The 274,853-nt window shown below is 35.6% G+C and overlaps 4 protein-coding genes, 1 non-coding gene and 4 pseudogenes across 18 annotated transcripts in view; 2 read left to right on the top strand and 7 right to left on the bottom strand.

Moving 5' to 3' along the window:
- Positions 1-5,376, bottom strand: part of LMO7 (LIM domain 7) — a 181,765-nt gene extending 176,389 nt beyond the window's left edge. For 3 of the 6 annotated variants that reach the window (XM_039886880.1, XM_039886889.1, XM_039886891.1), the window contains exon 1: positions 4,518-4,588. In XM_039886880.1, the coding sequence (XP_039742814.1) occupies positions 4,518-4,577 (60 nt within the window). In that variant the 5' untranslated portion in view covers positions 4,578-4,588. Of the gene's footprint in view, positions 1-4,517; positions 4,648-5,297 lie in introns of those variants that run through there. The other 3 variants (XM_039886866.1, XM_039886879.1, XM_039886885.1) reach the window with 3 other exon arrangements.
- Positions 5,377-24,942: 19,566 nt separating this feature from the next.
- UCHL3 (ubiquitin C-terminal hydrolase L3) lies at positions 24,943-65,415 on the bottom strand. Of its 4 annotated transcripts, none has more exons than XM_039886892.1 (10): positions 65,268-65,415; positions 65,140-65,151; positions 55,409-55,537; positions 52,296-52,452; positions 51,809-51,894; positions 49,910-49,957; positions 33,157-33,348; positions 28,779-28,854; positions 25,782-25,840; positions 24,943-25,169 (listed from the first exon to the last, which is right to left on the bottom strand). In XM_039886892.1, exons 1-10 carry the CDS (start codon positions 65,307-65,309, stop codon positions 25,086-25,088), a joined length of 885 nt encoding a protein of 294 aa, XP_039742826.1. In that variant the 5' UTR covers positions 65,310-65,415; the 3' UTR covers positions 24,943-25,085. The 4 variants fall into 4 exon arrangements, with proteins under 4 accessions (XP_039742826.1, XP_039742827.1, XP_039742829.1 ...); XM_039886893.1 differs by having other exon boundaries at positions 55,409-55,542; positions 65,145-65,151; positions 65,268-65,413; XM_039886895.1 differs by lacking the exon at positions 33,157-33,348.
- On the bottom strand, positions 55,553-64,140 carry LOC120621514 (translationally-controlled tumor protein-like; annotated as a pseudogene).
- Positions 65,416-73,844: 8,429 nt separating the features above from the next.
- Positions 73,845-87,298, top strand: COMMD6 (COMM domain containing 6). Of its 2 annotated transcripts, XR_005658178.1 has the most exons (5): positions 73,845-73,984; positions 74,073-74,084; positions 83,062-83,214; positions 85,564-85,671; positions 85,952-87,298. XR_005658178.1 is itself a non-coding variant. In XM_039886865.1 (4 exons), the coding sequence occupies exons 1-4, from the start codon at positions 73,943-73,945 to the stop codon at positions 86,000-86,002; spliced, it is 258 nt and encodes an 85-aa protein (XP_039742799.1). In that variant the 5' UTR covers positions 73,845-73,942; the 3' UTR covers positions 86,003-87,298. The 2 variants fall into 2 exon arrangements, 1 of the variants encoding a protein (XP_039742799.1); XM_039886865.1 differs by lacking the exon at positions 85,564-85,671.
- A 7,842-nt stretch (positions 87,299-95,140) lies between these two features.
- On the bottom strand, positions 95,141-96,202 carry LOC120622084 (V-type proton ATPase subunit E 1-like; annotated as a pseudogene).
- A 537-nt stretch (positions 96,203-96,739) lies between these two features.
- Positions 96,740-263,458, top strand: TBC1D4 (TBC1 domain family member 4). 5 transcript variants are annotated; one of them, XM_039886863.1, is made up of 21 exons: positions 105,019-106,182; positions 196,365-196,952; positions 198,359-198,448; positions 201,616-201,720; positions 207,327-207,459; positions 213,746-213,837; positions 214,109-214,219; positions 218,778-218,897; positions 225,302-225,376; positions 226,674-226,900; positions 228,704-228,868; positions 232,734-232,757; positions 238,585-238,745; positions 240,708-240,917; positions 244,570-244,728; positions 247,580-247,738; positions 250,102-250,346; positions 253,603-253,762; positions 256,113-256,282; positions 259,228-259,404; positions 261,061-263,458. In XM_039886863.1, exons 1-21 carry the CDS (start codon positions 105,685-105,687, stop codon positions 261,292-261,294), a joined length of 3,903 nt encoding a protein of 1,300 aa, XP_039742797.1. In that variant the 5' UTR covers positions 105,019-105,684; the 3' UTR covers positions 261,295-263,458. The 5 variants fall into 5 exon arrangements, with proteins under 5 accessions (XP_039742794.1, XP_039742797.1, XP_039742793.1 ...); XM_039886860.1 differs by lacking the exons at positions 105,019-106,182; positions 228,704-228,868; positions 232,734-232,757 and adding an exon at positions 96,740-96,803; XM_039886859.1 differs by lacking the exons at positions 228,704-228,868; positions 232,734-232,757 and having other exon boundaries at positions 105,685-106,182.
- On the bottom strand, positions 99,214-99,332 carry LOC120622288 (uncharacterized; annotated as a pseudogene).
- Positions 160,016-160,134, bottom strand: LOC120622488 (uncharacterized; annotated as a pseudogene).
- Positions 168,996-169,114, bottom strand: LOC120622371 (5S ribosomal RNA). Its single transcript, XR_005658474.1, has one exon. It is a non-coding gene; the product is annotated as a 5S ribosomal RNA (ribosomal RNA).
- Positions 263,459-274,853: the final 11,395 nt, after the last annotated feature.

Here is a 274,853-nt window from a genome sequence, read left to right as displayed (position 1 = left end):
CACAGGCAATGACTAGGGAGCATTGACTGCTTTAGGTTCGGCATCTCATTTAACTAGCACAACCACTGTGGGAGGTTCAAAGAAGAAAACCGAGGCCCACAGGAGTTAAGGAGCAGAGCCAGGACTTGAACAATGATTTGATTCCCAACTGTGCTCTCCACCTTTTTTTTTCATTTGTAGTGAGACATAAATGACATCCAGCTCTGTGAGTTTAAGGTGTACTGAATAATGACTTGACATAGAAATATCGTGAAGTGTTACCACAACAAAGTTTGGGTAACATCCATCTCCTCATGTAATTACAAAAAAATTTTTTTTCTCCTTGTGATGATAGCTTTTAAGATCTATTTTCTTAACACCTTCGAATATATCACACAGCAATGTTAACTATAGTCACCATGAATTGGCTGAAGGTGGTCAAAACATATAAACTTCTAGTTAAAAGGAAAATTACTACTGGGTATGTAACATACAAAATTGTGCTCTTAATCTCTGTGCTATCTGGCAACCATGCAGTTATGGAGAAAATGGCCCCAAAATAAAGATAGATGTATAGGCAGAGAGCAGATTGTAAAGGGTTGTGAATGAGACATTTCACAGCGTTATGTAAGGACTGTGGACTTTAAAATCTTCTCATGACTCCTCGGAAAACAAGAATAACAAAAATCAGGTTTGTGTTCTGAAAAAATAATTTTGGCTGCAACAGCTAGGGTAAGAATTGCTTTCTAACATTTAAAATTTTTGACAAATTTTTACCATGATAGGAATTTTAGGTTTAATATATGTTAATTGAAACTATTCGTCATTACCAAAAAAGCTCTATGAATTTTCAGTTGAAAGTTTGTGTCTCTCTACATACATCTGAAAGCAACAGTACAAGTCCATGAGACCTTCACTTCGTCTACAAGACCACACCGGTATGCACCAGGCAAACCCTTCCAGACCAGAACACAGGGCGGAAACTAATAGGAGAGATGCAGTTTACAGAGAAAGAGGGAAACCACTTAGAAGGATGTTTGCCTATATCAATGGGGGACCCACAGAGTATAAGTCTTTAATAATTTAGCACCAAAGGTAACCAGCACATGTGGAGACCAGCACATCCCTGAAGGATAAAAACAGGGGCAGGTGGAGAAAGAGATCGATTGGAAACAACTGGGGAAGGATTCAGATTCTGGAGCCAGGCTTGGCAATGAGCTCTGTTGGCATCCCTTCGGTCCTTCTAAAGGGTGACAGCGATACTGAAAGAATTCAGCTCAGAGATAAGAGGAAGAGCAGGTGAACAGGAAGGTGGTGAATAAAGTTATAAGTTAGCCTCTTCTGCTCCAGCTATAAAAATGACTACTGTATTTAAACATCAACCTTGAGAGTAACATTCACTCAATCTGGAAACTGGTGACCAACCAATGCAATGAGCCACATACCCAGTTTTCAATCTCATTGTTATTTTGTCTGTTTTCTACAAGGCATTTTAATGCCACGAAACAGAGAAACCGAGGAAACTATTAGGTACAGAACATTAAAAGGTGCTACAGAAGAGAATTAAATTAGAGGATCCAGTCTGCATTTTCTACCTCTTCATCATCCACTCCATGACCTTGCTAGAATCAAGCTTTCCTTCTGCCTTTGCTTTCAAACCATTACATTATTTGGTTTTAAACCAGTGTTTAATTATAAACCAGCTCTGCTACATTATTAATATTAAAAATAGCATTTCTAACCAGATAATATCCAATCTCATTATGTTGAATTGCCTTAAAGGGTGGCATTCCTGCATTTGTTTTTAATTAAGAAATTAAACTAACCAGAAGTATGCACACACTCTAAATATCTAACTACAATTTAAAATAAAGAGTCATAAAATGATACTAATTGGCAGAATAACCACCACTAGCCCTCACCTCATCCATTCTCCTCCAGCTCTCAAAATAAAACTTTAACTTTGATTGTGGCAATAATACATTAGCTATTTAAAATCACAGATGGAGAATGGAAATGGCAAGGGCAAACCGACATGGACTCTGGTCATCAAAGTTTTACAAGGTTATTGGAGTTTCTTGACCTTGGGCTATTCAAAGCTGCAGCCCAGAATAAAGGGAGCAAATTATATCATATATAACATACATATTATATAATATAAAACATATATACACATATATAATATGAATAACTCACTTATGCTTCAATATGTGTAGAGGAAAGTATAACAGAAAGGAAAAAATGGAGCAAGAATATTAGCAAGCAGGAGAAAAATTTGCACTGTAATCTTCCTTGCTTTCCAAAATACTTTATAAAATATACTTTGGAACCAATATTTTATCTTCAAATTATGGGTTCTCAGAGTTAAAAGAGATTGTGGCAATGAGAGAGTCATTCATTCTGCTTCCTTTGGCAAGAACAATATTTTAAAATATGTGCTTTGGTTGTAAAGGCAAAACTAAGAAGACAAGTAAATTTGGGCACCAAATGAAAATAAATAAATAAACCTAAGAGTGAACACCACTGCTGTCACTTCAAATACCGAGTGCACCAAAGCATATGTAAATACGTCCTTTATTCACATATCGTCAGTGAACAGACTGTCTTGCTCCCAGTGGCACTAGGGGGGAAAAAAATCACTTAATTTTAGTTTCATTAATTGTATTAAAATGATATGCCAAAATCTTTAGAAAGATTTGGCTCTCTGCTAATGATGAACAAAACATTTTACAGAGTTGCCAAATCATTGCTAAAAAACACTGTTGGATGCGATGGGAGTGGGAAGATGAGCATATTTATCATGCACTATGATATCTTTTATCACAAAGCACTTCCTTGAGTTTATTAGACACAAATTCTTCACAGAAACCCAACTAGTTATGAGCAAGCTACAGCAAAAAAAAAAAAAAAAAAGGAATTTTTAGGCTTTAAAAATGTGCGTACTGAAAAAGAAAAGTGTGAAATGATCCATATTCATAGATTTTCTGAAGCAGATACAGAACATGCAGATACAAACTCACACAGGAGCCAGGTATGGCCCCAAAATATTCCTATATCTCTCCCTTTCTCCCTCTCTCCAACCCAACACTCAAACACAAAAAGAGCAACTTTAATTTCTTTTCTAAAATTATGCAAAACACTACCAATGGAAAATTACCTTTGGAAGTCTTGACTTTTCAAAGTTTATGAATGAGGGAAGTTATTTCTCTTAACTACATAGCTGACATTTTTCCACTCTCATTTCAATTCAAAACAGTGTTTATTCTTCTCCCAACTTCCTCACCCCTTTCTCTCACACTTTTCTAAGTCACCTTCAGACTAGTTCAAAGTTTTGGTCCAAAAAAGATACCAAAAGCTAATTTCTTAGACCTCCCCAACTGTCTGGTGGGTAATGCTACTCACATTTCACATTCCTTTATTTAGCATAAGAAATGTAACATGAAAGTTTATTCTCTTTATTTTTTGCCCATGTACATACATTTATTTCTTTAAGGACAAATGCATTATTTTAAAACACTGTTTGCTTTGGGATTCTTATATATGTTTTCTTTCTGTGAATAATCTTTAAACCTAATTTGCATTTTCAAAGATGTTAAGCCATATTTAAATATGAACTAATTGAATATGAATTAAATTAAATTCGAATTAAATATGAATAAGCCAGCACGTGGCATCAATAACTCCAAAATGACTGCAAGGCTGGTGTAGGCAACAATTTTCTAACGAGCAGTTGTTCCTGATTCACATCTGCTGGGCAGACTTCTTCAGCATCATTTAAAAAGTCTTTTTTTTTTCCCCCCATACAGTAGAATAACGGCTAGAAGTCCAGGTGTTAACATTCTACGGATGTTAACCCTAAGAAGCTGATGAAAAAGCCTCCGAGAGACCATCTCCTTTTTTAATGAGAAAGAAGAGGCTGGGAGTTCCTGTCTCTGAGGCACAGCTGGGAAAGTAACAACTCTGCAGTGAGTGACCCCACGGTATTTTATCTCACCAATGCCAATTTTGAAGGACGAAGTACAAGCCCTGAGTCCCAGGCTCCAGATGCTGTCTCGGAGAAAGCATCTCTCCAGGTGCGCCATAGGTGTCTAAACTCCTCCACCCCGCGCTCCCACAGAACACAAGTATATGTCAGACATCTCCACTTCTAAACCACCCCCAAAGAAACGCACCGAGGACCCTGGGCCGGCTCTGCCCCGCAGAGAGACATCCTAGGAGTCCTGGTGCCTTCCCGGGCTGATTCACAGAGATGCGCGGTCCCCGAACCCGGGTGGACCAGCGCTCGACTCTGTCCGGGCAGAGGAGCTCTGGGGAAGCCTGCGAGACCGCCGGGGGAAAGGCAGCGCTTAGTTTAGCTGGACGTTAAGAGATAAAAGAAGAACTTGAAAAGTTCCCCCCAACACTGCACACACAAACCAGCCGCCTGCCACGCGCCCGCGACTGTCCCGGAGGCGGCTGGAGCGCAGAGTGGCGGGGGTCGCCTTCGCCCCGCGACGCCCGCAAACTCGTGCGGAAAGGAGCGGAGCAAAAGCACTCACCTCCACCCATCTCTGGGCCTCGGCAAACGCTACGGCGCAGTCGGCCTCGGCCTCCTCCATCGCTTCCAAGACTAGGGCAAGAGAGGGAGAAAACGAGGCGGTGGGCGCGCGGCGGGGCGGGGGTCTCGCGCGCCTCTCGGCAGCCGCCTGGGCTCTGCTCCGGCTGCAGACGCCGGGTTCTCCTGCCCTTTGTTGCGCTCTGCAGCTCGGTAAGGTTCCGAACCCACAAGAATTTGAAAACGCGGCTTTCTCTAAACTGTAAACGACCAAAGGTCCGCGGAGTTACGGGCAGCGGGGCAGGGCGACCAGAGGCGGCGCGCAGGACTGACAACTGTTTCGACTTCAAAAGTCGCAGCGCCGCCGCCGCCCTCCCAGGACGGCCCCGCCCCGGCCCACCCCGGGCCGCCGAGTCGCCGCTTCCGTCCGCGCCCCTGCGACTCCCCCGGGCTCCTCGGCCGCAGCCGCCTTTGTGGTCAGACTGTCTGGGCCAGGGGATGCCACTGTCCACCAGAGGCCCGGGCCTTGCTCCCTATCCCGCGCTGCGCGCCCGGACCGCAGCTCCGCCCGGGGGGATGCGCCCCCGCGCCCGCATCCTTCCCGCCCGCGCTCGCCTGGCTACCTTCCACACCCCGGGCCCCGGGAAGCGGCGCGCCCGCGGCTCAAGGCCTTCGGGCCCGCCTGACATACCAGGAATAGCTGCACACAATTGTACCTTTCCGGGCCAAGAAACTTCCCCCGCGGGGCAGCGCAGCGCAGCCCCGCCTGGCCCGCCGCCCTCACCTGCGGCTGGGCCCGCGACGCACGGCTCTTGCTTCCGACGAACCCGTTGTCCCGCGGAGTGCGAACCACGCTGCCAGGTGCGCGGCCGTCCCCCGGCCCCCCAAGCTCTCCGCCCCCTGCGGCCGCCTGGGCCCTCCTGGCGGCAGGTGAGGGTAGTGGCCTGGGCACGTGCCGCCCATTTTCCTCCGCCTGGACCAACCCCGCTCTGCTCTGCTTCCTGGTGGGTGAGGTGGAAGGTACCTGCCACTCGAGCCCCGTCTCTCTGCAAAGGGTTCGAGCGGAAGGGAACCCTGATTTTCTCCTACCTCTCGCCCGCTCGGCTCAGTTCAGGCCATTTGACCGCCCTTCCCCCTGAGCGTCAAACCCTCCAACCTTCGTGGTTTTGGTACACTCAGTGGGCAACGAGGCGACAGTATCCGCAGCATCACTGGGTGCGCAAGGCTGGAGGGTCGTAGGCTCTTGGGTTGGCTTATTTGAGTTCTTTTCACACACAAATTAGATCTCAAAGGAACCTGGTCATCTGCCTTGGCTACCTAGGGACATCGCTCTGATGCTCCTGGAGCCCTGTACAGGCCACACGCTGATGGCTGCACCTTTGGAGGAAGATAAGAATGGATTCTTACTCCTTCAGAGAAAGCAATTCTCATTCCTTTTTTTTTCTTTCCCCTGATTGTTTATTCTTTCTGATGAAAACTACATCATATATTTAACAGTTATTTACATTTTACCTTATTTACTTCACCTTTTCTGCTGAAGTTCTAAAGTAAAAATAGATGTTGTGATATTTCACTTTAAATATTACAGGGGTATCAACTTACGAAGTGATCCCCCTGATTATTTTAAAAAGGACACTGTCTACATAACCATATTACCATTTTCACAGTTAACTAAAGCTAACAATAATTACCTAGTATCAATTTATACCCAATGCAGACTCAAATTCTCCTCAACTGATCTTTTACAGTTGACTTACGCAGACCAGAGTCCAAACGGTGACCACACATTGCATTCGGTTACATATTTTTTTAAACTAGAATAGCCTCCTCCATCTCCCTGCCTCCTATTTTCAGAATGACATTGTCTTGTTAAAGAAACCAGGGTAGCCTCCTGGATTTGTCTTATGGCTTCCTTGAGATATCTTCAACAATAATTCTCTTTCTTCTGTATTTCTTGTTACCTAAAAGTTAGATCTAAAGATTAGAAGTCATTTACTTTTCTGAATAAAGACTTCACCTACTTTTTCCCCATTGGTGTGACTTCTAGAGGATGTTTAATTTTTTTCTGGAGTCTGCCTCTTTTAAAATATACATACATTTTAATTACAGTTGACATTCAATATTATATTAATTTGAGTCTACGGTATAGTAGGTAGACATCCATACAACTTACGAAGTGATCCCCCTGATTAGTACCCACCTGATACCATACACAGTTATTACCACATCACTGACTATATTCCCTGTGCTGTACTTTACATGCCTGTGGCTATTTCATAACTGCCAGTTTGTACTTCTTAATCCCTTCACCATCACCCCTTCACATCTGGCAACCATCAGTTTGTTCTCTGTATCTATGAGTTTGTTTCTGTTTTGTTTGTTTATTTTGTTTTTTGGATTCCACATATAAGTGAAATCATATGATATTTGTCTTTTCTCTGACTTATTTCACTTAGAGTAATACCCTCTAAGTTCATCCATGTTGTCACAAATGGTAAAATTTCTTTTTTTTTTTTTTTCGTGGCCAAGTAATAGTTCATTGTTTATATGTACCACATCTTCTTTATCTAACTATCTATCAATGAACACTTAGGCTGCTTCCATATGTTGGCTATTGTAAATAATGTTACAATGAATATAGGGATGCACATATATTCTCAAATTAGTGCTTTGGGTTTATTCATATAAATACCCAGAAGTGGGATTCCTGGGTCATGGTAGTTCTATTTTTAATTTTTTGAGGAACGCCCATGCTGTTTTCCATAGTGGCTGCACCAGTTGGCAATTCCACCAACAGTGCATGAGGGTTCCCTTTTCTTCACATCCTCCCCAATACTTGTTTGTTGATTTATTGATGATAGCCATTCTAACAGGTTTGAGGTGATATCTCATTGTGCTTTTAATTTGCATTTCTCTGATGATTAGGGATTTTGAGCATCTTTTCATATGTCTATTGGCCACTAGAGGATGGTTTTTATTTGTTAGTCTTATTTTCATTTAACCTTTTTTTCATTGGCACTGTCTGTAATAAATTGGTCTATTTAGAAGAGCTGAGAATTGTTCTTGCTGAAGTGGGAAGCCATTGACAGAAACATCTCTTTGCCTCCTAGCTACACTATGACCAAGTCAAACCCAAAATGAGGACAAAAGGATAAAAGAAAGTGGGAAAATATTTTTCTCTTCCTGACTATTCAAGATCTGTTCTGTTAAATATTTAGTGAGCACCTTATATATGTAAAGAGCTAAGTGTCATAAGCTATACAAAAATGAAAAAAATATTTAGACACTGAACCCTGGGCACTTCTGGTCTGCTGGAAAGACGAACATTCTTCAGTCTTCATGAGAGTTGTTGTTACTACAGTTATTATATAGTATATTATACTGTTTAAAGCTGCTGCTCTGCAACTTGACTTATAGCTTTGGGGACTGCATCCCAGGATGGTAAGAACTGCACAGGCTTGGGAATCTGAATGACTAAGATTACCAAGTTACTAAACTCTCTGAGCTTCAGTTTCCTCATCTGAAAAATGTGGTAATGATAACTATTTCATAGTATTATGGGAATTAAATATGATGATGTATGTAAAAGCTCAAGGCATTGCTGGCATGGAGTAGACAATAAATGATGGTTATTTCCCATTAGTGTATCTCTCTCTCTCTCTCTCTCTCTCTCTCTCTCATAGTAAGTAATGTGTTAAATATGGATTTTTCCTAATAAATGAGAACTTCTTTTCTTTGCTCAGATACTCACAAAGAGCTGTAAGGTCCTACAGGTTCTGTTTTAAGTCAGATCAAGCAAGCATCACCCATTTCTGTCTCTTTAGTATTGCAAACTTGCGACTCAGAAGATCCAAATCCAATTCTTTGCCTCCTAACATCAGTCATGAGAGTATTTTATCCTTCTGGAAAGATATATACAACTCTATAGAGAAAGGTAAACTGCCTTAGGCATTTACAACAAAATTCACAATGATAAAACATCAAGAGTATTATTTATTTTCTAAAAGAATTTGAGATATCTTTCAATATTTAAAAACAGTATAATTGTCATGTTCCAATCCATTAGTAATTAAATAAGCTGTTGGTAGGAGAAAGTGGTATAATTTTTCTTGAAGGTAATTTGGCAATAAATATTAAAAGTTTTCTAAACGCCCATGCTCTATTGCAGCAATTCCACTTCTGGGAATTTATACTAAGGCTCTGAGCAAAAATATACACACGAAATGAGCAGCTGTGGTGGACATGGAGATGCACTACCCAAACTCCCTTTAGAGGAGGAGCATGGTCAGCACACAACCTCCATTTGTCAGCACCTTTGAGGTCAGCCTCAGCTGCAGAGGACAGCCTCACCTGAGGTCATGCCTCTCCCAGAGCAGCAGTCATCTGGTAATTGACTGACCTGAGGTTATAAAAGCCCGGTCATTTCCACCCAACACAGGACAACTCTGATAGGGCCTTTCTGTAGACATAGCCTCTGTTAAAACTACAGGTCTGTATCACAGTTCAACTTCTCGCTTGCCCATTCCTGCTTCTTCCCTCTTCGATTCACTGAGGTCAATCCCTACTAAATATCTCACACTTCAAACGATCTGTTGGCTTCTGGAAGACTCACTTGTGATGGCACCAATCATAATTTGTAAAAAATGAAAATCCCAAAGCCATCTAAAACTTCAACCATAGAGATAGTGGAGTAAATTATGATTTTTCCATAGAGTGAAACCTTGTGCAGTCACTAAAAATGTAAAAGAATATTCAATGACACAGGATGATGTTTCAAATATATTGCAAAATGAAACAAAAACAATGTATAAAGCATGTTAATTTGTGGTTTTATTTTTTAAATGCATACTTTTTCTACATAGAACAAATTGGAAAAATCTCTACCCAAATTTTAGTGCTGTCTATTTCCAAATGGAGATTTTGGTACTTCTTTCTCTTTAACAATTTTTTTTTTGCAAGAGACATAGATATTACTTTAATAAATGGAAAAAAATATATGATACAAAGTTATGTTCAAATATGACTTTCTATCTTGTCCTGCAAATTTCAACCTCTTCCTGTCTTTCCTGACTTGGCAAATGGTACCACTTCCTGCTAAAATCTGGAGGTCGTGCTGGACTTCCTCATCTCTCATCCCCATGTCCACCCTATTCTTAGCCTGTCCATTTACCTCTTAAATATCTCCCCAACTGGCCCTTCTCCATTCCTATTTCCACTACCTTCAGGCCCTCACTGGCTCTCACCTAGATTTCAGAAATCATATGACCTCTCTAAAATGGAAATCTTTTCATGCCACCAACACATCCACCTAATTTAGTCCTCATTCAAGAACAAGGACCATCTAATGGTTGCCAGCACACTAGGAGGCATCCTTCAGTACTTGCTCCTGTCCACTTCTCTCACCACATGCTTCGACCCATGTTTTTCCCTTTGTGAGAAATGTGCTTCTCTCCCGCTCTTTGTCTGACTTTCTCCTATGTATTCTTCTGGGCTCTATCTCTTCATTCTCAGAATCCTTCAGGTCATCCTGGACTAGATTAGGTACCTTTTCCCTATGTAGTCATAGCCCGTTTCACAAGATATTAGATTGTCTATGTTCTGCCTTGAACCATGAGCAACTTAGGAGCACCTGGTTCAGTCTAGTGTTCAACAACTGTTTATTAACTGGAGTGTGGGTATGTGTGTATAAAACTTATAACTCCTAATGCACAGATGTAATAAAACATTGATAGTAGCAGAGTAGGAAATAGAATTGATTACTGCAGCTAATAATATAATTGATTACTATGGCAGATTACTGCTGCTATAAAGAAATTACAAGAATTTCTTTATAGCAGGTTTCTCAACAAGAAACTATTGTCAATTTGCACCAGATAATTCTTTGTTATGGGTGCTTGTCTTGTGCACTGTAGGATATTTAGCAGCATACCTGGCCTCCACCCACTCGGTGCTAGTAGCACTCCTATAGATGTGACAAACAAAATGTCCCCAGAAATTGCTAAATGTCCCCTGGTGGGTTAAATCACCCTCGGTTGAGAACCACTGATCTACAGGGGGAGACGGGCTTTGTTAGTTAATGCTTTGGTGCAGCAGAAGTGTAGCTCAGGCCCAAGTTTCTTAAAGCAAGTAGGCGAGGTAGAGAGAAGTGAACGCGAATTGCGGGGAGGAAGGCGAGGCAATTCTGTATTATAAAGAAGGAAAGAGTGAAAGAGAACTGGGCTGAAAGATGCCTGGGGCAAAGATTGCAAGAAAAAAAGGGACTTGGTGGCTGGAAAGAAATGCAAGAAGAGACAGGCACAGTGGGAATTCTCTTAATAAAAAAGAACTGAGGAGTTTTTCACTGTGGTTTGTTGTGGTTCATAAAAGTGTCAGCCATATGAGTTCAAAGATAGCCAACATCTGGATTGTGTGTATATTTCTCATGCTTATATAACACCTTTAGTAACAGGAAGAATGACTCCTAGAATGTAGATGGAAAAATATACTAAATATAATGAAAATTGTGTCAGTTTACAGAGATAGGATCTGCTATAGCGGAAATTCTAAAGACTTCAGCAAAAAACTTGGAACTAAAAGAGAATTCAGCAAAGTTGCAGGATACAAAATCAACATACAAAAATCGGTTGCACTTCTATACACTAACAATGAACTATCTTAAAAAGAAATAAAGAAAACAATCCTATTTATAATTGTATCAATAAAGTAAAATACTTAGGAATAAATTTAACCGAGGATGTGTAAGGCCTGTACAATGAAAACTGTAAGACACTGATTAAATAAATTGAAGAAGATACTAATAAATTAAAAGATATCTCATATTCTTGGATCGGAAGAATTAATATCATTAAAATGTCCATGCAGCCCAAAGCAATGCATGAATTCAATGAAATCCCTGTCAAATGGCATTTTTCACAGAAATAGAACAAACTAAAATTTATATGAAACCCCAAAACCCTAAATAGCCAAAGCAATCTTGAGAAAGAACAAAGGTGGTGGCATCATACTTTTTGACTACAAACTTTATTACAAATCGATAGTTATCAAAACAGTATGGTACTGGCATAAAAACAGATACATAGACCAAAGGAACAGAATCGAGAGCCCGGAAATAAACTCACATATATATGATCAATTAATATTTGACAGGGGAACAAGAATATTCATTGGGAAAGGATAGTTTATTCAATAAATGGTATCAGAAAAAGTGATATTTACATGTAAAAGAATGAAATTGGACCCCTATTTTATACTACTCACAAAATTTAACCAAAAATAGATTAATTGTAATACCAGAAATCGTAAAACTCCTAGAAGAAAATACAGGGGGAAAGTTCCTTGACATCGGTGTTGGCAATCATTTTTTGAATATGACACCAAAAGCACAGGCAACAAAAGCAAAAATAAACAAGTGGGACTACATCAAATTAAAAAGTTCTGTATAGCAAAAGGAACAATCCACAGAATACAAAGGCAGCCTATCAAAAGGAAGAAAATATTTGCAAACCATCTATCTGATAAGGGGTTAATATCCAAAATATATAAGGAATTTATACAACTTAATAACAAAACAGTAATCTGACTTAAAAATGGGCAGAGGACCTGAATAGACATTTTTCCAAAGAAGATATATCAATAACCAACAGTATATGAAAAGATGCTCAGCATAACTCATCATCAAGTTAATGCAAGTTAAAACCACAACAAGATAGTGCCTTATATCTATTAGAATTGCTATTATCAAAAATACAGAAGATAATTGTTGGAAATGCTGTGGAGAAAAGGGAACCCTTGAGACTATTGGTTGGAATATAAGTCGGTAGAGTCATTATAGAAAACCATATGGAGGTCCTCAAAAAGTTAAAAATAGCATTATCATATGATCCAGCAATTCCACTTCTGAGTATATATCCAAAGAGAATGAAATCAGTATCTCAAAGAAATGTCTGTACCCCATATCCATTGTAGCATTGCTCACAATAGCCAAGACGTGGAAACAATGTAAAGATTCAACAATAGATGAATAGATAAAGAAAAATGTCACACACACACACACACACACACACACACACACACACACACAGAGGAATATTATTTAACTATGATAAGAATAAAATAATCCTGCCTTTTGGACATGGATAGACACCGAGGACATTATGCTAAGTAACATAAGTCAGACAGAGAAAGACAAATACTGTATATTCCCACTTACATACGGAATCTAGAAAAGCCAAACTTATAGAAGCAGAATGGTAGCTGCCAGGGTTTAGGAGGAGAGAGAAATGGGGACATGTTGGTCACAGGGTACAAACTTCCAGGTATAAGATAAATAAGATCTGGGTATCTGAAATGGAGCATGGTGCCTAAAGTTAACAAACCTGTATCATATACTCGAAAGTTACTAAGAGAGTACATCTAAAATATTATCATCACACACACACAAAAGAAAAACTGCTAATTAGCTTGAAAAAATAAAGAAAAGTTTATGTAAACAAAAAAGGATATACATACATAATGATAAAGTCCTAATTATCTCATCTCTGTCTACAAAAATACATCCCTCAAGTTTAGTAATTAGAGGATTATGAGGTTGTCAGTACTTACATAATGATATTCAGACAGGTAGGTTCAATTCTATATTTGGAAATGAAAGCCAGGAAGAAAAAAGAAGTCAAAATATTACAGATAATAATTAAGAAATGAAGAAAAGAGTGGAGAATGTAGCTGTTCCAGGAAGCAGAAGTGGGGCGGGGAAATCAAAGTGAATTCATGTTACATCACTGCCCTCAAAGAGTGTCAAACTTGAAGAAGTTTGCAGTACAGCCTTAGGACGATGATGAGTACTTTGCTCAGTGGATGAAGGCAGAGGTCCTAACTTTGTCTTCTGACTCTGCTAGATAATTAACTGAGAAAGAATAGATCAGAAGTCCTTGGTTCTTATCAGCCTTCCCCCTCCGTGCTCAGATGTCTCTTAAGAGATCAACTGAGATGGTTACTTTCAAAACATGGGACCAACCCCATAATTTGCAGGGCAGTTGGTTATTTTCTTTTTACTGTAAAGACCTTAAGGAGTTGGGGTTTATTTTTAACATGTAAAAGTTTTCTATCATTGATTTCAAGTTATTTAACATAAAAACTAAGACTCTTTTTTGGGGGGTGGGGGGGTAGGTCCTGCATTCTAGCCAGAATTGCAAAACCACATTATAATTCTTTAAATGATAGCAGTGAGATCAAAGAAACTTACCCTAGAATTAGCTTTAAAATAAACTATTGGGGCTTCTGGGAAAGAAAAAGAAAATATGTGTTTACTAAACTTCTCTTCCTGAAGCCCAGTGAAATGATTTTCCCTAAAAGGATATCTTTAGTAATGATAATCAAAGATAAAAATAGTCAGGTCCAGACTTCTCTAAAACTTCATTATTTTTTCCTTTGGGTTTTTATGTTTTGGTAGTGTAGCTCTACTTGATCTCTCATTAAGTTTACTTGAAAAGGAAAACGACCTTACTATGTGTTCAAATTGTTCTGCTAAAAAGGCAGAAAAAAATAACTATAGTGCTTACTGTGTTATTAATATTTTAGAATTGTAATAGCCATTTTTGTTTACATTTTGAAACTGGATCCAGAGAGGAAACAGCCCATCCAGCCATTATAGGAAACTTCTAAAAGTTCAAAGTACAACTTTTTAAGTAACCCCTTCATTATCCCTATTCTGTGAATACTGGGTGGTACTGATAATATATTAGCTTCAACAAGGAAAAGATTCAAGAACTACAGAATGGACCAAACTGGAAACAAAAGACCTGAGCTGTGCTCCTGGTTTCACCACTGGTAGTAGTCTGGGCCTCGGTTTTAGGATCACACTGATTTCTAACAAACCCCACTCTCACCCTCATGCTGTATAAAGAAACCTTACCCATAGCCATGAAATGAAGCACCTGGCTGTTCTTCAGACTTCCAACATCGCCATGAAACCTTTGTCCACGTAGATCCAGGTCTGGTGCTTCCTCAAGGCTTGGAAGCAATCACAGGAGAAGCCCAGCCCAGTCAGAAGTTCCTGTATGAGGCACGGTAATGGGGTTTCCTTGAACGTGGGGATCAGTTTATAATGGTCACAAGGATCATGAGTAAACCCAGACAATCTCAGAGGTAAACCATCCAAGTCCCCCAGGAGTTCTTGCACTAGGAATGCCCCATCCATGACTTCACCGGAAACTTCTTTAATCGCTGTGGACAGAAATAGATCAATCAAACCAAATGATTTCAATCTTATGTAACTAAAATGTTTTTAAAAATCCACGACATTGGGGCTTTCTGACATCAATCTATTGCTCTATTTCTGCTTCTAAGACTTTGATATGTACCAAGGCTACATGCACACAGCCGCACACACAGTCACACACATCCCCACATGTTATCTACACACACACTTTCTTCTGTTGAATTGTTGAATAATTAAGGTAGTGATTAGGGCTAAACGGCTCTGTTATTTGAAGAAGTATTATAAACAGCTCCATTTTATTTTTGCAGAGAAAGGCCTCTGGCAAAATCTAGATAGAATAATATGGGGCAAAAGGCCCAAAACTTTGCTGTGCAAAATGTAAAAGGCTGCTTATTGAGAACAGGAAAATTCTTGGCAAGATACCATGGCTTAGAGACATGGTTCCCTCCCTGCACATGGACTTAGACTGTCTGATCCCTGAGAATAATTGTTTGACCTTGAGCGATCTCGTATGAGTGCGTGTTTTATCCAAAAGGCACCCAGAGGAGATCAAAAGACATCAGGAAGAAGAAGAAAGGTCATGTTTACTTCCTACTGGATCCTAAATCTCAAAATAAACAGCATCCGTCATGTCAACAGCCATCGTGTATTGTTCTGCTATCGGTATGTGCCACCCCCACCCCGGTTTGACCACAGCACAGACTTTGGCAAACGTACTCCCGTGTGCAGTCTTGTGTCTAAGGGTATCCAATGAGTCCTAAAATGAAACCAACTCCTACAGGCAGTGAGGGGAATATTCTTAAAGTCGGGTAGAGATAGGCCCTGTGAAATATTTCTTAAAGAACTCTCCACCAGATGAGAGCAGGGTGGGCCTTGATTCAGGGCAGAAAGGCGAGGAAGCTGGATATACTTGCAAAGGGTTTAACTTTTTTGCCTTAGATTCCAGGAATAGTTATATTCAAAGTATAGGTTTAAGGTAGCAGTAGACATGGCTATATTCTAATACTCTCGTGAGGTGTGAGGACCTTCAGTAAAGCTGGATAAGCAGCTTTATGTTAGTGGTAACTTGGCAGGTATGTTCATGTCTGGCATTAAGCAAAGTGCTACCTGGGAAGGGTCACTGTCTGTCACACGTGAGAGACTGAAACTGAAAATTCAACAGAAGGAATTCGACATTTAGGAGTACCCAGAGACGCCTGGGCATCGTCTGCTTTTATGAACTGACTTTATTCTCTTGGTGGTGGAATTGGCAGGAAGAATGTTATTTACCCATCACTTCCAAAGTTTTATTCCTAATTACACCACAATCAGATTTACAGTAACTTGTATTTTCTTATAGTATACGATTTGTTTTTATAAAACAAATATAAATTGGTAAACTTCAATAGCCAAGGTTTTCATCATTTTGAAAGAAAAATTTTACTTGACAACACCTAAAATTACCAATTTAATTATTAATAAATGCTTTGACTTTTCTGGTTCTGCCTTAGAAATTCCAGAATTTCTTTTGATCTCCAAATTTATATCTGTGTAAAAATTCATGACTTAGATAACTAAAACACTAACATAGGGAAAAATGCAAACTAATCAACAAATATTTATTGAGCAAGAACAAATATTTATTGAGTTTCTAAAGCACTATGTTAGCTAGTAGAAATACAAAGATACATAAATGCTGCTCCCAGAAAAACCAAACTTAAATATGTACTCAATAAAATGCTAAGAATAATTTTAGTTTAATTCAAATTTTAGAGACACAAGATTATTTTTGCTCTTCTAGTGGCTTGTAGAAATTTCATACTATTTTCAAAATAATTGAAACGTAAAATTCTTTTATTTTAACTTTACAACAAAATAATCTTTACTGTAACATTTGATGATAGAAAAAATTTTGCCAAATAAGTGTTTTATTCATTAAGCCCTAGTGATCAGACAAAGTATATTGGATGCTAAACTGAAAGCAGGACTTATTAATTATGCTTTTAATTAGTATCCTGACATATCCAGCCAACACAGTGAAAGAGATAAACTCTTCTTATGTGTAACTAAATTTTTCAAACTCAGACATTAGTATTCTCTATGTTTATTGACATACCTGTTGATTAGATCTAATATCAGGTTAGGAGAGTGGACATAAATCAACATGACGCCTGCCGTAAATATCCATTTCTAGTTCCGTCCCTTTGAAAGGAGCCCTGGGCTTATAATTCTTAAAGCTCTTAAAAGCATGAATGGAGTAGGAGCAAGAATTATGAGGGTAATACTTATAGACAATTACAAGATTTTGAAAAAGAATGAGAAAAAACTTTTCAAAGAAAAGTCCAGCAGGATCTTCATAATACCGAGCCCACAAATCGAAATTAAAACTGGCTTGGAGTCGCTCAGTTGGCATTTCTGCAGGCCTTTACTATCTGGCCTGTGAAAGCGCCTTACAAACTACAACATGCCTTCTGCTACCTTAGTATCTTCTACCAGCCAGGCCTATTCCATCAGTGCAAGAGATCAACAATGATCACAAAACTGACAAGAGAGGGCAAAGTATTTGTATTATTGTGGCTACTGACAATAAAAGTTCAGGTTAAATGTGCCTGGCGATACTCTGCAAAATAGGCTTAGTTTTATCTCACCTGCGCTATTTACTTCTTAACGTCCTTCTGACCGCTTCTCTTCTATCTACATGTGTTCTTGAAGAAAGAGCCAAATGGAGACATTATACTAGTGCTTTCAAAGCAACAAGATAGAAAGAGTCAAAGAACTATCACCCTCTGCTGCCAACTCACCCCGAGACATGGCCGGCCCACACATACCCACACATGGGCACTGACCAGTTACCTCCAAAGTCCAGAGCTCAGAGGTCTATTCTCAGCAGAGGAAGTCCAATTATAAAAAGTAGAAACATTTTATATCCTAATTTTCTTCATAATAGTTGTAATAAAAATTAAAATAGGTTTATACCAGAACCTGGTATATATATTGAACTCGCCTGACCTTGTTTTGTTATTCTAGCACCATACTGAGAATCATCAAAATTCAAATAACTATAAATGAAGCATGAATAGAAATAATAACTTGAAATGTTGAAATAATTGCTCAGGGTGATTTAGAGTCTATAAACATAGCTATCAAAAAGAAAAACAGCATTCTTGGCCCCCAAGAGTAAAAGATTCAGATAAAAAATGTTTTCCTAATGAACAGTATGCTTTGGTATAGTATTATTACAGGAAAGACCAGAATTCCAATCATCTTTGCTAAAGTGCATGTCTGCTAACTTCAGCTATTTTGAGATTTTTTTTAAAGTTAAACCATTTCTGAGTTACAGAAAAAATATGCACAGTTCCCTTGTTCATGGAAATGTAATCTATTCATCCATCTTCTTATTTAAATTCTTTGACAATTAACTGAATCTGATGACTCATGAAACAGACTTTGAAATTATGTTCAATACAGTTTATTACTCTCTTGGGAGTGATTGTAATAATAATAGTTACTATTTTTGCATGCTGACTTTTATGCGCTAAATTTATAATTCTCACCAAAAAAAACCCTGCATGAAAGCACTTATACTTAAGGTGCTGAAGACCACTCAGAGTCAGAGCCAAAAATCAAACTATAACTAAAACCAAAATCTGAGCTCTATTCGTGAAGCAATGGCATTTAGATGATTCTCAGCGATCCTAATAAAGTCTTCTTCTTCTTCTTCTTTTTTTTTTTTGTGGAACCACTGTATTTTATGCTATAACCTCAGTATCATGCTATTCAAGCATTGTGAGAACACTGAAATTTTGAATTGCCAAGGCCAGAAGTTTCCTGGTGAAGCAATTTTCATAAAACAGCCACTTTTTGGAAAGTGTACTAATTGAATATTGGGGGGGAAAAATCTCTCTTAAAAAGTTCCGTCAGCCATGATCTTCAAATTAAATGGGAGAGGTTTCTACTGCCCATGCCCAAGGTTCACCTCTCCAGCTGGGTTCTAGAATCTCCCTAGTCAAACTGAAGATCTCCACCTGGTAGCCTGAGTGCTTGTTAGAAACGCACAATCTCAGGCCCCACACCAAATGGCTGAATCAGAATCTGCATTTTAACAAGGTCTGGGATCTCGTTTACTCATTAAAGTTTGACGTGCTCTGCTACATGATACATATCTTACGCTCACCTGAGATCCCTCAATCATCCATCCCATTTCTTTCCTGTGTTCTCAGATTTTCTCTGCAGGTTTTTCTTCCTTCCTCACAGTGGAACACTCTTTGAAAAGTCCTCTGCTGATCCTTCCCCCAACCTGGCTATGACCTCATTTCTCTCCTTACTGCCTTGAAGGAGGTATTTGGACTCCCTAAATCCATGTCCTCAGCACCTGTTCACATCTCAGCCCACTCCAGGATAGTTTAATCAGTACCGAGTATCATCTGGTTTCTATTATGTGCCAAGCCCTGTACCAGATTGAGGATAAAATGATCTGCAAGAGATATGGTCCTGGTCCTCAAAGACTATCTCCATAATTGTTTGACACAGATAACCACTGACTCCCTGTCAATTTCAGTAAGCACTTTTTGTAATCAGATAGAAGGAACCAGCCATCTTCCATAATCAGATATTAAAGAGATTTTGCAAAAATGTAAAAAAAATGCTACTTTTTTCATTTTAAAAAATAGCTATTTTTATTAAAATATTATTTATGTTATTTGATGCCTTTATTTTTTAAATGACTCAATAAATTTTTTTAAAATTTGTTTCAATTTCTATACTTACAGATCAAGAGATAAAGCCCCTATAAAAGCTCTCTGGGTTCCTCAATCATTTTTAAGAATGTTAAAAGGGCTCCTGAGACCAAAAAGTTGGGGAACAACTGGATCCCATTTTTAAATCAGATTAGTTGTTCAACACATCCCTATTATCTATGTAGCTATCAACGATAGAATTAATATCAGAGGGATATGAATAAATTGGCCTAAGCATTTCTCCCGTTTTATTAATTTAGTTAAAGATGTGACTTTCTCTAGGCTTTCCCAGCACAGTAAGGAAACAATAGATGGCTACTAGCCCTGAAAAACTAAAAGCCTTCACTGTAATACCTGCAGCAATTGAGATACATTCTCTTGTCTTCCGAAAATGGAAAAGAGCGAAGTAAAACTGATAAACAGTTGGCTGTAAATGTTTTCTGTGTTTAGTTTGCCCAGAAGCCGTATTTTCTAAAGTTCTTAAAATCAGTACTATTGCGCTCTTATCCTGAATACTTCATACATACCTGATTATTAAGCCACACCGGAATATGGCTATAAGAGTGATTATTTTTATCATATTAAAGAAATATTTAAGGCATTTGCACTTTGTTTCTAAAACAAATCAATTTATCACAGAAATATGTCTTTTAAATTGTACCCAGACCATGAAATATCATGCTTTGGCCTCAATGATAAAAGAAATACAATATTACATTCCCATTAATCGTGTATGTGGTTGTCGAACATGTACACTACCACAGCGGCGGTAGAGAATGGGAGGGACTTCCGGCTTCAAATGCTTAGTATTCAGGGCAGAATAAAGAGAAATAGCTTTCTACTGTTTAGACTTAAAGGAAAATTCAAATGAAATCATTTGTCCTCTACCACATGTAGTTAAACTCTTCAGTAGCTTTTCAATGCAGCTTTTCAGCAGACAGGTTTTGCGACATTTTTTAAGAATAGTTTAATTTACAACCTTTGCATATGCTTCAAGTTTTTCATGTTTAGGATGAAATCAAACCCTCAAGCAATTTGTTTTCTTCTTGGCACAGAGATCTTATCTTTTAGCTCTTAAGGGATACACTATTGAACATAATTTATTATATACCAACTGTGTTTACATGTTGATAAAAGGCACAGTTTTGAACCACCTAAAATGTGTCATTCATGTCATTTGGGATTTATTCTTAACCATGTGGATTTTTATTTTAAATAATTTATACTCATAGGTTTAAAAGGCTTTATTGTTCTATTTCTAAGCATTTTAAATTATTTTAAATAATTCTCAAAATAGCTTTCAATATAGGTTATGTAAATTTAATGCCTCTAAACCAAGAATTCCCAACCACCTTATCAGTTAGACAATAGGTAATGCTCATAATATATAGCCTTTATATATAACTTATATAAATACATAACTTCTCATATAATATCTAGGTGTGGATTGTGGAAATGTCATACTATGAACTCTCACCTATCAAGTAGATAGAAACAACAGACAAGTTCAGAATCACTATTCTAAACAAAGAAGTCAAGAGAAAGATTTAGAATAACTTTTATTCAAAAGCAAAACAAGTATGAACATACAGAAAACTAAGGCATGGTGGGTTGGCCTGATCATCTGACACCACTGGCACCAAAAAAAATAAATGCCCTTCATGACCCTGAATCTTCTACATCAGAATAATTTATTCACTTAAGTGGTCAAATTTTTGAAATAAACAGAAGCAAAACGTAATTTCTGTGATCTGAAAACTCAGTATATTCTCACTTGTTTTTTAGTAGTAACTTTTTTTAGAGCACAGTGGACTTCATTTCAAGCTCTTAACAAAGAATCTTGTAAGCTAAAAACATTAACTATTAAACTTTATGAATATGTGTACAAAGCCTAAATTAGCTCTAAAAACCATTTACAATGATTACACACTTTTCAAAGTAGTTTAACTTCAGTCAAGGATTTAAATAATATGAAGAAAATTTAGACCAGAGTTATTTGCCTTTTCAAAGGATGAACGTGTGTGAGCATGTGTGTACACATATATACATGCACATATGTATATATATGTACACATACATGCACGTTAGTTCCCAGGAAATACATATATATACACATGCATATATATACAAATATACAAATATATATGAAGATGTATATATAGGCAGTTATATACATATATGTAAGCTTTCTCTAAAAGAAATAATTTCTATAAATAGAAAAATTTTTTAAGTGATGAAAATATGCCTCTTTGCAATTTTCTTACAAGCACCAATATAGGAATCTTAAGCTTATAGACATTTGTTTTGAAAGCTTTATTATTATACATTAATGGCTAAAAATCTCAAACTATATTTTCATTAAACGAAATAAGCAGGCTGTATGTTATATACGACCCAATTATAAAGCTTACTTAACAAGCACTGTACACAAATAAATCAGAGTTTTAAAAATAATTTTTACACAGAATTAAAGATGGTTTTCATTTAAGACATAATAAAGTTCAATTCACCATAGAATGCAGTTAATTTCTGCTTTAGTCACAAATGAACACAGAAAATATTAGGGGTTAAATATTATGGAGTTCATAAATACTCTTCTGTTTCAATAATTTAAAGCAAACCATTACATCTGGTGAAAGGTGATGTTTAGTCAATTTCCAAGAGCCCACCAAGGAAAAACATTTGAAGTTTCAGTTCTCATTTTAGTCCCATTCCCCCAAAATATATTATGATCATTAAGAGCAATATACAAAAGTGACCCACAACTTGATCACCCTTAGTGTCTCTGTTTCCATTCAAAATTAACCATTAATCTCTTCTACAAGTGGTGTTTTAAGAAAGTTACTAAACAAAGCATTGTAGGAAATAAAGTTGAAAAAGAACTAGAATTCCAGACATAATCTAAGATGGGAGAAAATTTTCTACAAGGGACTATCACCTTAAAGTGTGTGCTAAAGAATGCGAATTCTAAATGTTGTCCCATAAAATGATTAGGATATTTAACCTATATAGAACATTTAAAAAAAAAAAAAAAAAAGCTCTGAGTTCTATAATTACCCCCCACCCAATATATCTGTTTTTTTTTTTTTATTTAATCTAATGCTTTCAAAAGGTACTTAACCTCAAACACTTCTTGCCCGTTAATGGTCAGCAAGTTAGTATTCTTCATATCAAACTTTGAGAAACTATGTAAATTCTTAGTGAGATCCCATTAAGGACGTATTAAGCAATTATGTAGTAAGAGAAATCCACCAAGGCAACAGGCAGAAAAGTGCTTAGACATAGTTAAAATATTTAAGATAATATACAAGACAGATGCGAGTACAAAATGTAAACAACATAACAAAAGAATCAAACACTGGGTTGTTGTTAATTGGCATGGAGTTGCTTCAGATTCTCTCTTCATCCCTATTGCCAGCACTCCACTCAAGCCCTAGTCACCATAGGAAGGTGGCAAATTTAAATATCTTCCAAAGTGAAGTTCCTCACTAAGTTCTATTTTTTTATAATCCAGTGCTTCTCAAACTTAATATGCATATGAATCCCCTGGGGATCTTACTGAAACTGCAGGTTCTGATTTAGTAGGTCTGGGGTGCCCTCTGAAATTCTTCATTTCTAACAAGTTTCCAGGTAATACTGGTGTGACCATACTTTGAATAACAAAGATCTAACACACTCTGCCACTACCCTAATTGCTCTTCCTAAACTACTACTTACCTTCTGTTATGGCCTCAGGAATCTACATTAACTCAGTGAATCTTGCATAAACATTTACATTAAATTTTATCAGAACTTCATCCTGGACCAATTTGGTCTTTCTCCTAAGGGCTATACTCATTCCAACTCAGCTCTGCATTTGGCTGGCTGGCTGGGTGGGTGGGTAAAATGTATATACAGTAAAGTAGACTTAAAAAAAAATTAAATGAGTTTTGATAAATGTATGCAACTATGTAACCAAACCCACACGAAAAGATACAGGACACGGCCATCACACCAACCCTATGTTCTGCCCCAGCTGTATAAATACCCTTCCACCTCTCCACTGTCTCCCACCTATCCTTTAAGATTCAACTGAAACACTCCCTTCTTCAAAACACACCCCAAAATCACTCACATACCTATCTAAATTACTACAGTAGTTCCCCCTTATCCATGGGGCATATGTTTCAAGACTCCAGTGGATGCCTAAAACTGGATAGCACCAAACCCTACATATACTGTTTTTTCCTGTACATACATACCTTTTCACTTACAGGAAGCACTTTATGGCTTCTATGTGGTATATCCAAATTGCTGGCATCACAGCTTTTGCGCTTTAAACACAAGCTCTGAGATACGATGGCACTGGATCTGATAACTGAGACGGCTACTAAGTGACTAACAGGCAAAGAACATATATGGTGTGGATACACTGAATAAAGGGATGAGTCACATCCCAGGCAAGACAGGCCAGGACAGTGTGAGATGTCATCATGCTACTCAGAACAGCACACAATTTAAAACTTATGAATTGTTTATTTCTGGAATTTTCCATTTATTTTCAGACTGCGTTTGACTATGGGACCACGGATAACAGAAACTGCAGAAAGCAAAACCCTGGGTAAGCAGGGAGCTGTTGTACTTTTAAGACCTAGCCAATCGCTGTGGCTCACTGAACAAATAGTGCACTCATCACAAGTCTCTCTGCCTCCATTCTTACCTCCCTCCCCAATGTATTATCTACAGAGTAGTCAGAGTGATCTTATAAAACTGTAAGTCAAATCTGGCCACTCTCTTGCTTGAAACCCTCCAAAGGTTTAGCAACACACCTGCAACAAATCCAAATGCCTTTTCCTATGTTCCTGTGTCACTAAGCCCCTCCTTCTCTGACCCCACCTCTTGCTACTTTCTCCATTAGTTTCTGTGCTCTGGTCACATGAACCTTCTTTCTGGTCCTACAACACAGGGAGATTTTCCCACGTTAGGGACTCTGCATTAATGATTCCCTCCAGTCTTCCCCACCTACTCTCTATTACTGTCTACCTCTTGCTATTCAGAGCTCAATTTCAAAGCTACCTCCTCATAAGCCTTCCCTTAGCACAAAATCTAAAGTATATACTCAGTCACAAATCTGTCTCTACCACAAATCCGACTTTAATTTTCTGCATAGCATCTGTCATTGGTATGTATTTTACAATGTGTTTACTTGTCTCTTCTCACAAGAACATAAGTTCCACGACTATGGTACTTGTTGATAGTGTTTGATGCTATAGCTCCAGCATCTAGAAGTGTCTAGCTCATTACAAGTAGCTGCTCAACAAATGTTGCTAAATAAATATGTTAACATATGTGAGGTACATTATGAAAATTATGTCTGTGTCCCAATACAAAACATTCTGTAAAATTTAAAGAGAATAAGAAAAGTACTGCTAGTCATCAAGCAAGGTAAATCCTTCACAAGAAAGAAACAAATGAAAAGAACAGTTTTAATTTGGGACAAAAATAATATAAAACACAGATTAAGTCAAAGTTTAATTCACATAAAGTTTAATCAGTCAAGTTAATGAAAATATCAAAATGGTTGAGTTAGTTAGTGTATGGCAGCAGAAATTTAACTTTTCTTGCAAATAATACAATATTTGGTGTTTCCGTTATTGACAAGCTATGCTGCAGAAAGAGCAATTGCATTGAATCTCAATTCATCAGGGTCCCGTTCCATAAACTTCTTGCAAACTTCTATGGCATCCTATGGGGGAAAAAATGTATAATTTTTCACTTTATAAATGTTTTACTTACAAATTATAAATGTTTCATATTTTCCTAATTCATACTAATGTTACACTGCAAACTTCTTTTTCTAAATAATAAATAAAGCACACCAGAAGAACGGCTGAACGGTTGATGGCCTAATTTGCTTACTACAAAAGTATAACATACAGTAAGTGTTCCTTCTTAACACTTTTAAGAAACTTTTAACCTGAGAATTACAGATTTCATTAATTCTAAGCCTCATAATTTGTTCATAAATTTAAAAATCTCTTAAAATCAAGATCAAGATACAAATGATGGTATCTTAGGTTCAATGAAATATGAGATATGATGTGTAACTCTTTCAATACTATTCATGTCTTTTAAAAATGTGATACTTGTTTACACAAAGAGCTCTGCAAACTTCTTTATTTACTGTAGGTTTTTAACATTAGTTCAAATTTTTCTGTTTTGGGTTTTCTCAAGAGAGCAAGGACAAGGGAGCATCCAAATACAGATAAAATATTATACAAGTGATCTTTAAAGATGTTTTAAACATAATGAGAACATTAATAACATTTAAAATGGGCCAAACAAGTTTTATTGTTACCTCTAATAATGTGTCATCACTAGTTTCACCATGGTTAATTGGAAATGGTTTCCGTCCATCTGTAAAAAGTAGACAGACAGTTGAATGTTTAGCTGTTTGTATAGATAATGTACTTTCAACTTCTATTTTTCTCTTCTCACAGTAAGGCAAAGTTAAAAGATATTTAACATAATATATTCTAAAACAGATATTTTAAATGTGCTACCTATGGATATTTTTAACGTTAAAAGTAATTAGAATCTTACTTTCATGTTTGAAAGCCTAAATTATCTTCATAAACAGAAATTATTAGAAGTACATATTGGCTTTAATTTCCTAAAGCGAATATGCAAAAATAAGAAGTCAGTTTTGTTAAAGGTTATAGTCCCAGTTTTTACCCTCGGAAATACAAAAAATTCTTTCTTCATTTTAAAATCTAGATCAGAAAGCTTTTAATACTGACATGTTTATACCAATGAAAAAAAGTCATCACAAGGTTTATATATTACTACTACTAATTGTGTTCCACCGAGGCAGTAATATTGAGCAATAATCTAAACAAACAAGGATTACTTTACTGACCACCAACAATAATTAACCATAATTGTAATCACCTTGAATAAACTAGTATTTTTAAATATTATGAAAAAATGAAAAAGTCTAGAATTATATAAACTCATGTTAACTCAAAGTTAACTGATAACTCTATATATCCAAATATATAATCTCAGATGTTTTATAAATGGTACTTCAAGTTCAATCCATAAAACACAATTTCTTACATAATTCTATAGCTTCCAAACATAGTAAAAAAAATTTTTTTAATAAAGTTTTGTTATATTGGACAGTAGAGAAATATGAATATTATTTACCATGTTATATGTGTAGTATAATCATTTAAGCAATAAACAAGTATTAATTAAGCAGTCACTACACGCCCCACACTGAGCCAGATACTTTACTTTGCAATTATGTAAAACAACTTTCAAGTTGAAAGATTTAATATAATTTTTTGAATCTGTGTATGTATATGTATATGTATATGTATATGTATATGTATATGTATATGTATATGTATATGTATATGTAGTGATGGACTTGGACCATAGATACTACTTTTAAAGAAAAATATGAGAAAACATTAACCAAACTAAAAAGTAAGATTACTTAAAAATGATTTTTCCTAAAAACCATATGCTGTTCTCTTAATCACTATTTTCTATTCACTAACTCAATACTCCTTTTGTTAAACGTTTTTTTAAATTTATTAGGAATCCACATCAAGGTTACTGCCAATTTCCCTTGCAACTGCCCATCTTCTTTCATCTTGTACTTATCCTTGTTCTCTGACATCTTAAAGATAATGGCTGTTCTTTAGAACTCTGAAGTTCTTTAAACTCATTTAAAGAACGTAACCCTCAAAGGGCTCTCATTCTCTATCAGCCTTATTGATCTTTCTTCTTGCTAAAGAATACCTAAACCAAACAAGATTTCTGACGTTCTTACTTCAAACCAATTTTAAAACCCATTTGTGTTGGCATGCTACAAAAGAGGACCATTCTTCATATGTAGCTTACCCTTGATATATGTCTTTCCTTCTATTGCTAGTAAACCAGTCAAATTGAGTTTTTTAGACAACTTTTTGCTTCCCATTGAAATGATCAGAGATTTTTTTCCCCGAAATATCTTTTCTAAATATGTTATTTTTTGTTCTATTACTAAGTCTCTCATCTTAAAAGTCACCATTACTTTTATAGTCTCTGATTATGGATCATATTTGTCATTTCTCTGGCCTTTTCTGAATCTACTTTCTTGACATCAATAGAATGTGTCTGGTAAGTCTCAGCACTCTGTTTAGGTCCGCTTTTACTAGTTATTTTTTATTATTCAAAATTCAGAGTAGAAACAAAGCTTCCAGTAATCAGACATGTGAAATTTCCAATCACTATTACGTCTTAGCTTTACGTAGATTTTATAGACTGAATTAGCAAAGCATGTATCTTTGGCAGTGCTCTGCACATCTGTTATGTACTCCACAACAATGAATTCTTTCCATTTTAGTTCGATTCCTACGCAAATCACTCTACTACAGTACACAACCCTTGAGTACACACTTCTATAAATACCATGTTCTTTCCTTGCCTTGTCCTCTTTATTACATATTCCACACGTAAAACTGATTTAAATTTTATGGACCACATTTATAGCCACAATCTAAGTCCTTTCAGAACTCCTCTGTCTTTAAAAAAGGAAAATGAAAGTGGCAAGTTAATATTGAAAAGGACTTCATTTTTTTTGTTTGTTTCTTTATTGTGGCCTTTTTTTAACCTAAGAAGGTCTTATGGAGAAGGACGAAAAGGACTCATGGGTACTATATACCAATTATGAAAAGAATCATAAGAAGTTCTCTGTCTATAAGGATCTCTTTGAAACAGTCCCTGAAATAGTCCACCTAGAGTTACACTTTTTAAAAAATAAGTACAGATATAGGCTAAAATACTAAGTAATTAATCATGGTACTTTGACACATGCCTTCGGAAACTGTTGCCAGAAAATATACATCCTGTAAAGTCTTTTAAAAACTCAGATTTAATACAAAGAGATGGTACAAAAGCCTGAAAACTAGTGATACTCATTACTGAACACAAAAACTAGTCATGAATATTACATTATATTTTAAAACTCGTTTCAGAATCAAGATGGGCCATCTAGATGTTGATAAGTAACTCAATAATTTAGTGAAGACCTAAGTGATTTATAGGAGTCTTCTATAATGATTTTTACTTTACTGCTTTGCTTAAATTCAAAGGCGGTATGCAAACATTCTTGAATTATAAGTTGCTTGAACACCAAAAAATATTATTTTTTCTAAAGTCTTAAATGGTAAATTTTCATTATGCCAACTCCATGTTATAGGGCAGTCAATTAATTTAAGTAAACACAATAAATAGCAAAAGCTTTGTTTATCATAAATACAGACTTTCTCATTTTTCTCCCCCCAATTTTTAAAGTTCTTACCTAATTCATAGAGATGACCGTCTACGTGAACTAATGCAATAAAATGAAGATCTACTTTTTCATCTATACTTGGTGTCTAGAGGGGAAAAATACATATTATATGTTAGATGTCAAACAAATCAACCAAGTACATGTAAACACAAATATCAAATGACATGAGAGAATATTTATCCAAAATAATTCAAGGCTTAAACTTTGATATGGCAGACAAAGAGTGAATATGTATTTACATTTATAACAATGTGCTCATTTATCAACAAGAAAAATGTCAATGAAAAGCACATCTTTCTTAATCTCAACAATTTAAAAGCCTAAAGTTTTGTTCACCTTCAAAGCCCCAGTGCTTAGCACAATGCCTGGTATATAGCAGATGTATAATGCATACTTGCTGAATAAAATGAATGCATGAAGTGATTTCTCTAATTTTTGAAATTTGAAATAAAGTTTTAAAAAATTAATAATAGCATAGTTTTTAAAAAACTATTTTCAAGTTAAGTTTTAAAACATCAGGAAATTTCTTCCTTTATTGACTTGACCTTGATAATCTCATTTTTGAACAATGCAATATAAATAGTTTTAGAATTAAAAGAAAGTATCTTTATTCATTCTAGATTCAAAAGTTTAAAAAGGAATAGATACAAGAAAATAACCCAAAAGATTAATGGGGAAAAATAAGGATAACAGCAGATTAAAGTATGATTAACTGTAGCCTATGATTTTTCTCTTGCTTTCTTAGTGAACTATTTGAAATTAAAACTATACCTAGTTTTCATTTGTGTTTTTTGCTTATCAAATTCAATTTGCATGAGCAAACTAGTCTACATTTGTTAGATATTCAAGTAATTATGCAAAATGAATACATGGTTAACTAGCTCTGTCTATGATATACGGTAACTACACATTTAAAACTAATATGTGTTAGCTATATACCAAATCTAAATGGTTTGAAATGAAATACAATCACTGTTAAATGCCAAGTATAAATATGAGAGGCGAACATTTAAAAAAGGTATAAAACAAATTATATTTCATATTACTTAACATCCTGTAACACAATAGTACCTTAACCCTAAAATGTATATTTTTTTCCACTCAGAATTATATAATCTTTAGTAGTTGTAATATAAAGTTTTCAGGTGCAGAAATTGAAAGGCACAGAAGAAACGTTATTATTTTGGATTTACTAAATGCTTCTAAACCATTTTCAGACTGAATGACTCAATTAAATCAGATTATCCTTCAGAGAGTATTTCCCTCAAGTTTATGAATGAGAGAACCGCAACAAATATTGATGTGGCAAACTAGCTCTTCCTAACTTCAACTTAAAACTAAAGAATTCCGCAGTTGGCAGGAATCAAAGTTAACTAGTTTTACCGTTGCTCCAATACCAGACTCCTCTCTACTGCAGCCCCATCTTGCGGTACCCACTACAACAACAGAGAACTGTCCCTGGTTTTGAGGCAGTCCGTTCCATCTTTGGACAGTTTTGTTAGTGTTATCCCTCAAAATGAGGATAAAATGTTTCCCAGTGTTCTCCAACACCTTATAAAAAGTCTAAGTTCTCTCTTGAATATGATATTTCTTCAAATACTTAAAAATGATGATAATGAGTTCCCTTACTTTCCTGGTCAGAGACTCAAATATATTAGTGATTATTCAGTCCACTACCCTCGTTTTACTAAAAATCAGAAGAGAAACCAATTTTTCATGTCTAAACCTAGGTAAGTCTACAGACTTTCAATTCTATAAAAAGAAATTCTTATCCAAGTATTATTTATCCAACTAGGAAGCTGTCTTGTTTTACTCATTTTACACAATTCTCCAACAGGATATCGATTATTTTAAATCTTTTGCGCTATTATATTTTCAAATATTATTATTTTAACACCATCTATTCTTAAAAATAATACATCTTATAGCTTCTATTTTTCATGTTTGTCAGTAAATACAACTGTGCTAGAGATAAAAGTAATATAATTGGAGTCGGAGACCTGATTATATACCTAATCCTTGAAAGCACCGAGTTTTTATCTGTTTTGAGGTCTAAAGAAAATACATTAAAGTATTCTGTAAACTGTGCAGTGTTATCTAAATATTATGTATTATTACAATATTAATACTACATTATCACAAATGTAAGAAATCACTAAATCTAGTGACTCGAAATTTTGAGTCATTGTACCTTTTATCCAAAAGTACACACTGAAAAATATAAAACCCTGAAGAGGGCATGAAAGGCTTTCAAATTATTATAAAAGATAAGTAAGGCTTAAAAATTCTAAGCCTCCCATAAAACCTCACTACCTGTTACAAGTCTTCTCCTTTGGTCAATTTCAATTAGTCTGAAAGTCTGAAATCTGCAATTATCGAATTGTTTAAAAATTATTCCACCAAAACAAGAATAAATAAAAAGTAAATTCCAGTAAGTTTTGTTTCAAAAAGTGACCAAAAAGTAACTAAAGGCAAAAAACAGAAGCTATAAATTGGATCATTTTTGCTTATATTTATACATATTATTTTTAACAAAGTTCCCTAATATAGAATACTTATCTCAAAAAATTAAAAATATAACAAATAAATTAGATAGAAATTAATTAAATACTAAATACAAAATTCAAATTATAAAAAATATATTTAAATTTAATTTATAATTGTCTAGCATTTAATACATACCAGGAAGTATTCTAAGTGCATTATAAGTATTGACCAATCAGTTAATCATCATATAAACCCTACGAGGCAGGTAATATATTTATTTTACTCTCAAGAAAACTGAGGCACAGAAGTGTTAATAAGTAACATGCCCTAGGTCACACAGCTAGTAAGTGATGTAATTTGGTTTCAAACTCAGGCAGTGTCATTCTAGAATCCATGTTCTTAACCACGAGATAATGAAAATATTTATGAAGCTATAAAGCAATGGAATTAATATGGAGCAAAGATCGACAATATATAAAAACACAAATGGGAAAAACAATTTTTATGACATGTTCATTTACATTTAGAATATTTTTAAGTACACAGAAATTGATTCATATTTATAATCAATTGTGCCAAAGTCAGAATTTACAAAATTAGGATTTTACTCTGATCATATAATTCATTTCATATCTCCTACTTTGCCAAACAGTGTATGGCACAGCAGGGAAGCAACAAATATCAAATGATAAATGAATAAAAATGACAAATGCATACTGTGACCCAACGAGGATAATGAAACAGGAAGACACCAGTTTATTGATACTCAGAACAAATGAAAGGCTATTTTGATGACCTTACTGATATCTGGTGGAAGCAGATGTTTAAAAGTGCTAAGACATCGCTTCATAATTGGAGTATAGCTCTAGAAGAGTAAACAAGGGGGAGAAAGGGATGTTTGACACCAACTTTTTTTTAAGCATTAAATGTATGTGTAATTAGACTTCCTCTGGCTTTGAAAGTCATGACTTACAGAAGCGTCAAGTTTCTTATAAATGTATGGCATACAGCAAATCTTTCGGGTGTAACATTTCTAGGTAGGCTCTACCAAAACACAGTCTTTGCCACTTACAGTGGCATGAGAGATAACATGAGAAATAAGAGCTGTAGTTGCTGAATCCTAATGTTTATTTCAATTATGAGAATTTTTAGAATTCGATCATCAACCTTAACATTTAAAATAATTAGCAAGATTACAAGAACAAACGTACTTTTTAATAGTTTGCTAATATTATCAACCTAAGAAGGAGAAATCACAAAATCTGTGGGAAGCCTGTATCAATTCACAAGGAGAAAATCTTCACCTCCTACTTGGAAAGATGTTTAGAAACTGAATAGGCAGGGAAGATTGGGTCAAGATTAAACCAAGTACCTGAGCCACCTCAGGGAATAAAATAGCTTAGATGAAATACCCTACACCATGAAGGATTAGATTAAAGATAGAATAAGTATAGCACCCCAGAGCATGACAAGAGACTAAAGTCATGTTCGGAAACATGAAAAAAAAACAAAGAGATGGAAAAGAACTCAGAAGGTACACAGCATTTGTTGACCTGAGTCAACTAAATGAAATCAGAAAGATGAAGGGGAAGAGAACACATATTCACTTTAACAACTGATAGGAACTTAAACGTTATCGTGAATGTCAATCAGTACTCATCGAAAGGCAGGCAAGCTTATGTTGGCAGGCTATGGAGTGGAAAGATGGATGTTCACCGAGACACTGGTGAAAGTCCAGGTAGACTGCAGAGCACAGAGGTATGCTTGCAGTCTTACTGGGGGAAAAGCTAATGGTTGAGTGAACCAAGAGGAAAGCACTTTGAAGACTGAAGAAGTTTAAGAAAAAAAAATGGACTGCCCTTGTCACTGGAAGAAGAGTTGGAAGGTTGACTACACTTACAACAGAATGGAGACCCAAAGATGGTAGGCGTAAGAAGGGTCGCCAGCGACGAAGACGGAGAGATGGACTGGTAGCCTTTGCAGGGTCTACATGGTTACGTTTGACCCAGGGCAGGGATGCATGGTGACACAATGATGAGGCCTTCGTTCTGCAGTGGCTACAATGAGGCTGTGATGAGGATGGCGAGGAGGACTACATAATTAAAAAAGAGAACATTTTACTTAGACCACGTTACTGGGTGATCACTTATTCTTAAAAGCAACGTATGGTCTTACTAGTATTTATATGGTCTAGTACTTTTAATGAACCATAATCTAGAAAAAAATGTAATGAATATTGGTTAAAAGCGGGTAAAGTGGAAATATATAACCAACGTATCAGGTTATATGCCATAGCTTCTGTAAGTGCACCTCTCAAATATTTATATATCCTCATTTGCATAGCACAGACTCATGGAATTAATTATTTAAAAGCCACTAAAATGGAATTAATACATCATTTAAAAAAAAAAAAGGAATGCACATACATAAAACATGTTAACACATATAAAACCCACCAAGAATAATGTGTAGAAGAGAACTGTATGGTGATAGGCCCTGGTAAGAGGAACTTGAGAGAATAAGCTCTAAGGGAAAAACTAAAAAACAAAATTTCAAAATATAAAAAGAAATGAAATAAACATCTCTGAAACTGTCCTCTTACTTAGGCTGACAAGTTAAATGGAAATGATCATGGCCTATTAACCATTTTTTAGTAAACAATTGTATTAATTAAAATATGTATCACTTATTTTGTGCCAGGCACTCTTTTAAGCACTTTACATGTATCAATTTATTTAATCTCCCAGTAACCCATGAGATAGGTACTATAATTATTCCCATTTTACACATGAATCAGAGCTCATGGAGGTTAAGTAACATAACCAAAGGCACACTGCCCCCACGTGGCAGGGCTGGGATTCAAACACAGGAAATCCGGTTCTAGAATCCAACAATCTCAACTGCTATGGTGTACAGCCTAAGTGGCCAAGAGGAAGATTTCAATACTAATTTATTAGACCAGAGCCTAATGAGGAGAGAAGTAATTCTCTTAAAATTAGATATTTTGAGTCACCCTTTCATACAGTATTGTACCACAAAGCCGAATCTGACCCAACAGTCTTCCATAAAATGAACATGCTTTCAATAATTGATTTATGGTAATCCAAATAATTTTGTAATTGTCACCTCTAATAAATAACATCATATGAAATAAAAAAACAACTTCAAGCAGTATAATAAAATTATAATCACTTGTAACCATAGTGAGAAGCAGCAATAAGAATAGTGATATAAGCCCTTGCTTAGTGACAATGGATTATATTAACCATAACCTGTTCTCTTTAGGAAAGGAAAGGGGTTTCCCCTGAATGATTTCTAAGACTTGTTCAATCCTGAAAATTCTATGATACTAATTATTAGTACTTTTGATCTATGTAAACAGTACACTAACCTAAAATAAAGCTATTGTTGGGATGAGGGTATAAAAACATGTTTGTAAATACGTCATCATCTGCTCGCAATAAGAAAGGGCTAATCAGAAACACATTAATGAATATCAGACTGTTCAGAGGACTAAACTACCAGTTCTGGGATTTGATTTTACCCTTTCAGTTTAAAAAGTTAGCCTATTACTCTTTCATGGGTGCTGGCAGAAGACGTGAGGACAGCGCAGAGGGCCCAGATGGATGGCTGCACACAGAGCAGGATGCATACAGGAGAGGAACACTGAGTGTGGGGAAACCGATGTTTTATAGCAAGCAGTAAGCAAACTTGTTCTTTCTTCAGAAGCAGACGTTAGTTACCTCACCCGTCACTATTGCTTACTGTGAGAAAAGCAATTTCCAATTTCAAGTCTAATGCTTTCATGGCCCTCTTCTTTTGCCATTTTTGAAGAGCCTTTTAAAAAACTTTTATTTAAAAAAATAATGTCAAATTTATAGTTACGAAAACAAAAATAGTACAGGAAACACCTAGATTTGACTATGACATTTTACCCTGATTTGCTTTATCGTCTTTCTTACACGCTTCTCTCTCTTCTTCACTTTGCACATAATTTTATTTTCCTGAACCATTTCAGGATAAGTTATACATATCATGGCCCTTTACTCCTAAATATGTCGGTATTTCCTAAGACTAAGAGAATTCTCATGGCAGTAATGATCAACTTCATAGTTTTATATTGATAGAATACTTTTATCACCTTCATAATTATACATAGATATAATACTTTTATCTAATCTTCCATCATATTTTAATTTTCACAGTTGACCTATTCATGTTCTTTGTAGCATTTTCCCTCAGGATCTAATCAAGGAACAGGTATTGAATTTACCTGTCGAGTCATTTTACCATCCTTTAACCTGGAACATTTCCAACAGTCTTTCATGACATTGGCACACAGCTCACTTCATGCATTTTCTAATAAACAGTTTTCTGCATTAAAAATCATGCTCTCTGTGAATACAGACATTTTTATTTCTTCCTTTTTAACTCATATGCCTTACTGCATTGGCTAGAACCTCTAGTTTATTGTTTCTTCCTTCTGCTTGCTTCGAGTTTATTTTGTTGTTTTTTTCTACCTTAAGGTAAAAGCTTAAGTCATTTCTCATATAAGCATTAAATGCTGGATATTTCTCTACTGCCTGCTTTTTCTTTTTTACTATAAGCATTTAATGTTATATATTTTTCTCTAATCCTTGATTTTGCTGCAACCTGAAAATTTTTTAATTTTTAAAAAGTTTTCAATCAACTCAAAATGTTTTCTAATTTCCTTTGTAACTTCTTTGATCCATGAGCTACTTAGAAGTATACTCTTTAATTTCTAAATATTTAAGGACTTTCTAGATCTTTTTTCTGTTACTGACTTCTAGTTTAATTGCATTATGGTTAGGAGATATTCTTTGTATGATTTAATTTTTTTAAATTTGTTAAAGTTTATTTTTTTATCCAGAACATGGTCTTATCCTGAACATCCCATATGTACTTGAAATAATCAGCTGTTGTTGAATGGAGTTTTCCATAATTCTTAATAGGGCTAAGTTGTTTGATAATATTGTTCAGGTCTTCTATGTTCTTACTAATTTTATGTGTCTATTTGTCCAACCAGTTATTGAGATGAGTGTTGAAATCTCCAGCTGTAATTGTAGATTTATCTATTTCTCCCTTCAGTTTTATAGGTGTTTACCTCATATTTAGAGGCTCTATTTTTAGCTTCATATATAAATTTTGTAAGATGTATGTATTCTTGGTGAATTGACCTATTTTTCCTTATGTAATGTCCTTCTTTATCACTGGTAATATTCCTCCTTCTGAAGTCTACTTCATCTAATGTTAATATAGCTATCCCAGCTTTTTTTTTTTTTTTGATTATACATCTTTTCTCATTCTTTCCATTTTAATCTTTCCCTGTTTTTATGTTTAAAGTGAATTTCTTGTAAGTTGAGTCTTGCTTTTTATCAATATGATAATCTTTCTTTCAATTTGTGTTTACATTTAGACCATTTACATTTTATTTTGTTTAATTATTAATACAGCTGTATTTAAATCTATCATCTTGCCAGTTCCCTATTTTTTCCACCTGTTCTTTGTTCCTTTTCTGACTTTTCTGGATTATTTTAATGATTCTATTTTATGTGTACTACTGTCTTATTGTTTACACTTTTTATCTTTTTTAGTAATTGCTCTAGGATTTACAATATATATCTTTAGTTACGGTGTACCTTCAAATCATATTGCACCACTTCATTACATTACAGCAGTATCATCCTATTCCTTCTGTTCTTTGTGCTATTATCAGACATTTTACTTTTATATATGCTATAAATTTACAGTACACAGTTACTAATTTTTATTTAGCTAGTCAATTATTTCTAAAACAATTATTAAAAGAACAAAACTTATTTTATATTTACCTTCAATTGTTGCATTTCCAGTGCTCTCCTTTTTTTTGGTAGAGATCCAAGTTGTAGTGCACGTACGCTAGTAATGAATCCTCCCAGGTTTTGTTTGTGTCAAAGTCTTTATTTCTTCTTTATTTTTAAGAGATATTTTTGTTCTATTGAATTCTTTTAGCATTAAAAATGTTGTTCCATTGTTCTGGCTTGCGTAACTTCTGATGAGAAGTCTGCTACAATTTTTATCTTTGTTCCTCTGTATCTAATGTGTCTTTTTCCTCGGGCTGCCTTCAACATTTTATAGTTTGTTGTTGTTGTTGTTGTTTTTAATTACAGTTGATATTCAATATTATATTAGATTCAGGTGTACAGCTTTGTGGTTAGTTTTATATACCTTACGAAGTGATCACATAAGTCTAATACTCATCTGACATCATACAGTTATTACAGTATTTTTGACTAATTCCTTATGCTGTACTTTACATCCCCATGACTATTTTGTAACTGCCAATTTTTACTTCTTAATCCCTTAATAAATTGATTTTTTAAAGTGAAAAAACTGAGGCTAAATGATTTAGGAGGTACAATCAATAGAACTTGGTGAGTAAAGTATGTATACTTTGCTTTACATTGTAGCTGTGATGATCTGGGGTTTTCTTTCCCCATGATTTTTTATTTTTATGATTCAATTTGGATAAATTTCTAATGATTTATCTTCATATTTACTGATTCTTTCTTAACTCTGTTGAATGTATTGGTGAACTCATTAAAAGCATTCTTCATTTCTGGTACTGTTTTTAATTACTAGCATTTCTGTTTGATTCTTATAGTTTCTAACTCTCTGTTGATATTCCCCATCTGTTGGTATATGCTGTCCACTTTTTTTGCTTGAGCCTTTAACATATTAATCATAGTTATTTTAAATTGCATCTCAACATCTGGATCACATCTGAGTCTGATTCTGTTGACTACTTTGTTTCGTGACAGTGTTATTTTCTCATTTCCCTCTTTGTCTTATAATTCTTGGTTAAAAGCCACACATCTTGTGTAGGAGCATAAAGGCTAAAATAAATAGTATTTATGGCTGGAAACAGGCATGCCTCTTCTTCTGATAAGTTTTTAGTGTGCAGAGTTGAGTCAATCTAGTCAGGAGTTGTGATGTATAGGTTTTGTTTTTGCTATGGTTACCCACCTACTTAAAATTCACTTCACATTACCTTGGGCTTATGGTAGGAGTTGGATTGATGGAAGCTTTCCTTCTCAGTGTTCTTGCTCTACTCAGTTTTAGGATTATATTTAGAGCCTGTGCCTCAAAAAAGGTCTCTCTTCATGTTCTTAACCCATCCCTTGACTTCTGATACATGTTTATTGGTGCTTGCTGATCCAATGATGGGGAGGTGGAGGCATCTTTGTTGATCTAATTCAGCCTCCATGATAGGTAGGCTATATCGAGAACAGGGCTTTCTAAGGTATCCTTCCCTCTCCATTGATTTCTCTTATAGGAGTATCCTGACTCTCCCCTGAAGGGGTAGATTTTATCTGTTCCTTTTCCCAGGTAAGGTTTTCTGTCTCTGTGTCTTTAGGTTTTATTCCATAGGGGAGATTAGAATACAGGCCTGGTACCTTTCCCAAAGTAGAAGCTGCTCCCTTCTCCCAGGCCTGCAAGTTAGGGCTCTTTCCTGCCTTGTCCCCAGTCTACCTTATAAGCACTCAGTAAGCTCTGTGAAGAGTGAATGTGAATTCTCCTTTTTGGGCTGCTTATAGGAATTTTACAGTTTCATGCTAGTTTACACTTGGGCTTTAGCAGTTTGTTAAAATTTTTAGCATTTTGTTTTTTACATGTTTATGTTTCTTTATGCTGCTTTTTTCACTATCTATATATTCTGGCCATCTAGCTACCTCAATAAGTATATTTCTACATTATTTTTCATAGGAACATATTATTCCTTAAATAGATGTACCATAAATACATTATTGCATCTTTAGGTTGTTTCTAGTTTTCTACAATTATAAATTATGCTGTGAATATGTTCACATAGGTATGTATGTTCATCAATCAGTCAACAATAATAATAGCTAACACTGAGTGCTCACTATTGTGCACCAAATGTTATAGATCTACAGATCCTCGTAATAATCCTATAAGATAGATATTATGATAATTTCCATTTAAATATAAAAATATAATTTTTGCCCACATACTATCAGGTTACCAATGGATGATTTTAGCCCTCTTCTTGCTCATATTTTCCGATGTAAACTTATATAAGAGGAAAAAATAAAAAAAAGAAAGGATAAGTTCCAAATGAGTTACATGTATCGAAGTTTGTGTGGTATGTGTGTACCTGGCAAATGTTCCACAACATTAAAGACAGGATTGTACATTACTATATTATGACTGTTCTACTTGTAACTACCTTGTAAAGCTCTTAGGCAGGGAAAATTTTTTAGCCACTATCTTACTGCCTGAGCACCAGCATATTAAGTATTGTTGTTAATAAGTAAATTAATATGTTGAAATGTTAAATATTAGAACCAATAATTCTATATTTTTAATGTCATTATATTTATTTTTACCTCCTAATGCCAAATGAATACAATGTATACATATTTTCTCCAACTTTACAATTCGTAAAAACAATTTAATTCATAATATAGACATAGTGTATATCATATATATTTTAAATTCCAATGAAAATTTATATGATAATTCAGGAAAAGAATTTTGAGTAATATTTCAGTAAATGAAAGGACTTTGATATGAAGTATGCTATTATGGAATCTTAAAATTTCTAGGTTTTCTTCTTGGCCTTATAAAGATTAAAGAGACACCAACTTTTACATTTTCCTAATATTAGCTGTCAATATGGTTGCTTAGGTAACTAAGTTAGCCTTGCTTTCAAATATACAAATTTAAACTGTGAGGTGAATATTCAATTTTCACACTGCTTTTTATACTAATTAGAAAAGATCAAATATCTACAATTTATTCTTGAGTCTTTCAGAAGAGTCTTAAAATAAGACTTCACTTTCTAGAGTATCTGAATAAAGAACTCAGTTCCTCAGTTTTTCAGTTCTGGTAGAGAAATCCAAAATTGCTAAAAATTACGTATTTCATTAAAATTATTGACAACATCAATGTTTTCCAGGACGTTAACACCGAACCCGTGCCCCCTCTGCTTACTGTTTGGGTGCTGCACCAGTACAACATGACCTCATATACATTACTTTATATGTAATATAAACCTATCTCTTCATTACAGTTTGGAAAAACCTAGAATAGGCTTTTCAGAAACCCTAAGAATTTTAAAAGCAGATTAAGTTTAAGTGTTTTGCTTTTTAAAAAGAACTCTAAGGAATTTAATAAGTTATTTTTGCATGGAGGAATTAGGTCCATTAATTTAAAGAGATTTTTAAGCATTCTGATTCTGACTTAAATCCTCTCAGAATTAAAAAAACCACACACACACAGAGTGAGCTATGTGAAACAATCTGTAAGCATCAAGGCAGCGCTGGATTCTTTTCAGAAGCACAAGGACTTGGTTGACTTGCCTGAAGCCATGTAACTATGCCTGTCAAAACCAGAGGCAGAACCCGTGACTCCTGAATCCAATTTCGGTGTTTTCATTACATACAAAACCAATCACCCATCAGCTGTTAACTAATCTAATTCATAGAGGCAAATCTATTACTACTCCTATTTTTATTACTCATACACTATTCAAATATTTCTATTTTTCAAGTGTATAACTGGTTCAAAACAGAACGAAAAACAAAATATCTGGGTCCTGAAAGGCCAAATTATTATTCCTTCACCATTAAGGTGCATGTCACTTTGTACATGTAAAAATGAGTTAACAATTCTTTAAACTGTTTAATAATAACAAAAAGAAAAAAAAGAAAGAAAGAAAAGAAAAGAAATGCTATGCAGGCTAAAAATAAATGAATCAATCCTTTAATAAAAAGGTAGAGGGGCTGTGTCTGTCTAAAAAGCCAACTCACTTTTCCCTCAGTTAATGTACATATCTCTATGTATATAAAAAAATGAAGACATTAGTCTTTTAACTATTTAAAAATAACTACAGAATCAGAAATGCTGTACAGACTAAAAAGAAACAATACAGACCTTTAAAAAAAAGGAACAGAGGGTTGGCCTAAAAGTATTTCTCTATTAAGAAATCAAGTGTTTGGAAGGTTATTCTAAATGCGTAACTCTAAATTATTCTAAAATGCTAAAATAAGTAGATTTTGGCTTATATCTAAAACATTTTTTCATGTAAATGGGAATCCTGTTATTAAGAAAAAAATATCATTATAACCATGTAATTTTCTGAACATAAAGGGATCATTAATTAGCTGGTAGACACTTAAAATAATTACTGTTTTCCAAAATATACATAACATGATTACCAAAAGACTGTGGTTGGTTTATGGGTAGGATTTTATGTTTAAAATAAGGAAAAATCTACTGCTGAATAAGGGCTACCTTTGAAGAACAAAGCACAACTCTGAATATTCATTTGTAATTCATTACATATTTGCATTAAATTATTAGTTCTGTGTAACTTTGCTTTCAGAAAAAGATATTTTAAATTTAAAAAAAAAAAAATCTCAGTTTCTTTATTTTTGTTTTGGCAATTTGATGCAGCTATACATTTTGTTGCCAAATGGGCAGTATATACTAGCTGTGTATCTATGGACAAGTTAGTAACTGTTAGTCTTCTAGTTTATAAAATGAGGTAATTACCTATCTTAAGGAACTGAGAAGATTAGTATAATGCCTACCACATAAGATGTGTTCAGTAAGTGGTAACCATCATTATAAGATGACACATACTTTCAAAAGCAGTGAGAATTAAGTTAAATATACTTAGAAAAAACTGATAAGCACCTCAATATCCATTGTATTTACCCATAAGTGACACTAAAGAATAGTCAAGACCGACACTGTAGCACCCAAAAATGATGCCCAATATTTCCAGGAATGCGGTGAGACTATTTCAGCTTGAGTACCTACAATATTTGGGGATATCCAGTAGAGAAAAATGTGCATGTTCTTCATAATACCTTCTTCCCTTTACAAGGTAGAAATGGAATACTGAAAATGATGCAATTCAACCTTTTAAAAGAGTTTTAGCTTATTAATCATTAGAAACCATGATTCTTTTTATTGATTTGTTAATAAAATATGCACTTAATCATGACAATTAATTTTAAGTTATGTCCATGTACTTTCATTGGCATGTGCTTTCAGACTTCAGAAATACCAGAGTTTAAACAATGACAAATGGAAAGGAAAAAAAATCAAGAACTTCTCTACAGCTGCCAAATGCTATGAAACGAAGTAAAATTATGTTTCTACATACATGTATGAGGACATGGGTGTGCACATGTATGAGAACATGTACACATATATAAAACTTTAAAAGTTTAAAATCAAAATTATAAATTAATTCCAAATGGGTTTCTGTACATTTTCAAGTACATTTCAGTATAATAATACATTGGACTATATGAAATTCAAGATCCAAGTTTACAATAGCATTCATGCAAAAGATGCAAACTTTCCTGCAGAGCATCTATGTTCAGTTGGCAAAGAAGTCAAAGCAAAACGTGGGCTCAGCATTAAAATTCACAAAATGCCACTACATATTCCATGGAAAATCTGGATAATGGCAAATTTCTTCATTCTGTTCACCTAATAAATCAAGATGCCCATAGATTTTAAGATACTCTTGACTTTTTTCCTCTACTGGTTTAACAACTTTCTTTTCTCACTTCCATTCATAATTTTCCATGTCAGAAATCGCTGTTAATATATAATGACCTAGATCTCTACATGTTACATTAAATTAATTTCATCATTGTTAAGCTGGCCAAACTTCATCTCAGAAATCTTAATCTTTTTATAATCTGAGAGTAGCCCTAAATAAGATTCTCATTTACTACAAACAAAAAAAATTCTTAAACTCTAAGACAGCCTTCTGTTTTGGAAAGTTGTAATTTAAAACAAAACAAACACAAAACCCCATCATCCTCAAAAAATGAAGATATTTTTAGATATAACAATTACATCTAGTTAGATCTAGAAGAATAAACTGATGAGTTCAGGCTATGAAATTTCCTTTAAAATAGTTAAGTTTAATAGCTCCATTTAAAAAACTCTGATATTGGAAAAGAAAAAAAGAAGAATCAAAAGTTAAGATGAAGAAAGAAGGAATAAAAAATTTTAAAAAAGACAATTTTGATCCATTTTAGGACAAAACATTTGTTAAGGGAAAAAGTGTAATAGGATGGAATAGTAATTACAATCTTACTCTTTCAACAACTAATTTAATCAACTTTTACATCATTTTTTAAAGTGATATTAGATAAAGAACTGATTACATGTATGGAGGCATGGTGTCAGTGCTTGAAAGTAGAGGAACAAAAAAACATTTCAATATTATTTTCCCCACTATGACCAATACTAATTTTACTCCCTCCTTCAAACTCAGCTCTCCCATTCAACTCCACACATACTCTTTAAACATGCCCGTATTCAAAGAATGATATGCAAAAGAAATGATAACAATAAAAAATAGAGTGACAGAGGCAAAAAGACAGACGTTCCAGAGCATTTCTGAGTTCTAAGAAATAAAATGAAGCTGACCCAAAAGATTTACCTTAAAAGTCTTGTTAGAATGAAATAAAGAAAATGAGGTATGAAAAGTGGGAAAAAAGAAAGATCATAAAGTTGAAATTTCAGATTTCTTGAAAAACTGGACTATACAGCTTAAAATACACAATATTTTTCATCAGAGTCCATTCACTGTTTCCACATGATTCTTCCAAGATAATTAGCAACCTAAATTGTACATCATATAAGAACTAAGTCTCTTCTTAATACCTTCACAGTTTCTTTTAAAGTCAAGGAAAGAAGAAAATAAACCCTAAAAGAGTAAAAGAAATGTGAGCCTCTTAACTGTGATACTAACCTAATCAAAATAACTAAAAACTATACTTTGGAGTAAAATGAAGCCATTCAAACTATACTTATGCATCTAGTGAAGATGAAATTTGACATTTTTTTCCTCTACTGACAATTTGTTTAGATTGGGCCAAAGAGCCCACTAGACCCCCGCCCCCCACTCACACACATGCATGCAAGCACACGATGTATCTTTAATTGTGTATACATATGTTTGAACACATAATTGAAACCAGAATTTACCCATTGCTTACCCAATAAATCATATAAACCTTCTCTTACAGGATAACACTAACCAAAATAGATTATATACTTCACTGTAGATTAGTTACAATTTAATTTCGTGATTTAAATTCATATCATAAACTTTTACAAAAGATCTTTGGATGATCATTAGAAACCAAACATATTATTTCCCTGTATCAAACAAGCCAAATATTAAAAACAGAATTAAACAATGGCAAGGGCTATTTTTGAGGCTATCTCAGCTGAAGTAAGAGATCCTTGAAGCCACAAACTACATCTTATTCATCTATGTATATGTAGCCCTTAGCACAGTACCTGGGATAGTAAGTGCCCAAACAAGTTACTTGGTTGATCAAACGAAAGAAAGACAATTTCAAAATATGTAACAAGAACCTTAAAAATGTTCATTTATTTGACTCAAGGTAATTGTACCTAAAAGAAACTATCTTAAAGAACCTAGAATAAGTACATGTATAACAAAGATATTCAATGAAGTTAGATTTTTAACTTGAAAAACTGAAAGCAATCAAAACATCAAAAGTTAAGGAAACTGAAAAGTAAATTATGGTTCATTCACACAAGAGTATACAGCCATGAAGAATTACTTATAAACAGGTTTTAATGAAACAAGAAAATGCTCATGATAAAATATTAAGAAAAAAAATCCCACAAAATTGATTTCAATGTTTAAAAATGAATTTAAAAAAGATTCAAAGTAAATAAATGTAAATGCTAAAAGTATTTTGTGCTATATTTTTCATACTGGCATGTGTATTTAAAAACAGAAATAAAACAATTGTGCTAGTTTTTATTATTTTTCATTTTTATTATAAACTTACAAGGATGGTCCTGAGCAGTATGTATAATAAATTTATTGTTTTTATAAAAAGTTAAATAATAAATCATCAGGAGCTCTCTATTCATATCTGAGTTGGTCCTAGATTAATATGGACAAATCACAAACTTTAAAAATTGTTTTTTTAGATAAGTATCAATTAAGTAAAAGAGTCTGAAGGCAAATAAAATACCCTTTTGGATATTTTTCCTTGCCTTCACATTTGACTTGCATTATTATATCACTGATCTCTGTTCATAATTTAAAAAGCACATAATTTAATTTCCTCGTATCCTATTGCTGTTCTTTCATCTTTCCAATCTTAAGTGAAACATGAAAGCAATAACTTTCAGTATAGATTAATGAAGCATAAGAAAGGTTGGCTACTGTCCAAATTTCTGAACAATCATGGTAGGATGGGGAAAAACATACAAGTAAACAATTACTCTATAGCAGTAGGCTGCAGCAAATCCTGTATTTTCTACTGTATTTTGGTGGCTCAGCTTACTGATCTCATTTAGTATACACATCTCTGAATACAATAAGGCTCTGACTACTCCATTCCCATGTAAATGTTCTGACAGAGAATATCAATGATGTCAGTGATGACTGCCATTGCTATTATACTGGTTGTTATTACTGGCTCCTCTTCCTCTACCCACTGCCTTAACCCCTACATGCCTCAGGGATTTATTGTGATCCGCCACTACTCTCCTTCTATAGAAATCTGAAGGTTGTAACTACTAATCAAATACACAAGACTACAGATATCTCCCCAGAGCTTTAGACTCCATAACCAACTCCAATACTACACAGATGACCCATAAACTCACCTTAAACTCAATATGCTGAACACTTAACACACAATCTTTGGTGGCTCCATATGATCTATAAAATCCAAGCCACCCCTTTATTTGGCTTCACCCTATTACTTCAGCTTCATCCTCTACCATTTTTCTCAATGCTTAGTAAAAAAAAAAATTATCACCTAATTTTTATCGAAGCCCCACTATATGCCAGGCACTATTCTAAATACTTTATATGATTAAGTCATTAATCTTCACAGCATTCCTATAAGGTACATATTATTATCTTCATTTTATGCTGAGGAAAGCATCTTGCCTAAGTTACTAAGTAGTGGAGTCAGTACACAAACCTACATCCTGTGTTCCTTGCTTTTATACTATATAATTTCTCATAAATGCCAATATATATGCCAAGCACTGTCCTGGGGTGCCAAGGAGAACATGACAAAAAAAAAAAGCCCTCATGGGACTCATATTCTAGTAAATAAAAAGGAAAAGAACTAATAAATTATTAAAAAGTATCAGGAAGAAAATAGACAGGATTTTATGACAGAAAATTCATAAGGTAACCGTGATAAAAGAAAGCCTCTCAGAAAAATTACTTTTAAGGTAAGATCTAAAGGATGAGAAGGTGCCAAATATGAAAAGAGGGGGGCTACATCCAGAAGAGTACTGGGTTCTTAGAAAGCACAAAGATGGTATTATAGACTGAACTGTGTTCTCCCAAAATTCATGTGTTGAAGCCCGCACCCTCAATGTGACTGTATTTGGAGACAGGGTTTTAAGGAGGTAATTAAGGTTAAATGAGGTCATAAGGATGGAGTCCTAATCTCATGGCACTGGTGTACACAGAAGAAAAGAGAATTCTCTCTCTCCCCCATGTACAAAGACAAAAGGCCATGTGAGGACATAGTAAGAAAGTACTTGTCTACAAGTCAAGAAGAGAGCCCTCACCAGAAACCAACCCCGATGTCACCTTGATATTGACTTCTAGCCTCTAGACTTGTGAGAAAATGAATTTCTGTTGTTTAAGTCATCCAGCCTGAGGTTTTTGTTATGGCAGCCAAAGTAAGTAGAAACAAACGGTAAAGACCTAGGTATTTGTAGGAACTGACAAAAACTGGTGTGCTAGAATATAGAGAGTAATGGAGGTAATATTAATGTCAAAGACTGAGGCCCTTAGACGGTGGAGGAAGCGGAAATGAGATGGTCACAAAAACAGCCCATGCTGCAGGAGATTCAAGCTGATTGACACTGGATTTGTAAAGGTATGGTTTTTGTTCTCTCAGTGACTGGGAGTCACTAACATATAATGACTAGAATATAATGATCCATATTCCACCCTGGAATGCACAAAACAGCCCCATACAACAAAGAACTGAACTTTTCACAAAATGTGAATAGTGCCCTATTGAGGAACAATGGCTAATGGATATGTTTTGTTTATTCGTGGGAATATGAAAAACCAAGATTTAGGGGATTTTTTTTTTTTTTTGTAGTTTTTACATCTCTAAGGATAATTCTGAGGGAATTCTGGTGAATTAATAATATGTACTGCATCTATGAGCAAAGAATGGTGTTGATACTCTGGAGCATGCCCAAATGAATCAGACACCAACCCTGTGTCTAAGAACCATAGTGAAGGAGATATATCACATTTCATCAAATCTAAGGCACCACTGGTTATGTGTCATTTTATGTACGACTAAGAAGGGAACACAACCAAGTAAATTATAACATCAACTGTAAGATATATCCTAATTATTTCAGAGCTGTTAAAATATGAAAACATATGTATCTTAACTAAATGAAATAGAATATGAAAATAAATGGCTAAAATGAAAATAGTAGCAGTCACATATGGACACAGACTGGTATTTCAGCCAAGTCTTGAAGGATGGGTAGAATTTGGAAGAACAGAGGTCGAGAGAAGGACTATCTTTAGAATGAGCAAATTTCAAGAGGTAAAGCACAGAAACAATAAAGTGAGTGATGGCTAGAGAGAAATATTTAAAGAGAAAATACTTTTGATAAATTAGGACAAGAGGTAGGAAAACCTTGAATACAGCTAGGCTAAAGAGGCTGAAATTTATTACATATGCTTGGGGAACTGTTCTCAAATGCTTTTTTTTCCATCCCAATACATTTAGAACTATAACATACCTAAAAAATATGGCTCACTCTAACAGTGATTCTCAACTATGGGAGACGCAAAAGGAGAAGAGGTTATTTTTTGTGGGTGTACAATTTGAAAAAGCCATCCAGAAAGTCCTAACTTCTACCTCCATCTCACCTTGAGAATCACTGTTTCCTATGCACTAGGGAACTCCTAGAAAAATCTGAGTAGCCAAATGATTCGGGTTAGATTTCGGGAAAGGTAATCCAGCAGAACTGTGTAAAAATGAATGAGTATTAGAATAAAGACTAAAGAGTGAGAATCTACATAAGACGTTACATAAATTTATATTAGATTAGTGATAGTGGGGAAAATGTATGGTGGAACTACTATAAGAAACAGGAAAAAAAAATATTTAAGATTCAAGATAATAAACTCAAACAAGAATAAATACATTCTAAAATACTGGTAGTCATTTAGGTGATGTCTAACATGCATCTAAGATTAGAAAAAATGAAGGAGTTTAGGTCTGGAAAAATAGATGTGAATGTTATCTAAAATGAGGTATTAAAGCCTTAATTTAGATAAAGCACCAAAAAGGAGGCAAGAGAGGGTATAATGAAGACAATTTTTAAAAAGTAAACATGTATTAAAGCATTTAATTCCTTTATTACAAATAATTAAATCTCATGTTTATAATCATTATTAATTTTAGCACTACAAATTTACAAACAAAAAAAGCAAAGCATGGTAAAGATTAAGAACATGCTCAGGATTATATAAAACGGTTCCAAAAACAGAGCAATTAATTAATTTCCAATCTGGTGCCACTTAGACACAGTGTGTATGTGTGTGTGTGTGTGTGTGTGTGTGCGCGCACATGCAGGTAAATGTGTGTGGAAATGCAGTAAAAAAAAATGGTCCACATTTCTGAAAGCAGAATCTGAGAAAACCAAGACAATATGATATAATTACGAAGAATTAATGTATAAATTTCTAAATGGTTTATACACATTCAAAGTTACCCAGTTTGATCTATGAAAAACTGTAGTTATACCATAGTATGAAACTGTTTTCCCTGTAAGGAAAATTTTTTGAAGACAGTAGGAATATTTAAGTTCACTATTTTTAAATCAGGTATTTTTCAAGAATTTTAAAGAATAAAGGCAATATCGCCTTTTAACATGAAAAACTATGATCTTGAGTCACAGACAGGATAAGAAAGAAGAAAATCTATACTTCTCTGGTGTTAACACTTAAATGTATTATAAATATATCAAACGACTATAATTCTATTTATTTTGACAAAATTTCCTCAAGAGTGGGAGAGTGAGGTTGGGGGGAAAGAAGAAATGGAAGGAGGGATTGACGGACACCAAAAGAATGAAAAAAAAGGTGAGAGGAGTGTCGACCTAGCTGAAGAACTAGCAAACAGAGTAAAGACAATAAAGATCGTCACACTGCCCCAGAACAGATTTACTTAGCAAAGAGAATGATGCAGCTTTTTGCTAGGAGATGAGTGTGGTAAAGACTCTCGAAGATCACAGTTACCTACCTGTACTATCGTGCAGGTATTTTTCTCAAAATACTTGCACGTCAAAGGAATCTGATAGGGAAGACACTGCAATCTACCTAAATGATCAGACAAACTGAGATGGCCAATATCAAAGTGCATGTTAACAATTTGTCAAAACATGCCCTTGTGCTACTTCGCGACTACTTTTACATGAGCAAATTCCTTCAGAGGAAAAAAAAAGTTTAAATAATTTTCTAAAACTACATGTCATACAATAATGCTATGATTAACTTACACATGGCAAGAAATGTTTTGAAAAGTGTGAAATACCTCGGTCTGACCTTCATGGGCGCTGGTCTCATGAGTAACTCGAATAGCCTGTAATAAGAATACAAATTATAAATAGGAAAAAAATGACTGTAACCTACTTTTTAACTAAAGCAACAATGCTAAATTTTAACAACTAAAGCCTTGTAAGAAACAACAAATTGGAGAATATTTAGGAAAAGTTTAATACTAAATATTTAAGAATGATTTGAGTAACTAAATGAATTGCCGTATTTTCTCACCCACAAATCTCTGAAGTTAGGAAACTGGATATTGGATTACTTGTAATTTCCAGGTATAAGTAGGACTCATTTAACTTATTTAGCTATTAGAACTTACATTTAACACTTTTTTCAACTGAGACTAGAATAAAGTAAGTATCTCACAGACAGAGACTGAAGAAGTTTAGCTCATCTGTTTCTCCAGGTTACATGCTCCTCTGCAGCTCTGGCTGGACTTATGCTTAATCATGCAGTTTCAATCAGCAGTTTAGAAATACGGAGCAAAAAGCATGCATTTATCAGAAGCTAGGGATTTTAGTTTCCTGAACTTAAAAAAAAATGCTCTTATAATACCCACCATTAGCAAAGATGAAGAGAAATGGGCAAAGTAGTAAATTACAGGTGGAAGTACAACCTTTATGAATGGCAATTTGGCAATAAGAATAAAAGCCTTAAAAACATGCAAAGTGTTTGATCTAGCAATTTATCTTCTAGAAATTTATATATTTACATATAATTGTACATAAGAATATATAAGTAAGGATATTTGCAAGGATTTAGCTACTATGTTATACTCTGTAGTATTTTTTAAACAGTGGAAAAAAGGAAAAATATTAAATTTATGACAATTTATTGGTTAAATAAAATACTATACAATGGAAAGCTATGCAGCCATTAAATGATGATGTCAAATATATACTTACTGGTATGTAATACGTTTGTGATAAGTTAAATGAAAAAAGCAAGTCATAAAACAATATTACAGTGTGATCAAATTTTTGTTTTAAAAAATTGCGTATATACATATATACTCCCTATGAAAAATATTAACGGTGGCTACCTCTCACTGGTGAGTTGACTTTTAAGTTGTTTATTCTATTTTTATGTAAAATAAAGATATTTTATGAGATCTGCAGGTTTTTAAAAGAAAAAAACAATTTAAAATAAAGTACATTAGAATGTAAAACATCATAATTAAATCAACAAATTTATTGGGCATAAACTCTGCATAAGGCATTGTTCTAGTCAAATAATTTGTAAACTATACTGCTTCTAATTTCAAAGAATTTACAATCCTCTTAATAATGTTATTAAAAGGTAAAAATCTTATTATAATATTGTATGTCAACTATAATTGAAAAATTAATTTTAAAAAGGTGAAAAGTCTTCAAAATAAAGAGAGGTTTCAAAAATAATAAAATTTAAATACCATTCTAAGAAAATTCTATGAAACAGTATAATCATTTAAAACTAGATTATGTGGCCTCTGTCTTCACACATGCAAAAATATGACACTGATAAAAGAGCTAGAGTGTGGTCTAATCTACCTTTAACCCTTTGTTTTTTCCACTGGTTTTCAGCCTTGCTCCAAATTCCCAGTGAAAGATACATAGTGTATTGCCAGGTATATATTTATTATAGGGAAGGAATAGGAAGGAATAGTTAGTCATAAGATATTTTATAAATGAAACTGCTTTTTCTCCTCTCATTCAGCTCTGGACGTAAAAAAGAAGTAGCAATTTATAAATGTTACCTGAAAAGTACAACAGGCCTTTTTTAATGGATATGACAAAATCCATAACTGTTTAAAACTACATTTCAAGACAAATCCCCAAGCAGAATCTTCTATTCCACAAAACTTTGCCCACATACGAGATCAAGAGAGAAAGAAGGTACCGACGTCATAGTTCTCCAAGTATCTGGCTCGTTCTTCAGGGCTCATCGACACAGACTCCTCCAGGAATTTTTTCAAGGTTGATCCGGATTCTGAGAATATTAAAGATAAAATTGAAAGGGCTTATATCACAAAGAGAATAATATATGAAAACACTAGAAGCATGCTACCTATTTTTCAGTGAAATCTTTCACTGGTAAATTAGGAATATAAAGAATATTGGGACAAATGATAGGGCTTAAGTTATTTTTTTGTTTATTAAATCTCTGTTTATCAACAGCAGAAAAGAATGGAATGATTACTATTTCTTCTAAATATATATATATAAAAACACACACACACATACACGCATATATATCCAATTATAAAATAAAGATGGGAGAAGGAAATGCTTTATTTAATACTTTGAAAGAAAGAACTAGAGCACCACCTAGCGCTCAGTAAGTTAACTTGTCACTTAAGGGGAGAGAAAACAGCAGTAATGAAAACTTACCAAAGTGCATCTTGTCTTTATTGTTGGCAATAGCATGGATCAGTCCGATTGTTCCACAGGCATTGCTGATCGTTTGCTTCATGAAATATACTGACGATGTAACATCTTGTCCCTGAGATTTTATTTTTTCCTCTTCTTCTGTTCTGAATATTTCATACTATTAAAAAAAAAAAGTTAGTAGTCTACACATGAAAATAATACATTAAAAAAGACTTCAAAAAATCTAAATATCCATCAATGGAGATTTGGGTAACATGTTATAGCATTCTTAATGGAATACTATAAAGCATTTTTAAAAGAACAAAGATTTACATATTCTGACTTAGAACTTTTACCTATGATTATAGTGTGCTTTTAGGTCAATATACATTAATATAATTCTCATTTATGTATTTAAAGTATTTACATATACACTGAAAAAATCTGAAAGGGTATACAAAAACTTAAAAGAGGTTATCTCTGGGATGAGAGATGACTAGGAGATTTTTACTTTCTATATTTTATATTTCTATGGTATTAAATCATACTATAATAACAAAATTTATACTATATTTATATGCTTATAATATTCACCATTATCTATAATAACTGGTTGTAAAAGCAATATGGAATAATGACAAATGTCAAAAGTGTGGGCTCCACATCTGACTGGCTGAGCCCATATCCTGGCTTTGACATTATTAGCTGTGTGACTTTGGCAAGTTATTTAATGTCTCTGTGCCTCATTTGTAAAAAGGGGTTAAAAATAATAAAGAGGTTTTAAAAATGAGTGCGGAGGAGAGGGAGAATAGAAAGATGATTTTATTGTTTTGCCTATTTTTTAAAAAATAATTTTCAGATTCCAATAGAGTAGGGAGTCAGCAAACTACAGCCCACAGGCCAAATCTGGCCCAGTAAACTTTCATTTTTGTATTGTCTATGGCTGTTTTCATGCTAGAAGGCAAAGATGAATAGTCGTAACAGAGACTGTTAAGTCCTGCAAAGTTCAAAATATTTATTATCTGGCCCTTTACAGAAAAAGTTTGCTGATCCCTGCAATAAAGCAAACAAGTAATGTCTATGAAAACCAAAAGTTAAGAAGATGCTTCTAAGAAGAAATGTATCTATGCTTTAAAATAGTTTTATGAATGTACTTCTAAATTAAATTTTAAGTAACATTTTCATGATAAATTCTGAACCATTATTTCATTCATATAAGTTCAGCTGATAAAAACTGTGAAAGATTCAATATAGTAAGGTCTTATACTGATATATTTATATGGTTCTACAGTTGTTTCTTGTTTAATATCAAAGGTCCTTGCTAATAAAGCAAAATGAGATTTATCAACTTCGCAAGATTTAATGCTTAGAAAAAAATCCTAAAATGATATAGAGCAAGTATAGGAAAAAAGAAAAGTGATTATGGTAGACCAAAGTGAAAACACATGGTCAGGAGACAACAAAAATATCATAAGTAAATAATTTATAGCCTCTTCATCTATGATTCACTGGCTGGTAAGCACTACTATATAAAGCACAAATTTAAAATCTGGAATTGACTATTTAAAGGGTAATATGGTATCCATGAAAGGTCTTTTGTAATTAGTATGCTTAAACCATTTACAACTACATACTCAGTTCCTAAATTAGAACAAACACTTCGTATCATCTAAAACATCCACTAGATAACTTTTGAGTGACTTTAATTTGTCACTTATGAGCTGAAAAGGGGATCTACCAAATTGTACAAGACATGAAAAAGTGGCAGATGTCACGTTTGTCAGTAAGAATTTATATGTTATTTATATACTTTAGAATTCTATTCTTTCTAGCAATAGGCACAATAAGCTTTTCAGTACTAATGATCTTATTGATAAGGATAATATGCTTTTTTAAAATACTGATGAGCAACTACATAAAGATCAAGTCCCACTTATTCTATTAAAAAAAAAAAAAGTAGGTCATAAAAGTCAACAGTTTGGAAAATTTCCAATTCAGACAATAAACTCACATTTGTGTGACACCAACTAAGAAAGGCTAAGCTTTAAGCAGTTTTTTTTTGTTTTTTACTGCTCCTTACAATTGAGGTCCCAGGACAGCTACCTATTGGCTTACAGTAGTGAAAAGAGGTGAAAATAACACTAGACAAAAGGAGCGTCAACTTTAGTGTCCTAACTCTTCCTCGATTTCCAGAATAATTACAACCTCATCACTAAAAGTAGGAGTTTAGTCTAATACTGGATAATCACAAGAAATTTAGTGATTTCTAAATCACTAAATTTCTATGAATATTACAAACAGCAAATATGAAGAAATAGCCCTTCTTAAATTAATTTGTTTTGTAGCACCCTTATGTTGAAGGAAGAAATACTTCAGTACTTTTTATTTCATCTTAAACTGAAGTTATTTTGTTTTGGTATAAAAAAAGTTATCCAGGAATTTCTAGGACCGAATAGAACTTAATTATTAATTTCCATGAGACTTGGCTCCATTTATTACTGAAATGGATGACATAAACATGTACATACCAAGTCATCAACACCTCATTTCTCCCACATTTTCCCATTTACGTCTTCATTTTTCACAAGCACTGAGTTCATCCTATTGTTTCTAAGTTTAAAAATAAAAATTAGAAGGATATGGTCTCATAAGTTGTATTAAAATGAACTTAAAAGTTCTAGTTCCATGACATCATTCTAGAAGAAAAGCCTGAAATATGGTGATTGAATTTAAATAGAAATCTAATAATAGCTAAATATAATCCCCAACACATCCTAAATCTGCCAATTAAACTGTACTTAATCTTAGTGATTTCCACCCAGATCAAATCTATTCTGAAAATAGTTAACCCACTTCCTCGTATCAAAACACAGTGAGGTAAACTAACCATATTTTCTAAAAGAAAACTACTCAAGTTTAAGAAACTAACTCAGGGCTTTTTTGTCAATCTATACATCAAAAACTAAATATAACTTCTTTAATAAAACTAGATTTTTAAGGTGTCTCCACTGCTTAGATTTCCTTTTTGTGCAAGAAGGTAGTAATTTGATCTTCAAGAAGAGCATTATTTTTAATCGAACATTAAAAGAGAACTTTGCATTTACCAGAAACTTTGTATCTTACTTAGCAATTACCTTTTCTGTAATAGGGAAGAGAAGTAACACTGCACACACTGGTCTTGGTACCATACTAAGGAGTTCAGGATCCATTCCATACACATCAACAAATTGCCAGTTAGGATGTAGACCTAATTGTTTGAGAAACTGGTAAGAGGAGAGAAAATATATATAGTGTTAACTGGAAAATAATTAACATGTAAGTACTATATACCAAATACATATAAGGGAATGCAAGGTACAAATATTATTGATGCTCAATAAGTATAAAGTAAAGCAAGCAGGTTTCCATAAATAGGGTAGAAATAAATTTATTTATGTCAATTAACAAACATTTAAAATTTATTACATATTAAGCAAAACTCCTTTTTTCAAAATCCATTACTTTGGGATTGAACATAAGCCTTCACCAAACACATACAAATTGGCCTGACTGATATGTCAAACTCATTTCCAGCACTCAATTCTTAATAAGATGCATCTAAATTCTGGTAAATAAATAATTATTTTAGTAGAAAATCAACACAGTTTATCTTCCTTACCAAAAATCATGCCTGAGGTTTAAAGATAGACAGACATCACAAATTATATCAATGAGCACAGAGTATATAAAGACAAAAAAGTCCACATGACTATGTGAACACTAGAGAAGGCTTGAAATATGTAAGCTACTGGCTTCCCCTTTTACACAATGAAACCTCTTCAACTTCATTGTCTTTATTATATGTGGCAAAACAAGTGTGACAAAAGAACAGTGGTTTCTGAAACTCTTAAGATTTCATAAGAAAATAAAATGTCAGACTCTAATCTATTGCAGAGAGAGAGAAAAAATAAAATACTAATAAGAATGACATCAATTTCACAATAAATTCTTAAATGTCTGTACTGAATGAAGCTGATGATTTTTAAAGTGTACCATCACAAAAGAAGTTTCAAATAGAAAAAAAGGAGCAACCAAAAAAACCATATTAAAAATGCATCATTATACCTAACCTCAAAAATACATTATAGTATCTACTGGTCTAACATTTGAAATTTAAAAATGAAAAGGTGCGTTGGTTATTTCTTCCTGAAGAATTGGCACATGTTCTTAGATCATCAGATGAGTTCTTACAAAACCAATCAAAACCATGCCATGTTACATAAACAGTGTTATTCATCTCACATACAGGTTCTATAACACAAGACATTCCTGTTTAATGGGAATATCCCTCCATTCCTCTGCCAATAGAAGAAACTCTACTTAACGATAACATGGCTGGTCAAAAATAAGGTCCTAGATATGTTTAATAAGAAATCTATTGAATTAAAAAACTTCTCTTGGCAATACGTGCTCAACATCTATCAGGTTCATCAAGTCACATGCTCTTCAACAGTCTGGGCCACAGAAATCGATGGACTCCTCTATACTATACCTATTCTTCATTTGATTCCTATTCATGATTCCAGACTTTGGTAAAGTTCAATAAAGCACTCCAAACTAGTTCCCTCGCCCTTCTTCACTTTCACCAAAATCCTTAGTCTATGCTCGTCTCAATATTCAGTTCTAGTTAGAAACCAAAAATGGTTAAAATTTATTGCAAAGTTAAGGAAAAGAACTGTTTCTTATTCATCTTTTTAATCCCATTGCTTTGCCCTGTAGCAGGCCAAACCACAGACACTCAAGTTATATTTGCTGAACTGAAATAAAGATTACATCTCTATTTTAACAGATAATCTAGCCATCTGTATGTCTACATATGTTCATTAAGCTATGCTTATAATGAATATTCAATATATATTTTTTATTCATGCCAAGTTAAAGAGGTAGGAAAGATATATTTTGCTACTAATCTAAACCCAGCCATTCATTTAATCAACTCCGAATACTACCTGCACAGGACTGAGAGCCCTAAAAGGTGTACTGTCAAGGAAAAGTTTCATAAACCTTCATAAAGGATTTATGTTAATTTTAATTACTCCCAAAAGCCATATTGTTATAGTTATAAAACAAGATAGTACACATAAAAGAGTAATTTTACATCTCCACCACAAATTGAAAGTAAGTTAAACATTTTAGTGAAAAAACAGGACAAAATTGGTAAGTTACTTTGAAGTAAAAAATATAAATTTACTCCATGTAAGCCAAAGCTAACAAGTATAAAAAGTACCAAGCTCCAAAGGTAGCATCTGTAGTGAGACTGATTAGTATCAAACTGAGGACACTATGACTAAATACAGATTAAATTAAATATAAATTGAATAAATTTTAAATGGAATCATACATTTCCTTAATTATTGACTCATATTGGCAATCAAATGACATTACTATAAAGTTTAAACTAATATCTATTAAGTACATTGGTTGCATCCTCTGACTCCAGATTGTTATGAGTCAGACTCACACAGGAAGTCATCAGATGAATAAAAAGAATAAAAGCAGCTATTAATAGTAGCTACCTCTGGGAAGTGGAGAAAGAGTGGCAAAGAAGGTCTTCAACTTTTACCTCTCACTTTTTTTAAATCATGACGGTGTCCTACTTTTATAAATTTTAAAAAACCACCTGTGGCTTTGATGATCATTTATAAAAAAGATTAGAAGGAAATTTTCTAAAATATTAACAGCCATTAGCTTGAGTGGTGTGAACTCAACTTTTTATTTTCCAGTATTTTAAAAAAGTGTTATTGTTATAATAGTTATACATAGTTTCTAAGTTACAAATCTGTATAACTAATACACATGTGTATTTTATTTAAATTTTGAAATCTAGGAGAAAACCCAAAATAAGTCTTAAAACTACACCAAAAAATAAAAACTCTCTAGACTATTCACAAAGAAAAGTATTCGCAAAGCCAGCTGTACACAATTAGAAGCAACCTTTCTGCATTAAGAAGAATAAAGAGACTGATAAGCTCTAATACCAGTTTCTGGCCTTTCTAAACACTGGGTGATAAAATAACAAAAAAATTCTGACTGATATAAGTCACTAAATTTTCATAGTGCCTCTAAAATTCTGTCCAATCAAGAAAAATAAATTAGAATACGTGCTCCCAAAAGATCTTAGATCAACTTATCCTTTTCATTCAATGGCCCAATGATAAATTTTCCACTGAATAAAGAATATTTTAAACTATTTATAAATACTTTTCAGAGTATCACGTATCAGAAATCAGGTGAGTAGCTTTAATGCACTTCTCCTTTACTACAACTGGCAAGGTAGATTTTATTATATCCTTCACCAATGAGAAAACCAAGTCTGGAAGGTTATGTAATTTTTCAAGGTCACAGAACCAGAACCCATATGCGAAGCTCTGAATATTCTGGTACCTATTTACTTTTCCAGCCTCATCTTTCACTGCTTAAAGTATTATTTTTTTTGTATCTTGTTCTCTAATAAGAGCTCAAGATAACATCAGTCCCATTTGTCCAAGTCCAGGTGTGTGGATAAAAAGCAGCAGCCACTTATAATGATGACAGGTGATTGAGCCATATTGCCAAATTTGTAAACATTTTTCCATTTCTAAACCATCCTTGAAGAAAATCATATACGGGGTCACATAGTCCTCACAGTTGTCCAACAGAGCAACGATGCCTTCTGGATTGATGTTTTCACCAATAAAGAACTGATAGTTTTTGAAACTGGCAAGGATATATATGCTTGATTTGTTCTGCAGCCCTTGTCATAAAAGGGTTTTACTCTTTCTGGTCTTCAAGTTTCCACCTTGATTGATTGCATGTAATCTTTGATGAAGCGGCTTCTTTTATGAAGCTGTTTTACTACAAAAGATAGTCCATAACAATATCAACGCCAGTGATTACTACGCTGTAGGTACCTTCATCCTCGGGGCCTTCAGCAGAGGCATTTCCACCAATGAGTGAGTCATCAGTGTTACTTTTGGTCCTACTGACATCTTCCCCTCCACCTCCAGGCACAGCCCATGATCTCCTGGATCTTGTAGATGTCACAGAACATCTCATCATGACTGATAAGTTCCCTGTAGATGATCATGATGGCGGCTAGAAGGAGACTAAGGTGGGGCTGGCTTAGCAGAAAGCAGCGGGAGTGGCGCTGGGGGATGGGGTGGGGTGGGAGTTGGGGTGGGATGAAAAAGCCACTTTCTCTTAATGGCCTGCTCAGGGCAGCAATAGATTCTGCTTTGTTACTATTTTACAATAGATTCTGCCTTGTTGCTACTTTATTAGTGACCTGAGTTATGACAGAAATTATATTTATTTAGTAATTGCTTGATATTATTACTATTAAAAGTATACTAGTACTAATTGCGAGATGCAAAACTAGGAGAATAGCTTATAGTTAAATGAGAAAAGGACAGTTTTTAAAGCCTGGAAACTAGAAAATGAATTTTAATAGAAATTTAGTTGAAAAGATAAACAAAAATGAAATAACGTAAGTATAGAATGGGGAAATATAAAAACATTTTATGCAGGGATTAAGAAAAACAGGGAGTTTACTGCAAGCTCAGTATGGACTGATACACAATTGTCAACAAAAGTGATGCAATGTAGGTCTGCTTTAAAAGAAGTATTAGTCAGAATAATGTAATAACCCACTATATTCAACACAGATCATTCACAGAAGATTATGATATCAGCTCTGGGAAGCATATTTTATGAAGGACAAGATAAACAAAAGCAAGCACAAAGGAAGATGAGGAGGAACGATAAGGTTTTAGAAGACATCACAAATGGAGCATCTGGACATGTTCAGACACTAAATTATAATTATCCTATCCCGAAATATTCTTAGTAATATCACGGAAGAACACTTAGATTTACTCTGTATAGTTTCAAAGGGAGAAGAGATGGGCAACTGGAGGAAGTTGCAGGAAAGTAAATTTTTTTTTTCTTGTAATAGTAGAAATGGAGAGAATGGCCAGATTTGGAATAGAATTTAAAAGAAAAGACTACAAGAGTTTCAGATCAATTGGATCTGAGGAATTAAGGTAAAAGAAGAATATTTTTAAAAGCTAACACTCAGAGTGCATACTTTGTTCTAGACATTGTTCTACATACTTTACATGTAGTAATTTATTTTATCCTTTAACAATTTTACAAGATGAGGAGAGATAGCAAAAACCTGAGATACAAAGAGTTGGTAACCGCCCATAGTCTCAGAGCAGAAATACAAACCCTGGAAATCAAAGCAATACAGTATATCCTCTCCAAAGTAGCATAGTTGTAAAGAAGAATCAATGACATTGACTTGGGCATTGGATAAATGGCACTGCCCTTGGAAGACTGGGGAAGAAATGCATTTGGAGAAGAGATGAAAGGATGTAAATCCAGATTTCTTTTTCAGTCATTTTAAGTTTGAGGTATCTCTAAGACATCCAAACAGAAATATCAAAGAAGTAGTGGAATACACAGATTTCCAATTTGGTGGAGAAGTCAGGGCTTAGAGGAACATGGGATCAAATATATGACAACTGATAGTATTAATGCTATACAACAGAAAACACTTGGGAGAGAATGCACATAAAAAGGATTAGCAGTCAAGGACAAAGCTCTGAGGAACTCCTTAGAAGTTGGGAGGGAGATGATCTAGCAAAGGCGAATCAAGGAAGCAGTCAGAGATAAAGGTAAAAAAAACAGAATTATCATAGGAGCTAAGAAAAGATAACGTTTCAAGGAGGGGTGGGCTACCCTACCAAATGTTGCTGAGAGGTCAAGAAATATGACAAAGTGACCAATGAATCTGGCAAAGTGGTGACTAGTAAACTTGACAAAAGTTGTTATTATGAAATGGTAAGGCTAAAAGCAAACTAAATAGACGTGAATACAAAAAAAATGGAGAGAAAGTAGCAACAGCTCCTATGGACAATTCTTTTTGAAAAATTTACAAAGAATAGAAACAGATATGAGACAGTAGCTAGAAGAGGACAAGGTAACAGGGTGTTTTTCCTAAGATGGGATTCACTAACTAGAGAATTTTTGTATGTTTATTTCAATAATCCAGAAGATGATCTCTAATTCTTTTTCCAACTCTAAGTATCTAAGCTAAATACGATAGTTATGTTATAGTAAATTTATTTCCCTTTGGACATTATATATAATGCTAGAATATATTTTGTCACATCGATAAAATCACAATTAGGGATATTTCTAGGGGACTTCCATAACAAAAATTTTTGGTTCTAAAACACAACAATATTTAAAATATACATAATATGGTTGTGCTGTACTCAAATCACAAAACATAATCAGGATGAAAATCTAGTGCAGTCATAAAAAGAAATGCTATGATTGCCACAGACTGTACTTTTTTAAAAGTTATAATTCTTGATGCTTAATTGTCTGTAACTTTCCATCAGCTATAAGCCATTACTCCTTTAAATGTATTTATAAATAAAAGAGCTTAAAATTTTTAAATAAATTTTTTTCTATCACTTAATTGATTTTATTCTAGGTAAGTCCTACCTGTAGCATGGCAAAATATCCTTAGAAGGGATTGACAGCATAGTAACCAACAAAAGAAATCATTGCTTGCCACATCTACTGAGACACAGTTACTAGTTAATGTCCAACAGTTAATAACGATCTGCATGTAGTAGACATGCATTGATCATTCTTATACAAAGTAGGTATCATTAGAGCAAAAACAGTATTTGCTCAAACTAAATGTACAATAACATATGCGACTACCAGATGGGCATTGTGAAATCAAGTTAAGTTAAAGGCCTACTACCATTGCATTAACTTGAGGAAATAAGAGAAGGTGGAGATGGGTACTGTTGCTGGTGTTTATCTGTGGCTTAATTTTATTAATTATCCAAATTCTAAGTCAGTTAATTAAATTTCTATTCATTTTCTAGTCTCAGTTCTGTCACTGACACATAGAGAATAAAGAAACAACCACAAAAATTTTTGTTAAGAATAATCACTTCATAGATTTTGCTCATTCACTTCTTTTAGAAATTATTTTTAAATAAACTGAATCACAACAAAGTATGCCATAAGCAGTATACAATCATACATTAATAACATCTCTTCTCTGTTTATGTCACCTCAGAATAACCTCCTGCCACCATCCAATCTGTTGTTTTCCCTGACGGTCTCCATTACAGTACCTTGTTAATTTTTTTCACTGCACATGTGACAATTGCTAGTTATCTGTCTGCTTGCTTGTTTATTGTCTATCTCTTACCACTGGACTGGAAAGCAGAAAAGCATGAATGTTTTAATCACCAAAATATGGTATTAAAAAAGATGCCTCCAAATTTTATTTAATTAATGTGAATTAAGTGAATGGTCTTTACAGTTTAAAAAAGTACCTAGGAACAAGGACCAAAAATAGCTGAATCACAGAAATGTTTCCAGTATTATAACCTTATGTCTTATTAAAACAAATAATATTATCTAAAAGTAGTTTTGTTCTTTAGTCTGTTCATATAGGTAATTACAATGACTGACTTTTGAATGGTAAACCAGCTTCACAATACTGGAATAAAATTGGTCATAATATATTATCCTTTTTATATATTGCTGCATTCTCTTTGCTATTACTTTGTTGAGGATTTTTACATCTGTGTTCCTGAGAGATATTGGTCTTTGGTTTTTGTTATTATAGTTTGTTTGGTAATGCTGGCCATAAAATGAGTTGAGAAGTGTCCCCCACTTCTTCTATGTTTATGTAGAAATGATATTATTTCTCCCTTAAATGATTATCTCAAAGGTGCAGAAAAGTCATCTGAGAAAATTCAATATTGATAAATGATAAAAACTCTCATCAAACTAGGATAAGAAGGGAACTTCTAAGGTTGATAAATAGCATCTACTAAATCCCTAAAACTAACATCTCTAGTGATGAAAAATCAAATGTTTCCCCCTGAACATCTGGAACAAGTCATCTCCCTCCTAGTCAATGTTGTATTGAAGGCCCTAACCAGTGCAACAAGAAAAATAAATAAAAGACATACAGATTTAAAAGGGATAAATAAAATTCTATTCAGAGAATATGATTGTCTATATAGAAAATCCCAAGCCATTAGAATAAGTGAATTTAGCAAGGCAGCAGGATACAAAGTCAACATACAAAAAAATGGTATTTCTATACATAGCAACGAACAATTAAAAATTAAAATTTTAAAACAGTATCTTTTATAAATAGCACCAAAAATCACTAAACACTTAGGTATAAATTTAACAAAATATGTGCAAGATCTACATGGTGAAACTATGAAAACACTATTGAAACAAATCAAAGTCAATGATGAGATATACCATCTTCATGGATTTCAAGACTCAATATTGTTAAGATGTTTATTTTTCCCCAAAATGCTATCAATTTAGGCACTCACTCACCATCAAAATCACAATAGAACTTTTTGTAGAAATCGCCAAGCTTATTTAAAAGTTATATAGAAAGGCAACTAAAATAGCCTAAACAATTTTGAAAAGTAAAAACGAAGTTGAGATACATCCTATTTAATTTCAAAACTTACTATAAAACTACAGTAGAAACAACAGACACATAGATCAATGCAACCGAACACTCTTCAGTTATGTGGCAAATTGATTTTCACGAAGGGTTTAAAAATAGTTCTAAATTAAGTCTGAGCAAAACATACTTCTTTCCGATGGCATTAAATCAGAAGTTGCAAATATTGACTTCGTCAGCCTGAAGATTATTCTTACTTTACAAAGTGGTCAAAATGTGTTAGGGAAAAAATGAACAGTAAATTTCAAAGAGAGTAAAACAAAAGAAAATTAACATAAATAGGAAATGCCACCATAATAATATAAAAGAAATATGCTAAGTTTTGAGCTTTTTATAGATTACTTTTTTTTTGGTTACTAAAGAGATAGCTGGGGGGAATAGCAATCATTTCAAAAGTGTATAATAAACCTAAATAAGAACACATGGTTTGTTGCCAACATTCAAATATTTCTATCTGCTTTCCTTATATGTGGAATTTTCTACAAGCTTTGAAAACCAAAAGCTAATTAAGTACGCGATGAATCATTATTCTTTCGTGATGGGAAGGAAGATCATCGGGGGAAAAGTATATTATAAAATAAACTAAGAGGGCAGTAAAAAGTAAACTAGCTGTTGAGACTGTAAGACAAAATACACCCGAGCAAATCAAAGGTTTATACCTGGTAGCACTCAATGTTCTTTTAACCGAGTGACTGGGAGATGTTCCCTCTTCCCTCCCCAAACTGAAACCTCTAACACCCAAACTTTAAGGGCTGTATGTGGCAAAGAATAGTGTAACTATTATACTGAGCTTTCTATGGTATAAAAGCAGCTAAATTCCAGTTTTAAGAAACTGGAAGAGAAGGGGGGCGTGGCAGGGAAGAGAAGTGACTTGATGGGGAAAGAGATGATTGGAAGATGATTTCATAGTGCAGGCGGTGGATGAAATTACAAGGACTGGGTGGGCGAGTTTACAAAGCTTGGAGTCAGGTAGTGCAGGCAAATTAGTCACCAAGGAGGTACAGGGGTGAGAAAATTATGGAATTGGGTCGAGCAGGAAGCAAAACGAAGAGGGAGTGAGGAACACGAATAGAGAGTGAAATCCTTCAAACCCCGAAACCCCAAGAAATGTGATGATAGGGGAATGGGACCAGATGAAAGGCTAAGACAGCTGGGAGCATCTTCAGGAACCAGGGAGAGAGATGGCCCTAAAATGGGAGCACTCGCAACAGGAACCCTCACGGAATTAAATCGCAAACTCTTAGGGAGCGTGGAGCTGTAGGACGGCCAGGGAGGATTCCAGGGTCCCGAGCGACAAGATACCTCACTCACCTGGTTGGTGACCTGGGAACGAAAACAGAGAACACGATTTAGAGACAACCTGCCCTAGACCAGCTGCGGCAGCCCGGTTCCCTTTGCCCCTGCCTGCGGCCCCAGGCCGAGATCAGAGCCGCCCTCACCTCTGGATTGGCCTCCAGCGGCAGCCAGCGCTGACGCTCCATGGCACCGCCGCCCGGCCACTCAGCAGCTCTGACAGCCGTCGCGGTCGCAGCCGCGGCCGCTTCCGCCCCCGCGCGCCTTGACCTGGGATCGTTCAACTCACCGCCCCCCGCAGGGGTGCTGAAGAACAAAGAAGAGCTTGCTAACACTCTAGGCTCTTTCTCGCTCCCTAAAAAGCCAAACATCAGCCTCAAATTTTAAATTAAAATTAAGATACAATTGGAGAGAAAAATAATAAGAGCCATTTCCTTACTGCAGAAAGAAAAAATATCTTAATCTACAGCCTGCTCCCTTCACGCTTGGACTCTTCCTACCCAAGCCGAGCGCTCTAGTGCTGCGCATGCGTCATGCGCCGTTCTGGGACCGCGTGCTCGCCGGCTCCCCCCGCATTCCTGCAGAGTCAGCCGAAGGCGCTAGAGGGCGCACCACTGAGTCTTACTCTAAGAAGTAAGGACCGAGTAACTGCCCCTCTGGAGGTCCCAAGGCCGTAGGCCACCTGGGAGCTGTGCCCCAGAAGCTCCTTTGTCAAAGTGCGGAAGTAACGTATTGACCTTGTCTGCTACTGAAGAGTGTGAGGCATTTCTATATATCTACTCAGTTACATTTGACAAAAAATGTCAAGTACCTATTATGAATCAGATGCTGCATTAAGTGTTGGGCACACAAAGCTGAGCTCACAGTAGAGCATAAGAGGTGAACAAAAGAACGAAGAATCACAATAAAGTATATATATGACATATATATATGGTAGTGGTACCATGAGGTGCGATAGAACTACGGAGAAGTGAAGCTGAAGGGATAGGGAGTGTTTGGAAGGCTTCCTGGAAGGTAGAGAACTGGAGTGAATCCTTAAAAGAAATTAACATTAGCCATGCAGAGAGGAGAGTGCTCTCAAAAAGAGAGTAGAGCCTGCAAGATTGAAGAGCAGTGATTAGAAGTGATGCTGAAGAGGTAAGCAAGGACAAGCCAGTCATGACATCTGTTCATCTTGAAAACAGCGGGAAATCACCGAAGGATTTTAAGCAGGATTTTCATATCTCTCGTCCACCTGGCTGTAAATTCCATGAGGCCTGCAGTAAGTAGCATCTTTTTAAATTCTTCGTATTGTTTTCCCAAGGCCTAACTCAGTGCCTTATTCGTACATGCTTGATAAATATTTGAAGAATGAATAAAATAATCAGATATACAGAAACACCATTTGTCAATAATATAAAAAAGTTTGCAAGAGTGAAATGATGCAAGAATTGAGGCAGTAGCCATTGAGATAGAGAGGCAGGTACAGATTAAAGAGATACTGTTTTAAGGGGATATCCCTTTGATGAGCAGGAATTGTCAGTGGTAACTCCAAAGATTTGACCTGGGTTAGAATGCGTATTACTAATTTGCGCCCAATAGAGGGCATTCAGAGGAGGAACGGTTAGGGAGAGAAAAAGATTACTTTATTATGCTGAGCTTGCCTTTCTTGGGGAACTTCCAGCTCTACCACTCATGTTTTTCTGGCCACTGTTTTTTGACCTCCAAGGAATTTCTAATCTCTGATTCCTCTTTTTTCTTTATCTGTTTGATAGCTTGCCTCTGTCTCCACCCAACTGTGATTTAGTAAATCTGCAATGTCCAGCTCATGATGAGCAGGTGTAGTTGCATAATACTTGAGTTGCATGGCCAGGCTCTTAGTGGCATGCCAGGAGCTGTTTTTCAAATGACTTGCTGTCAAAGGAATGGCCTTGCTCCAGAACCCTGAGGTTCTCCACTGTGACTCTTCTGTTAGAGCTTGTCTAAGCCACACAGCATCCTTATCCACCATGGATATCCTGAGCACCACTGTTTCTGCTGGGACATAGGGCTGAAGAGCAAGGCCACTTGCATTCCAGCTTGGACTTGCTACAGAGCACACTTTTGCTCAGGGACCCACTCAGACTGGCAGCTGTCTCTGTCACCGAGTAAAAGTGTTGCAGCTGTATTCCAAGTGTGGCATCTCTTGCCTCCAAAAGCCAAAGAGGCCCACCAGGTGCTCTGCCTCTTTCATTTAATAGAAAATGCAAGATGCAATAACTTATTCTTCACCTTAGAGAGGTTGTCACAGCATGCCCCCAGACTTTTGGACCCATACAAACTTTATTAATGTAGGAGGTCCCTAATCTTCGTAGGGTTTAACTCCCCACCCTCTCTGGCATGCATGTAACTACCATCATATCAAAGGAAGTACTTCTCAAACTTGAATGTGTATACAAACATCTAGGGAATCTGAAAGGAAGATTTTGATTCAATAAGTCTGAGATGGGGCCCAAGATTCTGCATTATTGGCCCCAGTTTTTAACTCTCCCATTGTCCACATCCTTTGCCATAGAACTTTGAAGGTTTTTCCACTGAAGGGCGAAGTAGTGTCGATACTCATTATTCTGCATTTTGAATTTGCCTACTTGCTAACACTTATTCACTAATAAATGAATAACCCACAAAATAATACTCATGTCACTTTCACAGACATAGGCGGAGGAGTGGCAAAAAACTTGAGTTCTCAGCTGGCAGTGCCCCACCTTCTTGTTTCAGGGCTCATACTGGAAACAAGTGTCCTTTTTGCAGTCTGTTTAGTACCACATTTTTTGCATTTTTGTGCTTTTTGTTTGGTAATTTCGCTGTATATGTGTATGGCCCAAGCATGTGCTGATGTGCTATATTGTATTCCTAAGTGCAAGAAGGCTGTGATGTGCCTTACACAGAAAATTCATGTTAGATAAGCTTCCTTCAGGCATGAGTTATGGTGCTCTTGGCTGTGAGTTCAGTGTAAATGAATCAATAATATATGTCGAGTGAGGTGTCTTTAAACAGAAACACATAAAACAGGTTGTGTATTGATCTGTTGATGAAATGTGACCAGAGGCTCAAAGGACTCTAACCTGTATATCTCCTGGGAGCAATGATTTGGTATATAATTTAGTGTTCATGGTGTCATCATAGACCATACCAATCACAAATAATGAGAATCAACTGTATATTTCCCCACTCCTTGACACTAAGTTCAGCCATGTGACCTGTTTTGATCAATAAAACGGAGCAGAAATAATGGTGTGCCAGTTCCAAGGCTGGGCCTTAAACAAGCCTGGGTTTCTGCTTGCTATCTTGGGCTTCTCCCATAGCCTTGAGAAGAATGTGCTTGGGCTAGGCTGCTGGTCTCAGGAACAGAGTGAAGATACATGTAGCACAGCAGAATCACCTCAGCTGAGCCCAGTCTAGACTGGCCAACCCACTGCTAACACCCAGACGTGTAAGCTAAATAAATGTTTGCTTGTAGTGTGACATTGGGAATTTATGGGCTTTTTTTTTTTTTTTACTGTAGCAAAAGCTAATTGCTATACCAAAAAAAATTGAATAATCAAAATCAAAAGGGTAACACACCTGCCCAATTTTTTTTTTTTTTAAACTTCTAGTGTGGGCCGGGACTACGAGGCTCCGTGGAGCCGGGTCACCGAATCTGGGGCGGCGCGGGCCCGGGCCGGGTCAGGGTCATCGGGCTGCACTCACCTGGGTCAGTCGCGGGCCGCAGGGCCACTGTAGCTGCCCTGGACGCGCAGCCAGCGACATGCTGTGCGGTCTGCGCGGGGAACAGAGCCGCCGCCTGGGGACACCTCTGCCTGGGCCTCCGCCGTGAGGAGACCCGAAAATTCTAATAACTAAGTACAAACTTGTAGTTTTATCTCCAGAAAAATTTTAAATGTACATGTTAATGCAACTGTAATTTGTTAATGAACTATTTAAAATGAAATGTTATTTTAGCAATGAAACCATAATATATATTCACTGAATGAGATGTTACTTGATTCAAACTTTAATGGAAACTTTGGCATTCCTCATAGATTTTTTGATCCTCACCATAGTCTATAAAGTAGGCAGGTAAGATAGACTTGTCACCATATTACAAACAAGGTGACCGTGGCTTGGAGAGTTTGTTGCCCAAGTTTGCACCAGTGGCAGAATGGGAGTTCCGCCTAGACTTCCGGCACCCAGATCTAGGTTTCTTTTCAAAGCAAAAGGGAGGCAAGAGCAGCATGATGTTGACAAGCCCGGAATAGTACTCAGAAAGCTGGGGACTGAGAAGGCTAATTTATGTAAGTAAGCTGTAAATTACTCTGGGAACAAATCTGCCTCTATTATGGGTCAACAGTTAAACATTTCTTATATATAGGACAATGATTTTAAAATAAATATGTCCTGAAATGAATAGAAGTTTAAGAGAGAGTTGGGAGTGTTTAACGTCGTCTGTTATATATTCTATAAACTTTGTAAATGCAGTTTAACAAGGCAAAAAAAAAAAAAAGTGTTATAACAGCAGGTGCCAGAATTCCTTTTAAGAACAACCATCTATTCAGAAAAATTTCACACCAGTGATGAGCCACTTAGGTTGGAGACTGAGACCTGAGGACATCAGCATCAGCAGGGGGACAAGCAAAAGCAGATCATTGCTAACCCTCTCTTCTTGAGAGAAGAATGTGAGGAGGGTTGGGAGAGGGAAGGAAAGAGGAAGAAAGTGAGGGGAAGAGAATGAAGGGATAAATAAAAGGAGGTAGAAGTGAGGAGCATGAAGATGAAGAGAAAGAAATCCTAGAACTTAGTGGGAGGTCAAGGTATCTCATTTTAGTTTCACTGATCACTAATGAGTTTGAACATTTTATAAATTGTTATTGGCTGTCTTTTCATCCTCCACCTATGTAAAAAATTTTTTCTCAAAACTCCTATAGCATCAGCTATTCCAGTGCTTCCCAACCTTTTTTATCACATGATACAGATGAAAAATAGAACCCATGCACTTTTATTAACTTTAACAATGACAGATTAATTTTTACGATTGTCAAAGAATATCAGGTTTGTCACCATTTCCTACGTGACTAAATTCGAGATTTCATTTTCTCAGCAACTGATGAAAATTCAACAGCTCCTATTTAAAAGCAGCAGGAAATTTTTGACAAATTGATTTTTGTTTGATGTCTTAACGAAAATACCCTTATCTCAAAACCTACTGTCTCCTCCTTATTAATTTCTTTCTTATATTCTGAGAGAGTTTTTCCACCTTAAGCTGAAGTATGCAACCTTTTTGATTTAACTACTCAAGGCTATCCACCTTTTTTAGAAACTGTAAATTATGTGGTTGCTTTGTAAGAAAATATGGAATTTTGGCCATTTCTCTGATAATCTATATTTGCCTTACTGATAGAAGTTTAAAACCTACTATTCTCTTTCCATGCCTATTTCCATACCTGGTTAACTTTTTATTATGCCTAATCGCAGCATAATCTTTTAAAAGACATTTTAAATGGCAGTTAAACATAGTAATATACAATCAAGAATACCCATAACTCAATAGAAGTATTGAACAGCTACGACCAAGTTCATGCATGCTCCTGGGAAAACAACTAAGTCACAACTGCTGCCTGACTACCCATCACTGTAAGAAGCTACCTGATGCAATGTGTAGTATGATTTCTGAGATGTTAAATGTGAAAAAATATGAAGCAAACAACTGATGAAATGTGGTATTTGTGTAATACTTGACTTAATCAAATAAGGTTGTCATCATAGTTGTAACCAGTCCTGCCCAGCTTCCCCTAGGGCTGTGGGGATCAATTCCTCTATATGTTCATTCGTGGTGTGCCACCATGACTACACACTACCTTATATTATTTTTCGGTACATTCAGCTATCTTCTTACTGCACGTATGTTTGGTCACCTGCCTTGAGCCTGCATTGCATTGCCAAACCACCATCCCAAAACCCTTTGGGCAGTACTTGAGAACATACCCAAATCTTACATAATTTGGCCTCATCTGTCCATATGATGGCTTAATAAGTCTCAGCTATTTGATCAGAAATTGTGATTACTATAATCTAGCTATGTATATATAAGCCATATACTTAACTTACGTAGGTCACTCTGTAAGGTCCTGTTAAGCCAAAGGTAGAAAACTATGTCATGTAGTTTTCGGGTAATTGTGTGAATTGGACAGATAGAATGAAAAAAGAATGTGGGGGCAGTGATAAAACTAGAACATGTAAAACCTGTAAATGCACTCTCGTTCAGTTTCAGATATAATTGTTGTGTTTTCTTTGTTTTGTTTTACATATGTGAGTAGGCCAGCTTTGGCCCAAAGACTAAGAATTTGCATACTCTGCTTTAAGTTGTAAAACCTCTCTGATTCTAGGATCAGTGATCCTACTTTATTCCCAGTTCTGCATCTTTACTTATGCTGCCTATCAATTACCACCATTATCCATCCCCCACCACCACAACACACACACACAAGCACACACACAAACACTCATATTCCTGAATAGCCTGGAGTAAAAATAGAACATTCAATTAGCACAAGGCAGCTGAGAAGGATTTCAGCAGGTACATTGGGAGTTCTGAATCCCTCTGGAGTTCTCTGAAATTAGATTGTAGACTCTAAGTTAAAACCAGAGTTTGAAATTTTACCTAGTAATTAGAAGATGTGGCTTAACGTTCCTGAACTTTGGTTTTCTCGTCTTTAAAATGGAGATAATGTACAACCTAGATAACTTATAGGCTTCTTTTGAATATCATGATGATGGTAATAGGAGCTGGTATCGATTGTACTTACTATGTTCAGGAACTTTGCTATGTACTTTCATGTATTCTCATTTAACCTTTAATTAAAACTTTGTGAAACTCACATATATAAAACAAAATAAAGAAAACAACAATTATATCTGAAACTGAATGAGAGTGCGTTTACAGGTTTTAAATGGTCCAGTTTATCGCTGCCCCCACATTCTTTTTTCATTCCACCTGGCCTCATTCCCACAGATTAGAAGCTGATGTTCAGAAAGGCTACCTTTACTGAAGTCACATAGCTGAGTGGTAGAAGATGGATTTAGATTCAGGTCTATGTGACACTAAACCTTCCAGCACATCATGTTATCCTCTGCGATCATAGTTTCCTAATTTGCTGGAACAAATTAACACACACTTTGTTGTTTAAAACAACACAAATTCACTACCTTATAGTCTGAAATTCAGAAGTCTGAAATGGGTCTCATTGGGCTAAAATCAAGGCTATGCTCCTTCTGGAATCTGTGTGGGAAAATCCATTTTCTTTCCTTTTCCAGCTTCTACCTGCCTTCTTTGGTGCTTGGCTCCTTCTATCTTCAAAGCCAGCAATGGCTGGCTGAGTTTTTTTCACATCAGATCACTGACACTTTCTGACTCTAACTCCTCTGTTGCCATCTTCCACATCTAAGGCCCTTTGTGATTACAATGGGCCCACAGGAGTAATCCAGGAATATGTCTTTAAGGTCCACTGATTAGCAAACTTAATTCCATCTGCAAACTTAAGTCTCCCTTGCAATGTAACATAGCATATTCATGGATTCTGGGGATTTGGAAGTTGACATCTTTTGAGGGCTCATTATTATGCATACCATCACCACTGATTATGGTATGGTATGGTATGGTATGGTATGGTATGGTATGGTATGGTATGGTATGGTATGGTATAGTATAGTGGATGCCCTATTCATTAGACTTCCACAGGAAAGAAATAATTTGATTCATTCAGAGACTATGTACCCAAGCTAATCATTATTTTTAATCAGGTCCAATAACCTTGAGTCAGTGGCTATTTTGGGCGTAGATTCTGAGTACTACATGCCAGGCACAGTTCTAGGGGCTTTACATGCATTAACTAATGTATTTCTCCAGCAATCATATGAAGAACTAAGGAATTTGAATTTGGCCCCTGTATTAGATAATAGTCTTTTATCAATTTTATCAATTTCCTGAGTGCGATAAATGTATTGTAATTTTTTTAGACGAATGCCCCTGTTCATAGGAAATACATGCTCAAGTACTTAGGGATAATGTGACACCATAACTATGTATGTAGCTGACGTTAAAACAGATGTGTAAAAATGTTAAGTTGGTGAATCCAGATGAAGGGTATACATATGTTCATTTAACTATTTTTGCAACTTCTCCGAAAAAAATTCAAGTTTTTAAAAATGAAGAGTTGGTAGGGAGAAAATCTCTGGATACTCTGTAGAATGGACTTGAGAATGGACTTGAGTAGGAGGGAAGCGGGCAGACCAGTTGGGAAGGTATTGCTGTAGTCAGGTTGGCAGCTGGAGTGGCAGCGGGGATAAAGAAAAGTATCCTCCCACTCCCAGTGACGAAAGCTGTTCTATAATTCCCACAGGCATCCTCCTCGCAGGCTTGGAAGGCGGTGTGGTTTTCCAGTCGCGTTCAAATTTGGTTGGGATCAATTACTCCCGCAGTCACAAGTTTGCGCTCTCGCAGAGGGCGCTGTGGGCCCCAAATAGGAAGAGTCCACGTCTACAGCGTAAGCAGGGGGAGACGGCATCTTAAAGTTAATATGTCCTTCCCGTCTCAGGGTATATCCTAAATATTTGGCCCCTTTTACCTACAGTAATAAAGTAGTTGCTTTGTAGCTCCATCCAACTGTATTTAGTTAAAACCGAGGATGTTACACAAAAATGCGTGTTCCTTGCTCCCCTACATCTGCTGCGTGCGCCAAGCCGCGGGGGCCGGAAAGAGGAAAACGGAAGTGTTGATGGCCCTGGGAGTGTCCACCCGAGTCGGTGGCGCGATCCCTGGACACTTGCCATGGAGGGGTCTGGCGAGCTGCAGCTGGATGCTAAGGCCGAGGTAAGCCCTGGCCTAGAAGGAGCTGGGGCTAGCGGGCTTCTGGAGCAAGAAAGATCATTCCCTAAACTGTTTTACCGTTCCGTTTCAGGTCACCAACCAGGTGAGTGAATGGCAGCCCCGCCCCATTCTGAGCCGGCCTGCGTTGGGTAAGGGGCGGGCGGCTGGACCTGGACCGCCTTTCCGCCTGGGGAAGCCGGGGGACGATGCCACCTTAAGCCTTCCTCAGCTCTCCCAAGTCCAGGTCCTGTGCCCGTGAACCTGTGACTTTCGTCCCGCCATCCTGCATTATTTCTTCCACTTTGCACCTGAAATGGAGCCACTGCCATTGTAGTTAACCTCCCTCACGCACTGCAGCAGATAGAGACCAAATATTATTCTTGATTAGGCGCCGTTTTTCGGAGACTAGGTACACAGTATTTTAGAGTGATTACAGAGGGAAGACATTATTAAAATTTACAAAGGTAGCACCTCAAACATTTTCTTAGTCTTTAAAAACCAGTTATTTTGAAGGTGGAGAATATACTTCCTTATCTTTCCAATGTATATGTATTTATGCTAAGAATAAGGATTTGAATTTTTAAGCATATCTTAATCCTGTTTTTTTGTTCTAAGTGTTCTTATCCTATTTGGGGTAAAAAACTATTTTTAGACAAATAATTTATAACACACTTCCCAGAAGAAGAGTACTAAAACTATAGTATTCTAGGCCAGGAATCATCCAGGTCCATACAAAATACTATAACAAAGGGCTGAGATAAGAAATAATGAGAATACAGGGGCTGAGAGATGCCCATTTACTGCTCTCTGTGATCTGTCTCCAACTGATTTTGCTGTTGTTTTTGAGTATCACTGGGAGGTGGGGGAACTCAGACAGTAATCAACCCTCTAATCTGGCTTTCCTCAGAGTTATTTAGTGCACTTTGATTCAATCTTTCATAAATCGTTTTATCCCATTCACTTACACTAAATTATATGTTTAAGACATTCTGAAACAATTATACTAGATTATAGGGTTTTAAAAATTGAACCGGGGTGGGGGTGGGGGTGTTGTTGAAAACAACATAAATTTATCTTACGGTTACGGCGGTCAGAAGTCAAACTTAGCCTTATAGGATAAAATCAAGGTGTCGTCAGAGTTGTGTTCCTTCCGGAGGCTCTAGGGGAGAATCTGTTTCCTTTTCTTCCAGCTTCTAGAGGCTGCTCACATTCTTTGTCTTGTGGGTTCTACTTCCATCTTCTAGGCACAGCATGCCAACTTCTTTTCTTGTCACTTTCTGCTGTCATCGTTACCTTCTCTGACTGACCCTCTTGCTTCCCTCTTATGAAGACCCTGTGATTACATTGGGCCTACCTAGATAATCCAGGATAATCTCACCTCAAGATCCTTAGTTTGGTCATACTTACAAGTCTGTTTTGTTGTGTAAGGTAACATTGACAAGTTTTGGGAATTGGAATGTGGACAGCTTTGGGGGGCAGTTATTCACAAGTTATATGATTGTTTACATAGAAAAAGCCAAGATAGTTTACAAACATTAGAATTAGTCTGAGAGTTTAAACAAGGTGATTTAATTTTTTTCCTATATTCAGAGTTGAGAAATATTTTTAAAAGATGTCATTTACAACGGTAAGAAATTATGAAGTGCCTCGCCATGAATCTAACAAACGATGTTTAAAACCTTTACGAAGAAAGTTATAAAAAAAATGATAGACTTCCAGTTTCCATTCCAGCTTCTAAGGAGCTTGGAAGTCATCATTTCATCCTAAAAAGTTAAAAGTTGAACAAACTGAAAAGTCAGCAACTCTTCTTGAATTGTCGGAGAGGCAAATCACAGGGTATACTGCTGCCCCCCAAACTGGAGAGACAGGTGAATACAGAAAATTACAGGAACATAAACCTCTAGGAAAACCAAAGCTAGACTCTCACTCAGTTGGGTCTCCTTACTTTCCCTATTAAACTTAACGCCCTTTCCAGCAGTCTACCTGAGCCTGTTGCAATCTAGTTAAACCACGTCTCTCCCCTTCTAGAAGCCTTTTAAGAGATTCCTGTCAACACTAGAAAAAAAAATCTTTTTACTTTGGCTTACGGGCCTTTCAAGATGGACTTACTTTGGCCTTCAGGCCCAGAAATGGATTCCTCATTTTTTACTTTTCCCTTAACTCATGCAACTCCAGCCACACGGGCCTCATTGGTATTCCCTGTGTACACTCCAGGCATGCTTCTCGCTTTGTCCAGAGTACTCTCCTCTAGATATCCATGTGGCTTTTTTCTTCACTTTATTCAAGTCTCTTTCTACTCAAAAGCCAATTCTTCAAAGAGGTCTTCCTACGCTCAATCTAAACAGCCTTCCTGGTCACACTGTCCCTTTACCCAGTATTGCTGTTCCACTTTTTATAACACTTACTGCAACTTCATTATGTGTTTATTTGTTTATTGTCTGTCTTCCTTACTAAAATGTAGGAACTTTGTTTTATTCTTTTTTATATCCCCAGTGCCTAGAACATGGTATTATTTAGTAAATACTTATTGAATAATGGCACATAGAGACATAGTAACATCCAAAGCCATGTGGGTATAAGGTAGGAGAGCTGAGATTCCAGCTCGGATCTGTCTGACTTTAGAATCTATACTTGTTAAATTTAACAAACCATGGTGCTCTATTACCCAGCACTAGAGGTTTAAGATTATTACTTCACATTCTTATAATCATTGTTTTGAAGTAATTCATGATTCGCTTATATAGATGTCTAATTAGAACTCTTTATAGATGAATGAATATTATTCGTGCCACATTTTATTGCTTTCTTCCTTGCCAATTTTATGGTATAAATCAAAAGAAAGATGTTCTATTGACACAATATCTTGTGCCATTTTTCTTCTTCCCATGTATAAGAAATAGTGACTTAAATTTTTGTGTAGTTTATGTGATGGTTCATAAAGATATCACTATTTTTGTTCTATATATTCTTTTGGCTGTACCAGCTACCCTCAGGGCATTTACAGTCTGGTGAATGTGAGGGAGGGAGACAATCCACAAATGACTTCTACAAACAGAATGTTCTAAGTGCTAAGGTATAAAAAATGACAGAACATTCAGAGAAGGATTGAGTAAACCAGGAAAGATTTCACAGAGCAGGTAGAATTTGAAAGGAGTTTTCAATTTTAAGTAGATGTTTGAGAGTTGTATGCCAAGAGGAATGAAAAAATGAGCAAAGGTGTAAAGGTTGAAAGAATTTCGAGAAGGGATGCAGTCCAGTTTGAGTACAAGTGGGCAAGCCCTTGGGGACTATGCTGTGGTGTGACTCCAGTGCTAGGTGAGAGGCTGGCAACTAGCTCTTGAGGCTGTAGACTTAATAGGTTTTCACCTGTGATGTCAGATTTGGTTAATTTATAAGCAATGTTTATAGTCTATACTCTGGATTGGAGCCCAGAAAGACTATAGGCAAGAAACTAATTAGGAAGCTGCAGTAAAATTTAAGGCAAGATTTTTAAAATAGGCTTTGAGTAGGTTTGTAGCAGTGAGATCGGGAAGACGAGAGTACATGTCAGTGGCAGTGGCTGAAATGAAGTCTTAAATACTTAGCAGTTCATACATGTTTTGAGTGAGAGAGAAAAATCAAAGTTGACCAAAGTTGATAACTGAGTTACTAGGAAAATGAAAGTCATCAGCAGAAATGAAATGAGGATAAAAAAAACATTTTTGAGGGAAGATTTATGTTTGGTGTTTCCAGGCAGTTGTACTATGAACTTACCAGCAGTCGATATGCTTAATGGCAAAGGCTTTATTTTTCTGTATTATTTTTCCTGGATGTATTAACATTTCAGAGGTAACTGGTTACACTGACCAAATCTGAAATAATTTTTGGTTATTTGTTTTTGCTGAAATTTCTACAAACTAATATAGTTCAGATTACATAGTTATGAGAATACATTTTTGATGTCATATATCATTTTAAACTTATCCACAAAGTTATTTTCAGCTAGTTGTCTTTGCCCTGTTTTAGTTATCTATTGCTACATAACATACTACCCAAAACTTGGTAACTTGAAACAACTGTGTAATTATCTCTTGTGACTCTGTGCATTAACTGGGTTTAGCTAGGTGGTGGTTTCTACTCCCTGTCATTTCAACTGGAGCTTCAGTCATCTAGGAGCGTAATTGGGCCGGAAATCAAGAGGTCTCACTCACATGGCTCCGTGATGACTTTGGCTGGGAGCTCAGCTAGATCTCATAATTGGAGTGACTTGGTTTTCCTTCACATGATTGGTCACATCGGCATGGTTGGATTCCAAGGAGAGTCTCAAGAGCCTATATTCCATGAGGAAGGAGGCAGACACTTCCAGTTCTCCTAAGGCCCAGGCTCAGAGCTTCCAGAAAGCTGCTTCTGCCATATTCTGTTGATCAGAGCAGTCACAGGTACAGCTAGGATTCACGCAGAGGGAAAATAAGCCCCACTCCCTGATGTGAGGATGGCATGTACACACAGGGAGGGGTGACACCAGGTGTTGGAAGCTATCTTTGGAGACCATTTACCACATCCCCCAGAAGCTCTAAACATATTAGTTCAACAAATACTTATTGGAACTTTCACTTTGTATCAGATATTACTCTAGTAGACCCAGTAGTAAACTAGGTCAGTCATGCTCCTGCTCTCACGAAGGTTGGGTTTCTTTGGGGAGACAGTTAATAAGTAAACATAATTTCAGGTAATGATAAGTGCTTAAGAAAATTAAGTATGGATGAAGATACCATTAAACAAGGTGGGAAATGCTGATGACTTAGCAAATGTTTACTTGAGCTAGAGCTAATATGAATTCTCAAGCAGAAATTTGCAAGTAACTCATGCCTTAATCGGTTTCCACATATACATTAGCACAGGATATAGCACAGTACTGTCCAGTAGAACTTTCTGCAGTGATGGAGATGTTGGCACTGCCCGGTGTGGTAGCACTAGCCACGTGTAACTTGAGCACTTGATACGTAGCTAGTGCACTGAGGGACTGAATTTTTCTATTTATTTTAAATTAATTTAAATAGTCATCTTTGGCTAATGGCTATTGTATTGGACAGCTCAGGTCTAGCATGTATAAGCTGCTAAACATTCTTGTCCTGTCCTAGACCTATCTACTTTCTTGACCTACTAGAAGTTAGTTTAATTTCAAATAGTAATCATGTTGCAGCTAGGTATAATGAAAAAATGCATGGAATATAGAATCAGACAAATTTGGGTTTGAATACCAGCTCTTCTAGTTTTGTATCCTTGGACGAATTGCTTAATTAGTTTTTTCCTCATAGTATTTTTGAAAGAGATTAATGTATGCAGAACACCTAACAGTCTTCTCTTTTGAAAACTTTGATTTAAAAAGGAGAAAACATGAAAGTGTATTTTGTGACTATAAAAATTGCATACAGCTAAAGACTAACAATGGCATCACAGGAATAAGAAAATAGTTTTTAAGATGGAGTTGTACATGATTATTTTTTCTAATTTTCTCCTGTTTTGTACTTTGAAAAATAAAAATTAGATTTAAACTGAAATGGTCTTTATCATTTTTTCTTTATAGTGTTCATAGTAATGTTTTTATATTACTGATAACTTCAGCTGCCATATCTAATTTTTAATGTGACTGACTATAGCTAATTTTTTTTTGTTTACCTTTTTAACTATATTTGCTTTCTGATTATTTTTATTTTTATTCATTTTACTTCTGGATTTTTTTCACTATTTTTTCTTGCATGTTTTCTTTTTAAATTATTTTCTTTATTCTGTAAGAATTATGAGGCTTCATTACTTCATTCTTAATATTCTCCATAGTGATGTGTACTTTTTTTTTATCTTTTTAAAATCTCATGCCATTAATTCCTATTTAAGGCTAAACCATATTTATTAAAAAGGTTTGTTTTTAATTTGCATTTAAATGTTCAGTTTGGAATTCGGGAAATTCTCATCTCATAAACCTGATTCCAGCTTTCTTTGACACTCGAATACTAACTTTGCACAATTAGTGTCTGGATGTCAGCTCTCCCTGTTTCCTCACCTGCCAGTTTCCCCTGTTGTCATCGTCTGTGGATTCCAATATTGTGTTCCTTAATTGCTTTTCTGCTTGAAATGTTCTAGATAATCCAGAGTTTTGTTTCAGAATTTGAGAGTCAAATGAGCAATGTTTTATTCTACCATTTTACTGTGGGCAGTCAACATGGAACTTCTTGCATCAAAGAATTGTACAGGCTGAATAAGTTGAAGAAGTGTTCAGTTAAATTCTTGGATATCACCAATGAACTGATATAAAAACTGTATCTCCAGTCATGAACTCCCTTGAATTATTTTCTTGGATTTTTAGCTACTTATTGAATATTCCTATTTAGATATTCTTCCTCTCTTCCTGATAATGCCATTGGACTTAAAATATATGCAGTCCTGTTCGATACATGATGTCAGAATTCTCCCAGTCACCTGGGCTCAAATTTTTGAAGTTGTCTTTGCTACCTCCCATAACTATGTAGGTAATCATTAGTATTCATTCTTTATAGGCTCAGTTTAATCCTACTTGTCACCACCTTCCTTCAGGCACTTAAAACCTCATACCTGGATGATTGTGTTTTGCTGCCACCAGATAAATATTTTTTAATCAGTACTTTTATATCATTGTCTGTACTCAAAAACTTTCAGTGAGTCTCCATTGCCTACAGGAAAAGTTTAAACGACTTACATGATATCTTTTCCTTAATAAGATAGAGTGTATGAGAGTATTTTGAAAACCTCTGAAAGCTCATTCAATTTTTAAATAATTATGGGCCTCTTAATCACTTTAGTCAGCTTTATTTTCATATATCCTTAGAGGAACCTTCTACTTTAAGACAGATAAATGCTCCATTCCCTAACCAGATATTGACTATTTTAATCTCTGGTTGATTCAACTTAATATTAAATAAGAATTCTTCATTTAGGTGTGTATTTATAGAATATCTAAGATATATTTTCCTCAATTTCAGTTGTTTGTTTTTCAAAACTGAGTTTAAAGCTATCCCTTCTGTAAAGCTCCCTTGATCACCCTAGCCAACAATGAATTTTTCCTTTCCATCAGAAATGTACTCATTTTTATCCTCCCCTCACTATATATGTAAGAATATATATATAAAAATATATAACCTATAGACAATTTAATGAATAAATTTAAGGTATACCATATAATGACGATGTACATATATTGTGAAATGATTACCACAGTATATTTAGTTAACTTCCATCTCACATTGTTACAAAAAAAGGAATCATTTAAAAGTTAATCAGAACTCAAGAATTGGAGCATTACCAGTACCCCAGAAGCTCACCACATGCTCCTCCCCAGTCAAACCTCTTTCCTTCCTAGAGATCCTAACTATCCTTTGTGATCATCATATTCTTGTTTTTCTTTGTAGTCTTGCCATTTGTATATGCATCCCTAAACAATAGTATATTTCCTGTTTCTAAAGTTTAAGTTGAATGGACTTAAAACCTTTTGACTTATTTCAGCTTTTTTGATATTAAGTATAGCTGAAGTTCATTGATTTTCATTGCCGTACAGCATTTTATTAATCAATTTTCTTACCAATGAACTTTTAGGTTGTTTATAGTTTAGGGCCATTACAAATGTAGATACTAGAATGCACAAGTTTTTCTAGGTTATATCCCTAGTAATTGAATCATTGGATCACAGGATATGCATAAAGCCAGTTTTACTGGGTAAAGCTAGTTATTCAAAAGATTGACCCAATTTAGACTTCCATCTATAGCACGTGACACATCCTTCCCAATACTTAGAATTGTCAAACTTAAAATTTTGCCATTTTGGTAAGTGTGTAGTGGTATTTCATTGTGGTTCAAATTTGTATTTCTCTTGCTTTCTGTTTATAGGTTTATTAGCCATTTGTAGTTCTTTTGTTATTTACCAACTATCTTTTCTCTATTTTTGTATGAGAAGCTTTTACTTAAAACATATCTATATAATCCTTTTACTTAATTATATGTTAGCCTTTCACCAGCACCAGCCTGGCCTTAATATTGTAGCCGATTGATTCAAAGTCAGTCCGTGACAGGAGGAAATTTTGGTCCTCACACTGATACCGCCTCTTATAAAAAGAAATTTATCAACAAGCAAAGCTTTTGCTTAATCAACATTAATTTGGTAGCAAAGGGTATCAGTCAGTAGACAAGTATTTCTTAATTCCTCCACTCATGGTCTTATGTTTTAGAGTCAGTATTAAGAGCTACATTTATCCGATTCTATTTTATGCCAAGGCAACACTGAACAATCATAGACAGAAATTAGCTAAAAAGTATTGAGTCAGCCAGTAGTTGATAAGCATGTAATCTTTAGAGTCAGACTTTGATTTCAGTTCTGACTTTTTTTCCGAAATTTACATTTAAGCTATCTGAAATTCAGTTGTGTCACCTGCAAAATGGAAATAATAGCCTATAATGTTATGATGATTCAGTGTGGCATTTAATACATGGAAACTGCATAGCACATCACCTGGCTGGTGTCCATCATCAACAGTGATGAAATCTAAAACCACCTATCACCCAGTATTTATACTAGGATAGGGTTGCAAGTCGAGGACTGTTGGTGAGGAAAGAAATTGGAATGGTTCCCATGTGTGCCTCAATCAGACATGAAGATGATGTATAACTCATCTTCCATTTTAAGACTTTTGGGTTGCAGAATGGGGGAAGGGAAGGCATGGAAATGGGATGACAGGGAAGTGAGGCAGGAGATGGTCCAGAGCATTTGGAGTTCTCTTAAGTGTAGGAGCAAAATGAAAGGAAAACCAATACTGCCACATCTTCTACTTCCATTACACATCTGGTGAAGGTTTTTGTTTTTGTTTCTTTCCTTATGACAGTGTTGTTTTTTAACTCTGTTTATATCCTGTTCTTTATCCATTTTTGTTTGATTATTGCTCCCCTAGCAATATTAAAATGAAGGTATTTTCTTTTATTATAATTGGCAAAAGTTGAATGTGAGACCAGTAAAATTCAATAAATATCTGCGTTCGAGGCAATATTATTACTGATGTTTTATACTGTTTCGTTTATAGCTTCTAGATTTTCAGTGGAAACTGGGTATGGCTGTGAGCTCGGACAGTTGCAGATCACTTAAGTATCCTTATGTTGCAGTGATGCTGAAAGTGGCAGATCATTCTGGCCAAGTAAAGAACAAGTGTTTTGAAATGACAATTCCACAGTTTCAGGTTTGTGATTTAACTCATTCAGTTTATTTCATCGTTCTGTAATTGCTGCTTAAAAAGATGTATAAAATCTTTCTTAAGGGAGAATTTTAATTGTTTTTATTTGCAGTTATTTTGATGTGTTTTACATTTATTAGTACAAAAGATCTGAATTTGTTTTCTTAGGGAATTTGATCAAGTTGTTTTTAATATTTTCAATGTAATATGCTGAATTTGTATACTGTCACATTTGATCACTTTCACAGTACTCTAGTATATTTCGGGAATTTTCATCTTCTGTGACAAGATATTTACTTTACATTGAACTGTTTTATCTTATTCTTAGGCTTAATATTTAAGAATAATAAGCTAAATGAATCTTATTTTGCATAGTGTTGACCCTGAATTTTCTGACTTCAAAATATAGGTTGAACACTAATACTTGATGACTAGTTCTGTCAGTTAGAGATATGAGTAACTTAATGGTTTATATTTAGAGTCATGTTATTCATATTATCCTACTTCTTTTCTGTAAGGAAGGAAGAAACGGGGGGTGGGTGAGAAATTAGACTTTTGAAAAAATGTACATACAGGGAAATGTTTTGTCAGTGACTAATTTAACTGGCTTTTGAGTTTGTTTTTGTTTGTTTTGTTTTCTTTGGTGAGTGACTAGATAAGAATCTTCCTTCATAGCAGTTATTACTCTAAGAAAAGCCTCTTACAGACCACTTTAGGATGCTTTCGACCTCTTTTACAAGCTATGCCCTCCCACCCCCAGCTATATTGAAGTAGAATTGACAATAAAAATCATATATATTTAATGTATACAAGATGATGATTTTTGTATATGTATACATTGTGAAATGATTACTGCAATCAAGCTAATTAACATATTCGTCATCTCACATAATTAACTATTTTGTGTACCTGTGTGGTGAGAGCAGTTGAGATCTTTCCTAGCAGATTTCAAATATATTAATAATAATACATTATTACTAACTGTATTCACTATACTGTTAGGTCTCCAGAACTAACTCATCTTATAACTGAAAGTTTATACCTTTGACCATCATCTCCTTATTTCCCTACCCCACAACCCTGGTGACCACTGTATACTCCTGTTACTGTGAGTTCTACCTTATTAGATTGCACCTATCAGTGAGATCATACAGTATTTGTCTTCCTGTGTCTGGCTTATTTCACTTAGTGTAATGCCTTCTAGGTTCATTCATGTTGTCAAATAGCAGAATTTCCTTCTTTTTAAGGATGGATAGTATTCTACTGTATATGTGTGTATGTATATGTGTACACCACATACTACACCACATTTTCTTTAACCATCTGTCACCAGACACTTTGGTTGTTTCCATACCTCGGCTATCGTAAATAATGCTTCAGTGAACATGGGAGTGCAGATATCTCTTTGAGATAGTGATTTTATTTTATTTTTTTGGATATATACCCAAAAATGAGGTTGCTGGATCATATGGAAATTCTGTTTTACAAATTACATTTTAAAGGTTTTTTTTCCCTTTCAGTTCTTTAAAACAGGTATCGCTGCCTTAGAACAAAAAATAATGGTCACAGATTCAACATTATTAATGCTAATTAGTGTTTTGGAAGGAAGTAGGACTTGGTTAAAAGGAAATAAATGTAGTATACTGTAATATGTGAGTAGCCTTCAGCCGAATATAAGGACCAAATAATTTCAAAAGAGAATATAGGTTTCAATACTTTTTGTAATTTATAATCCTGTCATAATTATTTTCCTGTGCAGCATTCATGCTCTCTGATTCTCTCTTTAGAATTTTTTTTTTCCATTGGAAAAATTAGAAAGGGGGGCATCTCTTTTAAAGGTAGTTTTTACATGGCTTAAAAGCTAACCAGACAAACAGAACCTGTTGGTCACATTACAGGACTGAGAGCTAAGGTACATTCTTTGAGCTGTTAATTTATATATTTCTTGTAGCTGAAATTTTGTCCATCAGTATATATTTTTAAAGAAATAGTGACATCCTGTTTTATTCCATAATAAATTTACACATAAATTAAAACAAAATACATATGTTTTTGAGTAGCAAAATTAAGAAGTAAGACCAAAAAAGGAAGGAAAATACAAATTTGTTAATCTCTAGAGGGTATTTTAATTGCTGAGGTTAAGTTTCAAATTTGCCTCCTAGCTTCCTGGCAGGTAGAGGAGAAGGAAGGCAGAATCTGGTCCCTTCCTTATCTGAAGTTTAAAAAAAGAAGATGACTTCTACAGGAGTATCAGACAAGCTCAATTTATAAGCGAAAGAGTAATAAGCTTCTACTATTCAAGCCATTGCCAATGTTGGATCTCTCTTACTGTAATTGAACTTGTATCTTAAACAGGATAGCTCCTATCACCCTGAAATGCAGTCTTTCACGACATTTAAAGTGATTTGAGGCCTGGGAACCGAGCTGTCATTTTTGTTTTTATCTTCAGTTTCTAGGACAGTGGTGGGTATTTAATCAATCTTTCTGTTGTGATCTCAAAAGAACTTTTGTAGGTGCCTTTTGAAAAGTTTAGTCATGAGCTAATTATCCAACTCTGCAATAGTATTTTTATTTGCAGCACCAAATTGTACCTGTTAGTTTCTTAGAGTACCCTTCTTTAATAGTTGAGGATATAACATTAAAGTGCAGTCTTAATATGTTACATATTTCAACTGTTATTGAAAGAGCTACTTGAATTACCTCTGAAAGCAAAATTAATATTATTTTCCCCCTTTCTCTCCAGAATTTCTACAGACAGTTCAAGGAAATTGCTGCCATTATTGAAACTGTGTGAAAACTGATTACTTGGTTGATAAATTGCTGTCATCATTCTAAAATCATGGACCTCACTTTTTGTAACAGAGCCGAATAAGGATCAAATGATATTTATTGAATGAAAATTACACTTTTGTGTTTCATTTTTTTTTTAAATAATAAAAAAATCAGACAAACAAGAATTAGGTAGTGGAAATTGATGCACAACTTTGTGAATGTACTAAAAGACTGAATTGAACGCTTTAAAGGGTGAAGTGAGTGGTATGTGAATTACATCTCAATAAAAAAAACCTCAGATAAACATTTACATGATTGAAAACACTGAAAAGGATAACATTACAAATTCAATTTTATAACATTCTTTTATTAGAAAAGCAGTCAGTGAGAACAATGAGGCTGCTTTTCTCAAACATTTGAAATTAGGTTAGGACTGACCATTGCTCCCTCATGTTAGCCAAGCATTCAGTAGTTTCTGTTATTAATATTTATAGAAAGTTCAAATATATGCATAGAGATAGAAAGATAAGTTTTATTCTGAGTTCTATATGTAACTGAGTTAACCTCATAGTACAGGTTTCTGTGTTAGATAATCTCCCTTGAATTTAGATTTATAAACTAGTTGTTAAAATATTCCATAAAGCCACAGCAATCAACATGTATAGCACTGCTTAGGAATAAACAAATGGATCACTGGGATAGAGTACGTGGTTTAGAAATAGATCAAGACATTTGGAACAAGGATGGTATTTCAGTTAGGTGGGAAAATGTCTTATTTAATAAAGGATGATAACAGTCACAACACATGCAAAGAAAAATTCCAGATGGATTAATGGCTTAAGTAACAAAGATAAAAATGAGGTTTTAGAGGATATTTATGTTAGCCAAGGCTTGGGAAGAGCAAGCTATAATATAAAACATAAATATATTTGAAAAATAAGAATTAGCAACTTTTATGTAGAAAAAAAAGAGCCATAAACAGACAAAAGAAGAATGCTATCTATGTTGATATGTAAGTGAATCCTTGATCTGGAAAGCAAATTGCTTTAAATATTTCAAGTAGGAGGAGATTTTATATAAGAAATTATCTAATTTCTTGTATAAAGAAGTTCACTAAACTGTCAGAAAGACTGAGGGAACAAGTCAGGAGAAATCATTGCTGGCTTTAGAAAATCCAGTAGTGCAAGAATTTCAGGGAAAGCTACTGCCAGTCATCCCTCCACAATGCAAGACATCACCTGAAAGCCACTGTACGTGCCATTTCTGCCATCTGTCAACGTGTAATGAAATAAAGGCTGCTTGCTTCTTTACCCTCCCAGATTTTACAATGAGAGTGCCTCTCATTGGGTGGAAGTTAAACCAGGACCCTGTTGACACAAATCTGGTCAACTGAGTTTCTAGTTTTTTAGCACGTATAGAGGGGAGATTTAGAAGAGGAAGAATGGTTCTGAGTATTTTCACTCTGCTGATAGAAATAACAGTTATTATTTAGGTCATTTTGCAAAATGATAGAAATTTTACAGTCTAGGAATATATCTTTTGGAATAAAGCCAGCAATATAAAAACATATTTGGCAAAGTTGGGTAAATGCTCATCCGTCCATCACCTCTGGGAACACAGGAAGACTGCATTTCCCAGCCTCCCTTGCAGTTAGGTCAGGGTCACATGATTGGGCTGTAGTCAGTAGAATCTGGGCAAAGTGTCTTAAGCCACATACAGTCTTCCTCATAAATCAGTCCCTGTCATCTTCCAAGCCCTCTACCAACCTTGCTGCTGGAAATGAAGGACTTAAGATAGCAAAACCATAATAAGATGGATCTTCAAAGCACTGTTGGAGGCAAATTGCAAAAGAACAGCCTGACTTGCATTGGACGGTGGTGTTAGCTAGAAATGAACTTACTGTGTATGGTAAGCTGGTGAGATTTCTGGAATGTTTGTTACAACAGAAGTGAGCATAAACCTGAATAACAAAATATATGTATGAAAATTTTTATTGTAGCATTTCCAGCAGCAGAGTAAAGGGAACACAGCAAAGAATATCTGAATAAGGAAATGTTTGAGTAAATCTGGCCTATCTAATGTATTGAAAGTCATATAGCTTCTAAGATTTGCCTTGAGATATTATCAATACTGTACATATTGCCGTGGTTTATAAAATGGTATAAAATGCATTCATATGCATTTGAATGCTTAATGGAAAAGTAAGAAAGGTATGGAGGGAAGCCTACCAGGTTGTAAGCACTGGTGGAGCTAGTATCTAGAGGGAGAGGAAGAACAGTTAAACATTTTTTGGTTGTTTAAGTCTATTATGTATTCTAAAAAATACATATTATGGTTTTGAAAATACACGATTAAAAAATACTTGTTTTTTAGTATGCTTTTGAAAGAAAAGTCTTGGTTTTTAATGGTATAATATTTTCTTTTAATTTCACAAATGTGTAGTGTTTATGAAACAAAATTGTTTGTGAAGTGCCTCCACAAACCAGGATAGACAAACCTGAAATACAGCAAATGTAGGCCTCACTGTGCTTCAGAAATGGTGACTCCAGTTAGGTGTAACATTTTGGCTGGCACCAGGGCAAGAAACTTCATTTCTAGCTCTCACTTCTGTTTCTTCTGATAATCCACCTTGGAAATTTATGTCCTCTTCACACCCCATGAGCAAGTCTCCTATGTAAGCCCACCTTTTTTGTCCTCTGCTAGGAAGCTCACTGCTGAGAGGAGCCCAGGTCCAAGGCCCGCTGCTGCCCTCCTGTGTACTCAGATCCCACCTGCTTGAAGAGTTAGCCAGTTGGTCATTTGGGCTTACCAGCTGCCACAGACGAGCCCTATTACCCACCCTCTGGATCATAGCACTTTAATGATTCGAGGATTGGGAGAAGCCAAGTCCTCTTTCTATCCCTTCTTCCATCCAGTGGGGCGCCAGTTTCCTTGTATTCCCAGAAATCACAGTTGAAACCCTCTCGTTCCCAGTCTGGGTTAAAAACACGTACTTGACTTCTCAGACTGTACGTACGGTCTCTCCATCTCCCTCCCCCCTCAGTTTAATGCCATTCACTCTCCTTCCTTTCCCCATTTGCAGTGTTTAAGGTTATATACAAAGAGGTCTAAAGCAAGCCTCTGACTCAGACACTGTGGGTGATGGAACTGATTAGAATAAGATCGTATACCTATCTTTTGAATTTAAAAGGCTAATTTTTTTTTCATAATATAGTTTCATACTATTTTCATTGCAATGTCTTTTTGCTTATAATTAATTTAACGAGCTTTATTGAGCTGGCCTGGGAATTAACCACTGTTTGTAATAACATTTCTGTGGGAAAATGTGTTTCAAGTTTCAAACATTTGACTCACATTCAAATTTCTGGAAAGCAACTCATTTTCAAGTTGGAAAAACGATTAATGAGCTTTTAGTTTCCAAAAGGAATAGATTGTGCCTGAGCTTATCGAGCAGAACACAAGTATTCTAATATATTCTGCTGCCGAGGCAGGATAACATCATTAGAGGTATGTGGGAAGAAGGCAAAACAGTCACATTTGTTTAAAGGGATTGAAACTTCCAACATACTGGTGGCTTGTTTTTAAAAGTACTTAAGCAGAATTACTTTTTTAAACAATGTGTAAAAAACAAAACAAAAAAACCTGTATATTTTAGATTTAAAAAAATAAACTATTTTTGAGAAGCTTTAGATTTATAGAAAAAAATGAGAAGATAGTATAAAGAGTTCCCATATTCCCCACACTCAGTTTCCCTTATGTTAGTATGGCACATTTGTTACAATTGATGAACCAATATTGATACATTGGTTTGTATCTAATATCATTTTTTCTGTTTCGGGATCCCATCCAGGACATTATATTACATAGAGTCATCATGTCTTCTTAAGCTCCTCTTATCTCTGACAGTTTCAAAAGACTTTCCTTGCTTTCGTTGACCTTGACAGTTTTGAGGAGTACTGGTCAGGTATATTGTAGGATGTGCCTCAGTTGGGATTTGTCTGATGTTTTTCTGGACTGGAGTGATAGGTATTTGGGAGGAAGGTCACAGAGATAAAATGCTATTTTCTTCACATCCTATCAAGGGTGTATACCAGCAACATGATTTGTGACTTGATGTTGATCTGGGTAACCTTGACGAAGTATTGTTTGTTAGGTTTCTCCACTGTAAAGTTGTTCTTTTTTCCCTTCTTTCCATACTTTATTCTTTGGAAGGAATGCAGCCCATACTTGAGAAATGTGGAGTTATGCTCCCCTCCCCATTTTTTCGATGAAGTACTACATATTTTATTTGGAATTCTGTGAGACATTTGTTTCTTCTCCCATGATTATTAATTTATTCATTTATTTATATCAGTATGAACTCATGGATATTTATTTTATACTTGGGGTAATAACTGAATACTTTTTTGTTGCTCAAATCATTCCAATTTTGACCTTTGGAAGCTGTTTCGTTTAGATCCCGTGCCTCTTTGACATTGCCTCCCACCCCTCCGTCACTCCCTTTTTAAGGACTTCCCTACTGTCATTGACACTACAAGGTACTCCAGGCTCATTTGTTTATTTGCTGCCCCAGTCCTAGAGTCAGCCGTTTTTTTCCAGGGGCCCTTGTTCTTTTTAGTGTACAATGGTGTTAGAAACCAAAACGTGGGTGCTGGGTCTGCTGCATATTTTAGATTTTGATATTATTAAAATTTAGAAGTCTGATGTACAGTATGGTGACTATAGTTAACGATACTGTATTGTATATTTGAAAGTTACTAAGAGAGTAGATCTTATTCTCATCACAAGGAAAAAAATATAATTATGTGAGGTGATAGATGTTAACTAAACATTCTGGTAATCATTTCACAATAGATACGTATATCAAATCATATACACCTTAAACTAATACAATGATATATGTCAATTACATTCCAATAAAACTGGGGGGGTGTGTGGATTTGGAAGTCTGAAAAGAAAAGTTCTGCTGCTGACATAAGTCAGACCACAAAATCTGGCTCACGTTTTTGAGCCAGATTGGTGAGAAAGATAACCTGAACAATAGATCATGTGATTATCGGTTTGGTTTGCGATTGAACCAGCTGACAAACAGAAAAATAATATATATGTGATCATGAATGCGAGAATGTGGCTGTATCTTCCTGGTAAGGTGGGTTAAATAAAATAGCTGATATGGTGGCTCTCCTCTGGAAGTCATCAAGGGCTTCAGACTCCTATGTAGCTGACCAGCCATCTTCAACATGTGGCTTCCATTTTGTGAAAAACACGGCTGCTCCATTTTCTAGCATCATGTCTACATACCAGCCAGCAGAAGGGAGAGAGGGAAAGGTAAGCAAAAACCTTTAACTTTAAACATATAAACTCATATTCCATGTAAACACACCTCACTCTACTCACATCCCATTGGCCAGAACCTATTCATGTGGCCACACTGCAAAGGAGACTGGAAAATGTATGTAGCTGTATGCCCAGTTAAAAGTTCTATTGCTATGCTACAGCACTGTAACCAAAATCATAACCAATTACAATTGCAATCAATTGTTATAGATTTCTTGAATTACAATGCTTAGTTAGGGAATCCCTAAATTTTCATTAATAATGCATTTATAAGCCATTTCTTATATTGGGGTGCAAACTATTAATACTCCCATTAAGTGATTCATTTAAAAGTAGATTAGGAGATTGTGTTGGATGTCCTCAAGACCACCCTTAGTTTTGGTAATTCATTAGGAGAACTCCCAGGACTCAGCTTGTAGTCATATTCGTGGCTTATTTATTACAGTGAAAGGATGTAAAGCAAAACCAGCAAAGAGAAAAGACACATGGGGCGAAAGTCTGGGGTAAACCAGGCTTCCGAGATTCTAAGCTTCCTCTGACAGTGGAGTCACACAAGATGTGCTTAATTTCTTAAGCAACAAGTTGTGATAAATTGTGGGAAATATCGCCCGCCAGGGAACCTCATTAAAGACTCAAAATCCAGGGTTTCATCAGTTGCTGATCATATAGGCACCCCTTACCTGGCACATACCCAAGTTTCAGGTTCCGAGAAGGAATGTGAGTTGCGTGGGGGTGGGGGGGTTGGTTTGCAGAAATTATATTGTTTGTACAAATGCTTTAAACACAGTGAGCCGCTCATATCAGTTCATGGTGGGAAAGCTCCTGAAATCCAAGTTCCCAGATGCCAGCCAAAGGCCAACTTTGTAAGCAGGTCTTTTTAAATATAAGTAGTCAGGACTACTCTGTTAACTCTTTTCTACACAGGGATAATTAAACTTGCCTAAAACTTCTGGAGGTAAATTGCTATATAGCTTCCTTTTTTTTTTTAAATGCCAGTTTATTTTTTTTCATACTATATATACATATTTTTTTAACATTTTATTTTTTTATAGCTTGTTATATATTGCCTAAAGAAATAATCTACCTGCTTTTGTGCTAGTTCATGACTATAATGTTTCATTAATTCTCATGGAATGAATGATGCTCATATAAAATTAGCCTATGTCCTGTTACACCGAGCAAGATATCACTGATTAAGAATTTTAGAATTTAAGAATTGAACATTTTAAAATTTGAATAAGAAGTTTCTGGGCATCATCACTTAATTGGAATTTTATTATCCACATGCCCTTCTCCAAAGAGTGTGCTAATTTTACTAGGCCTGTATTTGATAAGGGGAATATCCAAGCAGCTGATTTAAACACCATTTAGAGCACACAGAAATACTAAGTGTAATGGATTGCATAGCTTGATTAACTTGATCTTGATTTATGTTCTTCTGAATTACAAGTGCCCTAGGAGAATGTAGCTATTAATCTTTAGCCAGTTATTATTTCAGCATATGAAGAACATTTGTTAAGAAGAATCACTTACATGTCTTATTATGCTTCACGTTTCTGTATCAAGGGAAAGGGCTAAGGAATATTTAAGATGTGCTGTTCAAGAACTGTTATTATCAAGAACATAACTGCAGGATGTAAGGAGATTTCAGCTTCTAGACCTTGATGACTCAGGCAACAGGTTTGAGGAATTCAAAGGGAAATTACCATTCTGGCCATTAGGAATTTTCAAAGGAATGGCAGGACAAATAGGAATCTAGAGAAGTAGACTCTGGTTACTATTCCTTCTAACACAGGCAACCCCTTCACACCGCAGAAGTAGCTACTTAGTTAGGCAGGTGATGAAGAGGGTGTTTTTCCTTCCTTGCTAAAAATGCCACCTGTAGGGTAGGGGGAATCCTTGCTTTCTAGTATAGACATTTGACCTTTCATCAGTCAGATACTTGGTGTCTATTCTGTATCAAGCATATACCAAGAGTCAAGGATACTGAGATGAATGAAACTGATCATGCCCTTGAGAGAGATTTTGAGATAGATAGTGTTTTGAGATCATGCCCTTGAGAGAGATTTTGAGATAGTGATCTGTACTATAGGGTAAGTACAGATCATCTGGGGAGCTTTTTCCTACTCATCCACAGCCACTTAGTGGTCAGGGGTGTAGATGAAATATTAGCCATTTATTAATTATTGGAGTCGGGTGGTGTGTATATTCGGGTTCATGATGTCATTGTAGTTTTTTATTTGTGTAAAAATTTCCATAACAAATTTTTTTTTAAAATCCTGGGAATTAACGATGTTTTATAAAAAATCAAAAGACTAGCAGTTTTAGTTTACAAATATATTTGTTCTTACTTCAAGATAAGAGACCAAGATACATTACTGAGCAATTTTTATCATGCAGCTGGCCTAAATCACCCACACCACCATAATTAAAGTACACTTTGAGCCAGATGATGTGCTTTTTATATTTTAATTAGTGATACATGAATTGGTAAGCAGCTCGTTCCATAATTATACTGGCAGTAAAAGATGCTTGTTTGAGTTTAACAAATTTCCAAAAGTAGTTTTACACTTAAATCATTTGGAAATACTACTTTGACTAAAACATCTAAAATATTTTTAAAGAAGTTGACAAAGATAGAACAGAAGGATATGTCAAGATAAATGGAATAGTCTCTCTCTGAAGTCAGGAATTATGCTCCACCATGTGTGAAACATGAATAAAGTTGCAAAATATTGAAATCAAGCAGTCATCTTTTTAATAAGCCATATTATAAATTATGATCTCATTATTAGAACTTTAAACATTATAACAGAATATTAAATGAATAAATAAATAGTGGTTTTCTTTAGCCTCAGTTTAAGAGATCATACATTTAGTTGTTGAACAGAAATATTCTTTTGGTCTCCACAATGTTTTTATTTTTAAGTTGAGAGTCCTTCACAAAATTGGAAGATCCCAAAACACTACGCTTACATTCTCCAGTGCTAATAACTGGCTAGAGCTGAATAGTAACTGCTCCTTCCTTTAAGATGGAGTTTGAATTCTATACATGCATGAGTGCATGCATGAGATCCTGTACATCTTGAACGTTAACATCAGTTTGCATATGGTCTTTATATTTGAATATCGGTTTGCATGGATATAAAACACTTAGGTCACATTTTCTTGCTTTAAGTGTGTTAAATATATCACTCTATTTTCTTTAACCTTAAAGGAGTTCATATAGAAAGAGCTGATGACAATTTGGTACCATTTCCCTTATAAATGATTTTTTTTTAGGGGGGGTGTCTAGATACAAAACGAATATTTAAAGTTTTTCTTTAAAATGTATTAGTTTTACTAGAAAAAGTTTTGGTGTTGGTCATTTTGGGTCAATTTTTCCAGGTACATTGTGTGCTTTTCAATATGTATTATTATTATTTTTTTACTTCAGAAAAATTTTTTTAGATTATAGGCCTTTAATATTTGTTCTGTTCCATTAAGTTGCTTCTCTTCTTTAGGTACTCCAAGTATACATATGTAGAAACTTCTTTGACTGTGTTCTATATCTGTCATTTTCAGATCCTTTTCACCTCTTCATTCTTTCTAAATTGTATTTTCCTTTTAATCTATTTCTTTTAAGACACTATTTGTTGTTTTTATTTGTTTTTGTGTTCCTTCTAGTTTATGCTTTCTTAAAATTAAAAAAAAATTACATTCAGAGTTCTCTCATTTTTTCCCCCATGTTGGCTTTTTTGTTTTACTATTAAATAAAGCACACTTAAATATGAAGACTACTCCTAGGCCCAAATAGGTAACAGTGAAGTTACAACCACCATAATGGATGATTCATATACATAATAAGTCAAAAGAGCAGACACTTAAAGAGACTTAAAACTCTCTAAACTAGATATCTGGAGGTAGAGAAAGAGCAGAAGACAGAGGGAAAGTCATACAACCATTGTCTGATCCCCTCTACCTCATGCTCAAAACCACGGAAAGTTGTGCTACTCTTAGAATTCGAGGTATGTTCCTGTTTCAAGTGAACCTTTCTCCCTATGTTAATGATTAGACCAAAAGCAATAGCTACAGAAAAGCTATCCCATTGATAAAAATAAAACATTATCAGAACATCAAAAAGGAGGTGACATAGAAAATCTTGTTTTTTCAAAATTCAGATGCTTTCATATAATAGTTGTACAGCCCTGGAGTAAGCTCCACCTCCCAAAGGCTTAATCCCCAAACTTTCTGTTGGTATTTGCACCAAACAAGCTCACTATCTCCTGGCATCATTCCTGAACTATGAGATGCAGCTGGCTATTGGAAACCTTTATTTTGTGATCTCCATCATGGATTTCAGCACTGCCAGCTATTTATTCAGATAGGTAGGCCTCCTGATCAATTTAGACATCACCATCTTTATTTTTGGGTGGCGATTTTGTATATAGGGATCACTTTTTGCACTTTGGCTTTTACCAGAAAGAGGTCCTGATGCCTGCAAAGAACAGTAACTAGAGGCTACAGCAACTCGTACAAATCCCGGAGGACCAGTGCTTCTGGCATTCAGTGCCTGATTTTACTTTTTACTACCTTGCTTGAGTATCTGTTTTGCTTCACTTAGGTCTGTAATGAGGTCATTTCTGGGTCAGAGGACTTTTGAACTTGCTTGCTTCATCTAGTTGGACATCTAAATAAATTTCCTTCTGCTATATAACCTGCATTTCTTTCTTTTCACAATATTCTATAATGCTCAATCTTTTTGTTTGCACAAGATAACTTTTCTTATGTTTTACATTGCCTTTGCCTTTGCCTCTATTTCTTCTGCATTCTCACTGGCTTCTTGTTCAATGAAAGCCGTCATGTGCTTTATCTGCTATTGCACGTCTGTGCTGGTGAGGACCATGAATCTAGCCTAGAAAATAATGAATTTAAGTTGATGTTTGAGGGGACAAATGAAAGAGGTGGCAGAGAGAAGTGCAGCAAAGGACTTGGCTTCCTTGCTTTATAACCCCAGATTCTGGTTTTGCAATTTTTGAGTTTTTCTAATTCTGATTTATGCTATTCTTTCATGACTTGTATACTTTTCTTAATTTCTGTTAGCTTATTTTGAAATATTAGATTTTACAGTTTCACAATTTGTTGGTATATCTTTCTGCAGTATTTTCATCATGGTTTGAGGAGATTTTATTGTGCCCCTAATTTTGCATCACATTTATCTACAATTCTTTTCTATTGCTTATTTTGAAAATAATTTTCCAACATTCTTATAATGGGGGACATCCAATAAGTTAGATTTCCTAACTTCCCTATTCCAGGAATCCTTCAGTTGCTTTTGCAAAATAACAAGAAAAAGAAATAGTCATTTTCAGAGGTCTGTCTCTCACTGCTTTTTTTTTTTTCCTTCTTCTTCTTTTTTTAGGGAAAGCAATGGATCACTTAACAAGGGAGAAAAACAAGGAATTTCATAATGGGTAGCTGAGAGAGGAGTTGAATTTTAATTAAAGGTATGTATTGAGTTTAATGATTCAAAACAGAGATTAATAATTATTTTCTAGAGTTACAGCCATAACCATAAAAATATTGCCTGATCTAAATAACTTATTCCATGCATATTAGAGCAAAGGGATGAGAACATTTAGTAACTATGTAAACCAGAGGCAGTCCCACTGCTTCCTGGAGTGGAAAAAATGATGACCTCAGTCATCATTTTTTGTTTCTTCTCTTCTACCACACCCCCCACCCCATTTGCTTAAAAAATAATTCCTAGGCCACCTCTTTAATTTGATAATTTTTTATTTGCTTGAGAGCTATAAAGAGACACAGTTTATATTCCAGACTGGCAAATGCTAGCCCCTCTCTAAATTCTGCTTACAAATTGGCCGGTTCTTTTCTAAATCCATCTCTTGAAGTTCCTTAAATTTCAGCTGATAGAAACTAGCTGATATTCTCACATTTCTGCTTGGAAATCTCTTTGCTCAAATTCAAAAGTCCATCAAGTAACTGGGTGGACTATCTTTCAGGTTTCTGCAGGTGATACTTTGACCATTACATAACATGGGTCACTATTTTTCATTTCTATAGCAGTTTCCTCACCATTTTTTTCCAGTCTCCTGCAATAGATTTTTTGCTGTTTTTTTCAGCCTCCACTAACAGGTTTTTTTTTTTTTCCCCATCTGTCACATCATCCTGGAATCGATGTCACATATGTTAGAGTTTTGTTATGGCACTATCTCACTTATATAAACCACACAATATTGCTTGTCACTTGTCTGCATCCCTCACTGGACAAGCTCCATGAGAATGGCAAGTCTGTTTACAGTGCCTGGACCACAGCAGGTATTCAATATATATTGCTTAATAATTAAATGAAGTAATTCTTAATTCCTAAAGACATTTTAAAAGTATTATTATTAAGTTTGATTTCTCATTGTTTATCAAACCGCTATTACCCTAGTAACTATTACTCTAGTTCAGCTAGTTTCTTAACTATTCTCTTTAGTATAGTACCTATTTGTGTACACCATATAAACAGTGTCTCTTTTTTGATTCAAAATTCTCCCACCTACAAAGTGTGACTTTAAAAATGATTCTTAATATCTGCATGACTTGGTTTTCTCGTCTGTAAAATGAGAATAGTAGTACTTATCTCATATGTTGTTATGAGGATCCTTGGTGAACACAGTAAGTAGTCAACAAATGGTGGCTATTATTATTTCAGTTTTAGATCCATGTATTTAATAAACGTGTAATAATGGCTGCTTCAGGAAAGAAAATAGGTAGATAGGGAAAGGAGTGGAAGAGAGACTTACATTTTGCTATATTTATATTTTTGTAACCTTTTAGTTTAATACCACATATATTACCTATTTAAAGCACTTACTCATTTTAAAAATGCTACATTTACACATTTTTAAAATTTTATCTGTTAGCTTACATGATGCATTTTAAAATCAGCAAAAAAAAAATTGAAATAGTTCATCTATGACAGACAAAATTGATTCATTTTAAAGCTTTTCACAGCCTCTTAGAAATAGTAACTACAGAGGGACAATTTTATTGCAATTTTATTGCAGCATTAATACTGCTTTCAGTTGTAAGTAATTTTATTGGGTTAGAGAGAAACTGGTCTATACTATCAGTATAAATCCACATAATTCTGAAGAGCATAACTGTGAAATTTTACTCAATGATACAGGAGTGTACAGTGGGGGAAGTGTTTAATTTCTCCACACTAATAGCTTCATTCAAATATACAGTACTTCACAGCTTGTGGTTTATTTCATATGCTTGGCTGATGTAGAGCTGTCTGACCTAAAAGCATGCTTTAAATAAATATTCATTTTAACCCTATATTTCCTTTCAACGCTCAAATAGGTTTTATGACAACAGATCTTTTCAGACCACTAGAGGCACTTCTGAATTATGCAGTAAGACAAAAACGAGTATTGTAAAATTATCCCAGCTTTATGGTAGAAGAAAAATCTCCTCTGGAAATCTGTAACTTCTGAAACTAAGTGATTCTGTTCTTTGTCATTCAAGAGAACTCTAAATTCATTCATTCCCCAGACACTTATTAATCGCCCTCTGTGCCAAGTACTGTGCCTTGATTAGCAATCAGTTGCTATGTATTCCATTCATTCTCTATAACATGACTATCATTACCCACTTATTTTGTGCCTTGAATTCCTAATTTAAAAAAAATGAAAAAAATGTCACTTCTATAATTCTTGCCATTTATTCACCTGACAAGAGCATTTACCTATGTTCGAGGTGTGGCCTGAATTAAATAAATAATTACCTAAACTATTGTCTAGACATCTTTTTTTTTTAGGTGAGGCAACCTGTGGATGACTTCACAGATTGCAAGGACCTTGTCAGCTTACAATCCCTTATTTTTTATTTTTTTATTTTTTACGCCTATAGCACCTGGTCTTTCTAGGTGGTCTCCCATCCAAATACTAACCAGGCCCGACCTTGTTTAGCTTCCGAGATCAGATGGGATTGGGCTTGTTCAGGGTAGTATGGCCGTAGACTGTCTAGACATCTTAAACATTATCAAAAGATAACGTGTAATTTCTTAGAATAGTCCATGAGTTTTTGAAAAAAATCTATATTCTCTCTTTTTGTGATGTCTACAAAAGATAATGAACTGGAAAAAAATATGAAATGTATGTTGGACAAAATGTTACTATCCCTAATACAGGGAGATTCTATAATTTAATCTTAGTTTAAAAAAATAGGCAAAAGATATGAGCACCAAATACTTCAAGAAGAGCTATAGATGATCAATAGATATTAAAATATTATTTGCTATTCTTTCCTATTATTTTCCCATTCTTTGTTTTCCTGAGTTCCATACTTATGTTTATTACCTCTTTCTATATTCATTTGGGTTTCTTTGTGACTTTTTTTTCTATTTTTTTAATTAAGTTTATTGGGGTAACATTGGTTAATACAATTATATAATTTTCAGGTGTACATTTTAATTTGACATCTATATATTCTATTGTGTGATTACCACCCAGAGTCCAGTTTCCTTCAGCTACCACATATTTGACCCTCTTTACCCTGTCTAACTCTACCCTCCTCCCCCACTCCCTACCCTCTGGTAACCATTAGCCCCTTTGCCCATGTTCCTGAGTCTCTGTTTGTCCTGCTCATTTGTTGCTTTTAGGTTTATATCCCACATATAAGTGGTATATAAACCTTTTTCAGTCTGGCTTATTTCACTTAGCATGATTATCTTGACGTCTATCTACGCTGTCACAAATAGCGGTATTTCATCTCTTCTTATGACTAATATTCCATTGTATATATGTACCACAGCTTCTTTAGTCAATCATCTATCAGAGATCACTTCAGTTGCTTCCAAGTCCTGGCCACTGTGAATAATGCTGCTATGAACATCGGTGCGCAAATATCTTTTTGGATATGAGTTTTCAAGTCTTTGGGGTAAATACCCAGTAGTGGGATTGCTGGATCATATGGTAGATCAATTCTTAGTTTTTTGAGGAACCTCCATACTGTTTTCCATAGCGGCTTTACCAATTTGCAGTTCCACCAGCAGTGTATGAGGGTTCCTTTTTCTCTGCATCCTCTCGAACATTTGTTATTACTTGTCCTGTTGATTATAGCTATTCCAACAGATGTGAGATGGTATCTCGTTGTGGTTTTGATTTGCATTTCCCTAATAGCTAGCGATGTTGAGCATCTTTTCATATGGTTGTAGGGCATTTGTATGTCCTCTAGGGAGAAGTGTCTGTTCAGGTCCTCTGCCCATTTTTTGATTGGATCGTTTGTTTTTTTTTGTTGTTATTGAGTTGTATGAGTTCTTTGTATATTTTGGATATTAGGCCCTTATCAGAGGCATTGCTTGTCACTTTTTTCTATTTTTTTAAGTAAAATTTTTAGTTCACTTATTTTCATTTATTATTTTTAATTTTGATAAGCATACTTTATTCAACATATTTACTTGTATTCCATAAGTTTTGACTTAAAATTACTTTTTAAATTATTTAATTCCATATGTTAAATTTTTCTCTTACAATTTTTAAAAATCAGGAGAATTCAATTCCATTTTGTTTACTTTCCAGATATATGGATTTTTAAAGCTATGTTTTTGATTTCTAATTTATCTTAAATAATAATCAGAAAGATATTCTACAGGATAGCGAATCTTTGGAATTTATGGGTTTCCTCAGTGATGTAGTGCATCGACAATTTTAGTTTCTTTCATAGGTATTTTGTATTTTTTATTCATTTATTCATTGGATAGGTACATATATATTTAAACATGATTATATATAGTCATCTTAAGTTTATAAATTTGATTATAATTAGTTTATTTGATCTTATAGTATCTGGGAATGATTTTTTAAAGTCACTAAAAATGTTGATGTATTTACTTTCCTTGTCATTCTTTTAACTGTTGTTTTATGTATTTGTGAGCAATTTATTTAGTGTATATATGTTTAAAAATAATATCTTCTTAATACTTTTACTGGTTAATATTGACCAGTAATTTTGGTCAATATTGGTAAACATTGGCCTCCTTCATTAGCCTTAAATTCTATTTAATCTGCCATTGAAACCACTACTCTGGCTTTCTTTTTATTCATATATGCCTCACATATTTTATTCTTTGTGTTTGTTTTCACTCTTTCTAGATACTTTTTGGTTTAAAAGTGATTTCATCAAGGACGTATTCTAGGATCTTTAAGTCTTTATCTCTTGGTTGCTCAGAATAACTAATTTATATTTATTATAGTTACTATTTGGAGTTACTTTAGTCATACTATTTTAAGTTTTCTATTTATCACACTTTATTTCTGTTTCCTTTCATTTTTAAAAAAAATTTTATTCCCTTTCCTTTTCCACACGATAGATCAACATTCTACTGGTTTGAAAATCATACGTTGTATATCTGGATTTTTAGTAGTTATCCCTTATTTATTCCCTTTCTTTGTCTCTATCTCCTAAGTTTGAGAATACTTTCTTTAGTGTCTAGAACTATAGAAACTGACTCATAGATTGTATTTTCTAAATATTTTGCCTTTGCCAAGTCCTTAGCTTTTGAAATCTGAAAGCTAAGAATGAACTCTTTTGTTATCTGTGCTGTGCTGTGTCATCCTTTTTTTGGAGCAGTGAAGATGCTATGCCCTGGCCGCGTGGGCTAGGGAAGGTCACAGGGAATGGGGAACAGGAGGGAGAAAACCCTGTTATTATCTCAAAGTTTTATTCAGTCACAAATGCTCGTGCTCTGTTTGCCGTCTCCAGTTAGAACTCTATCACAATTTTTGGGAGACATTCTATTATTATCTAGTATTTTATAATTAGCTGGTGGATATATTTAGTGTGTTTTCCCCAAATTAGCTAATTAAACCACTTGGTGTATCACTTCTGTGATATTAAAACTTCTCTTTTAATCGTTACTTTCTTATATTCTAATTGCTATTTATTTAACTCAATACATTCATTTACTTAGTACTTATTAAGAACCTATTGTCAGCTACTGTGCTTTGTGCTGGAGAAAATATGGCATAAAACAAATAATCCTTTTCTCAACATTCTTTGTGTTGGGGAACACAGACAAATCACCCAATAATTATAAAGAAAGCAGTAATTTCTGTAATAGTAGAATGTGTATATATATATATATATAAACAGCAAAGAAGAGAAGTCCACTAACTCTGATGGAGGAAGTAAGAAATATCTTCACAGCAGAGATGCCTTTTGAGTTGGGTCTTAAACAGTGAATAAGTACTTAAGTAGTGAAGGACGGGGGAAATTCAAGTTGTGGGGTGGTAGGAAGCAAGAGCAATCAGTCAGAGGAAGAAGCTTAGGAAGCCCCATAAAGATAGGAGATGTATAATACATTTAGGAATGGAGAGGTTGTCTGGGTGAGTGAGTGGGATGAGAAGAGTGGCAGATAGAAGACTAGGAAAATGTTTGCTTTGAGCTTTAGGAAATGCATTTTCATCTAGAGAATTTTAAGCAAGAAAGAAAAGTAGATGTTGGCAGGGCACAGATGGGGGTGAGAGAGAGAGAGAGGGCGAGAGAGAGACAGAGAGAGACAGAGAGAGACAGAGAGAGAGACAGAGAGAATCACTTGTGCCTAGAACCAAGAAATAAAGCTTAGAGATTGCAACAAACCTTTGTAGTCTCATACCATCACACTAGCTTAGGCCCTTATATTTATCATATAGTATAAATTTTCAAACTACGGTTTGACTGGATGTTACAACTTCTAATTCATGCTGACACCATTAATTTAGATTGGGATGTTAGAGGAGCACTTTAAAAAAATATGTGTTCGCTTTTGAGTATCATAGATAGAGGTTGACTACAAGACTTTCAGGAGATGTTTCTTGCAGATTGTTGGGAATGCTTTGCATGAGCATATTCTTCTTAGCAGAAGAAAGAAGTTAATTTCTCACTCATAAGAAGGGTGCTATGTGCCTGGGCAATTGTCCAGGACAGCTGTCCTCCGTGTGTTGGCTCAGCATTCTGGGCTGCTTTGATCACGAGGAATTTCCATGCAGACCTGTTGTTTCCACGATGACCACTGGAGGGGAAGAGTGGGGCTGGAGAGCAGGAGTAGGCTGGAGCGGTTGACTGCTGGCAGTTAAATGCTTCTACTCAAGATGTGACCCAAGTCACTTCTCTTACTTTTCACTGCCAAAACAAGTCTTATGACTGTGCCTAACTTGAAGAGGGCAGGGAAGAGCTTTCTTCCCCTGTGTCAGAATGCAGGGCGGATCAGATGTTGATAAACAGTAATAATACTCTTTAATGCCTTGTAAGATAAACATCACAAAAAGTTACAAAGAAAGGTCTAAGGGCATTCCAGAGTAGAAAGCAATCACACTTCAATGTCATGTTATAAAAGACATTTCTTCGGTATTTCTGTCAATACATGAAAGCTGTTTATTGCTTCACTTTCTTTTACCAGTGGGAAATGGCCTGCCGGGGCTCCAAATTCAGTCCTACGTGCGAACCTGGTTAATTTGGTAGAACCCACAAGACTTCCATACTTTTTCCCCAGGTCATTGTTCTTTTCTTTTATAGATCTTAGGTATAGAGCCTAGAGAAATGAAATCTGTATAAGAGAGTTTCTGGTAGGGTTCTAGGTTTCAGTCTACATTCCAAGACCTCTTCGCTGCTCGTTGAAGACATGGGTCTATTTTGCACAAAGGAGCAGTGGAGTGGTTAACCGAATGACTAACCTAAGAAATTAATGTCTCTATCTTAGAGTTTATATCCTTGTTTACAAGATAGCCATCAGGGTGCATCCAGAAATTCAGCATAAGAATAATGCCAATTGATCATAGTGATCTTATATGAAATAGGATAAAAAATACCCCAGGGCTTTACAGAATACATTAAACTAAAAATAATGAGAAACCTGAGTTTTCAGTCTTCCTGTAAGCATTTTGGAGAAAGTTGAGAATCTTCAGTGTCTTTCCCATTTATTTTATCTCTTTTCTAATTCTTAATTATAATTCAGTTAGAGTAAAAAGAGAAGACGAAAGTCCAACTTGCTAAAATGAATAAAGAATATTTTTCTTTCTGTTTTAAAATTAGAATGATCAAATTATCCCTAAAATTTTCTGAGATCCTTGGAAATACATATTACTACATATAAAAGGGTGGGAAATCTCAACGCTAACTCTGAACTGGGTATATGTAATGAATAATATATATATATTTCATATTTTTAGAGAATGGCTACAGAAAAAGCCAAGAAGATTCATATTTCTCTTACACTGTTATTATTTTAGGGTGAAATTGGAGCTGAAATATTTTGTCTTAATGTATTTAAAACACGAATATTTTTGAGATTAGTAGGAAGTAAGATTTAGAAATTGTGCAACCTTTAGAAGGGATTGAAACCATGCAAATACTATTAATTAAAAAAAAAAAAATCCCAGGGCCCCATTGAGAGTGGCCCCTCTTCACGGGGTAGAAGAGATGCCCAGGAGAGGACGGAGATATCGGCCACTTCAGAGAGTCAGAGTTGGGCAGTGCCCGCGCCAGACGCAGGACTGCTGCTCTAGGGCGGAATGGAGGGGCGGGCTGGGACAGGGGCCGGAGGAAGAGGCGGGGGGCGCCTTCGCAGATTTGCTTTCATAGGCGACGCTCTCCGCCCGCGGGACGGGAGGCGGGGTAGCAACCGGATTAAAGAAGCAGCCTGGAAGGAAGGAAAGAGCGAGGGAGGGACAGGAACAGTCGGAGGAGGAGCAGCGAGCTGGGCTGTGGCGACAGGAGGAGGAGCGGACTCTGCGAGGCCACGTTTTGTTTTTGTCATTTTAACATCCGAATAGTTCTTGCAGGCTCTTCCCGAAGACTGATCGCGCCGTAGCTCTGCGGCCCCGACCTTTCCAGGTGACAGCCGGTCACGCCGGTCAGAGTCGGCTCCGCCCCCCGTCACCCTCTCCCGCCCACAGCCCGTTCCCCGCCTCGCTCCCCAGCGACTGCCCCAGGCGAGCGCAGCGGCCGCAGCGGCTCTGCAGCGCTGGAGCAGGCGGCCACCGGCGGCGGCGCGGGGCCCTCGGCGTTGTCCTCACCCCGCGGAGTCGCAGCGGAGGAAGGGGGAAGTCCGGCCTCCGGGCACGAGCCCGAAGGAGGATGACGATTTAACCCGCCCTCTGCCGCCAGTCCGGCTGCGGGGCGCTGCCTCGGTGTCCGCCGCCGGAGCCTTCACGCTGCGCCCGGGAAAGTGCTGCATGGGGCAGGGCCGCTGAAGCGCGGAGTTGGGGATCGCGCCGAGGCGGGAGCGGGGGCCCGGAGTGGCAGTTGGCACAGTTTCGGCCGCACCTTCAGCGCGGGAGTTGGGGGCGCGGCGCACCTCTCCTGCGGTCTCGGTGCCGCCGTGAAGCTCGAGTTATGGAGCCCCCCAGCTGCATTCAGGAGGAGCCGTTCGCGCACCCCTTGGAGCCCGAGCCGGGCGCCCCTGCGCAGCCGGGCCCCGGGAAGCCTGGCGACAAGAGGTTCCGGCTGTGGTACGTGGGGGGGTCGTGCCTGGACCGAAGGACCACGCTGCCTATGCTTCCCTGGCTCATGGCCGAGATCCGCCGGCGCAGCCAGAAGCCGGAGGCGGGCGGCTGCGGGGCGCCGGCGGCCCGCGAGGTGCTCCTAGTTCTCAGTGCGCCCTTTCTACGCTGCGTCCCCGCCCCGGGCGCTGGGGCGGCGGTGGGCTTGGGCCCTGCGGCCGCGCAGCCCAACCCGGCCGTGTTCATCTTCGAGCATAAGGCACAACACATCTCGCGCTTCATCCACAACAGCCAGGACCTCACCTACTTTGCCTACCTGATCAAGGCGCAGCCCGACGACCCCGAGTCGCAGATGGTCTGCCACGTTTTCCGCGCCATAGACCCGAATCAGGCAAGACGGCAGCTCGGAGGCGCGGGGAGGGTCCGGCTCACCCGGGAGGAGTAGCAGGGCAGGAGGCTGCTAGGACCCCACACCACGGACCGACCGTGGTTTGGCTGCTGGCGCCCGCCTTCCACGTGGCGCGTTTGCGCGCCCACTGATCGCGTTCCTCAGACCTGGAGTTGGGGAGCAAGCGTTCGGGGGCGGGCGGGGGTGTGTGTGAGACCCTACGACGCTCAGGAGCAGGGGACAGGGAGGGAGCGGATTGTGGTTCCAGGACGATGGAGGAGCGGGTGCGCCCTGGGAGGATGCGGGGAGGAGCGCGCGTCCCGGGAGCGTCGCTGTGTCTGGGGTGAGACGGGATGGCACGCCTGGCCTGGGCTTTGCGTGCGTGCCTGTGTGTGTTTAAGAGGGAAGGCGGGAGCGGGTTGGGTTTCTAGAGGCTCCGCACTCACTCTTGGGCTTGGTAGAGTCCTGCCCCTTAACCCATTTGGACGGACGCGTCTTAGTCACAGCAGTACCTGCAGGTCTCAGATCTGGGAGGCTATTTCCGAGCAAGGCTTAGGGAAAGTTACTAGACGTCAGATTGTCGGCAAAGTACGAATATGTATTTAGAGGTTGAGTGGAAAGACTTTTTAAAAAGTTTTTTTTACACACTAATCCGTGACAGAATCAGTACCTACTTGGGTGATTTAAAAATCAGTGTCACAGAAGAGGTGGAAATCTCTTTTCTAATATCATTTCTCCAGAGTTTACTAAATCGAGGTGTTTATTACCAAACAGTACATTTTTTCCTTCCTTAAAAACAGATAGTCATTTATCTAACGGCAAGAGGAATATAAAAACTTTACCACAGTCATTGTGTCTTTAAAAACAAGCTTAAAAAAATGTGTGAAGAGTTTTTACCATATCGACCCCTTCCCCCCCACCTCATGCTGTTCTAGAAGTTGTTATTTAATGTTTGCATAGTACTATAAATCTTTGGAAAAAGTGCTGTCTAAATATAAAGTCTCGGTTCTACCACGTGACTGTTCCTCTGGTAGCTGGGAAATTAATAGTCAGATGAGAAAAATATCCTATTATTAATTTAAAAATTATTATTCTAGTATCTAATCGAAAGACTTTCTGTTTGTCCAGTACTTTCTCACAAAAAGCTAGTAGCTGAGTTGAAGAAAATAAAAGCTCATTGTCTTAGATTTCATCAGTCACTTTGTATACTAGTTTAATATCTTCACACTCAAATCTCCCAATGAGAAGAGAGCAATTTTAACTTATGTGACACTTATATTTATGCCAAGATACTATATTAAAAACTATCTTAAAATCTTAAACATGATTAAAATGAATTCCATTTTATACCTATTTGTTCGGAACATTTTTTCTTATCTTTCACCTGTGTTGAAACTTTTTTTTTTCACGTGTGTTGAAATTGAAGTGCTGCATGCTCTTTATTTCTGAAAGTTATCTCCATCTTTGACTCTGTTACTAAGGAGGAAGAAATCAGATTTTTCTAGGACTTTAAGAAACATTTTATGATTCTTGGTAGTTTATATTAAAGTTTTTTATTTTTCTTCAGATCTGATACATGACACATCATTGCTAGTTTCACTGATAGTTGAAGTATGTTTATGGGTTTTGGCACCTTGAATTCTCAACACTTACTGTTTTGAATCCCTCCTGGACCCTTTGGTAGGTCAATTTAAAATGTCCCCTTTTATTTACCTTCATTATATATTTAGCTTTTAGAGGCTGAATGTGCTAGTAGTTTACAAATAATCATATGCTTAGGCTCATTTCTCCCTTTTGGTCCTGTAGGGGCAGTGGAAGCCATATGGCTTTTTGATTAAAAAAACCCAACTTTTCTTGTTTATTGTCATTTCCCAGTTGAGCCTTTGATCTAAAGGTATGGATTCCTGTTCACTAATTTGAAAGGGCAGATGTTGTCCCCCTAAGGATTATCTCCAGCTGTAAATCAGGGTTTACAAACTCAAATGCCTGGGAAGAAGGTTGATGAGGACTGTGGGGGTCCTTTCTTAAGATGCTGTTCTGCTCCAGTTAGAAATTGCATTAATGGGATAAAGCCCAGTGTTGCCAGAGCTTCTGATTTCCCGAGAGAAAGTAGAAATCTGGATTTTTATGAATTAGTCCACATTTTAAAGCATTAGTAAATATTTTAAATAGTTAAGAATACTATCTGGGCCAAACAAGACACATTGAGGATTGGCTTCAGAGATCTAAAGACTGCCACTTTCAATCTTTGGTATTAATATTTGTTGAGTGGATAAATGCAGTCATCTGACATGGTGTACTATTTGCTTCATTTCCTTTTGAGTATCTGAATTCAGTCGATATGACTCTCATAATAGGGAACGTTGGGGCCATTTGGGGGGAAGCATTTATAAGTAAAACTCCCAGAAATGATGATTCTTCATCACTTATTAAAGGGATAAATTCATCATATTATTACCATCCAGCAGTATGTCTCATATAGAGTAGGCTCTAGATGGTTCTGGGCACCCTTGAAATCATGAAGAAAAAGACCTGCTGTTTGCTTTGCCCCCGAGTTCTACATCTGAAGTGGAGAATTATTTAGTTGGACTTTTATGGTCATTGTTAAGAGAGTCTTCTAGGGTTTTCCACAGTCACTGGACAAAAAAGATGGCCTCGAGCAGTAGGCTTGTGAACATCCCCAAATAAACTTGTCTCTAGTTTGTCCCTCATGCCTTTCCCTTTCCTGAAATGGGCCCGTCTGTAAGATGACTATATAATTTATCATTTAATCTGGGACAATGTTTATGGAGAAAGGGGGCACTGCTAATGATTAGACAAGCATAACAAGTACCAAGCTAGATCGTTTAGAGCAAACCAGGACATATAGTTAAACGGCAAAGTTTGTGTTCTTGCTGAGCCACTGAGATGAAGTGGTTTCTAACTATAAAATGATAAAGTTTTGCAGAGTATCTCCTCACACATCTTTTTGCAGGTACATCTACACACCACCTCAGAGATGGAAGCACTGCGCTAGTAGCTTGAGTCTGTTTTGGGGAGTTGCCACAGTGATATGCCCTCTGGCTCCAGACCTTTTAGATGGGTCAGAGTCAATTTAGGGATGTGTATCTGGTGGAGTGCTCAGCCAGAATGGCCTAATGCAGAGCTGTTTCTCCCAGGTGCAAAGAGAGGTGGGAGTCAGGAGCAAACCAACCAGTTCTAGATCAAATATATGCCAATACAGAATGGTTCCCATTTACTCAAGCCTGTGCAGTCTTGCACAGGAGGAATGTCAGCATTAGCACATTTCAGCCAAACTTGGATATTTGAACTAGTCAAAGTGCTTAACTCTATACACTTTGAAGAATCCCACTGGTATAAATTAAGTTGTAAACTTAAAACTTGTGGGGATCCAAGAATGTCTGATTCTCTACCTAAGATCTAGGATGGGTTGCTAAAATTTTTAAAATATTTCTTTATCTACTTCTAGAAAGAAGCTATCTCAACTTCCCTATTAAAAAGCAGAAATTGTTTTTATGTTATATGTATTTTACCATATTAAAAAAGCAAGCATTGTTAGTGTTTATAAACATTATTAAAGGTATTAATTATTATTTGCATGAGACTCTTAGCTTGAAAATTATATGTCATAATTATAGGATGAGCAATCATTTAAAAGACAAAAACACAATTGCTATAATTTTCATTGTTATGTTTACCTATATATTTCCTGAAGCTTGCAAGAATGCACTTTTAAAGAGATTTTACAAATTGTATTTTTAAAATTAAAAATGAACTCATGCCAGTTTTTTCCAGATCTAAGTTCTCTAAATCTGTAGTTTTTTGTTCCTTTTAAAGTATTTAGTATTTTCTGAGCTTTATTCAGGTAACTAATTTTCAACTTAAATTTTTAAAATCAGTTTATTTATTTATTTATTTATTTATTTTAATTAGTTTCAAATATACAGTACATTGGTTAGACACCTATATAGTTCATAAAATGATACCCCAATTGCTCCCTCCCTCCCGCGACCCTCCACCTAGCCAACATATTGATGCTAACTGCATTCTCTATGTTGTGTTCCCCATCCTCGTGACCATCCATCAGCTACTAATTTGCATGTTAACCCTTCACCCCATTCTTCCAACTCCCCAAACCCTCTGTCCGTCCCCAAATTGTCCACTATATTTGTGAGTCTGTTTTTGATTAGTTTGTTCTTTTTGTTCCTTAGATTCTGCATATAACTGAAATCATTTGGTGTTATCTTTCTCTGTCTGACTTAAATACCTTTTAGGTCCATCGAAGCAATATCTTTTTCCATCCTCTTCCTTTTAGTCTCTGTGTGTCTTTTAATCTGAAGTGAATCTCTTGTAGCCAACATGTAGGGGTCTTGTTTTCTTATCCATTCATCCACTCTATCTTTTAGTTGGAGCACTTAATTCTGTTCCATATGAGGTACTTATTGATAGGAATGTAGTTGTTACCATTCTTTATTCCTGTTTCTGATACATCTTTTTTCCTCTTATAGAAGTCCCTCCAACATTTCTTGTAATACTGGCTTGGTGGTGATAAATTCCTTTAGCTTATTTTTATCTGGGAAGCTCTTTATCTGTCCTTCAACTCTAAATGAGAGCTTTGCTGGATAAGGTATTATTGGTTGTAGATCCTGGGTCTTAATCCTGTCAGATATTTTGTGCCACGCCCTTCTGTCCTGCATAGTTTTTTTTTTTTTTTTTGAGAAATCAGCTGCCAGTCTTAAGAGTGTTTCCTTGTAGATAACTATCTGCTTTTCTCTTGCTACTTTTAATATTCTTTCTTCGTATTTAACCTTTGGCATTTTAATTATGATGTGTGTTGTTGTGGGCCTCTCTGGATCCCTGGTTTTTGGGATTCTCTGAGCTTCCTGGAGTTTTATGTTCATTTCCTTCACCAGGTTAGGGAAGTTTTCCATCATTATTTCTTCAAACATCTGTTCAACCTTTGATTTTCCTTCAGGTACACCAATCAGACAGATATTTTGACCCTTAATAGTGTCCCATATGCTCCTTAAATTATTATTATAGTCTTGGCATCTTTTTTCTTGCCATTCTGATTGAGTGTCCTTGGCTTTCCCGTCCTCTAGATAGGTCATTTGATCTTTTTCTTTATTCACTTTGTTTATTCCTTTGTTTATTCCATTTAATATACTTCTCAGATAAAGTGTTCTTCATTTCAGACTGGTTCCCTTTTATAATTTCCATTTTTATGTTTTTTATCTCTTTGTTGAAGTTCTTACTGTCTACACTTCCCAAAGTTTCATTGAGCATCTTTATAACCAGTGTTTTGAACTCTGCATCTGTTAGATTACTTGACTCCCTTATATCTGGATCTCTGTTCTGTTCTCTCATAGGGTTTCTGCTTCTTTGTTTTCCCATTTTTGTCTGTCTTTCCATGTCTGTTTCTACGTACTAAGCAAAGTTTCTGAGTCTTCCAATCTTATTAGTGTGAATTTGGGAAGTAGGTGTCCAGTGGCACAGTCCCGAGAGGGGTTCAGCTGCAGGCCAAATTTAGCTCAAGCTTCTACCCCTCCGGGGCCACCTGTTAAGATTCAGCAAGCAATCCACAGATGCTGTGCTTAGAGCTGCCTCAAAAGACCACACCAGAAACTGAGGCCAGCTGCCGCCAGTGTGAGTCTAGGCGCTGCTTAGCAAGGAGCACCTGACTCGCTAAGGATATACCTATATGTGGCTTGGGTGGGGCCGAGAGTTGAGGGAGGCGGGGTTTCAAGGAATCCTCTGGGCAGAGTGACCTCTTTTTTCCAATTTGATGATGTCTGGGGCTATGGCAGCGCCGTGTCCTTGCACTGAAGTGGGGAGCTTTCAACAGGGAACAATGGATACCGCAGGCATTTCTGTACAGAGCGAGTCTCATCTATGCCCTCACTCCGACAATGTCTTCTTGTAAGTCCTTGGTGCCCCCTGCACACAGCCAAATCAGCACTGGTGCTCAGAGCAAGCAGCTCCGTCACCGCAAAAATCTGCTCGCAGACAGGGCCCCTTTAAGCGGCTTCTGCTGCTACTGCAGCCTGGATCTCACCCAGCCGCTGGAGACCGGGCAGCCCCATGCTCTCGCCCCATCCTATCTTCTGCCGTTGCAGGGCGATTTCTTGGATTTCTTCCTAGTTGTATGGCTTGTTCATCTAGATCCCAGGCGATTTTTCCTTGCTGCTTGCTCCTTGTTTCCGTCACAACTTTGATTTGGTCGCCAGAGAGATGAACAGAGCCTCTATCATCTATGCCATTTTTTCCCTCCTCCTCAACTTAATTTTTATCAATCTATTTCAAAAAGATCGTTTCTTAGTTCTTCCTCATAGTTGATGGTCAGTGGCTCTGGGAATATACTAGTCAGGAAACCAGAGGAATAGAAATTTGGAAGTTTTCACAATTCTCCCTCTGATTTTCTGAACATTTTGTGCTATTCTGGACAAATAGACCTCTTTCCTCATGTTTGCAATAGTCATTTTTTGTTATTGTTCTCTCTCCTCTTCCTAATCTGAGATGGAGTTTAATGTACCCTGGCTCCATGGAAGAATCTTGATGGCAATATCTGGGGGGAAGGTAAAAATGTTTGTCCAGAGCATCCCAGTTCTGAGAGAGAGCTGTAATAATGATTGAGGCTATGCAGTATCAGAGGTTCTCAAACTGGACTATGTGTCAGAATCATGTGGAGGGCATGATAAAACTGATTGCTGGACTCAGTCCTCCGTTTCAGACGCTGACAAGTTCCCAGAGCATGGTCGGACTACTGGCCTGGGGACCACAGTTTGAGAACCACTGCTCTCACTGATTTTGTTCATGTGGTTGGTTGGTTATATGACCACTCTGTTCCCTTAGTTATTTTTGCAGTTGTCTTCAGACTTGAAAGTTCAAGGTGAGTGTGAGGAGGAATAACATCTGACTACAAAAGAGTTTTATGGAATTCTTCATTTTTCCAGCTTAATAGCTTTGCATATCTTCTTCCCTTGATAGACATCATTCTGCCTGGCGTCATAAGACTATGCATATGTTGAATAAAAACTTTACTTTTTAAGTTTTAAGTTCTGTAGACGGAATAAATAAGTTTTGCGGAATACAGCCTAATGTTACAGTATGATAAGTTTTTGCAAAAATTAAGACTTTATTTACATCTAGAGAAATAACAGCATTCAGCCCGTTTGATACACTGGCTATTCAGAAAATTAGGCAAAAAGAAATAAATAGAGATTTGACAATTTGGTGATTAAGGTGATGGCTACTCTGAATAATTATTGCAAACAATTCTGCTTACTGCTTTAAAAATAGTCTCAGGGCCTTTGTCTTGTTAAAATCATCCAGACGGTTGTATGAGAGTCCCATTTCATTTGGCCTATGTTGGTATGTAGGAATCAAGTCAATGTGCAATTACTTACATGTAAATAGACCCTTGTAAAATGAGAGACAGATTAATTAAAATTTAATTTAGTAGCATATTCAGAATTATTGACCAGGAAAAGGATTTTGCTTGAAATATGGTCTACATAAAACATTAATACAAATGTAATTACTCATTAGGAGGCATCAACTAAGGATGTCATTGGCTAGTTAGTCTAAGGTGTATGTGATATTACACAGCATAGTATGTCTATCTGAGTAGCTTTTTAATGCATTTCCTTAAAAGCTAATATTTATTGAGCTTTTGCTGGATGATGTTATTGCACTTAGTGCATTTTCTAGGTTATCACAGTTTAGTAAAAAATAGTAACTGTGTAGAGTATTCATCATACTCCTGTTTTACAGATGAGAAAACTGAGATATTGAAAAGTTAAATTACTTCTCCAAGAACACAAGACTTGTAATAGTAGAAGCAGATTCCAGTTCAGAGAGACAGATTGTAAAACCTCTTCTCTTATCTGCTGTCCTAGAATGCAGTTGTTGAAAAATTAGTTTTTAATTGTTAGTGTTATAAATATTTATGCTATCACTTTTTGCCACTCTCTTTAAAAATATAGTAGTTTTATTTTGTTTTCCAGCTTTATTGAGACACAATTAACAAATAAAAATTATTAGGCTTAAAGGCACAATGTGATATTTTGATATATGCAACAAACAATTATCACAATCAAGCTAATTAATGTATACATCATCCCTCATGGTTATTATTTTTATTTTGGGGGTGAGAAAACTTAAGATCTTCTCTTTTAGCACATTTCAAGTATACAGTAAGGTATTAGTCACCATGCTGTCTGTACGTTAGGTCTTCAGAACTTATTTATCCTGTATAACTGAAAGTTGGTACCCTTTGGCCAACATCTCCCTACTTCTCCCATCTGCAAGGCCCTGACAACCACTGCTCTACTTTCTGCATTTATGAGTTTGACTTTTTTAGATTCCATATATAAGTGAGATCATGCAGTAGTTTTTCACTTTCCCCTACTTTTATATTGAAATTCTCCAGAGTTAAATGTACTCATTAAATTTGTAAAATAACAATTAATGCTGAATGCATACCTGTTGGATATAGTTATGCCAGTATTTACTTTTGTTTTAATTGGAAGTAAAAAATCTGCGTGATTTATTAGGCTGCTGAAGTTGAGCAGCTAAATTTTCCTGAACCACTGGAAAAAGTTTAGGATCATCAGGGTAAGTTAAAACATAAAGGGCTATTGAGAAATAAAATATAAAACCATCCATTTTCATATTGCTTTAATATTGTTATTGGAAGCTAGACAGAGATCTGAACCTGCCTCAAATTAGATAAAAGAATTTGGGGGTCCTGCCTACTACAACCAATAGGCCATGGTCACGCCAACAGGCCTTTGCAAAATCCATATGGAAACTAAAATAAAACCGGTATACAATGGTTAACAGGAAGGGACAAAGACCAGATCCCAGGTCATCTCTCAGAAGAGGGAAGACAAGCTTTCATAACCAAAAAGAATCTCAATCAAGCAGACAATGCACAATATTTAAAGAGTTGGGCAGTAGGCATTGGGTGGTCTTCAAATTGAGCAACAGAATCAAGGCAGTACAACAGAGTAACGAGGTATCCCAACAGGCATAAAGAGCATGCCACTGGACACCTAAATGGAAGAAATATTTGGAGAACCAAGCAGGAAGGCCATCAGTTTTATTTCAGGTAAACACAGGAAAATCTCTAGGGCTGTCCAGCTAATGAGAATTAAATGGCTGAAACTAGGGCAGGAGGTGAATTGAAAAAGCTGGGAGCCATCTAGGGCCTGAAAACACATTTGTGTATTGGTCTGTAAAAGGCTTAAGCCATAATGTGTTTGTTCACATTATATAACCTGTTACTGAAAATATATATGAGGATACAATTGTGAGATACAGAAGACTACTTCATTTGCTCAACTGGGTGCACTGTTTGATTTAGAATTTGAATAGATAACAAAATACTCACAAGTTATTGATACTATTGACACTATTGACACTATTATTGACACTATTGATAGTACAATGTTCTACGGTTCTAACTTTGAGAATTTTAGAAATTTGTGTAAAAATTCACAACAGTTTCACAGTCAAGACTATTCAACTGGTTAGGGACATCCACATAGAACTAGAGCAGCAAATTTAGGTTCTATATTTAGCCAGGAATATCCCATTACTTGGAAATTCTCTTTCCAGCCCAACCTCTTACAAGAATTGAAACTTGACGTAGATCAGTAATTTAAAAATAATAATTCCCATATCCTTTTGGTGGGCGTGCAAAAAACCTGTGTCAAGATTATCTGAAATTAAACCAACAAAAATTTTGATCCCATATTTTTTCCCTTTCTGTCATACAATCATAGAGTATCAGGGACATATTTAATAACATCTGAAAGTTTAAACTCAGAATTTTCCAAACTTATGTTTGTTCAGAATCCTTTTAAAGGGAAATTATGATGTTAACAATTATTTTACTTTATTTAAATATGTTCACCAAAATCTAGATATAAACGTACACTTACAGCTCTAGCTTTTAAACAACTCTAAAACCAAAACCAATTTACAAAATACCCACAAACACAAGTATAAAACCAGTAACATTTATACTAACAATCTGAATTCAAAATGATGAAAGATGTTGTTTTCCAAACACATGACTATGGCATCGAATGCTATCTATATTCAGCACAAGTTCAGCATGCTGATGTTACTATGGACCTGTGATTTTTTTTTTTTTTTACTTTGGAACCAGTTTTTTTTACTTGAACTCCTGAAAACCACATATATTAGTCCATCAGGTCGCTGAGCTGTATTGAACCTTAGAATTTACATATTTTCTCTTTAACCCAAGATAATTAAGATACTATAACTTGTTGCTAGTGTTTCTTGCTTTATTGTGTATGATTTATAATGATGGTAAAATGCATTTTTATACTTTATACTATATAATTATATACATTTACATTACAGTAAATACTTTATACTTTGTAATACTTTATAATATTTATATATTTTATGATTCAATAAATATATTCAGGTGCATTGTTGTACCTGTTCTTAAATACATAACCTAAAGACTTTTTATTCTAAACCAAAGTAGTTATCAGTGTTACAGATAAACTCTCATAGTTTGCGTCCCTGCCATTCCTAAAGACACTACATAAAAGATATACCAGAGTTCAGATTCTCCATTTGTTAGTATGGTGAAGTTCAGCTTCACATAGTTTCTCAAGTATTCTTGTCTAAGCCCACCTTACAGTTTAAAAGAGTTTGTTATCTTTCTTTTGCTTGACCCACCACAATCATCCAGCATTTGATTCTATCTTTAGGAATTAACTATAAACTTCTAAGAGCCAGGTTAAATAATAATAATAATAATAATAATAATAATAATAGATATGTATTAACAATAATAATAAGTTTGTTATAATACTCATATACTGATTGGTGGACCACAATGCCACCCTCTGGAGTTTCTGATTCAGTCATTCTGGGGTGAGATCCTGAATTTGCATTTCTAACAATTCCCATGTGATGCTGATACTGCTGGTCCAGGACTACCCTTTGACAACTACTTCTCTAGACCAGGGGTTGGCAAAGTATGGCCTTCATTTTTGTAGATACAGTTTTATTTGAATACAAGCCCACTCATCTGTTTGTATACTGTCTATGGCTGCTTTCATGCTACAGTGGCAGTAGTGACTATTTTTGACATAAACCCTATGGCCACCAAGCCCCAAATTCTCATTATGTGACCATTTATAGAAAAAGTTTGCTGACCTCTGTTCTAGATGATACTGTTAAAAATAGTTTTGTTTGTTTTACAATTTTATAGGTGAGAAAACAAAATCTGTAATTTTCCGGAGGACACAAGTTAGCAAGTAGTAGATGTGAGTTGCCAAACCCCATGCACTTTCTACAACCCACTTGGTAAATTTTTACTGATGGCTCTCAAATTTATAGCCCAACCTTCTTCTCTGAGCTCCAGCTTTTTTCAGTATCTAACCACTTACTTGACATCTGCACTAGAATATGTAGTTGCTGATGCAGGTAACCTAAGGATTATATTTGTGTCCTTTTCATCCCCCAATTTCAGTCCTGGAGGGAAATTATGTTGATTCTGCCTCCAAAACTTAGTTTTAATATGTCATCTCTCCATCACCACTGCACCCCCATCATCTCTTGTTGGATCTCTTAGACTCCTCTCAAATATTCTCCCTGCTCACCTTTGGCCTCCTATCAGTCCCTTCTTCCATGGAGTAGTAGGAGTGGTGGTTGTAAAACACAAACCAGTCAGGTTTCCTCTGCACTCAGAGTCCCTTCTTAGGTGATCCTGTGTGACTCCGCTCATTATGTCTCTCCAGTCCCATCTTAGACTACTTCTCTCCAGCATGCTGTCTACATTTCAGCCATCCTTAAACAAGCCCAACTTTTAGATCACCTCAGAGCCTTTTTATACGTGGTTCCCATTCTTTGCTAGATTAGCTTTTTCTCACATTTCTGTTCTTTGCTTAACTCAAAATTGTCACTTCCTCATTTGGCCTCCAGTGACCTCAATGTGAACTGGGTAGGTTTCTGTTTTTTGTGTCTATCTCAACCCTTTATTTGTTTTCCTTTTGTCCCTTAAACATTTAAAATTATTTTTTTAACACTTTCTGGGGAGAGAGATCTTGTCCATTCACAGTTGTATGCCCAGGACTGAACTTTACAGAACGGATTCATTCCAACAAATTGAAATTAAGTTGAGTAATTGGTCCCTGACCTCAATGAATTTAAATCCACAGGCCAAATTTAAAGTTCACTGCAAGGATGTGCATATGTTCCTGTATTTGTTGCCATTAGTTATCATAAACTTTAACAAGCATTGATTGAATTTTTTATAAAATATTATTTTTTATTACGAATATTAATACTTTTAGAAACATCATATGGTTTATAATATTAAATGGGATTATAGGGTAGGCATTTTATATAAGTAAGTTACGCAGTTTCTGAAAAAATTTTGTAGATTAATATGAGGTGGACTTTTTCCCTTCTATCAAAACACAGCAAGTTTACCAAGGCTGTCAACATGAAAACAGATGTCTCTGTGGCTTTTTCTTTGAATAATGTGAATTGAGCATTCGGGCCTCTGGAAGACGATCAGCAGTAGTGGTGTTGTGAATATATCCTTGCAATAATTGGATTATTTTTCAGTATCAGTTCAGCTCAGTTAATTTGGCTTCTCAGTGGAAATATGACTTCATTTGGAAGGCTATTTAAAATAGTTCACAATTCTTTGAATAGGCTCTGTAAGTTTTAACTCCAAACTCTAAATTGACTGTTTTCTTATATCCTCAAAAGGGTAGGGAGGGCCCAAGAGGTATCTCAAAGAGTATTTTAATCAAAAAGGACATGAATGAGTGGAGGGGAGGTCCACCAGGGTGAGACCAAGGATGGAAAAGAAAAAAACTGTGGTCACAGTGAACTGTTGGCTGATAATAAGATGTAGAATTTGTATTCTGTATTTCTTTGTTTGCTTAAACAGCATGTCCTTGTGACAGAATTGCTTCCCTTGTGTTCATTTTATCTAATGTTTATAATAAGAGCAGTTAATAAGTCAATTATAGTTTTTAGTGGCCATAGAGACATGAACCAAGCTACAAGTAAGAGGTGTTCATGTTTCACTATATTCCCATGGGTTGAGCATCTGCTTTAAATAAAAGAAAAAAACAACACAAGGAAGGATGACTTATTTTTCCAGGAAAAATTAAAAAGTGCCACAGTCATTTTCCTTTATAAATATAAGCCCCTTGCCTCTTCCTCTCTTCCTCAGAAAGGGCATTTTCTCCTTATTTCTTCATTGCCTTCAGGCATAATCTGTCTACCTACGAGCATCTCCATGTTTTTCCAATGACTGGTCCCTTCCACGAGGTAGGAAATTTCTTTTTGCTCCACTGATGAAGCAGTGTGTGTTTTCTAAATGAACTTCTCTATTTTGTCATTGTCATGTATTAATGATTCAAATGATCTTTGAAAACCTACTTTCCACGAGGAAGCTTGGCTTGATGACATAGATATTGCTGATGGTGCGATGTTCAAAACAGCAAATAACACTGCTTATTACGGCAAAAGGCAAACATGTAAATAGTTTCATAACATGTTGCCTATTTACAGAAGGTTGTTTTCCTTTGCTCCTAGAATGGAAGATAAACTCAGGAGTCACTTCTGTAGCGGGACAAGCTATAATGTGCATATTGAGAATGAGAGTTGATATTTATTAGCACTGGGTTTGAGTTACCCCACTTACATCACCCTATTTACGGAGGTTAATAAGCTCAGGTTAATGGTTTCTGTGTACATGTTATTGTACTAGTTAATAGCTTCTCTGGACACTGTGTTTGCTATGATTCCGCTGTGATTTTTCTTCAGAGGGCAGAAATAATTCTGGACATTGACAGTAGAAACATATGTATGTCCTATAATTTTCTCTTACCTGCTTCCATTTTCTAGATGATTTATTTTAAAAAGTCATTCTGCCACCATGAAAAAGAATACAACAAACACTTGCATAAACTTAGATCTCCATAAATCAAGTGGAGACTTTGAATTGCTTAGTTTACTAAAAATTGTTGATTAAAAAAATGTTTGTTAAATTTCCTCAGTACCCTCAATACTGCAAAGGGCTTTGTATAGGTTTTCAATTTTTGGTTCTTACTCTGAATGAACAAAATGTTCATTTGTCTAATGCAGATAGAGTAAATGCAGGAAAATCCCATTCTTAACTCATATTATTCTCTGTTTTGAGCATGTTCACGTATGTCTCAAAAGAAGTGAATGACTCTTGTTTGAGTCTTCATTCGCTTTTTGGTGGCTTTGCAAAGGAGAAAAAGCCAATTATTATTGACTATGCAGGTGTGGCCATGTGGAACAGAGATAACAGACCTCCAGCTGGAGAACCCAGACTGGACAGAGGGAATTGAAGCTCTGGACCCCGCCCTTCCATAAGTAATCATGTTTACATGAACGATCTGTGAATCTGGCTTATGATTTTCTTAGTCGTTCCATTGTTCATTACCTCATTCATCCATTCACTCATTCCTTCAACTATCTTTTTATTTTTTCACTTATTAGGTGAATTGAATGTTTTCTATTTGCCAGGTACTACATCGAATACTGATACGGAATGGTGCATAAAATAAATGCATTTTCTGCTTCATGCGTCTTATAGTTTTGTGGAGGAGTGAGACGAAACTATAGAAAAAGAACTGCAAAGTGTAGTAGCTGAGTCCCTGGGCTCTGGCATCTGATTATTGGGACTCAAAGCTCTACTGCTTATGGGCTCCATGACCCTGAGTCAGCAGTACCTCTCTGTACCTTGCTCTCCTCATCTGTGAGAGGGGGATGATAGGAGTGTTCTGAGGATTAAGTGAACCCAATTATATAAAGCATTTAGAACAGTGCCATATAATAAGTGCTCTGTAAATTTTAGCTACATATCTACAAATATCCAATTTCAAATTATGATAAGAGCTATGAAGGAAAAGAATGGGATGCTGTAAGAGACCAGAAAGAGGAACCTTGCTCTGGATTGGGTTGAATAGTAGGTTCTCCAGCTTTCTTTTCCTAATAAAATCTAAATTTTTTCTTAAAGTTATCTCTCCCTCTCCGTGCCTATTGCTACAGGAAAGCTGGCCCCATCCCCAGCTCCAAGGCAGGAAATGCCATTGACTCGTCTAGGAATCCAAATACAAACCAGTTTATAAGGTTGTACCTGGAGATCCAGGGACTGTGTCTCAGTTTGTGCCAGTGCAAGAGGAGTAAAATTTGATTGGAGCTCCTGAGAAAGTTTTCTCCTTGGTTTCTGTGTGCTGACTTAAACCTGGAACTGTTATAGTTATTTCACTACCAGAGACTGACACGTTGAGGAGGGCACTCTTGAGAGACCTACGAGAAACTACACCTTAACTCTGCTGGGAATAAGCCTGATTACCACCCACCTGCAGACTTTTTCAGTTTATGAGAGCCGCGTTGAGTTTTCTGGTACTTGTAGCCAAAAGCAAGACCCGAGTTGGGGAAGGAAGGCCTCTCGTGGAGATGGCAATTAAAGGTGACTCTCAGGTTTGATGAGTTTTTACTGAAGAGTGAGTTTCATACCATTTACAGATATGAGGAAGGCTGATTAGAGGAGTAGGGGTGAAATAGGCTTTAGAGGCAAAACCAAGAGTTTTCATTTGTAAAATGAGAGGGCCGGATGTTAGCAGTGATTTGCATACTTTTCCTTTTTCTGACTTAAGATACCCAAAAGAGATGACATCCTTCCATCAGTAATTATGATTTCTAGGGCCTTGGCAACCGTTTTCATGAACATGGGGGCCAATGAAATCTGAATCTCAGCAGGGTAGGGAGGGTGATATGGTGGTGTTTTTCAACCTTATTGCACATAACAACCTCGTGGGGAGTTTAAGAAAAGTATACATGTCTACTAGATTCTTGAGCTCCTCCCTAGATGTGTTGAACAGAGTCTCTAGCATGACATCCTAGGATCTATTTAAAAACTGGTATCTGGGATGCAGCCAGCTTGGCATTTGTGTGGAGCCTAGATTTGGGGAACCACTGTATTAGGGGATACAAAATCTCATACAGGGATTTTGATCATAACTGTAGGAACCAATTTCTGTTCATTTAAGCTCAGGAAACAGCAGGACTCACCTCTGGTCAAATTGTTAAGACATGTATTCTTTCTATAGTGATAGAACACTATCTGACTGCAGGCATATCAGTACTATTATGAGCATATTAGCAATTACCAAATGCTTGGGTGTTTGATTGATGGTTATTAGAACATCTCTCACTTAAACAGTGTGAAAATATCACTTTACATATCAGTAGCTGGATAAATTCCATGAGGGATCAGCTGATAGATGAGCCTCTAATCATAAGGTTGTGTTCTGTATTGGTGCCTGGACGTTAACTACCCATGCTCTGCCGAAGCTAGGTCATTCCAATAGATGACATCTGTTGTTGGACAGTCAGAAGGGACCATGGAGAAGAAATGAGTCAAGGGCACAGTGAAGCATAATTAGGAGCAGTTTAAAGCAGTGGGAAGTGAGATGTCTGATGAGGATGAGCCAAAGAGAGTACTGGCTCCAAGGCTGAGACAGGGCCCCCAAATAATGAGATGCTCTGCAGGAAGAAATTGCTCTAATTAATGTGATTAAGGCTTTGTTTATGGTCATTTGGGGCTGCATTGGCAGCCACGCAATTTGCCCAAGGTGGTAGTAATTCTCTCAGTTTTCTTAAATGATGCTCCAGGCATTTGGGGGGAAATTTAGCTCTGCTTTGCCACATCCTCCCGCTGCCCCTCAACCTCTATCCCTATAGGTTTATGAACACTTAGTGGAAGGAGAACACTTAGTCTTGGAAGGAGGAGGCAACATATTAACTCTGCTACCTAGTAAGAGATAGGTTTCCGATTTGACTTCCCCAGAAAGAAAACGAGATGTAAACATTCTTCTCTTGGCTAATTTATTTTTCAGGTAATACATATATTTTGGTAGTTATCTTAGGTATCACATTAAGCTTTAAGACATTGGACACATTTGCATGTGCTCCTCTGGTTCAATTTGCTGTCCATAATTAAATTAGATTTTATATTTAAAATTAGTTGATCTGAGAAAAACGAAAGTAACAATGTTGTCTATGTAGTACTTTTAAAGGATGAGTTTTGCTTACATGTGTTCGACAGCGGAAGCCCTGAAAATCTCATTGTCAGAGTGTTTAAATTTCCTTGTTGCCACCGTTGTTTTCAGCTCCGCCATGGCCATGAACAAATATTGGTTGAGCTAATCATGGGTAAAATTAACGAGTTAACAACCAGGCATGAGGGATTTATACGATTTCTACAGAAACAGGTAAACAGTGGTAGTGATGTGAGTTCGTATTGACTATGAGGGGAAGCTGTTGAGAGGACACACATTTGTTGGGGCGTAACATGTTCCCTGACATGAGGTCTGCACCGTGTCGAGGAATGTAGGAATTTCAGGGCCTGGTTCTAGAGTTTAGAGAAAAACGACAATAATTAACCCTTAATGTTTTTGTAGGTTTTTATTCTTTAATGAAATGTCATTCTTAATCTGAGACTTTTTAAAGTCAATTCATCACCTGTATGAAGAAAATGAAGAACTCAGTGATTAAGAAATTTTAATGGTAGTGGCTCTTCTGTCATTCTTAAATTTCTAGAAATACATGGCATTTATGTGTTTAATCAAGTTAAAAATTTCTTTCAGTGCCTTCACGGTCAAGTTGCTCAAAAATGTAATCATGTCACTTTGAAAGAACATGTTGGTAGAGCTGGAAAGTTTATAGCCCTGGGTAAGGTTTTGAAGTTGTGTCATTAAAGAAATTTATAGCTCCATTATATATGGAAATGGGAGCTCAAAAGTAAATGGTAATTGAAATCCATGGGTAATTCTTCACTTGGAGTCCTTTCCGACTGCAGTGAGGAACAAATAAACATAGTCTTTAAATCATTTAAATCACTTGCATTTGTTAATGCTATTATGTATTGATGATTCTAAGAGATGTTAAAAAGTGTTTTGAAAAAGTAGCAAACTGAAAATGACCTCCTGATTACTTTGCTGCTTACTTTCTGCAGTACAGATGCTCGCATACAGCAGAATATTTGTTGCACTCTTTTGTAAGCTAGTGGTTTAAGTAATCATGATAGTTTTGGAGATGCTAATTAAAAATTATGTTGATTATTCATGAGAACAGATTCTGAAAGGGTGCAGCTTAACCCTGTATAATGCTAGTGTCCAGTTTGTAAGACTCTGTAGCCATCGACTGAGTAAATTTAGCTCAGCTATTTATTTACTTGCTGTTTTTCTCCTATCTTAGCCCAGCCCAGTTCTCAGAGAACGCCCAAGCTCCTTAACATGGCTTCAGTTCTGCTCCTGTTCCCTTCCCCCACCTGGTACTACGCTCTGCCTTCCAGCCTCTCTGAACTTCTCATCGTTCCTCGTGCCCATCTGGCCTTTAACATGTTTATGTTCACATGCTGGTCTTTTTCGTTGAGAATGTCCAGTGTGTTCTCCTAATGTTTGTAAACGCCACTTGAGTCACTTTTTTCCCTGTAACATCTTCTTCGTTATCCATTTCTAGCCCCCAACTGAAGGTTGCCTCTTCCTCTGTACTCCCATACTACTTATTTATAGTGTTATTACACAGTTGTCTAGTACTCTTATTGTTCATTTGTCAGCTTCTCTTCACTACTATAAACTGGTTAAACTGGTTAAAAGTGGAGACAGTGCCATTTTATAAACTGATTAAAAGTGGAGACAGTGCCATTTTTGTATCTTTAGCATCGAGCCCAATGACTGATATGTATTAAACATTCATTATATGCTTTGTTGAAATAATTTCAAGAATATATACTTTTGTTGTTATTTTCGAGTGTTTTCTTTCTGAGTAGGACTGTGTCTAGGGGTATAAGAAGTGTGACATTCGACCTGGGTCTTAAGAGGTTTATATTGCATTTGGAAGAGAAAAGACACACAGGGAAAATGTCAAATAATTAAAGACAGTGAATGGTACGACCACTGTTTTAAGAAAAAGAACCGGGAGAAAGCACATAAGTCCTCAAAAGAGAACTGGGTCAAAGATGCTGTGTTTATCCAGAAGAGGATGGAGAGATATAGGAAAGTGGGATGGAGATTATTTTGGAGAAGAAAATCAGGGGCGGGGGTTGGGGTGGGTGGGGGAGGTGGGAAAGCAGTGCCAGAGTATAGAGACTAGATGGAATTGAGAGAATTAGCAAATTACTTAGTGTCCTTCCCTCTTCTATAGGAGTAGGAATAATATTAGTACCTATTTTACAGAATATTGAAAAAGAAGTGAGGTAATTCGTATAAAGCACTTAGCATGATGCCTGTAACGAAGGAAGTACTCACATGCTGGCAATTTGTTATTATTATTGTTATTATAGTTATCATTAAATTGTAGTGCCCAGGCATAAAAACACACACCTTTATGAAGAAACTGTAGATAGTGAAGTCATACCATCAATCAGAAAAACATTTGGAAAAGATAAAGGTAAGGCATTAGGAATCAAATTAGCCAAAAAGAAATTGGGAATGAATGGATATCAGGTCAGTGTTGGGGGAAGGGAAAGGCAGAGAAGTTTGAAGAGCAAGTAAGAGCTGAACACAAAGAACTAGTGAAAAGAAGATGACCTTGAAACTAAGGCTGTGCTTGCCCAAGGCTGGTAAAAAAAAAACAAAACAAACGATTGCTTCCTGCTAGGACTGCAGTGATCATGGAGTGTGACCAACCCGGGACCTGCTGGTGGGAGCAGGTGTGTGGAATGAGTGACCTGGTAATTAGAGGGACCTGGTAATTAGTAAGGGCAGATTCAGACAGGAGATAAGAGTAGTGGTAGAGGTAAGCAGGGAGATTGTTGAGGTAAAAGAATAGCTGAAAGGTTATTGGAAACCCCAGTTTCCAAGTGCTTTCTCTTTCTGCTGCCCTCAGTTTGAAAGACAAGGTCAGCAATCCAGAGATGGTGTCAGTCTCATAAGCCTGTAGGGGTGTCCGCAGCCACTTGCTTGGCCCGTCTTTCTCCAAATATTAAACAGCTCTTACATCCAGTATTTCAACTTTAGTAAACTATTATTTTTTAAAGCACAAGATAAAAAAGAAAGTCTTGTTTACTATGCTTGTGGAATTGTTCAGGATTTTTGTTATGCAATGTAGCCGAAACACATTCTACCTAAGATGTATACATTAAATATAACTGTCTTAGAGCACTGTTCTCAGGCTTGCACGTTTATAAAAATCACCTGAGGCACTTGTTAGACAATTTAGATTTATAGGCCTCACCCCAAACCTTCTGAATTTCTAGGGAGAGCACCTGGGAATTCATGTTTATAAATATCCCAGGTACTTTTTGTAATCAGGCTACTTGAATAAATATTGCTTGTGTCAAACAAAAGACTATGAAATCCTTCTGTCCTTGTTGGCCAAGGATTCTAGTTTAAAATTTTAAGTCATGATCTGATCATCCACTAATTCAGACTTTGAGAGGTTATAAAGGTTTACTGTATTCTCCTAGTTAGACCAGAGTTTTGCTTAGAGGTTCTCAACTGGGGAGGAGGGATGGATTTTATTCCCCAGGGGACATTTTTCATTGTCTGGAGACATGTTTGGTTGTCATGCTAGGGCTGTGGGTGCTACAGGCACCTAGTGGGTAGAGAGGCCAGGGATAATGCTAAATACTCCACAGTGCACAGGACAGCCTCTCACAAAGGATTGTCTTACCCCAAATTTAATTAATGCCAAGGTCGAGAAACCCTGGTTAGCCCCTAAGGTCTGTCTGTATTAATTAATAGTTAATTAGCTAAGTCTTATATTAAACTATAAAGTCTTATATTAAACTATACCCCATGTGACTATAATCTGTATTAAAACAGAACATTTTCTCCACTCAGAATGTGTCTTGTGCCCTCCTCCAGTAGATACCCATTCTCCCTCTAGAAATCATTATTCTGATTTGTCACTATTTGTGAATTTTGTTTGTGCTTGAACTTTATATAAATAGAATCATACAGCATGTACTCTTTTGTGTCTTGCTTTTGTTCAGTGTTATGCCTGGGAGATATATTCGTGTTGTTTCATATAGCAGAAGTGTGTCTTTTTTTTTATTGCTGTAGTATGTGTACCACAATTTAGTAATCCATTTTCTTGTTGACAGACTTTGTGTTGTTCCCAGTTTTTGGCTATTACGATTAAAGTGCTGTGGACATCTTTGTATATGTCTTTTGATGGATATAAGCAATCATTTCTCTTGCATTTAGTCCTAGGAGTGGAATTGTTGGCTCTCAGGATAGTGTTTGTTTGGCCTTAGTAGATACAGCCAAACAGGCTTCCTGAGTGTTATATCCAACCAGTGATGTGTCACAGTTCTGGTAGCTCTACCTCACTTCCTAAAGTCTGATGTCAGTTTTTACATTTTAGCCATCTTTGTGGGAGTATAGTGGTATTTTGTGTTGGTTTGAATTTGCATTTCCCAGATGACTAATGATGTGCTAAGTACCTTTTTATATGACTTGTTGGCCACTTAGATATTCTCTCGTGAAGTGCCTATTCAAGTCTTTTACTCATTAAAAAAATAATATTGTATATCAGCCATACTTAAAGAAAATAAAATTTTTTTTGTCTTATTATTTATTTGTAGTAGTTTTTAAAAATATTTAAAAATATTCTAGATACAAGTCCTTTTTCAGATATATGTATATTGCAAATATATTCTTCTAGTGTATTACTTGCCTTTTAATTTTCTTTCGTCTTCTGTGAAATAGCCATTCTTCATTTGAATGAAATTCAATTTATCTATCCTCTGGTATAGTTAGTGCTTTTATGTCCTGTTAGAAAATCATTGCCTGCCCTAAACACCTGAGGTCTTTTGATGTTCAGGCTTCTATGTCAGTTTTGACCTTTATAATTACACCAGATTTGAAGAAATTATGTCTTTTAAAAAATTTTTGGTTTGAATTGGACACTGTATATAAAGTCTATATAAGTAGCAGGTGTGTATGTGTGTGTGTATGTATGTATACTTGCTAATTAAAAGTAAAGCTAACCATTAGCTAGTCTCTTGAGGTAGGTCTGGGTCAGGGCTTTCTTTGCAGGTGGGTAAGTTAGAGAGAGTGGAGTCTCTGTCCCATTTTTAAACTAAATCACACTTTAAAGGTTCTATTAAAGTGGAGTCAGAATATAAAGACACTTGTGAATTGGCCCGAGTACAACTCATTCTACATTTTTACAATTTTTTTCATTTTCCTTTGGTATGGCTGTTTTGTCTATACTTGATTTGACAAGTTTTTTGTTTTAGTGACTTGCTTTAGTCCTGCAAGACACTTTTTTTTTCATTTGGAACTCATATTTTATTAATTTATATTAAATTTAGTTACATGAATGTGGTGACAAAGCTGTAGAGTGAGTGCAAACAGGACTGGGGACAAGCACACTAGACTTATAAGCATAGGATTCAACTGGGGGGACAGATAAACTTTTGTGTATAGAGGATGGGCCCCAATTACTAGTAGCCAGTGGACTGGTAGGTCCATGGGACATGAGTGTTTTACATTCATCAGCTCATTTTCAGGATGGTTGATTAAGAAGCTTCTCCAGTTCTCATGAGCCACGTAGTTTGAAAGACAGGATGGGGAGTAGGGAAAACCAGATATTTTGATCTTTCTGATGAGTTACATGGAAACATTCTCTACTTTCTGCAACCTCTCTAGATTAGACAATTAAAACTTAAATTTAGATTTTTCACCAATTCTTATTTTTTGAAAAGAATCAGAAACGAATAAACGAGTAGCATAGATTTAATTAGGGTAAAAATTTACATATACATGTTTGTGTTTTTCCTAGAGAGTATTACATCTTCAAATTTGAAATAATTGGGATTAGATAGGAGAATCTGACATCTATAAAAGGCCATATTTGAGTACGTTTTCATGTAATTATATAAAGTATTTTACAAATTATGTTTCTTTTTTCTTTAATTTTTATTAATAGATTTTATTTTTTAAATCAGTTTTAGGTTCATAGTAAAATTAAGCAGAAAGTACAAAGATTTCCATAATAATCCCTGTCCCTGCTCATGCATAGCCTCCCTCATTTATCAACATTCCTCACCAAAGTGGTACTTTTGTTACAACTGATGAATCTACATTGACACATCAGTATCACCCAAAGTCCTTGTTTTACATTAGGGTTCACTCTTGGTGTTTTATATTCTATGAGTTTGGACAAATGTAATCTACCATTATAGTTATTATACAGTGTAGTTTCACTGCCCTAAAAATCCTCTGTGCTCAACCACATCATCCCTCCCTCCTCCCCTAACCCCTGGAAACCACTGATATTTTTACTGTCTCCAGTTTTATCTGTTACAGAATGTCGTATAGTTGGAGTCGTATAGTATGTAGCCTTTTCAGATTGGATTCTTTCATTTAGTAATGTGCATTTAATCCATGTATTTCAAAAGCAAAGATATATTTATCTTTAGATCAAATCATTGCAAACTCTGGGAAAAAGACCCGAGACTTGCAGGCTCTTGTTAGGTCTTGCTTGTCTGTACCTAGAGTCAGCCTTGTAATAACAAGCCAAATTCCACCCCATAAATCCTGTTAGAAAGCACTCTGCCAATATGAAGCTGCCAATTGCTGAACAAAGTCTAGCAGCTCCTATATGTTTTCTGTAGAAGTTGAATAAATATAGCAAGATAGAATCCGTGCTTAATTTTGGAAATGATAGTATCTTTTACTTAAAATATTTTAGTTAAAAGTTGGAAGTGATGTTTGCATACAGCTTTCGTTCCACATGAACAATATTTTTACATACTGTAGAAGTCTTGTAAGAATTTAGAATGGAACATCTATGCTAACATTTGTATCATTTTTTTTTTAATCTGGAAAGAATCCTGTTAAATAAAATGAGTAGATATGAGTAGATAGTTTAAGCTACATCTCAGAATGGTAGACTACATATTTTTAATCATAACTGAGATTTATTTATGATACATTGTTAGAAATAATTGCATTTCACAAAATATTCCTTTATTTTAATTTTATTTAATTTATTGTTGACAATTCCAGATACCAGGATCCACATGTGATTTTCTTATTCAACATTATTAAGTAAGAATCTTTCAAAATAGATTTTTTCCTCCCCAATGGAAGAAGATACATTACTATACTTACAATTAATATCGTTTAAAGAAAATTAAATAACTTTGTTTAAATATGTATAGGTAGAACTCAGTTATTTGACAGTTTTGGGAGAGGAAACTGTGAATTGTTGAAAAATTCAAATTTAAGCTTTAATTGTAAAATTTAATTATTGTATTAAGATAAAGGCTATAATATATTAAATTTATTGCTTGCTAGAGATTCTCAGGAAATTTGGATTTGAATAACGAAGAAAACCTTGTAACTAGCAGTTTTAAATGTGCACCTCAATGTTTGAGGATACTTGGCAGCAAAAAACATTCTTCCTAAAAGTATTATTTGCATTGTTGTATTATATACAACAATGCAATATTATATTTAATTAATTCAGAAGTCATTTCCTGTGACTTATTTGTGCCAGGTACATTGAAGATATGAAGAATAAAACTAATGCAAATTGATTACTTTTAATGCATTTGAAAATAATTTTCCTGAAATTTTACTTTTTTGTTAGAGAAAACTGAAATTTACCAATGCCAGTATTTTCATAATTGTCAATTTATGCATTAATTAAATCTATATTTATGGAGCCTCTGCCTTACAGCATAGTGGTCATAGTTGCTATTCATTTCTTTTGCACTGTTCTCATTCTTTTAATTAAAAAATTTTAAATTATTTTTTATTTTTTAATTATGGCTGCCAACCATACAAACTCACTCAAGCCTTAGTGTCTAGAGTTTTTACTGAGGCTTCATTACATAGGCAAGATTGATTTAATGATTGAACACATGATGTCACAAAGCCCACACTCTGACTGCATGGTTGTTCTTTATGGTGTGTCTTCTTTTAGCATAAACTGTCTATGGAGCATGAGTTACCTTGTTAGGATAAGCTACAAAATGTGAAATGTGGTCTCAGTGGCACACTGTGAAATAACAAAGATACTTTTATCGCTTGGGAAATTCCAAGGGTTTTGATGCCAGCCAAATTCTTATTATAGACCTTTATATAATATGGCATAGTGTTTCTTATTTTACTTGTTGCCTGCTATTTGGTGCCTACAAAAGTATGGTATGTCTTATTTTACTTGGCACCTGCTATTTGGTTCCTGTAAAGTTGAACATTTCTTTAACATATTTGAATTGCAATGAGAATCAAGAGCTCTTGATTCAGAACTTTACTCTGTCATTGGTTATGTGGCTTTGGATAAATCATTTAACTTGTTTTCCCTCAGTTTTCTTGTTCATATAATGGAGCTAGTAGAACCTACTTATTAGAGAAAAAGTAAAGTGCCTTACAGAGTGTCTGCATATGAAGGGTGCTCTGTAAAATAATCATTATGATATGCAAATTTGCACTGTAATCAAGTGCTATATTTAAGAAATAGTAGATCACTTTTTTCCCTATTACTTATAAGCATACTGCTAGGACTGTCTTCATCTAATTTGGCTTTTATTTGTAACATATATGTTAAATATGTAAAGATATTAAATTTGTACTAAATATATGTTATTTATGTTATATATTTATATTATAAAATATAAAATATATAAAAATATATTTATAATAAATATGAATATGGATTAATGGAAATATAATATGTATATTTTAAATTTATTTAAATTAGTTTCAAGTATACAGTACATTGGTTAGACATCTATATAGTTTATAAAATGGTCCCCCGCAATCGTTCCCTCCCGCCCCTGGCCCTCCACCTAGCCATCATATTAATGCTGACTGCCTTCCCTATGCTGTGCTCCCCATCTCTGTGACCATCAACTACTAATTTGTACTTCTTTAACCTTTCACCTCATTCTCTCATATATAATATATTTACTGAATATATAGAAAGGAGCATTTAGCCAAAAAACTGATAATACAACTCTTTTGACATTTGGCCATTTCTTGTCAAGCAAGTCAATTAATGATTGATGTTTTAAACTATATACTCTTGAATTGGTTATATACTTTTGCATGACATCTGTAAATTCTTTAATACAGGATCTAATTTTAAATAAGTAAATCTCTTTTTATCATATTTTGACTAGTTCGTGTTGCTTTCCTGTTGACTGCTTTTGTCATACCAATTACTTGAGATTTGACTGTATTTTTATTTTTTAGTTGCTTATATTCATTATGCATCTGTTGGGGTTTATCCTTTTTCTTCCAGGTAAACTCACTGTTTATTACAGATGTTTTATAATCAGTTTATAACACCTGGGATTACTCAGTATATGCTGTCATCTGTCCAGAAATTGGAAATCAAATTAACTTTTGTACCTCCTCCATAGAAGATAAAGACACTATATTGAAGTTCATAACCAAAAATACCCAAATTCATATATGATAGCTCCATCTGTTCAGAAACTATGAACATGTGATACGAGCATATCTTTATAAAGCTATCAACAGATCTTCCTAAAATGTGTCACATTGGCTGACAAAGCTGAATTATAAAACCATAAAAATGAGGAAACAATTTGAAATATTTATTAGCCATAGTAACAAAAGCCTTGAGAATGAGCAAGTGGTTTATAGAAAAATCGTTTTTATTTCACAGTTTTCTAAGAACCTGTCAATGTTTATGAGTAAATATTAACCCCCATTCCATTACATAGCTGTTCCCTAAAAGTTATTACAAACCGGCACAAGTAATTTTCACCAGAAATACTGCTAGAAGTTAGACTCTATTATATTTTAAAACACTTCATATGTGAGTGGAGGAGATATGTAATTATCTGGACCACAGGAGACCACATTTTAGTTGCGGTTATCTAGAAATGTCTTTTCCTTTCCTGAAGTGTCCGTTTCTAGCCTTCTGCTTGGCCCATTGCTGTTCTGGGGAAATCTGAGGAGGAAACCCAGGGCAAGAGTGTCTGGTGGTCTTAGACGTCCTGCTCAATGTCTTTGTCCAGAGCAGCTGGTTTTATTTGATTTATATACTGGGATTCTATGAAAGATGCCCTTTGGGGGTGGGGGGCGGGGAAGAATTCTCCTGAGTCCAAAACCAGTCTTGTTTAGAAAACCCTGGTCTAAGAGAATGTTTAAGGATTTTTTAACATAAACTGAGTAGTTGAAAATTATATTAGAATATAGAGAAGTAGAAGAGAAGAAGCAGTGAAGATGGCAGAGGACAGATTAGATTTCTCTCCACACATCACAGTGATATGACTGGCTCCTAACCATATGCTGAGATAATGCTGTAATTTTTTTTTTATTGGGGTAAAATTCATAGAACATAAAATTAACTATTTTAAATAAAATGAACAATTCAGTGTCATCTAGTATATTCATAATGTTGTGCAACTGTTATCTCCATCTAGCTCCAAAACATTTTCAACTATGTTGTACTTTTAAATTTTATTTGAGAAATTGATTTATACTGGACTTCTTTCTGAAAAGAGCTTGAAATTGGCATTTAATAAAGATATTAATAAAATAGAAATAGAGATCAGGACCAAGGAAAGAAGAAGGAGGCAGATATATAATCTACAAGTGTTAATGTCATTTTTATTCAATGTTAGAGTTGACTTGGGCTTCCCAGCAGCAAAGGATTAAGGATCTAAAAGCAGATAAATGATCTAAAAGCAGAGAAGAATACTAACTCCTTAAAGGAAACAGATTTTCTTAACACTCAGTTCTAAATGAAATTTCTCATTTGGGACTTGACGTAACATTGAATGACTACAGTTTTACAGTGAATGCTGAAGCATTTTTAATATGGCTTCTGTAATAACCTTCAATAGAAACTAAGGGCACAATATTATTCTGTGAGTGATGATAGGAATTTTAGATATAGCAAATCACTAATATTTCATTTCTACTTGCTTGATCTCAAATTAGTCCAGATATACTTTTTTTTTCCCCCTGTAGAAAGAGGCAGAATATGAGGTTGGCAGGAAGTCCTTAAGAAGGCTTCTTTCAGCAGATCACAAGGGGATGGGAGCCTGGTTGGGTCAAAGGTGAGTTTTGCAGTTAATAGTGAAATATTATAGTTTGAGAGCTAATGTCTCTTTTATATGTTTATATAATGAGGCATAGGTGATACAAAGTGTAAGCCTCACTGTGCACAGATACACAACTATTGCACATGGTTACAGAAGTTAACCTGTTTTAGTCATGGAACTTGGTGGGCAGCAAACCTAGAAAGAATTGGAGAATATTTATAGGCAAAAATTTTCTTATCTAGGTTTGGCAAATTTATTACCAGCAGTGGAAGTAGAAAGATTAAAGTAGATTTATTGTTTCTATACACTTTTAAGTTGCTTTTCCTAAAGGTTTTGCTAATTTACAATGTAACTAGCAGTTTAAAAGAGTTCCAGTTTTATTACATATTTGTAAACACTGAGTATAATCATTAACACTTTTTCCTAATATAATACAAAAGGAGATTCTTATTGTTATTTTGTTTTTATAGAAGAGGAAACTGAAGGCCATGATTACATAGTGACATCAGATTGTAAGCTAATGGGCATAGTCATATGTTTTTTACTCTAAACTATTTCAGAAAATTTCAAATCTGTAAAAGGTGGAAAAAATCGTACTCTGATCATGGTATTTCCTACATGTAGATTCACCAAGTGTTAACATTTTGGGATATTTGTATTATCTCTTTTATTAAATGCTGAATTACTTGAAAGTAAGTTGTAGACATGATATTTCAGCATGTTATCTTTAAAAATAAGAAAAGTTCCATTCATTCCACAGCTACCCTATGATTACAGATAAGCATTTAACACTGATATAATAAAGTTATGTATATACGTCTATATTTAAATTTTCTCAGTTGTCCCAGAAATGTCGTTTGTAGTTCTTTTTCTTCCCTGCTCCTCCATTTGGGATTCAGTTAAGGAACATGCCCTGCATTTAGTTGTCATGCCTCTTTCGTCTTCTTTAATCTAGAAAAGCCCCTGCTGCCCTTTATTTTTCGTGATATGGATAGTTTTGGAGAATGCAAGCCAGTTTTCTTATAGACTGCCCCGCAGTCTGGTTTTGCTTCCTGTTTCCTGTTAGATTCAGGTTAAACATTATGGCAGGAGTGTTACAGAGCTGAGATTGTGTTCCTTCCATTTCCTCACACCAAAAGGCACATACATATGTCATCCATTCTGTTTTTGGTGATGCTGTATTTGATAAGTAGGTTAAGGTGGTATTACCAGATCTTTCCCTCTAAGGGAAACTTTTCTCCTTTGTAATTAATAGAGAAACTATGGGATGAAACTACAAGAGTAAGTGAATATCCTATATAGGGACTATTTTAATTATTGTTGTATTCCCATCACCCAGTACAGAGCCTAGCATGGAGTGAATGATAATAAAACTTTATCAAATGAAAGAATGAATGATCTGGGACACAGGTGTCTTTCTTTCAAGTCAGATGCAATGTTACATTGAATTGATAGGAAAATTTATTTTCTGTCTTTTATTTTTTTCAAGCTTTATTGGTGTATAATTGACACATGAAATTGTATATATTTAAAGTACACTATGTGAATATGCATATACATTGTGGAATGAATACCTCAATCAAGTTAATTAACATATCTATCACTTTATGCAGTTACTTTTTTTTATGTGTATCTAAGAATGTTTTAGATCTACCTGATTATAATTATATGTCAATCCATTTATTATTTATATAATATTAACACACATGTAATATTAACATATATATTTATATCATACATAATTTGTAGTTTTCACATTACATAGTCCTTTAAGACCAAATGGCCAGTGATATAGTGGTGTGCCGGCATTTTGATGATTCCAAGTAAGCCAACTCTGATACACTTCACATTGTTTTGTTAGAATACATAAACGATATAAATTTGAATGTTGCATTAGTTAGGTGTCAGTGCAGGGAACAGATACCACTGTGGTTTTTCCCATCAGAATAATAAATGAAGAAGAGAGTGACTACAGGAAATCACAAAGTTGTCAAAAGACTTATAAGAGTAGAAGTCAGGGGCTGGCACTAGATGTTTCCATTTGTTTTCTCACCACTGAGGCTATGATCAAGAGTTCTGAGAAATTCTGGGTGGAAAGGAAGTGACATGCAATTCCATGTCCCAAGGAGGAGGGAATCCCAGGTGGCAGAGCACATACAGTGTAAAGAAAAGGCCAGTGCTTGCCAGGCTGGGAGCCAGCCCAGGATTATACCAGGCACTGTGTGTTTGCATGTGACTGCAGGTGTGCGTGCGTGTGTGCATGCGTGTGTGTGCATCCTGGAGAAAGTTTTTTAAGGTCTTCGTCCTTAAGGAATTGATTGTCTGTTTGGAGATGTCAATAAACAATTGAAGAACAACAACTTAGCAATAGAATTTTAAAGCTAGAAGGAATTTTAGAAACAAAATCTACCTCAATTCCTTTTTTTCACAGATGAAACAACAATCACTGACATGCGATGATTTTCACAAGGCTACATAACAAAGGCCTGGGCTGAGTGCAATTTTAGTATAGAAAAATCTTTCAAAACTGAGCCAAACTAGTCCTGATGGTATAAAGGATAATTTCTTGACAATAATATCAGTGCAATCAACGTATTACAGTATATTTCTGCAAAAATAGTTACAGTGACCTAGTCTGATTATAAAAACACAAGCAAAAGGCTTATTTCTGTTTTTTAAAAAACACTGTGGACTCTTCAGAGGTGTATAGATCTCACGGGTACTGCCACAAGGCTACTAAACTGTGCACTGTCCAGTGTTCTGTGTTATCCTGAAATAAAGACATAGGTCTCTGATTTAACTATGTGTAGTTCATTAATTCTAGGATGTGTATTTTCTGTTTTATAGTGCCTCTGCAATCTGGATGTGTCTTACAGTGTATGACATCTTAGATTTCATTAAAAATGGTAGTTATTTGAAGGAGAGACTACAGAGGTAGTTCTCAAAGCAGTTGTGACTCAGAATTATCTGAAATAACTTTTTAAAAACAAAAGTTTCTAGGCTTTGACTCAGGCCTATTGAATCAGCAGTCCTTGAACTAGTTATGACTATGAGAGTAAAATGCCAGCAATATTTCACAACTTTTATCTGTTCACACATTCTAGGAAGTGGTGGTAAATTTCATTTAGGTTCGAAAAATTTTGTGTCATCAATCAATGTACTCTTGTATTTTGCATGTTGGTAAATTATAAGTTTATCAGTCCACAGTGGTTTTTTTTTTTTGCTTTTGTACCAATCATAGATCACAAATTAGATGAAATGAATATTACCACTACTAAATGTTACTCTAGGTGAGTGACTATTGTGAGACTGCTGATTTTAGTGCTAACATTTATAGAAGTTTTTATAGTGTAGGTAGCATTTTGCATATATTATCTCATTGGATCCTTATAATGGTTTCTGAGGAAAATACAATAGACATTATTATGCCTTTTGGTACAAATGAGGAAATAACATGTTCAAGGTCCATAGCTATTTCATATTCAAATCTCCATAAGAAGTCCAGTGGGTCATGTAGACAAAGAAGTGTTCTGTTCTACACATTTGAGGATAGTTATTCAGTAACAGCTTGAGCATTTTCAAGAACAGTGCCATGTATTGTTCTATGTGCTGTATGGGATACAGAGATGTAAAATACACACCTATAGATTCTTTCAAATTCTGTAAAGATGTAAAATTGAGAAATGGCAATTATCTCTGTCATTATGTTCTTCGATGGCTGCATAATATCATTAGAAACATACTAGTTTTAATATAGTTTGAGGACAAAGCATAGACTTTGGGGTTCACATAGGCCTGATGCCAACACAACTCTTCCATTGGTTAAATATCTGTGACCTTGCTCAAGTGACTTCTTTTAAAGTGTCATTTGGAAAATAGAAATGATTGTTTCTATTCACATAGATTTTGTGAGGGTTAAATGAGGTCTTATGTATTTACAGGATCTAGAAAATTGCTTGACCTGTAGTAAGCAATCAATAAATGGTAGTCAATATCATTTCCTTCCGATATTGGAATATAAAGTGGAGAAATGAAAACCCTTAAGTCATAATTAATGTGTTAAGTCATATAATGTGTTAATACAATACCACACAAAGATTGAAATTAGGTTTATATACAAACATACAGAATGTAGGGGTAGATGATCAACCCTAGAGACAAAGGCATTTTATTTTACTTGTTCTTTCCTTCTTGAATTGTTTTGTACGTCTTTAGGTGGTTTATAGAAAAGCCGAGGAATATACCGTAGTTATTTTCAATCCAAGATTCCATGTTTCATCAAGGTGTTCAATAGGATAAATGAAACATGATCAGAAATTGTTTTCTTGTTTACAATGTGAAATCGTTAAACTTTTGATGCACTTCTTTTTATACTCTTGCATTTTATTCTTTTATTTAAATTGATGAGTACAGTATTTTTTTTTTTTTTACTAAAGGGTATCATTTGATTTATACAACTGCAACCACATTCTTTCACCTTTCCCTCCAAAAACTAAATATATTTTCTTGAGCATGTCTTTGGGCATGTCTAGTATTAGTGGTTACCTTGCGTTTGTTCTCTATTACTCTAGCAGCTACTGCTTCTCTCAGGTGTTTGATTTTCCTATTTTATCTGCTTATAAAATGCTTTGAGCAAACTATGAACGTAACCCCACTGTCATGTCTCTGTGTTCTTCTAATTTCTACTACCTGATTTCAAGAGTTGGTGGTGGTCTGATGTGTTCGGCGAGGCAGGTGAAGACATGTCACACCTTCAGCCTCCTTTTTCGTGGTCTCTGTCATTGCCGTTTGTGGTTCTGAATAGGGACTGGGCTCCCTGGCAAACACAAATCGGTGCTCTCAGGTATGGGGTAGAAATGGGAATACCTTGTATGCAGAGGGAGGGAAAAAGCCTCCCTGGTAACTGGATGAATGTTCTTTCTGCCTTCGCTGATGACCGCTGATGTAGATGAAGGGTAGGAGCTTGGAGTCCTCTTGCCGCTGCTTCATCTGTGACTTCGGCTTGCGATGGTGACCAGAAGGCAGTGTTTGTTGGGTGATATATTGTTCTCTGATATTGTTTCCCTGTATTCTGGACACATTATGATGAGGAGTTTTCCAACCATTTACCTTATCTTGTCTGTGCTTGGCAGTATGCTTTGATTTATATATAATCGTTTTTGTTTTATGTAATGCCATATTTAGTATTTTCAGATAATTATAACCAAAATACTGAAACACTTTATAAATTAATATGGAAAACTCGAACATTGTCTGGTTAGAAACCAGATATCTGACAAATCTAGTTGCCTTTGTGTCTATAATTCTAATTTTTATATTTTCATAAACTTTAGAAACAATAGTAAATCTTGCCTTTTAATTTCTTTGTGTTTAAACTCAGCAGGGAAGAAGCAGTTACACAGTTATTTGTCAATGACATATTCTGGCCACTGTATTTGCTTTTCATCTGTTTATATTCAATGAGGGCCCTCTAAACCAAAGTAATTAGTTACTTACATAAGCTCAGAAGGGCTATGATAAACTTCATAAAAACAAGGAGAGCAGTGATACATATAGCAGTTTATCTGCTAATGGTGCTTGTCACCACGCTAAGTGGTGATGCTATTTTTAACGTAGATCAGAATTACATAGAGAGGAGTTCTTAGCCTGGTCTGAATAGAGAGCCTGCACTGTTTTCTGTTTTCTTTCTTTTTTTTTATGTTACTCTTCACTACCTTTTCTTCATTTTTTTACTCCAAATCAGTCACACTCAAATTTAAATATTAGTTTTAGATTACATTCCAGAACCTAATGTAAGTGATTTATACTCGTCTTTTATTTTGGGATAGCATTGCTGTATTTTATTACTGTTGATCATTAGGATCTTAATAATAATAACATAATGAATACAATGGCTCATGTTTATTAAACATTGATTATGTACTAAATTCTCTGCAGAACTTTTTATTTGGTTCTAAAATGATTCTGTGGATGAGTTTTATTATTAACCCAGTATCACAGAAGAAAGAAACTGAGGTTTTAAGAGGTTCAGTGCAAAACAGCATCTGCCAAAAACTAACTAAATACTACTTCCTCCTCTTTGAGACCTAATATTTTTGTTTTGAGGTTACTCATTATGCAATTGAGAAAGTACAAAAAAGCATATATGTTATATAGATTGTGATGTTTATAAATTATCCAAGTGTTTACTGAAAGCATTGAGTAGCCCTAAAATGGAAATTATAACTAATCCTTATTAATAAGTACATTTAACTAAGTTTTCTTCAACACATTAATTGAGCTCAAATATTGAGTATAGCTACACCATACAATTAGATACAAAGATGTATAAAAAGAGGCTAGTTCGTCTTATGGGGGAAACAGACATATGTACAATTAAACTGTAATGCAGATCAGGTGGGCATGTTGGGGCAAACAGCAGTGGGAGCAGAGGAAACGTGATGACTGATTTTTACTGGCAGGATTGGGAATTCTATAGAGTTGTCATTGTGTTTCTGGATTTAACTGATGCTGTTATAGCTTACAATTTTAAACTAGTTCAAATTATGATGACTGCAAAATTTTCCAACACAGTAGGTATATGCCATCTGTGCATGTGGTACATAGGCCTTCCTAGGCTATAGCAAATAAGAAACTATATTTTTAATCTTCTTTTAAATATTAAGAATATAATGCTTTTAAGGTACCTTTTGGCGGGGGGATAGCTATTTGAAATTCATTTTTTTGTAAGAATGCAATTTTCTTAATTTTAATTTTTTGTTTGAAATTGACTAGATTGCATTTTTAAAAGTATGCACATAATAATTCTTTATAATAGTTTGCGGTTTCGTGTGGTATGAATTTGGTGTCTACTCTTGAAAATATGGTTTCTAGAAGAGTATCGTAAAGTAGAGATAGCTGCTTTCATTGTCTACATTTTGTATTTTGTTGAATCCACAAAGTGATAGTTTTTATATCTCAAAGGCACTAATCATCTCTTATTCTCTTTTTCATCATCTAGCATTTAGCATAGCACCTGTCTGAGAAAAGATAAATGCTCATTGGATGTTTGTGGATTAATGTTAAGATATGGAGATATAAATTTAGGTTTAGTCTTCAATATGTATGTCTTGCTTTTAGTCTAGCCTTCATATTTCTCACATCATGGGCAGTGTTTTTCTTCTTCTAAAGTGTAATTCTGTCAATCACTTCACTAGTTAAAATCCCCAGCTGTTTTCTCATTACTTGAAAGATGAAGTCCAATTTTGTGCGTGGCCTACTGCCCACTTCATGATATGACCTGGCGCAGCCTAGCTCAGACTTCTCAAAGGGCCTATTGCCCCTTGAGGATTTAGCCATTTCATTTGTGTACCCTCGATCTTCAATTGAAATGCCCTTCTTTTTGTTCCTCTTAAAGCACTTATCGCCTTATTGTAAATGTTCATTGACTTATATGACTTTGGAACTTTTTGAAGATGAGAATTTCTGCCTTAGTATATTTATATTGTTCTTTTTTTAAGTACCAGTTCTGAAACATGAGAAGTAGATGAAAAAATGCTTGTCTAATGATTACGTATTGTCCTGAGTCCCACATAATTATTACACTCATTAAACATACAAGAATCCTTTAGTAAAAAATACAGTTCAAAGTCAAATGTTAATTTTAGTATGTAGTATACTCTTTTCCAAGGAGTTTTGACTGTTGTATATATACCAGTTTATTTTCATACTAACATAATTTCATACTGACACTAGTAATTAATAAAAATGACTGTATTAGTTTCCTATTACTGCTATCACAAATTACCACAAATTTAGAGGTTGACAACAACACACATTTATTATCTTACAGTTCTGGAAGTTAAAAGTCTGAAATAGGTCTTATGAGACTAAAGTGAACGTGTTTGCAGAGTTGCTTTTCTTTTGGCGGCTCTAGCGGAGACTGTTCGTTGCCTTCTCATGCATTCCTTGGCTTGTGGCTCCCTTCCAGCAATTGCATCACTCTGACATCTGTTTCCACCATATATCTTCTCTGAAACCCTTGCCTCCCTCTTTCTCTTGTAAGGACCTTATGATTACATTGGTCTCACTGGAATAATCCCAGAAAATCTCCCCATCTCAAAATCCTTAATGTAATCACACCTGCAGAGTTCCTCTTACCATATAAAGTATTGGGGATTAGGACATGGATGTCTTTGAGAGGAGCGTTATTCTGCCTAACAGAGTGATTAAACTCTCTTAAAAACTTAACTTGTTTTTCTGTACAGTGAGTAAAGCAAAAACAGTAATTGACAGAAAGCAGGATAGATTGAGGGATGTGTTCTAAGCAACAGGTATTTATTTATACCAAGATTTAGACAGTCAGTGGTTTATAACTTCTGTTAAATACTCTCCATACTAACCTTATTATTTTATATAGTTAATATAGTATCTTTGAATGAGCAGAATGGTTTGTATTGGAGAAAGAACATAAGGTTAAAAGATCAAGCATATTAGGCTTACAGAATTATAAGTAGCATATTCAGGTTGATGATAAGGTATTAAATATGAATTGTTAAAAGTAAAATTTATAAATTTTATCACAATTTCTGGCCTTAAGTGAATAAAAATCAGCATATTTACTATAAGAACTAAAATTTATATATAAAGTGTAGCATACAGATATTTAGATGTAGCAAATCTCACTTAAAATCTCCATCAAGAAACTGGAATTACCTCTTGGGTAAGGAATAAAGCAGTTTTTCTGGAGATTTTCTCTATGGCAAACATATTTATAGAACTTTCAAAAGGAAGTATTACTAATAAATTGCTTGAGCTTATCTTTAGCTGCAGCAGCTAAGCTCTTTGCTCTCAAAATATATGGTGTTCACAACATTGTAACCAGGTAGTTGGTACTAAAATAAAATGTAGCTCTCCACTTAAATTACATCAAACCACTACAAAAAATAAGTGAAGAGCCATGCTATGTTTTTGGATAAAAGTCTTAACATTATAAAAGTTTTCTATAAGGTTTTACTGTTTGTAACTTGAATTTGCAGTGTTATGTGGCCTTGCATGTTCTTGCCTTTTAGATCTACCATTGTTAGAGAATTCAGCCACAAGCTTGTTGGCTCTACTTCCTAAAACAGGTGCTTTGGAGGACCTTGATTGGATTTGCCCATTTGTCCATCTAGGATGGAGTGCTGCTTTTTTCCATTTTTAGGCATTTACAAGTAACTAAGCTTTTGTTAAGGTGGATTTTTCAGGAGCCACTAATATTCAAAGACATAGTTAATGAAATGTTTTAGAGGAAAAGGAACATAAGCATTGCTCAAATTAATTATTTAGAATGTTTTTTTTTTTAAAAACCATGGTCAGATTAATAGAGATGTTTGTTTACTTTGTTCTTTATTAGTTATAAATTTCTAGGAAAATCTAATTAATAGAGTATGTAAAACTTTAAGAGGAAAGCTTGACTATGAAAATTTTAAAGGTAGAAGTTGTCTTTTGAAAGAGCAGCTCATCATCATTTTAATTTTTAGATAAAGCAGAGAGACAGAAAGTTTATGATGTTGAAAACTTGGGGTGTGGAGGGAGAGTCTGCGGGGTTATTTTTTTTGCCATATTGGTTTAGCTTTTTTTAGTATCCTCTAGGCTAACAACATTTTCCCCAGATTGCAAAAATTACAGATATGTTTTCTCTAAATTATTTAGAAAAAATTTCAAAAAACAAGTTTATTAATGATATTAAGCACAACTCTACTCTTTAGGTAGCCCTGTACCAGCAACCAGAAAGAGTTAAGTCATCTTCTAATAATTTACAGTGCAGTAACTGACTTTCACTGAGAAAGTCAGGACACAACAGCCTGCTCAGTATTAGAGAGGAATTAGCTGCTACAGGTGAGTTAGTTATTCTCTGAGAGGCTGTTATCCACTGGAGAACTGCCACACTTTTTAAGGCATCAGATAGTTTTTATGAAATCTGAAAAATTGTATGTTGGTATTTTTTGGAGTACCTAGATATAATCCCACATTTTTTATCATCTATAATGAGAATATAACTTAAAGGAATTTACTCTAAGAGAATAACATTTCTACTGTACTCAAGGAATGTGTGTACTCTAGCCAACTAATTATAGATTTTAAAAAAACTACTTTTAAAAAACTTTTGTTTTGAAATAATTTCAGACTTACGGAAACATTAAAAGGACATTTTGGAGAACTCTTAAATTCCTTTTGCTCAGCTTTCTCATTTGTTAACATTTTGGCCAAATTTGCTTACAATTCTCTATACAAATATCTTTAATGAATTTTTTGAACTATTTGAGAGTAAGTTGCAGATGTGATGCCTTACTTAATACTTAAGTGTGTTTTCCCTAAGAACAAAGACACTGTTATATAACCACAATGCTACCATCAAAATCTGGAAATTAACGTTGATCTGTTATTACCATTTAATCCATAGACTCCATTCAAATTTCATCAGTGAGCTCCATGATACCCTTCATAAGTTCAGGATCTATAACCAAGTCATTTGTTCGTTATGTCTCTCTAGTCTCCTTCAATTTGGATTAGTTCCTTACTCTTTTCTTCCATTTTACTACCTTGACATTTTGAAGAGGTCACTTACTCTGTAGGAAGTCACTCAAATTGAATATGACTTTTTAGAATAAATACAACAGATGTGTGTCCTTCTTAGTGCATCATATCAGGAGACACGAGATGTTGATTTGTCCCTTTATTGGTGTTGCTAACTTTTTTTTTTTAATTGTGATGTAATTGACATACATTATATGTGATGCTAACTTTTATCACTGGGTTAAGATGGTGTCTGCTAGGTTTCTCTAGTGTACAGTTAATAAGAACTTTGTACTTACAGATTAATAATAAGTATTTTGCAATGAGACACTTTCAAACTTTTACTTATTAACATTCATTGATGATTCTTGCCTGAATCCATTATTACTATGATGGTTGTGAAATGGGAATTTTTTGATTCCTTAATACTCATGTTATTTTAAAATTTCTACGTGCACAATTCTGTCTCCCACTATATTCTGTTTCTACAACATAAATAGTCTGAACCCTTTGTACCAATACAGATTCAGGCACATTGTAGATACTCAATAATTGTTTAATTTATTGAATGACAAGGCAGGGATCTGCCTACTTCTAACTATATGCAAATAGTTCCTTAATAAAAATATTTGGCAAAAATGCCAACATAAAATTTATTTTATTTTTTATCATTGCCACTGTTGCCTAAATGAAAATCGTTTAGAAAATTTAGAAAATGTACAAAAAACATTTTTATAACTCTACCACCCATATGGTTGATAGACTTATGACATCTGTTTCCTCAGTTCTCAAGAATGAAAATTACATAGAAACAAAGCCAACACTCAGATTGCTCATAATAATTTGTGTATGTTATTACCAGCTCCTAAAATTAACTAGCAAATTCCATCAGTTGAAATTTCTAGATCATTTTTTTTTGTAATTGATTAGATGTATTTAATAAAGCTCTTCTAAAGCCCATTACAGCCTCATTTCCCTTTTATTCTCTCTGAGACACTTCCAGAAATAACTTAGTTTAAGCTTGCTGTGGGTATTCATTTGCTGGGGTCCTCTTAGGAGCTGAGTTTGAGTCCAGCTCATTTTAAGCCACAGGGCTTTGATTCAACTTGTCTTGGACTGAGAATTGGTAAGGATTTTCTCAGTTATGATAACAGGATTGTGAGTAGTATGGGAAGGCAAATGTGAGCAAACACACCCAGGAATGAAGCCGCTTTGGCTATATTGAAGAGAGGTGTGGATGGAGGAAGAGTGAGGCACTATGCCAGAGGAGCCCTCATTGCACAGGAAGAAGCCTTGGGAGAGCAAGTGTTCATATCCACAGACACCAAATGGGAAATAAAAGAATGGAAGATTCAAAACAGAAACAGCCATCTGCGCACATTATAAACAGTTGGTAAGTTGTGGTTTTTCCATCTGTCCCCTGATGAGGAGTACTAGACTGGTATAAAGCAACAACATGAACAAAAAATGTCCTTCATAATGACCTCTTTCCAAGTGAGGCCAGTTTCTCCTGCTTTCTAAATTCAAGTGGTGACACTTTGGTTATGTCTGGAAAGAAGATAAGGCTGTAAGAAAGAGATTTTGGAGTGTATGTTTGGGGTGGGATGTGGGAGAAGTGTAGACTTTTGAAAAATGGCCTAATTTAGACTTCACAAATTCCCTTTTATTTAATTTTGAAGCAACAAAACAGTGCTACATTAAATCTGTTTTTCAGAGTAGAAAGTTGTTAATCTTTAAAGCCATATGTGTTACATAGTGAGAAAGGAATGTCTTCCAATTTAAAGTGTAATTTTTGTCATCTCTTTATCCAGATTACAGAGTAAATTTTGTGATTTCCAGTTCCAGAGTAAATCTATGTTGATATATAGCTACAGATACTGTGAGAATATTTTGTGTAAACTGAGATTCTCAACTGTCATATATATTTGTCATAATATTCTTTTATTATGTTCACCAGGGTACTCGCTATAGTAAATGAACGAATACATTGTCTTGCTCAATCCTTGTCTGGAGATTTAGAGTGAAATACCTTTATCTACTCTTGCTCATTCTATGTGCACTAACTCTAGTTTTCCTCCTTTTCCATATGGATATTTTTTTTGGATGTTATGTAGATGACAAAATTAGTCTAAAAATCTATTCATTCTATTCGAGTTCTTCTGGACCACCTATGCCCTGAAGTCCTTTGAAGTTCCTCTTTGCATTTCACTGTCATTTTAGTCCTTTGAGCTGCTATAACAAAATACCATAGACTGAGTGTCTTGTAAACAGAAGAAATCTTTTTCTCACAGTCTGGAGGCTGGAAAGTCTAAGATCAGATGCAATGTGATTCCATTTCAAAATGGACAAATGAGCTAATCCAGGGAATTAGTCACTAAAATCAACTTCAGAAGAAAATTGTTCCTTGATTGTATTTTTGTTTCTGTTATGTTTAGTACCAGATTCTAAACATAAGATGATTTAGCATATAAGAGCATTGTTTTTGTTCATAAAAACTAAATGAAATTATTATTTATTAATTTCTGACTTGTTTATTTTTTTTAGAAAAATCTAGTATAGATCCAATTAGCAAACACAATACTGGTTTTCCAATACTTTTCTATATATAATTTTAAAAAGTAAGATTGGAGCAGAAACATGCCGGAGGGGTATGTAAAACATGAAAATTTTCATAGATAAAATTTCAAAATTTTCCCTAAAAGTCTGACTTGGTAGTTTAAAACAGACTTTAGTGTAGAATGTACAAAAGCTGATACGTGTTTGAGATCTGTCTCTGGAAAGGAAGCATTTACACTGTAATGTGTGAACTTGGCTTTATTTCTTGCCTCCGTTCACCAAAACCTTCTCTAAATCATAATAAACAAACAAACCCCTCAGTATGGAAGCACAGTAGTAAAGGTTGCATTTTATATCCCCTGCAACTTTTTATACCTGGAGATAATACCAGCTAGTAAATACCGAGTTTTATCTTATTGAATACTAAGTATTAAATACGTCCTAACTTTATTTTTATGGTTCATATTCTTACTGTCTATTTCTTATTTCAGCTCTTCTTCCTGTTAATAAATTATTAGAGGAGTGTTTACCAAAGTATATCAGAAATTGATGAGAATTTTCTAAACTATTATGAGAAAAGTAATATAACATTTTCTTTTTACTCCTCTAAGCGACACAAACAAAAAATGATAGAAATCTAAGTATGTTTTAAAGATTTTTCACTTAACATAGTGAATGAAGCAGTGTTGTAAGTGCTGTGGTGGATGCAAAGATGAGTGAGACCAGTGATCCCAGCCCTTGTAGGCTTATATGTCTAGAGAAGGAGAGTGATATTTATGAGTAATTTGAGAGAGTGAATGTAGGACTAAGGTAAGTGTCTAGCGAGGTATAAATACGGAAGGAGCCAGCCTCAAACTTCAAAGTGGGGCAAGGATAGTGTAAGGTTGATGAGCTGTTCTCAAAATCCTTTGTTTTAATAATGTTGGTATACACGGGTACTTAAAGTTAGTGTTTTACAGATAGCCACCCTTTTTACTTTTGTTTAAAGATTTTTGATCTGGGGCTATTTCATGTAGTTTTTGGACGTCAAAAGCCTTTTGTGGTTATTACCAGACATTGCATTGTGCAAGACTGCTTCCAGGCCTGTGTAGGTGTTTGTCTCATCACTTTAGTAGTTGAACCAGTGACTGAGGACTTCCTAGAATTTCAAACCAGTGTTGCTAGGAAATGAATTTAAATTTGAGGCGAATAAGAGCGTGCATTATTTGATTTATATGCATTTGTCCTAATATGTCTGGAATCACAGTGCTAACAGTAGCCAGTCATAACTAAAAGGTGAACTGCCTTTTGGTTGTTAGCTGCATCAATGCTTCCTATGAAGTCACTTAGTAATAGGAACCACTCCCTGTATTAGTTTTGAAAAAATAATTTGACTTAAGCATTATCTAAAATGATTTTTAAAAAGCAGTTACAAAAAATCCAATATAATTAAAAGATTTAAAATTTATTAACTGACTTTTCTTGGAGCAATTCTTCATCCATAATTTTTTAAAAGTAATTTTTATTGAGAGAGAATAAAACCTGTGGTATAAAAATAGAGCAAGGACTCTCCCCCAATGGAATTATACCATAAAAGCCTTAAAATGGAGACTAAATAGAGAAAGTAGTTGTGGGGTTACTATATATGGAAGTTTTTCTTTATAGTCTTGTAGAGAAGTCTTCCTTCCTTAGGACATAGAATGTACAAATAACGTCTGGAATTGATCGATGTCTTCATCTGCTTGTGTTTGTCCCCTCTCCAACTTAGTTATTCAGTCTCTTCCTTTCTTTTTACAACTTTATTGATTTTTTTTAATTTTAAGAGAAAATTCTTTCTTTCTTAAATATAACTACTGTAGCAAGGCAGTAGTCCCATAAACCACCTCATGTTAAAAACAGTACTTCCGGAATTTTTACTGCTGTAATAACTAGGGGAAAAATACACATGTTATTATGCCACATTCTTTGGGAAATAAGTTATATGGAAATTTACTGATATATTTTCCTAAAATTTACCAGTTAGCTTTAAATAGTGAAGAAAAACTTAAATATATAGATATTGTTCTATGTAAGTTAAACATTAACATAGATGTACTACAGTAAAACTGTAGCTACTTTCTGTTGACTGGGAAAATACCACCTCTCTACTTAGACCTAATTTGTGATTATTTGGGGCTAATTTCTCTAATTTCTAATTTAAAGTGTTTTGCTTTTTGAAACTTTCCCAAGATTAACTCTGATATAATGCCATTAGAATATGTTTTCCTGTCGACTGAGTCATTAGCATAACTAGTAGGGAATCAGCTCTAAAACTCGCCTGATTTTTTTGAAGTTTGATTTGAATAAAAACTATAAGGTAAAAGAAAGGAGAATTGGTAAACAGATAGTGGCTAGACATACAAACTAATGGAAAAGTAAGACAAAATCCATTTTAAAATCCAAAAGTAGCTGTATACTTGATTAAATTCTCTATTTTACTTACATAGAAAAATTATCAAATTAAAGATCTAAATATACTGTGACATTTAGAAATACAGGGTTTTCCCTCACCTCAGTCCCCATTTTTATTAGAGAAAAAGTAATTTTTTTTCCTCAGAGACCCTTTTTATCAGGAGGCACATTGCATTGATGTCACCTTTAACATAAGTGCCCAGAGAAGATTTTTTTCAGTCTTTCTGGAACAGTTATAAAGGGAAATTCAATAAATGTGTGACAGAAGTATTGCAATTTTAAAGAAGATGGATTTTAATCTTGTAAAAGATTGAAGTTTTGAAAGAATAATGATAATGAAAAATTTCTAGTAGAAATTCTCAATATTTTAAAACAAATTTCCAATATTTTCTGATTCCAAAATTAATTTTCCATTTGAAAAGATTAATGAATTCTTGCTTGACATAAAAAAGTAATGTGTTTATCAAAGGGTATTTTAATATACAGATAAATGAAATAGTATCTGAGATTGTGTATTACATACAATTTCTCATCTTGGTGGTGAAAAAGGAAGGACACTCTAGTATCCTATATCCGTCACAGAAGCAATGGCCTTCTAAGTTCAGGCGTGAATTATTTTAATATTTTTCCCCCCTTACCACTGTTTTTCAGACAGTGTTTCAGGGGACTCTATGAAGTCAGGGGACAGATGGACTCATCTTTGCTAAGTGTTTTACAATGTGATCAGCAACATTAGCCTGTTGGAATAAGGTCTGTGTGTTTTATAATGGATGACATTAAAGATAGTACTTAGTTCACTAAATTTGCATGTTAATGCACAGTCTCTGTACCCCATGTACCTGTGGGGGCCAGAAAATGTCTTGTACAACACTGGATGAAATGGAAGAACAAAGAACAGAAGTAGTTGATTCATGTCAGTATTAAGCTAAGTCACAATAATTAACCTTAGAACCAATATATATCTTTTAAAATTTAGAAAATGGTTTCCTTTTGCTAAGAAAGATTTTACTTTCAAAGCAATTCCTTATTTGTTTTTAATATTAAAGGAAATGAAGTACAGGTATTATTCAGATCTAAAATTGTTTGATTTTGAAAATAAGATTTATTAGAGAAGTTCTCTTTGACTAGTCTGTGATATGCTGTTTCATATCATGTTTTCCTTTCAAGACTCTATATACAACAAATAGAGTAACCATTAGTGCTCTTTTGAAGTTTAATTGTTCTTAGCAAAAATAATTATTTCAGAGTTCTTGTTATAGAACAGTTTGTAACAGGAAAGCATGTATAAATACTCTTAAGAAAGTTTAGTAGCAGGCTTTTCAATTCAACAAGAAACTTCTGAGGATTCTATTCTGGGCTTGCAAAGATAAGTGTGATTTAACCCCTATCCTCAGGAACTTTTTAAAAAATTGACTATTACATTTATGTAACCCAATATATCTAAAATATTATCATTTCACTCAGCTGGGGAATAAGAGCACACGGTTAGGGAGACTGGAAGTGGGTTGTCAGAGACCAGAGCCAATTACAGTGATGTTTCCAAGGATGGAGAGATTCATGTGGCCAAAAGGGGTCAGAAAAGGCTTTGCGAATAAAGTGGTTTGTTTTATTGTCACTGTTCTGAGATGTTATTTGTGTCATCATGAGATTTGCAGAAGCACCTCAAATACTTGTGGTGTGGTGGTGCCACCCAGTTGTTCCCAGTTTATCACTTCTCTGAAAGACACTTGGAAAGCAAATGGGGCAAAGGTTGCCAAGATTTTATTAGTGCTCTGTTTTGGATATGCAGATACGGGTTTCTGTTGACAAGGAAACATCTAAATTTTGAACGAAGAAAGATGTTTTTATTTGTCGATGTTAGAATATCTCAAGTCAGGCTCTTAAAAATAACCAGGTATAAATCTGCTTAAGTCATTCCTGCTTTTAATAACTGCTTTACATTTTGTATTTATTCAAGTTCCATTTTCTAAAGGCCTCATTCAACTCTTATATATGCTGCCTTTTTTTCTCTAGAATTTGTTCACTCCTTCTTCCTGAACTATTTCCTGCTTTTATGTTTTCTTGGACTGTTTGTTCTCTTCCTACCCCCTTGGCATCTGCATACCCCTCTATATTAGACGTAACTTGTTAAGTTATTGTTGAGTAGATGTAACTTGTTAAATAATTGTTGAGATATACACTGATTTGTACATATTATTGGCATCTGCATACTCCACTACATTAGATGTAACTTGTTAAATTATTGTTCAGTAGAATCCACAAGGATCTCACAAGGCATAATTGTGTGAGGTTATTTGAAAATCTTTGTTATTTCTAATTATGCTTCTAGAATCTTTAATTGTAATCTGATTATAATTCATATTATCCTCTTGAAAACTGAAGTATCTGCATTTCGGGTTGCCTTAGGTACTTCTAAATTTCTTGCTTATTTGCCTTCCCAAATCCTCACTTGAGACCCACATAGTTTCAAACAACAGAAGGAAGGATATACGTGTGTAGATTTTGTTGATTACTTACCAAAGTAGCACCCTAAAAAGAAATTCAAACTTTTAAAAACCTAAAACTTATACTGACTCCATACTTACAATTTCTATACCATAAATTAACCCATATATTTGACTGCTTCTGCTCTCTGAATTTGCAAAGGCCATGTAGTCAGAAGGCTAGCTATAGCTGGTGAGGGGTGGCAGCTCTCAATCTTCGGGACTTCTCTGGGGTCAAGTATTTCTCAAATATGAGAAGTCTCGTTTCTATTCTGTTTCCACTGCTCTGCCCAGCACTCATCCCCCACGCCTTTCCGGAAGCTTTTGGCACTTAGTTTGCCATGGAGGAATTTCCCAGACTGAGGCTCTTTGACATTTTCTGGCCTATTCTGTCTCTGACAAACTGTATTACTTGGATTCTTCGAATATATTCTTTCCTCTTTTTCTTTGTGTTTATTAACGCAGTGTTCTTCCCATTTCTGCCCAGTTAAATCCTGCTCTTCCTTCAAAATCTAGCTCTAATGCTTGTTTCTGCATGAGGTCTTCTGGTCCTTCTAAAAACTGTAATCTCTGCTAGTAGAATCTCTGTTTTTTAGGGCTTATCGTACTTGCTATTCTGTGGTTATTTGTATGAATCTTATCACCCAAGAGGAGAGCCACTATTTCATAGAATTTATTTTTATGTTCCCTATATCATGTCACATGGTATCCTTCACATAATAAACACTCAGTAAAGATTTTGGGGTTTAATAAAATCTGTGAGTCCCAAGAGTACCACCATGGAAGGTGGCAATGGCTGGGAGACCACAGTTGCCCAGTACCTGCCTCGGTTTCATTCTTTGGAAGACTGTAAATTCTTTGGAAGACTGTAAATAGTTATAAACCCTTTTACTGGTTCTCATTCATTTCCTGTTGTAATTTAAGAAATGCACCTATTAGAATATTTGCACCTATTAGAAGTATTTTTTCTCATTTAATATTATTTTAAATAGCATTTCTCATATAACTTTGGGGAGTGCTTAATCTAAACTAAGATATTTACCTTCTTTTAGTCTACATTTCCTTAAAGCTGGTAACAAACTACTAAGTCGAAAAGTTGGTAAAATCTGTGCTTTAACTAGATGCATGCATTTTTAGGTAGCAATATATGGAATAGGGTGTGAGAATGTTGACTAAAACTTCAGTAGCTTTTATTTTTGTTTTGTTTTGTTTTGTTTTCCTTCAGCATTGGAATGGGAAGAGGGCAGAATCATAGAGAGGCCAGATGATTGCTGAAAAATCAACTCATAGATTACAACAGAACTTGACTATCAAAATAAGTTTCAGCAAAACTTTAAGAGATTATCTGAGGGAATTGTAAAATGAGGTGCATAGTAAAGGGGCTCCGTATGTAGTGGCCATGTTTCAACTTGAATTACTGTAAAAATGCCTTGAGTTAATTGTAGCTATAATATCCATTCATGCGTCCCAGAGACAGTGGGGGTGGGGTGTTGTAGGGGGAAGAGAGAGAGAGAAGAGGAGAGGAGAGAGAGATTGAGAATGTGAATGGTTATAGGAAATAAAGTTTCAGGTCAGGGGTCCCCAACCCTTTTGGAGTTATGCCACCCAAATGACCTCGCATGTGAGTGGCTGCCTTCATCCTGCCCCAGCCTTCGATTTGCCTTTAGAACTACCAGAACTGCTGCTGTAATAGAAACAGAGTAAATGTGTGTGTTGGGGGGGCCGGGGTTGGGGGGAGATGTACATGCAGAGGGTAGGGGGTAGATAAAGAAGATGATTCAAATACAGTGCTTGGAGTTTTTAGAATTTCAGTGAGTTCAAAAATGGAGGGAAGACAAACGTTTGAAAGGAACTGCTTATCAGAGCTGACCCTTCTGAGTCAAATTACTTGTTTATGTAGGATTGTGTATTCATGTTACCTATATTTTTCACTTTAATTTAATATTGCTTAAAATACTGTCAAATATTTATTTAGAATGCAAGTATTCTATTTAATTCAATTAGTTAATTTAAATTTTTTAAGATATAATTGACATGAATTATATTAGTTTCAGATGTACAAATTTGATATTTGTATATATTGCAAAATGATCACCACTATAAGTCAAGTTAACATTCGTCACCATACATAGTTACAAATATTTTTTCTTGTGAAGAGAACGTTTAAGATCTACTCTCTTAGCAACTTTCGAATATGCAATACAGCAGCATTAACTACAGTCACCATGCTGGACATACGTCCCCAGGACTTATTTATTTTATAACTGGCAGTCTGTACCTTTTGACCTCCTTCACCCATTTTACCCTCACCCCCCACCTCTGGCAACCATGCAAGTGTTCTATTTTAAAAATACAGAATTTTTGAAAATGTTTAAAGGGCCACTTCTTAGATAAATTAATAAGAACTTTGGGCCTAATAGCTAAATGTACATCATTAATTGCTTGTGATTTTTCCTTTGCTAGGATTCTCTTCTCCTCATGTTCACCTGGCAGATTTTCACTTATCCTCCAGGGCCCAGCTCAGGTGCCACTTGATCCATGTAACTGTCCCAGATCTATCCTCTTTCTGGCCTGAGAAATAATTGTCTCTCCATCTGGATTCTTATTTAGATTGGTCTTCTCACACCTTTCATTACAATTTTTCTTAACATTCTGACTTTCCAATCGACTGTAAGGATAAATAAGGTGGCCTCCACAACACTATGTCTTGGAGCTCAGTATCAACAGTGACAAAGCAAGCACTCAAATGCTGATTGCTCTAAATAAAATGGGAAATTAGATTCACTTAATTTTAAGTGAGTTCTACTAGATGATTTTCAAGTTAGTCCTTACCAGGTCTATCCTTTTATGATTCCAAGAGAAATACATATTTTTTGTTATCTTTAACAATAGTGCTAATGATAATGGCAATAATAAAAATATAGTAGTCAACGTATGTAAGGAATTGGTTTCACTCCATACACTGATGTGTACATATGTCCATTTAATTTTGGCACCAGCCCTATGGTATTGTTAGTATTATTATCGCATTATCACAGACGTGAAAGAGATTATGTTACTTACTCAAGGTCACAGAACTAGTAATGGGCAAGATTTGAACCTAGGTCCATCTAATTTCTGAGCTTATCTGTCAATTAGCAGAGTCGGAACTAAACCAAGCAGCCTTCTGGGGGCATTTATTTACAGGGGCTAGTAACACACGAATCACTGAAATAAGAATAAATATTACCAGTTAAAATAGGTGTTTATATATTAATTCATACTATCTGACAAAAGAGGCCACAGCTGAGCCCCTGCAGGAGGCTATGTCCTTTAGTGGATCTGCCCCTCTTCCTCTGCCCCATCTCCACTCCTGTTCTCCAAAAGTTTAAGATCTGGCTCCAAAGCTAGATGTTTGATCAGCCTTTTCCAATTCTGAAGCAGCATCCTATACTGAAACCATAAAGTGATCTTATTTTTACAGCTCTTATTTTCTATCTAGTGTTATAGTGTCAGCAGAATGATAAAATGGGGTTCAGTTTGAGCTGCTGTCCTAAGCGCCCACCACTCTCTTGGTCCAAAGTGCAGTGCTGCACCTCTTAAAGCAGGACTTGCTAAGGGTGGGGTGAGGAATAAGGTTTGGGGATGCCAGCTCCATACCCACCTTCAGCCAATGAACAAGGCTGAAGCTGCCGAGGCTAAAGGAGATTTGGAAATGGGAGATGGTGTGGCTCGTATACTGTGAGTCCCATCTCAGCAAGAGGGTGGCAAAGAAAGACTGATATGTGTGCCCTGGAGCTTGGGGGACAGAACGGACTGTGCGTCATAGAAATTTCTCATGCCAGAGAAATCTGAAGGGGAAGAAGCTGGCTGACAGAGCCAGTGGAAGAGAGGACAGTGGGTGGGAAGGAACTATTTCCCACTGACAGTGGGCCCGAGGTATTCTGTGGAATTGTAAGTGACCATCCAGGGAGGGTGCCTTCATGCTTGTCAAGGATGGGGCAGGGCGCCTGCCTATGGATAGAGCAATCAGCTTTGAGCATCTGTATAGCAAGCTCCCCTCAGGGATCTGAAGCAACTGCTCATCAGATAATAGGAGACTAGGGAGATCTGCTGTCCAGGTGAGGAGAGGAAGCTGGACCTGTCCTCCCACCCAAGCCCCACTGCAGGCATCTTGCAGGCCTGAGCCAGGGGAGGCAATGCCCTGCTTTCGAATGGAGTTCACAGTTAGGTTTTTATATGGACTGGATATTTAATTACTAAACTGAGACTATTTTAGGGACTTTTTATTTTCTAACACCTGGCACACAACTGTGAGTCTTGCCTTAGATTTAATCCAGGGCCAGAGAAAGATTTAGTCTTGCAGAATAGGTTTACAGGGGAGCTTGAGAAGAGGGAAAAAGTTGTTTTATGACTCTTGCGTATTGCTCTTTCAACATCCTGAGTCTTATTTCTTCTCTCCTGGACGTTAAGCTCCTCAAGCGAGTTTGGAAATAGAAGGAAATGATATCTTTGTCATCAGGTCTAACTCATTTTTGTAAATGGTACAGAGCTGAGCATCCATTTGTTCAATACAAATTGACTGGATAAATGGTTTATGAGATTAAGCAAAAGGTGATCTTTAAGTAAGAAGAAGTACAGTGATTACTTTTAAAAAGAAAGCTTTAATTTTAGAGTAGTTTTAAATTTACAGAAAAGTTACAAAGATAGTATAGAGAGTTCCTACATCCTCGCCCAGTTTCCCTTATTGCTAAAATTTTACTTTAGTATGGTACATTTGTCACTACTAATGAACCAGTGATTACTTTTTATCTGTACAAATTTTACTTCTTACAGTCTTGAGATAATACAGGAAAGAATGTCACAGTGTTTATTTCAAAGTGTAGCCATTTTGACTTCTGGATCAAGGTTTTGTACTGTTTGTTAAGCTTCTTTATAAGTTTGCTTTCTCCAAGTGCTATGCTTCCTAATTTCAGTTATAAATCAAAGATTACAAAATTCCTAATGAGTCATACCACTAAGTCCCTTGATCCTTGAATTTCACAAAGAAGTTATAATTTCCTTTAAAATGGTTAAGGAGGAACTTGATATTTATGTGAGCTGCTGTCTTATTTAGTGCATGATGAAGTGCCAGAAATAACATGAATTAAAAGTTAAGATTATTTTTGGTTCAGATGGCTTTGTACAAAACTATAAGATATCAGGAAGTGATCAAGTAAAACTTTTTAATGTAAGATATTTTCTTCTGTATGTAGACTAGTCTTTATATCCTTGATCCAAACAAATTGTGTGGATTTCCTCACAGAGTAATTGCAAAGAAAAGATTAGTTAATATAAGAAAAATACTAGAAAAGCCCAAATTCCTAAATAAATGCAAGCAACAGAATCAATTTTGTATTAATAATGTAATACACACTTATCACTGTTTGCTAGAACTACATTTGGTGGTGTTATTTAATATTTATGTGTTCATGAGCACAGTTTAAAGCATTAGAGTAGATATTGCTGAGATTGGAAGTACTGCAAAATGGTATGCCTATGTAAAAATGGCTTGATTTAAACTTGTTTTTGCACACAGCTTACTCACCCGTAATGGAAATGCCATCAATCCAGTACTTTTTCTAGTGTCACCCATTCTCAGCAGTCTCGTGGTCACTGGGGCTCTTTATATCATACCTGCCAGCAGTGCTGGCTACGGCTGGATATTTTATGTCACTTCATAAAATCAGTTCATGTTTTTAAGCCTTGCATACTTCTCCTGACATCTCCTTTTCAGTTTATGGCGATAATTCAGCGACCTATCCTCAAGCCTTGTAGTTTACCTTTGATTTCTTTTTTTTCTTTCCACCCCTGTATTCAGACAGTCTTCATATTTTTAGCTTTGAATGCATTTCTTCCTTTCCACTCCCAAATCCTCTGTCCAGACCTGGATCACCTTATATCTAAGTTATCGATGTGGCATCCCAATTGGTTTACTTTCTTCTGTTTTTAATTCCGCGACACAGACACACCACACTCCTGCTCCCGCACGGACCACGTTCATCCACCAATACCACCTGTACACCCTTCCTGCCCACAAAATGCATGTGCACACACACACTTGAATTGATCTGGCTCATGGTCAGATTAATGTTCCTAAAGTACTTCCATCATTTCGACATACTACAAAACTTTCCGTAGACAGCTCTTAGTGCTTATAGGATGTTGTCTGGACTTCTCGGTCTGACTTTATAGGCAATTCACCTTTTAGTCACTTTGTTGAAAACTCTTCCTCTGCCGCACCCAAGGATTTCTTGACATAGATTTATGTGCTCTTTATTGAGACCTCTACAGAGTGAACTAGTCTTTGTTTAATAAAGTCAGCTGTTTTTGTGGCATCATCCGGAACTCTGTCGGGATTGTCCGTTGGCCTAGGTCTACGATCCTCATGATCTCACATCAGAACCTGAGATTATACCCAGACCAGCTGATTGATTCCTGCTTAGCCTTATGAAAATGTACAGGATTAAGTTAGTAACGCAAATTGGTTTTTGAGCCCTAAGGGTCTTAAAAGACCGTACGCATCCTTTGGTTGCTCTATTCAATAAGTAACAGCTGTTAATACAGTGTTATACAACATTTTAAGCATTGTTTTTTTAAAACGCTTTGATCAAATGGTCCTTGCCACTGAAGCGTTTTGAGAAAAGTCCTTCCACATGTTTGTGGGTTCGAGAGGGATCCTAAAGCCCTCATGGGACAGAGACCTTTATTGATATATGTTGTATATAATTATATCAATTATAATATTGATACTATTAACTGGGTTTTATATAAGACACCTGCTTCATATTGAGTGCTACCTAGTTCCATTTCATCACATTACCTTGAAAAGGTGGAAAGAATGGTATTGTGTATTTTATTTCACTCTAATTGCCTGCATTAGAATTTGAAATATTGTTATATTTACCATATGCATGCCTTTTAGACTCAGTAAAACAACGGAACAGTTGTAAAGAAGAGAGTCATTTAAATCATTTGCTGTAAAATCTGTGGCACGATGTGAGGGCATTTTGGGGTTCATCTGATATAACTCTTGTCTCTTGGATTCATGGTCTGTGTGAAGTGTCTGGCATTTGACATGGGTTAAAATATTTTATACTGTGCTTAGAATGTAGGTTGTGAACTTTGCTCTTTAGTATTTCTGTGGTAGTTATTTTCACCTTTAATTTTTACGTCGTATCTCTGGGGAAAAAACAGGTGTTCAGTTTTTTGGTAACCAAATATAGATCTGCACATCATGCAGTGGCATTCTTCTATGCAGCATGCTATGACCCACCTCCTTAAGCAAATATAGCATGTGTAGAGCTTATTTATAGTATGACCTCTAGTCTTCTTTGGCTCCTAGTTTATTTGGGGCATAACTCACTAGGGTTATGGGTTGCAGTTTAAGGATCAGCTGAGGAGAAGGAGACAGAAGGAGACACATGACCTATCATGTATATAATACTGAAGTGTGTTCATGCTTGAACTATGCAGTATGGTGGGTGTGGTTTAGGCAGAACTTACAGGAGATAAGACTGTAACCATAGGAACTTTTAGTATGAAAGGGGGAATTGGGTGAAAATAGAAAAGCTTTGAAAATATATTTCAATATTATTAATTGGAGCTACCACTTATTTATTTTTTATTTTTTTATTTTTTAGGCGAGGCAACCCTTGGTTGACCTCACAGATTGCCAGGACCTTGTCAGTTTGCAATCCTTATTTTTTATTTTTTTTATTTTTTACGCCTACAGCACTTGGTCTTTCTAGGTGGTCTCCCATCCAAGTACTAACCACGCCCGACCCTGCTTAGCTTCCGAGATCAGATGGCATCGGGCTTGTTCAGGATAGCCTGGCCATAGACTATAGCTACCATTTATTGAGTGATTATCATGAGCATGTACTGTATTAAGAGTTTTATATATATTAGCTTATTTAAACCTCATGACAATATTCTGAGAGTGTTGTTATTTCCTTTGCACAAAGTAGATAGCTGAGTTTTAGGGCTTTGGCAAATCAAGATAAAGTAAATAAACATGAATTTGGTGAACACATTTAAAAATCCTGAAGCTACATAAATCCTTTATAACTTTCATGAAGTGGATCAGAACATTTAGAAGTTTTGGATTCAAATTCATGTTCCCCAGAGTGATAAAGCAGGACCATTATAAATTGACACTAGTATCTTAACATCCTAAAATGAGAAGGAACTTTTGTAGCTATCTAGAAAAGCATTTGCAAAATTTATTGAAATCACATAAATGTCTGAAGAAAAGGTGGGATTGCAGAGAACATTTATCACCTCTTTGAAGGTCTTTTTTGGCAGCAAAATATTAATCTGTTTAAGAGATTTGCATTTTTGTCCCTTAAAATTACATATAGGATTTTGTTTGTCCTGCTTTGAAACTTCACCAAGGATCATTCTAAATTAAAGCGTGCACTTCGAACTGAAGTGAACTGAACTAATTTGCAAAAATTCAAGTGGAGCCCACATACTTTAAATGATCTATTAACCAGAGTATTTTGAAAGGAAAAAAGCCCTGATGAGTATGTGTGAATAAATCCACACTGGAAAAGAATCGAGTGTTTGCTAAGACAACTGAAGTGGAGTTACAAAATAATCGTGAACCCAGTCATTATTTCTTTATTCTGGACAGAAGTGAAACCACACTGTTTAAAAATGAATAAAAATTTTAATTACAAAAATTATACATGTTTATTACAGAAAAAAAATTTTAATTTGAGCTAAGAGGAAAAAAATCGTCTATAACTAGCAGACACTGTTATCAAAACATTGGTAAGATTCTGGTATGTACACACCTAGCCTTAAATTGTACGCTTTAAAAAGGAAATTTATAGTACATAAATTACATACTCATAAAGCTGTTAAGAAACACTTTCCGAGTGTTCCTGGCTTGCTCCCCTCTTTCTTTTTTGTCTGGATCTTCTCTTTCCTTTTTCTCTGTTTTTTTCTGCCCTGCTCACGTTGACTTCCATGCCTGGCAGTTCCTGATCATGTGGGTTCCAATCCTGAATAGAGTCCTGGGGGAGCCGTTTACAGAGTTGACGCCCTCCGACTTGGTGTAGGCCCCTCCTACTCACCTGTTGTCGGAGTAGATTACAACCTTCCAGTTTTAGATGCTATTCTCAAACTGGCCAGCCAGGCTTTGCAGTGAGGATCTGTTGGCTGCTCTGAAGTCTTCTGGTCCAGGCCTGTTGTTCACCCCGTTGCTTCCTTTTCCTTCTTTCCTCAAAGATACTGAGACTTTGTGAATCTTGTAGGTGTCAGTGATTTCTAACAGACCATATGTGTTCTGGAATTCAAGAGGATACTTTCGAATTCACCCAATTTTGTGGCATTGTCCATTGGTTTTGGTTTTGATATTAGTCATTCATTTTTGTTTGTTTGTTTGTTTGTTTTTTATCGTGGAGATTTGAGAAGGTTCAAACTATGCTTTCATTGCTGCTTCTATCTTTCCAGAAGTCAGAAGTATAATCTTTCAGACAATTTGAGGAAGAGATTTGGAAGGAATTGGTCTGGCAAAAACAAACAATAGCCTCCTAGAGATTTTAATATCCTTGAGGGAAGAGCCAAGGCTTATTAATCTTTCTAACTCCAGCATCTAGCACAGGCCCTGGCATTAATTAACACTCAGATAGTAATCGAATACATAGAAGTGCAGAGAGATGAATGACTGCTTGGAAGGTGAGCTAGACTTTATACCTAGTACTCACTTGCTGAGTTGACATTAAGAGGGCCTGGATAGTTTCCCCTCCTTACACATATGAAGCTTTGGTCAGCTATTCAGCTGTTTACCTGCCTCATTTTGTCAAGAACTTGTGAGATGATACACAACCATCAGTGTAGGGTTTCCAGTATCCCTAGATATTGATGATCTAGGTTACTCGGATTCCAGATGCACTTAAGTGAGTATCAGTAGACCCTTTCTTGACCCATAGGTTCTGGGTCTGGGTCCCAGAAGTCCATGGCCTTAGATTCTTTTTTTAACCAAGCCTTGTTTGTGAGTCAACAAATCATATTTGTGAAATAAAGTCTTGTCATGCAGGACTTTCTAATCTGATACTGGGGAAGCTGCCTGGTCTTTTCTGAGCTCTCTTGTTTCTCTAATAAATCACTTTTGTTTATTCTATCCTAGGAACCATAAAAAACTTAGTAAATAGAACTATATATCTTACAAAAGTGAATTCCCTCAAGGCCATCTATTCTGAAACTGCTTCTAGGTTGCCTTGGGCCAGCTACTGTGATGTGCTAAATCCTTCCCAACCCTGTTATTCTCCTCAGCGCTTCCCTTTCCACGTTTCATTTCCTCGGTACTCTCTGTTTGGCAGTATTTAATTTGATGAAGTTATGCTGAGATAGAAATGAAGGACAAAGGTATAAAACGTGCTGTCTGTTCAAGGCAGCATATTTATTTGTGCTGTAACAAAGGCGTGCAATGCTTGAACTCAAAGAAGTTGAGTTGGGTGGAAATTTGAATACCTTTGCCATTTTTCAAATCTAGGTGATACCCAATGATTTTGGAAATAAGTAAAGAATGTAAATAATAAAATTTTAAAGAACACAATGTTTACTCTCTGAGTGGCTGTGAACTTGATTAGTGTTACATTTCTGGGTTAGACTCTTTGAAGGGTTTTTAACAGATTCTCTTGAGGTGTGTATCAAATCAGCTTGTTAAGAAGTGAAGGAAGGTGTAAGCATCACCTTCACAGCTTTTAGATGCTGCAGCTGTTGGAAAAGACTTGGTGGACTAATCAGTTATGGCTGAGGAACGTGTCTGCCTGACATTAGTGCTTGTCATGTACATCCTTTTTAACATAATGGGAGTTGGGGGTAGAGAGATGTACAAGGAATACAGAGAGCTATATTTAATTTCAATTAAAAAGAAAAGAACAAAACACATAAAAATGACGTTTACATTCTTAGATAAAAAAAGAATTGTAATCTTGGTATGTCATGCTTGAAATTTATTGAAACTTCTTTTTTTGGTTTACTCTTTGGAACTATCCCGAATTTTGTTTGCAGTAGTTAATTTAACTTTATAAATAAATGAGTTTTTGGCTTAATGCTTTTTGATATTTACAAATTTTTTTTATAATAATGGAAGTTGCTTATGGTAAAGTTTACATAATATGAAAGTCTAAAAAGTAAACAAAAACAAAAACAAAAACAAACAGCTTCTCTTTTAATTCTCCTTCCTCTCAGGAAATTATAGACTGATACATACCCTTCTAGACCTAGAAAATGCACATATATGATTTATTAGAGATGTATATATTGTATCTTTTTGTTAAATTATATCATACTATTTATATTATTCTGCAACTTGACTTTTCACCTAGTAGTTCATGATCTTCTCTCCACATAGATGAAAATTTAATGAGCTGAACTCTCCCTTTTTGCATTTATAAGCATATTCGATGTTGGCCTATATGTAAGAAAGATGTAAGGAAGAAAAAAGACAAGTCTCTCCAAATAGTTTGCCCTTCTCTATCTCTAGCCTAAATAGATGTACCTAGAAGTCATTCGACAGCTGTCAAATTAATGGCCCGAATGTTGGTGACACGGAGGAGAAGCAGCAGCTGGTAGACAAGTGTAGTCACCCCATTTCTGAGCATGGGAGGAGGGACAGCAGATGGACATATTTCTGCTATTGTTCCATATTTAACTACTTGCTTTTCCCTTTAGGCGTTTCCTTTTACAGACACAAAATTGGTTTTAGAGAAATATTTAAAAAATGATTTAGATAAATTAGAGAAGAAAAGAATTAACTGTAGACCTGAGGGTTAATTATTGTTAACATTATGTTATAGTTCTTTTTTCTATGCCATCTAGTAAATGTGTTATTAGAAATAGCACTTTACTTCTGTGATCTTCTTCCCTAAATCCCATCGCCCCGGTCTAACCATGAGAAAAACATCAGACAAATCTCAATTAAGGAACATTCTACAAAATGCTGACAATTATGCCTCAAAACTGTCAAGGTCATCAATAACAAGGAGAGTACAAGAAATCATCATAGCCACGGGAATCTTAAAGAGACATGATGACTAAATAAAAGTGATATACTGAAAGAGATCTTAGAATAAAAAAGGACATTTGAGAAAAGCTAAGGACATCTAAATAAGTCATGGACTTTAGTTAATAATAGTATATTAATATGGGTACATTAACTGTGATGAATTACTATGCTAAAGGAAGATGATAAATGGCAACTCTATACTAACTTCACATTTTCTTTGTAAATCTATAACTATTCTAAAATAAAAATAAAAATTTTAAGGTGTCGTTATCATACTATAGATACAGTTTTTCTTTTTCTTTTTTTTTTTTTCTTTTTTTAGGGACAGAATAAAGACACTGAGAGAGACCTGCTTTTTCTTATTGTGTCATCTTTTTAAAATATTAGTCATTGTTTACTATTTCTCAGAATAAATATGCTATAATTCATCTATTTCTTTCATGTGGGAGATATACGTATATATCTCTCACATGAATTTTTTCTAATAATTAGTAATGCTCCGATAAACAGCTTTATCATTTATTTGTACCCCTGTTTTAAAAAAAATTCAAAAAATAAATTTTGAAAGAATTAAATTATTTTTTAAGAAGAACTTAATAATTTGCAGAAATATATTCCTATGTTAATTTTTAGGGAAAGGGGAATAGATTCTTAAAAGTGGAGTTACTGGATCAAGTTGAATGTAGATAGTAAACATTCTGCTCAAGTGTTTTATTGAAAGCCTATTCTAATTTAGTTATACTATCAGCATATATAGGTAGGTCCCTGGTTTCACTTGATCTCCTCCAACAATGTGTATCACATTTGTTTGAAAATCTTTTCCAAAACTAGCACCTAGTATTTCTTTACTTATTTTTGAATTTAAACATCTCTCTCTTATCTTTATTTTACTACTTCTCTTAAGAATTATCTGTTCAGACATGGACAATAGACTAGTGGTTACCAGAGGGTGTAAGGGGGCAGGGGGAGGAGGAAGGTAGATGGGGTAAAAGGAGTCAAAGATGTGGTGACATTAAAGAATTAAAAATAAATAAATTTTAAAAAAATATCTGTTCACATCTTTTGTCCCACTTGAATTTGTTTTTCTTGTCAATTTTGCTTGAGCTCTTTAAATAGGAAACACGAAACCTTTAATAGTAAACACAAAAACAGATGAGATATTGGGCTTTTTAAGTACTCCTTTATAATGATGCTATATAGTACAAGTAGGAAGAGGAAAAAGTATAATTTAGTATGGCAAAATATAATGTAATTGAAATTTTTATCATGAGATATAGAAATAATACTAAGTAATCAAACCATCATGCTGGAAACCTAAAATTAACACAATGTTATATGTCAATTATATCTCAATAAAAATGTAAAGAAAAACAAATAATACTAAATAGTAAATCACTTCCTTTGTATATGCATAATTATTTTAGAGCAGCATGTGAATTTTTGGAAATGTTGGTGTGTATAACAAGATTAATTTACACTTCTTGCCTTTAATCATTAAGGTATCTGCTAGATCAAAATTAATAAGTTTTGTAATCATATGATAATAAACAAAAACCCACAAAATCATTTAAAATGTAGTTTAAACAATTAAGTAATGGAGCCTATAATAATATTTTGTTTAATAATGATGAAAAACTAGTTGTTAGAAAATTATTTTATTGCTACCTATGAAAATAGAACCAATTCTTATTTTAATGCTCTCTCCCCCACCAAAAGAATCCACAAACTTTTTTCTGAAAGATAAAGTGAGCAATGATGTGAAGCTATGTATGTGGCAAACGATGAGGAATTGAAAATGCAGTGACCTTGGATCTGTGATACCTGGCCATGCACAGGAATGGGTTGTCACCCAGGGGTGAAAGGCAGTTCCATCTCCTGCTTTGGTTTATTTCATACCTGTGTACCTGGAACAGTCCCTAAGAGAAGTGCCCTGAAACCTTGAGGGCTGCGTGTTCTTTTCCCATGACTGCAAATGCCAGACGTACTGTGACACCGGACTGTGGTTCTCATTCCTCCGGGCCTGACGGTTGGTGTGCCTCACAGCTGCCTCTCATTTTGGCCACGACAGTTTAAACGCCTGTGTGTGTGTAACTTTATCTCTCTGTGAGTTCTGTTTTCCTCATTTGTGCTTACGCAGTATATGATCTTAGACACGAAAAGGCTCTTACATCTCTTTCACTTTTACATTGTTTGTAACATTTCCTCTTTATTCTGTACCCACCTGAATTAAAATGCATATACAAAATAAAATAATTTATTAGGAATCGATTCATCACAGATCATGGTGTGTGTGTGTGTGTGTGTGTGTGTGTGTGTTTATACTAAGGGTGGAAAATCACATGGGAAATGGTTTTTAAAGTAAAAGCTTTATGCCAAATAACACGTATGGAGTCAGGGAGGCAAATGATTTTTAAAATGGGGAATGCGATCAGAAAGTTCAACTTTACATATTTTATCCTTTTTTTGTAAAGCTGTTACCTGAGAATGGAGGTACTTATTATACTACAGTCATTACTGTATAAATGGTTGGTTCTTGTAGTAAAAAAAATAGTGAAATGTTCTATGAAGTGGTCTATTCAGCCCTTTTGAATTTGTCAACAAAAACTTAAGGGCAAAGGAAAGTGAAGGTATATATGTGGGGCGACTAGGGGTGAATCCCTCATAATCTGCCACAAGCTCTAAATTACTTTGAAGCCTTGCTGAATATTAAGAATAAATGCAGATTTTAGTCTGTCCTATAATACATCTCGTTTATTTTAGTAGAGATATGTTTTAAATTGCTTATTAACAAAATTATATAACCCCTTCACTACAATCTATAAATGAGAATGATTCTGCTAGAATGCATGCCATGTATATCCTAGGCTTTGAGACACCCTCTGCTGACTGTTAAACAATCTACAGACTACACCTAACTTTGTTTACATAGCTTTGTAATAGATGGAGGAGGAAGAGTTCAAGTTCTGCGTGTTTTAGGAGATGCAAAGCAGAATTTTTATTTTAAGTGTTCAGTTGAGCAAGAGTTCACAGGTTTTCATGATTGAGTAATTCTTCACTGTTTAATGTTCACTTTTCATTAATTCATTTATTAATTTGACAAATATTCCAGTCTTCAGGGCTGAAAAAAGTATCTGTCTTCATGGTGTTTACCATGTGGTTTTTCCAGTGATTTCTAGTTTGATAGACACATTCTAAAAGTAGCTTGAACTTCTTGCCTTTATTTTTCATTAGCTAAAAAATGTAAAAATTCAAACCAAAAACATTTTCATTGCCTGGAAAATAAATATGCTGCATTTGGTAAGTGAGAAAATGTATGTTAATCTGTAGATCCTGTTAATTATTGCTAAGAATAGACTTGCTCATTATCAGAGTATTGTAGTTTTAAACTTCATATGTAACTATTGATAGGATTGATCGTGCCTCTGAAGGTGAAGTACTGTGTGCTTTCTGATTATGCTTTACTTTTAGCTGTTGAACAAGTTGCCTGATGCCGAGATCATTTAGTATTATGTACCAACTGAAAGTACGTGACTCATGAAAGGCTCTTGCATATAAATTGCAGCATGTATCCTCTCCACTCTGCTCGCTCCCACTGCCACTGGAGCCATCATGACAAGGAAGCTTGGGGTTTGTGAAGATAATGTGACCTGAGAGAAAGAAAGGAGGGAAATTAAGAATAGATAAGGGAGCTGATCCTGAAGCAGATTTAAGGGCAGTGGGGATGGGGCTAGGGAGGATAATATGTATCACTTCCCCTTTGAAACATGCTTTCCTTTTCTGACTAATTTTTAAAAATCATTTAGAGATTTAAAGCAGATTAGAGATGGATGAGAGATCAAGAGATCATCTAGTTTTTGTCTAATGCTAATGTTTTATGTAAAAAAAGCTGAAGCCTGTGACTTCAAGTTCAGTTCAAGTCTTAAGTGACTTGCTTAAGTTAACTGGTTAATTAGTGGCTTCACATATGCATCTAGACATCAGAACCTCATTTCAGATTTTTTGTACTAGACTTTTTGTTTTTCTGAGTGCTCATTGCCCATAAGAGATGATGGGATATGGCACTGAAGAGGTGGTCTAAAGCCAAGCTGTGGAAGGCATTGTATGCCATGCTGAGGACCACTCCTGGGTGTGATAGAGTTAGTGATGACATTAGATTTGCATTTAGAAACTTTGTGTAGTAAGTCCTCAGTGTCATCAATAATTCTGTGACTTTAAGCAAAATGACATATAATGAAACCAGTTTTACCATAGGCTAATTGATATAACCAAGGAGATAAGTTCCTATGACATCTCGTCCACCTTATAACAAAATGATGTTCAGAATTTGAGGACCTGCTGTAATTTGGAGAATGGGTTTATGTCTGGAGTGGTGGTGAATGGTTGAAGGGACATTAGGAAGCTATTGGAATAGTGTATTCAAAAAAAGATGAGACTGAATATAAACAGTGGGAGTGAAGAGAAGGGTGGACTTATTAGAGTGATATTGAGGTGGAGACAGAATTTAATGATTATTTGTATATTGGTGGTAGATGGGAGTAAAAGGAATTATGTGTTTTGATTTGCTAGGGTACATAACAAATCACCTTACCAATTAATGGCTTACACCAATAGCTATCGTTTAGTTGCTCACTATTCTGCAATTTGGGCATGGTTTTTTTTATTTTTATTTATTTATTTTTTTTAACACCTACAGCACCTGGTCTTCCTAGATGGTCTCCCATCCCAGTACTAACCAGGCCCGACCCTGCTTAGCTTCCAAGATCAGATGGGATCAGGCACATTCAGGGTGGCATGGCCATAGACGGGCATGGTTTGGTGAGGACAGTTCTCTACTTCATGTGCTGTCTGATAGAGCTGGAATTTTCAGGATGACTTCTTCACCGTATGGTGCCTCAGCTGAAATTGCTGTGTCATCTAGGGGCTGGCCAGGAATCTCTCTCCTTGTGTTTTCTCCACATGGCTAGCTTTAGCTTTGTTACAGCTTGTCAGTCTCATAGTAGTCTGACTTCTCACGTGGCACCTGGCTTTTCCTCAGAGTACAAAAGTAGAATCTGAAAGCTTTCTTAATGAGTAGGTACAGAAATCCCAGAATGTTATTCCCACTCACTGCATTCTATTGGTCAGAGCAGTCACAAGCCCAGACCAGATTCAAGATGAAGGGAAATAGCCCGATCAAAGAATGATACATATTTAATTTACCACAATCTACCCTCTGGCCACAAATTATTTACATTCCTTCACAGTCAAAGTACACTCAACTACTTCCGAGATGCCCAGCAGTCTCATCCCATTATAGCATTACATTCAGACTTAAATACCAGAATTTCATTCATTAAATCATGTGTAGGTACAGATGAAGTGTGTTGGGTGCAATTTCGCAGAGACCTGTGAACTGAAAGCACAAGTTGTCTAGTTCTCCTCCTCCAACATACAATGGGAAGATAAGGATGAGCAGACACCCTGTTCAAAATAGATGTGAGGGAGTGATTTATGGAACTATATAACAGGTACTGGTCCACAGCAGTTCTGAAATCCAGCCAGTTTCTCCTGTTCTCAGGGAAGGGGATTTACCTTGATTAAGGGCCGGCTCTCACTGGAAGTGATTTTCTGCAATTCTTGCCTTCATCCTAATGTGTCATTCTTTCCAATGAGAAATGACTGGTAACTGAATAGCTTTTTCAGTCTGCTTCCTGCTCATAAAATTTTGGGGGCTCAGAGGCCTCTTTTCATTTTGGAATGTCTTGTTTCATTTTTGGTCCAACCTGGTATAGCTTCCAAAATTTTAAGGGTTTCCTGTATATCGAATTACAGTCTACTCTGTTGGATAAAAGTCACACCCTGAAATAATTTTGAGATAGATTGGTCATTCTCTGCTTTAGGCTGGGTGTCAGGTTGCTGTGGGACAATGCCTTAAGAGTCTCAGAAGCCTCTTTGCCTAGCTGAGAGAGTCTAGGAGGCAGGACCTCAGAGCTTTGAGGTTTTGAAAAAAAGTCTTACTTTCTTGCTATTTATCCTGAGGCCATTTTTACTGGCAGAGCCTTATTTTGGTCTTTGCCCAGTGACTAAAGGCTCTTTTTTAAATTCTGAGAGTCTTGCTGAGAGAGACTTTATGAGAAACAATTTTACCGTTGGACCCATAACGTCCTAGATCCTTTATATTTCTTCCAATTTCTACTTTGAAAACTGAGTAGTTTCTTCTTAGATTATCTTGCTTCTCCCATACTTTATATGAGGCAGCTAAAAGTAGCCTGTTGTACTTCTAACATTCTGACTGGAATCTCCTTAACCTTAGGTACTCTTAGATTTATGAGATACCCTTTCCACTGGGCACATTACTGCGAATGAGTTTCGCTCATTTGCCACTGCACGACTTGTGTCCTCTTTCCTCCGGCCTTCTATAGCAGTTTCCTCCCTGCCCTTCCAGCTCTTACTAACAGTCATTTTGAGGCCGCCTGCAATGCCCAGTCCCAAAGTCAATGCCACATATTTTAGGTTTCTGTTATGGCACCACCTCATTTCTAGATACTGGTTTTTATTGTTGCATTACAAACCGCCTCCAAACTTAGCGGCTTCAAATGACATTTATTTATTTAAAACTCTGCAGTTTGGGTTCTCCTTGGTGAAACAGCTTATCTCTACTCTGCTGGGACTGGAATGTCCACAGTGGCTTCTTCACTCTCATGTCTGGAGCCTCAGCTGGATGATTGGGACATCTGGAGCCTGGCTAAGCATCACTTTTTTTCTCCGTACACCTCTTTATGTGGCTAGCTTGGGCTTCCTCGCAGCCTGGTGGTCTCATGGCAGCCTGACTTCTTACATACCTGTTAGCTTTTTTTTTTTTTTGGAATGGGAAAGCAGAGGCAGCCAGGCCTTCTGAGTTCCTGAACTTGGAAATCTCAGCATGTTACTTCAGTTGCAATCTTTTTGTCAAATGGCCCTCACCTCTCAGTGGGAGAACTACAAAGAGTTTGAAGCTCTCAAATCTACTATATTAGGATTGTTCCTAGGTTTTTCTGGTTTAGGTAACTTTTGTAGATTATGATACTAGTCGCTTGGAGTAAGTTTTCTGGGAAAAGTGATGGTTTTCTTATGGATACATTTCAAAGAAACCGGGTCCAAATCAAAACAAAACAAAAAAAGAAAAAGTAAAAGAAAAACTGATCCTGCCAAAAGTGGAGACTGATTTATTCTACCTCTCCTTATGCTCTCTTCACAATATAGTTCTATTACTATTTTCAAGTTTCCTACCTGATAACCCGGTTTCCTATTCTATCAGCTATGGACAACATCTCTTAAAATTTCTATGACAATTCTACCACCTTTGCTTTTATCTCTTGTCTTCCACTTCTACCTTCTAGTTTCTCATATCTGCACTTTTTCTTATGTTGTTAAAATGGATATCATTACATCGTGATATGTCTATAATTAATTCCATGCTTTGTTTGAAGGTCAGTTTTTAAGTTTTATTTTTAGTAATAGAGTTTATGTTCTTGTGACTATGTAAATATTTACTGAAGAGTCAGTATACCATAATGAAGTGTCTTTTGTTTTGCAGCTTTTTTTTCTTGGAGTCTCTACCAATTTTTCTTGCTTTCTTTGCTTTAATCATATCCTTAAATTCTTCTAACATCAAGCATACTAACCAATCTTTGAAACCTGTGTTTCCTAGATGCTCCTCAGCAAGAGGCCTCCGATACCTGGTTTTAGTTGGGGCTGATGAAACAGCCCTCAATTTTGGATTCACTATTTCCTAGGTCCCATGACTTCCATTTTCTTATTTTACTCTTGTGTTTTACCCAAATAGGTCTTTAAATAACTTCTCCAAACTGCTTGGATGGGTCAATTTTATGAATCTTTCTCTTCTGAAAAAGTGTCTATACTGATCAGAATTTATTTTTAACATTGTTGGAAACAAAATCCCGAAGTACTCAGAACATTATCTCTTAATTATGCTATAAATAAATGTAACAGTGTGTGATTGTTTTTGTTATTTCCCCGAAAACTATGTTATGATGTTGCATTTGTCCACTTCATCATCGTTTATTTTTTGTTTTTAATATTCTTATTTTTGAATCATAGAAATTGCAATCAGATATTAGTTGTTGGGTTAATTTATTGATAATTAATTACACTAGATGACAAACTTGTAAAATTTATCTAAATGGAAATCATTATTATGGAGCAAATAGATAGGCTTTTAGCTAAAACTGCAAAAAAAGTTTGAAGAGTCCCCTCTTAATCTTTATTTAAGAATCTCTGTTCCCCGCCCCACTCCTCCCCCCACACACTGGTGAGATAAGGTTGATCTGTTTAAAATTCTTATTTTAGAAAGGTTTGTCCCAGCAGCTGAACTTGAGCTTTATCTTTTAAAAACACAGTCAATAAGATCTAAAAAGGTTTTAGACCTCTGAGCAGTGGTGATCTTATAAGGTCAATTTTATTATCTCTTTTCTGAAACAGCTGTTGAGATATAAACTCCATTAGCAATATTCATGCCTAGAAGGCAAATGTACTTTATTATTTTAGTGTAATGAATGGAACTGTCTGTGAGTCTGTATTGAATTTTTTCTACACCTGTGGAGGTGTGAGATTTGAAGCTTATGATTTTTAATGAAGGAAACTGGATTAAGCATTCACTCGTTACATAAATCATAAGCACGTGAAATAACCCCGTGGAAAACATTGCTTGAAAGCAGGAACTACATTAATGGCAGGTCATGAGACAGATGAGGTGCTCTATTGGGAAGTCCAGAGCTGGTGGGTTGCCAAAACAACCTGATCCTGTATATAAATGAGGACACTTAAGCCAACCAGTTAAAACGGAAAGAAAACAAAAATTAACTGGTTCTGGAGCCATGATACATACCAAACAAAGTGTTGTTTTTTTTCTCTAGTGGATTGTGAACTTTATAAACTGTTTATGTGTTTGCTGTTTCCAGTACTATAAGGCATCTTTATATAAATAGCTTTTGATAGTGTGTATGTGTGTGTGTGTGTGTGTGTGTGTGTATAAAATTATGATGTTTGAAGAATGAATTTCATATTATGAACTGGGCTACTCACTTTTAAAATAAGTGTGTGAAAGAGGTCTTCTAGTGTAAAGTCAGATTTCTACACATCATTGCTGTTTAGATACTCCCCAGAGTTAAGAGCCACAGCCTTTATGGTGAGGAGTCATTGTGAAAAGCAACAGTGAATGTCTCTTCCTCAGGCTTAACCTTACCCACTGCTGAGCAGATATAGACCAGTGCATGTACCTGCCAGGCTCCCATCTCTGGATTTCAGGAAATTTCTACTTTCGTTCTTAAACCTCTATCATACTTAAAGGAACAGCAATATTCTTTTCAGAAAATATATGAAAATGTGACAAACTCATTTTCGATTTCTCACAGCTCTACATGCCAACTTTCTGTATCTAGCGCCTACACTCTGTAAATGGCTGTGTCCTTGGCAGCTTCTTTACCGGAGGCAATCTTTTTTGAAAGCCGTGATGTTTTTCCCCCATTGTGTACTCTGCCAAATTTAACAAGGATTTTGTACATAATCGTTGCTCAGTAATGTTTGTTGAATGAAATTAATTAGATGTAGCCCTGTTCCCACTGTTGTTTCCCTTTAACTCAAAGTCTGCACCGTGTTAGGATATTGAAAGCTCAGTGGCATTGCTTCCGGTGTTCAGAGTCATTGGGAAGAGCATATTTGATTTGACTTATACCGAGAAATAAAACATGAACCAAACAAAACAGCTAGCTATATATATTTTATTTATTTATTTTTATGAAGATTGGGTGGCAAATCTGGCTTCTATTGTATTTGAAATATGAATATAATTATTTGTGTTAGTTAATTATAAGGTGTATATTCTAGCAAGTGTTTGGCATGTAGATGGTTCTCTCTGAATACTCTTTTTTCTTTTCCGTATTTTCCTTATTTTAAAAAATTACTCCAGCCGAAACATCTGACAAACTGAATTACTATGCAGATAAAATTACCATTGCTCTTTTCATGCATCAATGATTTTGATGACCTCTGTGTTTAATAATGTTATTTCTTTCTTATAATTCACAAGGACCCTGGCAAGATCTAAAATTTGTGGAATCTAAACTATGGTTCTCCTAAATCTGGGTTGTTAAATAAGAAAGTAATATGGTAATGTGAATTTGAGTTCAAAATAAATGGGTCTCAAATGACATAAACTTGTGTTTATTTCTCTAAGATAATATATTTGTCTTGCCTTTCTCATAAGGTGATTTTAAGAGACAACTTAAAATTAATTATAAAGCACGTTATAAGGTATTGGAAAGTCTGCACTTTGTAGACTTGGCCTATACCTGGCAAGCCAAGTGAATGGTAGTGGGTAGTATGTTATCACATGGATCTAGTACAGCAAATGATATCCATCGACTCATACTCGTAAAATGTTTAGAACAGGGCCTGATACACAATAAGCCCTATATAATTTTTATAGTATAAATTATAAAAACCAAGAAATTAATTATTTTAGTTAAAAAAAAAAGTGGTTAAGTATAACATTCCAGAGACCAGTTTAGTAGAACAAGGGTCAAAGTGAGAAAGCAAGGGTTTCAGCACGTGGAAGGGAAGACTGTCCACTGTCCACTTCATATTCAGAAAGGTGGGCAGCAATGGGAAGAGAAAACAAAGCTAAGTGGAGTAGTGAGATCCGACAAAGGCTGTGTGTGTGTATTTTAAATTTTTATATATTTTTAAGATGACAAAAACGATGATGCCCACAGGGAAGAGATGATTGGAGGTCTTAAAGAAGAAGATACATTGTAAAATTTGGAGTCTCATCTCCCAGGAGGAGAGCTGGATTCGGGACTTCGTAGAGATGAAGGCTCCACTCTAGAGAAGGGAAGAGAGACATATTCAATAGATAGAGGAAAAGATGAGCAGATAGATGTAGCAATCGTGAGAAACAAGTGAAACAGAAGCACATGAAAGAACTTATGCTGGGTAGTCTCAGCCAATAAATTAAAAATGGGTTGTCTGCTGTGGGGACCTTCTTTTTGTCTTTGGATTAAAATCACTAGAGAATAAATGGTACTATAGGGAATGCTCATCTCAGAGATGTGGAGAATGAATTTTGATAATGAGGTCGAAATAAAGTATGAAGGAGGATATGGTAATGTTTGTAGTGATATTTGGAACATACTACTCTTCGGATTTTTAATTATGGTAATTTTTGTGGTCATTATATGGGCATTTTAAACCATGGTCTTTTGTTTACTAATTAAACAAATATTTTATGTTTATTTAACAAATATTTAGTTATTGAAACTGGTTTCTTAGGGCTTATATTTTAGTGTGGGAAGGTGTGTTGAAAAGATAAAAATTATGTTAAATAGTGATAATTGCTAAGGAGAAAAATTGTGCAGAAATAGGGAGGGAGAAGGAAGTATGTTGGGGGCGGAGATGGTGCAGGAGACAGAGAGAGGGAAAGGATGTAAAAAGAATGGGAATGAATGAGAGAGAGTTAGTTTGGGGAGTGTGGTCACTGAAGTTCTCACTGTGAAGAAGATGAGGCATGATCTAAAGGAGGTGAGGGAGAGGGACAGGAGTTTCATGTACCTGTGGTTTACTGAAGGAGCATAAGGAGGCCATTTGGCTGGAGCAGACAGAGTAGGGGAGAGTGATAGGAGATGAGCTCAGAGAGGTAGTAGGAACCAGTGCAGGGGCTTGTAAGCTGTGAGATCAGATGATATTACTAAGTGGAGTGAGTGTGCACAGAAAAGAGAAGAGGACTAATCACTGAGTCCAGTGTATCTGGGAGATGAGAGGACTAAGCAAAGGATACTGAAAAAGGAGAGCCAGGGAAGCGGAGAAAAACTAGGACAGTGTGGTGTCTGGAAGCCAAGCGAGGAGAGTGTTCCAAAGGGGAGGAAGTGATCATATTTCTCTAATGCTCCCAATGGGTCTAGAAAGAGAAGGACTGAGAATTAACTATTGGATTTAGCAATGTGGCAGTCAGACCTCTGGTTTGATGGGATGATGGGAACAATTGCCTGACTAATGTGGGTTCAAGAAGGAAAGAGAGAAGAGCAAGTAGAGAGAGTGAGCACAGGTAACTCTTGCAGGGAATTTCATTGTGACTGGAAGAAAGAATTGGCATTGGTAGCTGGAGAAGTGGGGTCAAGACAATTCTTTTAGGGTGGGAGAAAAAAAAAGCCTGTTTGTAAACTGATGGGGAAGATAAAGTAGAGGAGAAATTGATGATGCAGTAGAAAGAGAGGGGAGTTTTTACAGCAGTTTCTTTAAGTAAGCAATAGGTGATGGCATCTGGTTTCCATGGGTGTGTGTGTGTGTGTGTGTGTGTGTGTGTGTGTGTGTGTGTAGCGGAGTGTGGCCTTAGCTAGCAGCATGTTTACTTACAGTATCAGGAGAGAAGACAGGGTGTAAAGACACAGATGCAGATAAGTGATTAGATGTGCAAGGAGGAAACTGAAAACATTTTTTGGGTATACATTGAAATATAGTATATATTTTATCTATCTGTCTACCTGTATCTACCTATCTACTTATCATCTATCTATCATCTCTCTGTCCGTCCATCCATCCATCCATCCATCCATTATCACACATGCATATACATACAGAATGACTCTGAAAAACTAAATAGAAAAAAAAGATGAGATTTTGTCTTTTGACAATTGCTGACTCATATACCTTGAGGTTTGCTGTAATTTTCTGATCTTTTTTATAAATCTCTTTGAAGTTCATGTGCAGCATCCTTAAGCTTTTGCTCCAAGCCTTGAGGAATCACCATTAGAAAGGCAGAATGTTAGAGTAGATTCCAGTTCACTTTTCATTGATTGCATTTTACGTCTAGGGACTGCCTTCATACATTAGTAAATACAAATGGGAATCACAGAGGTGGATAAAGATGGCTGAAGGTGGCCACAAAAGAGTCCGCTGGTGTCAGAAATGAGTCACACCTTTGAAAACACTCTTGATCGCAGCCCTGGTGCTGGGCCAGTGAGAAAAAGCTGTCTTGGTTGATGATTCCATATCCTGATTGCTCCAGACATAGACTTGTACGTAATCCTCTGGATACTGGACCTTTTGACCATTGAGACTTGATCTTCCATTTAATCACTGTTTTGACCTTTTCATTTTAAGTTTTTAGATTAATGACCTGCCTTCTGGGCTAATTTTTTGTGACTTCTGGGACTCCAGACTTCTGATTTGCTGATAATTTTCCCCAGTTTTCTGTGTATTAACTTGTTAACTTTCAGATCTTTACTGCTCACATTTTTTGCTTATCCTTGTCTCCATCTGACAACACATTGTCTCGATGCCTAGAACTGGTGTTAAGTAGCCAATCAGACTATAACATAATTGACTGGATTTTTTAATTGGATCTCTAAGTTCCAATAATTGCTATGCCTGTATTGACTAGAATGATTTTTTAAAATTATGAAATCACTTAACTAGTCAAAATATGGTTTTTTAATTTTGCAGTTTTTTTTAGTCAGTTTAACTGTCTTTCATGATCTACAGTATTAAAAATAAAACAAAAACCAACTCTGCATATATAATAGTGAAATAAAACTAAGCTTTTCTACAAACTAGTCTGTTTTTACATATAAAGCTTTTCTGAGAATCAAAAAAACCCACTAATGGTAGCTGTTGAAATAAATAAAAGTACATAGAAAATAGATGTGATTGTGACTTAACTTTAATATTAAATGTACACAGTGTGATTAATGCTTTTGTCTTTTTTCCAAATCTCATTTCAAGATTGTTTTATAATTCATTTTGGCTGCAGGGTAGGTAACTGACAGAAGCTGGTCCAGTCTGTAGACTGAGTACTCCTGGCAATGCATCACATGCTTCTAGCTGTCATAAAAATAGGATTCGAGTAAGCATATTGAGGTCCTGTTTTAAGTATGAGAGGAGTCTGGGATATTGCAATCTATCAATTAAAACAATGCCAAAATATTTGAACACAGAACAGATGTGGAACAACAATGGCTACCAACAACGTCTAACTCAGTGAACCAATATTTCCTAAAAGACCAAAGCATGAAGTATGAAGTCATGTAAAGGGAAAAGATCCACTCAAAGTGTAAGTAAAAGAAATGGATTTTAATGGAACAGTGTACAGGAAATTCATTGATATAGTTTCAGATTTCACATTGCAATGGACCTGTAAGAAACTATCATTTATTGAATTTGGGGATACTATCAAAAGACAATATTCACAGTTATCTGAAAAAGCTCTTAAAATTACTCTTTTTTCCATTTATGTATATTTGCATGGCTGGACTTTCTTCATATACTTCAACCAAAGCAACATATTGCAGAAGATCGAATACGGAAACAGATAGGAACCTAGCTGCCTTGTATTAAGTTAGATGTTAAAAGGATTTACAAAACGTAAAAACATATCAATCTTCTCACAAAATTTTTCGTATAGAAAATTGTTAGTGTGTTACCTTTTATAAAAATATGTCAATTAGAAAAAAAAAGAAAAAGTATATCACTTAGGTTAACATGTAATGATTTATTGTTATTTTAAAAGAATAAATAAATAAATATTTAAAATTTTCTCCTTTATGGTTTCTAAAATGGTTAATATTAATAGATAAAGCCACACAAAAACTTTTACAAGTCTTTCAATAACTTTAAAATGTGAGAATCACTGTTCTTGAAAGCAATTTTAAAATAATGGTAAAGATATATAATTACTGAGATGGACAAGTGACTAAGCCACATTTTCCTGCACAAAGGATGAGGGTCCCAAAACTTTGTGTTTAGAATGACCCTATTTATTCAACATTTTATACTTAATACTAATTATATGTGCATAAGAGATAGCGGGGGGGGGGCGGGCGGGTGTTCACTATAATTTCAGTAGTGGCAATCTCTGCATGAATATTTTCTTATTTGTACTTGTCTTTACAATTTTATTTTATAATGAGCAGATATCTTTAAAGAAAACCACATTTTATTATTTTATAGCATGTCATTTTTATGAAACCATAAAAAAAGTGTAGAATATGTTCATAAAAACTTCTTATAGTGCATTCTTTCTTAGAGATGCTAAATAATAGTTATGATTTGTGATCCAAACTTATTGCCCAACATTTTAACGTGGTAGTTTGGATCTACATATTTAAGATGGTGTTATTGGTAGCTTGACTTGGTAGATATTGATATTAGATACTTGATAATGCAACTGTACATTAACTTTACTAATCCTTTTGTTTCTTTGTCTAGTACTTATGAATAAGCCTTGCATGATAGAATTATACAGAGGACGTTTATAAAAATACTGTAAATTTTTTAAGGTCATAGCAGGACACGGTAGCTTCATGGTGTGTGCAGTTAATCATAAGCAAACACTGTCACAGAAACCCAGTGTTCGATGTTTAGATTCTGGTATAATCACACAATCTTTGATCTCATCCTTCTCTCAAGATTGGATATTGTCATATTCATTTTCTTGATTCAGTTAACATGATTTAGTGATTGGGTTAAGCAAAAATGCAGAATCTAGGGCAGTTTCTTATCAGTTAAATGAGAAGAGAAAATAGAATAGTGCCTTGCACATAACAAGTACTTGATAAATGTGAGCTGTTATTACGTAGAAAATGCACAGTGTTAAGTCCACAGCAAACATTTTTTACAGAGAACTAACGTTCCCTAATATTCATTTATTAGTTGTTCATGTATTTACATTAGCCATGGTTATGCAAAGGCTCTTATCCACTTTTCTTTTTAGAGCGGACATCTGCTTTTAGTTGGCATTCATAATTTGATTAGTACTATTTTCCCAATTGAAAACATTCTGGCTTCATGGAAGAACCTGTGCAAATGTTCTGATCTAAGAAGGTGAGCAGAATCACCATTTTCTCTTTGATTTATTTATTTGCTCATACATTCATTCATTCATTTTGCACACATTCATTGAATGTGGGCCATATGTGCTATGCTTTGTGCTAGGAATGAATAAAAAGGCATGAGACACATCTGTGGGAGAGACAGATGCCATTGGGTGATTAAATATGGTGCTTTTTGCGCTATCGGCGATTTGGAGAGGCCTGATGCTGCTACTGGGTTTGGGTCAGGCGCCAGTTGGAAAGGGCTCTAGAGGGAAATCGTATTATCTTGAGGAAACTGTGGGCAAAAGGGCTTTCCAGGTTAAATATGGTGCTTTTTGCGCTATCGGTCGAAGAGTACTTATGGCTTATTTCTTCTCACTTGTTTTGGTTCCCTGAGGAAACCAAAGGCAGTTTGTATTGAAGATTTCTTGGTGATGTTTTTGTGTTCTTCACATTCTATTTAGTAAGCTAAAAGAGAGCATATGGGTTATTCCAACATTTATTGGCCATCAAAAGTTTAGGAATATTTAATAAAGGCAAGGGGGTTTCTGAAAGATTTTTTCTTAGGTTCTTTTAACCATAATTGGAGGTTGTTGGTTTTTTTAATGATTATTTCTGTTTTATTTCAGAAACGTTGAAGGAATACACTTTCCTAAATTCTTTTTTTTTTTTTTGAATCAGTCCACAAACTTGTAGGTTAGTCATAAAAAATCATTTAACTGATATTTGTGTAAAAAAATCTTTTATTATAATTGAATGTTCAAATCTTTGGGCTCATATTCTTACCTTTGTAGTAGTATCTTTTTTAAACACAATTTTTTTCCCTTCCTGTTTTCATGTCACTAAATCGAAGTGTAATTTTTGAAAAACAAGAGTTACCGTCAGGTTGACTTGATGCAGTGCTGCAGGGTGTCCAGAAAAGAGTCTGTTAGTTCCCTGGAGATAGGTTTTGAAAGGGTTTAAGAGTAGAGATGAGAAAGAATAGTTAAGGAGGATGAGAAAGAATAGTTCAGACTGTGTATCTAGGTGATATATATTATGATATATATGATATATATTATATATGATATATATCTAGGTCATATATATAAATATATACACATAAATATAAATATATATATATTTAGAGAGAGAGAAAGAGAGAGAAAGAAAGGGTGTCAAGCAAGGAATTTAGAATCTTGTGGGAGTTGCAAGGCAAGAAGACAAATTATATACAAGTCAAAATGTGATTAAGTACCATGAGGCTAAGAACAAAATATTTTTGCAGTTTATTCAGTAAATGTCTAAAGTGCCTACTCTATGCCATGGGTGGGAGGGAAATAATTTCTACTTTAAGAATTCAGGAAACTTGATTGTTTATAAATTCTGATATATTCCTTGAAGATTTAAAAAAATTAATCTTACTTATCCAGTTCATGACCATTCGAGGCAGACTTGTCAGATTAAAAAGTGCTTTTTATTAGAAAAGTTCAGTGAACAAAACTGATATACTTAATTAGCTTTCATTTGAATATCATAATTTTATCAATAATACTGAATATGTATTTAGTTGCTTGGATCACTAGAAATGGGAATTTTTTCTGACTCAGGAGAGTAAAAGGACACTCTTTGAAGCTGCTGTATCATTTTCTGAAATGAGGTTATATAAGGCCCCAAGGACTTCTAATATCAATTAACCATCAAATATTTTTTTGTGTGTTTACTCTTTGCTCAACATCTTGAGAAGTTTTATGTTTATAAAAGATATAAGTCAAATAGATATTTTGGTATATGAAATTCCATATTACATAAGAGACTATTGAATTCCACAAGCATTTATTTAATTATCAAATATTTATTGAGTACTGAACTCATGGTGGGCACTGTGGCAGACATGGGGTGTACAGTGGTGAATCAGATTGACATCTTCCTGCAGTCATTTTCCTTAAAATTTAGAGAGGTTGACGCACTTTGAATGAATAGTTACACAAATGAATATACACCTATAGATACCTACTGATATTTGACATTGAAGATGTTAATTTCATTGAACATTGTAGATGTACCTTCTTTAGATAGAGGTATCTTGAAAAGTTCTGTGTGTGTGTGTAAAAATTTACATTTGTGTAAATCAAGTAATAATTTAGCTTTGTGACTTTGAGCAAGTCATTTAGCTTCTCTGTTTTCAATTTTTTGTTTACTTACAGAGTAATTTATAGAGGACATTTGTGAACTGTTAAATTCAGTTATGGTGTTATATGATTCAGATGTTTATATACTTTTTGAAAAAATGCTCTAAAAACTTAAATTAATTTGTTATCTCCTTGGAGTAGAAGCTAAGACTTATTAAGTAATAAATTTACCCAGTCGACACCAATAATAGTAAAGCTGCTATATAGGAAAGCCTGAAAGATTTTCAAAAGCTTAGATATGAAGCTTTGAAAAATAACTATAGAAATTCTAAAGGGTACTAAAAACTTTATTACTTTCTTAAACTGTCCATTCATTTTATCTTCATCTTCTGAACTTGAAACAATTAGACACTTAGGGCATTTCTGATAATCAATTTTCCAATTTACTATTTTTAATAGACGTTAGTTTTTAGAACAGATTTAGATTTACAGAAAAATTTTGATGATCAATTTTATTTTTGCAAGTGGAATTAATAGAGCTTATCTTGGAGAATTATGGGAATTAATGAATGTAAAAGTCTTAGCAAAGGTTCTCATTCTTAAGCAGCTATTATTATTGTGATCATCTTTCTTTCATCATTATGTTAACTCCTGCACTGAAGGAGAGCTGGATATCTTCCTTTGTTTTTTTTGTTTAATCAAAAGTAAATTGTAATTTGCAAATTTTTGGCTGTGTCACTGATGACTATCATGAATCTTTCCCCCTGTTTAATGTTTTCTTTCATTGTTAGGTAATTAGTTCAGTGATTTTGTTTGTTTGTTTGATTATTTCTTTCCCTTTTCCAACTATAGAGTTTTATAAAAATCTAGAGATTAAGAGAAAGCAACATAAGAATGAATAGGTGATTTTAAAAAAAATTTTCTATGCTAATCACTTGAAAACAGTTAATCATTAATATAGACTTAATATGCATTTAAAGAATTTTTAATAATTTCAACCAAATTTTAGTAAAATAAAGTTTAAAATATATTGACGAATATTTTTTATACAAGTTGGAGTATATAGAAAACACAGGCTAAGTCTAAACATAGGATAAAGCACAAGATCATGTTGATAGATTGTTCACTAACAAAATGCCAGACATAAGTATAGTTCTAATGTATTGCTTAATAACATATTACAATAATTATAATGTATGGCTTTGAAAATTTCAAGGTATGAAAACCCCAAATCATAAGTTTTTACATTTCAAAAGAAAACTTAAGGCATTGAATGTTCTCTATCACTTAGAAGTATATTTTACATGCCATTAATATATAACTGCATGCTACGTTTATATATTTATTGTAGTAAGTTCCCAAGTGAATTCATTTAGTTCTGGTTTAATTGATACAGTGTTTTTAATAGAATAGAATATTATTAAAATATTTTTGTAATTAAAATTTTAGAAAGTTCTGACCCATTTTTATCAGTGAAGTCATACATAAATACCAGGAGAGTCAGTGAATGTCTTTGTCTTTGCTCATTCGTGTTTGAGGGAACAGTTGTAGTGCCCGTGGGATAATACAATGATGTTTTGCATCAAACAGTTGTTGCAACTGGGCCATATTTTTCCCATTGACTTTCAGGGCCATTTTGAAAAGTGTATTAAAGAAAATCGCTGAGACATTTTCCTCTTGAAACAAGCATGGCATTAGGAAAGAATCAAAAAGTAATCTGTATGTCATGCCTCTCCTATAGTTTTGGAGAACGGAGTCCACAAAAATAAACAGATGGCCATGACAGTTAATCTCGTAGGGCCGCAGCTCTCCTAAAAAGCTGTATTTCCTGGAATAGTATGGGGGCATGTTTGACAATTAATTCCTTCACTCTGTTCAAAGTTGAAGGTTCTTTATGGTACAAATAGTTTTTGATATTTATTTAGCATCTGGTTAGGAATGGGACCCTATGATGATGTATTGAAGGTATGATGTTCACACTTTATATTGGACTGAAACATTTATATTATACCTAGTAATACTGTTTATGAAGACAGAGATGTATATAATACATACTCCAAATGATTAAAATTGAAGTTACAGATAGCACAGTTAACTCTCAGCTGTTCCATAAATTCTTGTAATAAGATAAATACTGGCTTAAAAGGTAATATTGTTCCCTGTGCTTGGCCTATTGGAATGATTTGAATCTATAATTCCCAAGATAAAATATAATTAGGAATTTAAATTTAATTATATTTATTAATTAGTCTCATTGCTTTGCAAGTGTACCAGAATACTATACGCAGGGGCTTTTATAGGTTGAAATAAGTATAAGTATTTGTGGGTTGTTGCCCCATTGCTATTTCTATAGAAATGTAAAAGTAGACTTACAGGCTACTAGACTAACATGATTTTATTTAGATCAAATATTTATAAATTCCAGTGATGACTGTTGATGTAGCTAACTGGTATTACCATGACTGTCTTAGAGCGTTGGTCATAACATTTTCTGCTTCTTCAATTGGGGAATGTTTTGGAACACCTAGTACCATCTTATCTTCACTAAGTATATATTTCTGCAGCTTTGACACAAGTTCTTTTTAGAACCATTGCATGATTTAAATACTCTGACATATCTATCTGTAGCTTTTTTTTATAGAAGAGCTCTGACTGATACCTTTTTTCTGGTGAATCATTGACAATTATGACAAGAATGCAAGTTATTCCTGATCTGTTCTCTCTTCTTTAGTAATAGAATTTTAAACTGGTACATGGCTATTCAGTCAGGACTGTATTTCTTAGCTTCTCTTAGCTTCTCTTGCCACTGGATATTCCACTAGTTCTGATCGGTGGGGTGTAAGTAGGGTGGGTGTGTGTGTGTGTGTGTGTGTGTGTGTGTGTGTGTGTGTGTGTCTATCTGTGTCTGTGCTGGGGTAGGGAGGGGATATCCCTTGCTCTCTCTCTTTATTCATTCTTTCTTCACATTCTGGTACCTGGAATACAGTTGCTTGTGTTTTGGACAATGGGATCGATGCCCCTAAAGCAGAACAGGAAAATAGAAGGGACCTGAGTCTTTGACATTTAATGACATGATGGAGTAACAAAAACAGCTCTGTACCCTTAATTAGACTTTTGTGCCAGAGGGAAATAAACTTCCGTTTTGTGTAAACAGTTGCTGTTTTGAGTTTCAGTCATAGCAGATGAACAGTATCCCAGCGATTCTCATAGATCCATATACTAGTTAGTACTCTTAGAGGCATGGGTGATATCTGAGTAGCCCCCAGAATTGGAGGAGACCCAGAGCTCAAGAGCCACACTTTCAAGGGTGTCTACAACCAAAGACATGACCCTACCAGGATTCTTTCTCTACGTATCTTGATCTTAATTCTCTTTTCCTCTAGATTTCACTTTGTGTTACTCCAGAATGGCTTTCTCCAGTGATGGGAGATGGCCAGACTAGCTCCCTCAATAACTTGAGACTTCAGATAGGAAGTTTTGGTATTTCGTCTTCTGTTTGGAAACCATTAGAGAGTGACTCAGATTGACCTGCTTGGGTCCCATGCCCACCCTCTACCTTCCACTGATTCAACTTGGATTACATGCCCTTCATTTGGGGCCTGCTTTATGGGGGGTTGGGAGATTGTATGAGCAGGAGGGTGCAAATATTGGCAGCGTTCACTAGAACCATTTGTTCTAAATTAAGGTGGGTGCTGTTTAGATAAAACAGTGCCTAATGCAGTTGATAAGTTGTTCACAAATGATTTAAGATAAGAATCATATTCTTTCTCGAAAGCAGTCCATGTACAAAACACACAAAGGCTGCTAGTTTGCTTTGAATTTGCTTTCTGACTTGAAGTTGTGAATTTTTGCAAGAAGCAGCTCAGATGCATCCCTCGTTTGGAAATTTTAATGGAAATGTATTCTGGCCACATTATCACACTATACAGGTGAATTATTAGTAGCCACTGGATAGATTTTCCCAATTTCTTTTATCTTCATTATTGATTGTAATATCAGCATTAAAGCATTGCTGTCATCATTAATCCTTTTAAAATAGATATGAAGAAGCATTTTTAGGTGTTAGAAAATTAAGGCTATTACATCATAAAAAATATTTTAGTGCCACACATCCTATTTAAAATTCTAAAGTGAGAGTTTCCTTCAAGGAATTAAAATTTTGCAGTTAAATGTTTGACATATATAAAAGTTGATAAGTAAAAATACTTCTGGGGGGCTTTCGTATACTCAGTTACCAAAGTTTACTTGAAATCTTAATAAATCATGAAAGATCAAATAATTGAAAGGTAACAGTGCCATGTGGTTGACTTCTGTTGAAGGGGAGAGGAGACCTCTGTCCACAAGGCACATCCAGGAGTGGGTAGGGCCTGGTTTGTTCTGGGGAAAGGCTTGTAGTTGTACAGTGCACTCTTCCAAGTAGCTTTCAAGCAATATGGTGACATTTCAGACACTTTGAAGGTAGAGATTTATTGCTTTAGAAGTACTATATTTATTAATCTGATTGTAAGTCAGATATCTGTGGGGTGCATTGAAGAAAAGTATTCTTCCTCCAGGACTCCGAAAAGCTAAAGCTTTTCATTGTTTTCTGCAATTAAGGATGACAGGAAAATGGGTTGAGTCACCTAAATCGTTATAAGCTTTCTCTTGGAATCATTTAGCCAGACCGCACACAAGAAGGGGAATAGGGGAGTCTTTTATACTTAATAAACAGAAAATATCTTTGAACAGCCAGTATGAGCTCCGAAAAAAAAAAGTCTTTTCTGGCCAGAAACTTTTCTAGGTAATGTTCATCACAGTCACAAACAGAAGGAATGAGGACCAGAAAGTGAAGTCTGGCCACAAATTTTCACCATATTAATTTTTTTATTTCACTGGGAGCAACTGTGTCAATCACACTCTATTATGACTTTCAGGAGTTTAATTCTACCGTGAGGGTTGGATAGAGTGCTTCGACGTGACTCGTCACAATACACAGCCAGTGCTTTTCCTTCACCCATGGCAGGGGCAAGTCTAGGTCAGAGGCTAGGCATCTGGCTACTTGCTGTTGCCTTTCCTTCCAGCCTAACTTCAGAGATAGATGAATGTTTGTTTTCCTTTTTAACCTCAGGTAGCTGGCAGTTAGACCTTTTCTTCTTAGAAGAAGGGAGACACGCACATTCAGTGGTTAATGATAATACAAATAAATTGATGTCTCTGAATAGAAGTTCAAGAATGTTGTATTATTTTCCTTTGCAAGGTGGAAATCTGTTGTACTGGTATAAATATCTGAAGTAATACAGAAGGCCAGGACAAAAATAGGTTTCTGAGAAATCCATGATGTTTTTGCTTCCTGATAATATTACAGCTTTATCTACTGATCTCAGCCAGAACTTGTCATGTGTAGGTCCCTCTGGGCTTGGCCATTGCTCCCTTGCCTCTTTTCCCAAGGCCCGTTCTGTTTCACAACTAAGCCTTGCTCAAAAAGTTCTCTTCTCATGAGTTCAGACATTTCATAAGTTAAAACTACTTATTAAGTGTCCAGTTTTAGCATTTCATTTAGATGACTTTATAATTTCATATATCACAACAAAGGAACAAGACATAGCTTTCTTATGTTTACTATGTCCTATTTGAAAATATCTAAGAGATTAAATGTTATCAAGTGCTGATTTTGATATACTTAAATTTTTTCAATCTAACTTAATTTTATTAACTTAATTTTGTTGCCAAATTTGTCTAATCAGTGAACATTCCAGTTTGTTTACTTGCCAGTGGTTAATTTTATGAATCTAAAATGGAAGCAGTAGTAATAATATTTTATAAACGGTGGCATTTTTTCAGTATTATAAAAAGCCTTTTAATATACATATTTTTTTTTGCTTAGGTAAACTAGTTCACGTGGGAAAGCTCCCTCTAGTGTTTCTTGAAGTAAATACAAATGGTATTGAACTATACTTTTTTTTTTTCTTTTTGGTAAAGATTTTTTTAAAGAGAAATTTAGGGTTTATAACAAAATTGAGAGGAAGATACAGAGATTTCCCAAATACCCCTGCACTTACACATACAAAGCTTCCCCCGTTATCAGCATGACTAACAAGAATTGTGCATTTTCTACGAAAGGTGAACCTACATTGACATGTCATGATCACTCAAAGTCAATAGTTGATCTTAGGGTTCACTGTGGTGTTGTGCAGTCTTTAGGTTTGGATAAACATATAAGGACATATACCCATCATCATAATATTATACAGAGTATTTTCACTGCCCTAAAATTTTTGCGTTCTGCCTAGTTATCCCTTCCCCTCCTCCCTCTCCTTTTTATTGTCTCAATAGTTTTGCCTCTTCCAGAATGTCATATAGTTGGAATTATACAATTATAGCCTTTTCAGATTGGCTTCTTTCACTTATTAATATGCATTTATGATCCTCTCATGTCTTTTCATAGCTTGATAGCTCATTTCTCTTTTGGTGCTGAATAATGTTTCATTGTCTGGATGTACCACAGTTATCCATTTATGTATTAAAGACATCTTGGTTGCTTTCAAGTTTTAACAATTTCGAAAAAAGCTTATATAAACATCTGTGTGTAGGTTTTTGTGTGAATACACATTTTCATTTCCTTTGAGTAAATACCAAGGAGCATGAATTGCTGTATCATATGGTAGAAATATGTTTAGTTTTGTAACTATCTTTCACACTATCTGTCTTTCAAAGTGGCTGTGCCATTTTGCTTTCTCATCAGCATTGTATAAAGGTTCTTGCTTCATATCCTGACCAGCATTTGGTGTTGGCGGTGCTCTAGATGTTGGCCATTCTAATAGGTATGTAGTGATATCTCATTGTTGTTTTAATTTGAGCCTCCCTGATGACATATAATGTGGAGCATCTTCTCATATGCATCTTAATTATCTGTGTATCTTCTTTGGTCAGGTATCTGTTGAAGTCTTTGGCCCATTTTTTCATTGGGTTGTTTGTTTTCTTTTTGTTGAGTTTTAGGTATTCTTCATTTATTTTGGATAACAGTCTTTTAGCAGAAGTTTCCTTGGCAAATGCTTTCTCTCAGTCTATGACTTGTGTTATAAGTCTCTTGAAACTGTCTTTTGAAGAACAAAAATTTTTAATTTTAATGAAGCCTGGCTTATCAGTTATTTTTTTCATAGACTGTGTCTTTGGTGGTGTTGTATCTAAAAGAGCATCACCATACCGAAAGTCATCTAGGTTTTCTCCTGTGTTATCTTCTAGGAGTTTTATACTTTCGCATTTTACATATAAGTGTGTAATCTATTTTGAGTTAATTTTTGTAAAAGGTGCAAGGTCTGTGTCTAGATTAATTTTCTTTTGTATGTGGATGTCCAGTTGTTCCAGCACTATTTGCTGTATACTATCTTTTCTCCATTGTATTGTCTTTGCTACTTTGTCAGAGATCAGTTGATATATTTAGGTGAATCTATTTTGGGGCTGTCTATTTTATTATATTGATTTATTTGTCTATTTTTTCACAAATACCACACTGTCTTAATTACCATAGCTTTATAGTAAGTCTCGAAGTCAGGTAGCATCAGTCCTCCAACTTTGTTCTCCTTCCACGGTGTGTTGGCTATTCTGGGTCTTTCTCCTCTTTGTGCAAACTTTAGAATCAGTTTTATCACTATCTATAAAATTACATGCTGGGGATTTTGACTGGAATTGCATTGACTCTGTAGATCAAGTTGAGAAGAACTGACATCTGTACAATTCTGAGTCTTCCTAACCATGAACATGGACTTTCTTTCCATTTGATTATGTTCACCGGAGTTTTGTGATTTTCTTCACGTAGATCTCATACAGATTTTGTTTGATTTATAGCTAAGTATTTTATTTTTCAGGTGTTAATGTAAGTGGTATTGTGTTCTTAATTTCAAATTCCACTTGTTCATTGTTGGCATACAGGAAAGCAATTGACTTCTGTATGTTAACCTTATATTTTGCAACCTTGTTATAATTGCTTATTAATTCTAAGGTTTTTTGTTGTTGTTAATTCTTTTAGATTTTTTACATAGATGATTATGTCATCTGAGAACAAAGACAGTTTTATTTCTTCATTAGCAATCTTTATACCTTTGTTTTACTTTCTTGCTTTACTGCATTAGTAAGGACTTCCAATGTGATGTTACAAAGTAGTAAGAGAGGGGACATCCTTGCCTTGTACCTGATCATAGTGGTAAAGCTGTGAGTTTCTCACCATTAAGTATGATGTTAGCCCTAGGTTTTTTGTAGATAGTCTTGATCAAGCTGAGGAAGTTTCTCTCTATTCCTGGTTTGCTGAGCGTTTTAATAATGAATAGGTGTCAGATTCTGTAATATGCTTTTTCTGCATCTGTTGATGTGATCATGTGATTTTTTTTTTTTTTAGTCTGTCAATATGATGAATTACATTAATTGATTTTCAAATGTTGAACCAGCCTTGCATACCTGAGATAAATCCCACATGATCTTGGTATATAATTTTTTAAATGCTTTTTTAGATTTAGTTTTGCTAATATTTTGTTAAGGATTTTTGCACCTATGTTCATAAGAGATATCGGTTTATTGTATTTCTTTTCTTCTAATGTTTCTGTCTGGTTTTGGTATTAGCTAATACTGGCTTCATATACGAGTTAGGAAGTATTTTCTCAGCTTCTTTCATCTGAAAGAGATTGTAGAGAATTTATATAATTTTTTCTTAAATGTTTTATAGAATTTGCCAGTGAACACATCTGGGCCTGGTGCTTTCTAATTTGAAGATTATTAATCATTGATTCAATTTCTTTAATAGGCTTATTCAGAATGTCTGTTTCTTAATGTATGAATTTTGGTATATTGTGTCATTCAAGTAATTGGTATATTACATTTAGGATATCAAATTTCTGGGCATAGAGTTTTTGTAGTATTCTTTCATTGTTCTTTTAATTTCCATGGGGTCTGTAGTGATATTTCTCTCCTTTCTTTTAATTTCAGATGTTAGTAATTTGTCTCCTTTTCTTAGTTAGCCTGACTAGAGGGTTATCAATTTTGAACTGTATACTTTAAAAAATGTGAGCACGAAGCAAATAATAGGACTAATGTGATGAATAGAAAGCATCTAGTTGAATAAATACGTAGAAGATTGATCTCACATTGAAAGTACTTTGTGGTTGGGTAAAGAGCTATGCTACATTTGAAATTGTGGGTCTCATGCACATAAAATGCACATTTCCCCATGAAGAGGTTGGAGGGGTCACATTAGGGTTCTAAATATAACTTCCTTTCACAATTTTGCCTACAGTCAGCCTTAAGTTAAATTAAATGTTCAATGTTCACTTCTCTGTTAGATCTTCCGCATTCTCACCTCAGCTGATGATCATGCTTTCTATTTTACCGAAGAAATTTAAGCAGTCAGGGGAAAAATTCTCCAGGCTCCCACCACCATGTCTTCCTGCATCTATGCCTTTGTATTCTGCCTTTCCCTTTGAGATGAACTGAGCATGCCTACAGGTCAGTTCAAATTCTTCCAAGTGCCCCAGATTCTGTCCCCTCTTGCCTACTGAAAGACATTGCCAGCAGTTCTACCCTCTTTCTCTAGATCATCAACATTCTCTTTACTATTGGATATTCTGTATTAGAAGCTGTCACTTCTTCCATCTATAAGAGAACCCTCTTTTGACTCACTTGTGCCTCTAGCTACTGCCAAATAGGTTGTTTGTACCTATTGTTTTGGATTTATTTTGTGAAATTTTCTTTGGAACCTACTAGGTAAGTCTTTTGCTCTAAGCCCCTACCAAAACTTTTCTTGTCAGGATCACCTATGATCTCATATTGATTACTTTCTTTGTCTTGGAAATTTTTCTTTCTTGGCTTCAGGATACCATTCTCACGTGCTTGACCTCTGGCTGTTGCTGTATTTTCCTTTGCTCATATCTCTCCATCTCCAAAATCATAAGCATCGTGTGCCTCAAGGGTTGGTTCCTGGAGATAGTTCTCTCTTTGCCTAGTGGGCACTCTCTCTTTCTTTCCTGCTCGCTCTGTCATCAATACTCTTGATGAACTTGTCTTACCTCATGTCTTTAAATACCCTATACATGCTAATGTCTTCTAATATTTCTTTTTCAGTTCTGTTCTCTCTCCTGAGCTCTAGGTACATATATTCGACTGCCTACTGACATCTATCCTTGGATGTCTAGAAGCGTCTCAAAATTAACTTGTCCCAAACTAAGCTCCTGCTCTGTTAAGCCACCCCCATTCCCTCCCAAACCTATTTCACTGCAGCTCCATTTTTTCTAGTTCCTCTGGCCAAAACTCATGAAGTTCATCCATTCCCCCTTTTCCTTCTCCTACACGCCACATTAGATCCTCAAGAAATCATCTTGACTATGCCTTTAAAATTAAATCCAAAAGTCTACAGCTTCTTACCCCTTCCCTTGCTGTTGCTCTGTCTGAACCACTGTTGGCTCACCCTGGATGAGCACAGTAGGCTCCTGCCCCATCACCTATGCCATCTATTCTCCACACAACAGCCGAAAGGACCCTTTGAACATATAACTCTTAGGCTTTCTGTCTAAGAGTAAAAGCCAAAGTTCTTTCAAGGTACTGCATGATTTTGATGCTCCTTGTTTCCCTACAGTGCCTCTTCAGTAAACCCCTGCTCACTCACTTATATCCAGCCACACTGGCTCTTTGAAGTTCCCTGAACATGCCAGACAAATTTTGCTTCAAGGCCTTAGTACTTGATGTTCTGTCCATCTGGAATGTTCCTCCCCCGGATATCTGTATGGCTCACTTCCTTGTTGACCTCAGGATTTTATTAAAATATTTTATAGAGAGCCTTTTCTCTAAAATTACAGCTGTTCTGCCACCCCCTCCAAATTTTCTGTCTCCCTTCACTGCATTATATTTTCTTCTTGGCAATTTTCACTATCTGAATTCTTTAGTATTTTACTTATTGTATATCATCCCCTCTGCTACAATTTAAATTTCATGAAGGCAACGTATTCTTATTTAGCAGCAGCTTTTCACTTTTTCCATCTCCTTACATAATGCAAATCTGACTTACATTTTTATTTGATCGAACATTATTGAATGCTTTCACTGTCCCAGCACTGTGTCAGGTACATTTGCATGTTTAATTTAATTTTCTCAGCTTACCTCTGAAATAAACATTGTGATTCTCATTTTACAGAAAAAAAATCAGAGACCAAGAAGGATGTGGAGTCTTTTCTGCAGACAATAACAGATACTGAAATGGGGCTTTAAACTTAAGACCTCTAAGTGCATGTTATGTACTTTTCTAATATGCCATGTTGTGGACTGATCCACTTTTAAAATAATGGATTATTATTGTTGAAAGGGAACTTGAAAAGGACTGCTCTTATCTATCCTTCATCTAACTTCTTATCACTTCCCCATCTCTGTCTTGTTATACTTATCTTTTCCTCTAGCACTAAACTCAGCTGCGACTGAGGACATTTCATTCTCTAACTCAAATTGCATGATTCCCAAGATGTTTTCCTGTGAGTTACTCGCATATGTTTTACATATGATCACTTTTGCAAAATTGGAATGGTCATAAAGGCACAGGGCATATCTTCTAGAGAAGGAATTTAATGATATGATTAGTGAATGGGATAGGAGAACTTAACTGAAAGGTTTAAGAAATTCCTCTCTCTAATGCTTGAGCTAACTCAGAAGTCACCAAGAAAGCAGCAGTTAGAAGGGAGGTGAGCCAAAACTGAATTTGGAGCCAGGTGATTGAGAATATCCTTAGATTAAAGCCTGGTCTGAGAGGAAACTGGCTTAAACCCAAGACTCAAAAACCAAGCAGCTTGTGTGACTGTGGTGTAAGTCATAGAGATACTCTGCTTTCTTTGGCCGCAAATAGTCTGGTTTCTTGTAATCTCATTATTTTCTTCTTTATTGGTTTAACTTTTGATGTAAACTGTTTCCACATTGTAAAACAAGATAGTGCTGACCAAATGATTCAAAGGGTACCTTTAATTTTAAATTTCTATAATTTTAAAATCACCGAATTGTTCTAGTTGATTCTGAATCTACACCTAGTGAAAATTAGACCTCTTTATCCTGTGCAAACTATACCTTAAAATAATAATTTATATTTTTAACTAAATACAAAGAATCGCTAAGTGCTTTTGGATGAGTGAAAATGGTTTAAAAATCTGTTTTATTTCCTATAAAGATTGCCAGACAGCCTCACCTTAAAAATGGCAGCACAGCCTTTGCTTCCAAAGTAACTGGAAGCTGGAAAACCTCATGGGTTCTTAGATAATAGCTCCTGTTCCCTTAATGTAAGTGAGCTATTTCATGATGTAATATATACCTTCTGGTCACTTTCCATTGGCTGAAGATGAGATTTAAAAAGCCAAATAGATATAAAACATTAAATGACAAAAATTACTCTCTTCTCAAAATGCTGAGTTGATCTTAATAGTTTCTTAAGTAAAACATAATTAGGAAGGAAATCTACCCTCTCCCTAAAGGAATGCATTACTTCCAAAGCAAATCTATTTCCTTTCCATGCTACCTCTGTTTGATTGAGACTAGATTAAATTGTTAATTCTTTTTATTAGGCAGTTTTTTCAGTTTATTTGAAATGTTTCCTAGTGTTTTCCTCAAATTTTTTACACCTTTCCCTGCATTTTCTTTTTTGTATTTTTCTAAATCTTGCTGTGCTTACTATAATTATTTTGAAGATTAATAAGAAATCAAGTAGTTAAGCTCATATCAATTATAAAAGGCTTTACCCAGTTTTTTTCTTTAACTATGTTTTAAGAAGCTTATTTTCACATTCATATTTGTATCTAATTTTAAATGCTTGCTTGAAGTTAATCTGTTTATCAATGAACTTTAAGAGGAAAAATGTTATGAATTATAATCTTCTCTTTCATTATTAATGAGTACTGGACACTTGCGGTTATTTAAACAGCCTAAGAAAGAGAATGGTCATCAAATTTAAAATGTTTCTTTTTAAAGAAAGCTAAAGCTTCTGCTCTTTAGTCCTGAACAATCAGTGTGTTTCCTGATTGCAGAGTCAGGAAATACTTTACTTTTGAAGCAATAACGGTTATTCCTGGAAAGTTTTATAATTGGCTGCATAGTGATAATGTGGACTTTAAAAAATACAATGGAATAACTGCTGACTTATTTTAAAAGAAAGAGAACTTATTAGGTGCAACAGAAGGCTGGCACTGAGGATTAATCAGTTTGGTATATTCGGTGCTCTTGGAGAAAGACTTTTGACTGGATTCCTGACTGAAGGTATCTTTCCTTGTGCTTTTAATGATCTAGATTTTTACCCTGAGCCTGTGTTTGCTTAGATGCTTTAAATATTATTGTGTTGTAGAATTTGTTTTCTTTAGAAGTCAGGCAAAATGTGATTTTTATGTACCACTGAATTTCCTGGAGTGTGATAACTAATTATGAGAATTAATGAGAAACAACAGCATGACATTCAGTGATCTAGTGGCAATTTTTTCTCTTTTTGATGTTAGCCATTCTAATAGGTGTGTAATGGTACCTTTCTACGGTTGTAATCTGCACTTTCTCTGAAGATAGCTAATGCTGATGAGGGGTGTCTGGATTTTAATCTGTTCATCTAGAAAGTTTATTTTATGCTCGTTGAAACTTTGATTCCTTTCAGTTGAGGCTCATAATAACTTTTATCTATCTATCTATCTATCTATCTATCTATGTATCTGTTTATTCATGGATTTTCAGTCATTATACTTTTTATAATTTATTTTTCCTCTTAATTTTTAAAAAAATTATTGATCCTTCATAATAACATTTGAAAGTACTTAAAATATATATTATGATTTATTAAAGGTTGACAGTGGTCTGTATCGTCTCGTGGTTTTTGTTTTTGGGAAATGAACACATTTAAAATGGGAAAGTGTAATACTGATATCATTAAATGTCAATCTTACCTTTAAGTCAATCATGTCTGATAATGTAATTTAAGTTTATGCTTTATCTTATGTAGGGTCTGCCTGTCATTTTCCATATTTTATCATTTAGTAGGAAAATGCATTCTGGGTGGTAATTACAAGTGTAGGTAAACATAAGTTATTTCTAAATAATCAGCTGAAACGAAGATTTTTAATTCTTTTCCAGGTTCCTGATGTTATCAGCAGCATTAGGCAGTTGTCTAAAGCTGCCATGAAAGAGGATGCCAAACCAAGCAAAGACAACGAGGACGCTTTTTACAACTCTCAGAAGTTCGAAGTCCTGTACTGCGGAAAGGTGACCGTGACGCACAAGAAGGCCCCATCCAGCCTCATTGACGACTGCATCGAAAAGTTCAGCCTGCACGAGCAGCAGCGCCTGAGGATCCAGGGCGAGCAGCGCGGCCCCGACGCCCGCAATGACCCGGTGGCCTTCGAGGTCGAGGGGCCGAGTTCACTCACAGACATTCTCCTGGAGGAAGGGGATGTTGTCAACTACACTCTCCCTGCCTTACCAGCCACGGCCAGCCAGCCCGGGCTGTCCAGCTCTCGAATTTGTTTCCCCGAGATGATTTTGGAAGATTCTGGCTTTGATGAACAGCAAGAGTTCCGGTCTCGGTGCAGCAGCGTCACCGGAGTCCTGCAAAAGAAAGTTCACGAGAACAGCCAAAAACCACAGCCACGACGGAGACACGCCAGCGCGCCCAGTCACGTGCAGCCCTCGGATTCGGAGAAGAACAGAACCATGCTGTTCCAGGTGCTGCCCCGGCAGGGTGCTCTTGGGCGGTTCGTGATCCACTGCTAGAAGCAGCTCCTCCCACTTCCTCAGTCTACAATAATCCAGCTTTTATTTCTTCCCCCTTGGGAAACAGATAAGGCAGATGGAGAAGGAGGCAGAGGAAAGGGGAGAAGGGCTGAGAGGCAGACATGGAATGTGGATTGTAAGAAATGAGGGGCCAGGGCAGGGAGAGATGGAGGAAAAAGCAATTAAATAATGGAGCGTCCTGGAAAGCTGGTGGAAGGAGTAAGAGTAGAAGGTTACTCGTAGTATTACCAGCAATTTGCCTTGGGTGGTTTCCTAAATAAATGAAATGTTGCTGTTTTTTAACTAACTGCGGAAGTCAATTTTATAGGGGATTTTAAGATATAATTCTGGAGAGTGGAGAAGAAAGTTTTCTAAAGAGGAAAAAAGAAAAGTCCAGAGACTCACAGGCGTATTTCACATGAGAATACACACAAAAGAGAAGGTTAAAGAAACACCATCGGGCTGATAATTGACTGGATCAGGAATTAAAATAATTTGGCACAAGCTCTATTACAGGTGTAACAAGTACATCTGACTTCCAAAAAGTAGTTTTTGAAGTTGTACAGGGTATGGAAAATGTCAAGTTCCACTTAGAAGCGCTTAATTTTTAAGAAAACCCTGTAATCTTCAACTTGTAAGATTTGGGTTTTCTTGAAAAAACTGAGTGGCTGTCCTTTATCCTGTTGTAAAGAACCCAGTAGAAGGAAATTCCACAGCATACCTTGGTAAACATTCCGTGTGTGTGATATTTGCTTTATCGGAAGTTCATGAGTTCTTTTGTTTTGTTTTGTTCTGTTTTGTTTTTGATAACTCTAGGCACGTAATTAAAGTATCTATAGTCTTTTCTTTGGGGACATGTTAACTGTTTCCCCTCTTCAGGCTTTCAGATTTATTCTTCTCCTTAGCCACAGTGTTTGCTGTTAATTTTTCTGAAGTTGTTTATTTTCAAAAATTTTAACTTATTTTCCCAACGGCAAATATATCTTTTTATTGACCGTTCGGGAGAAAGTATGATTGTAAATATAATTAAATAATTGGTATTTTTAGAAATCATGAAATAAGAAAAGGTTGCATTTATTTTTGAAAAGACAATCGCTTTTAATCTGGAAAAAAATGGTTTTTTGTCTCTTGTAAATTAAGACCCACTTAATTCTCATGATTTTTAGACAAAAGGAAGAAATGTTATGAGACAGCTAATGTTTGGAGTTGAAATATTGGTCAGATTGTATGGTGAAGCACATGTGATGTGACTATATGGACATAGTATTTGATCTATGTTAGTAGTTGAATATTTAATTGTAAAGTAAGATGTTAGGTCCTTGTGAGTTGAAATTAATTGGAATATTTTTGTTTTTAAGGTTGGGCGGTTTGAGATTAACCTTATCAGTCCAGACACTAAATCAGTTGTACTTGAAAAGAATTTTAAAGAGATCTCTTCTTGTTCACAGGTATGTATTAAAGTAGATTGTAGTATTTGAAGAAACCAACTAAACCTTTTTTCTAAATTAAAATAACTGGGCTTATACCTCTTCAAATTTTACTATTTTTCTAAATTTTAATTTTTAAGTGGATTCATCTTAAACTAAGAGTGTACATGTGTTTGTGTCCACGCCAATAACAAAATTCCGTCCAGGTCCCTTAGTATCATAGTAGTTTGTCCTCATTTTCATCAACCCCTTTCTCCTTGTAGCATTACTTCATCAAATTCCTTCCACTGATGGAGTTTTTGTGGTAGGAAGTTCTTTTGAAAATACCTTCGCAGATAGTGTTCCTCGGAATCTTGGGCAGTGGGACTTGTGGGCATCACTGAGTCATGTTTGCTTTTCATACCATGGTGGGTAGCGAAAGGAGAACTAGTACTTTCAACTTCTATTAATATAAATGCTAAATTTTGAAAAGAAGGTATATTTGGCATTTTTTTGGTATAGTTTGGTATATTTGGTATATTTGGTATAGTTTGGTATATTTTTGTTTTTTTTTGTTTATTTTTAAATCATAAACTGTGTATTTGAAAGTTTTTGAAATAATCGATACAGCTAAATATGTACAAGTTCATATTAGGCACAAACTAATCTCCTAAATACCATAATAATAATTTAGAATATCTATTCAAAAGTTAGAGCTACCTAAACATATTATGAACATAGAAGGAATTTTTGAAGATATTGGAACAGAGAGAGTACTAAGGTTGAAAATGCAAGGATGCCTCTGAGGAGGTCACCGGAAGAGAGGATTAACCTCTTTCCTAGCAAGGTGACTTAGATGAACCTTCAGGGACCTGGATCTCATCAAGAGCCCTTCCTGTATTTTAATGTTGAAAAATCAAGACTGCCTTTTTATTTCTTAAATTTTAGAGTTAGCATTCCCATAGGTATGATATTCGGACATCCTTCTCTTCAAAAATGACAAGCTTTTGTATATCTTGTTAATTATTCATCTCACCTTCAGTTAATGCTGTTTCACTTCTAATGTTTTGTTTTAATATTTGTTCTGTTATATGGAGACATAAAATTATGTTGTGAAGATAAAAATTTTATACTTTAATAACTTAGAGAGCATCCCTCTATAAGAAGGTTATATTGAAAATTTATAAATCTTTATTTAAAGGATAAAAAATTAGGTAGAAAGTTATTTACTTTAACAGAAAAAGTATTTATTGAACATTTTTATAATTACCTGTTTACTGGGGGTTCCTGCTGGATTATAAGCTATGTGAGGGCAGGTGTCTTATTCTGTGGTGTCTTATTCTGTAGGGCATCAGAATAAGAAACGTTAAGACAGAGCTTAACACTTAGGTATTCAATAAATGTTGAATTGCTATTTCTATATGTAGGGACTTGTGCCAAATACTAGGGAGAGTGGGGTGCAAACCCATGTAGTTCCTCTCCCCCAGAGCATGAAGAGTCATCCTAAAAAGTTGTGCCTATTACCCCCACAGCCTTCAAGCCTTTGAGGACTAGCAATGCTCATTGAACACCTAAAGGAAAAAAAAAAAAAAAAGGAGAGTGTAGTAGGGAGGGGAAGAACCAGCCAAACCAAATATATAAATATATAAACTGGCAGTTCAAATGTGATTTTGCTTTTCCTTTTTTTTTTTTTTTAAAAGTAGCTTTCTATTCTGACATTCTGGTCCAGAAAAAGAATTAAACAAAAGATATGGGGGAAATTTGTGGAAATACCTTTGATTGCAATAATTGTCAGGTTAACCTCTGTCCTCAATGAGTGGCCCTGTTCTTATTCCTTATTTCCACAGAATTGAACTGGTATAATGTGGCCACATTCAGAAACAGGCGTGCTTTTTAAAAACATGCATACCTCTCAGTATTTCTTTCTTCAAAATATGTAGGACTGTATCCCTGACAAGCATTAGGAAAAAGACAGTGGTTTTCTTTTCTGTAAACTGTGCCATTGCCTGAGGACTCACTGAGCCAACGAGGTTCTATGAATTTTTCCCATTTAGTTTTGAACTAGTAGATGATATTCTTTCATCGTAATGAGTTGTACCAGATGGAACTGTCACCTCATGAATTATAACTTCACTCCTCCTTATTGACTTGTTTCTTTTTATCAGAGTTGATTTCCTTTTTCCATATCCATTGGATAGATTGAGCTTATTATTACAAAAATAGTGGTTACCATTTATCGAATGTACCAAAAAGTATAATTGATATTTCTTAGTCCTAAATCTCAAAAATTCCTTATGGTAGGTGACATTACTACTGTTTTATAACAAGAGATGGAGCCTCAGAAATAATTATCAGCAACTCAGCACGATGTCTTACACTTAGTAGATGGTTGAACGAAGATTATAGCACAAATCCGTCTGACTCTAAAGACAATTTTTTTTTGTCATTGTGATTTAGGTTCACTGCAGCACAACTTTAAATTTTTTGCCTACCTGGCTTTTCAAAGTCCTATGCTTGCTATTAAAATAACAAGGTGTTGTCTTCTAATTGATATGTATGTATTCAGGCTGATTTAGATTCACAGATGATTCCGAATTTTTTATGAACTGTAGTTGAGGTTATTTAGCTGGCATTCAGGAAGTACAGTGATTGATTTATGAATGTGGATAATTTCTTTCATGTCTTGTCTTCTAATAGGTATGGCTCCTAAAACGTCTATAAGTAGACAGATATTCTAGTATTTTTAATGCACACTTTAGAGAATTGCATAACATTTAATTAGAGCATTGTCAGTGTAGTTTTCCTGGTTCTTAGCCTCATATAGACAAAAACAGGATTTATGATGATGAATCAGACTGACTGTTCTAAGAAGACCAATAAATTGAAAATTCTATTACTTGCAAACACCAACTGGCAGTTTTATTATGAGACAGTAGATCATGCCATCGTATTTTTCCTCCTGTGGCCCTGAGTTAAAGAGAGTGTTTGTCTGGGAAAAAAAAAACAAACAAATCTGAGTTTTTGCTCTCACATTTTATTTTATGTATCAAAAAGCCACCATTTAATTTTGCTATGACAATATGTCCCATGTCACAGTGCTGTAAGGAGAAATTCATAGAGGTGTAAAAGCATAGAACTGATGTTGATTTCCATAGTGTTGATTAAAAGAACATGTTCCCATAATACTGTACTTCTTTCCCCTCTGCTAGGGTATAAAGCATGTGGATCACTTTGGCTTTATCTGTCGGGAGTCACCAGAGCCGGGGCTGAGCCAATATATCTGTTACGTGTTTCAGTGTGCCAGTGAATCTCTGGTAAGTGGTGTGATTGCTGTCCCTGTGCTCCTGTCTGCCCATTCAGCTAATGGGGACTCATTTCTTATGAATCCAAGCCTCACAGAATGACTATCAGTGCAGAAGGAAGGAATCTAAAAATATGTTTCTGCCCTTTAAAGTAGCACAGCAATGGAAAAAAAACACAAAAACCAAATCGTTATGGTAATTTTCAAGCCTAGAGATTTCCTTGAGTTTAACAAATCCTATCATGTTACCAGGAGTATTTTTAAAAGGTAGAAAACAACTAACACTAGAAGAGGTATTACTTTTTCCAGTGCTCATCTGAGAAGGTAGAGAAGGCCCTCAACCTCTTATTTTAATTGCTGTAACATCTCAGAGTAGCTGATGCTTATATCGATAGAGCAGAGAATGATTTTTTTTTTCTTTCTTTCAATAGTCCCTGTCCTCGTTTTTAAAATACTTTATTCTTTATGGGCTTTTTTTTTCCTTTTGCCTTCATTTTCTTTCTTTCTTTGGAATTTGAAAGTCGATTCTTCTCCCCAGCATTCCCCCACCTCACTCCCACCCCATTTATGGGCACAGTAGGAGTTTGAGAAGAAAAATACAAGACACATGTGGAAACACATCTGTGTGACTAAAAATATGTCGATATTTTCCTCTAAATTTTTTACTTATTCTTCAACTTGTGTTATCTCTCTTAACCATTTTTAACACAAACCTTTAGATATATCACTATACTTTGAAGGAAATATTTCTTTAGATATATAATGCTGCCACAAGCATTTCTCCCAGGGAAACACACATCACTTGGACATGTACAAATAAGCCAGGCCAGATTCTCTATTTCCTTAGTGCATGGTGCCATCATTTCTCGTAACTCTGGCCTTCCATATTCCCAATGTGGATAATGAGTTTAGAAACAATAAAGTAATGGCAGTGAATTGGTACAAAGGTACTCTCTGACTAGTGCCCTTTGGGTCGCAAACTTTTCCTCTAGGATATAATAGCACTGTCGTCACTGTCAATTTCTTACTCAAGAGAGTTCTCTTTGAGTTTTGTTCTCACTCTAACTAATTAACCATACATTTGAAAAGTTCACGTATTTCTATCCGGGTGACCACTGTGTAATAGGTTCAGTTCAGTCCTCGAGAAGGAAATTTGAGAGTTGTTATTATGTGAATGATACTCAAAGGCATGGGAATGGATGAGCACCCAGGGGGAAGTAAGAGAAAGCCAAAGAGAACCAATGATACAATACTGGAAAATGCCAACCAAGCAGGAGTTAGGTAGAGAATGATAATGTAGGATGATCTGCCACCCATGCCGAACTCCTCACTCATCCCCTGTCCAGCTCACTCCTCACTCCTTCCCTCCTCTGACCCTCTTCTCATGTAAGGCCAATTCTCATGCCATGTTCTGGATCCTTTACTCTTCTACCTCCCCAAAACCTGTAATATATTCTCTATTTTATTTTGGCAGCTCCATTTACCCAAATTCTCAATCTAGGAACCATAATGCATTCTTTTTCATCTTCTACATCCACTCTTCACTAAATCCTAAGATAGAAATATCTCATATCTATCTCTCCTTTTTTCCCCCCTCTCTGTCTACACTCTGATTATGGGCATTCATCTTCTTAGACCGTTACATTAGTGTTGTAACTAGTCTCCCTGCCACTGGTTTAACCTGTCATCTATCTGCTTTGTACATTATGCTATAGTTTTCTTTCTCACAGAATTTTCTCACTGGAAGCTAGTTTATGCCTCCTTGTTAAGGGACAAAAATTTAAATTGTTTAGCATGGCAGAAGGGACTTCCTTGCTCTTGCCCGGTCTCCACCAGAATGCCTCACCTTTTTATGACGATGTCCTTATACATGCTGTTCTGTCCCTTATGCTGTTCTCTAGGCCAGACCTCGGAGGCTGTTGTGACAGTTGGTGTGATGTTGCCTTTATCTGGTTTGCTATTGAATCAGCAAATAGATCATGCCTGGGACATATGAAATCAAGAATTTAAGTGAATGGCTAGGACTCACAAAAGTGCAACTGAGGTTTAGAAGTCGCTGTTGGCTCCTCACATGGATGGAGGGGTCTGCCATGTCAGAGGAGGCCAGCGCCAGGACTCACTGCTTTTATGCTGTCATTTGAGGAAAGCGACCATGTGGGCCGCAAGGGTCTGCCCTGCTACTAACGAAGGACATTGCGCCATGCTTTCTGTTTTCTCGTTCTTTCCTACTGCTTCATTGGATGTGAAGCAGGCCTGCCCTTGCTGTATTGTGAGCTGAATCCACTTCCTCTAATTTTCTACCATGGACTTTTTAGGATCCAGCTTAGTTATCACATCCCAGTGATGCCTTCTTTTTCAGGAATTGACTCCGTTAGTTGCTCTGCGGTCAGTGCTCTTGCTACACCTTATTCATAGATCTCTTAACAGTTTCTACAAATCCTCACACTTATTTATTTGTCACAGCTTTTTACATCACTTGTGAATCCCAAAGGTTAGGACTGTTCATATCCTTGTCGTTCCCTCAGTGTTTCTAGGATATCAGATGCTTGTAAAGTGTATTTTGAGTGATGGAGTGCATTACTCTTCAGGCAATCATTTTCTGGGTGCTGGTTAATCTCTGATTACTGGATAATCTGCAGGAAAAGGAAGATCATGTATAAACTTATTTCCAACCTGTTTACAAGTTTCGTTTTGTATGTAGTTTGTAGTATGTTCATTTTACCCTCATGCATGTAGAGAAAGTTTTGGAAATGGATTCACAGTAGAAAGTCTGAGAATGTGCTGCATTCTTCTACCCTAAGAAGTTCTGTGACTAAGGCAACAGACTAGACTGGCTGAGAATTTCTTCCTTTCACATCGAAGCTGGATCACAGTCTCAGTTTGGACACCATTATTCATAAGAACAGCCCCATGCTGGAATCTTTGAGACTCTGTTTACTCTAATTTTATCAGAAGGCATCTTAAGTGAATAGTGAGGCATCAGAACTGCAAGCTAGAAGAAAAATTAAATATAAATTTCCTGCATAACAGAGGCTGGCTCGAGCAGCTGACATATGGAACAAGTCAATTAAGTATCATAAGCGTAAGCAGTGTTATGATTGATGTGGCTTGGCAGTTGTGTAAGACAAAGTATTGCAAAACCACACCTGCTGACTTCCCTGAGAACAAAGAATATACAACTAGAATTTTCTTTTGCTTCTTTATAGCAATTGCTATGAATTGATAAATAGTATAGTGTTCTGATGAGACCCAGAGGGTTACACTAGAAACTTGGACACCCAGTACTCACTCCTTCCTGCCTTCCTTCCTTCCTTCCTTCCTTCCTTCCTTCCTTCCTTCCCTTCCTTCCTTCCTTCTTTCCTTCCTTCTGTAAATAGCTGTAGGCAGGTGGCTTAATTTTGTTTAACTAACCCTTGAGATTTGTAGAAAATACCTTTTCTGCCTTCTCCAAAACTGATTTAAGATGTGTGAAAAAAAAATGGAAGTTACTATTACTTATAGATAAGGAAAAAATAAAACTCCACTGATGATGCAGACAACGAAATCTAGGGAAAATGTAAAAAAAGAAAAAAAAAAAAAGACTCAGGCTATTCAGACCCATGTTAATTTTTTCCCAGATAATTAGACTAAATAATCTTTTTAAGTCCTTACACAGTCTGTAATTCTTAGACTTATTCTAAAATGCCATAAAATACTTAAGTTTGGTATATAAATGTTTATGAGCGTTATCTTCACTATAGATTTTCACTTAAATATCACAAATTGACTTTCTTTGTTCCATCTCATACTTTTCACTGGAAATTTACATCTGCCTGGTAGTAATGTTAAGAATACTTCGTTTTTGTTTGCGTATGATTGATTTATCTTTGCCCATTCCTTTACTTTTAACCTTTGAACACAATCTATGATTTTTTTGTTGCTGTCGTAGATAGACTAAAATAGTTAAGTTATTCATAGTATAATAATTTGAACTTGTAGTTGCTCCGATCCCATGATAGAATTCATAGGCTGTCTGGAAAGAAAAATGGCAGATTAAAAAAATTTAAATATTTAAAATTCCAGAAGTCAAATAAAGTTTTTAGTAATATTTGTGGCTGGAAGAAATTGGCAGGCACATTTCAGACACCATTGAAATGGTCTTTTGTTTCACCTAGAAATAGACAAGAAAACCTAAAAGTTTTGTATTTCCATTGGAGGCCTTTTACAAGGCAGAATTACTAAATAACAAATAAGAAACCTATATGAAAGCTAAGCGGATGAGTAACCCCTTCAGTACCTTAAATGAGAAACAAGAAACTAGGAATAAACATCTGCATAAGTGATTAAAATTGTTTTTTTGCGTATATAACAAGGCAAATGAAATCAAAATGCAAAAGCATTAAATGTAGTGCTTTTATTTTAAAGAAGTAGAAATCTTTACTTTTAAAGTATAAAAAAACAAATTTCATGAATGATTCATTTTTATTCATGGAGCAATATAAAATTATTCATAAGCCTTAGAAAAATTGGTAATACAGTAAAGCATAACTGAATAATGACTGTCTTAGTGTTTGATTTCTTCTTTTAATAGTATTAGGAGAATAAAGTTTCTTTTTATTATTGACTCTTTATACACTCAAATGTAGAAGTAGATTAAATCCCTTAAATATTAGATTATTCTTAATTCAGGCCATAAGGGAAGGGGAAAAAGAGTCTTTCAAAAAGCAGTTTACAAGCATGGGGAATGATTTTCAATATCAAAGCTTGTTCTGATGAGGCTCTTAGTATTCTGTAGCTCTCCATGCAGATTTTAGATTTTGATCTCAGGTAGTATATGGGAAAAGCACACCTTACACTGACATTTGTATCATAGAGAAGGAGACATAGCTTGAAGTTGGTTCAACAGTGCATGGGGATGAGCCGATAGCCTGAATACTAGAATGCTAGATTCAAAATTATTTACTGAATCATTGAGAGAGCAAGGAAGAAAGTAGATGGCAGTTTTTAAGATGCTGGCCTAGTGGTGAGACCGAGCTATTAGACAACATGTCAGAACTTCTCAGTGTCACAAATCAGAAATGAAATGATAATAAATGAGAAGCCATAGAGATAAGATCAGCAACCTCCATAGACTTCTCCAACATTATTTAAATTGAACTCACTTCCCCCCAGAATTTTGCTTAAATACGTTTTGTTTTTACACTAAAAACAATCCTGAAGGATAAAGTAAATAGGATACCTATTAACACAAGTGAAGAGTAAACCTATTTTGTTGCTCCCTATGTATTGCAGATAAAACTTCCAGAGATCTTTATCTGGTAAACTACTTAATTAAGGAGAGACCTGATTGACTATCAAACCGTGATAGCATAATACTTAGTAAGATTGAAAAATAGCATTCAAGTAACAGATCAGTATTATATACATTAAAATGATCTTATTTCATCTAGTTTTCAATTATATGTATAATTGAAGGTCTGACTTCAAGACAATATTTTCTCCCTACCAGTTCGGTAGTCATCAAAATTTCATTATTTATTATTTATTCAGCATCAATAAAATCACACATTGCTGTTGGGATTTTAATGTATTACCATGGATGCAAACTTTTATAGACCTGAGTTTTGTTTCTTCTGGTAGGTGGATGAGGTAATGCTGACTCTGAAACAGGCGTTCAGCACAGCGGCTGCCCTGCAGAGTGCCAAGACCCAGATTAAGCTGTGTGAGGCCTGCCCTATGCACTCTCTGCATAAGCTCTGTGAAAGGATTGAAGGTACAGTATAACTTGGTCTTGGCATAGGAGGAGTTTACTTTGGCATTTGGGAAGCGAGGAAGTTGCTACTGTCATTGAATGGTTCTTTGTTTTGAGGTGAAACAAGAACCCAAAGAACAGTTTCTCATGTCCAGTCAAATTTGTGCTGTCAGTCTCTCCTAGGTACTTGGCTTTTTCCCCTCCACTTTCTTTCTCTGTCCTTTTAATTTTTAATTTTTTTTCTGAGGGCAAACTCGAGGAAGGGGCTTGCATTTCCCACAGTTCTGAAGATTGTGCTATGTACATAGCGGCAACTGACCAGATATTTATTAAATGAATGAAGAGAGGCAAAACCATCTCAGAATGTCAACTGTTTATCGAAGTCTTTCTTTCTTTCCCTTCTCACTTGGTGATGTATACATTTTTCCTAAAGTTTAGAACTGGAATGAAACTTGTGTGACTTTCGAAGAACATTTGAAAATGACATAGATAATTGACGTCATATCATAGAGCAGGTTTAAAAAAATGTGTTCTGGTGAGGGGCATGAGGAGTGGTGACTCTGACTCACCTTCCCTTTCTTTTTGTTATCTCTTACTAACAAAAACGGTTGAAAACTACTGCAGGAGAGAAGAAACACAATTTATGAAATACTTGTTAAGCATCCGCTATGTGCCATGCAATGTGCTAGGCACTGAGAATACAGAAGTCATTGAGATGTGGACCGTGCCTTAGAAAGTTTACAGTTTAGAGTGGAACACAGGCACATGAGAATATAAATGCAGTTCGGTATGATGGGTGTTACGATGGGAGAATATAAACTCCAGAACAAAGCAGATCTAGTCAGTGTAAGTACAAATTGTGATTTCTGTCCAGTAGGCAGCAGAATCATAGGCAAATGGCAAAACTGATGATGAATAGCAGTGTTTATTGAATAACCATTCAGCTTTGTGATCAAAGACTATTTAAATGTAATATTCAGATTTTAAAATTTGTTGTGATAATTTTAAAGACTGCAAATTATTTTTAAACATATATATAACCTTTACAAAAATGGAACATTTAGTTACAATTAAAATTATAATTTTACAGAATGCACATTATTTTTAAATATATATAACTTTTACAAAAGCGGAACATTATTTTAAAATATATATATAACCTTTATAAAAATGGTAAAGGGAATATTATAAATCTGTAGAAGAAAGGCTGAATTACTCAGGAAATGGGGTTGGATCAATTTGCTATCCAAAGTAAAAGATTCCTTCTACTTATCCTGCTTAAATACATTGTAGATGGATCAAAGTCCTTAGTGTACACAAACAAAATATCCAAACCATTAAAAGAAAATAAGAATATTATGTCCTTAAACAAGGAAATCTTCATTAAGACTCAAAAATGCAAAAACTATTAAAAGACATTCACAGATTTGACTTTATAAAAATTTAAAGTTTTATTAGTGGTACCAGAGGGAAGTGGGGAAGCAGGGAAGTGGGTAGGAGTGGAGGGAGTCAAATATATGACGACGGAAGGAGATTTAACTTTGGGTGGTGAACACACAATGCAATATACATGTGACATATTTTGAATTGTGCACTTGAAACCCATTTGATTTTATTAACCAATGTCACCCCAACAGTTTTAATTAAAAAATATAAAGTTTTTACATAATAACAACTGCTTGCTTGGAAATTAAATGATAAATGACAAATGAGGAGATAACAGATTGGTATTCGCAATTTGTCAGAAGTCTTATTGTCTATAAGAAAAAGATAAAACTGTCAGTAGGAAATCATGTGACTCCTATTAAAAAGTACTCCTCTGAAAAGGAGATCCAAAGTGCAATAATAAAAATGAGAGGATACTCAAACTCACTACATGAAGATAACAATAAGATACTCATCAAATTAACTGTTGGTGAAATTGTAAGGGTACATTTATGTGATACTGTTGGGAGTGTGAATTACTATAGCCGATTAGGGGGAACAATTAATAGAAACTCGCTAGCCTAAAATTACACATAGCCTGTTAACCAGCAGTTCCATGTCTTAATAAGGGAAACTCTTATATAGGTTCAGAAGGTGACATTCTCAAAGTTGTATTGTATAGTAGAGAATTGGAAACAACCTAAATGTCCATCAATAGCATAATTGAAGTATGTTCACATGATGTAACAATGGGAATGAATTTCAACCGTTTATCAACTTGAATACAACTTAAAATTATATTATCGAGTTAAAAAATAATTTGCTGAATAACACATATACTTTGATGCTATATCTGGAAAATTTTCTTTGAAACAATTTTTTTTAATTGGGTCCACTTTTAGACTTACAGAAAAGTTTCATGGAATTTCCAGATATTCCTCCCCAGCCTCCCCCATTGTTAACATTGGGACAATATTATTATCTAAAGTAGACAATTCATTTGATCTCCACCAGTTTTTTTACTCATGTCCTGTTTTGTTTTGTTTTGTTATTTTGTTGTTTTGTTTTGTTTTGCTTTGTTTTGTTTTGTTTTGTTTTGTTCTGTTAAGGATTCCAGTCAGGATCCTACACTGTGCATAGCTGTTATGTCACCCCAGTTACCTGCAGTCTACAGCTCTTCCTCAGCCTTTCTTTGTCTTTAATGACCTTTACATGCTCCATGAGTGTTGCTCAGTTGTTTTGCCGACTGTCCCTCAGTTCAGCCTGTCTGATGTCTTCTCACCTGTGGACCAAAGTCCCTCCTCCGTGGCAAAAGCACTGTAGAACGGGTGCCTCCTTCTCAGTGTGTGGTATCATGGGGCTCATGATGTTGATAAGTTTTATTACTGTTTATGTTGGCCTTAGAGTGGTCTCAGGGATCTTCCACTCTAAAATTACTATCATTCCCCCTGGAATTAAATCTTTTAGGGAAGATAATTTGATTCTATAAAAATCTCTTTTCTCTCATGCCTGTGTCTACTATTTCTAATGTCTATGAAAGGCAAATTTAGCTCTATAATGTTCTAATATTATTTAAATGTAGAACTTACATTACTTGGGTAATAAAATATAAAGCGTATATATGTTTAAAAGAAAAAATGGCAGCAAATATGCCTCAAATGTTAATAGAGTAATGATAAGTAATATTTTCTTTGAATTTTTAGTTTTTAAACCTTATGCTATAGAAATAAGATTTCTGTGCAGACAAAGCTAAACACTTAGGGGTAAAAAAGCAACTTTGTATTTCTTTTTTAAAGTTACATTGTAGGTGTGTTTTAAAATATATTTTTTATTACAGAAAAGAAGTTTTAAACTTTCATACAAGTAGACTATTAGAAGCTGGTCTACTATCACAGGGAACTATAGCAGATGAGAAGGACTCTGTACATGTATATAGAGCTGGACCTCAGTTTTGTGGCTCTGAAGTGTTTATAGTTTTAGAGACCTTTCTAAAGAAAAAGAATAAAAGTTATGAATCCAGAATTAGCAGGGCCCTTCTCCAAATCTTGGAGGGACTCTGAAACTTAAGCTTCCTTAGCTTCAGAGTATATGTATATCTGAAGGGAAGGAAAGAAGGATCAATGTTGACTGAAAAAAAGATTCACACAGGCTGTTTTCAAAGGCCTTAGATAACAGCTTCTGATATGATTTTATTTAACCCCTGACTTTGACATCAGGTGAAGAGAGCATAAGATAGGGTGATGCTCTTTGATAGTAGGAATCAAAGTAATAACAATAAAGCCTGTACTTCTATAGGACTCATTATATCTAGCCACTATTGTGTTTTACATATATTAGCTCGCTTAATCCATATAGAAATACTAAAAAATAGGCACAATGTTTTTATATTAGATTATTGGTATGACATCAGTTAATAAAATTACATAGGTTTCAAGTGTACAATTCAATAACATATCATATGTATATTGCATTGTGTGTTCACCACCCAAAGTTAAATCTTTTTCCGTCACCCTATATTTAACCCCCTTTACCCTTACCTACCTCCTCCCTCCTCCCTTCCCTCCGGTAATCACTAAACTGTTGTCCATGTCCATGAGTCTCTGTTTGTATTGTTCGTTTGTTCCTTTCAGTTTTATATCTCACATATGAGTGAAATCATATGATAGGTACTGTTTTTAATCCTCAATTTGCTCATGAGGAAACTGAGGCACCGAGACACATAGTGGGTAATAACTGCCATATCCACATTGATTGGAGGGGCAGAACCAGGATTTGAACTTCTTCGATCTGTTTCCAAAGCAACAGGATGCCTTCTCTCTGAGGGACTATCAGAAGGCAGGCATTGTCAGGGCCAGACTGGCTTGAAGCCTGGGCATCTGTGTGTTTCCCAATGAGTCATTTTTATCTAAATAAGATAACAGCATGAATTCTAAACTTGTGTTATGCTTAGGTACAAAGTGTAAAGCTGGAGAAAGGACCACACTGAGATTCAACACAAATTAAGAAGAGTAGAAATTTAGTGAGAAGATTTAAAAGTAGTATATAGATATTATTTCATATCACTTACTGAGAATTATCGGTCCTGTCAATACATTTGGCTACATTAATAAGGAGTTCTATTTTTACTGAAAAACAACATAAAAAAAAGGGTAGATAAGTGTGCTGACGTGAGCCCTAATCATCTGTGCCTATGAGAAGTCAGTCTTGCCCTTAAGACCTGGAGAAACAGCACTCGTCATGCCTGTGGACCAGTCAGTCAAGGAGGCAGTATCCAAGGGCAACTCCAGCTCCCAAGGACCAAACCTTACAATGTGATGAAGCTAAAGTGATGCTGAGCATCATGGAGATGGTGTGATTATCCTCAGTCTTGTTTTCCTACATTAACATGCATGAGGGATAAATAATATACTTGTCTCTTTGTATGAGCAATGCACTAATCAGTGATTCCAAAATGGAGAAAAGAAGGAAGTCAAATGAGATTTGCAGCGGCCGAGGGGGCATGGGTAATTTGAAAATAAACTCCAGCTGTTTCCAATTATTTTACGGAAATAAAGGACTGAAGAAACTTCTTGTACTATGCATGTAGTTACATATTTCAAATAACTACCCTCTTTACTTCTCCCTTTTTTAATCTTTTGTCCTCCTAGGCATTTTAATGAGACACTGGAATAGTAAACGATAAAATAAAGCAAAAACAATTATGTGAATTGGTTTCTTAATATATTGCCTAAAGAACCTCTTAAGGAGACTTTGCCAGCAAATAATAAGCTATGGTAGTGAGTGGCATCACACCATCGAAATGAATTTTAGTGCCCGCTGTTTCTTTATGTGATCACAGAGATTTTCACAGAATTTTCTTTTACATTGCACAAAGAAAGTAGAGCTGAGAAATTCTTAGAAGCTGTTCTTCTTTCTGATTCCCATTATATACTGTACAAGTGGTTTAAAATAGGTTAAGTGGTGGCACTGTATACATTCTGACAACCGTAAAATGAATTCTAGTTCTTTTACAACAATGCATATTTTTAAGTGATTCTTTCTCAGTGATTTTTAAAGTGCCAGTTTACCTGTAAGTTTCACTAAGTATATATAGCTCTTTCTAATCAAAGTATAGTAACAGTAATTTAAGTGGCATCTAACTATATAAAGGAGTTTTGTTCCTTAAAAATGGATGGTCAGTGGAATCATTATAAATATGAATTACATTTTCTCTTTATTAAAATAATTATAAAAACAAATGTTTTCATGGAAAAAGATTTTTTGCCCAAAGATTTAATATAAATTATGTGTAACAGTGTGATAGGTATATAAATAATATGATACAAAGAAGTAAACAATTTCTTGGTAAAATAATAACACTAAAAATGTCACTAATGTCGTCCTTGAAGTTTTATTACCACAGAACAGGACCTGTGTGAGGGGGAAGGGATTCCTGTCTAAGATATAGCTCTACTTTTTAAAATTATTAGTTATTCTTTCTTTTTTAAATGTCAAGTTTTATGCTTAGAGATTTTCACCAAGGCTAGTAGTTAGCTTTTACTTCTATGTCAGGAACTAGGATAATGTTAATTCACCAAAAATTTCTGTGGTGGCTACTTTGTTACTATATTCGATGGTATCTGATTATGCTGTTGATGTCATCTCATTTAGAAATTTTTATTAATAAATCTGACTTCAAGATCACTGACAGGGGGCTGTTGATTTTGGTGATGAGGTTTTCCATCTTCATAGTGTTCCAAAGTTTGTTATATAGGCAGGGACACATCTTGAGAAGATTTAACTTTAGAGCTGATTGACAAAGGGACAAGCTGCAATGCATTATATGCATTTTGATCTCTGTAGCTACACTCTGTTCAATACTTATGTTCATTATTTTCCTTAGGTCTCTACCCACCAAGAGCCAAGCTAGTAATTCAGAGACATCTCTCATCACTATCAGACAATGAGCAAGCTGACATCTTTGAGCGAGTTCAGGTAACATTATTTCTCATTATTACAAATAAGATATAAAGAATGAGAATTGGAACCTGTTTTTTTAAGTTTCTTTCCTCATTTCTCTATTTAAAGTTAAAGATATATATTCTCTTCTACTATCTGATGGTATCTAGAATGCCTGTTTCTTTTGCTTCTAAGAGCAGTTAAATGCTTAGCTTTATTTATGTTTGTCTGCCAGACATAGTGGGAATATAATGAAACAGGAGAAGCTGTGTTGCCATAGTGTGTTCTTGATTTGTCTGTTCAACAGAAAATGAAGCCAGTCAATGACCAGGAGGAAAATGAACTTGTGATTTTACATCTGCGGCAGCTCTGTGAAGCCAAGCAGAGGACACACGTTCATATCGGGGAAGGCCCGTCGGTGAGGAGAGGTTTTTTCCTTGACCTACTTTTGTTTTGTTTCTATATCTAGTCAAAATATCACAGAAAATGAGAAAGGAGTTACTTTCCTTTGTGTTCTCATTTTGAGGGCTAAAGTCCAATCAGATTTATTTTTTGGCATTTTAGCAGTTTTATAGGAAATTTTAGCGAGCCTTGGCACATTGAGAAAAAATAATGATGGCTTTCAAATGTTAAAACATTTATTTTTTTAAAAAAATATAAAAATATTAGTAATGTGTGTTCATGGTTTAGAATTAACATGTACTTTTAATTACATTAATCCTTTATTTTATTTCAAATTCATACGAATGCAAGGGAGAAAGAAACTTTCTACCACCCTTCTAGGTTCTTTTGGTAGTTTAATGGTCAAGTAGACATTAGACAGATTAATAATAGATAATGACCTAATTTAATTACATACGAGAACCCACATACATGAGAGGTTCAGAGACCCTACAGACATGAGAGCTTCAGAGACAGAAAGGGACAATGAGAGACATATAACATTCTGAGCTAAGGAAGAGGTAAGACACCCGAGGATTCAGAGGGGAAGAAGGTCATTCAGAGGATGCTAAGAAGAGCAGATGTTCAGTAATTAGTAGCTGGTCTATACGCCCTTCATCTGCGCATCTTTGGCTTGCTAGCGGAAATTGGCTCAAATCATCTTCTTTAAAGCCTTGCTCTTCTAGGAGTTGACATCTCCATTATGGATCATAATTCCTCCACCTCCATTCGTTATTTTTCCTAGTTTTGATATTGGAATGTACCGCCTGGCCTCTCATCCTCTCCCAGATTTGTCCTTTAAAAAAATAACTTTGCTGTCACAGTGATGGTCAATTTGTGGGACAGGTTGATGGTTGAGAGTATTGATAGTGTTAGGACTGAAGTCACATTCTCCAATTAGAGAATTTTGTAATAGAATATGTGAGGAGTGTTTCATTTAATTATGGCACAAACTTTTATCGAGTACATGCTACGTGCTAGGCAATGGCGATGAGTAATGGCAGCTCTTTTTTTTGCCATCTAACTATTTAGGAGGTGAAGTCAACTTTTAACTAAATAAATCAAAATGTGAAACTATGATGTGATTGGTACAATGATATAAGTGTATACCAGGTTGAGATAGCACTGGTACATAAATAGATTGAAGGATTTTATCTTGAATATTTTATTTTGTCTCAGAGAGAGGCTGAATTAGAGCACTGGAGAGGTGAGGCAGGGACTGAGTCAGGAGCTAGTTAGAAGATGTGATCATGAGGATCTAGTGACTGACTGGTTAGATATGCAAGGGAAAGGAGAGGGAGTTGCTGGGAGAGACTTCAAGGTTTCAGATTTTGGAGAATTGGACTAGAAAATACAGAAAGAAGACAAGAGTGGGGCAAGGGATGGAAATAAGACTTTAACTTAGGAAATGTGTTTGATATTTAATTAGGAAGAAAGGATTTGGTGCCCATGGAGGAATTTGAGTTGATAGTATAAGTATGGAAGACAATGGGCTTTGGCATAGATTTGAAGTCAAAGGGGCATGTGCTGAGTAACACCCATATTTCAGGTAATGAGTGAATAAAAATGGAGCCAGTGAAAAGAACTGAAAGGAAATAATGGGGTAGAAAGAGACTTAAAAAGATTTATTATAGTAGGTGACCAAGGTAGGAGAAAAGTTGACATAAGAAGATCAACAATGGTCAGTGATATAGGAAAGTCAAGAATCATAAAGACTAAAATCTGTTCATGGGTTTGCTTTTATCAGTCACTGGTGGTGATAGTGATGTTGACCAGAAGGACAAAAGAATGTAAGTTGTGATGTACATCTTCTTTGTGATGGAGGGCAGTAAAGATTATAGAGGAAGAGATTTTTTTCTCTCGTTATACTTTTCTTTATTATTAGTTTCAAGTATACAGTATTTTGGTTAAACATTTATACAGTTGATAAAACAATCCCCCTAATTGCCTTTCTCTCTTCTGACTCTCCGCCTAGCCATTACATTAATGCTAACTGCATTCTTTATGCTGTATTCCCCATCCCCATGACCATCTATCAACTACTAATTTGTACTTCTTTAACCCTTCATCTCATTCCTCCAGTCCCCCAACCCCCACCCCTCTGGCCATCCCCAGATTGTCCTCTATATTTGTGGGTCTGTTTTTGGTTAGTTTATTCTTTTCGTTCCTTAGATTCCACATATAAGTGAAATCATGTGGTATTTTTCTCTGTCTGACTTATTTCACTCAGCATAATAACCTCTAGGTCCATCTATGTCATTGCAAATGGTAGGATTTCATTTTTTAATGGCTGAGTAATATTCCATTATATATATAAAATATAACTTCTTTATCCAGTCATCTGTTGATGGGTATTTAGGTTGCTTTCATATCTTGGTTATTGTAAATTGTGCTTCCATGAATATAGGGTTGCATAGACCTTTATGAATTATCGTTTTGTTTTGTTTTTTTTTTTGTTTTTGGATAAATACCCAGAAGTACAATTGCTGGGTCAAAGATATATCCATTTTTAATTTTTTGAGAAACCTCCAGAATGTTTTCCATAGTGGCTTTACCAATTCGCTGTCCCAACAGTGCTTGAGAGTTACCTTTTCTCCACATTCTCTCCAACACTTATAGTTCTTTGATTTATTGATAATAGCCATTTTGACAGATGTGAGGTGATATCTCATTATGGTTTTAATTTGCATTTCTCTGATGATTAGTGACCTTGAGCATCTTTTCGTATGTCTATTGGCCACCTGTATTTCCTCTTTGGAGAAATATCTGTTCAAGTCTTCTGCCCATTTTTTAATTGGATTGTTTGTTTTTTTGTTGTTGCGTTATATGAGTTCTTTATATATTTTGGATAGTAACCTCTTATCATAAGGTAAAATTATCTTATCTTTTGTATCATAAGTAAATATCTTCTCCCATTCAGTTGGCTGTCTTTTCGTTTTGTTGGTGGTTTCCTTTGCTGTACAAAAACTTTTTAGTTTGATGTAGCTCTATTTGTTTATTTTTTCTTTTGTTTCCCTGCCCGAGGAGATATAGCTGAAAATAAATTACTGTTAGTAACATCAGAGAGTTTACAGCCTACGTTTTTTCTTCTAGAAGTTTTATGGTTTGAGGTCTTATATTTAAGCCTTTAATCTATTTTGAATCTATTCTTGTCTATGGTGTAAGAAGATGGTCCAGGTTTTTTTTTAAACAGTTTTCCCCTCTTTTTCCCTTCCTCTCTCCCTTTCTTCCCTCCTTTCCCCGCACCTCTTCCTTCCATTCATCTGCCTGGTATTTACCAAGCAGTTACTGTGTTAGGGATTAAGTGCTAATACTATTTCTTCCTATTTAGGTTGTGTCATTTCCTAAAAGCCTTAGAGTAACAAGTCATCCCAGTCCTTCATAAACTCCTCAAGCCCAGTCCAGCCCACATGCATATCCATTGTTTCCTTTCCTTCCTTGATGGAGGTCATATTTCTTTTATTAGTAACTTCTTGGACTGTGCCAACGCCTCCAGTCTGGTCTCTCAGTCTCTGATTTCCTTGTTCTTTAGGTGATTTTTAGATACTCCTTTTAGATATATCTCCCCCAAACATTACTTTCACAGGGATGCTCCTCTACTTATATAAATTTTGATCAGTCATTCTTCCTTTTCAAGGTTTTATCTCTATCTTCACTTTCCCAAGTTACCTTCCACTGCTTCCCTCTGTTTCAGCCTGACTCCCTGTGCCCTGAGCACTGGTCTGTATGATTTTGCTGACACCGTCCCCTGTTCTAGGAATGTCTTCAACCCCTTTTTTGCTACTTGTCTGAATCTCACCTATCCTTTTCTTCTTGATCACCGAGACCCACAATTGATCTTAATGCTTCCAGGTTTGATGCTTACATGCTGCTTCGTGTTGTTGCTTAATGTAAATATATTCCCTCCCCCAGCAAATGATAAGGTTTCTCTCTTGGAAATTTCCTGGCACTAAGACTCATGTAATATACATAGTAGCTTCTCAGTTCAATGGGACGGAATAGAGAGAGAACTAGCAAAGTGGACATATTCATTGTAGATTCTCATAGAATTTAGCACTATCATTGAATACTTGTCGATCTAAAAGAGAAATGACCCACTCACAAATGGAAATGGAATTGACTAGGAGCATTAGCAAAATCCAGCTTTGTTTATTGAAACATATTTCCTGTGTTTTCCTTGGTCATTTAGATACAAATATACAACTTGAAAAGTTGTTATAGTTGGTAATCAAAATAGTAGTAAAAATGGACATCTGAAGTGTAATTTTTGTTAAGTGTAGAAGGACCATATCGGTGGAAACAAAAAACATAAAGGAAAGATTTTGTTGCTGTCTTTTTTTTATTACTTACAGTATTAAAAATTAAATCCCATTCTTCATAATCTGTGTGTTCACAGTGCGGAACCTAAGTTATTACTCCTTAATAGAGCTACATAAGAATTCTTGTACCTTTAATAGCTTAGTTATAAGCTTGTCTTTAAAACTTCATTTAACCTTGAGTATTTTTGACTAAAATTTATGATTTTCTTTCTCTAGACTATTTTGAATAGTACAATACCAGAAAATACAGCAAGCAGTGGAAGGTTCAAACTTGACATTCTGAAAAATAAAGCTAAGAGATCCTTTACTAGTTCATTGGAAAATATCTTCTCAAGGGTAAGATCACACTGAGACTCTTCTAGATATTAATATCTATGTTTTCTAACTGCTTGGCTTCGTTCTCAATTGGCTCACAGAAGATTTCCTTAAAAAAACTAAGATAACTTAATTTAGTTAACATTTATTTAAAACAATCTCTCAAACTAAGTTTTATTATCAGATCTATATTTATTCTGGTGCTTATCTGAATTTGAGAAATAGAGATTTAGTAGTAGACGTATATGTATAGAAAAGGGAAAATAGAATACTGATGCCCAGTATTGTCGGAACTTTTTATCATTTGCCACATAAAGTTATAAAGAAGCCCTCCTTTGCTTATTTCAGTATAAGTTGACAAAAATTTATTCCTTTTAGTAAATTTGGAGAAAAGAAGTATTCTATTTAAAAATAAGCAAAGCGATTTCTCTTTCCCTTCATTTTCCTCTTCCTGGACAATTTTGCCTTAATGCTGTTAGCGGAAATAAGGCAAGGTAGATGCCATGTGGCTGGAGATCGGGGGAGCCACAGTGGCTCAGAGCAGGGAGACAGAGCCTATTAGGGTACATTGGTGGGGTGGCCCAGGGCAATGTGCTGACACCTGAGCATGGTGAGGAGGGTGTCAGCTGAGGAAGGCAACCTGGTTCTGAAAGTTAGAGCTTGAATGGGCAAGGAGGCCATGCCAACAGAGGAATGGCCCATCCAAGGTGTCAGAAGCAGAGCGCAGTGGAGAAAGCATTCAAGGTGCCTGAAACAAAGAGTTAGATTCAGAGCAGAGTGAGGATGGTGACCATGTGTGGGGTGGCAGCCCCAGCGTGGGGTGTTAGAACCTGAATAAGATGAGGAGAATGTCTGTGAGGTGGCAATTGTAGAGATTGGTCACGTACTCGGGACTGATCAGATGTGTAAATTTATTAAGGATAGTGAGATTCCAGGAGAAGGGAATTACAGAGATGAAAAGGGAAAGATTAGAATAACTGATTCAACTCAGAGGTAACAGTATGAAATCTTGGTTAACGATCTATCATCTGTCTGTCTGTCTATCTATCTATCTATCTATCTATCTATCATCTATCTGTCTGTCTGTCTATCTACCTACCTACCTACCTACCTACCTACCTATCTATCTTTTTGAGCCATGGAATTTTGTATGTAATATTATACATATATATGTATTAACATGTGTGAGCATCTGTGTGTGTATGTATGTGTGTGCGCTCTGTGTATGTAAATGTGTACATATGGTTCCTGGCTCTGTCCACTGATAGGAGCTGGGAATAGCTTTTCAACACATAACATAATAAATTAAGCCTTGTTGGGTGACACCTAGCACCCAGATTTTGATTTCTGTATATCATTCTTCAAGATGGAATCAAGATCCTGGGAGAAATGGCTAATTCCAGGACTGCAGGGTAAGTACAAGATAAGTCTGAGCATCTTGGTAGTCTAGATAGTAATTCTAGAAGTGCTCAAAGAAAAATGATGATATGTCATAAAGACATGAAAACTCTGAAGGTCTCCCACTGGTGACATCTGAGACAATATGAGCATCAAAATAAATGATAGCAACAGATCATAACCTCTTATATAAAATAAGAAACCATGACTTTATTCTGACATGAAAAATGAATACATTGAAAGTTTGAGGAGGATAAGTATATTTGCTGGATTTAATTAGTACTCTTAATTATAAAGGGAAAATAGTAACTTTACAATGGAGAAGGCTGGCAGACACCACCTTAATGGAATGATCAAACTGAACATCATCAGCAGTGGGACACCAGATACAAAGAATACAGCCCCCTTCCTGTGGTATTCCTGCCGAAAGGATAGTACTGAATCTATTCATGAGGAAACACCAACAAACCCCAATTGAGGTACAGTCTACAGAAAATTAGCCCGTTATCTTCAAAAGTGTCAAAGTCAAAAGTCAAGTGTAATAGAGCATTAGGATTTAGTAACTTCTGATATATGGTGTTCTAATTTCTATTTCTTTGCTAGAACTCAAAAATAGTTTTATAGATTTTTTTCTTCATAATTACAATTCTTTTAATTCTAATAAAAGGCCTGCAGCAAGCATGGTCAGCTGTCACTGCTATTATTTTATCAGCAGAAAACATAATCTAGGAAAGAGCATCCAGGAGATTTCTCAGAAGTGTGTTAATGAAACTTTTCATAAAACTTTCCTACCTTTTTTCCTTCAAAATTTATTAGTTATCTTCTTTCTCCTTCCTTCCTTCCTTCCTTCCTTCCTTCCTTCCTTCCCCTTCCTTCCTTCCTTCCTTCCTTCTTCCTTCCTTCTTTCCTTCCTTCCTTCCTTCTTTCCTTCCCTCCTTCTCTCTCCTTAAGTAGGGGAGATGAATTCAAGAGCTTGCCCTAGCAGATTTTATATTTATGATTTTGGACAAATTATTTGCCTTTTCTAAGCCATAGTTTCCTTATCTGTTTAATGGGCATAGTAATACCAGCTTACCTCACATTACTATGAGGATGACATGTCAGTTAGGAAAGTATCACACCATAGATATGAGGTGGTACGAACAGTGAGAGCTCTGAAACCTCTGTCATTTACCACATGACAAAAGGGTGTTTAGAGTATTACTCTCTTTATCACCATTTAGTACCTTGGCTTCTGCACAATACTTGCCCAGCTGGCTTTGAAGTGCCGCTTCCATAGCCTTGAATGACTGTCATGACTGTTTAAGCAAGGGCATAGCCAGTCTATTTTGGTCAAGGTAGATACTGTAGCTTTTGTGTCCCAAAAGTTGCCAAGTGCCATAAATTATGTGACCTAATAACATCTCGCTTGCATCATGTGCAGCAGAAAAGACTTACTGAGAAGGTTGGCAGCTACCCATGTTGTTTTAAAGGTTACATAAAATAGGGATTTTGTGTATTTTTAAAACTTGTCAGTTTATTTTTTTTCTCTCTAGGTTATATAGGAGAAAATTGACACCCCAATCATAACGTTTGGCTCATAATTGCTCTCATTTTTAAATGTCAAAAATTTCATTTAACTAACTATAATTGTTTATGAAATAGGATACATTTTTAAATAGCTTAGAAGCTCAGCTCACTAACAATTAAAAAGTGGGTCTAAGGGAAAAAGGTTTGACACATGTATTACCAAATCATAATGTGGTAAAACCGAAAAATTTTTCTGTTCAAAGGTGAAAAGGCAGTCTTGTATTCTGGTTGTTTGTTGCTTTTTCTTAAGTTGAAGTTTTCTGAAAGAGAACTATTAATGAATATATATATTAAAACATTTATTTATATATATATATTTAAAATACATATATAAAAATACATTTATTAACATATATATTTTCAAAAAAAGGAATAGTTACTAATATAATGTGTGAATCATTGGAAAACAGTTCTTATTTCATGCTTTCCTCAAAGTAACATCCATTGTCCTTGCTGAAATGTGTGAATTAATGATTGTGGTAGAGTTTAATTTTAAAGTGTTTTTCTTTGTGTACACATACATACACCCAAACACATGGATAAAATATCATGAGTAAAATATGTGATTTAAGTTGCTATTCTGATAATTCAGTGGTTTCATACCCATCTGACTACTTTCTGTATTGTGACCAAATAACCTGTTAAAGATAACCAGGCAGGTAGGCATGTAAGTTAAAAATAGCAGAAAGTGACATGTTCCTTACAATATTTACCTCTTGGCCACACACATTGATCCAATAATTTGTTAGCCACAAATATAGTTTATTATTGGAGGTATGCCATATTATAGTATAGACCTGAAGAACTTAAAGAGCCTTGATCAAGTTCTAAGACATTTGCAAAATTATACTTACCCATTGTAGGCTAGTTAGCTTTATTGGTAATTTTTCTTTCACAAAGCTCTGTCTTCAGGAGGGAGTATTGAGTAAGAGCTCAAGAACTTGACTTTTAAATTGTACTTCCTGGGTTCAAATTGCTGCTCTGTACTTTAGCAGTGTTAACTTTGGCAACATAATCTATCAGAAATTCAGTCTCCTTATCTGTAAAGTTGAGCTAAAAACTATACCTACCTCATAGTATATTTGTGAGGATTAAATGAGATAATGCAGGGTAAAATACTTAACATAGTATATGGCACATGATAGGCATTCAGTAATATTAAATGCAGCTATTAATTTTATTGTTGATATAATTGTTATTTAGGGGACCACCAGAGATATAAATCTATAATTAATATCCATAGATAAGAGTAAATATTGCTTCTATGAAACAAGATAGGCTACCATAAATATAAAACGGTCATTGAGAATGAGAAAAAAACTCTTAAACCATTCTGATAGTAGACATAAGAAGAAAAATTCAGGAAGCTAAAGTTGAAAAAAATCCTCCAGAAAGTAAAATAAAATGACAAAGAAATGGAAAACAGGAGAACAGAGTAAAAATTTAAAGGAGCAGTCTGAAGATCCCAAGCCAAATGGAAAGAAAACATACATGCAGAAACTTTCAAAGAAATCATTTTAGAAATATCTCAGAGCTAATGGACAGGTTTTCAGCTTTAATGGGCTCAGGAATAGGAATAATAGAGTGACTGAATAGAGCCCTGCCAAAGGACATCATTGTGAAATTTCAGGATGCCCAAGGGTAAACTTAGATTCTGTTCCAGATAGAAATAGCGGGTCATACAAAGGCTCAAGAATCACAATGACTTTTGACCTCTGTGCCAGAAGACACTTGAGCAATGCTGAAGGAAAGTTTCTAACCACAATTATGTATTCAGCCACACCATTAATGAAGTACAAAGCACAGAATAATGACATTTAAAGACATGTAAAAAAAATTTACTTGCCATCCCCCTTTCTCAGAAAGCACTTGGAATGTGCTCTACTAAAATGAGGAAGTAACTAAAAAAGAGAAAGACATAGGGTCAAGGAAACAGAAATTCCAACATAGGATAGCAGTAAAGGAAACTTCTAGGTTAACAGTCAAGGAAAATACTGGGATAATTTATTCAGCAAGCCTAAATTGCAACCAGTCCAGACTGGGACAGGAAGACAGAAGTCTTCATAAAGGGTAGCTCAAAGAAAAAGAAACAATTATAGTTGATGGGTTATGTGATGTTTGACCATACTGAGATCTGTTGGTGACTTTCGTAATACATTAGTGGTCACTGAAGCAGATAGCTCTATGAAGACAAATTGTACAAGTTATGGTTGTAATAATAGTCAACTATGTAGCTCAGGTGAGAGTGTGTTTGCGGGTGGGTAACGAAGTAAGAATACTAGAGTCTCATCTTCCAGGTAAGAAGTCAATAGATAATACCTATAATGAAAAGATTAAGGAATAGTAATGTAAGCTGAACAGCGGTGTCAATACAATTTTAAGTGTTTGCTTTTGGAGAATGGGATTCAGTGTATGAGAGAATGGTGGTGACCATCATTTTCATTATAAGCTTGGAAGCACAATTCGACTTTTGAAATTTTGTGCAAGTATTACTTTGACTAAAAATTAAAATGAAATTTAACGCATTTTCCTCAGAAAATTAAATCCGAAAATGTATGGAGACCAACTTTAAAACTGCTATATACATATTTTACATTTTTCATTTTGTAGAGTCACTGTCACACTGACTTGACTTGTATTTCTAGTTATTCTTTTTAGAACCTTTCCATGTGTTTTAGAGTGACAGAGAATCCTGTCTGTATTTTGTCTGTTAAGACCTTCTGTATGATGTGGTCCACAGCCTGCCTTTTCATCCTCTTCCTTTGAATAGTTGCCTTCATTTTCTTCCTATATAAAGTGAAGAAAATATGTGAGATGATCTCTTAGGTTCCTACTTCTTAGGTCATCTATGAATTCTATTCCAAAGGATTATGTGTAAAGAAAAGTAACCAATTCACCAGTATTGAAGTGGACTGTTATTTAGTCCTCTAGAGAGAAATGCTTTGTTGAAGTAGTTTTGCATTATGGAATAATGAATGACGCTAAATGCATACGTTTTAGGATGCAGTTTCTTTTTCTTAACCTGTGTTTATTGTGATCCTGTAATGTGAATTATGATATTTGTAACCTAGGTTGTGGGGAGGATATAGGTATTAAACCATTTTCTTTATCACTGTAATGGTCAGTTGTACTGTACCTTCCATGTTGGTGTTTATCCGTATGAGACTCAAAGTTAATGGAGCTCTCACTGATTTTTATGGGGATATCCCAATTGTATGGCCAAATAACACTGACCTTGTAACAGAATAACTTCACGGAGCTTGGTTTGAGTATCTAGTTATCTAATGGCTGATTTAGGAATAATGTAAGTAAATCGAGTTGTTCTATTTACTATGCTAGAATGGCTGTTAATACTGCCAGCACATTTGAGTGAGCCACAAAAGGATCAATTTATCGCTAACATAAAGAGGTAAAAATTCAAACCATATGAATGATTTAATTTTATTCTCTTCACTCAGGGAGCAAACAGAATGAGAGGCCGGCTGGGAAGTATGGACAGCTTTGAACGGTCCAACAGTCTTGCTTCAGAGAAGGTATCTAAGCGGAGTTCCTTCTTTTAGCACTAATTGCAACTCGGCACAATCCAGCACTGACATGGTAATAGGCATGCTTAGTGATTTTGTTCTGAGTCCTTTACAATTTAAAAAAAGTAAATATTTGAGGCTTTTTTTTTTTTTAAATAAGAAGACTCTGGTTATAAGCATGTTGCTCTTTATTCAGCTGAAGCTTTCTCATGGTGAGAGAGAACACATCCCTTGCAGGCTAACTGCTCTTGCAGGCTTTTTAACTGTTTGGATTTAGTATGCTTTGGAGGATAGTATTTGAGCAACTATTGATCCAAAGCCATAGAAAAATGAGCCATGTAATTACCACAGTTGTACAGTGACCTTTTTATCTTTTGTTTTCTCCTCATGTTACACCTCCCCCATTTTTAACCATTCTAACTGCAATATTACGCTCTTCTTTATCACATAGACAATTGGTTTCCTGTTTCCTGTATCATGCAACATGTAACGTGAGGCATATGCAATGCATTTTTTAATGGAAAAATATTAAAATATTTTTATTAAAGTTTTTATTGATGAAATTGATGACTTAGTCCAGCTGTGAGTCTTTCTAGCCCTAACTCTTGTTTATCAAGCTAAACGTTTCTACAGTTGTACTTGTTCTGGAAAGTATAAACAGCATACTTGTCTAAATTGAAAGATTTATGATGTCTACCCATGCAATATGAAATGCATTCCAGCATAACTCACTTTTCATTCATTTCCTGTTTTTCATGTCTTTTAAAAAAATGTTTCAGCAGAGAACATGTAGTTGGATAGAAACATCCACGACGAAGGAAGATACTTAACAGGCTTTATTTTCCTGAAGGCTTTGCCATGAGACTTGGACACTTCAGCGTTGTGATACTGTTTTGACAGTACAGGAAGCATGTGACCCATAGGTCACGGAAATCATTAGCTACATAAACGCAGATGCCACCCTCTTTTGGTCATGATCTCTTTTCATCTTTCTGGCGACAATGAGAAAAGTACAGTAGCTATAGCATTTTACTACAAAGAGCTAAGGAAAAGAATACCTTTTCTTATCATCCTTTTCACTTTCCAGCCTATCTTTATGGATGCTGTCTTACAGCTGCTTATCAGAAGAAATGGGTTGTGTTGACACTGATTAACCTTCAGCATGGATTGAGTTAAAAAAAAAAAAACAGTTTTGTCATGACTCAGGAGGAAGAAGAGGCACCCTGTCACTTGTGAGCTCTGTGTTTAAGCAGGTCTGCTATGATCCTCATAGGAAAGGAAGACCTCACTTTTGCTTGCTTTTCAGGACTACTCACCAGGAGACTCTCCACCAGGGACACCACCAGCCTCCCCACTGTCCTCAGCTTGGCAGACGTTCCCTGAAGAGGATTCCGACTCCCCACAGTTTCGAAGACGGGCACACACGTTCAGCCACCCACCTTCAAGCACGAGGAGAAAGCTGAATTTACAGGATGGGAGGGCTCACAGTGTTCGCTCCCCTCTCCTGAGGCAGAGCTCCATCGAACAGTGCAGGTGAGTCCAAACCTTTCTCGGGAATGTGAAATAAAATTCTCCTGCCAACCTGTTTTGATCACTGGGGAGTCAAGATTTATTGTGACTTCATACTATAGCCAACATTTAGTTTTTAGAAAGACCATAAAAAATAAAATTATAAAAACCTTAAGTTACTAAGGAAGACAAGGCAAGATTTAAGGTACATCCAAAGAACTGAGTTAAAGCATTTTGGACAGAAACATTTTTTTCCCCCAGAAAAACAAAAAACAAGATATTGTGCATGTGATTTTGCCTGAAATTTTTGCTGACAACACGTTACTCAGTGTCTTCTTGATGATGGCTCTAATGAAACAAAGTCAGCAAATTGGAAAATAACATAACAGTAGAACTTCCTGTTAGCCTACTATAAAACACAAGGGTTAAAAAAAATTACCTAAATTACCTTAATATATGAGACAAAAATTGGCCATATTTTATTTTGTTATAAATTAAGGCCAAATAATAAAATTATCAAAAATTTTATTTAGAATAAAGTGATATCTATAAAGAATACACATACCATAATTGACAGGCAGTGTCCATTAGGAATTATCTTCTATGATATTTAAAAAATAAAATTGTTTGGCATTTGTTAAAAAATAATAAAGGTGGTAAACCTAGAATTCTAGAATGATTGTACTTTTTACTGTGCAACATAGTTCAGAGTTTATATCCTAGAGTTAAGTTTGTTTTTCTTCTTTCCCTATGAGTTTGTTACAGGAACAGGGTCTGATACTGATGCCAGTTAGAGAAACAAATAAATAAACAAATAAAAAAAACCCAGAACTCTAAGTAAAAAGAGGTTAATTTTTACATTGTTACCAAATTTACCAGCATTTCTCTTAAGGATGCAACTTTATTCTTATTGTTTTTTGAATGATTTGATATTTAAAAATAAGGTATTTAGGATATAGAAAAACAAAGTAAATCAACAGAATTAAATATCCTCAGATTTTCTTTTATGGAAGGGATTAAGAATTCATGTGTAAATCAAGACTTTTTTATGATTCTTTATATTTATCCAAGGCAATAAATCTTTTTTCCAGGAAAAATTATTTTCAAGAATTTAAAACATTATTTTAAACTATAAATGCTGTTTCTATTCTTCCTTATGCTTTCTGCATTTTATAATGTATAAATTCAAATAATTTCTGTCAAAGATGTTATTCATATCATTGTAAAAACTTGCTAGGAAAAGAATCTTCTAAAAAAAAAAAGAGCAGCATTGGTAAGTTAGGGATGTAGATAAAACATGGCTGTGCAATTCCACAGGCTGCAGGAAGGAACATGAACTTTAATGTTTGTTAGGCCAAAGGTATTATGATAACTTCCAACAACTAAACACGCTGTCCTTAAATTTTTAGAAGAGTTTATATCTTTAAAATAGTTGAGTCTTTGAACTACCGATAATTGTGTTTTTCTACTGGAACTTGTTTCCTGTAATTATTTGTGCTTTCCTATTTTTTTTTTTTTCCTACTGAAGTATCTTTTGTGTGTAAAAACAAACACTTTTTTGTCCTAAAATTGTTTAAAAAGCTTTAGAGACAAACATATACTGCATAGACGAGGAGGAATTCGATTTGTGAAAGGTGAAACCAGGTCACAGTTTAAATAGTGAACTGCATGCTCCTTTTTCTTTTTCTTTCCATATAAGATCCAGTCCTGAGCCTTTAAAGGAAGATTAAATTAATAGCGAGAACCTGTAAATATGCTTTTTCATAGCGAATGAAGATTTTGCCAAAATATAAATTAAGACAAACTTGCTGTGTTTTCTGTACTCAGCATTCTTCCATCAGTTCGGCGCATGCACAAGGAGAGTTATTCTTCTTCCAGCCTTCCAAGTCTTCACACTTCCTTCTCTGCCCCTTCCTTCACTGCCCCCTCTTTCCTGAAAAGCTTTTACCAGAATTCAGGTAGACTGTCCCCACAGTATGAAAATGAAATCAGGTGAGATCAGTGTCCTTTGTTTGCAAAGCAAAATTTTCTGCCGTGATATATTGATATGTTACTAACGAATGGCTGATTAATTTTGGAGTGACATTTATGCATCCTTATAGTGTGCTCATTTTAATACATTTCTAATATATTGGTTTCAATTCCAAATATTTTTATTAAGAAACCTTTTAAAACCAACGTTTCAGAACTTCTAAAACCAGCTTTTTGATTACACGATTGTCTTGCTTTTTAAATTATTATTATTTTTGTACTATTTGTATGTTTCTTTGCCTTGGGCCCAAGAGTCTAAGCTTTGTTTTGTTTGGAACTAAACCTGGTCCAGTGCTAACACATACTAAGCAAACCTCCTCTGATTATGCCTTTTTTTACTTAGCTTCTCCAGAACTAGCTTATGGAACCTGAAAGCCACTGATTTAAACATCTGTACTAAAGTGATGGACATCATATATTTCTATTGTTATGTACATAGAATATTTCCTAGGCATTTCTTTGATTTTTCAATGATAGACTTACTTTTCTGATTCTCAGTGTAAATCACATAATGGATATAGGATCATCTTGATAGCAACTCTTTCAGATAGCATAAGAGAGCTCTTGAATCTTGTAGATATTAGAGTTTGAATTGTTTTGGTCCCCCATATTGAAAATAGATAGCCTGTTAAGTCTTGTTCCCTAGTATTGAAAATATATAGCCTGTTAAGTCTTTTAGCTACACAATATTAGATGTGATTTTAGAGCATTACCTTTTTAAAAAAATTGAAATTGTGAACTCTTACCAATCATTCAGATTCTTAGTGGGAAGAAGTGGGTTAAGTTGGGAATTCTTCTAAAAGGATATTGTAGGCTTAGATGTTTGTGAGAGTCATTCCTATTTTCATGTGTTTGCTTTACTCATTCATTTTTATTGCTGTATAGGATTCCATTTAATACACCACAATTTGTTCACTCTCTTGCTGATGGATATTTGAATTGTTTGGTAATTGGCAATTCTTGCAGTCCCGGAGAGGAATACATGCTATCAACCTGCATGCCACTCAGATCTCCCTGGGTATTCTTTTGGTCTCCCTTCCTTTGGCCTTAGGAAATCCCCGAAGTTAACATATAACTAGGGAACCCTCTGTAACTACTTAAATTAGACTATTCCTTGAATTATTTTTGAGTCTCTTTTGTCCATGTGTGACAATTTTTTTTCCACTCCAAGAAAGATAATTAATACTGGAATAATAAAATTTTGAGTCTGAACTTTCTTCTGAATTAGTATAGTCATATTCAAATATTGTATTTCCAGTGAAGAAAGTTGATGAAGAATTGATTTTAAAGGGTTTTTTTAGGGACCACTTTACAGGAGAAAATTTAAAGAAAGTTAGCCACAAGAAAATAGTTTAATATATATAGAATATGCAATGAATTTAGAGAACCAAGAATAGACACACTCAAAAATATCAGTTTGCCTTATCTCTGTAGTACTACCAATTAATAAGAATATAACACTTTCGGTGAACCTTATTTGCAATTTCTTATTGTTGTGTAAAAGTGAGCATCTGGAGAATCGCACTTTCCTTCTGGGAATAAAACCAGGCCTGAAAGTGACTATTAGAAATAGCCATTAAGAAGGTCAAAGATTTGCTGTGAATAGGATGTAGAGTACAAAAGCAATGACTTTTTAAAGATTACCGATAGTGTTTAATTAAGATTATATGTTCACCTTAGCAGTTTCTGCTTAGATATATGTATTCTTGCTCATAGTTTCCCTTAGCCCTTGATATCATTCTGAGAGAAGGACGTTAAAGTCCAGAGGGCAAATATACATTCATTTTGCATTGAAAAATTCCACTTTTCTCTTGTTATCTTATTTGAGGTGCTATAGTTAAAAATAAGAACTTTTAAATTTGTAGAATAATTAAAAATCGTGCTGTTTAAAAAATACTTTGTAATGTTTTCTTGACTTTGAGAAATTCTAAAAATCAAAAAACACTTTTTTTCCTGTACTTTTTGTATGCTTTTTAAAAATAATTTGACAGCATAAACTCAATAGGCCAAAAAGACACTTAATTTTTTTCATTAAAAGATAACATAACCATAAAGCTCAATGGATCATCGGAGTAAACACCCCGTGTAACTGCCACCCAGTCAATCAGGGCGATGCTGTGAGCACTCCCGCAGCTCCTCACACTTTCTCACCCAGGCAGCACCTCCTAGCCTGACGTTAAATACCATAGCTTTGTTTTGCCTGGAACTTTATTTAAAAAGAATGATACAGTATAAATTCTTTTATATCTGGCTTCTATCATCACTGAACATTAGTTTGTGAGAGTCATTCCTCTGTTTATATGCAATTCTGTGTATTCATTTATATTGCTGAATACATTTATATTGTATTCCATTTAATATATCACAATTTATCCATTTTTTTGCTGGTGGACCTGTGGATTATTTCTAGATTTTTGGCTTTTAAAGAGTAGTGCCTTGGATATTGTACATGTTTTAGTTGTACATTCTATGCATTGTTGATGATTATCTACACAGTAGTAAAATTATTGGACAAAATTTACTCTTAATAGGTTTAACTTCAACTAATAGGTCACTTAGACGTAAATTTACTGGTTAAAATCTTGCATAGAAGTTTTTTTTAATTTGTATTTTGAAATAATTTTGAATTTATAGAAAAGTTGCAAAAATATTATGGAGATCTTTTGCTCTTTATCCGGATTCATTAGTTTTTAACATTCGACCTGCTTGTTTTATCATTCTTTGTCCATTTACATATGTATATGTATGTGTATACAGATATCCATTTATATATTTTATTCTAAGCCATTTGTAACTAGGTGAAATACATCATGTCCCTTTACTCAGAATACTTCAGTATGTATTTCCTAAGAATGAGGCTATTCAGGAGCATGGTTTTAATCCAGTGATTTCTGACCTTTACATATCTCAATATCGCTACTTTCAGAGAGGACATCATACATACATAATTATATCTGGAACTACTCAGAGTATTGAAGAGAGTATGTTCATAATACTATGAATTATAATTATCTTTTTACTTGGATACCTCTTATCTTACTAGTTGTATAGAGTGGGTCGCTAAATATGTATAGTCAAGTAAGGTATAGTATATAGGCTAACAAATACTACTTTTTAGAAGGCATATTAACTTGAAATTTGAAATTCAGATTAGGTATCCTTCTCTAGGACCATTATTCTGAATTATTAAAAACATGTCGAGTTACTTGTTCTTACTCAGACTGAATAAAAGGACCCAAGGTATTTTTAATATGGTTTATTGAATAGCAGGTTCATTTGCCTAGCATTGAAATGATAAAGAAAAGGGAATAAATATATATTTTGTTTTACTTTACTTTGAATTAATTTTTTAAAATTTAATGTTATATCATTGTTTAGTAGCTAAACTATAATTGTCTGTGATGACATAGTATATTTATATAATATTCATTTATCAAATATAGTATATACTTTCTATCAAGTCATCTTTGTCACTCCTTAAAATTGCTTCCTATCTTTCAAGCTTCTAATTAAAAATTATCTATATTGAAGTTCATCAGTCAAAAGTGAAATGATAGTCATTTCTATTCACCTTTAAACTTTTTTTTTTCAATGCGAAAATAAGATTTTTGCTGATGAAATAGTTTGTGGTACAGTTTTCGTTCTCTGTAGTTCTCATATTCACTGATAAAAATAATATAATCACTCATTATAATTTATTATCAAAATAAAATAACCTTATCTATGCTGTGTTGATGACTTATGGGAATGCCTTTTATTCTAAATTCTGATTTTAGACATCTCTCTCTCTCTGCTAATGTCGTTCTTTGTTTTCCTGTTGCACTAGACAAGACACTGCTTCAGAATCAAGGTGATTAGTGGTCTAAATATTTTCACTTAAAAATTCATAAATTCTTCCAACTGAGTATAATCATTGGTTTAAAAAAGCAGTTTTGGCTGTCTCCTGAATGCATGGCATCATTCTGGTGCTAAGAGGGTTATATAGTAGAAAAAAATGTGATGACTGGTGTAATCCAAGATCACAAATGATGGTATAAAATGTAGATTGCAAACAGAAATCCTGTTTCTACTCTATTCCGTGTTGACATTTCCTTAGAACTAACTGCGCTGTGTCCTTCAATCGAGGCCTACTTTTAATTTTGAATTAAAATAAGTGAATTTGCTAGTTTTGAGGTATATATCTACAAATAAGGAGTTTATTCTAAATTCCAAAAGATGCAGAAATGAGAATCCTATAAAAAACATACTTATAAAATCAAATATGGTGTTCTCCTGAAGAGGGTTACTAATCTACTTCTTCTCATCTTCATTCCGGTCACATTGGTTACTTTGAGACACTGCTGAGGCCTTCCAGACGTCCCACTGGTCTGGGCACAGGAAAACACCTACTTCCTTATTATGGAAGTCTGACCACAACTGTGATGACACCTCTTCCTCTTGACCCACATGCTCTTTGTGATAAACATCCAGAATCACTGCTGAACAAGTTAACTGAAAACAGTTTGCTTTGTTCTAGTTTCTATGCTTTGCTTATATCATGAGCTCAATAGAAAACAGACATGCCCATCTTCCTATTCGGGACCACTGACATTTAAAGTTTTTTCCATCAGTAGTAAAAACATAGTATTATAGATTGGACTAGAATGAGATGTACAAGGAGAAAAAAGTTATCTGAAAATCATTTTGGCCACACTGAAAAAATAAAAAGTGACTTTTTTGATACTTGTAATTGACCTATACCATTTAGATAATACTTCTTATCTATTTTTTAAAAGCCTAATGGAAACATTAGTTTTACTTTGTGTCCTTTTAGGTTCTACAGCAGCATAGAATTAGGTTTGTTTATTACCTTAGGTATCATCTGGTTTATAATTTCCTTATTTTGCATATGGTTAGATTGATCCATAGGGAGGTTTAATATCTTGCTTGCTATCATTTTCTTAATTTGGGGTTATAAGGATGTGAATAAGAAAATGAGCTACTCAGAGATATTTTAATTCCAATGTAAAGAACTTAATTTAGAAAGGAATTGCATTCAGTGTAGAGTTTAGGAAATCAAACTCTTTGTTCTCATCATTCTTTTTTTTACACTGATTAATCTATTACTCTTGACTCATAGCTCAGATGCTGTATATTGATTTCCATTAGAACAGTTCAATGTCAATTTTATTTAATTAGTAAAGATTTTCCATAGGATGATATATGGTTACCCAGTTGAAAGCAGGAGTTAGATAAACTATTAACGTATCTGATGCAATTATGGATTAGATTTTACTATGGATCCTGTGGGAAAAAACTAAAGTTTCTTCACTGTGGTGTTTCATGTGGCTTTTCTCAGAGTGTTTACAAAGAGAAATCTTTTTCAGATTTCTGTTAAATAGTTGCTATCATATTAATCAAGTTTTGTTTCAGTCTTGAGTTGTGATGCATTATGATTTAGCTATAGATTTAATCAGTGTATATCTTTTTTTTGGATTTTGTGATGCTGGTAGTTTTGAATGGGTGCTAGTGGGTAAGAGATGGGGGCAGTTTGCTGCTCAGCAGAGCATCTTTGTAAAACTGGTCCTGGCCTAAGAGTTTACCTTTGTGAAACATGCATCCACGTTGTTCTGATAGGAAATAATACATGACTGCACCCTTCTTAAAGCTGAGTCGCTGTGAGTGGTCACTCAGTTACCATCATTCGGTACACTAAATTAATTCCAGTGAATTAATTGTTATTAAAGCAGGCAAATATGCATTGAAATTCTGTGTTAACATAAGACTTACCATGTTAATTTAATAGTTGCTGTGGTGAACGCTATAACTTCTTCGTCAGGGATATATTAAAAAGTCATCTTAAATCTCTGTGTATGTGGCCAGGGGGATTCATATCTATAGCTTTTGATCAATGCTGCACATAGAAGGACTTGGAAATGCCTCCCAGACTACATGGTGAAACACATAATCTATTTCCCCACCTTATAAGCCCTCGTTTGTGTCTACAGATTGTGACTCTTGACGAATTTGGACTGGTAATAGGTTGTATATATAGAATATACTGATTCAAAAATAGGTAGGAGTTCTCCACATTGTATTTCCTTCCTAGTTATTCATCTTTAATTTAATTAATTTTCAAAAGAAGTAATTACGGCAGAGAATACTTTTCTGAATGTGCCTCTTGAGAAACAGTTTTATAATGTACATGTTGATTTTCCAAAATACAAAAGAAGGAGAAAAAAAGATTATATATATAAAAAGAAATTGGTTCTAATTTGGTTTGTCGTTTAAAAAATATAAAGATAATTAATATGCCAATATGTGTATTTTCTACCATATTAATATGTTTTAAAATAAAACATTTAAAAAAATTTTTAATTCTATTTAAAAATAAAAAAGTCTTTAATTTTGAATGCAACGATTTCAAAAGCAAAGAAAATGAAGTGATACATTTACATAAATGAACACCTAAGAATACTGTGAAGTTATTTCCCTGCTGATATAAATGACATTTCATTTAAAAAGAGAAAGCGAAGTACTGACCGAAAGATAATGCTAATTAGAGACTGAGTTTTTTCACCAAAAATAAGAGGATTCTGGGAGTCCTGACAGCTTTTTTTTTTGAGGTTCAGTATAGCAGTGTCTTAGCTGATGCAAGGAGTGTTGACGTTAGCACGATAAACTGCAGTGCTAAGTGTCTGAATCCTCGACTGCCTGAGTTCGAATCCTGGTTCCTTCACTTATTATCCATGGGACTGTAGTAAAGTTACTTAGTTTCTTTTTATCTCAGTTTTCTCACTTAAAAAGAGAATAGTATAACACCTTCCCCATAAATTTGCTGTGAAGATGAAATGAATGCATACCTGTAAAATGCTCAGAACAGTGCCTGGCACATAGTGTGTGCTTTTTGTATTAGCTTTATTATTACTGTAGTAAATACCACATGTTGTTTTGTTTTTATTCTCACTCAGAAAAGTGGACATTATACTTGCCTACATGCTAAGTTTAGTTAAAGGAAAAGTTAAAGTGAAACAATGTAATTTTTTTAAAAAGGTGTAATAACAACAAAAAATGCCTTTTTCCCTCATCCCAGTATAGTTTCCAAGGTGGGATACAAGAATTTTGATGCACAAAATTGTACCATGTGGTTTTGATTCTGGAAATTACCACTTTAGGAATGTCAGATTGCTGACTAAATGTAAAGCAGAAATTAAGCTGCTATATGTTGCATATATGCACTGACTGTTGAAAACTTTATCTGGACTCTAACTTCTGAATACATATCTTCTCTTATTAAATAAAGCAAGGCAACTTTGCCTTATCTCAGCCACCAAACTGCTTTTTCAGGATGTCATTTTTTAGTACAAGATAAAGGGTCAATGGTCTGTTATGTAAGTTCTTCCTTTTGGTATATTATTATCTTATATTTTGACTGCTAATTTTTGACTTATTACTTGCCATTAAATTCCAGACATAAGAGGAAAATGTGTCATTTGGCATTTTATTTGGATTACAGAATTTAAAAATTTAGACATTAGGAAATTTTAAAATATGTAAATGTAGGGGTACTTTATGCACTTGCGTTATAGCACATTCCCCCAAAAACAATAACGAAACTGAGATAGGTACCCCTCAGTCTTAGCTGTAGTACTTTCTAAACACTTGATATGTCATTAGCAGTGAATTGGAAGGTGATTTTTAAAAGTTGTTTTAATTCCAGCATTAAAATATGAAAGTTTTGGAATCCTTTGGTTTGATTTACTCTAGTTTTCTTTATTAGAGCTATTAAAAGTTTAAGAATATTTTATTAGAGCTACTAAAAGGTTAAGAGTATTTGTTGAACTCTTACCTTGTGAGGCATCGAAATAGGTGCTTTTACGTAAGTATTTTATTTAGCTTTCTAGGTTTAATTATAAATTAGATGTCCTTATATAGAACAGGAACAACACTTATCTGGAAAAAAGATGTCTTGTGTTGTTTACTAACACTGTTGTTATTGTTGATAGCTACCAGTGCCATCAACAGCTCAGTCTATACTTTTGGGAAACAGCTGTTAGAACTTTTTGCCAGAAAAAAGTTAAAATTCATGACTAACCAAAAAAGTGTTTTAAGAAAGTCGATTTTTCATTTATTTCTGTTATGTCAGCCTAGCCAAATTATTTTTTGTCCATTTTACTTAACCTTCTGAGTTAATGTTTTATATGGTTTTACATTATTAATTCATTCAATAGATATTTATTTGTTCAGTGCTTACTGTTATTTGCCACTTACTACAGTAGCAGCTAGAAATACACCCATGAGCTGGGCATTTAGCAAATAACTGCCAGTGAGATAGTGTTAGTAAAGTGAAAGTGTTTATCAGACTATGACTATTATTTATAGAACATTTGAATCACAATTTCTAAAAGAAAAATACTAGAGTTAATACTTTCCAAAGTGGAAGTAAAGGTGAACATATTTATTCTATATTGCAGGGAGTTTTGAACCATAGATATATATTAGGGTTATAATTTTATACAGGATACTCGACAAGGGAGATTTGACTACATTAAGATATATATATCAACTACGCTTCGGTTTACCATAATACATCATGACAGTTTTTCTTAACCTTAATTTAGCTAAGTAATATTTCCACAATGATTGATGAAGATTAGAAATAACTGAATTACCTGATATATGAGTACATAAAATAAATAAAAATATCACAGGCGGGTGCTGAATTGCAATTCTGACTACTGGTTGCTGCAGTACTGCTGAGTTCCTCTGAGTATCTGAGTAGGGTTGTGACATTTCAAGTTGTTTCATTTCTGACTGAAGTACTGACACTTCTTGACTTCATCGAAAGCCCTGTGCCTACATTTCTTAGTATCATTACCACCTATAAATATTAGGATCGTCATCATTCTCTCAGCAAAGCTCAGAGACTTGGAAACTGAAAAAAATAAAATATCCCCACGACTAACAGAAATAATTATTGCATGATGTTCCAGCTGCTAACATATTTAGCCTCGAAAGTAAGTTCGAGTCATAATGATCTTTTACTGGAGATAGGCCTGGCATTCCTCAGAGTAGTCTTTCCTAGAAAATGAGCAGACTAGCATTTCCACAAAGCACTAATGAGGAAAGACATGACACCCCCAACCCCTTCAAAAGTTGGGAAAGGTGATTCTGGGGTTGAACGAGTTAGGGGATTTTTACCATGATCCAACTATTGGTAGCTAACAATTCAGAGACAAATCTTAACAGTCACAGGCAATTAGAAGCTATCTTTATCAGCCTATTCTAGTAAAAACTATAAGGAAAGCTCTTTACGAGCCTTTTATGTAATATTTACATTGTTTGGAACACACTATTAATTTGAGTTTTTTAGCAATGCATGAGTTTATTGCTTAAGCAACCTTTACTTCTCTGTACACATACTTCTGCTCCTCAAAGTAGAACTGAAAGTGGTGGGCTTCAATGGAATGAGTAGAAACAGGTGAGCTTCTCGTGACTGGGCTGTGGCCTCTATTGCATTTTTCCCAGGATATGGTGGCCTGGGTGACCAGCATGCCTAGCGACGCATTGCTCCATGTTGCCTGTGGCTTGTGCTTGCCCGTGGTGGTACTTGTGAATGGCTTGTGTTACCATATCATTGTGAAGAACCATGTTATGGAGTTCTCTTTACACGTTATATATTTATTTGCTTTTTGCAGTGATGGAGAGGGGAGGAAAAGGACCTCATCTACCTGCAGCAACGAATCCCTAAACATCGGAGGAACCCCTGTCACCCCTCGCCGAATCTCCTGGCGACAGCGCATCTTTCTCAGGGTTGCTTCTCCCATGAACAAATCTCCCTCGGCAATGCAGCAACAGGGTCTGTATGGTATTCACTGAAGAATTACTCCTTACTAGAATCATACATTAGGGCATGGAATGCAGTGGTTTGTGTACAAAAAGATTTAAGTATTACAATGGAGAAATAACTTCTCTTTCTATATCTGATACAGTAGTTAACTTCTCAGATATCATTAGAACATATTAGACATTCAGTATCTGCTTGTTTAATGAATGAATGAATGAGTGAGTGAATTTCTAAAACCAGGAACTAAGTTAGTACTAGAGAATTCATAGATCTTTTCATTATTAGAAAAGTAACATACTTTTTCAAGAGTCACACATAAAACAAAGTGACATAAAAATGTTGAACAATAAAGAAATGGATACAGATACACTAGGCAAATATTAAGCAAGAGAGAGCATGGTTATTTTCTTTGAATATTAGTCTTATTAGAAATTGAAGCAAAAACATCCATAGGGCAAAGTTAATGTAACAATAAACAAAAATGTGTAACAATAATGAGAACACATAATTATACAGCCTTGAGAACTAGATAACAACAGGATTTTTGGCAGAAATAAATCAGTAGCTCTCGTGGGAGATTTTACTATATTCCTCCCTGAAAATTAAATACAGAGAAATTACATACAGGTAGTATATGAGAAATACAATGAAACAAGGTTGATCTAATATTTATACAGAAACCTATAGAGAAAATGCATTCATTTTTAGCACACATGGAAGTCATGAAAATTAATTATGTATTTGGCTACAAAAAATTTTAAATATCAATCATGATCATTTGTACTGTATTCTTTAATCACAGTGCAAAAAAAAAATTAGAGGACAAGTAAAATATTTTAAGTGTTTGGAAACTGAAATCTCTGCTAAAAACTAGAAGGAAGAAAATATGATCAGAGCCCTACATATCAAAATGAGTGGTATTTGGAGAGCATTTCTAAAATCAAGTAAGCCAGAACTTAATGTGCTAACTATTCAACTTAAGAGGCTAGAAAAAAGCCATAGAGTAATAAAAAATATTATTTATTAAATAAGGGTAAGAGTAGAGTTCAATTAATAAATTAAAAAAAACAGCAACTGATATTACTAAAGATAAAATTAACTCTGCCTGGGTTAGTTAGAGAAAGCTTCTCAGAAAAGTTAGATATTTATTTAAACTCACTGCTCTTTCAGAAAGAGGAACTAGTCAAGCTCTAGAGTCACTGGAGAGAATTTTGTAGGTCAGAGAATCATGAGAAATTAAACATGATGAGAACAGAGGATGGGAGATTGAGACAAGAGACAGGAAAATTACACGAGACCGGTCTGAAGGGATCTGTAGGCTATTCCCAGTATTTGGACTTCATTCTTTGAGATATAAACAACCATCGAAATGTTTTAAGAGACACGATCATGTTTGTTAATAGGAAAATAATTGGCAACAGGGCAAAAGATGGCCTGGAACGGGGGGGGTGGGGGTGGCGGGGAGAAAATGAGCTACAGGAATTGGGTAAGAGTGTTGCAGGAGGAGTGAGCAGAGGTGCTGAGCCAAGACGAACTCAGAGTTGCTCAGCTGCTTTTCCCTTGACAGATTCTGACATTAGATGCAGATCTTAGGAGATTCCAAAAACCTACGCATGTAATCTTTTTGTTTCACACAATCAGAGAATACACATGGGTGAATTGAAGAAGTTTTAGATGCTGGGGAAAGGCCAGGTCATTTTGGAGCACCTCTCTTATAGGTCATTTTGTATTGGAAAGAAGAAGTGGTTTAATTGCATATGCTTTCATTTCACTGCGAGGGGGGAAATCTGGAAGGGGAATTCAGTCTAGTGAGTTTACTTACACTGTTAGTTCCAGAAACTTAGTTACTGGGAAAGTGGCTTTGTGAAAAGCTTTAAAGGTGGACTATAGGATGAGAGTGCATTGATTCTAGAGACAACTTCTGTAGTCTGGGTTACTGCTGTGGAATGCCTCTCACTGTTTTCTTCTCCTCAGATGGACTGGACAGGAATGAGCTGCTGCCACTGTCACCTCTTACTCCAACCATGGAGGAAGAACCGCTGGTTATATTCATGTCTGGTGGTGATGACCCAGAAAAAGTTCGAGAAAGAAAAAAATCAGAAGAACTGAGGGCCTTGTGGAGAAAAGCTATACATCAACAAATTTTGTTGCTTCGAATGGAAAAAGAAAACCAGAAACTTGAAGGTTAGCTATTCGAACAGGGCTAAATGATACGATACTGTTATTTAATGGTATAAGTTAAGACTATCCCTCTGCCCCCCCAAACTCGCACTCATCCTTGGACTATATATGCACTTTTATATGCACTATATATGCACTAGGCTATCTACCAATTGTAATTATTTCTATTTTGTGAGGTAGTTAAGACATGGGAAAGTCCAGCTTAAGATCTTTGCATTTTGGTTTAATAGATTTAAAATGTCAGATACCTCTAGTGTATTTGGGTAATATAGAATGTAGATAATAAGCCATGTGTATTTGATCATCGATGTATTTGTATGACTGAATTATTATTGTTCATTACTTTTAAAACTCTTAAATATGAAAAAGTAAATTCTCTTGTTTTTGAATATTATTTTTAACTTTCAGACTAATTGTATTCGTCATAGCAGAAATATGACTATTTCAAATAAATTGTATCCAATTCAACTATCTAATCACATGGTATCAAATTAGAATTCCTATGTTTTGTTACTGCTTTATAAATTTTTTATTTAAAAAATCATATTCTAATCATTAAATTTATAATTAGATCATTTATAATAGCTCTTTTGCTATTTGTGGTGCTTTATTGCTAAGTTTATGAATGCCAAATGCTTTGGAGTATGTTTTCTAGACTTTAGAATATTGATGCTATTTGCCCCAGTACTTATAGAATCACACACAAGGAGATACACAAATAGAACCAAAATTTATTAATGATATTATCTTGGGCAAATCACTTAACATAAAAGGGCCTTGATTTTTACATTTATAGAATAAAAGATTAAGCTTAAGTGGGCCCTTTAACTTTTAAAATTCTTAGAAAATGTATAATCTAGATTTTTCTCTGATTTGCTTTTATTGTGTTTTCTTCCAAAAAGCTTTTTTAATACAGGTATTCACATTTCTGTGTTCATCATCTATCTTAAGATTCCCCTTACTATACCTATTATTCAATTGTTTTTAATTTTAATGATATATATTTAGTTTACAAGGGCACAATTTATTTTCTTTATTGTTATTTTCTTAGAATGAAAAGTATTAAGATTTTAAATATTCTTAGAAAATAAATCTTTTCTTTAGAATAAAAATGCTATTCATTGCTATTGACGTAGCTTTCAAAAGTTCAGTATAATAAGTGGTATGCCCACCCGAACTTCCATAGATTTTTCTAAAGGAATTGAATCTATATTGTTGAGCAGTTGGTTATATCTTGAACTAAATCATAAACAGCAAAAGAGGCTGAAAAGAGGGTAACTGTCATCCCTTTAAAACATTTAAAGTATGAAATTATATTTTATTAACATTTGAGAGTATGTACAAATAGAATCTTATATTAAATTTTGAAGGATAGTTTTAGAATCATAGACTATTTAAACTGGAAATGGCCTTAAAGATTATTAAGCACCATTCTTCATTCTGCACCTGTTAGTGACTGGTTGGGGGAGGATAAGGAATTAATGTAAGGTGAAACAGTGACATACTGGCAGAATGAGTACTAAGATTCAGGTTTACTTATCATGGTTCTTGGGCTTTTCCTAGTACACCACAGCATTTCTCAACTATGTGTGTTAATATGAGGAAATGGAACGTTTTAAATACAAATGACTCTGTGTATTCAGAGGTCAATTATACTGTATAAATTGACAGGATAAGAAAGGAGGTGACATTTAGAATATGTGTTCAGAAACCTTTATCAGTTCTATATCTATTTTGTACTTAGGTAACAAAGATAAAAAATAGTTTAGCCCATTAAAATTCTAGCCAATGGATAATCATTTCTTGATGGTCATTTATTCTTGCCTAGTTAACCAGTCGAAGGCTGATATTAAGAGTTCTTCTTACTCAGCAGTTTATCCTCAGGGCCTGCAGCTGGCACATAGTGGTGCTTATTATTTTATTTACTTTTTAAAAATTAATTAATTTTTTTATGGTGACATTGGTTAATGAAATCCAATATTTCAGCTGTACAGTTTAACAGTAAGGCGCATATATATATATGTATATATATATATTTACACTGTGCATTCACCTCCCATAGTTAGATTTCTTTCTGTCACCACATATTTGACCCCTTTACCCTGTCTACCTCCCCTCCCCCATCCCCTATCCTCTGGTAACCACTAGTCTATTGTCCATGTCCATGAGTCTCTGTTTGTTTGTCCTGTTCGTTTGTTGCTTTCAGGTTTATATCCCACACATAAGTGATATCATGTGATTTTCAACTTTTTCTGTCTGAGTTATTTTGCTTAGCATGATTATCTCGAGATCCAGCCATGTTGTCACACATGACAGTATTTCATCTCTTCTTATGGCTGAGTAATATTCCATTGTATATATGTGCCACAGCTTCTTTATCCAATCATCTATTGTAGGACACTTCAGTTGAATAAATAATCGTCTAGAGAAGGTTTGAGAAGAGGAAAATCTGAGGAAATATTATGCTTTGTTCATTGTGAAAAAAATCATTAGTAAAGTTATATATAGGATTATATTTATTATTAGCTTTGAATCTACTCCTTTAAAAATTATTTGATTATCATGGAGAAATATACAGCAAATACTGAGATGCAAAGCTAAACTGTGTTAGAAAGCCATCTAGTGGTAACCAGGAAAAATATTTTTCTAGTGCGATTTATTTTTTGATTATGTCTGAAATTTTTACTGCCCTGCTTGACTAGCAGTCTTATAAGATATTTAAATTCTTTTGAAAAGTTTTTAGACACACTAAGTAAGGAGTAATACTTGTTCTGCTATTGTTTTTGTGCTGTCGAGGACTTTGGATACATGACAAAGATTTGTGTTACAGAAGGTAAGATGGGTGAACACTGTGGGCTCTAATGAATACAGATTACTCTGAGAAACTCCTGTTCAATGGAATACGAATGAAAGAAAAAAAATGTGCTTACATGATTTCCCTTCCTTTTCTCTTTTGAAATCGATTATTCAAGAGAAAGACCAAGTCAAGATAGTGGTTGCTTTTATAGGACTTTCTTTTAATGAGCTCTGGGTTTATAGTTTAGACCATTGAATGAGGGAGAATTCCGTACTATTTAAAAAAAATGGAAGTAGTGTTAACTTCAGTAGCATGAATTTGTCTCTTTAAAATTAGTAAAAATGAACACAGAAGCACATAACTCAGTACTGTTAAGGGCAGTGTTGATAACTCTGGATATAAAAATATATATCAGGTTTTCATGGTCAAATATTTCTGTAATCAAGGTTAGCATGAGGCATTGGTTTCTCAGATATGTCAAATATAAAATATTAACATTTTAATGGTGTTTAAAATGATTCAAGGTGTCACTTCTGAAGCTATCACATTTGTCAAAAAATTGAAATTTATAGCATAGCAAAAACATGCTTTGTTTTTTATGCTTAGCAGTGTTACCATCTCTAAGATACAGAGTAAAACTTCCTTAGGAAGTTATTTCTGATGTTTTCTTACATGAATAACTCAAAGTTGGAGAACCTTTCATGTATTCTCAATTTTAAAGAGTTTTCTTTTTGAGAAAATGTTAGTCGTTGATTCCTGAAAGTCACTTGGTATAGTTTTACAAATACAGTAAAATGTTAAAAATACCATGTTCTAAATAACCCATCAGTCTAACATGAATGCTCTTGCTTTTCTCAGCAAGCAGAGATGAACTCCAGTCCAGAAAAGTTAAGTTGGACTATGAAGAAGTTGGTGTATGTCAGAAGGAAGTTTTGATAACCTGGGATAAGAAGTTGTTAAACTACAGAGCTAAAATCAGATGTGATATGGAAGATATTCATACTTCTCTTAAAGAAGGTATTGTGGATCATCTTGATCTTTTTTACTTAGAAAAGCTTCAGAAGTTTTTTGATTCATGAAGCTCAGGCGTACTTCTATCTTTGTGCTTTGCTTATAAAAAAAAAAAAAAAAAGAGGAAAGTAATTTGTTTCTGCCAGCAATCAGTGACTCAGTTGGTAAGAAATGGTGCAATAGAGGGACTGTCCCTGAGGAGATAGCAGACACCTTTTCTGTAGCTGTTCCTGCCTCCTCCAGCTACTCACAGCTCTGTGTTGTTTACCAAGAAAGGAGCTTATGCATTAGTACAGATCTTTGATCATAAAAATGATTAGACTTCAAAAAGGAAAAATAAACATCAAATTTGACTCATTTCTATCATTTGGTCAAAAATATTTATATACATACAGGCATATGTATATTCACCAACATGCATGTGTTTATTTATATAGAATTATATTCTTATTAGTTTCCCTTCCATCTATTTATTGTTTCAATTATTTCAGAAAAATTACTTTTATTTAGCCATTATATTACATTGCTGCACTGCCATATACAGTGACTAAACATCTAAAGTTTAAAATTAAAACTAACATGAATTCTTTGGGTTTATTTCTGTGACCCAGAATAAATATATTAAAATGAGAATCTTTACGGCCTGCATAAACTGGTTGTAAAATAAAAATCCAAAATATCCAAAGAAACCTGATAATGAATTTTGTTTTAAAACCTTATGATGAGTAAAACTGTTGCAGAGGCAAGTTTAAATTGATATTAATTTTGTAAGATGCAACATTTACAAGCCTAATATACTGGTGTTTTCCCTTGAAGATATGGAAATCCTAAAGATTTTCAATGCATGCATTATTCGGGAAACAAAATAGTGGTTAAGAAAATGAGTGCGAGATGTAGATTACACCATTCTTTGGTATGATTTTTAATGATGTTTTAAGGGTGCTCGTCTTTCCATTTCTTAGAGGGTACACTTTAAACTTCCGAGCTCTATACCCAAGGCCCTCCACAGTCCCTCCTCCTTCATCTCTCTGACCTCACCTTCTGCCTCTCTCTGCCTCGTATCAGGTGCTCTGGAGAGACCGAACTACTGAGTCCCTACATGTCCCAGGTCATTTCTCATGCGGAATGCTGCAGTCCTTACTACACTCCTTTTCCCTTAACTTTCTACCTGCTCCCCATTTCCATCGTTTTTTCTTTTCATCCCCTTTTTCTTCCTCCTCCTTTCTTTCCCCTTTACTCTGCCCCTGTCTGAGTGTTCACACATTCCTCCTCCTGCAGTGACCGTAGCCCACACTCCCAGCCTAGAAAATCCTATTCTCCTTCAGCTCTCAGTTCAAATAACGATTTCCTCAGAAATAGTATGCTCTTCCTGACCCCCGACCAAAAGGAATTAATTTTGCTTTATGATTCTTTCTCATGATTCTTTCTCTTTAATTATGCTTATAATTTTTAATTTTGTATTTATGTATATATTTGTTTAATGTGTTACTCACCGCCACTACTACACTTAGCATCTAAGACAGCATCTTGCACAAGTTATTTAACAAATGAATAAATGGGTGGATGAATGAATGAATGAAATGAAGAGGGAATGATTACTTCTAGAGATGTTAGGGAAAGATTCAGCAAAAGAATGGCATTCAGGCTCATCCATAAAAGACAAATAGAAATACACTTGGCATTTAGGTGGGGGATCTTAGAATTCCAAAAGGCAACGGTAAGAAAATGGAGGTGTGAAAATAATCATATGCTTCTTATACTTAATGTATAGTGGGGAATGGGAGCTAATTGGACTGAAAAAGGTAGTTTGGAGATACATAGTGGAAGGTCTTATAAATCACATCAGGTCAGCCTGAGTGGAACCTTTTGGAAGATAATACTTTTAGCTCATGCAAACTATGGCTTCATGGTCCGAAAAGATTAAACCTTCCTTTTTGACCAGCTGGAGCTCAGGAACTTCTTCCAGATCCAATCTGTCTGAACTGAAAAAGTTTAGTGAAATAAAATTACCTGCTCTGTACAGAATTGAATTCTGTTCTTCCCAGTGCTTGCTTCAAATCGGTATTAAAAACATAGTTTTAGCATATTTTGAATTGCTTGTGACACTCTTTGGTTTTCAAGCATAATGGAATTAATCTTTCATTATATATGCTAGTTATTTTCTTCTGAAAGACTGAAGGATGTTCTGGAGCACTCCAGTTATGCCTTCATGTTGTATTTTATCATTTTTATTATTCTATTCTTTATGACCATATAAAATGCAATTTAATTCTCTCTTACAAAGTTATTTGTTGATGACAAATATTTAGAAGTTACAGTATGAAGATTGGCATTTCTAACTAGCTTCAAACAAAATAAAAGGTGAAAATAGGCAGTAATACGTTCCAGAATTTGAGAATTTGGCCTCTGAAGCCAGACTTCTGGAGTTCTAATTCTAAACTGCCACTTTCTAGCTGTGTGAACTTGGGCAAGTTACTTAGTATTTTTTTTTTTTGCCTCAGCTTCACCATCTGTAAAGTGGAGATGATAGTAATTACCTCTTTGATCAGGTGGTGCTGAGCACCTGTACCATGCTCCATAGCGAGGCACCTCGACAAATGCTGTGTTAGGCACTCACTCATCTTGGCTGATGTTGTTGTTAATATTGCCGTTATCATCAATGTTATTGGATGGTTTTCTTTTGGAAGACTGCAGCAGCTACAGGATGAAACTTGTCAGAATGTGCTTCTGTCAGTACACTGTACTGCCCGATCATATCGTGGCCTGTGGGACGGTACAGCTGCCTATTTTCAAGCACTGCGTAGTTCATCAGCTTCATTCCAGAGTTCAAGACCTTGCTTTTTATCTTTGGTTATAGGTGTTCCCAAAAGTCGGAGAGGAGAAATTTGGCAGTTCCTAGCTTTACAGTATCGCCTGAGGCATAGATTGCCTAATAAACAACAACCTCCTGCGACGTCCTATAAAGAACTTTTAAAGCAGCTTACTGCCCAGCAGCATGCTATTCTTGTGGATTTAGGTATGTTTGTCACATCGGTTACAAAAATAAACAATGGACTCTTTTTCTTGAGTATTTTTTTTTTGGTTTTGGTGTCGATAAATGGTAACCGTTAGCCTATGCAGAGTTGCTGACTTTGTCCTTTTTTAAGGGGAAGTTGGCTTTATGTCTATCTGATTGAAGACACCATAAATGCCTGAGTAAAAATGAAGTTTTCATCCCCAAACTTGCCATTTGAAAAGGGAGTTATCTTATACCTTATATCATTATAAAGGTATTATTATTAGGTACACTGAGTTCCTATGTTTTGAATAACTGACTTGTTTGTGGTGGACAATTATCTCAATCAACGCTGGCTTTGAAATAAGTTAGAATAGGATAAAAGGGATGCTAAAAAAATGTAACTGAAGTCTACTAAGTATTGCAGGACATATTGCTGGAAATGAGCCTTCGAATATGACTTTAAAAAGCAACACAATAAGTGATTATGTTATGGACGTCGTGACTACATCTCTATAGGAAAAGAAAAATGAGCAGTCCCAATGTGAATGGGTGATTGATTAGTGACCTGAGGGAGAATTTCCAGAGATGGCATTATAAAGCTATCTCTGTAAATGCTGAATTTCAAATAACTTAAGAAAGTAAAAATAGTATGACTTAAATAGTATGTTGTCTCTAGTTTTTCTTTAAATTAACATAATACATATTTTATTATTTTAAAATATCTAAATTATTGGATTAAATATTATATATTGACATTTGACTATTTCATCTATATCCCTAAAAATCGATATATTTAAAGTGGACAGATATGTTACTTGAGTCCATTTGTGAAAATAAGAGCTTACCTTATATTTAGAGTCATTTTTGTATTTTATGTTAGGGCATGTGAAAATCACTGGCCAAAACATAGTTTTGATCTCTGTTCTTTTTAGATGACACACAGCTTTTGTTGGGAAAAAGCTCAACTCAGTTAATATTTTTGTGTCCAATAGAATTAAAGAAGAGAATTTTACAGAAAAAAACCCGAAAACTTCAGTTCTTGTCCTAATTTTACCACTGAACTGTGGTTTTAGGCAAATTTCTTTGCTTCTGAGTTTCTCAGTCCTCTCTCTTTAATGAGGACATTGAAATAGGCAATTCCTATGTAGCCCCACAGATCTGTGACTGGAAATTGATGATGAGACTAGAAATTGGGATGGTACATTTGGGCTAGTAAAGATGTCCTAATAAAGAACAAGCAATGATGAGATCTGATTACAGGGACTTATTTATATAACTTATTTATAGTTTTCTTTAGCAACAATTTTAACTGAGAAAGTAAAATTATCATTTTAAAAATTGCTTATTTGACTCTACTTGTCGCCATCTGTGTTTCCTCAGTGAGTTCTTGTTATTTTCTCGTGTCTTCCCCTTACTTGCTCTGCAGAATTAATTTTATCAGTTCCTGGTTGGGGGGTGGGGGCGAAAATCACTTTTAAGCATATGTGGTAGAAAACATTTAAAAGACTGGCATTCTTACAAGCTTAACTGACACGAGTAGTCATTTCACAGGGAAGCTAACATCCCCCTTCATTTGCACGGCACAAGGAAAGTCCCTTGCTAGTATACACAGCTTTAGTGGTGGAGATGGGTTTGTTTCATGGTTTAGTACAGTGATTCAGGACTGATCGTGTTTGCTTGCTGAAGTGTATCTATGGTAATATGATACACAGAGGTGAATTTTAAGGGGAATTTCATTGAAGTTAGCTTGACCTTTAGTTTCCTTGTCCTTTTTGGATATACTGAAAAAAGAAGAGGTCTAGATGTCTCGTGGAGGTGGTTTAAGAAACAGAGAGCAAAGAATATTTGGAAAAGAATTATTTCCTGAGTGATAGACTGAATATAAAATAAAACAACCCAAAAGTCCCTCCAGTGTCATGTTACAAAGAAGCAGGACTAAATTTGTGTAAAGACTACTAAGGTTCTTTCTAAGTAATATCATACCTCATAGAATTCTGACTTCCGTTGTAGGGTGGTCTTTATGTGAACTTAGAATCTGCCTCGATTTGTAAATTTTTAAAATAATTCTCCTGGGAGTTTTTTTTTATGAATAGGCCTTTGATTTGTTCATAGACCTTTTTTTTTCCCCCAGAAAGAACTACTTTTTAGCATAAAATGTTTGCTTTCCTATCATATATGTGGAGATAGGGTGGTGTTCTGCTGTCATGTAGGACTTAGGACTTGCTCATGAGAGAGTCTTAGTTACGTGGGTACTCTGAGCGGTTCTCACTAGTTTGGAAAAGAGTATTTGTTTATTCCAGGAAATCACTGAATTGTACTGTCACAACGGTCTGCAGTGCATCACGATGTCTCAGAAATACTTCTTTTCTTTTCCTCTGCAGGAAGGACATTTCCTACTCACCCGTATTTTTCAGCACAGCTTGGGGCAGGCCAGCTGTCACTCTTTAACCTCTTGAAAGCCTACTCATTGCTGGACAAAGAAGTGGGTTACTGTCAGGGGATCAGCTTTGTGGCCGGAGTCCTGCTTCTGCACATGAGCGAAGAGCAAGCCTTTGAAATGCTGAAATTCCTCATGTACGACCTGGGCTTCCGCAAGCAGTACCGACCCGACATGATGTCGCTGCAGGTGAGGCTGTAGACCTCCGCGAGGGCTGTGTGAAGTGTGAAGCTGTTCCTGGACGTCTTAGCTGCAGTCCTCTTCTTAATTTATTTTTTTAATTAAAATTATTGGGGTGATATTGATTGATAAAATCAAATAGGTTTCAAGTGTAGAGTTCAAAAATCCGTCATATGTATATTGCATTGCAGTAGGAACCCTCTTCTAAATTACAGCAGATTTGAGGAAATTTGAACCCAGTTGTCTTGGAACTCCCATAAATGTAGAGCCATGTTTCAGTCCATAGTTTTAGGGAGGGATTTGCGATTTTGCTAAACCTCTAAGAAATGCTTACACATTTCTCCTCTTTAGTTTGCTTTCCTTAGCATCTAGGTTTCTAACAAGAAGTTCAAATTTTATTCTCTTCCTTTGAATTGAGGTAGGCATGATACCCAATTAGTCATAATATTATGTTTTAGATAAGAAGTAACATATTTAAAAATATTTTTAAAATATATTTTCCTTGGTTCCCAGTGTTCAGTTTTGTCATTTAATATTTCAGTTACCAATCCACAAGCAAAAAAGGATTGTGTTTTCTCTTGATGAATTTTATAGTAAATGGTATTTTCGTGAGAGGATGAGTGGAGAGAGAATGCTCCGTTTTTCTTTACTCTTCAAGATAAAATTTGCCTAGGTAGATATGGCTTTGCTCTCAATGTTGCATTTTTGGGTGTGAGTTCAGATGAAGGGTGTTCCCCAGGATTTGTAAATCAAATACGGTGATTTGATTCCTAACTGATGACTATTCATAGGTCTGTAAACATTCCACAAGTGAAATAATAATGACTATGAAAAGTTTTAATTTTCACTTTTTTCTAGACAGTTTACCTGTACCTGGTAAATCAGATATGAAGCATTGGTGCCCTTGTAAGGAATTAAATAGCTCAGATTTCCAGAAATACCAATTTGGTAGCTATCATTAGAATTTCAGAGAATGGAGAGTTCCTGTGAGTAGTTGATTTTGATCCATAAATAGAAAGATAGGTACAGCTATCACTTTAAAAATGCAATGATTTTTCAATTTAAAAATCTCATCAATATTTGATATTATAAAAATTCATATAAATTTGATTTAAACATTAATATAATGAGTTGCAATTACCAAGAAATATTATATCTATACTTACGAAATGAAGATGTTTTAAAATATTTGATTGTAATGGGCCACAAGATGGGGGACCTTATTCTAGGAGAGTAGATCTTTTTACTCTATAAAGTGAGATACAACACTTTTCCACTTTCTAGAGCAAAAACTGGTTTTTATCCAGTCAATATGACTTTCAAATGTGGAAGCAGCAGGGGCCTGAGATCCCTTGATGTCTGATTACCTGCACGTCTGAGCTTGGGCATTGCAAGCTCTCCGTCTTAGTTACCTTATCTGTGAAAGGAGGGAGTTGAGGTCTCTTCTAACTATGTCTCATCATGTTTTGTGTCTGCTGTTTTCTGGTTAAGTATAAAAGCATCAGATCTTTTTATATGAAGTCTTCGGTCTCTACTTTTTTCCACCTTCTCTCTCCTACCCTTCTCATCTGTCTCTGCATCTTCCCTCTGCTAGTTCTAGCTCTTCGTCTGAAGATTTGCCATGTTATCTATAAGATAGAATGGAAGAATTATTTATTCTTAAAAAATAGCATTTTATTATTAAAGTTTCTTTTGAAGAAAGACTGAATCGTGTTTTTATTTGCCCTTTTCAAAAGAAATTTAATGGAAGAAATGTTTTCCACTCCTAGTTTAGAATGTAAGGGAAACAAGTAAGGTCCTTCTAAAAAAATCAACCAGTGAAGTATTGCTTCTGTGTTGCAATCATAACCTAACAAAAACAGAATGTTTTTGATGCTATGCTTTTTTTATCCTGCCAATTAGACTTCTCTGATTTTCATGCTACCAAAATACTAATTCTTCTATTGACATAGCTCAGTATGTCTAGTTTCTAAATTGTAAATGGCCTAAAGTAAATATATGATGTTTTTCAATATGACTTATTAAGATAATAATCTCATTTTTTAAACTCTTATGTTTGACTGTGGCTAAGCTTCTTATTTTATAGCTATGACTTCCTGTGGCTCTTTAACTCTTTCTTTTAAAGTTTGTGTGGAACCTTAGTTTCCACAGATAATAGAAATAGATTTATCCATAGATAAATATTAAGCAAATAATTTTCTCTTTATATATAGTACTTTGATTTTTAGTTTTGTGCTCTAGAAAACAACAGTTGCTGAATTCACAATATAGCTGAATATTTTAAAGTATTTTTATAGAGCTAATTAAGGGTGCTATTTTGATGATATCACCTAGTGAAAGAAGTTTTGTTCAATTTTATAAAATATTGTATATATTTAACGCCATAATGTTAAGCTGATATAACTGATCAAGGAACCACTGCTCAATCTGTTTACTGTGTGGATAAAAATATAAATTAAAGCACAATTCACAGATTTGTTTATTATTTGCTACTGCTTAATTTTTAGTTACCACAGATATGAGTTCAGAGGTTGCTATATTCTGCCTTTATAATTTTTTTGAAATATCAGTAATCAACTCAGTAGCCACATAAAATAATTTCTTCTTTTAATACTAGAAAGATTTAGAGTACGCTTTTTGCTTTAATCCCCTCTGTCATGAAAAATATGCTGTTGGAATACCTTGGATATTAGAAATCACATCTCAAGCTTCTGGCTCCAGACATTCTAAGCCTGCCAGTGTCTTAGCATTGCAGATTGCCTGATGGCCAGAGCTCCATCATAAATCAGATGCTGAGTCCAGCAAACAGAGTCAGGCTTTGCTTCTGAACCGAATGTGGTAGGTTCTTTAGAATGGAGGCTTTTCTGGAATTGGTCTGAAATTAGAATGGACCTTCCATTCTAATCCTGGATCCAAAACATGAGAGTCCTGAACCAGGACAGTTCTGATTAAATTCCAAAAACCTTCCTACATGAGGAAAAAGGGCCATTTCCATGTATATGTGAAACCAAAACACACATGACAGCGAAACTTGCTCAGTGGTCTTAGATGAGCTTTTGGTGACTTGCTTTTATGACCTCAGTTAAGTGAACATGGACTTTAATATCAACTTTAACATAATAATAAAAAAACCCATTGCTTTTATTTATTGAATATAAGTGCATTTGTTATTAAATATTAGAGTAATAAAATTAAAATTAGTATATGGTATGCATCCTCAGATAAATGAGTAATATTTTATTTTTCTTGTCCAAATTAACCTTAGATTCAGATGTACCAGCTGTCTAGACTCCTTCATGACTATCACAGAGATCTCTACAATCATCTTGAAGAAAATGAAATCAGCCCCAGTCTTTATGCTGCCCCCTGGTTCCTCACATTGTTTGCCTCTCAATTTCCATTAGGATTTGTAGCCAGAGTTTTTGGTAAGAGATGCCTATGATCAAATAGAACAGCGTTATTCCTTCCAAGAAGTATACTTCTAGCTGATTGTTTTATCATGTGTTACTGAGAATAGCAAATTGCTAGTGGAATTTAAAAATGTGTCGGGCTCTATTATGAGAGTAATTTGAAACCATATTGGTCTTAAATAAAATTGAAATTGTGAGGGAAAGAAAAATCAGTCTCTTGTATTTGAGTAAGCTATAATGGAGCACTTATTTTCATTTATACTTAAAAATCGGGGTATACTTTTTTTTATCCAAAATAAGAATTTACTATAATAAGAACTTTTCATACATATCTTTCCTGCCTCTGGTTTTTTCTTCCCTATGGTCCTCTTCATCCTGGATCCAAAACACAGAGAGACATGTTCTCTGACTGGGTCAATGGTAGTGCCTACGTCAGTGTTATTTCCAAAGGCATTTCTTATTCTGACTTTTCGTTGTTAACAGGGTAGCCAAAATTCATTGCTTAAGTGACTCTCCTTTCATGCCAGTGCAGTGGTGGTGCCAGTCTCTAAGACTGGGGGACTCAGGGAAAAGCACTGAGCACAGGCACTAGGGCCCGGGCAAGTTATTGCATTCCTGCCTACCTCCATCACAGCGCTAGGCACCGGGTCCTGCCTACCTCCATCACAGCGCTAGGCACTGGGAATTAAAAAGAGAGCATGATGGTCCCTTTGGGGGCCCTTAAATCTATTCTCAAGTCTTTAGTTAGGTTTGTCTGAGTTCATTCCTTAAAAAGCAAAAACTAGAAAAAAGAAGTCATCTCTTTCCTAGAGGTTTGTTTTAATGATGTTCAGGACGCCAATGACCTCGGAATGGGCTCCCAGTTTCCGTGTTCTGCTCATCTATCTGGCATGCACAGCACAAGTCATCAATATTTATAACTGTGCTTTTGCTAAGTTGGAGCTTTTTGTCAAATTATGACTGTTGGCCCAATTGTAGTTAATTAATAGTATTAGAAATAAATTAAATGAATAGAATACAATGAAAATATCAGATAATAATAAGGAAAACTGTTGTTTGGAGAAACTTCAATTTTGAAGGTATATGTGTAATATGTCTACATATGCCAGATGACAAAATATGGTATCTTTCTTATTGTAAACTGTTGTTTAGAAAGTTAAACACCACATTAGCAAGTAATACAATATATAGACAAAGAACAGTGAAAGAGTGAAGTCAAGATTCACGGAATCCAATTTTCACCAGATTTCTCTTCTTTATTGACTATACATGACTGTTTTTCTCCAGTGAAGTTTTCTCTGGAGCTTGGGTTCCTACTAATAGGTCTTCTATAAATTCATATATATTTTTCTTCTTTTTCTTAGAGAACAGTTTATCAAATCAAAATGCTGTTACGATGTTTCAGGGCATCTCTCTTTGACTTATCCTTGGAAGCTTGATTTCAGAGTTCAAGAAACAGATATCCTCAGCGGTTCATTTTTTGCTCTGAGAATATGATCGATGCTGTCAGTGCTACAATAGCTGCTCAATCCTTTTCTTTGAATTTGGTAAAGAATAGAGACTCTCAGGAAAGAGAAAGATGCATGAAAGAAAAATGACCATGTTTGAAGTAACTGTTTCCCATTTCCCTCTTTTTAAAGACTCCCTCTTGTTTATTATTGATTACAGAGTGGAAGAGATTGAGAGAAACTTTCATACAAAAGTGTAGTGGATTCTTTGCAAAACTAGTGCGTGTTTGTATTTGTTAGGAAGTGGAATGGGATATCCTCTGAAGCCAGGGTAGCTTTTCTTTTTCTCTCTCACTTCTGATTTAGATTACATATTGGTTTTGATTTTTCTTTTAAAGTTTTTTTTTTCTTTAATTTCTTGCTCTGCTATCAGTTTAATTACATAGTAACTGGTTCATTTACTTTTTTATTATGGTAATGTAGTTTAGATAGTACAAACTGGTTACGATGATGTGTTTTTGTATTTCCCCCGCCCCTGAAGAATTTAAATACCAGTTGAGTAAGTGTCTTTGAGGTTTACTTAGTCTCCATTAAATTTGCCACTAAAAATTATAAACACATAGACGAAGAGATATTCAATTTATCTTTTTACCCTGACCTTATATGAGATTCCTAAATAAGAAGTATAAACATGTTTGCTTGTTTTATTTTCTTATATATATATACACACATATATATATTAATCTAGATGATTTTGACCAGCTAGTTTTCTTTTGCAAAATATTCAGTGGTTCCACTGTAGTAATTATAAACAACAACCATAACAAAAACACACAAAAAACTATTACCACAAAGAACATGCTATTTGCAATAGCGGATGCATAATTTTGATCATGAAAATTCTATCTTTTTTTTAGATATAATTTTTCTTCAGGGAACCGAAGTTATATTTAAGGTTGCACTTAGCCTACTGAGCAGCCAAGAGACACTTATAATGGAATGTGAAAACTTTGAAAGTATTGTTGAATTTCTTAAAAGCTCTCTACCTGATATGAATACAACTGAAATGGAAAAAATTATCACTCAGGTATGATTTAAATGACAATAAGATACAAGATTATACAGCACTTTCCTCTACTGATTGTATATTAAATGTTTTAGTGTAAAGTTGTAGTTTTGCTTGACAGAGTTTGTTTTTTTTTTTTTTTTGGATCAGATATATTTTATTTAGAAATAAGACTGTTGTGAAATTTCTATATTGTGATATTGTCTATGTGGCTATGCACAGGAAAAGTGGTTCAGTGCTACATAATGAGTTTTTAAAGAATCTTTAAATTTAAACCAATGGTAAAACTGGAGATAGAACTGACAGAGTTAGAAATACCTAATAAGTGAAAAAAAAAAAGAGAGAGAGAGCCACTTACCTTTGTAATATTGTTCATTCTGTTTAAAAATATATGAGGAGTACATGTGGCCAGAGCATAGGCTTTGGAATTAGACAGTATTGGGTTTGCATCATCTAGCTCTTTATTATTTTTTTGGCTTGCACATCTCAGCCTAATGTCCTAACCCTAGTATTCTCACTTTCAAAATGGGACAGTACTGATGTGAAGGGTTTTGTGAGGCTTAAATGAGGAGACTTGTATCAATCAGGGTCCCTTGCAGGAAGCAGAGTCTACCTTCCATGATTCAAATGCAGACGAATTTACAGAAGTGTGGACAGGGTTAACGGAACCAAACATGCATGTCCAAATGCCCAAAAACTAGGAACAGAGAGAAGCTGTTCGTCACCATGGTGCTGAGGGGACAAGGGAGGATATAATGGCGTTACCAGGCCCAGCGAGTGCAGGGACCGTGGAGGCGGGATCTCTGGTGATTGTTGGTGAGCCAGGCAGTGAAGGCAACAAGGAACACACACCCAGCCCATTTCTCCTCTGACCTGCTGGCCCCATCTACTGGCCATACCCAGCCAGAAGCCAGCAGGAAAGGAAGTGAGGGGAAGTGCAGGGAACCCAGGTCTGCCTCTCAGGGTCCAGCAGAATAGACGAAGACCGAGAAGCAAATGAAAAGTAATCAGGGCACCATTTATCCAGTCTCTGCTCTTCATAGGGACCAGGTAAGTGGTAGTTATATACTGATGTAGTTCAGATGACATGAGCAAGCTTAAGACCAGATTTGTAAATGAAGCTGTCATCCTTTATGAGTATTGGTAAAGTTTGCCAGTTTCATAGAGGCACTTGGGCAGAAAAAGGAGAGTTTAGAGCAAGAAAAAGGGAGTTTGAGATCTCATTCTGGTGCCCTGCTACCCCACACCTGTGTGACAGTGGGCAGGTTATAACCTCGCTGAGTCTTAACATCCTGCCTTACAAAATGAGAGTAACAATAATGATCTTAGTACTTTTTCACATTTATAGGAGCAAGTGTAACCAGTTAGGTCGCAGAATTTCATACTGTAATCCACACTATACCATGAATTTATTATATTACATGTACAATTTTCTTTCCATTACGTGGAATCTAATTCACAAGAGGATTATTCTGCAAATATCTATGAACGGCTTTTATTTGTAAAAAGCTCTACAATCTGAAAAGCATAGCTTTTGTGTACATATTTACTTATTATGTATTAATTCTTCAGATGACCTTTTGAGACTAGCAAAGCAGTCAGAGATTGTGCTTTTAGAGAAAGGTGATCTCTGATTTGAAATCAGATCACCTCTCTCCTAAAATTAATGAGGGAATTGCTTGGTTTTGGAGATTATTCTTAGGGGTTAGTAGATGGAATTTATAGGCAGGTAGATTTGGACTCGATGTTATAGAGATTTTTCTAACAATTAGAGTTGATTAGTTGTGGAATGAATTGCTGATATTAAAGGAGACTTTGACAAGGTTTATTTATGGTCACTGTAAAAATGCAAATAATGCAGAAAAGCACAAAGAAGAAAATAAAAGTAACTACAAATCTCAACACCTTGAGGTATAAAACCTTTTAAACATCCTTTCACACATCTCTCTTTGCTTACATACACATACAAATATAGGTGTAGTTTTATGTAAATGAAAACATACTATACATGCTATTGTGTAACCTGGATTTTTAAGATATGTAGTATTGAACATTTTTCATGCTGATAAATATAGATCCAAGCCATCATTTTTAATTGTTTAGAAGTCCATTGTGTCCATACTCACTAGCAGGGAAAAAGTGATGCTTGTTTGAGAGGGATAACCAGGTTGTCTAGAAATCACACTTAAATTCTAAGATTTGAGTATCTCTAGCGATAGTAGGATAAGTTAGTCAGATTCTCTGTGGTTTCTTTTCACAGTTTAGTGTAAACACCGTTGCTTAAATGGCAGCTACTGTCTTACCTTCCTTCTCAAATTTAGACTAAGGAGGGCTTACTTGCCCTTTAACTGCTAGGCAACCTGTCTTCCTATTTGGTAGTGATATGGGAGGCAGAGGCAGCCCCAACTAACCCCTACAGCTCTGTACAGTGCTTAAGATGTGCAATTGTGAAGATTCTCTGTGTGATAGAATATGTGAGGGACTCCTAAGAGGCTCACATGGATTAGCAAATGGATGAAAATATTTAGTGTAAGACCTTGTTGTCCCATTTACAAATCATTAGAAAAGCTTTGGGTCTCATTATTATAGAAATAGCCAATGCAATTTTGCTTACTAATCAGCAAAGATGATCTCTAACATAGATAAGAGTTACTCAGTGACTGATGCTGTTTATCCGGTATGCTACATTTTGGGAGATAGTTACTAGATTATGTATATTTGGGTTGCCATATACCTTTGAACATTGACTTTTTCTAGTATCTTGGCCTTATTATGAGACTGTTTCAGATGTGTAGAAATAGTCATTTGTCCTTATATTGCCAGTCACTCTGGTTAGTCTTCCTTTCAGTGTGTCATACCATTCCTAATAAGTATTTGGAAATCTCTATGAAGTACACCAGATACACAGACTGTATCTTGGCATACGTACTGAAGGTCAGACTAACCCACGGTGTTTTTCATGGCAGGTTTTTGAGATGGATATTTCTAAACAGTTACACGCTTATGAGGTGGAATATCACGTCCTGCAGGATGAGCTTCACGAATCTTCGTATGCCTTTGAGGACAGCGAACCAGTGGAGAAGCTGGAGAGGGCCAATAACCAACTCAAAAGACAGAACATGGACCTCCTAGAAAAACTGCAGGTCAAGAGACAAAGATGTGACCACATGGCAATTCAAAGCAGAACCTGGTTAAATGCCTATTGGGTGTTGCAAATATTTGGTTAAATTGAAGGGAGGAGGGGTTGCATATAGGACATTGGGACCGGCCTGGTGGGAGAAATAAATGAGGTGGGGGGTGCCGTAAATGCGGAGGAAGTGGCAGAGCAGCAGAGTAAGCTTGGTGTCCATTTAACATTTATGTCGGGGAGAGATGGGATAAATACGATGGAGGCAGAATTGGAAATAACCTTCAGTGTGAAGCAGAAGAGCATGGCTTTAATCTTGTTGAGAGGAGAAATCTCTCCAAGTTTTGAGCCATACTTTAGAAAGAAAGCCCAATTTTGAAACTTCACTGAGAACAGATTAGAGTGAGGAGAGAAGGTAGGGAGGCCAGCAAGAAATCATTTGCATAAATCTGATTGGGGATGATGAAGATTGTCTATTGTTAAACTCACATAAATGGAAAGGAGATAGGTTTGAAAGAATTGAATAAAAACATGTAATACATAATCTGTGCCATCAAGAAGTTTACAATTACTAGGGAATATAAAATACTATATATTTATTTATAAATAAATACACACTAACAAATGTAATAAGCAGTTTAGCAGAAGTTGATATTCTGCATCTGCAAGTTGTATAATGTGTGCTGAGTATTCAAGCCATGAGGGGCGGGGCTTAGGAATGTTGGGGGAGGTTAGAAGGTAGACCTTCTAGAGGGGATGGGAAGATGAGTTCCAAGTTAGAGCTTAAGTGCCTAATGGCTCCGTGGTTTCTGCTTATCCCCCACTTCCCCACACTGCACCTGTTTTCAAGCTAGAGAACACTACAGACTGCTTCTGTGTAGTGAGTACTCTGGACCAGCTAGGAGAGAAATAGCTCAGAAATGAGGGAGCTCTAGAGTAATTGCTCCCCAAGAATAAGAACACTAACCTCCTTTGATTCATCCAACATTAGCTCTGGCCCATAGAAAATGTTGTGCTTTTTCCTAAAGACCAGTGTCTATTTTCAAAAAGATAAAATAGTTGGGGTATTCGTTATTACATGAATATTTCAATGGTGATTAATTGAGCACTTCCTTACTAGGGAAGTGGGTTTTTACCTGCTTTACATAATGATTTTTATTAATGGTGACAAACATTTTTATTGACAGTTCAGTGTTGTCATCACGTCTGGGTTCCCAGGTTACGTGGGCACCTCTGACACCTGTCAAAACAGAGGATCCAAGTATGTATTTAGAAAACCCTCCATTTCCAGTCAGAGAGTAAAAAGTCTCTTTTAGCACTTCAAGGCAGTGTGAGGAATCTCCTGTTTCCTCATGTCGGGCCCCACTCACTCCAGAGGAGCCCCAGCGTGTGAAGGGAGGGCCCTGACTCCTTTGGCACCATGCCTTAATATTGCATTTTTGGTAATATTTGGTGGAATGAGATGTATTTTGTTAGAACCATCATTATATTTTAGAGAAACCTATAAATCTCCATTTCATGAAAGGTTTCAGAGTATTTGCTTCCCATATTATTTTATTAAGTCATATGGTATGCTTGGTTAGTATCTGTACAGTCTGGCTGCTGCTGGAATGAAGAACCAGAGTCTTCAAATTTTTGATTTGGAGGATTTTGTGTTCTTTCCCCCAAACAGATAGCTCATGCTAAAATCCAGACCTTGGAATCCAATCTGGAAAATCTTTTGACCAGAGAGACCAAAATGAAGTCTTTAATCCGGACCCTGGAACAGGAGAAAATGGCTTATCAAAAGACAGTGGAGCAGATCCGGAAGCTACTGCCCGCCGATGCTCTTGCCAATTGTGAATCACTGCTCAGAGACCTGAACAGCAACCCTAACAACAAAGCCAAGACAGGAAACAAGCCATAACTGAAGCAGGGAAGTCTCAGCAGACCATGCTCTGAAAATGATTCAGGAAGGAAGAGTCTGCATGCCGCTGGCCCCCAGTGCTGGACACTGGCACCATGGAACTGCCTGTCTGGTGCTGAGCCCTCGTCCAAGCCGGTGGGCCTCGCTCTCATTAGAGTTTGCCAATCTTAAGCCATTGTAGGCTGGTTTTTGTTGGTGGTGGTCACTATGTACATATATACATAAATGGACACAAACAGTTCATGCTTTCAGATTAAAAGGGGTAGATGTATATTTAGAGCAGTTTTTTAAATCAAAACTTCATTAAATCCACACCAAAGGGAAGTGAAAGTGAAATTCCCCTTGGACACCTGTGAAATCATTTTTTTCTTTGACGCCTGTGAAATCATTTTTTTCTTTGTAGTGAAACAAAGCTAGCACATCTTTGTATATTGAAATACACTTGAAAAAAATGAATGTATTTTTTTCTCCAAAGAATAGGATGTTTCACTTGATGGTGGAGAGGTGGAAATATTTGTGTAAATTTATGTGTATCTGTCTTAAAATGTACTGATATTGTATATAACAGGAAAATGACTGATTGCCAGTCAGGCTCCTATGATTTTTTTTCAGGATAATGGGAGCCTTCCTCCGCTGCCTGCTTTGTGCCAACTAGCATGATGTGTCTACATGCACTTTGAGTCTGGTTAGGCATTACTTTCGACATGCCTAAGAAAAAAGCAAGACGTGGTGGCTGAGTCTACCCACCCGGTTCAAGGTGAAACAGTACATTGCTAATTTTCTAGCTAATTAGACCTGCATTATAACTCAAACTAAATATATCAGGTCTCAAAACTTTAATTTAGTACCCAAATTGTCTAGATCGGCTTTCCCCCATTTTATTTAAATTACTCCTGCAGTACTTAACAGACTTCCCTTTACTTGGTACCACAGTTGATGACAAGAATTTGCCATTTTCTCACCAATATGTGGGAGCTCTTACTTTAGTTCTCTTTATGTTCAATGAAAGATAAAGAAGTATAATTATAATTGGTTTTCTAAAGATGATATTCTGTGTTCAGATTCTTTTTTTTTTTTTTTTGGCCAGTTGTTAGAATCTGATATGCTCATGATAATCTTCCCCTTACATGTGAAAATTTATGAGAACTGTGAAATGTTTAAAACAATCTGTTGAAATCAATTAGAAGGGAGGGGGAAAGTGGCGCCAAGCCCTTCGAAAACCTACAATTCTGCATTTTGACTCCCAACTCTCTCAGCCACAGACAGCTTATTAGAAGACATTCTCGCATACTGGGTGTGTGGAAGGAAAGTAATTTTCAAAGTACACATTCGATTCTCCATTTCCGAGATGATTCTATGATAGTGCCTCTGAAAGTTGGTGCAGCATTTTTGCCTTTCCGTACAATATTTATCATTACTGCTTTTTGCAGTACTTATGTCATCACAGATGGATTATCTGGGATACTCTTCTTCAAAGGGAGTTTGTTATACACAAGCTACAGTGTATTATAGAGTAGAAGAGTACAGCTCTAAAGGCTTCGGAGAGTTGTAGTGAGCAGATGATGAGCACCTGAAACCCTCCTGCACAGCCATACTCAGTGTAAATGTAATCACTCTTGTTATAAATCAGCATGCCCTCTAATCCAGGCAGTTTCTTAAAAGAAAATAAAGTCTTATTAGTAAAATTAGTGTAATTTCTAGGTTGTAGAAAATGCTGATTTTAAGTACCCCATTCACTTGGGGCCGCCGACTGATTCACTGCTTGGATTTCCCTTCAATTTTTCTATTCGTAGGAGAAGTTTTTCCTATGAGGGATGTGATGAATATCACCTGGTGTTTGTTTTCATCAGGTGATGGAAACTACATGATGTGTGTGATACACAGGTGGTAGCCAAGGAATCTTCAAGTTGGGAAAATAAACTTTTCCTTTCAGTTATTCAGTTTAAAGTAAATTTTATTCTGGATCTTCAAAGTCAACATTATGAGTTGTATTATGGTGTTCAGAGATTGAGGTGTCTTGGATACAGTATTTCTTTTGAGAATGAATTTCCTTTTTCTTTTGTGATTTTTTAAATGTTGTATCAGTTATGCTTCCTGCATTGTTACATCTTCATCCAATATATGTAATGTCTAGTTCATTTCCAATAAATACATTGCTACAGTCTCCTTGGCTTACTGGTTTTACTTTTGTTTATAATAGGAGAGAAAAAGCTCTTGGTTAGAGTCTTTTACAAAATCTGCATGGGTTGGATTATTGCTACTTAAAATCGGTTCACTGGTAATCCTTTTTAATAAAATCAGAGACAAGGAAGATAATTTTTAGAAACATTTATGAAACTGCATTATTGGTTACCAGTTTTCAATTTTTTTTCCCACTGGAGCTTTTGGCTGATGAATGTAAAAAAAAAAACGACACTGACGGATTTGCATTCTACCCCTTTGGTTTCCTGTGCCCCCTCACAGATAGCAAGGGAGAGTTAGACAATAAGAAAACACATTTTTAAATTGAGTTAGCTCCTGAATAAGAATTTAGTCACTTATGGTGCATATGATGTGAATACATTTACATAAAATACATATCTTAAAAATATTCTCAAGTGTGTTTGGAATCCAATAAAAGATATTGTATCTTCTTGCTAACTTTAGGACTAAACATTTAAATATTTTACAGTACATGAAGTAAACATTTTGAGTGTCAGCGTAGGCTTATGTAGTATAGTCTTTTAATATCCATCTTGACTTACCCATTTTATCACCATTCCATCTTTTTTTTTGCACTGTGCCAGATTACAAATAGGAAATCTGTCAACTGATGTATTTAGTACTCTACCACAATGTGTCACTCTTACCAGCTGCAATATATTGAGAAAAGCACTGGATTTAAGGTGGAAACTTTTAGATCTGAGTTTTGGTTCCACCACTCTTATTTATTCATTCAACAAACAAGTCTGTCTGTCATGATTCCAGATGTTTATGTGTGACAAAAAACAAAGACAAAAACAAAACCTGTGATTTGACTGAATTTAAATCTATTTAGGATATTTAGGGACATGAAAGGTGTACAGTAGACAATAAGTCTTTACTTTGAGAAACAATGTGGAGAAAGAAAGGACTAACAGATTAGAATAAGGGGTTTCTGAGATTATGTCTGTTCTTAGCATTGTACTATATTGACGGCAGGATGACTTGGTGAGTGGGTGGAGAGAATCTCAATATTTTGGAGCACTGGTGTTTGATAAAGTAATGAAGCAGTATCAATAAAAAATAATAAGCCATTTTCCCTTGACAGAATTCTCTAGACTATCTAGGAAATGAGCTTTCTTTGTATTGGGCGAATAAAAATTGAAAAATGACTTACTGTGACTGTAACTTCTGTGTTAACATCATTTAAATGAAAGTCACTTCAAAACATTTTGTAGATGTATTTGGTTCTCTGATACCTAGTTTCTCTTCAACTCAGAGTTGCATTATCTCTTTTGATTTAGGGAAATTTTAATTATTACATAAACACATGCATTATGCAATCTGGAACTCAAATTGGGAAACAGTACCTCATTTTGTATTAATAATTTCATTGTCAGGATTTTGAATAGGAAGAATAATCAATTAGTGGATGATTTGAAGAACATAGACTAATCTCAGGCATGTCTGAAAATTTGCATCATTTAATTCAATTCATACAATATTTACTGAACATTTACTGTGTACGCTGTACCCTGGGAGAGAGACACAGATAAATATCTCTGTTTCAGTTCCGCAAGTTTCATAATAAGATGTTTGAAGCTTTATTTGTCCATAAGTGAGGAAGCAGTTGTGTCCAGGAGGGTTGGCAGGAAAGCAATGGAAACTTTTAAGTGAGCCTTGAAGTGTCAGAAACAGATCGACAGGAAGACAAGTGTGTGTGGTGGCGGGGGCGCGGGTGGGTGGGGGGGAGAATGGGGGGAACAGAGACTATTAACCAGACTTTAAAATCTTTGATGAACTATTCCTCAAAACACTCCCTCTGTGGTGACTAATTCAGTCTATAGCAGCTTGCCTGACTAACAACAAAACAGGAGTTTGGGATCTACAGTGAGGAAGACTACCTAAGGCAATGGAATGTTTCCCAGAAGATCTTGTCTGAGAGAGATTACCTAAAAGGGACTAGTGGGTTCCTAACTCTCAGGCCTCGAACTGGTACCCAGTCCATGGCCTGTTAGGGACCGAGTCGTAGAGCAGGAGGTGAGTGACAGGCAAGCGAAGCTTCATCTGTGTTTGCAGCTGCTCCCCAGCGCTAGCATCACCACCTTAGTTCTATCTCAGACCATCAGGCATTAGATTCTCATAGGAGTCCCTGGTGCCAAAAAGGTTGGGGACTGCTGGACTAGGGAGGTGGCAGCCAAAAGTGCCCAAACCATCATTTTTGCTTTCTGAAGACTACTCATCAGCAATCACCCTTTATCTCAGTAAAAGAGACTTGTACTTCGCTTCAAATCTGGGAAATGCAAGACATACATTAGGAGTGTGGCTTTTAAGAATTTAATTAAAGCATTCCAGCTCTGTTGGGTGTAGCCTTTAAACTCTGACTCTTGAAGTAAAAATCTACCAGTTTCCTCTGGAGAATTTAGTGAGAAGTTGGCCTTATAATGTTGGGCTTGTTTTTCCCTTAAGTGTATGTAGCTGATTCATGAATTGGAACATATGATCATGAAACAGGTTTGGATCTAGGTCTAAAAAATATTAATTAGTTTTAACATTTAAAGTGCATAGAAATTTATTCAATCATGGATTGGTATATTGAATGTTATTACTGAGCATTCCACTAGATGGCACTACTGTTTCAATTTATTTCCATCGGTTTTTGCTTTCTTTGAAATGTACTTCATGGGACAGCAAACTACTTGAAGAAACCGTATAATTCACCATTCTGCTTCCAGGTAAAATATCTCCAATATAGGAAAATCTAGCTTATTTAGAAATGCCTTCGGGGAAACTACTTAAGTCTCCCTTTGTAACATCCCCAAAACTTAATTCTCTTTATTGTCAAGAAACTGTTTTATATCAAACTTATTTGATATAACTTATTTTAATACTGCTGTTTAAACACATTTCTTCTTCCTCTGTTCTCCATGGAGATGAAGAAAAACAGATCATCTCATATATAAAAGCCTTTCATATATAGAAGACCAATATAAAATTGCTTTTCATCTTTTTTCCTTAAGGCAAAAATAATATAATTTCTTTTTAAGTTTTCATCACATTTCTTCATCATTTATTCTGCCTAACTTTTGACTAGCTCTGAAGTCCAAGTGGAATGAAAAATACCCCAAGACTTTGGATTTCTGTTCATGGCAGCTTCACTTGTTAGTTTCCCAAAGTTTCAGCAATGTGAGCTAACAATAGTTTCTTGGGGTCTCAGACAAACACAGAGAATAAAGTAACACTGGTTTAAGTCACCGCGCTTCATTCTAAAGTTGATAATAGAGACTAGAGTAGACAGGTGTTCATCAGCTCTGAGTTGTCCTGGCCAAACCATCTCAGAGTACGTCATGCTCTTTCTCACTTCCGGACCTCATTATTCCCTCTACCAGGGGTGACTGCAACATCTCCACCTGTGCTCCTTCCTCTTGCCTAGCTCTACACATCTTCAGTCTCGGGTTAGACATTTCCTCGGGAGGCACTCCCTGAGTCCACCAGCATCTGCTGCCTGTAGACCATGTCATGTATCCTGGAATAGTCTCCTTTAACAACTTGCATTTCTCTTTTGTAGAATTTTGCACACGTGTAGCAATTTAATTATTTTTGAGCACCTGTTTAATGCCTGTTCTTTTTCCCAATTAGACTCTATTAGTTAGGGATAAGAACGTTTTGTTTTGTTTTTCTCCACATAGCCCCAGCACATTACTGTGGATACGGTAGGCACACGGTGGGAACTCAGCAGGTCTATTTTGACTAATGGACTAATTTCTGATTTTGCATTCTTTCCTTTTCCAGAAATATAATGATTATTAGTAGGGTAATTATCAGGAATCAGGAGGTAGTCAGGAGCATGGCTTATTCAAAAATCTTAAAAAAAAAAAAGTCAGGGACATAGATAGGGAGGGAGAGAATGACACATACCAGTTTGACAAGGAAGGAAAAACCAGATTTTAGAGTCTGTACTATAGGCAGTTAAAACAAATGATATTTTTTCCCCTCTGGCTTTATTGAAATATAATAAACAGTTGCTCATATTTACATTGTATCATTCAATAAGTTTTTAAAAAATTATAGTTGGCATATAATAATATGTTAGTTTCAGTTGTACAGCACAGTGACCAGAGATTCACGTAGCTCACCAAGTGATCACCCTACTAAATCGAGTTCCCCTCTTCCCGCTTATATTTATTATAACATCGTTGACTATTTTCCTTACGCTGCACTTTATATCTCCATGACTATGTCGTAACTATCCATTTGTACTACTTAATCCCTTTGCCCTTTTTCACCATCCCCTTCAAACCCTCAAAATATTGTCTGTATCTGAGTTTGCTTCCGTTTTTGTTGTATTTTTCTTTAGATTCCACGTGTACGCGAAATCATGTGGTATTTGTCTTTATCTGACTTACTTCATTCAGCACAATACCCTCTAGGTCCATCAAGGCAGTATCTTTTTCCATCCCCTTCCTTTTAGTTTGTGTGTGTCTTTTAATCTGAAGTGAGTCTCTCGTAGGCAGCACATGTAGGGGTCTTATTTTCTTATGCTTTCAGCCAGTCTGTGTTTTTAATTGGAGCACTTAATTCTTTTCCATTTCAGGTACTTGTTCATAGGAATATAGTTATTACCATTCTTTATTCATGTTTTTGGTACGTTGTTTTCCTTCTTCTTAAAAAGTCCTTCCAACATTTCCTATAATACTGGCTTGGTGTTGATGAATTCCTTTAGCTTTTTATGGTCTGGGAAGCTCTTTATCTGTCCTTCGAATCTAAACGATAGCTTTGCTGGATAAAGTAATCTTGGTTATAGATTCTGGGTTTTCATCACTTTGAATATATTGTGCCAAGCCCTTCTGTCCTGCAAAGTTTCTTTTGAGAAATCAACTGCTAGTCTTATAGGTGCTCCCTTGTAGGTAACTAACTGCTTTTCTCTTGATGCTTTTAAGATCCTTTCTTTGGATTTAGCATTTTAATTATGATGTGTCTTGATGTGGGCCTCTCTGAGCTTCCTGGGGCTGTATGTCTATTTCCTTCAACAAATTAGGAAAGTTTTCCATCACTATTTCTTCAAATAGCTCTTCGACTTCTTGTTTTCCTTCAGGTACCCCTATGACATGAATATTTTTATGTTTGTGTCCCATAGGCTCCTTAAATTATTATTATAGTCTTGGCTTCTTTTTTCTTGCCATTCTGATTGAGTGTCTTTGGCTTCTCCATCTTCTATATCATTGATTCGATTCTCTTCTTGATCCACTCTTTAGTCCCTCCAATATACTCTTCATCTCGGGTGTTTTCTTAATTTCTGACTGATTCCTTTTATAATTTCCATTTCCATTTTTATGTATTTTATCTCTTTGTTAAAGTTCTCTCTGAATTCATCTACACTTTCTCTAAGTTCATTGAGCATCATTATAACCAGTGTTTTGAACTCTGCATCTGTTAGGTTGCTTGACTCCATTATTCCTGGATCTCTGTCTTGTTCTATTATATGGTTTCTGCTTCTTTGTCTTCCCATTCTGGCTGCCTTTCTGTGTTTGTTTTTATGTACTAAGCAAAGCTCCTAAGCCTCCCAGTCATATTAGCATGGCTTTGTGTAGTAGGTGTCCAGTGGTACAGTCCTGAGAGGGGTTCAGCTGCAGGCCAAGTTTAGCCGCAGCTTGTGCCCCTCCAGGGCCACCTGTTAAGATTCAGCAAGCAATCCACAGATACTGTGCTTATAGTTGCCTCAAGAGGCCATGCCAGAAACCAAGGTCAGCTGCCACTGGTAGGAGTCTTGGTACTGCTCAACAAGAAGAATTGGACTCGCCAAGGACATAACTGGATGTTGGGGAGGCAGAGTTTCAGGGAATCCTCTGGGCAGAGCGACCTCTGTTATCCAGTTAGATGATGTCTCAGCTGTGGCGGCACTGAGTCTGCACACTGGGAGTGGGGAGGGCCAACCGAGGAACAGCGGATACCTCCGGCACTTCTGCCCATGAGAGATCCTCGCCTCCAGCCCTTGCTCTGACAACTCTGTCCTTCTGTGAGTCCCTGGTGCCCCTGTCAGCCAACCGTGCTCTGGTGCTCAGAGAGAGCAGGTCTTTCACTGCGAAAATCCACTGGCAGACACAGCCCCTTTAAGAGGCGTCTGCACCTGCTGGCTGTTGCTGCCGCAGCCTCTGTCCCACTTAGCTGATTCGGACCAGGCAGCTTCACGTCTCTGCCCCCTCCTACCTTCTATCAGTGCAGGGTGATTAATTATTTCTCTGTAGTTGTAGTGCTTCTGTTCATCTAGATCTCAGGTGACTTTGTTTGCTGTTTGTTCTGTGTTTCTGTCACAACTTTGATTTGGTCACAAGAGGGATGAACAATGCTTCTATCATCTATGCCATTTTTTTCTCCTTTATTGATGGGTTTTTAAACAGGAAATAATATGATCAGATGGTCACAATTCACTAGGAATGTTGAATGGTTCATGAAGACAAAGATCATTTGTGCTGATAATCGTAGTAGTAATCTTGACATTAAGCCTGCTCTTCTTGGCTGGTTGTAATTTCATTTTCAGCTGTTATTTTGGAGGTTATTTTACCATGCTTTAGAAACTTTTCACACAAATGTAGATAACAATAATGATGTTGACAATAACAACATAATATCTAACATTTGTTGAGTACGTCCTGTGCATGAGGCACTGGTAGCCACCTAAAAGCATTGTCAGTGACCAAACATTAGTGTGCATAGCAGTCACCTGAGGGCTTCTTGTTACATACTGGCATAGCAGGCATAGCTCATTTTACCGCTCACTTATTGAGCTCCACAGATGTTGCGATTTTACAAATTGAAGGCAAGACCCTCCACTATAAAAATGATTAAGACCCACTTTTATCGGGTACTTGCTTTACTGTGGTGGTCTGGAATTACACAGGCAGTAACTCCAAAGTATACCTGTGTTGCTGGGCCCCTCTCGCAGAGTTTTTGATTCAGTAGGGGTGGATGAGGCTAATAATTTCTGGGTTTCTGTTAATATCTTAGGGGATGCAGATGCTGCTAGTCCAGGGACCCCACCTTGACGACCACTGCATTATATCATTTAATATCAAGACAACTGTAAAAGTAAGTATGACTATCATTTCCTTTTTATGGATGAGGAAACCGAAGTTTTGAGATTTTTCACTAACTTGTCTAGAGTCTCAGAGTTGCTAAGTGGCAGAGCTGTCAAAAGTAAAGCCTTCTAACTTAAAAGTTGATCTTCTTAACCCCTAAAGCAATGGTTCTTAAACTTTTCGTGCGTCCAAATCTCTGGAGGAGCTTTTTAAAAAATTCGGGTGTTTGAGTTCTGCCTCTGTCTGATGACTCACACCCTCCAGATTAGGATCAGTTGTCTGTTGTCTGTCAAGCTTCTCAGGAGATGCTAAAGCTCAGTGATTTTTTTGAAACAATACCCTTGGCTGCACATTGTGATCTCTTGGTAGTTAAAAAAAAAAAAATACTGACATCAGGTCCCATCCCCAGATACTCTGATTTATTTGGGCTGGGGTGTGGCTTAGAAATCGGCATTTTTAAGAGCTCCCAGGTGATTCTAACGTGCAGCTTGAGAAGTATGAGAACCACTGCATTAAGAGTGTCCTTTGAACTTGACTGCTCATCTTTTTGAAACACTTAAAAAAATGAACTCATTGCACAAAAGAGAGGTTCAATGGAGGCAGACGTAACTGTAGGCTTTAGAAAGGAGGAGCTGTGAAGGTAGACGCCCTGAGTTTAGGTTCTGTTCACTTTACCAACTCTGTTGTAACCTTTGGTGAATCACCAAAAATTTTCTAAGGCTCAGTTTCCTCGATCGAGAATGAGAATCATGGTGAGATGATGCGCTCTACCAGTGCATAGTATTCCTGTGAAAATTAAATAAAATGATGTCTCTTAAGGCTTTATGAACTCTTGAATACTAAACAAAGGTGAGATTACTGTTGTTCTGATTTGATAAGAGACTTCTTGCCAAAGATATATCACAGCTGGCAATAAGTGAGGCTCGTTTAGTTTTTTCTACTCGCAGCAGCCATAATGCCCAGCTCATAGTCAGGTAGTTATGTCAAAAAGATTTCCTTGGATTTTTTTCCCCTGGCAGGCTTTAACAGAGACAAAATCTTTTTTTATACCATCTGTGTGCTTTCCTGAAAGAACCAAATTATGGGCAGGACTAATGGTTTGAGAATGCTTAACGCCAGTTTATTGTGGCTTGCTTATGACATATCACCATCTGAAAAGCCATCATAGAGAAAAAAAATCATTCACAGTCTAATTTAAATAATGGCCGCATCTTTGCAATGATGACAGACTGTGACAGTTTATGGGTTTTAGATGGCGACTCCTTCACTCTGTAAAAACAGATCAGCTGCCAGTGGACCTACAATTATTGCCACACACATCTGTGAATTTTTAAAGGGAAATTGAGTGGGCAGCTGCCATTACAACCAGGTAAATGTAGTTGAATGAAAATGCATCAAGCAACTTAAAGACTATATATATATATATATAGTCTTCGGGATATATATATATATCCCGAAGGAGGTGCTTGGGCTGGGGGGTCATTCACCAGTGCTATGAGGGACTGGATTACTTGGTTGGTTTTGGTTGCTGGCTTCCAGTTTTCAGCACTAATTACTGGCAGACAGACCTGCCCCTTTTCATCATATATATATATATGTGTGTGTGTGTGTGTGTATATATATAATCATCTGCTTGTAAAGCTCCAATTTCCTGAAGCCCAATTTCCCATTTTTAAGTTTCTACAATGCCTCCTTGAAAAAGAGATAGAAAATAATGAAGAGGCACTGAAGGGATATCTCTTTTAAGGATAGAATTGGGAGAATTTTGAATCATTTTCTCTCTTCGTCATCCTCAGTTCATAAGCACTGTATTGAGTCTGGGAAGCCAGAGGGCTCAGTCTAGAGGGGGTGGCTGATGGAGAGGAGGGAAGGTAGAGTTAAAAACATTCTGTTGTCTGTTCCAAGCATGAGCTCTCCTAACCCCTTGCCTCCACAGACAGAGCCTTTTTTATATATGCAAAATACATAAACTAGGGAGGCGGGGGCCGAGGCTTCATGAGAGGGGAGGGTGAGACCCTCCTAGTGGAGTGGGGCTGTTCCTTCCTTTGTCCCAGGAAAGGAAGGAGGGTTCAGGAAGCAGGGGGCAGGTTATTTTCTTTGCTCTGAATAGAGGGAAGGTGACAGAGACTCAGAGTTGGAAAAAGCAAAATTCTTTTATTCTACCAAAAGGCACTTTTATTTTGGGTCCTCGCTCACTGAAATGAAAAGATCGCAGTATTTAAAAAAATTGCTTTTGAAGGATTTACCGGTGACCATCTAAGTACCAAGTCCAATAATGTCATCAGCCTTCCTCTCCCTTGACCATGGGACATGCCGAGCATCCTATTTCACCTTCTTTCTGTCTGTGGCTTTCCTGTCTGTAGGCAAAGCAGAAACAGAAGGAGATTGGATAGTGGTCAAAGAAATAGGAAGTAAAACCACCTCTATCTAATTTTAATCTGGCTTTCCATCCTGCATTTATCTCTCAATGATAGCACTTACCAAGTTCCCTCATAATTTATTATATTGGCTTATTACGCTGTGAAACCTCGGAGGGCAGGGCAGTGCATTACTCAACATGGTATGCACAATGCCTAGTACATAATAGTTGATAAATGTTCATTGAATGAATGAATATTTGAATCAACATATAATAAACTAAGGGAAAATTAGCAATTTATAAGAATGTTCCATATGATGCATTGTTTACACACACACACACACACACACACACACACACGTTGCTGGTATAGTCGCTTCACCAGATTAGGTTACAAATACAATCACGTCCCTAAGTGATTGGGATACAATCTTGCCGCTAAGATCTTTTGGGATTTCAGAATTTTATTTTAAGAGACAGTCCCATAGCTTTCTTGAAGACTATTCCACCCCAAATTGTTCAAGAACCTCAGGGGCTTATTCAGTCTAAATGGGTCTATGCATAATCTGATTGGTTCAGTAGTGGGCCTTGTCTTTAGAAGTCATTATTGCTTTGGTTGATTGGGTCCATAAGCACTCTTGCCTGCCTTCCTCCCCGATCCTTTACTGAGTTCCTTCTCTGGGTTTCATACTGTTCTAGGGGTACGATCTCATGCATCTCTTTCTCCTGCTGTAGTAAGGCACCATTCTACTGGCTGCTTCAGATATCTACATAGGCCACGTGGGGCTCCATCCTCAGAATTTCTAGGTTACCTCTTTTGTTTTTAATCGGTCTCACATAACAGGTTGGATCTTGAGGTTCTTCTAGGCTCAGCCACACACTGTGCTGGGACAAGCCCTTTCCCCAGACCTTATGTTTTGAGACAAAGGATTCCCTCAGATTTCCCTTACCCTCCTGGAGAGGTCCTTGTGGTCCCTTCTGGCCACCACACTCTCTATTGTCAAGACCATCCCACAGTCTAATAACATTGAACCTCAAAAAGGGAAAAACATTCACCTTCCTTTCTTTCTAGGAGGCTCCTAGATCCTTGTGCAGAATTGTCCACCTGCTCCACAAATGCTGATTCTGCATATTGAGGGATATAGGAAGGTTGAGACTTTGTCAAGTTCCAGAAGTTTCTGTCATGTCTTTACCCCAAGTAATAAGTGCCTGCTACTTTTTTGTTTGATTAAGTGGGGTCAGTCAAGTGACTCTTTTCTGAAAAAGGAAAATTTGCTCCAAGATGTCTCATTATGTTCATCTGTAGATACAAGACTTGTTGGAATACATGCTATTTTAAAATTTCTTCATACACACACACTCACACTCAAAGTCCACAGGGAGTGTTAACAACCATCTCTGGATAATAAGATTGCAAGGCATGACTTTATTTTTTCTTATTTAACTCAGTAAATACATACTATTTAAATAAATAAAATGTCAAAACTTAAAGAAATATAAGGCAAATAAATCTATAACTTTAGAGTGAAAAATACCAATCACATATGCCAGAGCTAGACTATCTTTGAAAATAGAATATGACATTATAGTTTTTATCTTCCACTTCACGTCCAAATCAGTTCCAGATGAGTTTATAAAAATATCAAATCACCTGTACTCCTTGCTTACATTCTGAAATGTAGGTGATGGTGACAAACCTCGCATACAATTTAGTGACATTTTCTCTTTTTTAAATGGAACTCTGACTATAAATTTTAACTATATTTTACCCTCCCTTTTGGAATTTTTCTTATAAAGCATAAATGGAGAAGTAATTTCAAAACTTGTATTGCAGAAAGAGAATAAATTGTCACCTCTACTTGTGTTTACATATCATTTTATTATCGATCTAAAATTTTCTGAGATAGGTAGCTCATCCACTGCCTTTTTTTTTTTTTTTTTTT

This window comes from Pteropus medius, unplaced genomic scaffold (assembly GCF_902729225.1).
Source record: "Pteropus medius unplaced genomic scaffold, Ma_sr-lr_union100, whole genome shotgun sequence".
NCBI classification, from domain to species: domain Eukaryota; kingdom Metazoa; phylum Chordata; class Mammalia; order Chiroptera; family Pteropodidae; genus Pteropus; species Pteropus medius.
This window is presented reverse-complemented; position numbering and strand designations above follow the sequence as displayed.

What these genes read in the sequence shown, in the direction of transcription:
- COMMD6 (XM_039886865.1), top strand. Translation starts at nt 73,943, where the DNA reads ATGGAGGGGTCTGGCGAGCTGCAGCTGGATGCTAAGGCCGAG. An exon ending in TGACAATTCCACAGTTTCAG is followed by an intron (nt 83,215 to 85,951) that starts GTTTGTGATTTA and finishes CTTTCTCTCCAG; the next exon opens with AATTTCTACAGACAGTTCAA.
- UCHL3 (XM_039886892.1), bottom strand. Translation starts at nt 65,309, where the DNA reads ATGGAGCGTCAGCGCTGGCTGCCGCTGGAGGCCAATCCAGAG. An exon ending in CCCATGAAGGTCAGACCGAG is followed by an intron (nt 33,349 to 49,909) that starts GTATTTCACACT and finishes TTAATTATGTAG; the next exon opens with TCCTCCTCGCCATCCTCATC. An exon ending in GTGATGACACATTATTAGAG is followed by an intron (nt 25,170 to 25,781) that starts GTAACAATAAAA and finishes TTTCCCCCATAG; the next exon opens with GATGCCATAGAAGTTTGCAA.
- TBC1D4 (XM_039886863.1), top strand. Translation starts at nt 105,685, where the DNA reads ATGGAGCCCCCCAGCTGCATTCAGGAGGAGCCGTTCGCGCACCCCTTG. An exon ending in GCGCCATAGACCCGAATCAG is followed by an intron (nt 106,183 to 196,364) that starts GCAAGACGGCAG and finishes ATTCTTTTCCAG; the next exon opens with GTTCCTGATGTTATCAGCAG. An exon ending in GCTCTGTGAAAGGATTGAAG is followed by an intron (nt 207,460 to 213,745) that starts GTACAGTATAAC and finishes TATTTTCCTTAG; the next exon opens with GTCTCTACCCACCAAGAGCC.